The sequence below is a fragment of the Aptenodytes patagonicus genome, chromosome W, assembly GCF_965638725.1.
Source record: "Aptenodytes patagonicus chromosome W, bAptPat1.pri.cur, whole genome shotgun sequence".
Taxonomy (NCBI): domain Eukaryota; kingdom Metazoa; phylum Chordata; class Aves; order Sphenisciformes; family Spheniscidae; genus Aptenodytes; species Aptenodytes patagonicus.
This window is the reverse complement of record NC_134981.1, coordinates 23,274,631-23,562,988: the sequence shown is the minus strand read 5'-3', so window position 1 is coordinate 23,562,988 and position 288,358 is coordinate 23,274,631. Positions and strand designations below refer to the sequence as shown.

The following is a 288,358-nucleotide window of genomic DNA, read 5'->3' as shown; positions in this document are numbered from 1 at the left end:
TTTTGCAGATTTTTCCATCTGGGTGCCTGGTTCAAAGTGCTTGTGAAAGGATTGTCTTCTGCCATCCTGGGTAATTTCTGAAAAACTCAGGGAAGTCTCTCTTGCTTATGACCAGGCTGAGTTTCAGTGGTAAGACCCTGTCATGGTTTAACCCCAGCCAGCAACTAAGCACCACACAGCCGCTCGCTCACTCTCCCCCCCTGCCCAGCGGGATGGGGGAGAGAATCAGAAGGGTAAGAGTGAGAAAACTCATGGGTTGAGATAAAGACAGTTTAATAAGTAAAGCAAAAGCTGCACACGCAAGCAAAGCAAAACAAGGCATTCATTCACTACTTCCCATCGGCAGGCAGGTGTTCAGCCATCTCCAGGAAAGCAGGGCTCCATCACGCGTAACGGTTACTTGGGAAGACAAATGCCATCACTCCGAACGTCCCCCCTTCCTTCTTCTTCCCCCAGCTTTATATGCTGAGCATGACGTCATATGGTATGGAATATCCCTTTGGTCAGTTGGGGTCAGCTGTCCCAGCTGTGTCCCCTCCCAACTTCTTGTGCACCCCCAGCCTACTTGCTGGTGGGGTGGGGTGAGAAGCAGAAAAGGCCTTGACGCTGTGTAAGCACTGCTCAGCCATAACTAAAACATCCCTGTATTATCAACACTGTTTTCAGCACAAATCCAAAACATAGCCCCATACTAGCTACTATGAAGAAAATTAACTCTACCCCAGACAAAACCAGCACAGACCCCTAGCACGTCCCTCTGTCTGCTGGCTGGCACTAATCATGATTCATTCCTCCATCCACATCTGCTTTGAAGATGGGCTTTCATTGCCCTGGTTGAAGGTGGATAAGTGCCGAAGCAAGCTGAGGGGTCTGGCCGTCGTGGGGTTGTCTCTGCAGTGAAACATTTGATTGCAGAGAAGCCCTTGGCATCAAATGTATAGGAAAATAACCACAGCAAAGATCCTGTATCTTCAAGAAGGGATGCAGAAGGCAGAAGGGATTTTTACATACCAAAAGTCTCCCGTGGCCAGGAAGTAGTGCCAGTTTGGGATAAAGCAGCATCTCCAGAGATGCCTGGGTTAGATGTGGTCCTCACAGCCCTGCTCCCATGTGAGCAGCAGGCTGAGACTGTGGAGAGCCCAGAGCAGATGCCCTCAGCCTGCCTGAGAGGCTCATCTCCCGCTGTGGGTGCGTCGATGCCGCAAGAAGTCCCATGGAAACAGGTATGAGATAACCTGCCCAGGACCTCTTGCCGTGGCAGGGCAGTTGGCTTAACCCATGCAGAGCCTGAAGCATCCCTCAAGGACCTGCCTGCAATGGTTGATACTCACAGTAGGTCTCTGGCTTATTCTCACAAGCAAATAGCAACCAAGAGTGGCTTCCCCTCCTAGGTGAAGGTCTTCAAGCTATTGAGCCTCTTTATCTCGCTGCTGTTGCAGGCAGTTCCCAAGGGCCCCCTCTCCAAGCAGAGCCTCCGACTGAGCCTGGGTCTAAGTGGGGCAAAGCCCAGCTCAGACCCAGGTCCTTCCCTGGCTTAATCCTTCATCTGGCACGAGCCCAGCTCACTGACTTCATTCAGAGCAGCCTGAGATGAGAGCACCTTCCCCCCCCCCTTTTCCTGTATTTCCACTGTCCCCCAGCCTGCCCAGCACAATTGCAGCTGCAGCACATGATGACCTTTTTTCCCATTGCCTGCGCTTTGCTTATTGCTCTCTGGTTTGCTTCTTCATCAGGGGAAGGCACCTCCAAAGCTCCCTGGAGCTCCTCACAAGCACTGATCCTGACCTGACAGAGTCTGATGGGCTTGGCACTGCCCAGGGGACACCCAATGACTGGTCACCCCACAGCCCTGGGACCAGTCTGGCAGCACTCCCTGGGTTTCAGCCCAGGCCACTGGCTCGGCAGATGGAGCTCCTTCCCAAGGATGCAGGCAGAGCAGCTCTTGGCATGCAGTGGGATGCTGTGCTGAAATGCTGCTGCAGCAGCTACTTGCAGCTTGGAGCAGCACATGGACATTGTGTGCAGGCTCAGGAGTCAGAGAGCGCCCTGAAATGGGGAAATAGTTGATTTTGTAGGTTTTTTTTTCCTTCTGGCTTGGGAAGGAGGAGTTTGTTTGTTTAAGAGGATGGGAGTGGGACTTTCCACTACCAGCTCCTACAGCAATTAGGACTAAAAGACCTGTGCAGTAAACTCTGCTTTATTCCCAGTAGTGAGGGGCTGGGATCCTCTGAATAAGGAAAAACCCCAGGTAATATTTCTGCTCCAGACCTGAGCTGGACTTGCATGGCTCTGGGGGGACTTATAGCACAGTCAAGCTTGCGTGGAGTTACCAGCTTTGCAGCAGCACTTTGTACAGGCACAAGCCAGCAGAATCTGTGCAGCCACCTTCATGCTGAGATGAGCTAAAAACCCTCCGGGCATCAGGAGCTGGGGGAGAAGCAGTGCAGAGACCCCCAAATCAGCATGGTTACCAGAAATAAGCCTGCTCAGAGCAGTCCAGTGGGCGTGAGCTGGTGTGGGTTTCTCCATGCTGCTGGTGCATCCCTGCAGGATACAGCCACAAACTTCCTGGCAGGTTGGACTCTGCTGCCGATATGGGGTTAATATGAACCAAACTGCTGTTTCAGCCCGAGGACCCACTGTAGCGAGATCCCCACAGGCCAAGGGTCGAGGTGGTGAGGCCAGCCATCACCGTTGCCCTCACTGGAGCTATCAGGAATTGCTCAAAGCCCAGAGCCAGGGTGAGGGATGCACGCAGCACTGTGGCTGCTGTGTCCCCTGCTTTGGGGACACAAGCAAACTTTGATTTTTTTTCCAGCTCTCAGGAGGAGCAGGATCCTGCACCGCTCCACAGGAGGGACTCCAGCCACATCCAGGGATGTCGGTGCCCCTCTCTGCACCGCACAGACTGCAGAGAGTCCCTGGCAATGTCACCTCACGCTCTGCATCCATCCCCCAGTGATTCCCCCCTTGCGTTAAGCCTTGTTGGCTTTGTAGCTAATTTGTGGCAGCTCATGCAATGATAACCTTGGCGCTCCCTCGTTCCCCTCCTTGGCTGCAGCGACAGCAGATACCTCTTTTCTCATGTCATCTAAATACACAGAAAAAACGGTGAGCAAACCTCCCCCGGGCCCCATTTAGCAATAAATCCCCCATACGACACCTGCATGTGCCAGGCTGCTATGGGAAATGAGAGCTGATGGGAACTGCTTTGGGTGTGTTTTCTGTTAAAAAGCATATATATGAAAACCAGCCTGCCAGACTGTCATTGGAGCGAACTGTGGTGAGAGGGTATGAACCACACCATCTCTTCTGAGCCCCCAGCAATCGCAGATACTGAAATCAGGGGGTGCCAGCCTTCATGCCATGGCCAATACCAGCCTGCTTGGGCCCTGTAGAAGCAGCTGGTGTGGAGCTGTGCCATACAGCACAGTTAAACCCGCCAGGGCCGGCCAGCCCCCGGCCAGCCCCCAGCCAGCATTTGGGAAGGCTTCTCCCCAAGGCAGCGGGAAGGCGCATCGGGCGGGACCCAGCCCCTGCATCTGGGCTACGCCTCTCCTCCCGACAGCGACAGAAGCAGAAGGAAGTGCTGCATCTATACAACATCGATGGGTGAAATAACCTTTTCTCCAGCCTTGCAGCCATTTCTGCCCCTTGAAGCTGTTGGCACGAGAGCCGAGCACTGATTTTAGAGTCCGACATCAGCAGCTGGAAACCCCAGGGACTGCTGGGGACAGGGGACAGCCACGGGGGGGCCACTGGCTCACACTGGCAGCTGACCCAGTGCAGGGTGAGTCCCCCCCAACCAAGAGGCTCAGACCTCACCTCTCTGCAGAGTGGTGCTCCCCAGATCTGTGCCCCAGGGTGCTCTGAGGCCACGGGGGTGGGGAGGGGGAGGCATCACTGACACCCCCGTGTCCACCCTTCCCCCCCCCAGCCTCCCACTGGCTCCCAGGAGGGGACAGGGCTGATGGAGAGCCTGAGCCTGGCTCAACAGAGACCAGCGGGGTGTGAAAATCAATGGCAACTTGTTTTCTTCATTTCAATGGCACATTAATCACATTTGGCTAGATGCATTTGGGCGCCCCAGGCTACCCAGCCCCACCGTCCCCTGCAACAAAAAGAGCAGGGCTCGGCAGCCCTTCAGGGGGATGGGTTGGCATCCACCCTGCCAAGATGGACATGGGTCTTCACCGGTCATTCCCAAAAACGTGGCAGCAGAGGGGTTAGGCTTCTGAGAGCCCTCATGGGGCTGGAGCCAGGAGCAGAGTGGGGCTCTGAGTCGGCACTGTGCGACGCGACAAGCCAAGCCAGAGCAGGGTTTCTGCTCGGCTCCCCATCTTGGAGAAAAGCAAACCCAGTTCATGCAAATCCCTCCCTGGCATAACCCAGCTGCCTCTGTGCTGAGATAGATGAGGAGGCTCACTCCAACTGCAGAGCCCATCACAGCACTCAGGGCAGAAGAGCAAATGAGCCACACAGGGTCACCTAAATCCAGCTTTTTAATTAAAAAGGGCAGACAGAGCAGGCAGTAATTCCCCTGGCTACCCCAGCAGGCTGGGCCAGCAGTGCCTGGTGCTGTGCCCTGGGCACTGGCTGCACAGGTGCTGTGCTGTGTGCACACAGCTGTGTTGCTGCAAGATTTCCAAGGAAATATGGGAGAGAGGGGCTGGAAAAGCAACAGTTACTGGTCCTGCACCTCCCAAAATAAAATGATCTTGACTAGGACCAGCTGAAACTGTTTCCTACCATTGTTAAGCTAATTGCCTGCAGGAGGGGAGGAAGCCCAGAGCCAGGACAAAGCCAGGAGGGTGCAGCTGTGTCTATGGAGTGATGCAGGCAGCGATACAGGCAGCAATTGTTGCACCCTAGCCCAGGACCTGCTATTCTTGGGAGTGCAGCCACAGGGCTGACAGCCACCAAATCCCCCTGCTCTCACACTGTGACATCACCAATGGCATAAGCACCACCTTGGGCTGGCAGAGCAGTGGCACCAGGGCCCCATTTCCTTTCCTGAGTGGGCTGGGAGCCCCCAGCCCCACGCAGTGCTGCTGATCCAGTGGGGCACCCCGGGACCCTCCAGGACTCCAAGCGCTCCCGTTCTAGTGGGCTGCCGCACCATGTTCCTCTTTGCCCAAAAACACAAGACCCCCGTCAGCACTTACACTGACTCCTACTGCCTGCCATGCTCCGTCAAAAAGACCATCCAAGAGCAGGCTCCACTGCAGCTCTGGAAAGAAAACAAGTTTGTGATGCATGTAAATGCCACGGGAGGAGGAAACCTCGGGGTTTCTACCCCAACCCAGTTGCGGATGCTCAGTGCCGGCCAGGTGGCACGGGGACTCATGGGGTGCCTTGCTGTATGGCTGTAAGGGGGAGGGGAGAAGGGGTCATGCTCCCTGGTTAGCAAAGCGTTTGACACCCCACGGCCTGTGCTCACTGGCTTCTTGTCCCCTGGAGCTGCACCCTGCGGTGGCTTCAGGCTCGCAGGTAGGTTTCAGAGTGCGCAGGGGGCAGGATCTTGCTGAGGAAGGGGAAACTGAAGCAGTGGCAGGGCTCAGCCCAGGGCTGATGCGTGACGCGATGGTGATGGGTGGCTCTAAGACCTGCTCCAACACACAGCTGCAGGCTTGGCTCAGCTCTGACTGGGGGGCCCTCCGTGCCAGGGGGACCCTGCGGGGGCCGGGGGGAGATCTGAGCACTGCAACACCTCTCCCAGCCCTGGTCCTGGAGGAATCCCTGAGCTGTGGCCTCGCTGTGAGGGGGTGTCCGTGGGACATCACATGTATGCTGTGGACATGCAGCTCTCCCCACATGGGCTAACAAGCATGCAGGCTCCGATGTGAAGCACACTGCAAACCAGCTCATCTCTTGCAGCCTCGTTAGCCTGTGCATTATAATGAGGGAGCTGGCAGAGAGCATGGAGAGGGATGTCACCGCTGTGCAGGGACAGAAATGGCTCATGTAACCAGGGCACCTGTCTGCCCTGCAAGACCCCAGCCCTCTTGAGCTTTGTCAGCTGTAGGAGACTGGCTTTGTCCTGTAACTCCCTTCCCAACCTCTGCTGGCCCCATACCTGTCGGCCCCAGTGCACCCACCCCATCTCCCGCTCTGCAAAGCGCCCGGATGCCTAGGGACACCCTGGGTGCAGGGGGAAAGGAGCCAGTGATGCCTGGCCATCCTCCGTCCCCCAGTTTTGGGTGAGTGGGAAGCTTTGTGGGGGGGGAAATCACAGTGCTGCTACAACTCCCATGACCACCCACTGCAGAGAAGGGGGGCTTGGCGCTTGTGGCGGGTCTCCGGCATTAGACCCTGCCCAGTAATCAGCTTCACCGTGTGCCCCAACACCTGCAAAGGCAGGCACTGCCACATGGCCAGGGCATCTCTCCCCACTCGTTGCTGTCTCTAGGGATTAATGATGCCCCCAGTGCAAAATCTGGCAAGCCAAGGTCAGCCCGAGCAGCTGATTAAGACAGCGATGCAGAAGTACTACAGGAATGCCATCAACCCCGCTGGCTGGCCCGGTCCAAAGGTATCGCTGAGGTCCCAACCGTTCCCCCCCCTGCATCACACAGGGCACGTCGCCATGGGGACGGGGGGGCTGAGGGTAGTGGGAGCCGCTCTGTTCATCCCCACTTTTGCATCCTGTGTTCCCCCCCAGTGGTGAGGGGACCCTCCCTCAGCATCTGCACTCATGGCTTTGCCACAGCTGCCCGTCCCCATCCCCACACTGAGACTGTCCCGGTCCCAGGGATGTCTGCAAGTCCTCAGGGCTCACTCCCCCAGTGGCCCCTAAATACCCCCCAGTGGTAGGTGCTGCCTGGGGGACACCCTCCTGGCACGCCATAGCCTCCAGGGACCAAGGCTGCGTGGGCAGGGATGAGTGACTGACGGGCTGGAAGCAGTGGGTGTCACCTCCATCATAGATCCTTAACAAGGACTCTGGGAGCAGCACCTCTGACATGCCCTCTGGCCCCATGGCATTGCATTTTGGGGAGAGGGGGAACAGTCAGGATGCTCCGGCCGTCCCCCCACGTCCCTGGCACCACAGGACACCCCCGCTTGTCATTTTTATGTTGCAGAGAAGTAAAACACAGTTTTTGTCAACGAGGACAAATACATCACCTGGAGAATGGGTCCCTACAACAGCACAGCCTGGAATAAGCATTCCTCCTACCTCCCCCTCCTGCCCAAGGTAGGGTCCAGCCCCTCCTGCCCCCCCCAAACTGGAGCCACCGGCGCCTCAGGCTCCACAGTAAAAGGGTGGCAATCCTGCAAAGGTTTGCCATCACTCCTTGCAGGAGATGAGGATGGAGACCTTCCCGTGCAGCATATCCGTGCCGTGCCACCCAAAACCCGCCTGCCTCAATCAATCCGGTAACTACCCTCGCCCTGCCCCTGTGCTTCGGCTGTAGCTGTGCCTGTGCCGTGCCAGCAGCTGTCCAGGTGACGGGCTGGTTGCTCTTCCTCATCCTTACCCTCGCCATCCCTCTGCTTGCAGAGGGAGGTGGCCACCGACATGCTGCGCAGGCTGTCACGGCTCTCACCACTGTCCCTGCAGCCCGTGTACGCCATGATGGGGTGGGGACCCTTCCAGGGCTACTACAGCCCCTGCTCTGGGCGCTACTACTGCCTGTGAGGGATGGACTACTACATCAATGGGGCCCCTGCCATCAGAAGGCATCTCCACACGCTAGCAGAGAGGGCTGTAAGGTTGGGATGGCTTGCCTTGCTTGGGGTGGCTTGCCATGGGATGGGATGGGTTGGGTTGGGATGGACATGACCCCCCCCCTCGTCCTCGGGGCCACCGCTCACACTACCTCCGCTATCTCTTGCAGGAGTATCCTGTGCTGCAGTTACAGCCCCAGAGCAATGGTCTGTGCATCTACACATCACCCCAAGCCATCCTCCCTGTACACAAGCCCTAGGTGCAGAGAGGTTCGGGGGGGGGGGGGGGGGGGGGGCGGCGCTCCAGGCAGGGTACCCTGGGGGGAAAAGCCTATTATTTTTTCCTAACACCAGCCAGCCACTAGGTCTCTTTTCATTAGGTTTTCACACAAAATTGCTCAGAGGGTTTTTCTGGGGGCGATGGTACGGACTGCAGACCCCAAGGGGCAATGGGTCCCATCACAGTGCCCACACAGGCAGCGATGTAGCCGCTGCACCTCCATCTCGCAGGCTAAGTGGACATGACTGGGGAGGGCAGGATGCCATTATGATGCTGGGCTCTGGTGCGTGTTGTTGCCACCCGCGGAGAAGCAGTCACCAAATTTACTCCCAGGGCAGGTGTTTCTATGCTTGGTCTTATCCTGCAGTCCTTGGGACTGTATGGCACTGAAATCTTGCTGGCACCCCTAAGCCCGACTGCATGTAGCTTAGCATCTTTCTGATTCTGGAGAGGCTGCGAATGCAGGTGGGGACGAGCCTTCGCCGGCCCTTCCTGCTCCCCCTGTCAGGGAGGCGAGACGCGAGCCCGAATCCCGCGACTCCGGGAGCCGAGGCTCGACGAAGATCGTGCCCTTCGCGCCGCTACAATGCCTGCGGCAGCTGCCTCTTGGCCGGGCCCCGCTGCCTCGGCACGCCCCGGCCGAAGGGTTGGCTGCATACGCTTACGTCACGGTGCCTGAGAAAACACGCCGGTGACGCGCTGGGTCCCCTCCTCCTGCCCGCGGACACATGCTGCTTGGGGCGCAGCCAGCTCGTAGCCCCGAAACACCCCCGCGCGATGGAGAGGACGAAGCTGCCGGGGATGTGGAGACATAGCAGCGCTTATTGTTTATGCGCTTAAAAATCCATCTGCGGCGGAGCCGGGCGACAGGCGGGGATTCCCGGGAGGCGATGGACGGGTAAGTACCGGCACCGTGACCCCGGCGGGATGAGCTGCCTCCCGGCCGGGGCTGTCCGTATCCGACAGCCAGACGCTACAGGGAATTCGCTGCCGTGTCTTGCCACGTAGGCGGCATCCCCGACGGCGGGCGGCTGTCGCTTTGCAGGAGGCGCAGAGACACCGCCACCCCCACCACCACCCCCGCATCCCGTCCCTGAGTCCCTCGGGCTAGGCAGATTGTCTGTCGCTGCTGCGACCTCAGGGGAGACGGCGAAGGTGGGTGTCCCCCGGGAAGAAGGCGCCGGGTCCCCCCGGCTGTCCCTGTCCTGCTAAGGCAGAGCCGCTGCCTTGGCTCGGGGGCCAGGGGTCTGTGCTGCCCACATTCGCCCGGGGGTGGCTTGTGCGCCGCGAGGATAAACCCAGGGCCCCGAGGTGATCCGGTGCGGTATTCGGGGGGATCCTTGAAGGTGGCTCTGCAGGGCTGGGGGAGGAATCGGTGCCTCTGATCTGCGGGGGGGCGGGGCGTGCGGGGAGCAGCCGTGCACCCCATGCCGGCGCTGCCGCCGGGTGCCCCCGCCTGTCCCACCCGCTCCCATCAGCGCCAAGCAGCTGGACCGGTGATTTCACCCTTTATGACTCCAAAAAGCCCTCCAGAGAACTCCAGTGCTGCTGCAGACCTCTCCAAGGGAAATTAAACCCCCGGGACGAGTTTGCTCATCCCCCATCTCCGGTTTGCAAAGTCCCTTTCGCAGGGCTGGTCCCCCGCGGGGGGTTGCGGAGCGGTGCCAGGACCGTGCACGCGGAGGCTTCCCCCCCCCCCCGCAGCTGTTTTGCAGAGAAATAATTTCCCCCTTAATTTGCCATCCTAATTCCCTGCTCTTTTATGGGGTTGGAAATACCTCACGGTAAAATCTGCAGTGTTTCCTTAGCTCGACTCCTGCCAAGATGTTTGGGGAGGAGGCGGCAGCACCTTGCACTGGAGGGGAGGTTTTCCCGGCATCCCGGCGTAGGAAATGGGTGCGTGTCCCCGGCGCGAGCTTGGCCCCCGGCGCGGTTCAGACCTGACCCCGCCGGGGCAATAGGGACCAGTTAAATGTTACTGACCCTCTTTAAACGAATGCCCTAATTGGGAAGTTGCTGGGGTTAGTGGTGCTGTGGGTCTCGCAGCCTGTGGTTAGCGGCGGTGTTGGTAAAAATAGAAGCAGTCAAAAAATGGATTTTTATTTTTACTCCGTAAAGTGTGTCCCGCTCAGATGTTTTGCTTTCATCTCGAGTCGAGGCAAGATGACTGACTGGCTGCTTCCACAGAACGGGAAGAAAAAGCTTTGTTTTGGGTCAGCTGGGAAGCTCCGGCACAGCAAGCTGCAAACATGCTGTTTGGCTTTGATGCCCTCCCTTCCCGTTTTCTTTTGGTTTTAAGAGTAGTTAAAGGTCACCACAATGTCATCTTGGAGCAAAATAACAAGTTTGCATTCCAAAAAAAACCCAAACATCGAAACAGGCTTTGCATGAGCAGGCACCTCTGCGGGCTGCGAGGTGGCAGGTGCTGTCTCTGGGGAGCTTGGGAGACTTACCTCTCATCTGGGACGGAGCCAAATCACCGGCTGGAGAACAGTAAATTTTGTTAAAGAGGCAAAAAAAGAGAGGAGCCGGACAGGTACAAAGTGAGATCCTGTTTTCGGAGTCCCCCTGGCCCGTTGCTGTGCTGGGCAATGCCTGCAAACGCCCTTCTCAGCATCTTTGTTGGAGCGGTACCCAAGCGGGTGATGTCTGTCAGCCCAGGGCAACGACAGGGGTTTGATCCTGGCTCGGCCAGAGCAACCAGAGCTGGATTAAATCTGCCGGCTTGGACACCTGGCTTGCACATCGCTCTGAGGCAGATCGGTGTCTGAGGGCCACAAAAGGCTGCAAAACCTACCTTAAAAAACACATTACTTCGCTACTGCGCTACTGTCAGCGGCAGTGATGGCTCCTTCGTGTACGTCATGAACTCCAGCCCATGGGGGGGGGGGAAGAAACAGCCTAAAAATAGAGCGGCTTCGAAGTAGTTCATAAATAATAAACTGGCCTCCTGAAAGGGAGATGAAAATCCAGAAACTCCCTGAAGCCCTGGGAGCTGCTGTGTCACGCTCAATTTCACATGGAGGTGAGGAGATGGCCGACCCCGCCGCAAGCAGGATCAGCCATTTCTTGGGCTTAAAACCCTAGATGAGAGCTTTTTTCAGAAAACATGAAAACTTTAAAAAATTATTTTCCCAAATAATTTGCGAGCCCTGCTCAGAGGGCAGCTGTATTTTCTTTTCTCCTTCCTTGAGCTTCCCAGTCCCAAGATAAGGCACGCATGAGACACAGGCGTGTCTCTGGTAGCAGTAGGTACTTGCATCTCTCTTGCTGGCATTCCAAAAATTCCCAGTGCTGAGAGGGAGGGAGCTCGTTTGGGCTCAGCACTCATCTGTATTTCCAGAAGCATCCTGCCACTTGCAGCAATCACTCTTGGTTTTGGCCAGGACCCTTCTGCAAACCTTCCCCCGCCCCGTCCCTGGTACAATCCTGCACTGCTTCTGGTTCACCCTAAAGCCAAGGGGGGATTGGTAGAGGGGATGAAGGTTTAACCCAAACACAGCATCTTCCCACCACCATCTCCTCCCTGCCTTTAATGCCCGATTTTTGCTGGGCTCAGCCGGCCTCGCATCACACCTGCTGGTGGGTGAGGGCCCCATTCCCCTCCTGGGGGGCAGGATCTGGCCCTGGGTGACACAGTTGGGGTGGTCGGAGTCACCCCCATCCCGTGCTGGAGGTCCCTGCTGGCAAGCGAGGGCTCCGTGGGACTTGGCCGTGGAACAAGTCATTTAGCTAAACCTGTTGCCCATTCAGGCTAATTGCTTCCTAATGCTGCCGTAATCCCATTTAAAGCAACTGGCAGCCTAAAAAGTTACTGGCTCCCAGGGGAAGGTTAAAATGATCCAGCCAGCAATGAAAAGGTTCCCCCCAGCTGCAGCGTCTGGCCCAATACATGCTTCAAGACAAATATAAAGTGCTGTATGTTTTATTGAGCCCATGCCCAGGTGTTGTTCTGGGTTTACACCTGGGCATCCCCATAGTGGAGCAGCAGGGTTTAGGTGATGCTCAGGACCCCCTTCTGCTTTGCCTGTCCTTTTTTGGGGAATAAGATCTGTTCGAGGTGCAGAGGAAAATGTGCTCCGGCTTGTCACGCCTGTGGCAGGGAGAGGGTTTGGTATTTCATTTTGGATCTTTTTCTTCCTTTTTTTGTTAAAAACAAACCAACCCCTTTAGAGGGAATCACTGCAACCAGCTTCATTCATGCCCAAAAAGAAGGTTTTTTTTTCCTCTGGTTTGCCCAGAGCCAGCAGGCTTACAGCCCCAGGGCTTGGGGAGGAGGCGGCATGCCCACAGTTTGCTGATGCTAGGCAGGTACCAGCCAGCTGATCTGCAGATCTGCAGCTCCTCTTCCTCCCATGGCCGGGTTTGTTTCTCATTCTCCCGTGTCCTTACTTTACTTTTCCCCTCTGGATCCCCAGCGCTGTGCTTGGCTGAGCCCAGCCAGCCCATGGTCAAGGAAAAGCCATTAGTCTCTTGGCGCAGCCCGCTTCCCCAGGGCCGCACAGGGGGGAGCAGGCTGGAGCCGAAACGCAGCCCGGGGCCGTGCCAGATGGAGGTCCTGCACCGCTCGCTCCCAACAAAATTAGCCCTTCTCCTGCCCAGAGCTGTCACAGGGCTCTGCGTGCGTGGCAGGAGCAAGCTGCTCTCCTCCTGCCCGGGGCTGCTGGCGCAGTACCTCCCGCAGCCGTGCTTTGCTGCACAGCACACCCCCTACATGCCCCCAAAACCAGCCACAAGCCGCTGGTACCCTGGCCCCATTTGGCCATCTGGGGGCTGTGGAGAAGCTGGGATTTACCCACCTTCACTGCGAAGCATCCCTGGGCTGGAGCAGCTGGGGCACGCAGGGGACGGGGGGGGGGAACAGCGCTGCGGATGAGCTGAATTAAATATGCCAGGGAGGCAGTTTGATTAAAATTAGGAGTGGCTGCCTGGAAATTCATTATGTGGTGTCTTTTATGGCTCTTAATTAGCCCTGTCCATTAAAGATGCTGTCTGTGGGCTGATCCAGCTCCCACTCAGCCTTCTCCTGCCCCCTCCCAGTCTCCGCTCCTACCTCGCTGAACCTCTTTTCCCCCCAAAAATAATTATGGCAATGATTTGGCACTTATTGCCCTGGGGTTGTTCTACATGTGGGGCTCAGGCTGCTCTCCACACGTGTTGTCTGACCGGGGTAATTGGAGATGGTGTCTGGTACTCCGCGTACAGCACCTGGCACGTCACAGTCTGGTGGCGGTGGGCCAGGGGGAGCTCCTGCAATTGAGATGGCAAAGGGATGACAAGTGGTCCCCTGATTCAGAGGTTCTTCTGAGACTATTTATATCCTCTTCTTTTTCAGAGATGGGTGCTCCAGGACTCGGTGGAGGTGGGAACTCTCCTAACAGTCCGTTTTCTTCTCCTGAGAGCCCCAGGCTCGCTGCAAAGACATCTTCCTTCCCACTCCTCTGCAAAAAGCGCTAGAGAAAAGAGAGCGTCATGTACTTCCTGCCTGAGAACTTCACGCCAGTGAAGCAAAAGCCCTCCAAGGAGCTGAGACCCATGCTCGGGGCCATCATGCTGGGCCTTATCCTGTTCATTGCCGCAGTGGTGGCCTGGTGCTACTACACGGTGTCCCTGCGGAAGGCGGAGTGGCTCAAGATGGAGCTGATGGACCTGTGGGTGGATGGTTTCATCATCAGGAACCAGCACGGGGAGGTGGTCTTCCGTCTGGCCTTCCACTTGGGCAACCTCAACCTGGAGTCGTGCTCCAAGGAGGGTGAGATTTTGAGCTGCATGCGGACGGGCAGGGGGCCGCTGAACTTCTTCATCCAGACGGTGAAGCCCAAAGACACGGTGATGTGCTACCACGTGCGCTGGGAGGAGCTGGCAGCCGGACTGGCGTTGGAGCACACCATGTTCTGGGAGGACACCCACTGGTACGGGGGCTCGGAGATGAGCACCCAGCACTGGCCCATCCACCTGGCTGGCTACCAGGAGCCCGTGCCCTATGTGACGAGCAACGTCTACTCCTTCCACGACAGCTTCAGCGGCATCCTGGAGCACTACTGGCTCTCCTCCAAGGCGGTGGTGTCGTGGTTTAATTTCAGTCGGCAACTAAGCACCACGCAGCCGCTCGCTCACTCCCCCCAACCCCGGTGGGATGGGGGAGAGAATTGGAAGAGCACAAGTTAGAAAAACTCGTGGGTTGAGATAAAAACAGTTTAATAATTGAAATAAAATAATAATAATAATACACAAAGCAAGTGATGCACAGTACAATTGCTCACCACCCGCCGACCGATGCCCAGCCAGTCCCCGAGCAGCGGCCCCCCCGGCCAGCTTTCCCCAGTTTATGTACTGAGCATGACGTCACATGGTATGGAATGTCCCTTTGGCCAGTTTGGCTGTGCCCCCTCCCAGCTTCTTGTGCACCTCCAGCCTTCTCAGTCAGTAGAGCATGGGAAGCTGAAAAGTCCTTGGCTAGTGTAAGCATTACCTAGCAACAACTAAAACATCGGTGCGTTATCAACTTTGTTCTCATCCTAAATCCAAAACACTGTACCAGCTACTAGAAAGGAAATTAACTCTATCCCTGCCGAAACCAGGACAATATCCACCCCTTATTCTGTACCATCTGCGTCATGCTCAAGTCTCATATTTTCCAGTACATTTTCATTAATCACCACCCCCTTTTTATATATATATATATACACACACACACAGAGATATCATTCCCTTCATCTGTGGGCCATCCCTCTAAAATGTTCGGTGAGTTCATTTAGTCCATGACCTTGGGCTCCATCTGTCATAATAATCTCCCAGGGCAGGAAAGATGGAGATGGTATGTGGTGTTGGATTGTTTCATGTTGAAGTCAGTTCTGGTACCATCATCACTGTGCTTTGCTTGGTTTCACTGAAGTTATTCTTCATTAGTCTGGGTGATTCTTATTGTAATAACATTAGTATGGCATATAATATTATTAGTATTATTAGTATATCTGTGTATTATTAGTATAACTATTATAACTATAATTAGTACTTAACATCACATAATTCAGATCATTGGCTATTCTCACCTAAAATCAAATCCCCTTGAGGCACACATCGGACTTCCCCATCCTTCCGCATTATCCACCAAGCGCACCCAGGTCCTTGAGCAAAAGCAATCCCACGGATGGGTCTGCCTCTGCCCGAGGCAGGAATAACCCAGACTGTCTTCCCCAGCATATTTTTTATGTGCACTACAGGGACTTTATTCCCATCTACAGTACGTAAGAGTTCTGACTGGGCAGGACCTGCTCGATTGGCAGATCCCCGAGTGTTGACTAACCAGGTGGCCTTTGCTAAATGCGTATCCCAATGTTTGAACGTCCCGCCACCCATTGCTCTCAGCGTAGTCTTTAACAGTCCATTGTATCGTTCAATTTTCCCAGAAGCTGGTGCATGATAGGGGATGTGATACACCCACTCAATGCCGTGCTCTTTGGCCCAGGTGTCTATGAGGTTGTTTCGGAAATGAGTCCCATTGTCTGACTCAATGCTTTCTGGGGTGCCATGTCGCCATAGGACTTGCTTTTCAAGGCCCAGGATAGTGTTCCGGGCAGTGGCATGGGGCACGGGATATGTTTCCAGCCATCCGGTGGTTGCCTCCACCATTGTAAGCACGTGGCGCTTGCCTTGGCGGGTTTGTGGGAGTGTGATATAATCGATCTGCCAGGCCTCCCCATATTTATATTTCAGCCATCGTCCTCCATACCAGAGAGGCTTTAACTGCTTGGCTTGCTTGATTGCAGCGCATGTTTCGCATTCATGGATAACCTGTGCAATAGTGTCCATGGTCAAGTCCACCCCTCGATCACGAGCCCATCTGTATGTTGCATCTCTTCCTTGGTGACCTGAGGTGTCATGGGCCCACCGAGCTAGAAATAATTCACCCTTATGTTGCCAGTCCAGATCCACCTGAGCCACTTCAATCTTAGCAGCCTGATCCACCTGCTGGTTGTTTTGATGTTCTTCAGTAGCCCGACTCTTGGGTACGTGAGCATCTACGTGACGGACTTTTACAACCAGGTTCTCCACCCGGGCAGCAATATCTTGCCACAATGCAGCAGCCCAGATGGGTTTGCCTCTGCGCTGCCAGTTGCTCCGCTTCCATTGCTGCAACCACCCCCACAGGGCATTTGCCACCATCCATGACTCAGTATAGAGACAGAGCACTGGCCACTTTTCTCGGTCAGCAATGTCTAAAGCCAGCTGGATGGCCTTTACTTCTGCAAATTGGCTCGATTCACCTTCTCCTTCAGCAGTTTCTACAACTTGTCGCATAGGACTCCATACAGCAGCTTTCCACCTCCGATGCTTTCCCACAAGACGACAGGACCCATCAGTGAACAGGGCATATTGCTTCTCATTTTCTGGGAGTTCATTATACATTGGGGCCTCTTCAGCACACGTTACCTCCTCCTCTGACAATATTCCAAAATCTTTGCCCTGCCCGGACTGGCCCCAGGGCTACTGCATGAACTATCTCCCGTTTAATTTGTTCAAAAGCTTGTCGTTGCTCAGGGCCCCATTTGAAATCGTTCTTCTTTCGGGTCACTTGATACAGAGGGTTTACAATCAGACTGTAATTTGGAATATGCATTCTCCAAAAACCCACGGCGCCTAAGAAAGCTTGTGTTTCCTTTTTGCTAGTTGGTGGAGACATGGCTGTTATTTTGTTGATCACATCCATTGGGATCTGACGACGTCCATCTTGCCATTTTATTCCTAAAAATTGGATCTCCTGTGCAGGTCCCTTGACCTTACTTTGTTTTATGGCAAAACCGGCCTTCAGCAGGATTTGGACTATTTCCTTCCCTTTCTCAAAAACTTCTCCTGCTGTGTTGCCCCACACGATGATATCATCAATGTATTGCAGGTGTTCTGGAGCTCCACCCTGCTCCAGTGCAGTCTGGATCAGTCCATGGCAAATGGTAGGGCTGTGTTTCCACCCCTGGGGCAGTCGGTTCCAGGTGTACTGGACGCCCCTCCAAGTGAAAGCAAATTGTGGCCTGCACTCTGCTGCCAAAGGGATTGAGAAAAACGCATTAGCAATATCAACTGTGGCATACCACTTGGCTGCCTTTGATTCCAATTCGTATTGAAGTTCTAGCATGTCTGGCACGGCAGCACTCAGTGGTGGCGTGACTTCATTTAGGCCACGATAGTCTACTGTTAGTCTCCACTCTCCATTAGACTTCCGCACTGGCCATATGGGACTGTTAAAGGGTGAACGAGTCTTGCTGATCACTCCTTGGCTCTCCAGTCGATGAATCAGCTCATGAATGGGAATCAAGGAGTCTCGGTTGGTGCGATATTGCCGCCGGTGCACCGTGGTGGTAGCGATTGGCACTTGTTGGTCTTTGACCTTCAGCAACCCCACAACAGAGGGGTCCTCCGAGAGACCAGGCAAGGTGGACAGCTGTTTAATTTCCTCCATCTCCAAGGCAGCTATACCAAAAGCCCACCGGTACCCTTTTGGGTCCTTGAAATACCCTCTCCTGAGGTAGTCTATGCCAAGGATGCACGGAGCCTCTGGGCCAGTCACAATGGGGTGCTTCTGCCACCCGTTCCCAGTTAAACTCACTTCGGCTTCCAATACAGTTAGCTGTTGGGATCCCCCCGTCACCCCAGAAATACAGATGGGTTCTGCCCCTATATAGCTTGATGGCATTAGGGGACACTGTGCACCGGTGTCTACCAGAGCCTTATACTTCTGTGGGTCTGATGTGCCAGGCCACCGAATCCACACAGTCCAGTAAACCCGGTTGTCCCTTTCCTCCCCCTGGCTGGAGGCAGGGCCCCTCTAATCCTCATCACAGTACTCGTTTCTCATTTCTTGTACGTACGAGTCAGAAGTTTCTTCATTAAGATCAAGAGTAAGATCAGCCCTTCTACTCTCTCTGGGGAACTGCCCGCTGGAAACTGGAGCAGCAATTTTCCTGGAAGAACCTCTTTCTGTGATTGTTTTCCCTTGCAATTCGCGTACCCGTGCCCCTAGGGCTGCAGTAGGTTTCCCATCCCACTTCCTCATGTCCTCTCCGTGGTCACGCAGGTAAAACCATAGGGTGCCCCGTGGTGTGTACCCGTTATATTCTCTCTCTTGAGCAAAAGAACGCTTACTTCTAATAGCCGAGATACTGGTCCGTACAGGTGAGGAGTAGGACCTATCCTCTCTGTGTTGCTGGACCTCCCGGGACAGTTTTTCGGACAGTTTCTCCACAGCTGAGACGAGGGAGGAAGAAAGACTTTCCTCGTATTGCTGGAGTTGACTAGCCAATTCATCCACTGTTTGTTCCTCTCCATCTTTCCAGGTCATCACTGCCAATGAATTCGCGTATGACGATGGTGAGCTCCTTATAAACTTCCGCCACATGGGTCGTGTGCACTTGACTTCGTCTGGATCTTTGCATAGCTGTTCATTGCTCAGGTCATCATAAATCACCTCCAGCACAGCTAATTCTCTCAGAAACTGGATACCCTTCTCCATGGTGGCCCACTTGCTTGGGCGACATATGACATCTTCCTTAAAGGGATACCTTTCCTTCACGCTTGACAGGAGTCGCCTCCAAAGGCTGAGGATACGTGTCCCTTTTCCAATTGCTTTGTCAATGCCCCCTTCCCTGGAAAGGGATCCCAGCTGCTTGGCTTCCCTACCCTCTAATTCCAGGCTACTGGCCCCATTATCCCAGCATCGGAGCAGCCAGGTGACAATATGCTCACCTGGACGACGGCTGAAATCTTTTCGTATATCTCGCAGCTCACTCAGGGATAGAGATCGGGTGGTCACTGCCTCGTTTATGAGTTCTTCCTCTTCCTCCTCCCCGATCAGCGGCCGGCTTTCCTCCTCCCGTTCTCGTGATGGTCCTTCTCTAGGGTCATCTGTCTCGTATACTTCTTCCTCCGGTTCCCTTTTAGAAGAAGCTTCTTCCTCCCTTACTAAACGAGCCGACTTCCGCTTCCAAGATTTCTTCTTGTGTACAGGGGCGACTGATACAGGCACAGGCTCGTTTTTTGGTTCAGCCACAGGGCGTGTTGCTGGGGTCTGAGTGGCCGCAGTGCAAGTGCATGTCACCGGAGTCTGAGTGGCCGCAGGGCCTGTTGCTGGGGTTGGAGTGGCCGCAGTGCATGTCGCCGGGGTTGGAATGGCCGCAGGGCCTGTCGCCGGGGTTGGAGTGGCCGTAGTGCGTGTTGCCCGGGTTTGAGTGGCCGCAGGGCCTGTTGCCGGGGTCTGAGTGGCTGCACGGCCTGTCGCTGGGGTCGGAGTGGCCGCAGGGCGTGTCGTTTTACTGTCAGATCCAGAGACCTTCTCTTCCCTTTGAGGGTACTGAATGGTGTTGAACAGGGCTCGGTAGGCATGGGCCAGGCCCCAGCACGTTGCAATGATCTGCATCTCTCTGGAGTTGCCAGGGTGACAGCATACTTTTTCCAAATATTCTACTAACTTTTCAGGATTCTGCACTTGCTCAGGGGTGAAGTTCCAAAACACTGGGGGTGCCCATTGGCCTAGGTACTTGCCCATCTTGTCCCACACACCCTGCCACTCATAACTATCCAGCCTTGGGGCAGATCTCTGGATGATATTCTTAAATTGCTTACCAACTTTAGAGAAAACCGAAACAATATTCCCAAGAAGTATTAATAGAAGTATCTTAACTGCCCAAGGCTGTTCAAAATACTGAAAAGTTACTGTAATGAAGGAGGAAACATCATAGGAGAAGGTAGTGACACTGCCATTCTGTATTTCCTCCGTAAAAAAACTCTCAGAAAAGTTACTGCAATTGCTAGTTGTCTCCACGAAATGGTATCCGTGGTACAGTAACGGCTTCATTGCGAAGTTTACATACCACACTAAGGTCAAGGTCAATGTTCTAAAAACAAACCTCACAAGCGAGACATTACTATTCACTGCAGACCACAGCAAACTGCAAAACCCAACTCCAATCTTTAACATGTACAGCAGGAAAAAGAGCACGATGCAGATTATACAAATTAATATCGAGAACAGAGAAACCAACATTGTGACCCACAACTACTAACAGATATAAGTTCCTTAATACACTCCGGTTAATCTGTTATTATCTCAAACCCTTCGAGCCCCACGTTGGGCGCCAAAAAGGACTGTCGTGGTTTAATTTCAGTCGGCAACTGAGCACCACGCAGCCGCTCGCTCACTCCCCCCCACCCGGTGGGATGGGGGAGAGAATTGGAAGAGCACAAGTTAGAAAAAGTCGTGGGTTGAGATAAAAACAGTTTAATAATTGAAATAAAATGATAATAATAATAATATGATAATAATAATAATACACAAAGCAAGTGATGCACAGTACAATTGCTCACCACCTGCCGACCGATGCCCAGCCAGTCCCCGAGCAGCGGCCCCCCAAGGCCAGCTTTCCCCAGTTTATGTACTGGGCATGACGTCACATGGTATGGAATGTCCCTTTGGCCAGTTTGGCTGTGCCCCCTCCCAGCTTCTTGTGCACCTCCAGCCTTCTCAGTCAGTAGAGCATGGGAAGCTGAAAAGTCCTTGGCTAGTGTAAGCATTACCTAGCAACAACTAAAACATCGGTGTGTTATCAACTTTGTTCTCATCCTAAATCCAAAACACTGTACCAGCTACTAGAAAGGAAATTAACTCTATCCCTGCCGAAACCAGGACAGGTGGCCATCAAGATCAACGACTCCGTGCCCTTCCACCTGGGTTTCAACACCACCGAGCGTGCCCTCTTCTTCCAGGCCTGCTACAAGGACTTCCCCTACAAGCCCCCACTGGGGCAGCAGCCCTTCCCCGAGCTCAGCTACTGCGTGTGCGTGGGCTCTGACGTCACCTCCATCCACAAGTACATGGTGCGCAGGTACTTCAGCAAACCCTCCAAGATCCCTGCTGAGAATGCCTTCCGCTACCCCATCTGGTCCACCTGGGCCCTCTACAAGAACGATATCGACCAGGATAAACTCTTGTGATTTGCTGAAAACGTTAAGAAGTACCGTTTTAACTGCAGCCACATTGAAATCAATGACATGTACACGCAAGCCTATGGGGACTTTGACTTTGACCCCATCAAGTTCCCCAGTGTAACAGAGATGTTTGCAAAACTGAGGGAGGATGGGTTCAAGGTCACCCTGTGGATTCATCCCTTCATACACACAGATTCCTCCAATTTTGGGGTGGCGATCGAGCATCAGCTGTTCATCAAGGAGCCGTCGGGGCGGCTGCCGGCCATGGTGGAGTGGTGGAACGGCATCGGGGCCATCCTGGACTTCACCAACCCGGTGGCCCGGGACTGGTTCCAGAGCCACCTGCAACCAGCTCCGCCACAAGTACGGCATCTCATCCTTCAAGTTCGACGCGGGCGAGTCCAGCTACCTGCCCAAGCAGTTCAGCACCTTCCGGCCCCAGCATCTGGTCGCAGCGCTACATGGAGATGGCCATCCCCTTCTACGAGCTGGCTGAGGTGCGGGTGGGCTACCAGTCGCAGAACATCTCCTGCTTCTTCCGCATCATTGACCGCGACTCCATCTGGGGCTACGAGCTTGGCCTCAAGTCCCTCATCCCCACGGTGCTCACCATCAGCATGCTGGGGTACCCCTTCATATCTGCTGACATGACTGGGGGGAATTTTTTTCCCCAATAAGACAAATGGGGCAGTGGAGATCCCGGACCAGGAGCTATATGTGCGGTGGCTGGAGCTGTCAGCTTTTATGCCCTCCATGGAGTTCTCCATCCCTTCCTGGCTCTACAACAAGGAGGTGGTGGAGATCGCGCAGAAGTTCACGGAGCTCCACGAGTCACCGGTGGCCTCGCTGCTGCTGGAGCTGGCCGGGGAGGTCACTGACACAGGCGACCCCATCATCCGGCCCATCTGGTGGATCTCACCCCGCGACGAGGCCGCTCACAGAATCGATTTCCAGTTCCTCATCGGGGACACCCTCATGGTGGCACCCATCCTGGAGATGGACAAGCAGGAGTGTGATGTCTACCTGCCGGCAGGCAAGTGGCGCAGCTACAAGGGGGAGTTTTTTGAGAAGACTCCGGTGCTGCTCACGGACTATCCTGTCGACCTGGACGAAGTCGCCTATTTCCTCTGGGTTTCCTAACGGGCTCCTCCATCAGCTTTGGGATAATCATGCCTTACCTTGGACTTTGTAAGAAATAATTATTCTAATTGCACGTTTTGTTTGGGTCTGGGGTTGAGGAAGGGAATTAAATAGACTTCTTTGTCCTTGGGGTAATATTTTTTCTTATTCGAATGGGGGTTATCTTTTTTTTTTTAATTTGGGGCAGGTAGGACACTCCAGTTGGGTTACAGTAGGCAGAATTTTCTCTGTATAGATCAGGAAAGAGTTGTCAGTCTGTCTGCAGACACATCGTAAACCTAATACCTTTTCAGTTCCCAAGGATTTCAAGAGGTGAAGGTTGGTTAGTGCCAGTGGGATAGTTTCTGGTCTCGTGGGAGCACCCAGTGCTGGACATGGGGGCGTGTGACATGGGAGGGTTGCTACACACTTAAGGCACAGCCTGCCTTAAGTTTTATAATATGGCAAATATATTTAAAAGAACTTTTTTAAGAGCAGAGAACAAACTAGAGATACATATATATACACACATTTTTTTTTTCCCCCTTTGGTCTAGTGTGGCACTGGACTAACACTTGCCCCATGTTCCCGCTTTCCTGGGTACTAGGCTGGCCAGGTTACTCAAGTGATATCCAGATATTTTAACTGTATGGGCTGCATATCACTTGCTGGGGCAGCTGCATCCCACCTCCTCGCCCATCTAACTCCCACTGCAAGGCTCTTGCCTGTGTTTTGCCTTGGGTGTCAACGTTGTCTTTCCTAGAGCAGCGCAGTCCATACCAGTGTGCCCAATTAGTCTTTTTAAAGCCTTTATGGCCCTGCTTTGTTACATGATTATCCTGCTGATATCATCCCTTTTGTTTTTTAAGGACAGCTTTCAGGTTTGTTGCTGGCAGAAGGACTGCCTGAAGCAAAGCAGTTCTCAAAAAGTACGCACGGCGCTTCCCCGGGAATAGCAGGTTCCTGCAAGCGGCACGTATCTTGGATTGACAGTGATGTTTGCTGCTAGCCGGCTTGCCGGTGGGTGGAAAACACCGGTTTTTGCACTGATGGGTCTGTGCCAGCGGGTGTTCTCACTGCACCCGCAGAAATGTTCTCATCTACCATGAAATTAAGTTAATATCCATCTCTGTCTCAGGTCACAGTTAGAGGTGATGATTTTGTTGAAGGTTTTTCTGAAGCAGCCCTACTCTCTCCCCGGGAGATTTAGGGGCCTTCCTCAGGCATCGTTTGTGGTGGTGGAGGTGGGGTTGCTGTTGGAGGCTTCTGGAGGAGACACGGGGTGACATGGTCCTGCGCCCCAAGTCCCTGGCAGCCAGGATGGGCAAGACCTTGGTTCATTTCCCTCCCATGGCCCCGCTTCCTCTTCTGGATGCTGTAACACAAGGCTGCAGAGACGCCTCTTTCCCAGCTTTCCCATTCAGTATTGTACGGAAAGATGCATTTACAGAGAGCCGTGGGCAATCTCCACTTCGAGACAGCAAACAGGATTGAAGTCTGGCAGCCCTCCTCCCCAGGGCAGGATGTTCCTGGCTGTGTCCTGAGTGGGAGCATGTCCTGAGCCCATGAATTTTTAATGAGTCTCTGCAGAATTGAGCTGCATTAGCTGGGAAGGTTCAGGGCGCCCTGCCCAGACTACAGCCAGACAAGGAGAGCTCAGTGTTTGCAGGGTTTCTCATGGGATTGCATCTGGGCTGAGCGTGGGTCCAGCATGAGTCTGCCACCCAGGGAAATGGAGCTGTGTTGTGGGTAGGGTTGGGTACCGGTGAGGGTCTTCCTCATAGCACATCTCCTGCACTGGGCTTTGCAGGAGGCAGAAAAGGAGATGCGCTAAACCTGGGGGTTGTGATGGGGTCCAGGAATAGAAATTTAGGTGTTTGGGGCAAAATTGGAAGTGCTTGAGGAAGTCCATCCAGTTTGATGGACTCTTTGGAGCATCCCTTGAGGTCTGAATCTGCCCTGCATAATTCAGTGTTTCAGCCTCAAAACAAGATGCAGAGGAGCCCTGTAGGTCCCTGCTGAGCGGGAGCACAAGCGTGTCCCAAAGCATGCTTCTTGTGGCTTTTAGCTACAAAGGGCTCAGGTTTGCTCCCTGGCACTGGTGCAAATAGCGGTTGTTTTACAAGTTACAGACACCCTCTAGCAAGGAATTAATCCTGGAGCCCCAGCATTAGTCATCAGGGCACTGGCAGGATTTGGCCCTTGGACTGGAGGGTGGAGGTGAAGGCAAGGAGCTCCTGGAGATGAGTCTGACCACTGCTTGTGAGGAGGATGGGGTGTGGGAAGGTTTCTCCAGCCCCAGAAATGCATAAAGGCCATGCTTTGAGGGGCTCCAGCTCTTCCCTTTCAATACTGGCTTGTGAAATGACTTGTCCTCCCTTGGCATGGGAGTCATTCGGTGGAGGAAACGTTGCATGGCTCAGCTGCCAGTGAAGATGTGGGATCTGGAGCACAGGACTTCATGGGAAGGTTCCCAGTGCGACCAGGGGATGTTGTGTGTCTTCTCCTCCCTGTCTCCGCTGTGCCACTCGCTGCATCCCTCGCTAGTAAGGGGTGAGGCTGCGTGAAGAGAAACCTGGCATTCCCATTAGTATCCCTTTACTATGAAAATGATGGGAGCAACCAGAGGAGTGCCTTCAATCCCCTCCCAGTGGTTTCAGGCACTGTCAGGAAGGTCATGGAGGAAATTCCCTGTTAGACACACAGTCCTCCTTCCCCTCCCCTCAAAAGAAAGGATTTTATTATCAAAGTTTTTTTCTTTTTATTTAACTGTATGAATAAATGAGTAAGATTATAGAGTGCCCTTATTTTTCTAAATGCTGTAGTTAGGGCATAAATGGCTGTGGCTATTCAGTGCTCCAGCTAGGAGAAAGGTAAAGCTGTTGAGAGGATGTAAGGGATGATGCTGAAGAGCAGGCCTATGTGGGTGGCTCTCCATGGGTCCAAGCCTCCCCTGCATATCGGGGACAGGCTCAACAGTGCTGCCTCAAGCTATCTCACAGGCTTCTAGGTGCCCTTTCCATCCAACTTTTTACCAAAACCACTATTTCTAACACTACGCTGTAGCCCTGCAGCCCAGCTGGAGGACCTCTAGGACCTCGCAGACCACAAGTGCTCTGTGCACAGGCACCTTGGGAACTGCTAGCTGGGGAGATTTCTCTGATTTACACCATGGGTCACCAGCCAAAACAGGGTTTAGTTCGACTCAGCCAAGGAAAACCCTCGAAACAGTTTTGGGGATTGGGTTCAGCCTTTTCCACCTCAGCCCGCGGCAGACTGTGGCTGAGCAGCAGGTCAACGTGATGCCCATGTGATTGAACTTTGAAGCTCGCACTGTTGTGTGTCGGGTTTTCTGGACGCTTGTGTTTGCACATGCCATCCTGCGTTGGACTGTAATGCTGGTGGGTTTGTTTTTAACCACTTTTCTAATTCTTAATTGTTATTAAAGAGAACTGTAACATGAATTGCCTTGATTGATATAAAACTTTGGAAAACAAAAGGAAGTTTAACTATGTCCATCTGTGCCAAGTACGTGGGGTCAGTGGTTCAGGCAGATTTGGAGCTTTTTTTTCACCCCAGATTTCACTGAAATCAGAGTTGAGATTGTTGGTTTATTTAAAGCTTGCAGCCTGAAGCTTTGATGTATGTTTTAAAGAGAGGAGCTGGCAGCCCCCCTGCTCTTCTGTTTGCAGTGGTAGCAGGAGACGGGGATATGGAGATGACCTACTGGTGTGGGTCATGGATTGCCCTCCCTTGGGTCCTGACAGCAAAGGGAATAGCTGTGCCTTAGGGCTGGCCTGGAAAAGACCATGTCCAGGCAAACCCCGATGCTGCATCAGCCCCCAGGGGTGAGGACCAGACAGTTGCGCTCCTATTTCTGCTGACTCCCATCTAAAAAGGGGCCCATCAACACTGACTCTGGGAGGAACCCGGGGGGTTTGCCCGTCCACGTTGCTCTTGGAGGACATGTGCTTCAGGACTGTTTGCAGGCACTAAAGAAGAGGAGGCTGCTCTTGGCTTCCCTCGGGCACCCCAGAAGGTCTGTCCGTGTCCTGGCTGTCCCTGCTGCCCCCGGGGTCCCCCTTTCCAGACAGCTCTGACGTCCGGGGTGGATGTTTGTGACTATGGGAGTGCCAGAATGGGAGTGCCAGAAATGGAGCACGTGAAACTCATTTAAGAGCTCGCCTTGCCCCACGCCATCCCGTTTGCCCTACGCAATGTTTTTCCTGCCCTTTCCATCTGTTACTGTACAAACTGCAGCCTGCCTCATGCCATCTGGGCATCACTAGCACTGGCCAACACATGCGGCTCGGCTTGGGGGATGAGAGGGACTTCGATTTGCTCCTTTTGCAATAAAAGACATTTTCCCCAATGCTTTTCCTTTGCCTTTTCCCTTGGGTGTGAGTGGCATCCATACACCCGGCTGATGCTCACCGTGGGGGGGTGAAGCTGGCACCAGCTGGAGACCTGGAGGCAGGTTGGCAGTTTGCAGCACTTGCAGCCTCGCAGCAAATCCTCAATAATGCAGGAGTCCTCCCTGGAATTGGTGGGTTTGGGTGTGTTTTTTTTTTGTTTGCATCCTCCCAAAAGCTGATGCTGTGCACAGGGAGGGTGCATGAGGTTCACCAGGGATGCAGGGACAGTAAGCGGGGTCTGCTCTGTGCTAGGTCCCAGCTAAGTGGCAGTGCTTGAAAACACATCCATGCCTGTGTACAGCACAGGGAGGAGTGTTAATGGCAAAGTCCAAACCCCAGTGGGGCTACAGCAAAAACCCAATTCGTTTCAAACCAGATTTCAGGGAGGTGCCTATAGGTGACAGCAGTGGGGCTGCTGACCCATGAGATCCCGGCCGGAGTGTGTCCATCCCTGCCCAAAATCACAGCTTTTATTCAAAGTAAGAAAAAAACATCAGGCAGGCAGAGCCCAAGGCTGGGGAGGACCGTGGTGAAAGGACAAGCTGACAGCAGCAGAGTCCCTTTGGGCATGCAGCCAGGCTGGAAGCCTCAGGAAAAAAAACAACCTCCTCAATCATAGCTTGTCTGAGCCCGGCAGGAGCTGCCAGCCTGCAGGTCCCTCATGCCGGGAGAGCCATAAAGATGGTCAGGGCTGATGCAAAATCCCAGAGGCCAAGTAGAGAAAAGCAGGGATTTTTATTTATTATTATTTCTTTTTGCCAGTGGGGCTGGGTGGTTTTTAGCTCAGTGATCATCAAAGATTAAGGGCAATAACACCCCCCCCCCCAAAAAAAAGGCAGCCTGGGGTGAGCGATGGGCTGGGGGAGAGTCCCACGTCACCAGCACCTCCAGCAAACACAGCTCTTGCTCAGCACTGGGAGCACGAAAAAACCAACTGGGACTGAAGCTTAGCAAGGCAAACAACATGTTCCTCTGGCAGCGCAAGGCCCCGGTGCAGCAGGAACGTGCAGAGAGGCAGCCACGTGCAGCTTTGCGATGCCACCTGCTCACAGGATGCCTCCATCACCACGGTCCCCGTGGCTCAGCTGGGCAGCAAGGAAAGTCACTGGGGGAAAGATTGGAAAGGGATGGGGATTTGGGGGAGGGATTTTTGCAGCCAAATGGGACCAGGCAGCTTGTATCATCCCCAGAGTTGATGCATTTTTTTTTTTCCCAGCCTGTGATGCAGGAGGGTGGCAGAGGTGTATGCATGTGCATACAGAGCACACTGATTATAGGGGCAGAGGTGCTGTACGAGGGGGCTGGAGCCCGGCTCTCCCACCTCTCCCCAGCACTGTGAGCATCAGCTTTTCAGAAAGCTTTTTTCTTGCTGCAACAACAGCCAGAGGAGTTTTGCTGGGGCCCCCTGAGACACTCCAGTTCCCCTGAGCCCCTCTGCTGGGGACCCCTCAGGGCTTAGAAGCAGCGACCAAGAATGAAAGCGTTCAGAAATGCTTTCTCATCCTCAGGGGAGATACATCAGAGGAAACCACTATCCTGGAGTGGGAGGAAGCCCACAGTAAGGACCCAGAGATGGTCTGTTAACCCTGAACACTGCTGCCAGATGGAGCATTGCTTTTCCCTTTCACATCCCTGGATTAAAGGGTGGGGTGGTTTTTTTTTTTCCCTCCCCATTGCCACACCAGTGATAGCATTACTGTGTCTCAGGCTGCTTTTTCACCTTTCTTTCAGAGGCATCTAGAAGATGTTCTGGCTCGTCCCCCTTGGCACTGCTCTTGTGCTGCCGTGACCATGCTGATGGGCAACAGGGGTCTGAGCCGGCTTTGGGGCTGCTTCACATGAGGACCAAACCAGCTCTGCAGTGACTGCGATGCTCTCCAGCCCCTGTTTACTCATTATATGGACCAGCTCTGGGGCAAACCCCTAAGGAAAGGGGCTTTCTCCTGCTTTGGGGCCATGTACAGCTTTACCTTCCAGGTACCCCCTAGCAGCCCGCTGGGGTCGGCAAAGGAATCAGTCTCTCACTTTGGGAAGGGGCATCACAGCCCAGAGACCCCAGGACTCTCCTAAACTGCTCAGTCATGTCACCTTTAAACTTCTCTTTGCTTAAAAACAGGGAAGATTGGACCAAGAATGGAGAGCATTTCACAGCCAGTCCACTTCCCCCAAGCCTGCAGGCGCTGCTGAGATGCTTTCACCCAGAAGAAGTCACCTCCATGGGCAGAAGTATGCTGGCTCATGGACAGGAATCTCCATCAACACAGCTGGTGGCATGGGAGGACATTTTCCATGGAGAAACTGAGGCAGAAGGGCACACAGGCTGCTTTGTTACTTGTCCAAGCTCTCTCAGGAGGATGATGGCCGAGTCCTCTCTTGGGATCCGATGGATTGCATGCTTTAGATCCAAAACCACACATGGATCCTATTAGGTCCTAACCCATGCATGACTTGGTGCTAGGTTTTGATCTTGACTGCCAGTGAGATTTCACCACATGCTAACAGGCTTGGCTGAATCCACACCACAGACATGGTTCTCAATAATTTCTTCCAATAAAAGGGGGGTAAATGGTTGCCACAGTGTTAGCAAGTGCTATAGCTTCTTTATGCTTGCTCAGATAACTCAGGCCGTGGGAAAGGCAAACTCCCCTTGCTCCTGCATCAGCACCCATCTGACGTGCAGGCTGAAAATTGGGTGCCTTCCTCTTCAGGATAATCACAGACTGCTTTTTGTAAAAAAAAGTACTCTGCTCCAACTGCTTCCTTCACTAAGAAAATAAAAGTTATAAATATCTCAAGGGATCAGCTGTGAAACTGAATAACAAAGGAGTCCATGTAATTTCCTTTATAAATCAGAAGTGTGTGTGGCATTTCTTGCTGGGAAAAAGATTACGAGCAGAGACTGTGTTTCTATATGTTGTATTTGTCATACTGCAATAACCAAGACATCCATCCAAAATATTTTAATAAGTAAGTTATTCTACAGCACTTCCCACACAAAACAGAGGTCACAATGTTTTCTTCGAATTTCATACTAAGGTATTTCTACTTTAAAAACTATTAAAATTCCCAGATCATTAAAGCCATTGGTTAATTAATCCCTGAGACCATTGCAAAGCTGATGGAGGAGCCCGTTAGGAAACCCAGAGGAAATAGGCGACTTCGTCCAGGTCGACAGGATAGTCTGTGAGCAGCACCGGAGTCTTCTCAAAAAACTCCCCCTTGTAGCTGCGCCACTTGCCTGCCGGCAGGTAGACATCACACTCCTGCTTGTCCATCTCCAGGATGGGTGCCACCATGAGGGTGTCCCCGATGAGGAACTGGAAATCGATTCTGTGAGCGGCCTCGTCGCGGGGTGAGATCCACCAGATGGGCCGGATGATGGGGTCGCCTGTGTCAGTGACCTCCCCGGCCAGCTCCAGCAGCAGCGAGGCCACCGGTGACTCGTGGAGCTCCGTGAACTTCTGCGCGATCTCCACCACCTCCTTGTTGTAGAGCCAGGAAGGGATGGAGAACTCCATGGAGGGCATAAAAGCTGACAGCTCCAGCCACCGCACATATAGCTCCTGGTCCGGGATCTCCACTGCCCCATTTGTCTTATTGGGGAAAAAAATTCCCCCCAGTCATGTCAGCAGATATGAAGGGGTACCCCAGCATGCTGATGGTGAGCACCGTGGGGATGAGGGACTTGAGGCCAAGCTCGTAGCCCCAGATGGAGTCGCGGTCAATGATGCGGAAGAAGCAGGAGATGTTCTGCGACTGGTAGCCCACCCGCACCTCAGCCAGCTCGTAGAAGGGGATGGCCATCTCCATGTAGCGCTGCGACCAGATGCTGGGGCCGGAAGGTGCTGAACTGCTTGGGCAGGTAGCTGGACTCGCCCGCGTCGAACTTGAAGGATGAGATGCCGTACTTGTGGCGGAGCTGGTTGCAGGTGGCTCTGGAACCAGTCCCGGGCCACCGGGTTGGTGAAGTCCAGGATGGCCCCGATGCCGTTCCACCACTCCACCATGGCCGGCAGCCGCCCCGACGGCTCCTTGATGAACAGCTGATGCTCGATCGCCACCCCAAAATTGGAGGAATCTGTGTGTATGAAGGGATGAATCCACAGGGTGACCTTGAACCCATCCTCCCTCAGTTTTGCAAACATCTCTGTTACACTGGGGAACTTGATGGGGTCAAAGTCAAAGTCCCCATAGGCTTGCGTGTACATGTCATTGATTTCAATGTGGCTGCAGTTAAAACGGTACTTCTTAACGTTTTCAGCAAATCACAAGAGTTTATCCTGGTCGATATCGTTCTTGTAGAGGGCCCAGGTGGACCAGATGGGGTAGCGAAAGGCATTCTCAGCAGGGATCTTGGAGGGTTTGCTGAAGTACCTGCGCACCATGTACTTGTGGATGGAGGTGACGTCAGAGCCCACGCACACGCAGTAGCTGAGCTCGGGGAAGGGCTGCTGCCCCAGTGGGGGCTTGTAGGGGAAGTCCTTGTAGCAGGCCTGGAAGAAGAGGGCACGCTCGGTGGTGTTGAAACCCAGGTGGAAGGGCACGGAGTCGTTGATCTTGATGGCCACCTGTCCTGGTTTCGGCAGGGATAGAGTTAATTTCCTTCCTAGTAGCTGGTACAGTGTTTTGGATTTAGGATGAGAACAAAGTTGATAACACACCGATGTTTTACTTGTTGCTAGGTAATGCTTACACTAGCCAAGGACTTTTCAGCTTCCCATGCTCTACTGACTGAGAAGGCTGGAGGTGCACAAGAAGCTGGGAGGGGGCACAGCCAAACTGGCCAAAGGGACATTCCATACCATGTGACGTCATGCCCAGTACATAAACTGGGGAAAGCTGGCCTTGGGGGGCCGCTGCTCAGGGACTGGCTGGGCATCGGTCGGCAGGTGGTGAGCAATTGTACTGTGCATCACTTGCTTTGTGTATTATTATTATTATCATATTATTATTATTATCATTTTATTTCAATTATTAAACTGTTTGTATCTCAACCCACGACTTTTTCTCACTTGTGCTCTTCCAATTCTCTCCCCCATCCCACCGGGTGGGGGGGAGTGAGCGAGCGGCTGCGTGGTGCTCAGTTGCCGACTGAAATTAAACCACGACAGTCCTTTTTGGCGCCCAACGTGGGGCTCGAAGGGTTTGAGATAATAACAGATTAACCGGAGTGTATTAAGGAACTTATATCTGTTAGTAGTTGTGGGTCACAATGTTGGTTTCTCTGTTCTCGATATTAATTTGTATAATCTGCATCGTGCTCTTTTTCCTGCTGTACATGTTAAAGATTGGAGTTGGGTTTTGCAGTTTGCTGTGGTCTGCAGTGAATAGTAATGTCTCGCTTGTGAGGTTTGTTTTTAGAACATTGACCTTGACCTTAGTGTGGTATGTAAACTTCGCAATGAAGCCGTTACTGTACCACGGATACCATTTCGTGGAGACAACTAGCAATTGCAGTAACTTTTCTGAGAGTTTTTTTACGGAGGAAATACAGAATGGCAGTGTCACTACCTTCTCCTATGATGTTTCCTCCTTCATTACAGTAACTTTTCAGTATTTTGAACAGCCTTGGGCAGTTAAGATACTTCTATTAATACTTCTTGGGAATATTGTTTCGGTTTTCTCTAAAGTTGGTAAGCAATTTAAGAATATCATCCAGAGATCTGCCCCAAGGCTGGATAGTTATGAGTGGCAGGGTGTGTGGGACAAGATGGGCAAGTACCTAGGCCAATGGGCACCCCCAGTGTTTTGGAACTTCACCCCTGAGCAAGTGCAGAATCCTGAAAAGTTAGTAGAATATTTGGAAAAAGTATGCTGTCACCCTGGCAACTCCAGAGAGATGCAGATCATTGCAACGTGCTGGGGCCTGGCCCATGCCTACCGAGCCCTGTTCAACACCATTCAGTACCCTCAAAGGGAAGAGAAGGTCTCTGGATCTGACAGTAAAACGACACGCCCTGCGGCCACTCCGACCCCAGCGACAGGCCGTGCAGCCACTCAGACCCCGGCAACAGGCCCTGCGGCCACTCAAACCCGGGCAACACGCACTACGGCCACTCCAACCCCGGCGACAGGCCCTGCGGCCATTCCAACCCCGGCGACATGCACTGCGGCCACTCCAACCCCAGCAACAGGCCCTGCGGCCACTCAGACTCCGGTGACATGCACTTGCACTGCGGCCACTCAGACCCCAGCAACACGCCCTGTGGCTGAACCAAAAAACGAGCCTGTGCCTGTATCAGTCGCCCCTGTACACAAGAAGAAATCTTGGAAGCGGAAGTCGGCTCGTTTAGTAAGGGAGGAAGAAGCTTCTTCTAAAAGGGAACCGGAGGAAGAAGTATACGAGACAGATGACCCTAGAGAAGGACCATCACGAGAACGGGAGGAGGAAAGCCGGCCGCTGATCGGGGAGGAGGAAGAGGAAGAACTCATAAACGAGGCAGTGACCACCCGATCTCTATCCCTGAGTGAGCTGCGAGATATACGAAAAGATTTCAGCCGTCGTCCAGGTGAGCATATTGTCACCTGGCTGCTCCGATGCTGGGATAATGGGGCCAGTAGCCTGGAATTAGAGGGTAGGGAAGCCAAGCAGCTGGGATCCCTTTCCAGGGAAGGGGGCATTGACAAAGCAATTGGAAAAGGGACACGTATCCTCAGCCTTTGGAGGCGACTCCTGTCAAGCGTGAAGGAAAGGTATCCCTTTAAGGAAGATGTCATATGTCGCCCAAGCAAGTGGGCCACCATGGAGAAGGGTATCCAGTTTCTGAGAGAATTAGCTGTGCTGGAGGTGATTTATGATGACCTGAGCAATGAACAGCTATGCAAAGATCCAGACGAAGTCAAGTGCACACGACCCATGTGGCGGAAGTTTATAAGGAGCTCACCATCGTCATACGCGAATTCATTGGCAGTGATGACCTGGAAAGATGGAGAGGAACAAACAGTGGATGAATTGGCTAGTCAACTCCAGCAATACGAGGAAAGTCTTTCTTCCTCCCTCGTCTCAGCTGTGGAGAAACTGTCCGAAAAACTGTCCCGGGAGGTCCAGCAACACAGAGAGGATAGGTCCTACTCCTCACCTGTACGGACCAGTATCTCGGCTATTAGAAGTAAGCGTTCTTTTGCTCAAGAGAGAGAATATAACGGGTACACACCACGGGGCACCCTATGGTTTTACCTGCGTGACCACGGAGAGGACATGAGGAAGTGGGATGGGAAACCTACTGCAGCCCTAGGGGCACGGGTACGCGAATTGCAAGGGAAAACAATCACAGAAAGAGGTTCTTCCAGGAAAATTGCTGCTCCAGTTTCCAGCGGGCAGTTCCCCAGAGAGAGTAGAAGGGCTGATCTTACTCTTGATCTTAATGAAGAAACTTCTGACTCGTACGTACAAGAAATGAGAAACGAGTACTGTGATGAGGATTAGAGGGGCCCTGCCTCCAGCCAGGGGGAGGAAAGGGACAACCGGGTTTCCTGGACTGTGTGGATTCGGTGGCCTGGCACATCAGACCCACAGAAGTATAAGGCTCTGGTAGACACCGGTGCACAGTGTCCCCTAATGCCATCAAGCTATATAGGGGCAGAACCCATCTGTATTTCTGGGGTGACGGGGGGATCCCAACAGCTAACTGTATTGGAAGCCGAAGTGAGTTTAACTGGGAACGGGTGGCAGAAGCACCCCATTGTGACTGGCCCAGAGGCTCCGTGCATCCTTGGCATAGACTACCTCAGGAGAGGGTATTTCAAGGACCCAAAAGGGTACCGGTGGGCTTTTGGTATAGCTGCCTTGGAGATGGAGGAAATTAAACAGCTGTCCACCTTGCCTGGTCTCTCGGAGGACCCCTCTGTTGTGGGGTTGCTGAAGGTCAAAGACCAACAAGTGCCAATCGCTACCACCACGGTGCACCGGCGGCAATATCGCACCAACCGAGACTCCTTGATTCCCATTCATGAGCTGATTCATCGACTGGAGAGCCAAGGAGTGATCAGCAAGACTCGTTCACCCTTTAACAGTCCCATATGGCCAGTGCGGAAGTCTAATGGAGAGTGGAGACTAACAGTAGACTATCGTGGCCTAAATGAAGTCACGCCACCACTGAGTGCTGCCGTGCCAGACATGCTAGAACTTCAATACGAATTGGAATCAAAGGCAGCCAAGTGGTATGCCACAGTTGATATTGCTAATGCGTTTTTCTCAATCCCTTTGGCAGCAGAGTGCAGGCCACAATTTGCTTTCACTTGGAGGGGCGTCCAGTACACCTGGAACCGACTGCCCCAGGGGTGGAAACACAGCCCTACCATTTGCCATGGACTGATCCAGACTGCACTGGAGCAGGGTGGAGCTCCAGAACACCTGCAATACATTGATGATATCATCGTGTGGGGCAACACAGCAGGAGAAGTTTTTGAGAAAGGGAAGGAAATAGTCCAAATCCTGCTGAAGGCCGGTTTTGCCATAAAACTAAGGTCAAGGGACCTGCACAGGAGATCCAATTTTTAGGAATAAAATGGCAAGATGGACGTCGTCAGATCCCAATGGATGTGATCAACAAAATAACAGCCATGTCTCCACCAACTAGCAAAAAGGAAACACAAGCTTTCTTAGGCGCCGTGGGTTTTTGGAGAATGCATATTCCAAATTACAGTCTGATTGTAAACCCTCTGTATCAAGTGACCCGAAAGAAGAACGATTTCAAATGGGGCCCTGAGCAACGACAAGCTTTTGAACAAATTAAACGGGAGATAGTTCATGCAGTAGCCCTGGGGCCAGTCCGGGCAGGGCAAAGATTTTGGAATATTGTCAGAGGAGGAGGTAACGTGTGCTGAAGAGGCCCCAATGTATAATGAACTCCCAGAAAATGAGAAGCAATATGCCCTGTTCACTGATGGGTCCTGTCGTCTTGTGGGAAAGCATCGGAGGTGGAAAGCTGCTGTATGGAGTCCTATGCGACAAGTTGTAGAAACTGCTGAAGGAGAAGGTGAATCGAGCCAATTTGCAGAAGTAAAGGCCATCCAGCTGGCTTTAGACATTGCTGACCGAGAAAAGTGGCCAGTGCTCTGTCTCTATACTGAGTCATGGATGGTGGCAAATGCCCTGTGGGGGTGGTTGCAGCAATGGAAGCGGAGCAACTGGCAGCGCAGAGGCAAACCCATCTGGGCTGCTGCATTGTGGCAAGATATTGCTGCCCGGGTGGAGAACCTGGTTGTAAAAGTCCGTTACGTAGATGCTCACGTACCCAAGAGTCGGGCTACTGAAGAACATCAAAACAACCAGCAGGTGGATCAGGCTGCTAAGATTGAAGTGGCTCAGGTGGATCTGGACTGGCAACATAAGGGTGAATTATTTCTAGCTCGGTGGGCCCATGACACCTCAGGTCACCAAGGAAGAGATGCAACATACAGATGGGCTCGTGATCGAGGGGTGGACTTGACCATGGACACTATTGCACAGGTTATCCATGAATGCGAAACATGCGCTGCAATCAAGCAAGCCAAGCAGTTAAAGCCTCTCTGGTATGGAGGACGATGGCTGAAATATAAATATGGGGAGGCCTGGCAGATCGATTATATCACACTCCCACAAACCCGCCAAGGCAAGCGCCACGTGCTTACAATGGTGGAGGCAACCACCGGATGGCTGGAAACATATCCCGTGCCCCATGCTACTGCCCGGAACACTATCCTGGGCCTTGAGAAGCAAGTCCTATGGCGACATGGCACCCCAGAAAGAATTGAGTCAGACAATGGGACTCATTTCCGAAACAACCTCATAGACACCTGGGCCAAAGAGCATGGCATTGAGTGGGTGTATCACATCCCCTATCATGCACCAGCTTCTGGGAAAATTGAACGATACAATGGACTGTTAAAGACTACTCTGAGAGCAATGGGTGGTGGGACGTTCAAACATTGGGATACGCATTTAGCAAAGGCCACCTGGTTAGTCAACACTCGGGGATCTGCCAATCGAGCAGGTCCTGCCCAGTCAGAACTTTTACGTACTGTAGATGGGAATAAAGTCCCTGTAGTGCACATAAAAAATATGCTGGGGAAGACAGTCTGGGTTATTCCTGCCTCGGGCAGAGGCAGACCCATCCGTGGGATTGCTTTTGCTCAAGGACCTGGGTGCACTTGGTGGATAATGCGGAAGGATGGGGAAGTCCGATGTGTGCCTCAAGGGGATTTGATTTTAGGTGAGAATAGCCAATGATCTGAATTATGTGATGTTAAGTACTAATTATAGTTATAATAGTTATACTAATAATACACAGATATACTAATAATACTAATAATATTATATGCCATACTAATGTTATTACAATAAGAATCACCCAGACTAATGAAGAATAACTTCAGTGAAACCAAGCAAAGCACAGTGATGATGGTACCAGAACTGACTTCAACATGAAACAATCCAACACCACATACCATCTCCATCTTTCCTGCCCTGGGAGATTATTATGACAGATGGAGCCCAAGGTCATGGACTAAATGAACTCACCGAACATTTTAGAGGGATGGCCCACAGACTAAGGGAATGATATCTCTGTGTGTGTGTGTATATATTTATATATAAAAAGGGGGTGGTGATTAATGAAAATGTACTGGAAAATATGAGACTTGAGCATGACGCAGATGGTATAGAATAAGGGGTGGATATTGTCCTGGTTTCGGCAGGGATAGAGTTAATTTCCTTTCTAGTAGCTGGTACAGTGTTTTGGATTTAGGATGAGAACAAAGTTGATAACACACCGATGTTTTACTTGTTGCTAGGTAATGCTTACACTAGCCAAGGACTTTTCAGCTTCCCATGCTCTACTGACTGAGAAGGCTGGAGGTGCACAAGAAGCTGGGAGGGGGCACAGCCAAACTGGCCAAAGGGACATTCCATACCATGTGACGTCATGCTCAGTACATAAACTGGGGAAAGCTGGCCGGGGGGGCCGCTGCTCGGGGACTGGCTGGGCATCGGTCGGCGGGTGGTGAGCAATTGTACTGTGCATCACTTGCTTTGTGTATTATTATTATTATTTTATTTCAATTATTAAACTGTTTTTATCTCAACCCACGAGTTTTTCTAACTTGTGCTCTTCCAATTCTCTCCCCCATCCCACCGGGGTTGGGGGGAGTGAGCGAGCGGCTGCGTGGTGCTTAGTTGCCGACTGAAATTAAACCACGACACCACCGCCTTGGAGGAGAGCCAGTAGTGCTCCAGGATGCCGCTGAAGCTGTCGTGGAAGGAGTAGACGTTGCTCGTCACATAGGGCACGGGCTCCTGGTAGCCATTCAGGTGGATGGGCCAGTGCTGGGTGCTCATCTCCGAGCCCCCGTACCAGTGGGTGTCCTCCCAGAACATGGTGTGCTCCAACGCCAGTCCGGCTGCCAGCTCCTCCCAGCGCACGTGGTAGCACATCACCGTGTCTTTGGGCTTCACCGTCTGGATGAAGAAGTTCAGCGGCCCCCTGCCCGTCCGCATGCAGCTCAAAATCTCACCCTCCTTGGAGCACGACTCCAGGTTGAGGTTGCCCAAGTGGAAGGCCAGACGGAAGACCACCTCCCCGTGCTGGTTCCTGATGATGAAACCATCCACCCACAGGTCCATCAGCTCCATCTTGAGCCACTCCGCCTTCCGCAGGGACACCGTGTAGTAGCACCAGGCCACCACTGCGGCAATGAACAGGATAAGGCCCAGCATGATGGCCCCGAGCATGGGTCTCAGCTCCTTGGAGGGCTTTTGCTTCACTGGCGTGAAGTTCTCAGGCAGGAAGTACATGACGCTCTCTTTTCTCTAGCGCTTTTTGCAGAGGAGTGGGAAGGAAGATGTCTTTGCAGCGAGCCTGGGGCTCTCAGGAGAAGAAAACGGACTGTTAGGAGAGTTCCCACCTCCACCGAGTCCTGGAGCACCCATCTCTGAAAAAGAAGAGGATATAAATAGTCTCAGAAGAACCTCTGAATCAGGGGACCACTTGTCATCCCTTTGCCATCTCAATTGCAGGAGCTCCCCCTGGCCCACCGCCACCAGACTGTGACGTGCCAGGTGCTGTACGCGGAGTACCAGACACCATCTCCAATTACCCCGGTCAGACAACACGTGTGGAGAGCAGCCTGAGCCCCACATGTAGAACAACCCCAGGGCAATAAGTGCCAAATCATTGCCATAATTATTTTTGGGGGGAAAAGAGGTTCAGCGAGGTAGGAGCGGAGACTGGGAGGGGGCAGGAGAAGGCTGAGTGGGAGCTGGATCAGCCCACAGACAGCATCTTTAATGGACAGGGCTAATTAAGAGCCATAAAAGACACCACATAATGAATTTCCAGGCAGCCACTCCTAATTTTAATCAAACTGCCTCCCTGGCATATTTAATTCAGCTCATCCGCAGCGCTGTTCCCCCCCCCCGTCCCCTGCGTGCCCCAGCTGCTCCAGCCCAGGGATGCTTCGCAGTGAAGGTGGGTAAATCCCAGCTTCTCCACAGCCCCCAGATGGCCAAATGGGGCCAGGGTACCAGCGGCTTGTGGCTGGTTTTGGGGGCATGTAGGGGGTGTGCTGTGCAGCAAAGCACGGCTGCGGGAGGTACTGCGCCAGCAGCCCCGGGCAGGAGGAGAGCAGCTTGCTCCTGCCACGCACGCAGAGCCCTGTGACAGCTCTGGGCAGGAGAAGGGCTAATTTTGTTGGGAGCGAGCGGTGCAGGACCTCCATCTGGCACGGCCCCGGGCTGCGTTTCGGCTCCAGCCTGCTCCCCCCTGTGCGGCCCTGGGGAAGCGGGCTGCGCCAAGAGACTAATGGCTTTTCCTTGACCATGGGCTGGCTGGGCTCAGCCAAGCACAGCGCTGGGGATCCAGAGGGGAAAAGTAAAGTAAGGACACGGGAGAATGAGAAACAAACCCGGCCATGGGAGGAAGAGGAGCTGCAGATCTGCAGATCAGCTGGCTGGTACCTGCCTAGCATCAGCAAACTGTGGGCATGCCGCCTCCTCCCCAAGCCCTGGGGCTGTAAGCTTGCTGGCTCTGGGCAAACCAGAGGAAAAAAAAACCTTCTTTTTGGGCATGAATGAAGCTGGTTGCAGTGATTCCCTCTAAAGGGGTTGGTTTGTTTTTAACAAAAAAAGGAAGAAAAAGATCCAAAATGAAATACCAAACCCTCTCCCTGCCACAGGCGTGACAAGCCGGAGCACATTTTCCTCTGCACCTCGAACAGATCTTATTCCCCAAAAAAGGACAGGCAAAGCAGAAGGGGGTCCTGAGCATCACCTAAACCCTGCTGCTCCACTATGGGGATGCCCAGGTGTAAACCCAGAACAACACCTGGGCATGGGCTCAATAAAACATACAGCACTTTATATTTGTCTTGAAGCATGTATTGGGCCAGACGCTGCAGCTGGGGGGAACCTTTTCATTGCTGGCTGGATCATTTTAACCTTCCCCTGGGAGCCAGTAACTTTTTAGGCTGCCAGTTGCTTTAAATGGGATTACGGCAGCATTAGGAAGCAATTAGCCTGAATGGGCAACAGGTTTAGCTAAATGACTTGTTCCACGGCCAAGTCCCACGGAGCCCTCGCTTGCCAGCAGGGACCTCCAGCACGGGATGGGGGCGACTCCGACCACCCCAACTGTGTCACCCAGGGCCAGATCCTGCCCCCCAGGAGGGGAATGGGGCCCTCACCCACCAGCAGGTGTGATGCGAGGCCGGCTGAGCCCAGCAAAAATCGGGCATTAAAGGCAGGGAGGAGATGGTGGTGGGAAGATGCTGTGTTTGGGTTAAACCTTCATCCCCTCTACCAATCCCCCCTTGGCTTTAGGGTGAACCAGAAGCAGTGCAGGATTGTACCAGGGACGGGGCGGGGGAAGGTTTGCAGAAGGGTCCTGGCCAAAACCAAGAGTGATTGCTGCAAGTGGCAGGATGCTTCTGGAAATACAGATGAGTGCTGAGCCCAAACGAGCTCCCTCCCTCTCAGCACTGGGAATTTTTGGAATGCCAGCAAGAGAGATGCAAGTACCTACTGCTACCAGAGACACGCCTGTGTCTCATGCGTGCCTTATCTTGGGACTAGGAAGCTCAAGGAAGGAGAAAAGAAAATACAGCTGCCCTCTGAGCAGGGCTCGCAAATTATTTGGGAAAATAATTTTTTAAAGTTTTCATGTTTTCTGAAAAAAGCTCTCATCTAGGGTTTTAAGCCCAAGAAATGGCTGATCCTGCTTGCGGCGGGGTCGGCCATCTCCTCACCTCCATGTGAAATTGAGCGTGACACAGCAGCTCCCAGGGCTTCAGGGAGTTTCTGGATTTTCATCTCCCTTTCAGGAGGCCAGTTTATTATTTATGAACTACTTCGAAGCCGCTCTATTTTTAGGCTGTTTCTTCCCCCCCCCCCATGGGCTGGAGTTCATGACGTACACGAAGGAGCCATCACTGCCGCTGACAGTAGCGCAGTAGCGAAGTAATGTGTTTTTTAAGGTAGGTTTTGCAGCCTTTTGTGGCCCTCAGACACCGATCTGCCTCAGAGCGATGTGCAAGCCAGGTGTCCAAGCCGGCAGATTTAATCCAGCTCTGGTTGCTCTGGCCGAGCCAGGATCAAACCCCTGTCGTTGCCCTGGGCTGACAGACATCACCCGCTTGGGTACCGCTCCAACAAAGATGCTGAGAAGGGCGTTTGCAGGCATTGCCCAGCACAGCAACGGGCCAGGGGGACTCCGAAAACAGGATCTCACTTTGTACCTGTCCGGCTCCTCTCTTTTTTTGCCTCTTTAACAAAATTTACTGTTCTCCAGCCGGTGATTTGGCTCCGTCCCAGATGAGAGGTAAGTCTCCCAAGCTCCCCAGAGACAGCACCTGCCACCTCGCAGCCCGCAGAGGTGCCTGCTCATGCAAAGCCTGTTTCGATGTTTGGGTTTTTTTTGGAATGCAAACTTGTTATTTTGCTCCAAGATGACATTGTGGTGACCTTTAACTACTCTTAAAACCAAAAGAAAACGGGAAGGGAGGGCATCAAAGCCAAACAGCATGTTTGCAGCTTGCTGTGCCGGAGCTTCCCAGCTGACCCAAAACAAAGCTTTTTCTTCCCGTTCTGTGGAAGCAGCCAGTCAGTCATCTTGCCTCGACTCGAGATGAAAGCAAAACATCTGAGCGGGACACACTTTACGGAGTAAAAATAAAAATCCATTTTTTGACTGCTTCTATTTTTACCAACACCGCCGCTAACCACAGGCTGCGAGACCCACAGCACCACTAACCCCAGCAACTTCCCAATTAGGGCATTCGTTTAAAGAGGGTCAGTAACATTTAACTGGTCCCTATTGCCCCGGCGGGGTCAGGTCTGAACCGCGCCGGGGGCCAAGCTCGCGCCGGGGACACGCACCCATTTCCTACGCCGGGATGCCGGGAAAACCTCCCCTCCAGTGCAAGGTGCTGCCGCCTCCTCCCCAAACATCTTGGCAGGAGTCGAGCTAAGGAAACACTGCAGATTTTACCGTGAGGTATTTCCAACCCCATAAAAGAGCAGGGAATTAGGATGGCAAATTAAGGGGGAAATTATTTCTCTGCAAAACAGCTGCGGGGGGGGGGGGAAGCCTCCGCGTGCACGGTCCTGGCACCGCTCCGCAACCCCCCGCGGGGGACCAGCCCTGCGAAAGGGACTTTGCAAACCGGAGATGGGGGATGAGCAAACTCGTCCCGGGGGTTTAATTTCCCTTGGAGAGGTCTGCAGCAGCACTGGAGTTCTCTGGAGGGCTTTTTGGAGTCATAAAGGGTGAAATCACCGGTCCAGCTGCTTGGCGCTGATGGGAGCGGGTGGGACAGGCGGGGGCACCCGGCGGCAGCGCCGGCATGGGGTGCACGGCTGCTCCCCGCACGCCCCGCCCCCCCGCAGATCAGAGGCACCGATTCCTCCCCCAGCCCTGCAGAGCCACCTTCAAGGATCCCCCCGAATACCGCACCGGATCACCTCGGGGCCCTGGGTTTATCCTCGCGGCGCACAAGCCACCCCCGGGCGAATGTGGGCAGCACAGACCCCTGGCCCCCGAGCCAAGGCAGCGGCTCTGCCTTAGCAGGACAGGGACAGCCGGGGGGACCCGGCGCCTTCTTCCCGGGGGACACCCACCTTCGCCGTCTCCCCTGAGGTCGCAGCAGCGACAGACAATCTGCCTAGCCCGAGGGACTCAGGGACGGGATGCGGGGGTGGTGGTGGGGGTGGCGGTGTCTCTGCGCCTCCTGCAAAGCGACAGCCGCCCGCCGTCGGGGATGCCGCCTACGTGGCAAGACACGGCAGCGAATTCCCTGTAGCGTCTGGCTGTCGGATACGGACAGCCCCGGCCGGGAGGCAGCTCATCCCGCCGGGGTCACGGTGCCGGTACTTACCCGTCCATCGCCTCCCGGGAATCCCCGCCTGTCGCCCGGCTCCGCCGCAGATGGATTTTTAAGCGCATAAACAATAAGCGCTGCTATGTCTCCACATCCCCGGCAGCTTCGTCCTCTCCATCGCGCGGGGGTGTTTCGGGGCTACGAGCTGGCTGCGCCCCAAGCAGCATGTGTCCGCGGGCAGGAGGAGGGGACCCAGCGCGTCACCGGCGTGTTTTCTCAGGCACCGTGACGTAAGCGTATGCAGCCAACCCTTCGGCCGGGGCGTGCCGAGGCAGCGGGGCCCGGCCAAGAGGCAGCTGCCGCAGGCATTGTAGCGGCGCGAAGGGCACGATCTTCGTCGAGCCTCGGCTCCCGGAGTCGCGGGATTCGGGCTCGCGTCTCGCCTCCCTGACAGGGGGAGCAGGAAGGGCCGGCGAAGGCTCGTCCCCACCTGCATTCGCAGCCTCTCCAGAATCAGAAAGATGCTAAGCTACATGCAGTCGGGCTTAGGGGTGCCAGCAAGATTTCAGTGCCATACAGTCCCAAGGACTGCAGGATAAGACCAAGCATAGAAACACCTGCCCTGGGAGTAAATTTGGTGACTGCTTCTCCGCGGGTGGCAACAACACGCACCAGAGCCCAGCATCATAATGGCATCCTGCCCTCCCCAGTCATGTCCACTTAGCCTGCGAGATGGAGGTGCAGCGGCTACATCGCTGCCTGTGTGGGCACTGTGATGGGACCCATTGCCCCTTGGGGTCTGCAGTCCGTACCATCGCCCCCAGAAAAACCCTCTGAGCAATTTTGTGTGAAAACCTAATGAAAAGAGACCTAGTGGCTGGCTGGTGTTAGGAAAAAATAATAGGCTTTTCCCCCCAGGGTACCCTGCCTGGAGCGCCGCCCCCCCCCCCCCCCCCCCCCCGAACCTCTCTGCACCTAGGGCTTGTGTACAGGGAGGATGGCTTGGGGTGATGTGTAGATGCACAGACCATTGCTCTGGGGCTGTAACTGCAGCACAGGATACTCCTGCAAGAGATAGCGGAGGTAGTGTGAGCGGTGGCCCCGAGGACGAGGGGGGGGTCATGTCCATCCCAACCCAACCCATCCCATCCCATGGCAAGCCACCCCAAGCAAGGCAAGCCATCCCAACCTTACAGCCCTCTCTGCTAGCGTGTGGAGATGCCTTCTGATGGCAGGGGCCCCATTGATGTAGTAGTCCATCCCTCACAGGCAGTAGTAGTGCCCAGAGCAGGGGCTGTAGTAGCCCTGGAAGGGTCCCCACCCCATCATGGCGTACACGGGCTGCAGGGACAGTGGTGAGAGCCGTGACAGCCTGCGCAGCATGTCGGTGGCCACCTCCCTCTGCAAGCAGAGGGATGGCGAGGGTAAGGATGAGGAAGAGCAACCAGCCCGTCACCTGGACAGCTGCTGGCACGGCACAGGCACAGCTACAGCCGAAGCACAGGGGCAGGGCGAGGGTAGTTACCGGATTGATTGAGGCAGGCGGGTTTTGGGTGGCACGGCACGGATATGCTGCGCGGGAAGGTCTCCATCCTCATCTCCTGCAAGGAGTGATGGCAAACCTTTGCAGGATTGCCACCCTTTTACTGTGGAGCCTGAGGCGCCGGTGGCTCCAGTTTGGGGGGGGCAGGAGGGGCTGGACCCTACCTTGGGCAGGAGGGGGAGGTAGGAGGAATGCTTATTCCAGGCTGTGCTGTTGTAGGGACCCATTCTCCAGGTGATGTATTTGTCCTCGTTGACAAAAACTGTGTTTTACTTCTCTGCAACATAAAAATGACAAGCGGGGGTGTCCTGTGGTGCCAGGGACGTGGGGGGACGGCCGGAGCATCCTGACTGTTCCCCCTCTCCCCAAAATGCAATGCCATGGGGCCAGAGGGCATGTCAGAGGTGCTGCTCCCAGAGTCCTTGTTAAGGATCTATGATGGAGGTGACACCCACTGCTTCCAGCCCGTCAGTCACTCATCCCTGCCCACGCAGCCTTGGTCCCTGGAGGCTATGGCGTGCCAGGAGGGTGTCCCCCAGGCAGCACCTACCACTGGGGGGTATTTAGGGGCCACTGGGGGAGTGAGCCCTGAGGACTTGCAGACATCCCTGGGACCGGGACAGTCTCAGTGTGGGGATGGGGACGGGCAGCTGTGGCAAAGCCATGAGTGCAGATGCTGAGGGAGGGTCCCCTCACCACTGGGGGGGAACACAGGATGCAAAAGTGGGGATGAACAGAGCGGCTCCCACTACCCTCAGCCCCCCCGTCCCCATGGCGACGTGCCCTGTGTGATGCAGGGGGGGGAACGGTTGGGACCTCAGCGATACCTTTGGACCGGGCCAGCCAGCGGGGTTGATGGCATTCCTGTAGTACTTCTGCATCGCTGTCTTAATCAGCTGCTCGGGCTGACCTTGGCTTGCCAGATTTTGCACTGGGGGCATCATTAATCCCTAGAGACAGCAACGAGTGGGGAGAGATGCCCTGGCCATGTGGCAGTGCCTGCCTTTGCAGGTGTTGGGGCACACGGTGAAGCTGATTACTGGGCAGGGTCTAATGCCGGAGACCCGCCACAAGCGCCAAGCCCCCCTTCTCTGCAGTGGGTGGTCATGGGAGTTGTAGCAGCACTGTGATTTCCCCCCCCACAAAGCTTCCCACTCACCCAAAACTGGGGGACGGAGGATGGCCAGGCATCACTGGCTCCTTTCCCCCTGCACCCAGGGTGTCCCTAGGCATCCGGGCGCTTTGCAGAGCGGGAGATGGGGTGGGTGCACTGGGGCCGACAGGTATGGGGCCAGCAGAGGTTGGGAAGGGAGTTACAGGACAAAGCCAGTCTCCTACAGCTGACAAAGCTCAAGAGGGCTGGGGTCTTGCAGGGCAGACAGGTGCCCTGGTTACATGAGCCATTTCTGTCCCTGCACAGCGGTGACATCCCTCTCCATGCTCTCTGCCAGCTCCCTCATTATAATGCACAGGCTAACGAGGCTGCAAGAGATGAGCTGGTTTGCAGTGTGCTTCACATCGGAGCCTGCATGCTTGTTAGCCCATGTGGGGAGAGCTGCATGTCCACAGCATACATGTGATGTCCCACGGACACCCCCTCACAGCGAGGCCACAGCTCAGGGATTCCTCCAGGACCAGGGCTGGGAGAGGTGTTGCAGTGCTCAGATCTCCCCCCGGCCCCCGCAGGGTCCCCCTGGCACGGAGGGCCCCCCAGTCAGAGCTGAGCCAAGCCTGCAGCTGTGTGTTGGAGCAGGTCTTAGAGCCACCCATCACCATCGCGTCACGCATCAGCCCTGGGCTGAGCCCTGCCACTGCTTCAGTTTCCCCTTCCTCAGCAAGATCCTGCCCCCTGCGCACTCTGAAACCTACCTGCGAGCCTGAAGCCACCGCAGGGTGCAGCTCCAGGGGACAAGAAGCCAGTGAGCACAGGCCGTGGGGTGTCAAACGCTTTGCTAACCAGGGAGCATGACCCCTTCTCCCCTCCCCCTTACAGCCATACAGCAAGGCACCCCATGAGTCCCCGTGCCACCTGGCCGGCACTGAGCATCCGCAACTGGGTTGGGGTAGAAACCCCGAGGTTTCCTCCTCCCGTGGCATTTACATGCATCACAAACTTGTTTTCTTTCCAGAGCTGCAGTGGAGCCTGCTCTTGGATGGTCTTTTTGACGGAGCATGGCAGGCAGTAGGAGTCAGTGTAAGTGCTGACGGGGGTCTTGTGTTTTTGGGCAAAGAGGAACATGGTGCGGCAGCCCACTAGAACGGGAGCGCTTGGAGTCCTGGAGGGTCCCGGGGTGCCCCACTGGATCAGCAGCACTGCGTGGGGCTGGGGGCTCCCAGCCCACTCAGGAAAGGAAATGGGGCCCTGGTGCCACTGCTCTGCCAGCCCAAGGTGGTGCTTATGCCATTGGTGATGTCACAGTGTGAGAGCAGGGGGATTTGGTGGCTGTCAGCCCTGTGGCTGCACTCCCAAGAATAGCAGGTCCTGGGCTAGGGTGCAACAATTGCTGCCTGTATCGCTGCCTGCATCACTCCATAGACACAGCTGCACCCTCCTGGCTTTGTCCTGGCTCTGGGCTTCCTCCCCTCCTGCAGGCAATTAGCTTAACAATGGTAGGAAACAGTTTCAGCTGGTCCTAGTCAAGATCATTTTATTTTGGGAGGTGCAGGACCAGTAACTGTTGCTTTTCCAGCCCCTCTCTCCCATATTTCCTTGGAAATCTTGCAGCAACACAGCTGTGTGCACACAGCACAGCACCTGTGCAGCCAGTGCCCAGGGCACAGCACCAGGCACTGCTGGCCCAGCCTGCTGGGGTAGCCAGGGGAATTACTGCCTGCTCTGTCTGCCCTTTTTAATTAAAAAGCTGGATTTAGGTGACCCTGTGTGGCTCATTTGCTCTTCTGCCCTGAGTGCTGTGATGGGCTCTGCAGTTGGAGTGAGCCTCCTCATCTATCTCAGCACAGAGGCAGCTGGGTTATGCCAGGGAGGGATTTGCATGAACTGGGTTTGCTTTTCTCCAAGATGGGGAGCCGAGCAGAAACCCTGCTCTGGCTTGGCTTGTCGCGTCGCACAGTGCCGACTCAGAGCCCCACTCTGCTCCTGGCTCCAGCCCCATGAGGGCTCTCAGAAGCCTAACCCCTCTGCTGCCACGTTTTTGGGAATGACCGGTGAAGACCCATGTCCATCTTGGCAGGGTGGATGCCAACCCATCCCCCTGAAGGGCTGCCGAGCCCTGCTCTTTTTGTTGCAGGGGACGGTGGGGCTGGGTAGCCTGGGGCGCCCAAATGCATCTAGCCAAATGTGATTAATGTGCCATTGAAATGAAGAAAACAAGTTGCCATTGATTTTCACACCCCGCTGGTCTCTGTTGAGCCAGGCTCAGGCTCTCCATCAGCCCTGTCCCCTCCTGGGAGCCAGTGGGAGGCTGGGGGGGGGAAGGGTGGACACGGGGGTGTCAGTGATGCCTCCCCCTCCCCACCCCCGTGGCCTCAGAGCACCCTGGGGCACAGATCTGGGGAGCACCACTCTGCAGAGAGGTGAGGTCTGAGCCTCTTGGTTGGGGGGGACTCACCCTGCACTGGGTCAGCTGCCAGTGTGAGCCAGTGGCCCCCCCGTGGCTGTCCCCTGTCCCCAGCAGTCCCTGGGGTTTCCAGCTGCTGATGTCGGACTCTAAAATCAGTGCTCGGCTCTCGTGCCAACAGCTTCAAGGGGCAGAAATGGCTGCAAGGCTGGAGAAAAGGTTATTTCACCCATCGATGTTGTATAGATGCAGCACTTCCTTCTGCTTCTGTCGCTGTCGGGAGGAGAGGCGTAGCCCAGATGCAGGGGCTGGGTCCCGCCCGATGCGCCTTCCCGCTGCCTTGGGGAGAAGCCTTCCCAAATGCTGGCTGGGGGCTGGCCGGCCCTGGCGGGTTTAACTGTGCTGTATGGCACAGCTCCACACCAGCTGCTTCTACAGGGCCCAAGCAGGCTGGTATTGGCCATGGCATGAAGGCTGGCACCCCCTGATTTCAGTATCTGCGATTGCTGGGGGCTCAGAAGAGATGGTGTGGTTCATACCCTCTCACCACAGTTCGCTCCAATGACAGTCTGGCAGGCTGGTTTTCATATATATGCTTTTTAATATTAATTCTGTTATACTACACACAACCAGTAACAATGATAAATACTGTAATGGAAATGTTAAAAAAAATATTATACGTTTCATGTTTTTCAAAAACCCCCAAATTTTTAAATAAATTAATGCATAAAACTGATGGTAGAAAAAAGAAAACCCAAAACAAACCACAACACAACTGATCTGTTTAAGGCAATACTCTACGCGGACAGGAACAGAAGTACAACAGTGTGCTACATGTTCTGAACAGGAAAAAAGAAAGAAAAAATACCCCATACAAGATGCAGATTGATGCTTTGGGAGTGAAAAAACTCCCAAACCCAGATAATAAAACTGATGGCCAAGTTAAGTGCAGCATTAATACACTCTGCATGTCAAATGATTAGCAGGTTCCTAACATGGACTAAGGTCAAGCTACAACAAATTTATCTTCCTAATTAACAGATTATTCAGGTCAAACCCTACATTTAACTCTACTTTGCATTTAGCTGTTTCAGCTGTGTTTCACTATATGCAAGGACAGCTGGAAATTCATCTCCTGCTCTGAGATTAACGCAAAGATCGGGAGGTGTCTCCTCCTGAAAGATATTTCCATTAAATACATCCAAAAAGGATCTTGCTTTCGGTGACCCCCAAATGCCTCCCACCATCCCTCCCCTGGGGCACCAGGCACCACACGGGGAAAGGAGACCTGGGAAGTATTTGCTTGGGTTGAGTTTTTTCTGAGCTGAGGACATGAAATGGAAGTGCAGATTTGATCTGGACTCTGAGGAGTGCTGTTTCCTTGTCTGCCAGAAATGGCTATCTGGAGCCTGCTGAAAGCACTTTGCCAGCACGGGAGAAACCCAGCTTGTATCCAGGCTCTGGATACAGCCACGGTGTTTGCTATTAAGGTTGGTGTGAAGCTGCCTGCCCAGACAGGCAATTAACCTCAGTTATTAATGCAGCCCAGAACTTGGCCACTGGATGGTGGACAATAATCATAATGCCAAAAAAATCCCCCCTCCCTCAAAAAAAGAAAAGAAAAGGGACAGTAGCCACTTCCTGCCAGCTTCTCCCAGTGGATTCCCATCAGCTGCCACCTACGCAAGATCAGCAGTGCCAGATCTCACCAGCATTGACCCAGTACATTCCCAGTAAGGTGCATGTCTGCAACATGCTGCCAGGGAGCAAAGAGGCTTCTTGGGACATGGTTGGAGCCTCCTGTACTACCCTGCTAGAGTGCGTGGGGAGGAAGCTATGGTACATGAGGAAAGAAACCCAAGTGGAGTTACTAAAAAATTAAGACTTATGATGGCCAACAACTGTCTGGACTGCCTTGGGTTCAGGTGGGAGAGGGGGATGCAGAACTGGGCTGAGAGTCACTTTGGTGCAGCTGCCTCTGATGCTCATCACTAGTGCATGGGGTGGGGGGGCAAGACTATAGCTGCTTTGAGAAAAGAGGAGTGGAAGGAGGACGTGTGCAATATAACAAGGCTTGCAATTCTAGAACTAGCCACTGGACAAGGATACCGAAGTTTACCTGTGACAACTAGCTATCCTTCTATCATCGCTGCTGCTTCCCCCCCTTCCTGGTCTGATTCTTCTTCAGTTTGGGAAGCTGTGGCTGTTTGACATGATGGTCAGCGCTGACTCTCCCATCCCAGTCCCCACAGTGCACGTGGTGACTCAACTACAGGATGTACAATGAGGTCTGGAAGCTGCATGTTAGGCACAGACCAGCTCTGCGTACAAGTGGTGCCTGCTTTCAGAACCCTTCAGAAAGCTAATTAATGGTGGCTCATTTCCTTCTTTATTAAACTGAAGGTTCAATAACCCCTGTGGAAGGAGTAAAAATGGTTAAAAATGTGCAAAAAGGGGGAGGAAAAAAAACTTTCTGAATTTTCTCCCCCGCAAAGACTTCATCCTCTGCAAGATTCTTTCTCCCTGCACAACTACAGCCCTACCAGCGTGTCTCACAGTGCCCTGCCCCAGCATGGCAAGGGCACAGCCAACAGGCTTCCCACCTGTGCCTCTGCTGCGGGTCTCCAGTCTATTTGCACATGGGCTGGCAGGCCTGGGACCTGGTGCTTGGGTCCCAGACCTCCCGCAGCGCTGAGGGTGAAGGTGGATGGCTCAGCTTGCTGGATCACACCAAGGTTTTACACTAGCCTGGCTAATCCTCAGCTCCACTGCCTTCAGGTGGGTGAAGAGAAATCCCAGCCTGCTCTCTGTCTCACCCACCATCACAGTTGTTGGATCTCTTGCTGGTCTGCCGTTTGCCTTGGGTTTGTCTCAGGATAGAGGCAGCTACAAGCTGAACACAGCTGCTATCCCAACTTTTCCATGTAAAAAACTGAGCAGAGAAATCAGTGAGCTGGGGATGGAGATGAAGGTGATAAAAACCAGAAGGGCTGTTGTGAAGAGAGCTTGTCCAAGTTTTCCAGCTCTCTCTGTGGGTCTGTATTACATCTCCCAACAAACTTCATGTCTCCCAAATCATGCAGGCTCAAGGAAGGTGGGTAACGAATGGAGTCACAGCTCTTTTGGGACCAGTGCAGAAGGGAGAAGGCAGCCCAGGTGGAGAGCAGTTCTTCCCGGTGAGCTCATCTGGGGCAGCTGGATGGGCAACTAGGGGAGAAATGCTGCTTCGGGAGGGCAAACATCTCGGCAGATAATGGGACTTATCTCAGCACGGCCTTTTGGTGGCCTTTTCCTGGTGCCTACTGTGCTGGTTTCCAGTGACACATCTGAGACAGTCACATTTTAATGAGGCTTCTTTTGTACCTTCCACTCCCTGATGCAGTCCTACCACCTGTATCACCATTTGTTACTATGGAATGGCTCCACAGACCAGGCACAACCAGCGAGATGGGCTCCTTCCAGGAGCAAATACATCTTTTGCTGGAGCAGTTTTTTACAGAAAGAGAAAGGCTCAGAGCCACCACCAGTTTCTGCTGGCAACTGGGTCTGGGAAGCAATGGGAAGAGCTGCTCTCTGCAGGCACCAGGGAAAGCTGCAACCTGTCCTGCTGGTGTCCATGCCACTCTGCAACGTGGCTTGCTGCACGGTTGCGTGGGCCACGGTGCTCTGCTCCATGTAATCTCAATTAGTCCTCGGCCTTTGCCTTCTCAGCAAGCTGTCAGAGGAGTGCCCAGCCAGGCAGCATTTAGCTGCTGTGATCCTGGGATTGCCACCAATGTCAAGGGGGCCAAAGGAATCATAGAATCATTGAGGTTGGAAAAGACCTCTAAGATCATCGAGTCCAACCGTCAACCCAACACCACCATGCCCACTAAACCATGTCCCTAAGCGCCTCATCTACACGTCTTTTAAATACCTCCAGGGATGGGGACTCCACCACTTCCCTGGGCAGCCTGTTCCAATGTTTCACCACTCTTTCAGTAAAGAAATTTTTCCTTACATCCAGTCTAAACCTCCCCTGGCGCAACTTGAGGCCATTTCCTCTCGTCCTATCGCTAGTTACTTGGGAGAAAAGACCAACACCCACCTCGCTACAACCTCCTTTCAGGTAGTTGTAGAGAGCGATGAGGTCTCCCCTCAGCCTCCTTTTCTCCAGGCTAAACAGTCCCAGTTCCCTCAGCCGCTCCTCATAAGACTTGTTCTCCAGACCCCTCACCAGCCTCGTTGCCCTTCTCTGGACACGCTCCAGCACCTCAACGTCCTTCTTGTAGTGAGGGGCCCAAAACTGAACACAGTATTCGAGGTGCGGCCTCACCAGGGCCGAGTACAGGGGCACGATCACTTCCCTACTCCTGCTGGCCACACTATTTCTGATACAGGCCAGGATGCCATTGGCCTTCTTGGCCGCCTGGGCACACTGCCAGCTCATGTTCAGCTGGCTGTCAACCAACACCCCCAGGTCCTTCTCTGCTGGGCAGCTTTCCAGCCACTCTTCCCCAAGCCTGTAGCGCTGTATGGGGTTGTTGTGGCCAAAGTGCAGGACCTGGCACTTGTCCTTGTTGAACCTCATACAGTTGGCCTGGGCCCATCGATCCAGCCTGTCCAGGTCCCTCTGCAGAGCCTTCCTACCCTTGAGCAGATCAACACTCCCGCCCAGCTTGGTGTTGTCTGCAAACTTACTGAGGGTGCACTCAATCCCCTCATCCAGATCATCAATAAAGATATTAAACAAGACCGGCCCCAGTACTGAGCCCTGGGGAACACTGCTCGTGACCAGCCGCCAACTGGATGTAACTCCATTCACCACAACTCTCTGGGCCCGGCTGTCCAGCCAGTTTTTTACCCAGCTAAGAGTCCACCTGTCTAAGCCGTGAGCCGCCAGCTTCTCGAGGAGAATGCTGTGGGAGACGGTGTCAAAGGCCTTACTGAAGTCCAGGTAGACCACATCCACAGCCTTTCCCTCACCCACTAGGCGGGTCACCTGGTCATAGAAGGAGATCAGGTTGGTCAAGCAGGACCTGCCTTTCATGAATCCGTGCTGGCTAGGCCTGATCCCCTGGTTGTCCTGCTCATGCCTTGTGAGCGCCCTCAAGATGAACCGCTCCATAATCTTCCCCGGCACCGAGGTCAGGCTGACAGGCCTGTAGTTCCCTGGATCCTCCTTCCGGCCCTTCTTGTAGATGGGCATCACATTGGCAAGCCTCCAGTCACCCGGGACCTCCCCCGTTAACCAGGACCGCTGATAAATGATGGAGAGCGGCTTGGCGAGCACCTCCGCCAGCTTCCTCAGCACTCTCGGGTGGATCCCATCCGGCCCCATAGACTTGTGAGCGTCCAGGTGGCGTAGCAGGTCATTGACTGCTTCCTCTTGGATTACGGGGGGTTCATCCTGCTTGCCGTCCCCGTCTTCCAGCTCAGGGGGCCGAGTACCCTGAGGATAACTGGTCTGCCTGTTAAAGACTGAGGCAAAGAAGGCATTGAGTACCTCAGCCTTTTCCTCATCCTCAGTGACAATGTTCCCCCTTGCATCCAATAAAGGATGGAGATTCTCCTTGGCTCTCTTCTTGTCATTAATATATTTGTAAAAACTTTTTTTGTTGTCTCTAACGACAGCGGCCAGATTGCGTTCTAGCTGGGCTTTTGCCTTTCTCATTTCTTCTCTGCACGACCTAACGAGATCCCTGTACTCTTCTTGAGTCGCCTGCCCCTTCTTCCACAAGCGGTAAACTCTCCTTTTTTTCCTGAGTCCCAGCAAGAGCTCCCCGTTCAGCCAGGCCGGTCGTCTTCCCCGCCCATTCTTCTTACGGCACATGGGGACAGCCTGCTCCTGCGCCTTTAAGACTTCCTTCCTGAAGATCGTCCAGCCTTCCTGGACCCCTTTGCCCTTCAGGACCGTCTCCCAGGGGACTCTCTCAACCAGCGTCCTGAACAGGCCAAAGTCCGCCCTCCGGAAGTCCATGGTTGCGGTTTTGCTGCCCCCCCTCCTTACTTCACCAAGAAGCGAGAATTCTATCATTTCATGGTCGCTAAGCCCAAGACGGCCTCCGACCACCACATCTCCCACCAGTCCTTCTCTGTTTGTAAACAGCAGGTCGAGCGAGGCACCTCCCCTGGTAGGCTCACTTACCAGCTGTGTCAGGAAGTTGTCTTCCACACACTCCAGGAACCTCCTAGCCTGCTTCCTCTCTGCCGTCTTGTATTTCCAGCAGACGTCCGGGAAGTTGAAGTCCCCCACGAGAACAAGGGCTAGCGATTGAGAGACTTCTGCCAGCTGCTTGTAGAACGCTTCATCCGCCCCTTCATCCTGGTTGGGTGGTCTGTAACAGACTCCCAGCAGGATATCTGCCTCGTTGGCCTTCCCCCTCATCCTTACCCATAAACACTCAACCGTATCATCATCACAATCGTTGAGCTCTAGACAATCGAAACACTCCCTAACATACAGGGCCACCCCACCGCCTCTCCTTCCTCGCCTGTCCCTTCTGAAGAGTCTATAGCCATCCATTGCAGCACTCCAGTCATGAGAGTCACCCCACCATGTTTCTGTGAGGGCGACTAAGTCATATCTCTCCCGCTGCACAATGGCTTCCAGCTCCTCCTGCTTGCCGCCCATGCTGCGTGCATTGGTGTAGATGCACTTGAGCTGGGGTATCGATTTCGCCCCCGGCATCGGCATGCCACCCCTCGGCTCATCTCTAGCGAGCCTGGTTTTATCCCCTTCCCCCTTCGAACCTAGTTTAAAGCCCTCTCAATGAGCCCTGCCAATTCATGAGCCATGATCCTTTTTCCCTTGTGAGACAGCTGGACTCCGTCTGTCACCAGCAGGCCCGGTGCCATGTAAACCTCCCCATGATCAAAAAAGCCAAAAATCCTCCGATGGCACCAGCCCCTGAGCCACGCGTTGATCAGGTGTGTTTTCCTGCTCCTTTCAGTATCCTTCCCTGCCACTGTAGGGATAGAGGAAAACACTACCTGTGCTCCCGATCCTTCAACCAGTCGCCCCAGTGCCCTGAAGTCCCTTTTGATCACTGCGGGACTTCTCTCTGCAACCTCATCACTGCCAGCCTGTATAACCAGCAGCGGGTAGTAATCAGAAGGCCGTACCAAACCAGGGAGCTTCCTAGTGATGTCTCTGACCCGGGCCCCAGGGAGGCAGCAGACTTCCCTGTGGGACGGGTCCGGTCGGCATATCGGGCCCTCTGTTCCCCTCAGAAGGGAATCGCCTATGACGATTACCCTCCTTTTTTTCTTAGCAGCGGCAGTCGTAATGTGTGGGGCTGACTGCCTCACCCTAAGCAACCCCCCGGATAGACCTTCGTCTACATCCTCGCTTGCCTTGCCCTCAAGTTCCAGGGCCCCATATCTGTTGTGTAAAGGCAACCAGGAAGGTGAGGGAGGCCGGGCAGGGGTTCGCCTGGCACGCCAAGCAGGGACCCGTTTCCATCCCCCCCCGTCGCTTAGGTCCCCTCTTTCTACCTGGTGGCAAGAAGGCAGGGGATCCTCTGCTTCTCGCGGAGCTTCCTTCTGCTGCCTCTGCCTCAGGGACGGTAGGGTGCAGCTCCACCAATCTATCTCCCTCCCACACTCCCTGATACTCCTCAACCTTTCCACCTCCTCCTTCAGCTCTGCCACCATGCTGAGCAGATCATCCACCTGGTCACACCGCACACAGGTGGTGTCTCTGCTGCCCTCCGGTAGAGCTGACAGGCTCAGGCACTCCCTGCAGCCAGAGACCTGGACAGCTGTATGCTTGCGTGTGAGCTCTGTCTGTGTCGCCACATTCCTTCTGGCAACGGCTTTCGGCCGAGTGGAAACCATAGCCGGTCCTCTTCTCGGAAGCCTACGATTACCAGTTGAGTTGGCCTCTGGAGCCGGGAGCGGGGCTGCGCCTTGCCCGCTCGCCTTCCCTGCACGCCCTGCCTGCGCGAACTGCCGCGCCACACCCTTCTGACGCGCCACGTCCTGTTCGCCGCGCTCTCTGGGGCTGCTCTTCTAAGTGAGGGGGTTTGGCTGCCGCCCCTCTTGTCCCCGCCCACGCTGAGTCAGAGCTGCCGCTCGTCAGGAACGCCCTCCTCCGGCTCGGGGAATGGGGGGGCTGGGGCTCCCTCTCGCTCCCTGCGCTTGTGCTTTTCGCGGGTTTGGCCGCGGTTTTGCCGCTTCAGGAAGGGTCCCCCGTCGCGATCCTCCGCTCCGGAGCCCTTCGCCTCGGTGGCTTCCGAGGGGAAGTAGGGGATGTAGCTGTAATTTTTTGGAAGCAATGTAGCAGCTCAGCTGCACAATACAGGGACTTAAAAATACAGATGCCAGCCCCTGTGAGAAACCTGCACTTGGTTAGTCTAGCATTAATCTTCTGTAGGTAATCCCAGGTCACAACCTCTTCCTCTATGCTAAGTTGCTGGTCCTTCTGCTTCAGGGCTTGTGTGGCTTTGTAACAGAGGTGGGTTTGTCTGATGAGATGTGGTTCAAGGTTTGGAGCAATCCCTCACACAGGAAAGCCTTGAAAGGAAGTGACAAGGATGCCATGTTCTCCTAGAGGTGAAAAGCACCTTAAAATGAACACCTTCTCATGCCTTTCCCTTAGGCTCAACCTAGCCCAGCTTGCCCTGTGGCACTGCCCATCTATGCAGATGTTTCTTTTGAGACATGAGAAGTAGAAATAGGGTGATGTGAAGAGTCAGCTCTGAAGGGTGGTAGAGGTCAAAGCCAGGGTATATTTACAGTGGCACATGCAGCCTGTGCTTGCTGAGCCAAGCAGCAGCCAGGTGACAAAGCCTGCTTCATTCTATGTAAGAGTGGCCATACCCCGTGTGAGCTTTAAGGGAGAATGGTAAAGTAAAGGAAGAGCCTAGGCAAAAGTGCCAGTTTATACCCTCAGATCATTACATGGATGCTAAAAGTAAGAGCACGAAACTGCCGTGGGAATATCCCAAAGGAGCCCTTCAATGCTCTCTTCCCTCCCATCAGCACTCACTATCCCAGTTGCACTCCTAAGTTCCTTAACTCCACTAGCAGGGGATGGTGCTGTTGGTTCACCAAATCTTCTTACACATTCTCTGTGGCAGCATGCAGATTGAGAAGCCAGTTGTGCAAGAGCCAGCTGCCAAATAACTGGGAAACACATCCTTGCCAAACATCTGCCCCCAAAGCTGTTTAATCTCTCCACTAATCTCCACCCCACAGCCTTCTGGCACATGCAAGCAACATCAGAAGGTGGTAAAGAGAGGGAAAGCAGAGTTGTGTTGCTGTTCTTTGTAGTACTTTGAAAATACACGTAAAACTTCTATAGCATGCTTTTTGCATCTTGCTTGCAGAGCTATCCTATCAATGGTGCCCGCCACATACTTGGCAACATCCATGCAGGGTGGTGGTAGCATCTTGGGAAGGCAGTTTTCTCCCCTGTGCTGCAGAAGGGAATGGACATCAAGAGGGGATGTGACTTGCCTGAGGTTAGAGCAAACATGTAGCACGTGCCAACAGCAGCAAGGGATCCCAGATCTCATTTCTGTGCTCTAACAGTTCAGCAGACTCTCCGCAGTAGTATTTGGCTGCGGTGCCAGCTCGGGGGCACAGTGTTTCTGCTGTGTGCATCTGAAAGCGAGCTTTGCTCCCTGCTGGTATCAGCACTGTACTGAGATAGATTAACTTGGACAACTGGGATCTGCCCTAGGCCAAGACAGCACTTGGCAACCTTTCTAATTACTGCTTGTTTTCCTTTTCCTGTTGTTCCATCTGGTGCCCAGCTGGGTCCTTCCTTTCTTCAAAAGCATCTTCATGTTTCTGTTGTCACATACGGGGTGCCGTACTTTTCAAGCCTCCTGCATGCCATTGTACAGCTTGCAGGCCAGCCCAAGGACAGACTCTGCATGGAGAGGAAAGGATTCTGCTCAGGATTGCAGACCAATGTGTCAGCCAGCACACAGCTGAGCAGAGCAGGTGTCTCCTTTTGAGAAAGGAGCCAGAGAGCCAAACCAGAAGCAGCTGAGTCCATCCTGTCCATGGGGGGAGCACAGCATCCTGAAGTCCCTTTCGAAGTCTGTGCAGCAGGCTTGGCCGCCTGCTTTTGCAGTCACAAGGCATCTGCAGGCAAGACAGTCAGAACAGAATAGCAGACCCAATGGCCAAGCATACATGTTGGGGATAGACATGCAGCAATGTCAGATATGATCCAGTGGCTCTTCCAAGGGTTGGCTTCAAGATATGTCTGATAAGACATCAAATGAGCCTTTGGGATGGTCACCTGGACATCAGCCTTCTTTCAGCCAAAGGTTATTATACAACCACCAGAAAAGCAGACTAGACCATCCTATCTAGAGACCTTCCTCAACACTAGGAGGATATTCCCCCTCACACAGACATCTGGAAATAGGGAGTTTGCAGACTGACTGCAGAGATAGAGTTGAGTGCTGAGACCCTGGAGTTCAAAGTCAGCTCACATTAAAGGGCAAAATTAACATCTGATAAAAGGAAAGGATTTGCTTAAACTCAGGTAATTTGGTGACTAAAATTACATAAAATCCTAACAAAAAGCCAGTCTGGCTTTAGGAGGCATCAAATGCAAATTCCTTTGTGGAGGCACCAGCATCAATATAAGGAAGCTATCCTATTTGCATGGTAATTTAGATAGACAGCGGTGCAACCTTTCATACTCCATGGCACTCCTCCCCTTGGTATTCTGTACGACTTTGGACTGAAAATGGGGCCAGAGAAGATCATTTGGTTTGGTGCAAAGACTGGAACAAGGAACAATTTGCTTTATTGCAAGCAATCTGCAGTTAGGAGAGTGCCCAGCAGCTCTGCAGATTTTAGGGCTTTATAATGCTGTGAGAGTCAGGGTCCGTGCTCTTTGCTTTTGCCTTCTCCAGGCCATGGCAGCAGAGACTGGTTTAAGGAGAGCAGTGCCAAAATGGCCACATATCTATACACTTTCCTGTGAAGTCACCACAGCATAACCTCCAATGAGGGCACAAGGAAAACCTTCTGGCTGAAGCAAAGGTCTGAACACGAGATCAGATAGGGAGAGCCAGCCCAATCTGTGGTTAATACATACTGCTGGGCCATCCATCATATTCCATAACACGCCAACAAACATGCCCCATGGTCATAACCTGCTTAAGGGACTGCGGTTCAGAAGGGTTAGTGTTCAATTTTCTGATAGCCACATATGCATTGCCTTAATCCATTCAGCCTTCCTGATAATGACCCTACACAGGTAACTACTTTTCCCCACCCTTTTTACTTTATTCCCCTAATAAAATATATGAACACAAAGCATAGAGAGGAGAAGCCAAAAAAATTGCCATTTTATGGTCCTGTACTGTCATGCCAAAACAGCTATTTGTGCAACCAACTCCTGTGTGCAGTGAAAAACACTTGGCTTGTGCTTCTGTTTGTATTTGGAGGAAGTACTGGGTGTAGTTAACATTTAAATTCATCTCCCTTCCAGGGACCCAAAAGGGTTGTGATGGAAGCAGGTGCACATCACACAATGCAAAGGGCTGAAGGCAGTTGCAGGGTTGGGGAATGCCTCAGGGCACATGGCAGGCAAAAACCAGCAATTGGGGCAATAAAAGGACTTGGTCGTGGTGCCATGGGGCAGTGGTTATCAGGGAAGGTCTGTCCTTCAGAGGGGAGGCGTTAGCCCTGGGAGATACAGTCTCAGAAACCCCACGATGTTAAATAAGTGTCCTAATCACGAATAGGACTTCTTAAAGACTCAGCTCACTACGTGAAGATTTCAGACGGGGGATTCTGTCCTTCGGGGTGGAGCTCAGGCTCTGTCTTGTGATTCAGGGGAATTCTGATGGGAAGCTCAGAGTTGCCCTCACTTTGTCCTTTCCCCAGGCTCTAAAGCAAGCACTGACGCAAGGCAGGCAGTCCTTCCTCCTGGCAGAGCAGGAAAACACACAGTCATGCCTGCAGCAAAAGATTTCATCTCCGAGAAAAATGCCAGCCCATCCGTCACCTGAGTCCTGCATATGCTGAAGCCAGCACTGTAAGACCAGCCAGGGAGAGGACATGTTTCCTAATTCCAGAAATAATTTTGCATTCAAAACAATCTGCTGGTGAACTGGCAATTCAGTCCAGCCACCTAATGTAACGCCAGGTTTCCCGACTATTCCAGCACCAAATAAACACAATTGCTCCTGACGTGGGACATCTCTAACGCAGACCAAGCCTGGTTCACAAGTGGGCAGAGATGGGATAAACAGTAGTTTCCTCTCATGGTTTTTTTGCAGCTGAAGCTGTTCATAATCCTGCTGTTGCTGAACCCCCCCCTAAAGTCTGACACCACCACAGAAATGCCTTCAGCATTAACAAATCTCTCCCACAGGCACTAAGAGATGCAGTGTCAAGAGAATATCAACAGCCAAGCTCTGTAAAAATGTGCTTTCTTCAACTAGCTTTTCTGGCACTGACCTTCAGACTGCACAGCTCTAGTCCTGTCTTGTGCAGGACTCATTTTTTCTTAGTTGAACAAACTTTAAGATCTTTGGAAGCAGATGGGTCTCACAGGAATGAAGTATAGGCTGAAGTCAGTATACATGACTGGACTGAACTCAGAAGTATGGTATTCTCAGGCAAGGACTGAATCCCTGAAGAGCATGGATGGACTGCAGATCAAATCTGATGTGTTTGGTGATAATTTAATGTAGAGCTAAGGATAGATTGCATTGGATATGTGACACAACAGCTCTAGCTAGTACTGACTCACAGTGAATTGCCACCTATTTGTCCTCTTTGCAAATGAATGAATTGTGTCATGCTAGTCCTGGCTAGCCTTGCCATAAGAAAGGATGCCCTGCTCCATTCTCATTCCTGTGCCCCGGTTATGGTATAATTTTGGTTACACAAACGAATCAGGTTTAGTGAATGAATTAAGAACTGACCTCCTCCCACAGGTAAAACCCCCTGACACCTCAGACTCACCCCTGATCTTGTAGGTGGATTGATTTTGGTGGGCAGGAGTAACTGCAGCCCCATCTGACCCTTCCCATTCTGGAACAGACACCTTACAAAACATCTCCAGTGCCTACACAAACCAAGGAGGTATCTCTGGACCCTCCTGCATTTGCTCTCCAGACCAGTCAGTTCTGCCAGGCACTGCCTGGCACTTTGAGCAACTTCTCTTTTGTTTAACCATAGTTTAAAATAATAACTTATTAACCAATCATAAAATGAATTTTTTGGTTTCTCCTGGCTCCATGAACACAAAGAGGTGCACGTCCTACCATAGGAGGAAGCAATGGCTGTTAAGTTTTACAGTTATAGTGGAAAGCACTGATCACAGCCTGCCGGCCTCACTACTGGATGTGACAGGCGGTGGAGGAGGTGGCTTGGCAACACATGCAGGTAGGGTTGACCGATTTAGGGGGGATTAGGTCGAGGTCCTCGTCATCTGGGATCTCATCTAACCGGTACCCATCCTTTAGCAGCTGGATGTTCAAGTCTTGGTTGATCTGCTACAGACAAAGAAACAAACAGTCAAACACTTGAGACTTCTTCTTTCTGATGGTCGGAAGAGGAAGGAGGTCCCTTATTCTGGAATATATTTCCCTATCATTAGTAGCTGTCCCATCAATGAGAGAGTCCCAGTTTTTGACCACAGGTGAGGGCTGCCTTCTGTTGTTCTAACTTTTTCCAGAATAGGAATATCTAGAGTGAGATATTCCAGAGTAGCAAGTCGAGACACTATTTTATTCTGGAATAATCTTTCCATGAAGACGAGTCCTCATTTAAAGTAATGTAATAATAATGATAATAAACTGACTGTCAGCTGGGCAGTCCCTCCTCTCAGTCTGGGACACTATAGCAGTTGAAAGGTGGTAAAGCCTCTTGGCTTTTTGTAATCTTGGATTCAAGTGCTGTCTAGCCAGATCTGGGTGAACAACACTTCATCAGGGCCCAGAGATGGCCCAGATCATTTGATCTGGTCCCTGCTCTTGGCCATTTCTCTGCATTTCAGAGGTATTTTGCCCAAGGAAGGGATACAAGGGGGAAGAGTTCCCAGTGGCTTGTGTGCAGAATGGCTGCTCAGCACCCTGGATGTAAAATCAGATCCCACAGAAGCAGTAGCCAGAGTCTGAACAACTAATTCACAAGAGAGCTTGGGAATATATTCAGAAACAATGCAGAGGGATTAACAAGCCTGAGCTTCCCTGCCTTTTCTCTTTGAAAGGGCAAGAGTTCATACCTGCAAGTCCTCCCTGGAATTTCTGGTGCTCCAAGTAAACACGCACTGGGTGACCCTGACCCCCACAAGAACTGGAAATCACAGCACACCCTCAGATTCTTTATTTGTGTCCTTGGCAAGTAGACAATTGCTGAGCTGCTATGACAGACAAGTTGATGCTTTTGCACCACATGGGCCAACACTGCAGGACTGAGCAGAACTGGGAAAAGCTTGAGTGAAGCCAAAGGTATCTGTGAAAACAGCCGACGGGCAGATCTGTGTCTGTGCCATGGAAGTGTGGGGACGGAGCCAACTGGATCACCGGGGAAGAAAGAAACATGACACAGTTTCTGCCATGGCCCCTTCCAGGCTCACAGAGTCTACACCACTGGTAAATTCCTTGTGGAGCTGTTTCTGGCAGCACAAGGCCACTCTAAGTCGTTTCTGGCTGCTCTACTATTAGTATTCATGGCAAGGATGGCAGGAAAGAGTATAACTCACCTCAGCTGATGAGTATCCCGAGGAGGAATATCTGGACATGTCAAAGTCATCATCACTGCAGGGAAGGACAAGATACAGCAAAGAAGGAAACAACAATTAGAGAGGCCTGTATTCCCTGGTTAGCCCTATCTTTCTTATGCCGTGAAGCTGTACTTTAGGCACAGAGAAGTTACATCAAGGGAGTCTGGAGACCAATTTTCATCTGTGACCCTCAGACCTTTCCATCAAAGTGCTCTTTACTCACGTCTCTTCCTACTTGTTTACACACACAGACTCATTACAGCATATGCCGAAGGGCACAGCAAGGAAGAGTGCGAGTGGCCTGCAAGAACAGTTTCAGCAGGAATTAGCTTCAGTGCTGCACTCTGGCATGAAAACTTGCTTGCACCGTAATATATATCATCTTATTAACACTTTGCATACCTGTCCGTATCCAGGGCTACCAGTGGCTTTTCATCTGGACTCTGATCTAATGATGAATAGCCCTTATTGGGAACGACGAGCCTGAAATAATTAAATGTTGTCCGTTAACCACACAGTAAAGCTCAGTACCACACATAGTCTAGAGCAAAGCCATATGATAGTTAGGCTTTCCCCGTTTCACTTCCTTGCAAGTCCTCCCTTATCAGTGAAGACATTTAAATGGGTGCAATTCAGAGGAAGCGGGCTGTGTCTCTGGGTAGTTCAGAGCAGTTTCACAGGGATGAACACTGGACATGCCTTGGGAACACACTCCTCCTTGGAAGAAAGAACAGTTGGGACACTCCACACTTCATTCTGGTGAACCTGTTCAGCTAGCACTGCTTGCTGTATCAGATGATTGCTCATTTTTGTGTTGCTTTTTTCCCCCTAGCAATAAGTACATGACACTAGCAATAAGTAAATGGGAGAAGGAGGCTAGGGGAAGGCAGAGGCTCGGTGCTCCTACTATTCTACTATTGGAAATCAGGGATTTGGTCTTTCTGCATGAGTCCCTACCCAGCCCCCACAACACAGCACTTTTGAGGTCTCACACCTAAATTTAGTAATATGAGAAATATGAGCTGGTGGGTGCAGCGTAAGAGCCCAGTCAGACTAGCACTTTTTAAATCCCATTATTTTATAATGACTTTCACTTCATCAGAAGTATTACAAAGGCTGACGATGACTTTGCACCTTTAATTGCCTGAGAGAGTTTGTGTAATGGAATACAGGCTTCAGAGCTTCTAGGATAAGGAAAATACATTAATTCAATGGTATCCAGTTCACAACAGAGTTCTTCCATCCACAAAACTGCACAAAGACTTTGGTTCATATTTAAAATAAGATCAACCAAAGCAAGCAAATGGAAGAAGGTTCTACATTCAGCAGGTGAGAACAGTAAGAGTGATGAAAATCTCCTCGTTCAGTGGGTTAACTCAGGTTTTCTCCCAAATGAAGAACTGGTCTTTAACAACACACAATGATGCACAATGATGCTTCACTAAGAGTTTAGAAAATATAAATCTAAAGATGATAATCCATCTCATTCATGCTCCAACTGCACTCTAACCACCTGCAATGTTCTTCTGCTTCTGCTCAGAAAATTTCAGGAAGCCATTACAATTTTAGCAATACAAAGGCCTGCAGGCTCAGAGAGAGTAAAATATATTAAATGCTATCTCAAAGCAGACGTATAGGCTCACGACTAGTTGTATTTTCTTATTGTGTTCACTGAAACACAAGATTAAAGAAATTAATTAAAACTGCAGAATTTCCAACCTGCAGCACCAGGGAACTGGAGAAAATGGGATCCACTTGCAAAATTCAATACCTCTTCCCATAGCACTGAGATGCTGCTCCTAAAGCATGTAGGAAGGAAGTCAAGAAGCAAGATGTCTGGAACTAAAACTGAAGCTGTGATCTGGCAGCAGCAGCTTGCTCACACACGTATCATAAGTACTGACTTCCATGCTTGCTCTCCAGTTTTCAAGTCAGTGCTCCATATATACTCACTGACGGTTGTTACTATATCATGAGTGAACAAAGCACTATCAGGGGATGTAGGAGAAGAGCCCTTTGTGGTGCTATTTAATTGATTAAAAAAAATCACTACATCTTTTTCTTGAGAAATGTCTTTTTTCTTAATAACACAGAACTTCAGTTTTTCTGCAACAGACAAAAACTGTGATAATGTCTTTGCCCCTGATCTAAATCTTTCCCTTGCATCCTGATTGTCCTTATTTTCGCTTCCCACTGTCCTTGGAACAAAGCCAGATTGCATTCGTAGCTGCTTTCATCCACAGGTGTCCTAGTATGAGCTTCTTGTCTTGGTGTTTTTGCTCATTTAACATGAAATATGTTATGACAAAATCTGAGTTTAGGTTATCCTCAGAGTGGACTACAATATCTGGCTGTGTGGATGGTGTTGTAGGCTTTGCCTGTGCTCATAGCGAGTATGCCAGCATCACCCCAACCTTGTTCACATTTTATTTGCTCTTAGGGAGACTGAGCGTGTTATGGATTCAGATCCTTTCACCTCTAAGGCTGGCTGTGCCCCTGCCCCAGGAGAAGACAGAATAGTGAAGGCAACCTGGTACTAGAGGCTGGATGTCAGAAATTCATACAGATAATAGAGAAGAACAGAAGCCTTGGGGAAGGAGGAGGAGGTGGAGTAGAGACTAGGAGAGGCAATGTGGTTTGCCTGAATGAAGGAAAACATATTTGATGAGGAGAAGAGCAGAACTGTTAAAAAAGTGGTAATGGCTTTAGCTTATTCTCTTCCTGCAGAGACCAGAAGCAGCCAACAGTTCAGACTTAAAAAACTACCATAACCTGGACGTTTTGCAGTGTATCCCACTGGAGTATCTCCCATTGTACTGCAGCCATTATCTTGTGAAAAGAAGCTGCTTGAACAAGCTTGTGGCATTTCTGCCTTCCCGGGGTTGCCCTGTCTGTGGCAAGACAGACCAAACCATTCTGAGGTATTACTAGGGCTGTGCTTGTGATGCTGCTTGGTTCCCAGAAAGCCAAGGGAGCTGGGAGATGAAGAGACATGGGCCAGCAAGACCCTGTGCCAGACACCTCCCAGCCATATGGGAACAATGGAGCTTGGCTACATCTGCTATTAAAGCAATGGCTGCAAACCTCTGTTTTGCAGATCCCAAGGGATGCTTCTAAAAGCTGTGTGAAAAGTAACTAAGCAAGTCTACTGCCAGCAGGCTTCACTTGGCTGTGGAGGCATCCACATGTCCTCTGAACAGTGCTCAGGTGTCCACAAATGGAATAAAACTGAGATGGCTGTTCGAAAACTTTTGCCGATGGGTGTCACTGCTCTGCCCTTCCCCACCCAAATCACTCTTCTTTCCATCGGCAGCTCGGAAACAGCAGCCGCTCCAAGCAGAAGTCACTAATTTTACAGGTAGGCACCTGTACTTATCCCATCTTCTCTTCCTTACCATCTTCCTCCACTAATTTCAGTGTTTCTAAATTTCTCAAGCAGCAAATCTGCTACCATTCCTCTTGAGAAGCTAGTGTGCAGCCTATTGCCAAAAGAAACCAAGTTTTTCCAGCTTGTATTTGGAAGACAAGGAGAAGCATGGAAAAGCCAGCTGAGAGCATCTGCTGAATTTCTTGCTGCCACTAAGGGCCTGGCTCCTTTATATGGTCTCAACAACCAAACACAGAGCAGCGAGCAATGCAGTGTATTCCAACAACATCGCAGGGGCTTACAAATAAAACCTGACAAAGTCCTGGCATGATTTATGACTACTATTGTGGGTTTTGGGAATTAATGTGAACAAGGAAACTCATCTGTCAGATGTATTGCATACAGAGAGGCTCTGACCTGCAGCTCCTGTTCTACTTAATATATGGTAATCCATGCAACTTCCTCATTCATCAATAAATACCCAGCATTCATGCAGATTCTGCTGTCATTCTAAGTGAGGTCCTCTACTAAAAACTGCCACCTTTCTAGTAGCATGCAAAGAGTGCAATCCCATGGACTCAGGGGGGTTCCTTCCCCCTGAATGCAGGTAAGTGATACACTGGTGTACTGAAGCTTGCATGGAAAAAATAGAAATACTCTAAAAGAAAGTATTCAGCCAAGAACATCTTTTTTTACAACGGTTTGTAGCACTGTCTGATACTGTCATACAGAGATGTGTCAAAGCAGCTCCAGCAAAGTATGACCATGCTGTTCAAAGTGCAGAGGAGACGTATAGCAAAGCACACAGAGATGGATCATTCACAAGCCTTTGTTAAGTCAATCAGTATGGGGAAGGGGTCATCATCAAAAAGGAACAGGGGAACTACTGAGATAAAGGCAGCCAAGGCAGAACTAAGCTCTAAACCAGTTTACGTTACATGAAACAGCATCGTACACTCTCCTGCTGGCAGGATTATGTGTTACGTGAGGCTACCCAGAACAGGCAAGACAGTCATATCAAACCCCTGATTTCGACCAGGTTTGGCTGCCTCTGCCTCCTTCAGGCTGCACTGTCACCAGTCCTGGGCCCAGCTGTCCCTGCATCTCCCCAGGGGACGGGATGCAACACAGCACAGAGCGTCTGGGCCTGCCAGCTCCGGGAAGGGACATCACTGCTCTCGCAGTGTGTTTGGCAGTAGGCAAATAGCAATGAACATCATCCTTGCCCATCCTAAGGTCATTAGGGATTGCAGCTTAGAGCACAGCCGAGTGCTTTTCCAGTCCTTTACCTTGTTCGTGCCATCACGTTGTTCTTCTTGGGCTGCTGATTAACTGGGCTTCCCATGTTGCCATTCTTCAGGGAGCCCTTCCGAGCCAGCTCCCTCTGTTTCTCTGCATGTGGGATACAAAGGGGAAAAGCAAAATTAGGGCAACAGCCTGGCAGGCCACCATACAGCTGCAGAAACCCAGATTTGATAGCAGCAAAAGGCATAGCAGAATTAATAGCAAAAGACATGAGCTCTCCATCTCCCAAGCAGGGACACTGCAAAGACCGGATGAGCTGTGTCCCATTGCCTCCAAGGTCACCAGGGGCTAAAGCTAACATACTCTGACTCACAGCAGCTTGTTGACACCACCACACTAAGATGGTCATGGAGCTTCTGGATGAGAACCAGCTGGGGCAGAGAAAGGGCAGAGACCTTGACTCTATCTGCACCTGGTTGCTGCATGGACTCTAAGACTGTGCTTTGTGCTGGGCAAGGGAATTTATCCTTTTACTTTTTCTCCTCCTACTGAGGCTGCCACTGAGGGGCCCAGTGGGGATAGAAAAGTGTCTCCATCAAAGCAGCACCACCATTTAGTGTTAGTCCAGCCTAGCTCGACACCAGGCCTGAGTCATTACCGTTTCCCTGGATGGCAACTCAACAGACTAACACACCACACAGCAGAAAATGTTGCTGCCTCCCTGCTTCTCTTCCTGGCAACCTGTGATATCCCCCGTGTGTCTTTCTCTTATCTCACACTGATTCTTGGGAGCTTGCTTTCTTTATTTAAAAAAAAAGTGAAACATTTTGAAGCTGTATTTTTAAATAGCATATTGTTTGCTTAAATTTTTAGAGCTTGTTCTACTTGCTGCTGAAATGTACCTTAAAACTTGGACAGTACATCAAGCTTTCTTTGTGTATTCAGTGCAAGAGGGGATTTAAATTAGCTTCTCATTTAGGACAGACTATTTCTCTTAATAACTTTTCACCACAAGATCACAACTAGAATTCAGGTCCAAAAGCTAAGCCTTCTGCAGGTATGCAGTGTTTGTGCTATATTAATACATCCCTGCCTCCAGCAGGGATAGGAGCCCATGTATGATGGGTTATCATATAAAATGGTATTCAATTTTCTGATTCAAAGTCAGAATTGTTTCTTGTGGGAAATCAACTGGGTTGAGTTAGCAATTAGCCACAAAAGTTGAGCTAACTGCCCCAATCTCATCCTGCAACGCCAGGCAAGGCTTGTAGGGAAAAGCCAAGCGTGGGGCCAGTAAGGCAGGAAAGGGCCCTGTTAAAAACATTCTCCAGAGTGTGAGAAAATGTTGGGAACTATTTTTGTGCCATGCCTGAATAATAGGGGTTTACCAGAATGCTGGCTGGGGAACCTGAATAGTGAATTTGTTTTGCTTCTGCTTCCCCTGTGGTGTGTGAAATGTGCTGATTTTTTTTCTCTTGCAGATTTTATTCCCCTTGGAGAGGAAAGCGCCTTTTCCCACTTGTCTTGGGAAAGTGGCGTGCCTACCAAGGTGTGTAAGTGCAAGATGGGCCAACTCTGTCCTTTCCACACAGGTAAGAGCAGGGGGACACATGTCCAAGGCTGCCTTTTTTGAGGGACAAATAAGCAGCAGAGATGCCTAGAGATTGTGGTGATGAGTATGGCTGAGGAACCTGCAGAGAAGAGTACATACTCATACAAACTATGCCCAGCCCTGCTCCTGCCAACGGCAGAGGTGAATAAATGCTCATTGAACTTGGCAGGAAAAGGATTGGACTAATAACTCTCTCTGGCATGAGCAACAGAGACTGATACAGGATCGAAGTCAAAACCTTAAATCAGAGTAATTTCTCAGGACTGGAACTTGCAAATGCATTGGTTATCTTTGTCTCCAGAATAAAAGGCTGGTATTTTGCAGGTGACATGAATTTTGCTATTCAGACACAGAGGGATAAAGTGGGGTTTAATGGAGGCAAATGTTTACAACCCTAAATACAAACCGACTTCCACCCATTGACACCAGAAGGTCCAGCGCTGACCACAAATACATAGCGCTGAGACAAGCTGCCAATACTTTAAGAGGCTGTATAATTCACAAAAGGCACCTGACTCAGAAACAAGGTTACAGGTTTCATTTTCTGTCAAGACAATTAAGGTCTGCCTTTTAAATGGACTGTCACTCTCTGCTTTCTATCGAATACTCGGTACAAGCACTAATGTTCTTTTCCAACTCAGATTACTCATTCGGCCGATGAATCTGGACTTTTGCTAATTGTCTTTTTCCTCCAATAGGTCTCCCCATGACTACTTCTATGCTCTTACTGAGGGCTATTGCAATGTGTGGGTCTGAACAATACAAGATTTCCTATTTAACCCCTTCTTTCACTTATTTAGTGGCTTGGAGTGAACATTCCCAAAGCAATGTAAGTGCGGTAGGAACATCCATGCCTGTGTCCCCAGCCAAATTTCTTAAGCATGAATCAACAGTTCAGCTCCCTCTTGGATGCTATGAATCCTGAGTCCCTGGTGGCCAAAAAGCGAGGGCTAGCAGGAGGGATGGGAAGTCTACCCAGCCCTGGGGTGTTAGGACAAGCTCCTAGAAGGTGGTGGAGATGCGCATGAGTCACTTCAGGCTTTGAGGCAAGGAAACCTGCTTTCTGAGCCTTACAAGTATTATGAACTACTGCTACTTCCACCATCACCCAAAGGAGCTGTTTGGGTGCCAATCTCCTGAAGTAATTCTGGGCTATAAAATCCAGCACACCAACCATCAGGTCCATCAGAATGGGGGGATGAAGTTTTCAGTGCCCATTTTCTGCTCAGTGCTTCCTCCTGGTGTAGCAGGTGGAGTTTGTGAACTCCATTTCTAGGTAGTGAGCTCTTTCCCAGGCTTCCAGCTCTTTTGGTTTTGGCCCCCAGACATTACTTTGAAGGCCAGGGCCCCAAACTAAGTACCTAAGTTCCTTCTAGAAATGTGACTGATTTAGGCACTTCTGAAGATGTTACTTTTGGGGTCCAACATTTTAACAAAAATCTGTAATTTCACAAATTAAAATAGTTCTCATAGAAGCTGCGATCAAACACATAAATCAGCACAGTAAAGAGAAGGTGAGAGAAGGAACCACAACCTAGCCTTGATAAGTAAATGGCATTTTTCTTTAAAGTCTGCCCCATATTGGCTGATGCTACACTCAAATGAGCATGAATCCCAAGATCACAACCCTCCACTGACCCAACTGTGCTAACCTTTGTGTGAAACCTGGGAATTATGCACCTGGGCAATTCTCAGGGCATGAAAAGCTAAGATGCTCTTTCCTTCTGAGTCATCCCAGACTCTACAGTATGGTAGTCAAGTATTCCCCACTGGACTTAGATGAGACCTGCGTTCCTGCATGTCTCCCCCAGCCTCAAGGCCACTGCTTAGCTTGAGACACTGGGGACATGGTCCCACCAGAGAGGATAGGCATAGTTTGTCCTCAGCACTTGGCAGTTTCTGGCGCTGGCTATGAAAAGGCTCTCCATGTCCAGGACTGCCTGTGCTGCCTGCAGAATTCCAGTACGTGCAATGAACTTCGAGGAAGGCAACGCAGCTTGATGGAAAATCAATGTTGACCCTACGAAACTACCCACTTCTGGGCAACTCTCGGGCACCAGAAGAATGAGGAAGGGTTGTTAACAGGCACTCCCACCAAATACTAAGAAAATGGAACATACAAGAACAAATGAAGAAACGGAAGACTCTGATTTCCAGCCGTTATTTTGTGTCTGGTGAGTTTGCTGTTTGATGATCAATGAAAAGCTAATACAGCAGAGATACAAGGTGAAGGAGACTTGGAGATGGGGAAGCCAGAATGTCCATCTGTCAGAGAAGTGGAAGACCATCTTTGGTCATAGGCTTGCCAAGCTGGTGAAGAGGGCTTTAAACTAGAGATGCCGGGGGAGGGGAACCTCAATCCATCCCACTCCTACCAGTTGGATGCCAGGGCCAGCAATAGATGCCCAGAGCCTGGAAAAGGATCACAGGTCAGCAGGAGAGCTCCTGAGGAGCAGCACAAAGGAACTCCAGCCAGTAAGACAGCTTCATCGGGGGCCCAACTTAAATGCCTCTATGCAAACGCACATAGCATGGGGAGTAAACAAGAGGAGCTAGAGACGTGCGCACGCCTGCAGGGCTACGACCTTATTGGCATCACGGAGATGTGGTGGGATGGCTCCTATGATTGGCGTGTTGGGATGGAGGGATACAGGCTCTTTAGGAAGGACAGGCAGGGGAGACGAGGAGGGGGTGTCACCCTCTATGCCAATGACCAGCTGGAGTGCATGGAGCTCTGCCTGGGGATGGATGAGGAGCCAACCGAGAGCTTATGGGTCAGGATTAAAGGGAAGGCAGGGACAGGTGACATTACGGTGGGGGTCTGCTACAGGCCACCTGACCAGGAAGACCGAGCGGATGAGGCCCTCTATGGACAGATAGGAGCAGCCTCACGCTCACAAGCCCTGGTCCTCATGGGGGACTTCAACCACCCCGACATCTGTTGGAGGGACAACACGGCAGGGCATAAGCAATCCGGGAGGTTCCTGGAATGCATCGATGATAGCTTCCTTCTCCAAGTGGTAGAGGAGCCAACGAGGAGAGGTGCTACGCTGGACCTTGTTCTCACCAACAAGGAGGGGCTGGTGGGGAATGTGAAGCTCAAGGGCAGCCTGGGCTGCAGCGACCACGAAATGGTGGAGTTCAAGATCCTTAGGGCACCGAGGAGGGCGCACAGCAAGCTCACTGCCCTGGACTTCAGGAGAGCAGACTTTGGCCTCTTCAGGGATCTGCTTCGTAGAGTGCCATGGGACAAAGCCCTGGAGGGAAGGGGGGCCCAAGAAAGCTGGGTAATATTCAAGGATCACCTCCTCCAAGCTCAGGAGCGACGCATCCCAACAAAGAGGAAGTCGGGCAAAAACGCCAGGAGGCCTGCATGGATGAACAAGGAGCTCCTGGACAAACTCAAACACAAAAAGGAAGCCTACAGAGGGTGGAAGCAAGGACAGGTAGCCTGGGAGGAATACAGAGAAATTGTTCGAGCAGCCAGGGATCAGGTTAGGAAAGCTAAAGCCCTGATAGAATTAAATCTGGCCAGGGACATCAAGGGCAACAAGAAAAGATTCTATAGGTACGTCAGGGATAAAAGGAAGACGAGGGAAAATGTGGGCCCTCTCCGGAACGAAACAGGAGACCTGGTTACCCGAGACACGGAGAAGGCAGAGGTACTCAATGACTTTTTTGCCTCGGTCTTCACCGGCAAGTGCTCGAGCCTCACCACCCAAGCCGCAGAAGGCAAAGGCGGGGACTGGGAGAATGAAGAGCTGCCCACTGTGGGAAAACATTGGGTTCGAGACCATCTAAGGCACCTGAAGGTGCACAAGTCCATGGGACCCGATGAGATCCATCCGCGGGTCCTGAAGGAACTGGCGGATGAAGTTGCTAAGACACTCTCCATTGTATTTGAGAAGTTGTGGCAGTCCGGTGAAGTTCCCACTGACTGGAAAAGGGGAAACATAACCCCCATTTTTAAAAAGGGAAAAAAGGAAGGCCCGGGGAACTACAGGCCAGTCAGCCTCACCTCTGTGCCTGGGAAGATCATGGAGCAGATCCTCCTGGAAGCTATGCTAAGGCACATGGAGGACAGGGAGGTGATTCGAGAGAGCCAGCATGGCTTCACCAAGGGCAAGTCCTGCCTGACTAACCTAGTGGCCTTCTAGGATGGAGTGACTACATCAGTGGACACGGGAAGGGCTACAGATGTCGTCTATCTGGACCTCTGTAAGGCCTTTGACACGGTCCCCCACAACATCCTTCTCTCTAAACTGGAGAGGTATGGATTTGATGGGTGGACTGTCCGGCGGGTGAGGAATTGGTTAGATGGTCGCATCCAGAGGGTAGTGGTCAACGGCTCAATGTCCAGATGGAGACTGGTGATGAGTGGCGTCCTGCAGGGGTCCGTATTGGGACCGGTACTGTTTAATATCTTCATCAATGACATAGACAGTGGGATCGAGTGCACCCTCAGCAAGTTTGCAGATGACAGCAAGCTGAGTGGTATGGCCGACACGCCTGAGGGATGGGATGCCATCCAGAGGGACCTGGACAAGCTCGAGAAGTGGGCCCGTGTGAACCTCATGAGGTTTAACAAGGCCAAGTGCAAGGTCCTGCATCTGGGTCGGGGCAACCCCCAGTATCAATACAGGCTGGGGGATGAAGGGATTGAGAGCAGCCCTGCCGAGAAGGACTTGGGGGTACTGGTGGATGAAAAGCTGGACATGAGCCAGCAATGTGCGCTCGCAGCCCAGAAAGCCAATCGTATCCTGGGCTACATCAAAAGAAGCGTGGACAGCAGGTCGAGGGAGGTGATTCTGCCCCTCTACTCTGCTCTGGTGAGACCCCACCTGGAGTACTGTGTCCAGCTCTGGGGCCCTCAGCACAAGAAAGACACGGACCTGTTGGAGTGGGTCCAGAAGAGGGCCACAAAAATGATGAGGGGGATGGAACACCTCTCCTATGAAGAAAGGCTGAGAGAGTTGGGGTTGTTCAGCCTAGAGAAGAGAAGGCTTTGGGGAGACCTTATTGCAGCCTATCAGTACTTAAAGGGGGCTTATAAAAAAGATGGCGGCAAACTTTTTAGCAGGGCCTGTTGCGACAGGACAAGGGGGAATGGCTTTAAACTAAAGGGGGATAGATTTAGACTAGATATAAGGAAGAAATTCTTTACTGTGAGGGTGGTGAGACACTGGAACAGGTTGCCCAGAGAGGTGGTGGATGTCCCATCCCTGGAAACATTCAAGGTCAGGTTGGATGGGGCTCTGAGCAGCCTGATCTAGTTGAAGATGTCCCTGCCCACGGCAGGGGGGTTGGACTAGATGACCTTTAGAGGTCCCTTCCAACCCAAACTATTCTATGATTCTATGAAACAAGGCTGCTCTCCAGCTACTTCAGAGAAATCACTAACTGCTGGCAGTAAAAGGGCAGTATAATAGCAGAGCTCCAATGATGCTCTTTACATGGCATTTGCAAGTATTTGAAATAAGTTGTTTAGCTTTCATTTCACTTGGCCGTTCTACTTTTTATCATTGTACCCAGCAAAATACTCACACCCATGTGGTTTGTCGTCCTCCTTCCCATGAAGCGGTTATGGGTGACTGAGCACACTGTGAGTACAGGTGTGATGGCTTGCAGAGCCAACAGGCAATCATTAGCAATACCAGCAGGGCTGGTACAGTTTGGGGAGAGACAGCTTTACCGAAATCCAGGTTCCTGCTGGCTTTTCACGAATTTACTGGACAGACATTTCCTTGAAGAAGCTGGATAGAGCAGAGGAGGCTGGGAGGGCACGAAGCAGCCTGCATGTGCCTTTGACATTAAGAAGTATGCTCAATTAGGAGTCTGAAGATCCTGTCTGGTCATTAGCAGGGTTGCTGTGTTGGGTAATCTACCTGGCTCCATGCTTGAGTGGAGCCAAGCAGCGTTAGCTTCTGTTTCAGTGGAGAGCTCGGAGAACACGGACAGCTGTGCTGTCAGCCTGATGTACTGGGGAATTTGGCTGCACCAGTTCCACTAAAGTTAATCCTGGACATTGTGTCAGAAGAGGAACACGCAGAGCGGCACGTGTGTGTGTATGTGGGAAGGGGGTCCAGGATCCTTTCGACACCACTATACTACTCTGAACAGCATGAGGGACATCTCTTTGGACCTGCCAACCACCACATCACATCTCACCTCGCCTCTCCTTTCTTATCCACCTTATCACTCCATCTTTGAGGCACTTTGTCCCCTTATGACATTAAAATCATTTAAAGAAAGAAGATAAATCCACTCAACAAGCAAGCTGCTACCTTTGTGCTAGCCTCACACTAGCCTGTTCTGCTTGCTGACCCCATCTGGGCCATTCAGCATCTGCTCTAAGTGCTGCTTCAAGGTAAGCTCTACTGGTGACAAGACAACAGCCAAAGAAGCCCACAGAGCTTTCAATAGGGCAGGAATAACACCGCAGTATAAAGGAGCAAAGGAAATACATGCTGCAGACACAATCAGGACCATAATCGGCCCAGCCCTGCGTCCCGTCTGGCAATGGTCTCATGTTATAGCTGCACACAAAGGTCCTCAATAAGATGGTACCCCAGCATGCTAAGCACTCAGCAAACCATTCCTGCCCTGGTGTGCTTTCACCTGCCTGATTTAGGATGTGTCAGAGGATGGGCAAATAACTGCACGTTGAGAAATGGAGAGCACACTCCCATGGGGAACCTCAGTTAGAGAAAGTCACGTGTAAGACAAGAGGGGCTGAATTCCCCCCTTACTACTGGGAACAGCTACAGACCTAACAAATTATTTCAAGCAATACTGTATTACTCAGTGCAATTTAAAATGGTTACCTGTTCAGCTGGCTGGATGTGTCTAGCTGCTTTATGACGAGGGAAGATAGTAATGGAGCATGTGAAGCAGAATGGACTTAACACGAATGTGTCTATGTTAAAAATCAGATTTGAATATATCCTTACAATTATTCCTCTGGTTTCAGCCTTTAAACGAAATTATAACCAGTTTTTTGTGGTCACTCGCACAGGCGATCAGCTCCGGTGCAGGCGCGTCCCGCAGCGGAGCGGCGGATCGCGGCGTACAGGGGGGTTTCCTGAGCCGGGGAACCCACAGGGGAGCACAGAGACCCGCCGGGAGCCGGCAGCTCTCACGAGGGCGGCTGACGAGGCGTGGGCGGGGCCAGGAGTAACTGGCTGCCACGCCCACTCCCACTAAAGGCAGCCCCAGGGAGCGCTAGTGACCAGGACAGGCAAACAGGGCGTGGCGCGGCAGTTCGCGAGGGAGGGTGCCTCTTCGAAGGAGAGGCATTCCACGGGCCGAGTGGGGGACTCGGCATGCACATAACCCAGCAACTGGGCGCAGGACAAGGGCACTCATCCTACCCGACCCTCAAGGCAGAATGGTGGGCACTTGTCTGAGGGTAAAAGCCGCAGCTCCAGCTGGGGGGTCTGCACCATCTACCCCAGCAGTGGCCGATGCCTCCACGCAGATGGAACTGCTGAAGGGAGAGGCTGCAGTGCAGACCTCAGGCTGCAGGAAGTGCCTAGACCTCTCTCCTGGGGTAGGGACAGGCAGCAGACCTGCCTGCAAAAGGTGTGCCCAGGTTGAGGATCTCCTGCAGCAGGTGGCTGAGCTGCAGGAGGTGGTGAGAAGACTGTGTAACATCAGGGAGGCAGAGAAGGAGCTAGATAGCTGGTTCCAAGCGCAGTCTGCAGCGGGCCTGTGGCCAAACAGCCAAAAACTCCCCCACTGGCACATGCAGAAGGGAGTGGGGGGGCCAATAATGCAGAAGAATGGACGGTTGCAAAGGCAAGGACCAGCAGGAGGAAGAGACTTCCCCCGAAGCCTGAGGTGCCCTTGCAGAACCGCTTCACCGCTCTGCAGGCCGAAGAGGAAAGTCCTGTCACACCAGGAGAAGTGCTGGAGCTGAGTAATGCAGCCCGATCTGCCCCCCATATAACAACCAGCACCACTAAGAAAAGGCAACGGGCAATAGTAGTAGGCGACTCTCTTCTGAGAGGTACGGAGGCACCCATTTGCCAACCAGATGCACTCTCTAGAGAGGTGTGCTGCTTACTGGGGGCTTGCATCAGGGATGTCACCGAGAGGCTACCAAGCCTCGTACAGTCCACTGACTATTATCTGCTGCTGCTGTTTCACGTGGGCACCAGTGACACAGCCAGGGGCAGTCTGAGGCCTATCAAGAAGGACTACAGAGCCCTGGGAGCAGCGGTAAGGGACTCGGGAGCACAGGTAGTTTTTTCATCAATCCTGCTGGTCAAAGGGAAGGGGTTTGAAAGGGCCAGTCGAATCTGGCGAGTCAAAAATGGTTACGGGACTGGTGCCACAGCCCCTGGCTGTGGCATTCTAATAATGTTTTCCTGTTTTTTAAAAATGAAATGCTGAACAGCTTTTTTGGTACGTGTTGCTATGCGTGGCATTGGTTTTGCCTACACACTGCCCAAAACCAGAAATGGCAACAGTAGCCATACGCTTTGGTCTCCTGCAGAACTGCTGCTTTTGCGATTTCGGGCAAAGCAGACAAGCCAGGAATTTGGTGAACATCATTCTGTGCTATGCTGAAGAGGTATTTGGAGGGTCAGACCGCCCTCCAAATCCACAGTTTCCATTTGTTCCAAGATAGTGAGTGACTCTGGCTATGGTCAGACAGTGGTGGGTGGAGAGTGGTTTAGGATGCCATCGCCTCTCGCTGCCACCATGCTTGACTGCATGCATCCCCCTCATTTGAGGCAGCCTGATCGGCACAAATGCCATTTGGTGGCAGACTAGGCTGATTTGATTCCTTTGCACCGTGGGTTGGAATCACGCAGACGCTGACCGCTCCTGTCTCTTTGCTGAGAGCCACTGTCTGAACCTCGCTAACTCAATTGCTTTTGAACCTGCCTGACTAGAAGGAGACGGAGCTTCCTGCTATGGGGACATTGTGGTGTGGGTGCATGGGATTTGCTGCAGTGGGAAGACAAAGAGAAATTAATCCGGTGTGACAAAGTTGTATTTTTCCATCTTCAAGGTCTATGAGATGAGATTTTGGGATGTATTTGCCTCTTTGTCCCCTGCTGCCAGCCAAGACTGTTTCAGAGGCTGAGGACTGCAGCAATTCCCTGATGAATTCTACCTAAGCTGAGAATTTAAATTACACAGTAAATAAAATTAATCTGTCCACATCCTGCTGAGTGATCAACAGAGTCTTGAGCAAATGGAGGGAGAAAGAACGAAGTGCTGACTACAACTTCCAATTTGCACCCAAGTCCCAATTTCAGCTCACTTGCATCATTTAGCTCGGGGACATTAGCATGTTTCTAGTTAACACTGAAACCTTCACTACCTTTCACCTCTGACAGAGAGTATTTGTCAGCGAGGACTGTGTCACTTCTTGGAGAGGTTTCAGGGTATGTACATCAATAGGGGCTTTGCCTGCAGGCTGTATAGAAAGGGAGGTATAAGAATGCTGTGTGCTGTGGCCATGCTGATCCTGATGAGGGTTGCGCTCCCCAGGGAGATTTAGAGAGCATAAGCGCGACTACGCAGGTGGCATTAGCGCAGCTGATGGCTGTGTCTCACTGCATCAGAAAGGCAAAAGAAAAGCAATTTTTACTAAGCAGGGGTAGCAGAAATGAAAAAGATCTGTCTGCGGCCAGCCCCCTGCTCTGAATACAGGGAATATGGTTTAAAACCGATACGTGCTGGGTGCCTGTGTTGATTATTCAGGATTGTTTCACCCAGCTTCAGAAAAGACTCTTCAGATAAGCAAGGGTCAGATAGCTAAGTCATCCAACTATCAACTTGAGCAAGTTGTGCAAGACAGTATTTTTAGCTGAAGTATGTTGTTTTTGCTGACCCAATCAAACTTGGGGAAATTAGCGAACTACGTCTAATTGTGAGAACTGGCTAGCAAAAGCAGGTGTATAAATCTGTCTTCCAAGGTCCCTCTTAGACCAGGTTTTAAGCATCCAAGTAGCTGCATTTTCTTATGTTTTGCTGATCTGGCTGCTGCTCTGTCCCTTTGGCATGGCTGAAAGCTGTCACAAACCGATGGGCTTTGAGTGGTTTTAAGCTCCCCTGAAGGCCTGACCAGACACAGAACTGGTAAATGACCTAGGGAGTACAAAGACAATGTTTGCATCTCTTTTCCGAGGATATAGCTCTTAACTTCTCGTGTAGGAGCTACAGCAACAAGCAGTCAGTGCATTGCATGCAGAGCAATGCAGGGCTCATTCTGGGGTAACGCTCACCAAGAGTGCTGGCTGCACAAGTTACAGAGAGGTTTCTGATGGCCAGGCTGATGTTACTATTTGTGTTTCCCTTCAGAAAGCACATACCAAACTGAAGCGCCAAGCTATTCTTTAGCACAGAGGAGGACAGGTAAATGACTGCTCTGGGCCTGACCAAAGCTATCATCCACTTACACAAGTGTCTCCAAAAGTGGCTTTATGTTCCAGCAGCATGTCCTCATCCCCTAGACACACTGTCTCAGCCCCAAAGATCATTTATCTGACCTTTATGTGATTATAGGAAGGAACGACTTCTCTGTTTATATCCACTATTGGGCTTTGACGAGTAGGAGAGCAGGGCATCCAGTGTAGTTAGCCAGCTAGCAAAGAAAACCTTATGGCTGTAAACTTCAGGGAAAAAATTTACTGTTCTGAACACAGAGCATTTTACCTCTTCATGGCATGGTATAATCGTGAATCATCTTTGTGAAACAGTAAGCTATATTTTACTGATGGGAGAAACTATTTAACTGATTTACCTTAAAGCCACGTAAAGCATCTGTGGCAGCAGGGGAGGAGAGAACCGTGATTCCCAGCTCCCAGTCCTCTGCCTGAGCTGTCTCTGCAGCCATTTTATTTAGACAGGTTGTGACTATATAGCAGCAGGCAGCAATTCATCTCTCTTCATCTTTGAACATCTTTCTGTACTGATTTCAAAGGCATCTATTGTCGCAGTTCCCAGCTCACGAGGGCATCATGTTGTGATTCAGCCTGTGCTTTTTCACTTAATTTTTAAGGATTGAGACTTTTATTCCTAATGGCTGCAAAATACCGAATATAAAGATTTCATTCATCAGTGTCAAAACTGGAATATATGAACAGCATCAATTTTATTTAAATGTGGGGTTTTTTTCATCTTTCACATTTACCTTCAGAAAGGGATTTATTTGGTATTTTCATGTACTTTTCAAAGAATATTTTTCCTGCCAGCCAGAAGAACAAAGTTAGATATTTGGGGAAGCGTTTGCAACCTCACAATCCCAGTTAAAAAGTTTCAGTTTATAAACTGAACTCTACAAAATATAATCCATAAAACTGAGCTACTCTCTCCCTTAACATATTTTAAAGGGACAGAGAAAATTAAGTTATTTCACCTGGAAAGAACTTCTGCAAATGCCCCCTCATCATTTCTACTCAACTGAACGCAGGTTTAAGACAAAGCCATTTGCTTGACCCTGCTGTATGGTGTATCAGACAAAAAAAAAAAAGAAAAAGAAAGGAGTCTATTAAATGCAATTTAACTCTCTTCATTTAAATAGCTCTCTTCATTTAAAGCATCACTTATGCTAAAGGCATAATCTACCAGATAAACAGAGTTAATATTAGTGCCCACATCACATTTGTTATGGGTCCTGATGTTCTGTTGTCCTGGTTTCGGCAGGGATAGAGTTAATTTCCTTTCTAGTAGCTGGTACAGTGTTTTGGATTTAGGATGAGAACAAAGTTGATAACACACCGATGTTTTAGTTGTTGCTAGGTAATGCTTACACTAGTCAAGGACTTTTCAGCTTCCCATGCTCTACCGACTGAGAAGGCTGGAGGTGCACAAGAAGCTGGGAGGGGGCACAGCCAAACTGGGCAAAGGGACATTCCATACCATGTGACGTCATGCTCAGTACATAAACTGGGGAAAGCTGGCCAGGGGGGCTGCTGCTCGGGGACTGGATGGGCATCAGTCGGCGGGTGGTGAGCAATTGTACTGTGCATCACTTGCTTTGTGTATTATTATTATTATCATTATCATTTTATTTCAATTATTAAACTGTTTTTATCTCAACCCACGAGTTTTTTCTAACTTGTGCTCTTCCAATTCTCTCCCCCATCCCACCGGGGTTGGGGGGAGTGAGCGAGCGGCTGCGTGGTGCTTAGTTGCCGACTGAAATTAAACCACGACAGTCCTTTTTGGCACCCAACGTGGGGCACGAAGGGTTTGAGATAATAACAGATTAACCGGAGTGTATTAAGGAACTTATATCTGTTAGTGGTTGTGGGTCACAATGTTGGTTTCTCTGTTCTCGATATTGATTTGTATAATCTGCATCGCGCTCTTTTTCCTGCTGTACATGTTAAAGATTGGTGTTGGGTTTTGCAGTTTGCTGTGGTCTGCAGTGAATAGTGATGTCTCGCTTGTGAGGTTTGTTTTTAGAACATTGACCTTGACCTTAGTGTGGTATGTAAATTTCGCAATGAAGCCGTTACTGTACCACGGATACCATTTCGTGGAGACAACTAGCAATTGCAGTAACTTTTCTGAGAGTTTTTTTACGGAGGAAATGCAGAATGGCAGGGTCACTACCTTCTTCTATGATGTTTCCTCCTTCATTAGAGTAACTTTTCAGTATTTTGAACATCCTTGGGCAGTTAAGATACTTCTATTGGTACTTCTTGGGAATATTGTTTCGGTTTTGTCTAAAGTTGGTAAGCAATTTAAGAATATCATCCAGAGATCTGCCCCAAGGCTGAATAATTATGAGTGGCAGGGTGTGTGGGACAAGATGGGCAAGTACCTAGGCCAATGGGCACCCCCAGTGTTTTGGAACTTCACCCCTGAGCAAGTGCAGAATCCTGAAAAGTTAGTAGACTATTTAGAAAAAGTATGCTGTCACCCTGGCAACTCCAGAGAGATGCAGATCATTGCAACGTGCTGGGGCCTGGCCCATGCCTACCGAGCCCTGTTCAACACCATTCAGTGCCCTCAAAGGGAAGAGAAGGTCTCTGGCTCTGACAGTAAAACGACACGCACTGCGGCCACTCAGACCCGGGCAACGCGCCCTGCGGCCACTCCGACCCCAGCAACATGCACTGCAGCTACTCAGACCCCGGCGACAGGCCCTGCGGCCACTCAGACTCGGGCAACACGCACTACGGCCACTCAGACCCCGGCGACAGGCTCTGCGGCCACTCAGACCCCGGCGACATGCACTGCAGCCACTCAGACCCCGGCGACATGCACTGCGGCCACTCAGACTCCGGTGACATGCACTTGCACAGCGGTCACTCCAACCCCGGCGACATGCACTGCGGCCACTCCAACCCCGGCAACAGGCCCTGCGGCCACTCAGACTCCGGTGACATGTACTTGCACTGCAGCCACTCGAACCCCAGCAACAGGCCCTGCGGCTGAACCAAAGAACCAGCCTGTGCCGGTATCAGTTGCCCCTGTACACAAGAAGAAATTTTGGAAGCGGAAGTCGGCTCGTTTAGTAAGGGAGGAAGAAGCTTCTTCTAAAAGGGAACCGGAGGAAGAAGTATACGAGACAGATGACCCTAGAGAAGGACCATCACGAGAACGGGAGGAGGAAAGTCGGCCGCTGATCGGGGAGGAGGAAGAGGAAGAACTCATAAACGAGGCAGTGACCACCCGATCTCTATCCCTGAGTGAGCTGCGAGATATACGAAAAGATTTCAGCCGTCGTCCAGGTGAGCATATTGTCACCTGGCTGCTCCGATGCTGGGATAATGGGGCCAGTAGCCTGGAATTAGAGGGTAGGGAAGCCAAGCAGCTGGGATCCCTTTCCAGGGAAGGGGGCATTGACAAAGCAAATGGAAAAGGGACACGTATCCTCAGCCTTTGGAGGCGACTCTTGTCAAGCGTGAAGGAAAGGTATCCCTTCAAGGAAGATGTCATATGTCACCCAAACAAATGGGCTACCATGGAGAACGGTATCCAGTTTCTGAGAGAATTAGCTGTGCTGGAAGTGATTTAAGGTGACCTAAGCAATGAACAGCTATGCAAAGATCCAGATGAAGTCAAGTGCACACGACCCATGTGGCGGAAGTTTATAAGGAGCTCACCATCGTCATACGCAAATTCATTGGCAGTGATAACCTGGAAAGATGGAGAGGAACAAACAGTGGATGAATTGGCTAGTCAACTCCGGCAATACGAGGAAAGTCTTTCTTCCTCCCTCGTCTCAGCTGTGGAGAAACTGTCCGAAAAACTGTCCCGGGAGGTCCAGCAACACAGAGAGGATAGGTCCTACTCCTCACCTGTACGGACCAGTATCTCGGCTATTAGAAGTAAGCGTTCTTTTGCTCAAGAGAGAGAATATAAAGGGTACACACCACGGGGCACCCTATGGTTTTACCTGCGTGACCACGGAGAGGACATGAGGAAGTGGGATGGGAAACCTACCGCAGCCCTAGGGGCACGGGTACGCGAATTGCAAGGGAAAACAATCACAGAAAGAGGTTCTTCCAGGAAAATTGCTGCTCCAGTTTCCAGCGGGCAGTTCCCCAGAGAGAGTAGAAGGGCTGATCTTACTCTTGATCTTAATGAAGAAACTTCTCACTCGTACGTACAAGAAATGAGAAATGAGTACTGTGATGAGGACTAGAGGGGCCCTGCCTCCAGCCAGGGGGAGGAAAGGGACAACCGGGTTTACTGGACTGTGTGGATTCGGTGGCCTGGCACGTCAGACCCACAGAAGTATAAGGCTCTGGTAGACACCAGTGCACAGTGTACCCTAATGCCATCAAGATATATAGGGGCAGAACCCATCTGTATTTCTGGGGTGACGGGGGGATCCCAACAGCTAACTGTATTGGAAGCCGAAGTGAGTCTAACTGGGAATGGGTGGCAGAAGCACCCCATTGTGACTGGCCCAGAGGCTCCGTGCATCCTTGGCATAGACTACCTCAGGAGAGGGTATTTCAAGGACCCAAAAGGGTACCGGTGGGCTTTTGGTATAGCTGCCTTGGAGACAGACGAAATTAAACAGCTGTCCACCTTGCCTGGTCTCTCGGAGGACCCCTCTGTTGTGGGGTTGCTGAAGGTCAAAGACCAACAAGTGCCAATCGCTACCACCACGGTGCACCGGCGGCAATATCGCACCAACCGAGACTCCCTGATTCCCATTCATGAGCTGATTCATCGACTGGAGAGCCAAGGAGTGATCAGCAAGACCCGCTCACCCTTTAACAGTCCCATATGGCCAGTGCGGAAGTCTAATGGAGAGTGGAGACTAACAGTAGACTATCGTGGCCTAAATGAAGTCACGCCACCACTGAGTGCTGCCGTGCCAGACATGCTAGAACTTCAATATGAACTGGAATCAAAGGCAGCCAAGTGGTATGCCACAGTTGATATTGCTAATGCGTTTTTCTCAATCCCTTTGGCAGCGGAGTGCAGGCCACAATTTGCTTTCACTTGGAGGGGCGTTCAGTACACCTGGAACCGACTGCCCCAGGGGTGGAAACACAGCCCTATCATTTGCCATGGACTAATCCAGACTGCACTGGAACAGGGTGGAGCTCCAGAACACCTGCAATACATTGATGATATCATCGTGTGGGGCAACACAGCAGGGGGCGTTTTTGAAAAAGGGAAGGAAATAGTCCAAATCCTGCTGAAGGCCGGTTTTGCCATAAAACAAAGTAAGGTCAAGGGACCTGCACAGGAGATCCAGTTATTAGGAATAAAATGGCAAGATGGACGTTGTCAGATCCCAATGGATGTGATCAACAAAATAACAGCCATGTCTCCACCAACTAGCAAAAAGGAAACACAAGCTTTCTTGGGTGTCGTAGGTTTTTGGAGAATGCACATTCCAAATTACAGTCTGATTGTAAACCCTCTCTATCAAGTGACTCGAAAGAAGAACGATTTCTAATGGGGCCCTGAGCAACAACAAGCTTTTGAACAAATTAAACGGGAGATAGTTCATGCAGTAGCCCTGGGGCCAGTCCGGGCAGGGCAAGAGGTAAAAAATGTGCTCTATACTGCAGCCGGGGAGAATGGCCCTACCTGGAGCCTCTGGCAGAAAGCACCAGGGGAGAGTCGAGGTCGACCCCTAGGGTTTTGGAGTCGGGGATACAGAGGATCCGAGGCCCGCTATACTCCAACTGAAAAAGAGATATTAGCAGCATATGAAGGGGTTCGAGCTGCTTCAGAAGTGATCGGCACTGAAGCACAGCTCCTCCTGGCACCCCGACTGCCGGTGCTAGGCTGGATGTTCAGAGGGAGGGTCCCCTGTCCACATCATGCAACTGATGCTATGTGGAGTAAGTGGGTCGCACTGATCACACAACGGGCTCGAATAGGAAACCCCAGTCGCCCAGGAATCCTGGAAGTGATCATGGATTGGCCAGAAGGCAAAGATTTTGGAATATTGCCAGAGGAGGAGGTAACGCGTGCTGAAGAGGCCCCACTGCATAATGAACTACCAGAAAATGAGAAGCAATATGCCCTGTTCACTGATGGGTCCTGTCGTCTTGTGGGAAAGCATCGGAGGTGGAAAGCTGCTGTGTGGAGTCCTATGAGACAAGTTGTAGAAACTGCTGAAGGAGAAGGTGAATCGAGCCAATTTGCAGAAGTAAAGGCCATCCAGCTGGCTTTAGACATTGCTGACCGAGAAAAGTGGCCAGTGCTCTATCTCTGTACTGACTCATGGATGGTGGCAAATGCCCTGTGGGGGTGGTTGCAGCAATGGAAGCAGAGCAACTGGCAGCGCAGAGGCAAACCCATCTGGGCTGCCGCATTGTGGCAAGATATTGCTGCCCGGGTGGAGAACCTGGTTGTAAAAGTCTGTCACGTAGATGCTCACGTACCCAAGAGTCGGGCCACTGAAGAACATCAAAATAACCAGCAGGTGGATCAGGCTGCTAAGATTGAAGTGGCTCAGGTGGATCTGGACTGGCAACATAAGGGTGAATTATTTCTAGCTCGGTGGGCCCATGACACCTCAGGGTGCCATCAAGGAAGAGATGCAACATACAGATGGGCTCGTGATTGAGGGGTGGACTTGACCATGGACACTATTGCACAGGTTATCCATGAATGCGAAACATGCGCTGCAATCAAGCAAGCCAAGCGGTTAAAGCCTTTTTGGTATGGAGGACGATGGTTGAAATATAAATATGGGGAGGCCTGGCAGATCGATTATATCACACTCCCACGAACCCGCCAAGGCAAGCGCCACGTGCTTACAATGGTGGAGGCAACCACCGGATGGCTGGAAACATATCCCGTGCCCCATGCCACTGCCCGGAACACTATTCTGGGCCTTGAAAAGCAAGTCCTATGGCGACATGGCACCCCAGAAAGAATTGAGTCAGACAACGGGACTCATTTCCGAAACAACCTCATAGACACCTGGGCCAAAGAGCACGGCATTGAGTGGGTATATCACATCCCCTATCATGCACCAGCCTCTGGGAAAATTGAACGATACAATGGACTGTTAAAGACTACACTGAGAGCAATGGGTGGTGGGATGTTCAAACATTGGGATACGCATTTAGCAAAGGCCACCTGGTTAGTCAACGCTCGGGGATCTGCCAATCGAGCTGGCCCTGCCCAGTCAGAACTCTTACGTACTGTAGATGGGAATAAAGTCCCTGTAGTGCACATAAAAAATATGCTGGGGAAGACAGTCTGGGTTATTCCTGCCTCGGGCAGAGGCAGACCCATCCGTGGGATTGCTTTTGCTCAAGGACCTGGGTGCACTTGGTGGATAATGCGGAAGGATGGGGAAGTCCGACGTGTACCTCAAGGGGATTTGATTTTGGGTGAGAATAGCCAATGATCTGAATTATGTGATGTTAAGTACTAATTATAGTTATAATAGTTATACTAATAATACACAGATATACTAATCATACTAATAATATTATATGCCATACTAATGTTATTACAATAAGAATCACCCAGACTAATGAAGAATAACTTCAGTGAAACCAAGCAAAGCACAGTGATGATGGTACCAGAACTGACTTCAACATGAAACAGTCCAACACCACATACCATCTCCATTTTTCCTACCCTGAAAGACAGATGACAGATGGAGCCCGAAGTCATGGACTAAATGAACTCACCAAACATTTTAGAGGGATGGCCCACAGATGAAGGGAATGATATCTGTGTGTGTGTGTGTGTATATATATATATTTATATATAAAAAGGGGGTGGTGATTAATGAAAATGTACTGGAAAATATGAGACTTGAGCATGACGCAGATGGTATAGAATAAGGGGTGGATATTGTCCTGGTTTCGGCAGGGATAGAGTTAATTTCCTTCCTAGTAACTGGTACAGTGTTTTGGATTTAGGATGAGAACAAAGTTGATAACGCACCGATGTTTTAGTTGTTGCTAGGTAATGCTTACACTAGCCAAGGACTTTTCAGCTTCCCATGCTCTACCGACTGAGAAGGCTGGAGGTGCACAAGAAGCTGGGAGGGGGCACAGCCAAAGGGACATTCCATACCATGTGACGTCATGCTCAGTACATAAACTGGGGAAAGCTGGCCTTGGGGGGCCGCTGCTCGGGGACTGGCTGGGCATCGGTCGGCGGGTGGTGAGCAGTTGTACTGTGCATCACTTGTTTTGTGTATTATTATTATCATATTATTATTATCATTTTATTTCAATTATTAAACTGTTTTTATCTCAACCCACGAGTTTTTTCTAACTTGTGCTCTTCCAATTCTCTCCCCCATCCCACCGGGTGGGGGGAGTGAGCGAGCGGCTGCGTGGTACTTAATTGCCGACTGAAATTAAACCACGACATCTGTGAAGAAGCATTAAGGTCACTGAGGCATGTAGTAAGTGTGATGTGTATTTAGGAGAGTAACAGTACAAAATTGCTTAGCTGAATACTCACAGTCTTCAGTTACACAGTAGGGCTGCTATCTAGCAGCGTTAGGCAGTAGAGGAATGGCAGAGGGGATGGTAGGCTGCCGTTGCCAGCTATTTCATGTTCCTCAGTGTCCTCCTCCTTCCAGGGATGGGATGCAGGGCTGAGGGTTTGGCAGCTGCCTTTTCCTTCCACCTCTCAAGGGGACTGGTGGCAAAACACAGCCATGCCTCAAATGGCAGAGGGAAACAGGACCGGCCAGAGGAATTTATGTCCCTGCTGAAACCCCTGAGAAAGGGGCTTGAAAGACAAGATGAAAGGGGCTTTCTGGGCCCCAGGTTGCTGGCTGCAGCTGCTTTGAGTGCTGCAGGAGGAGAAGCAGGGCTGGGGGATAAGAGATGTCATCCCAAACCACAGAGCCCTGCAGCTGGAAATCAGATGTGTGCACTGCTGAGCTGAAGCCTCTGTGTGGTGGGTTGACCCTGGCTGGATGCCAGGTGCCCACCAAAGCTGCTCTATCACTCCCCTCCTCAGCTGAACAGAAGAGAGAAAATATAACAAAAGGCTCATGGGTTGAGATAAGGACAGGGAGACCACTCACTAATTACTGTCACGGGCAAAACAGACTCAACTTGGGGAAAATTAATTTAATTTATTACCAATCAAATCAGTGTAGGATAATGAGAAATAAAAACCAAATCTTAAAACACCTTCCCCCCACCCCTCCCTTCTTCCCGGGCTCAACTTCACTCCCGATTTTCTCTACGTCCTCCCCCTTGAGCGGCACAGGGGGACAGGGAATTGGGGTTGCAGTCAGTTCATCACACGTTGTCTCTGCCGCTCCTTCCTCCTCAGGGGGAGGACTCCTCACACTCTTCCCCTGCTCCAGCATGGGGTCCCTCCCATGGGAGACAGTCCTCCGCGAACTTCTCCAACATGGGTCCTTCCCACAGGCTGCAGTTCTTCACAAAATGCTCCAGCGTGGGTCCTTTCCACGGGGTGCAGTCCTTCAGGAACAGACTGCTCCAGTGTAGGTCCCCCACGGGGTCACAAGTCCTGCCACAAAACCTGCTCCACTGTGGGCTCCTCTCTGCATGGGGTCACAGGTCCTACCAGGAGCCTACTCCAGCGCAGGCTTCCCATGGGGTCACAGCCTCCTTTGGGTGCATCCACCTGCTCTGGCATGGGCTCCTCCATGGGCTGCAGGTGGATATCTGCTCCACTGTTAACCTCCATGGGCTGCAGGGGGACAACCTGCCTCACCATGGTCTTCACCATGGGCTGCAGGGGAATCTCTGCTCCAGCGCCTGGAGCACCTCCTCCCCCTCCTTCTTCACTGACCTTGGTGTCTGCAGAGTTGTTTCTCTCACATAGTCTCACTCCTCTCTCCCAGATGCGGTTGCACAGCAGTTTTTCCCCCTTCTTAAATATGTTATCACAGAGGCGTTACCACCATCACTGATTGGCTCAGCCTTGGCCAGCAGTGGGTCCGTCTTGGAGCCATCTGGCATTGGCTCTGTCAGACATAGGGGAAGCTTCTAGCAGCTTCTCACAGAAGCCACCCCTGTAGGCCCCCCGCTACCAAAACCTTGCCACGCAAACCCAATACACTCTGTCAAAGGAGTGGCAGTTCCGGTCACAGGGAGAGTTCAAAGGGACTCATGGAAGAGCCTGACTCATGCTGAAGATAACAGTAACGTACAGGTAAAGATGATGACGGTTCTTAATATACAACTCTGATGTCAGTGAAACATGATTTAGTATTTTAATGCTGATGTATTTTACATCTTTCTTACCCTTTGTCAGGACTGTGCACGGGGCAGCGATGCTCAGAAGCAGTCTGCTAACACAAGGTGTCATGCGCTGGCATGCCCATTCAGGGCTGTGGTTATGGCAGTGCCATCCCAGTGCCACTCACTGCCGGACCACAGGCAGCCTTGATGGAGAGAGGATGGGTGCTAACGCACTGCTGGCCTGAGCAAGGTTTAACACTGCCTTTTTGGGGGACTATAAAAGGGAGTCTGGGCAAAGGGGAGGCAGGTATAACCTAGTCTCTGAATGTCAGACCCCGTGTCTCACTCCACACATTACTAATCTTTCTGCAAAGACTCGCACTTTTCTGTCTTGCTGCAGCTAAAGGCCTGATGAGTTCCCAGTGATTGGCAAACGAGCCCACCTCCCCCAAACAGCAGGCAGGGGAGGTTTCTGACTTTGCCTCCCAGCTGCTTGCTCTCACCAAATGAGATTGCTGGCAACGCTGCAGCTGCCAAGTCCCTGCTATCTGACCCACTCTCCTAAATGACCCAGTGAGGCAGAAATTCTGGCAGACCAACATTTTTACCTCCCTCCCCGATGGCCAGCTGTATGCACTAAAGGGAGGAAAAATCATAGCTTGGATTTGCTTATCAAAAGACCATTAGCTAAGGATTTTCTACAGCATTTATAAGACAAAAGGGAGGAGACAAGCAAAAGCAATACAAGAATTATTGTAATTTCTGTGCCCCATGCATGCCTGGGTCAGGTTTGTGTTGGGCCAACAGTGCACGCGTATTCAGCTGCACTCGGCACATACATTTTTGTGAGCTAAAATCACCAACTGCATACAAACATAAGGTTTATTGTGGTATAGTTACCTGTTTGGCTGCCTGACTGGAACTGGAGGTGAGATGAGGGGAACAGAAGAGTTGTAAGAGTAGAAGAAAAGAGGAGAGAAACAGCCTGAGGGTCTCAGCAAGCAAGGCTTTATTGCAGTAGCATTAAGGGACTAGTGAGTTTGTATAGAAGACATGTAGTTCCTTGCTCGAGGAAATTAATCATAGAATCATAGAATCATTAAGGTTGGAAAAGACCTCTAAGATCATCGAGTCCAACCGTCAACCCAACACCACCATGTCCACTAAACCATGTCCCTAAGTGCCTCATCTACTCGTCTTTTAAATACCTCCAGGGATGGGGACTCCACCACTTCCCTGGGCAGCCTGTTCCAATGTTTCACCACTCTTTCAGTAAAGAAATTTTTCCTTACATCCAATCTAAACCTCCCCTGGCGCAACTTGAGGCCATTTCCTCGTCCTATCGCTTGTTACTTGGGAGAAGAGACCAACACCCACCTCGCTACAACCTCCTTTCAGGTAGTTGTAGAGAGCGATGAGGTCTCCCCTCAGCCTCCTTTTCTCCAGGCTAAACAACCCCAGTTCCCTCAGCCGCTCCTCATAAGACTTGTTCTCCAGACCTTTCACGAGCTTCGTTGCCCTTCTCTGGACACGCTCCAGCACCTCGACGTCCTTCTTGTAGTGAGGGGCCCAAAACTGAACACAGTATTCGAGGTGCGGCCTCACCAGGGCCGAGTACAGGGGCACGATCACTTCCCTACTCCTGCTGGCCACACTATTTCTGATACAGGCCAGGATGCCATTGGCCTTCTTGGCCGCCTGGGCACACTGCCGGCTCATGTTCAGCCGGCTGTCGACCAACACCCCCAGGTCCTTCTCTGCTGGGCAGCTTTCCAGCCACTCTTCCCCAAGCCTGTAGCGCTGCATGGGGTTGTTGTGGCCAAAGTGCAGGACCCGGCACTTGGCCTTGTTGAACCTCATACAATTGGTCTGGGCCCATCGATCCTGCCTGTCCAGGTCCCTCTGCAGAGCCTTCCTACCCTCCAGCAGATCAACACTCCCGCCCAACTTGGTGTCGTCTGCAAACTTCCTGAGGGTGCACTCGATCCCCTCATCCAGAGCATTGATAAAGATATTAAACAAGACCGGCCCCAAAACTGAGCCCTGGGGAACACCGCTCGTGACCGGCCGCCAACTGGATTGAACTCCATTCACCACAACTCTCTGGGCCCAGCCGTCCAGCCAGTTTTTTACCCAGCGCAGAGTACACCTGTCTAAGCCGTGAGCCGCCAGCTTCTCTAGGAGAATGCTGTGGGAGACGGTGTCAAAGGCCTTGCTGAAGTCCAGGTAGACCACATCCACAGCCTTTCCCTCATCCACTAGGCGGGTCACCTGGTCATAGAAGGAGATCAGGTTGGTCAAGCAGGACCTGCCTTTCATGAATCCGTGCTGGCTAGGCCGGATCCCCTGGCTGTCCCGCACATGCCTTGTGAGCGCCCTCAAGATGAACCGCTCCATAATCTTCCCCGGCACCGAGGTCAGGCTGACAGGCCTGTAGTTCCCCGGATCCTCCTTCCGGCCCTTCTTGTAGATGGGCGTCACATTGGCAAGCCTCCAGTCACCCGGGACCTCCCCCGTTAACCAGGACTGCTGATAAATGATGGAGAGTGGCTTGGCGAGCACCTCCGCCAGCTCCCTCAGCACTCTCGGGTGGATCCCATCCGGCCCCATAGACTTGTGAGCGTCCAGGTGGCGTAGCAGGTCATTGACTGCTTCCTCTTGGATTATGGGGGGTTCATCCTGCTCGCCGTCCCTGTCTTCCAGCTCAGGGGGCCGAGTACCCTGAGGATAACTGGTCTGCCTGTTAAAGACTGAGGCAAAGAAGGCATTGAGTACCTCAGCCTTTTCCTCATCCTCAGTGACAATGTTCCCCCCTGCATCCAATAAAGGATGGAGATTTTCCTTGGCTCTCTTCTTGTCATTAATATATTTGTAAAAACTTTTTTTGTTGTCTCTAACGACAGCGGCCAGATTGCGTTCTAGCTGGGCTTTTGCCTTTCTCATTTCTTCTCTGCACGACCTAACGAGATCCCTGTACTCTTCTTGAGTCGCCTGCCCCTTCTTCCACAAGCGGTAAACTCTCCTTTTTTTCCTGAGTCCCAGCAAGAGCTCCCCGTTCAGCCAGGCCGGTCGTCTTCCCCGCCCGTTCTTCTTACGGCGTACAGGGACAGCCTGCTCCTGCGCCATTAAGACTTCCTTCTTGAAGATCGTCCAGCCTTCCTGGACCCCTTTGCCCTTCAGGACCGTCTCCCAAGGGACTCCCTCAACCAGCGTCCTGAACAGGCCAAAGTCTGCCCTCCGGAAGTGCATGGTTGTGGTTCTGCTGCCCCCCCTCCTTACTTCACCAAGAAGCGAGAATTCTATCATTTCATGGTCGCTAAGCCCAAGACGGCCTCCGACCACCACATCTCCCACCAGTCCTTCTCTGTTTGTAAACAGCAGGTCGAGCGAGGCACCTCCCCTGGTAGGCTCACTTACCAGCTGTGTCAGGAAGTTGTCTTCCACACACTCCAGGAACCTCCTAGCCTGCTTCCTCTCTGCCGTCTTGTATTTCCAGCAGACGTCCGGGAAGTTGAAGTCCCCCACGAGAACAAGGGCTAGCGATTGAGAGACTTCTGCCAGCCGCTTGTAGAACGCTTCATCCGCCCCTTCATCCTGGTTGGGTGGTCTGTAACAGACTCCCAGCAGGATATCTGCCTCGTTGGCCTTCCCCCTCATCCTTACCCATAAACACTCGTCGTTATCATCATCACAATCGTTGAGCTCTAGACAATCGAAACACTCCCTAACATACAGGGCCACCCCACCGCCTCTCCTTCCTCGCCTGTCCCTTCTGAAGAGTCTATAGCCATCCATTGCAGCACTCCAGTCATGAGAGTCACCCCACCATGTTTCTGTGAGGGCGACTAAGTCATATCTCTCCCGCTGCACAATGGCTTCCAGCTCCTCCTGCTTGCCGCCCATGCTGCGTGCATTGGTGTAGATGCACTTGAGCTGGGCTTTCGATTTCACCCCCGGCATCGGCACACCACCCCTAGGCTCATTTCCAGTGAGCCTGGTTTTATCCCCTTCCCCCTTCGAACCTAGTTTAAAGCCCTCTCAATGAGCCCTGCCAATTCATGAGCCATGATCCTTTTCCCCCTGTGAGACAGCTGGACTCCGTCTGTCACCAGCAGGCCCGGTGCCGTGTAAACCTCCCCATGATCAAAAAAACCAAAATTCTTCCGATGGCACCAGCCCCTGAGCCACGTGTTGATCAGGTGTGTTTTCCTGCTCCTTTCAGTATCCTTCCCTGCCACTGTAGGGATAGAGGAAAACACTACCTGTGCTCCCGATCCTTGAACCAGTCGCCCCAGTGCCCTGAAGTCCCTTTTGATCGCTGCAGGACTTCTCTCTGCAACCTCATCACTACCAGCCTGTATAACCAGCAGCGGGTAGTAATCAGAAGGCCGTACCAAACCAGGGAGCTTCCTAGTGATGTCTCTGACCCGGGCCCTAGGGAGGCAGCAGACTTAAGACAGAAAACAGACTGTGCATAAGGAGTACAGGCAGCTAAAATGGTAGGTCTTTCAGTGATGTATAGTTTCTCGTGGTTCCAACTTCAGTTTGAATTATCTTTCAATAATTAAGATTTACAAGAGGCTTTAACTTGTACACACAGATACTTAAGCACAGCGAAAGCGGCTTGAATTTAATGATGAAAAAGTGGAGCAAGGAGGGACAGCTTTTTTCCCCTGATAAAAACTTTGCCAAAGTCTGTGCTAATTCCAATCCCTTTTAAAGGACTTTATAAGAAATGACCTGCCTGCCCTTCAGCCGGGTGGTGCTGCTGGGTGGACAGGCAGAGGTGAAAGGGAGGGAAGAGGAGCCGGCAGTGAGGAGATGCTGGCTGGGTACTGCACATCTGCCGCTGGAGAGGGCAGCAGGATGTGCAAGGAATAAAACCCTACAGACTGCAATTTAGAGCAAAAGACGTGAGGAGCCGGGGGTTGTTATCTTAAGGCATGGTGGGATTTCAGAGAGCCTTTGCAGAGATACAAGCCTGCTTTGTTTTTCTTTTTGCTACACATTTTTGTAAAGAAACTAATTTTCCTGTTCATAATCTGTTTTGAATCAAGAACATAGATTACCATTGCCAACCAACTGCATGCAGGGCTAGTAGTATCAACTGTCGTCTTTTTTGCCTCATTATTTCTCTCCATACAAGCATCAGCAACTTTAAGTCATACTGAATCTCAAATTACCCCGGGGACAGAAAGTAAGGGTAACGGGATTATCTGTCCTGGAAGCCACCGAGGCGAAGGGCTCCGGAGCGGAGGATCACGACGGGGGACCCTTCCTGAAGCGGCAAAACCGCGGCCAAACCCGCGAAAAGCACAAGCGCAGGGAGCGAGAGGGAGCCCCAGCCCCCCCATTCCCCGAGCCGGAGGAGGGAGCTCCTGACGAGCGGCAGCTCTGACTCAGCGTGGGCGGGGACAAGAGGGGCGGCGGCCTAAACCCCCTCACTTAGAAGAGCAGCCCCCAGGGAACGCGAGCGACCTGGAGCGCGGTGAACAGGACGTGGCGCGTCAGAAGGGCGTGGCGCGTCAGTTCGCGCAGGGAAGGCGAGCGGGCAAGGCGCAGCCCCGCTCCCGGCTCCAGAGGCCAACTCAACTGGTAATCGTAGGCTTCCGAGAAGAGGACCGGCTATGGTTTCCACTCGGCCGAAAGCCGTTGCCAGAAGGAATGTGGCGACACAGACAGAGCTCACATGCAAGCATACAGCTGTCCAGGTCTCTGGCTGCAGGGAGTGCCTGAGCCTGTCACTTGTACTGGAGGGCAGCAGAGACACCACCTGTGTGCGGTGTGACCAGGTGGATGATCTGCTTGGCCTGGTGGCAGAGCTGAAGGAGGAGGTGGAAAGGTTGAGGAGTATCAGGGAGTGTGGGAGGGAGATAGATTGGTGGAGCTGCACCCTACCATCCCTGAGGCAAAGGCAGCAGATGGAGGCTCCACAAGAAGCAGAGGATCCCCTGCCTTCTTGCCACCAGGTAGAAAGAGAGGACCTAAGCGACAGGGGGGGATGGAAACAGGTCCCTGCTCGGGGTGCCAGGCGAACCCCTGCCCGGCCTCCCTCACCTTCCTGGTTGCCTTTACACAACAGATATGGGGCCCTGGAACTTGAGGGCAAGGCAAGCGAGGATGTAGATGAAGGTCCATCCGGGGGGTCGCCTAGGGTGAGGCAGTCAGCCCCACGCATTATGACTGCCGCTGCTAAGAAAAAAAAGGAGGGTAATCGTTGTAGGCAATTCCCTTCTGAGGGGAACAGAGGGCCCGATATGCCGACCGGACCCGTCCCACAGGGAAGTCTGCTGCCTCCCTGGGGCCCGGGTCAGAGACATCACTAGGAAGCTCCCTGGTTTGGTACGGCCTTCTGATGAGGCGCTTAGGGACATGGTTTAGTGGGCATGGTGGAGTTGGGTTGACGGTTGGACTCGATGATCTTGGAGGTCTTTTCCAACCTCAATGATTCTATGATTCTATGATTCTATGACAACTTCAGTGTGAAGCAACATCAGAAACTCTCTCTGAATGCACGGGCTGGGGCATCTGCAGGAGACAGGGAGCAGGAATGAAGTACCAGTTCCCCCGAGGCAAGAAGTTCAAGCAAGTGCAGGGAGGATGAAGGAACCGTGGTGTGTGTACACACACACACACGTTCAATAATGCTCTCAAGCCTGGAATCTCTTTCTCACGCACAATATGCTGGAAAGAGCCTGGCTTTTGCCAAGACCCAAACAGAAACAGCTTTAACACTCAGATTTCCTGACAGTCTCTCCACTCCACTGATGCTGGCACACGCAGTGCTCAAAGAGGACCAGGAAAAACTATGAGCAGAGCGAAAGGGTGGCAGAAAATACTCTCTGCTTTCAACAGGCCTTTGTGGCTGCTAACAGCTGCACTTGCGAGGTGAATGGAAGGGCAACGCCAAGCCTTGGGGAATAAAAAACCTCCAGGTCAGCACCAGTAGAGATGTGGATGAAGCCCAGGGACTGACAGCCTTGTCCTTTCCAGGGATGGCACTTAAGCCAAAATTTGTGGGCACTGGGATCTGCTGAGCTGTCTTCAAGAGTCTCTCCTTGGGCAGCGCAATGCATTGGGGGAACGAGAGGAAGAATCATCATTTTCTGATCACCCAATACACAACCCAGCAAAGCCAGCTGAGTGAGGAGACGTGCCCTGACTTGGAGCCCACAGGGATAAAAAATGAGGAGAGCCAGAAACACAACTCAAGCTGGCATTTTTCTGTCCCCTGCATCTGTTCCCTGGGCGCCTTAAGTCACATTGGCTCAGCCCAATGACAGGAACAAGGTTTCCTCCTACCAGCTCTTCAGGGGCCAGTAACATAAGGTAGAGCAAGCTGCATCTCCTCTCCCAATCATGCTGTGACAAAGCTGTCAGAGCAGCTCTGATGGCGTCACCTCTGCAGCAACATCTGGTGGGAAAGGCACGGAGACCCATCGCTCTTCCACATCCCTCTGGAGAGGATGGTATCGGAAACCAGGGACAGAAAGTTTTTTCTTCTGTAAATTGCATCAATTTGATGCTTAAAGGCAGCAAACTGGAATAAACAGGAACCCCAACAAAGTGCCTCTGCTCTTTCTGTGCTGGTGAGGGTGCTTTGCAACAGCAAATTCCTCTCTTTACAGAGAGGTAAATTTGGGGGTTAAACCTACCACACTTTGCTCACTAGAAAGGCCTCGGTGCCTGGGACAGTGACCGTATGGTTTTCTTACTTTACTCGCAGTGTTAAATGCACTCTGCTTACTTTGGTTGACCTTGTGAAAAACCATACTTAGGATTCACCGCTAGCTCCATAATCTGGTCATCTGCACAGACCTCAGGAAGGTCAACAGACATCTGCCAATGACAGTGCAAGGCATCACCCTGAGAGTTTGTGTTTACCGGGTATATCTGACATTCTCCAAATTAAGCTACCATTTGCAACTAGGATCAGCCAGCTAAAATGATCTCCCTAACTTGCTGTCTCAGAGAGGGTTTTGGTACCTAAAAATGTCTCAAAACATTGTTGGGCCAAAGGAACAAAGCAAAAGTCAGTGCTCAGGCAGATGGTGCCCATGGGGCACTCCCCCTCTGGGAATCTCTGAGGACCAAGGCCACCAGACTTGGGTGACTTCAACACTGCTAGACAGGCAGAGGGCTCCGTATGTAGCAAACCCTAGAGGCTTTAAAGGACTGCCCCAAAGAACAGGTTTTACAGTACTGGCCATTTACAAATAATGACATACCACTACTTACCTTTTTCTTCCACCTAAAATATCACGTTTCCTCCACAGAGCACAGCTCAGAGTACTCAGCCTTTCAACAACCCTGTTTGTTAACCATTGCTAAGGGCCCTCTCGAGTGCTAACTACATGATGAGTACTCAGGAAGCAAGAGTAAATAATTTGTTGAGGTGAAGGACCACAAGAAATGTACTCACAAATCTTCATTTTTAGATCCCCAAATATTCTCTGCTTAATTTTTCACAATTCTGTGATTCTGCCTCTGGATTATAGAGCTGGTCTGTGGGGTCTGACAAGTTGCTTTTTTGTTGTATCCCGTGTTTGAAAAGTTTTAGTATTGTTCTGTAACCTTGTTAGATGTAACAATCAGCTTTTCATAAGCATCTCTGTTCCAAACTCCAAGACCATGAAAGAGAATTTCTTTCTTTTGGACTACAGGCAACACATCAGTTTGCTCCAGACCAGCATTCATTTTTTTCCCAAGGCAACCTCCACACTTTTAAGTGCCTTGAACATTTGCCTACTGCCTCCACTCCTCTCCTAAATTCCTCGTAAGAAGATCAAAACAGTGTTTTTCAAGTTATTAGAATAGTAGACCTCATTCTTCAGGATGGATTTTAACTTTCTCTGCTTAAAAACCATTCCCCTGTCCTACAGAAAAAATGCATGGGATGCAAATGGGGAAAAACATGGGATGGGAGATTTCGCCTGCTTTTTTATTTTCTTCTGTCCTTTCTCTTAATTATTTATGGCATGCAGCAGGTAGGGATCTGTGTGTGACAGCCAGCCTCTGGGTCATGATCTTTTCCTGCAAAGTCCCTTTAAAAATCCAAATTACAGCAGAAAAAAAATCCCTCTGTCAATCTGAGACTTAACTGCCTTTTCCAATGGCTGCCTGAGACATCACCAATGCCAAGAAGAGCTCAAATTGGTCTACAAAACGGAGCTGTTACACAGCTGCCTTAGTGGCTGCTTTTTTGTCACCTGTGCCACACCTCACATGAACACTTGCACAACCATCTTGAATTTGGTTCTGCTTTGTGATATTCCATTGCTACACTCTGTGAATGCCCCTGTTTTGCTAGGACATTGTGGGTACAAGAAATCAGCTGCTTGCTGGTATTAAAAGATCACTCAGCATTGAGAACCATGGATAAAATGCAAGTCAGGAAACACATCTGTAAAAGAACAAATTTCCCTGTCTGTGCACTGGAATCAGTAAGAGGTACAAGCAAAGGAGAAAATTAATTTTAATATGTTCTTAAATTCAATCACTGTACAATTGAAGGGGTTTGGTGAATTAAAGAGAAAGAACAGAGAGCAATAATTAAAATTTAAAAGGAAAAATATTTGTAACAGTGAAAATCAAGTAGCAATTGGGTTTCTCTTGTTTACCAACAGATATACCAGTGCTTATGGAAGAGGACTGCTCTGTGCCAGTGTGTTGTGAATAGTTGCGAGATAAACGGCTGGATTAATCAAGCATAAGTCAAGCATACAAGGCCTAAGCTAACGAGCACATCCTGAGATAGATAAGAACTAGCAGAAACCAGACAAGGACAACCAGAACTGTAACAAAGGGCGGTGATGAGCCAATTTGTGACCACATAAGGAAAAGTTCACCTCCTGCAGAGACCACCAGAAACCAGCAGAGACCACTAGAAACCACCCGAGACCCCTGTAGAAGCTCCTAAAGGACTCAAAACGCATGCGTGAAAGACTGTGCAGATATTATAATTAGTTCTGGGAAATGTAATGAATATGTATGATTGTTCCAAGAAATGTGATGCATATGTATATCAAAGAACCATATAAGGGATGGTTGATGCAACATACGGTGTGCATGCTAGGCGAAAAGATCCCCCATGCACCTGGCGCCAAATAAAGTAATGCCTGCTCTTTAATACACCCAGTGTTAAGGAGTTTCATTCCTGATTTTCGGTGACAAATGCACGCAAGTTACCTAAGTCTACCTCTGCAAATCCTACCGTGTTTGTGTTGGGATCCCAAGAGAATAACTAGATAGGACTTAGATAGGCTTTTTCAGTAGCGAGTAGAAAGTATATGACATCTAAAAAAATAACTGGAGTCTTAACTAGGAATAGGGTCATAGGATACTTCAAGTTGGAAGGGACCTGAGGAGCTTTCTAGCCCAACGTCCTGCTCAAAGCAGGATCAGCTATGGGATCAGACTGGGCTGCTTAGAGCTTTATTCAGTCAGGTTTTGAAAACCTCCAAGGATGGAGATGACACAACCTCCCTGGGAAAAGTTTTCCAGTGCTTGACTGTCCTCATGGTGAAAAAGGTTTTCCTTAAGGTGATTAAGGTGAGAAAAGAAACAGGTTGGGAATTAAGTACCCACTAGATGCTACAGGCAATTTACTGCCAACTCAGCCATATTGATATCATTCCTCGCTAGCACAGAGGAAGTTTCATATGAAGCCTTTCCACTCCTCTTACAACTCTCCAGATTATCCTGGTCATCTCCATTCTGATGGTCATTACCAGGTAAATGCAGACAGCTGGCACTGTCTTTTTCCCCTTTATTCCTGCCTTTTTCCCCTTTGTTCCTGCCTTTTTCCCCTTTGTTCCTGCCTTTTTCCCCTTTGTTCCTGCCTTTTTCCCTTTCTCTCTCTACCCTGCCCTGAAGCAGAGGAGATTACAGCCTGGTTCTAGGTCAGATGAATGTCCTGGAGATCCCTTGGAGATGCTTTAATTCATCTAGTCAATGAGACCCAAAGCAGCCTTTTCTAATGCAACCATGACACCACTTTCTAGGGAGGTGGAAACTCCCAGGTACCCATGAATGTTTAATTGCAGTTAGAAAGAAGAACGTTGGCAACAAAGGAGCTAAGATCACCTCCTTGTGTTACTGATCATCCCCTTTCAATGAAGTATAGCAAAACCCAAAGGACTCAAGCCAAATCCAAGGACTGTTGTGTATCATAGCTCTTCTGCACATAGGCAGAAGTGAGTCAGCTATGTGAGCTGGGAGGCACTAAAAACGTAACATCTGCCTGCACAGAAATATCTATGTCAAAGTTTTGTTTTCACATTTTGCAATTGCTTCATGCCCTGCCCCACAGATCAGAGGCTGCATAAAGCCACATTTCAGCCTAGTAGTTAAAGCATTCAGGCAGAGAAAGGAATTGAACTTGAGTCTTCCATGTTCTGGCTGAAAGTCTGTAACTAAAAAAGGCACAGCTGTTTTGTGACTTGAGCCTCCCAAACTTTTTATAGCCAAAACCACCTTGTAAATTAGACATGAATTTGTGAATAGTTTTGGAATGACCAATTACATATTCTTTTAGTGAACTTAAAAAAAAAATAGGGCTAGGGTTTACTAGAGACTTTAAGCCCAAGATACCTGGGTTGTTTTTTTTTTTTTTTTTAAATTGTAAGCAAAACCTGAAAAATCTTCATTTTAAAAAGTGGCTTCCGTTCTGGACTCTACTACCCATGCCTGACAGCATCACTTTAAAAATTAAATATGCTAGCCTTGTTCAAGACATATTTTTAGCACAGCATCATTTAATATGTCAAACACTGTTTCTCAGATCAACTTATACAAAGTACAATTGTCTCACTTGTACTATTCATCTTTTCTCCCAAATTGCTAGTCCTACAACCAATATTTAAAATAAATCATATAAAATCTTTCTTTTTTTAAAATCTGCTCTTACTTTCAGGCTGGGTAGTGACAGGGGGACTGAGGGAGGCTGTTTTCTGGCACAGAGCGGCTGGTGTTACTTGGGAGCTCCATTGCAGTGAAGGGGCTACCAGCAGCCTGCAGCTCTGAAACACCTGGTATGATTAAACTCTCTTCTCATAGCCAGCTCACCATTTACTCATGGCAGAAAGCACTTTTAAGCTCGTGAACTTTAGACTATTGAGCTAGACAGGAGAACTGCATCATTCCTCCAAGAGACATCAACACCTGCTGTTTTGATTGTACCAGTTTCATAGCAGAAAGCAAAGAAGAGGGTATGTAGGTTGTATGGAAAAAGCAGGGATTATCTTGCATTTAGAGCAGAAGGTAGAAAAATTCAAAGTTACAGCAAACATAACGTGATGGGTTTGGATTTACAGTAGAATTGCCTTAAAACCCTGATTCTGTCTTGGTAGTTCTGAATCATTGTTATATCCTTTGTGCAGTAAGTAATAGAGTGAACCTTGCCACTGAACTTTGTTAAGTTGCACTTTTACCACATCATATTTCAATAAAACCACTTTTGCTGATACCTTTGACAGTGGTTCTTTAAGCGGTCTAAATCACCCATTCGCGACAAATTGGCGTAGTCGGCAGGATCCTAAATCAGGATTCGTGACACAACCAAACTGATGGACGTGATGAAGTCTGACTGTGCTAACTGGGCAAAAAAATGTGCTTAGTTTGTTGCTGCTGCTGCTTCTATCCTACTTCTCCACCTTTTCATGCAGTACATCTTCCTAACTGACACATTAAGAGCTTGGCCACGCAGGTGGTGCTTTAGCTGCATCACTTACTGTGCCTGGCACACAGCTCTGCTGTGCACAGCTGGGTGTAACGCTGGCTGCTATACTTGGACCCAAGACTGTCCCCAGGTTCAGAGGAAAAGGGCTCCTTGGATGTTCCTCTGTTCATGCTTGGCTGAGGTCTGCGTCCAAGACTACCAGGGTATCCTCACCTAACAAGGACCCTGCTATTGCCAGGATATGCGATATCGATGACATCCTCACCTATTCTGCTCTCCTGCTGTAGCACACCGAAGTTTGTGTGTTTTTCTGAGCTCTAGTCTCCAAAGGATCCTTTAAGATCTCAGAGAAGTGACAAGAAGTTTTCAGGGTGCTGTGAGCATCCTCTGTGTATAAGGACAGCAGTTAAAAAACAAGAATTGTAGTGAACTTCCTATACCAGCACAAATTCCTTCCCTTTAAGAAGCATATGTTATTTCTACACGTTATTTCTTTAATAGAGCCCTGATCTGCTGACAGAGCATTTTAGCCCAAGCACTCAATAAGCACACAGTAACCTTTCCTGGTTAAGAGCTGACTGTACAGCACAGAGAGGACAAAGGGGGAGCCCACATCACTGAATAGTCAGAACAAATTCAATTAACCATCAGGTACAGTTTAAGGCTCATAATTAATAAGTCAAACACAGAAAAAAATGCATCATCCAGTACTGTCTGCAGATGCTGTGGTCTGTTCTGGAGCCAGTTTACATTAATTACACTGGGCTCTACTTGCTTCCCTTGAGTGATACACAGAAACTCATCTACCTATGGAGACATTAGAAGGAATTACAGAAATAGTAACACCTGGGTAATTCAGAATTGGGGAAATGTTCCCCTGCAGTGGGCCAGAGGAACAGGTGGAACCTACACAGGGCTCTGAGAAGCCAGAAAACTTAGTACTAGTGTTGATTTTGTCAAAGATGCCAACACCTGAGCAGGCAGCCTTATCAACTCAGCTGGTGTTAGTCTTTTAAATGTTAGGAACAAGGTGTAAATCGCCTTTGGGGACATCACTCTCTTTTAAACCAGCTCTCCAAGTACTTCATAGAAAACAGCGATGAGAGTAATACGTACTGTGTAACAAGACCTCTGAACAGACCAGCAGCTTATCACTGCTGTGGTGCTGCCTGCTGGGGTTAGGCTTTGCTAGACCAGGTAGTTTTTATTCTAATCACTACTTCAATTATTGAATTTTTCCCTCCTCCTATCAGAGAATCTCAATGTTTTGCTTAATTTGTTTTGCCTCACAACCTTCTGCTAGTGAAATAAGCAGAAGATATCTGAGCTGCTTCTCATATTTGAGGTGACAAATTATGGTGGGTCAGGGCAGTGCAAAGAGAACCTGTAATTTGCAGCTCTGGTCTCCTGCTTCAGGCACAAACCCCCCATTCAGACTCCAGATGCTTTGGCCCATTCTCATTACAAAGTAAAATAATTTGTGTAGAAGCAGATCTTCAGGATTAGCTCACTTCCCTAGACTATCAGACCTGCAGGTACCGTAGAAATTTGGAGTGGCCAAAGGATGGCCAGATAATGCCCATCAAAATGATTTGGCTACCTTACAGCCTCCTCCTTCATGACTTTTTATCTGAAGGCATATTAGCCAAGAGTGGCGTGTGCAACACAAGATGTGAGTGGGTGTGTGTCTATCGGCTTGTGAGGTGCGTGGGTCCCAGTAACTTGTCACTGGAGAGGTGCACGTATGATGGTGGAGGGCTGGGATGATACCGAAATACTAAAGAGACATACAGTTTTCTTTGTCGAAGCGAAGTAACTAAATGTTCTGCAGACTGGACATTCCATAGATAAAAGGAATCCTTGAAGCTCTGTGTACAGGGGTGGAATGGATAAGGAAGTTATGCTGAAATCAGCTACTGCAACTAGGTGAAAAGACTGAGTTCAATTAGCGGACACAGTGAGGAAGACTATCGATGACCACCAGAGGACCCTGGAAGACCACCAATGAACATAAGAGCGCATGCGTTAAAGACTTTTGCATATGTTAATGAGTTCCAAGAAATAACATGAATATGCTAATAATTTCTCAGAAATCTAATGAATATGTATATTCTGATTGTACATAACTCCCATAGTTGAGCAGCCCAGCGCGCACACTAGGTGGAGCGATCCCCTGTGCGCCCGGCGCCGCAATAAAGAATGCCTGCTTTCTAAAACTCCAAATTGAGTCTTAGAGAGCTTTTCATCTGCCGACTTACGGTAACAGTTTTGGCGACCCAGATGGGACACTGCACTTGAGCCTCGACGGATCCTGGGATCGCGGAACCTCAGCCAGCACCGAGGGATTCTCGGAGAGGACTTCTCCCGATCCCCGGACCAAAGAGCCCCTGAGCAAAGAACACTGCTTTGTGAGTAATAAGGCATTCTTTTTGGAAATTTTGGAAGGGGTTAGAGTCCCCACTACCTGCCCGTCAGACGCAGCGAAAGCTCCACAGGGTTGGGTATAAGACCCGGGCTAGGGGTTAGAGTCCCCGCTCAAGATAAACATCAAGAGCAACTGCGGTAACAATTATTGTAAATACTTGTCTATTATTGTAAGTATTTGTTTCATATAGTAATTAGTTATTTGCATTATTGTTGCTGTACAAAAGGCTCGTCTGTGTGTGATTCTATTATTGTAAGTATTTGTTTGTAGTTATTTGTATTGTTGTACGAAAGATTTGTTTGTGTGATTCCCTGTATATAAAATGGGTGCTGGATCATCTGCTGGATCATCCACGGGTGGGGGAATTTTAAAGAAAACACCTTTGGGTTGTATTTTAAAGTATTGGAAACAAATTGCAGGATCCCCTGGTGGGGTCGCAAAAAGGGATGATCTAATTAAGTATTGTAATCAATGGTGGCCACTATATAAACTAGAAGATGGAGAAAAGCGGCCAAGGAATGGTACTTTGAATTATAATACTCTGTTACAACTAATGCTGTTTCTAAGGAGAGAAGGAAAATGGGATGAGGTATTGTATGCTGATATGTTCTTTACATTGAGGCAGCATCCTGAGTGGTAAAAGGAGTGTGGAATTAATTTGGCCCCAACTGATCCTCTGGTATTGGCATTGGAAAAGGAGAAACGAGAGAAAGAAAAAGGGAAAGGGTTAAAGAGGTGTTGTTCGGCATGCAGTATTGGACAGAGATGTTTGAAGTTGACCCAGAATGAGCAGGAAGAGGATTTAGGGATGTTAGTGGCTCCAGGGTTGAGGCAGAGGCCTCAGAACCATGAACTTGAGCCCTTTGGGGCAGAGGGTGGATTGGACAATGAGCCCAAGAGAGATGCTGCAGGGGCCACACCGGTGGCAAGGAGAACTCATAACCAACGGGGAACCGCGTTGCAAGCTCCGTTGAGACAAGCAGTAGGGAATGATGGTCCGGTTATAGTGAAAGTGCCTTTTTTGATTACAGATTTAAATAACTGGAAAGCAGCTGCCAGTAGTTATAGGGATGATTCCGATCGAGTGGCTAATGCTTTTGAAATGATGATAAAAAACTCAGAATCCAGATTGGAAAGATACTGAAGTTATCATGCAAGTATTGTTTGATAGTACAGAGAGGGAGATGATTCGTAAAATGACAAGGACTCAGGTTGAAGCCCAAATAGCAGCAGGGACATTACAAGGACAGTTGGAGCATCATTTTCCCTCGGCAGATCCTGGCTGGGACCCTAATGATAATGGGCAGAAAACGTTATTAATGCAATATCAGAAGTGGGTTCTGTTTGGTATAGCATTTCTTATACCAAAAGCGATAAATTGGCCAAAATTATACGAGATTAAGCAGGATAGAAAGGAGTCTCCCACCGATTTCCTAAATAAATTGAAAGAAGCTACTTGGAAGTATAACCACTCTGGATCCTGAATCAGAGGAAGGGAAGAATCAATTAGCAACTTTGTTTATTGGGCAGTCTGCTGATGATATCCAAAGAAAGCTGCAGAAATTACAAGGAGCAGATGCCAGGGACCTGGGAAAATTGTTGGATGTGGCTTGGGTGATTTATAGGAACAGAGATCAGCAGAAAGAAAAGGGAAATGCTAGACTGATTGTGGTACTAGGAGGAACTTATGGACCTCGAGAAGGACCTAGGGGAGGATTTAGAGGTGGTTATCAAGGAAGAGGACGTGGTAGAGGATTCCCAAGGTTCCCAATAGGAGAGACACAGTGTGCTTATTGTAAAAGAAAGGGACACTGGAAACGAGAGTGCCCATCGTTGCAGAAATTGGGGGAACAAGACACTCCTGTGTTAGCTGTAGAGGTGAGAGACTGAAAAAGACCGGAGGGATCTTCCCCAGCAGAGCCTCTGGTTAAAATTAAGCTGGGGGAAGATGAAACTGAAATAGAATGTTTAGTCGATACAGGGGCCACCTATTCGGTTTTGAACACAAAGAAACATGAGTTAGGATATGATACTGTGAGAATTATTGGTGCGACAGGAAAGCCAGAGACACGACCTTTCTTTAAACCCTTAAAATTTAAAATTGGAAAACAGTCGGTAACGCATCAGTTTTTGTATCTGCCAGGTTCACCAAAACCTTTAATAGGCCGAGATTTATTAGAAAAATTAGAGGCTGAAATAAAGTTCAAAAATGGAGAAGTAGAAGTGTCAATGCCTGAATCTAAATTTGTCCAAGCCTCAATATTATTATTGCAGGAAATTGAGCAGGTGGAAGGAAAAATCCCGGCTGAAGCTAAGAATGCAGTGATTCCTGTCGTCTGGGCAGGAGAAATACCCGGAAAAATCAAAGAGGGCTGAACCCGTAAGGATAGACCTTATATCGGGATCAGCACCGGTAAGACTGAAACAGTATCCCTTAAAGTTAGAAGCTAAACTTGGATTGGTACCTATTATACAGAAATTTTTAGAATATGGGTTATTAAGAGAACGTGAATCTAAGTATAATACTCCAATTTTACCTGTTAAGAAAGCTGACGGGAAATCTTATAGGTTAGTCCAGGACCTGAGGGCAGTGAATCAAATTGTCCAGGATATACACCCAGTGGTAGCAAACCCATACACACTATTAACTGCTCTCACTGAAGATCAGGGGTGGTTTACAGTCTTAGATCTAAAAGATGCCTTTTTCTGCATTCCACTTAACTCTGGAAGTCAGGAATTGTTCGCCTTTGAGTGGGAAAACCCTGAGACGGGAAGAAGGACTCAGTATACCTGGACAGTATTACCACAAGGATTCAAAAATAGTCCAACGATTTTTGGAAATCAACTAGCAAGAGAATTAGAATTATGGAGGCAAAATAATAGAAATGGAGCAATGTTACAATATGTTGATGACATACTATTAGCCGGGAACTCCCGAGAAGAATGCTTGGAACTGACAATTAGTCTATTAAACTTCCTCGGACTCAGCAGTTATCGAGTATCAAAAGGGAAGGCTCAAATTGCAAAAGAAACTGTAACATATTTAGGCTTTGAAATTCTGAAAGGACAGAGACAGTTAAGCAATGAAAGGAAAGAAGCTATTTGCCAACTTCCAGAACCTCGAAACATTCATGAATTGAGAACCTTTCTAGGAATAGTGGGATGGTGTCGCTTATGGATTGTTAATTATGGACTGATGGCAAAACCCTTGTATGAGTTACTGAAATCATCGAAAGGTCCCCTGCAATGGACAAATGAAAGTCAGAATGCATATATTCAACTTAAAAGGGCCTTGATGAAAGCCCCAGCCTTAGGGCTGCCTATTTTAGAAAAGCCTTTTGAACTATTCACTTATGAAAGACAAGCAGTGGCCTTAGGTGTTTTAACCCAGCGCTTGGGAGAATGTAGACGAGCAGTGGCATATTTTTCCAAGCAATTGGATCCAGTGAGCCAGGGATGGCCCAGATGTTTAAGAGCAGTGGCTGCAACGGTACTGTTAATACAAGAGGCTCGGAAGCTCACCATGGGACAGAAAATAACTGTTTATGTTCCACACATGGTAACTACAGTATTGGACCAGAAGGGTGGACATTGGTTGTCTCCTAGTAGAATGCTAAAATATCAAGTGGTACTAATAGAACCAGATGATGTGACCTTAAAGACTACTGCCATAATTAATCCTGCCATGTTCCTCTCAGCTCAACAAGAAGAAGGTAAACTTGAACATGACTGCCTGCAGACCATTGAAGAAGTCTATTCAAGCAGGCCCGACTTGAAGGACGTTCCCTTGCAGAATCCAGATTGGGAACTATGCACGGACGGCAGCAGTTTTATGAAAGAAGGAAAGCGGGTATCAGGGTATGCAGTTACCACTGTCGAGACAGTGATAGAGGCACAAGCATTGCCCACTAGAACATCTGCCCAAAAGGCTGAATTGATTGCCCTCACTCGGGCTTTGCAGCTAAGTAAAGACAAGCGCGTAAATATTTGGACTGACTCGAAATATGCTTTTGGAATAGTGCATGCGCATGGAGCAATCTGGAAAGAAAGAGGACTATTGTCCGCACAAGGGGCAGAGGTGAAACATAAGGAAGAAATTTTGAGTTTATTAGAAAGTGTAAAAGCCCCTGCTGCTGTAGCTATTATGCATTGTAAAGCTCATCAGTCAGGACGAACCACTCAAGAGCAAGGAAATAAACTGGCTGATTTAGCTGCAAAGCAGGCTGCAGAAAAAGGCATAGAGGAGAAAGTGCTAGCTATAGTGCCAGAAAAGAGAATTTCCCTCCAGAAAAGCCCTATTTATGATAAGCAAGATTTAAAATTAATCGAGACTTTACAAGCAGAAAGGCGAGAGGATGGATGGGCAATTACACCTACAGGTCTAGTAGTCATACCTCATTCCCTCATGAATAATTTAGTAAAGGAAGAACACAACGCTGTGCATTGGGGAACTGAAAATTTGCTAAAATATTTGCAGAAGTCAGTTATTAGCAGGAACATGGTAGAAATTATTAAATCAGTCACACAAAGATGTGAAATATGCTGTAGGAATAATCCAAAAACACAGAATAAAATTCAATTTGGAAAAACCGCTGAGGGACAGGCACCTGGGGAATATTGGTAAATAGATTTTACCGAATTGCCAAGAAAAGGAGGGCTAAAGTATTTGTTGGTCCTCGTGGATACATATCCAGGTTGGCCTGAGGCCTTTCCATGTCGCACCAATAAGGCGAAAGATGCAGTAAAAATATTGTTGAAAGAAATAATTCCAAGATTTGGAGTACCTCTAGGGATGTCATCAGATAGAGGTCCACATTTTATAGCCAAAGTAATTACTGAAATAAGCAGATTATTAGGTATTAGTTGGGATTTACATACCCCTTATAGGCCTCAATCTGGTGGTAGAGTAGAGAGAATGAATTATGCCCTTAAAACTCAGTTAAGCAAAATATGTCAGGAAACCTCAATGAATTGGACACAAGCTTTACCTCTGGCTTTGTTAAGAATTAGAGTTCAACCAAGAGGTAGGCAACATCTTAGCCCGTACGAGCTGACGTACAGACGACCGTACCAAATACCTGGACTACCAGGAGAGACGCGAATACAAGGGGAAAGTGATGCAAGAAATTACTTAATTGCCCTCGGGAAAGTTTTACGAGAACTAAATAGATATGTGATTTTAAATAAATCTATAGGTCTTGATTCCCCAGCACATCCATTTCAGCCTGGAGATTGGATATACATCAAATCTTGGACTTCCGAACCGCTACAAGAGAAATGGAAAGGACCATTTCAAATCCTGTTAACTACACATACAGCAATTATAAGAGAAGGAGAAGAGGGCACCTTACCCACTGAAATTCGAAAGGTAATCTGGGACAATGCAACTAAATTTGAAAAGGAATTCCAATCTTGGTGGTATTTAGTTAATTTCACTTATGACCCTATCAATAATAAGGTCACAGCTTTTGTTTTAACAATTCACAATGCTTCAGTATACACCATATACCCAATTATTGCATTAGGATTAAATCACAACGGAGCTATACTCTATCCACTAGAACATAGAGTATGGGCCCAACAAAATGGAAACAAATGTCAAACTGTCTATGTTAGCACATGCGTTGTACGAGAACAGCAGGGATTTATTTGTGAAAGTAACACCATCAAAGCCCAAGACATTTGTCTCGACACTGAGCAAAATGTTTGTCATTTTGAAATACATCCCAATGAAACACCTGAAACTGTGCTCGTATATATTGGAAAAGGATGTGTTTGTATGAGAACCCTTTGTGACTTCATTTCTGTAGATGAAATTACTGTAGATACAAGCAACCGCTCAAATATATGTTTGTAACTTTACTAACATTATGGGATGTGATTTTAATTATTCCGCTCCTGTTACATCTTATCAATTGTTGCAATCAAATTATACATTAAGTGAAGACTTATTGCCTGCTCCCATTGGAATGAATCTTACATTGGTAAAGAAACTATTAACGTGTCCGAAACCATGGACACAAAACTCTAATCACTGTTCATCATGATACAAAAGAAATAAATCAAATTTTGGAAAGAGTAAAGAAAGATGGAGAACATCACTGGTGGGAAATTCTTTTCGGATGGTCACCGACAGCAACACGAGTCCTTAACCTTATGCTTCATCCAGTGGTAATTTTACTAACTCTGATCTCAATATGTTTACTGCTTATAGTTATACTGTACATAAAGGTTTGGTACATGATGAGACAAATAACCCAGCTTAGCATATACTATTAATATACTCTGCTCTTAGCGCACTGTCCCATTTATCATTGAACTTTATTAACTCTCTCTTAATGAAATGAGGATTGCAGCTTGCTAGCTACAAATCCTCAAAAGAAAAGGAGGGATTGATACCGAAATACTAAAGAGACATACGGTTTTCTTTGTCGAAGCGAAGTAGCTAAATGTTCTGCAGACTGGACATTCCATAGATAAAAGGAATCCTTGAAGCTCTGTGTACAGGGGTGGAATGGATAAGGAAGTTATGCTGAAATCAGCTACTGCAACTAGGTGAAAAGACTGAGTTCAATTAGCGGACACAGTGAGGAAGACTATCGATGACCACCAGAGGACCCTGGAAGACCACCAATGAACATAAGAGCGCATGCGTTAAAGACTTTTGCATATGTTAATGAGTTCCAAGAAATAACATGAATATGCTAATAATTTCTTAGAAATCTAATGAATATGTATATTCTGATTGTACATAACTCCCATAGTTGAGCAGCCCGGTGCGCACACTAGGTGGAGCGATCCCCTGTGCGCCCGGCGCCGCAATAAAGAATGCCTGCTTTCTAAAACTCCAAATTGAGTCTTAGAGAGTTTTTCATCTGCCGACTTACGGTAACAGGGAAGGCCAGTAAAGCCCTGGTGGGGTGGCATAACAAATCAAGCAAATTGCAGTGACAGAAAGACTAGGCACATCTGGTGAACATCATGCTCATATTCATGTGCCCATGCTTTGCTCCTGTGCTTTGCTGACTGGTACCTCCCTTCCCTCCATCTCACCCACTTACATACTCCCTCCTGCCCAGAGCTCTCTGCTGAACTCCAGTGAATTGCTCTGTTCCAGTTTCTCTTAATGGCTTTACTGTTTACCAGAGCCTGTGCCAGCTACAGTGTTTCATGCACCTTTTCCCTTCTACCCCTCTATTTCTCCTCTAACTAATCTGCAATAATATGCCTGTCACAACTGTTTTTCTGCCCTCATCTTTGCTGCTCTGTCTGCAGACAGCCCTACTGCCCTTAACATGATGCAGCTGTTCAATCTCTCATCCCCTCCAAAAAAGAGCCTGGAGATATCCTACAGGAAGGATGCTACAATAAATGTGCATACGCAATTTCTCTTATAAATGGAAAGAATAATAACACATGAAATAATGTTTAAATAAATTCCTCCCAAGCCCCAAGAGACCTCCAAGTGGTAGGCTGCACTTCTATCTTAATGAAGAAAATCAATAGCAGTGCTATATTGCCACTGTGCTCTGGCTTCCACATTACTCATCCCACCCGTACAAAGCACAGACTGTGTTCAAGGAAATGGGTGCTCCCAGGGAACGAAAACGGCTTTGTGCACTTAAGGTAATGATGTCACTTGAGGTTGCCATGCAAACAGTTATGGATATGGAAATCTGCAGTTTTGTCAATAGAGCTGGAACCTGGGGACCTAGCTTAAGAGTTACAGCTTTTTTATAAAATGTTTCCCTAATTTTACCTACAGAGCTTCTTCCCAGAAACAACAGTTGCTGTACCTAATTAGCATTAATTGCCTTGTTACAGAAGAGCAACCAGGAATAGTACAGTACTTGAGGTACTGACAAAAGGATACACTAATGGCATTGATTTGTCCAGTCTACTTCAACCTTCCCTTATTATTCTGTTTTCTGTAGTCACAAGCTGTAAAGCAGACTGGGAAGAGATGATGCAGAAAAGGAGCCACAGATACAGGCAGGTACCAAGCCATTCAGCCTATGCAAGATGCTTGCTGCCTGCTCTGTTTGGGACCGTATCTCTCAGCGTCAGTTTTTCATCTTGACCCGTGGCAAAAGCAGCCCTGGAAGGGGATCTCTGAGCAAGGCATCCTTTTGAACAGCACTGGGATAGGTTGCTCTGCTGCGTGCTTTGTGGTTCTTTGATGGAGATGCTTTAAAACAAGCTCTGAACCCACACCCAACCCCAGGAAAGGGGGGTTAAATAACGACACAAATTGAAAGATCAGTTTCAGGAGCAACATGGGGAGATAAAGGCAGTCTGTTCTTTACTGGGATTAGAGACCATCTGTAAAGTTTCAACCACAAATGCACCAATTTTGTTATGTTGAACCCTGAGGGCTTTGTAGTTCTCAGCTCACTGATTGATATTCCCAGTACTACTCCTCCCTGACTGTACAGCAGTTTAATATCTGTCATGAATGCGCAGCAGCAGGCTGGAAGGCAGGAGCTAACACCACAGCTTGTGTCGTCAGCCTCTGTCCCCAAATGGATTATCTCCTCTGTTCACTCCAGTCTCCATGAAGATGGGGCCCAGCCATAAATTAGATCCTCAGTTTTGTCCGAGTCAAGCCCACCAGGGAACAACATGCTACATTTCTTTGTGACAGGGTTTCTGCTGCTGTTTTACCCCTACCAGAGTTACTTGCTCTAAGTGAACATCATTCCAGTTACCTGCTTGAGGTTTTTGAGAATCTCGTTTGTTAACAAGCAGGAATTAATCCAATAGCACAAGTAATTCGGTGCTTGGAAGTAGACGCACCTAATTGGTGTCCCCAGGCAGAATCCCCATCCCCAGCTAAAGACTGCGGAAGCCAGAGATATGAACTTCTCTGCTGTCACCACGTAAAATCTTAGGATGTTTGTACATGGAGGAGCACAGTGACAGAGTGATGAGCAACAGGTAGGGATTGGGCCCATTCCCTCAGGGCATGGCTTTACACTGCCACCATTCATGTCTCCACATGCTACTCTCCAGCTCTGAATACCAAAGGGTTCCCTTCTACTGATCAACAGCAAGCCTCTTAGCTTACGCAGAACCAGCAACAGCATCTTGCAAAATTCAAGGACAATCCCTGTCAACATCTCACATGGAGAGATGGGACTGATACAGGAAGAAGCAGAAGCAGACAAGAAGCCTTGGTAGTCTCATCTGAGATCTCTCCTTGAAGGGTGAGTGCTATGGTTATTTGTCAGAGAACAGCTTTTTCTACTGAGACTTCCTTCACCTCTCCCTGAGCCATCTGCTTGGCTCAGGCCCCGCTATGGCCATTCAGTTGCTCTCATCTCCTTGTCACGCAGAAAGCCAAAAGGCCAGGCTGGGGTGACTCAAGAGGTTTTTATGCCTACCCTAGCAATAGGTCCAGGCTCCCAGCGAGCAGAATTTCCTTCCCAGCAGTAGCTGGGCTGTGGCTGACCTGCTCCAAGAGCAATCTGTGCTGTGTCTCCTAAAGAAAAAAAAGCAACATCCTACAATGCAGCTGGCAGGAGGAAAGCGTTAGTACCCTATTAATTAATGAAATAGCTCTGCTCTGTTAGTGTTATGACAGCTTCCTGCCTCTTGAAGCAAGGAAAGTTTCTGGTTAGGCTGGTAGATTATATAATTGAGCTGCTGCAGCAGCTTACACCAAAGGCAACTTTGTGACACTTACTTCTCCTTATGGGGCTGACTAGTATCAGCCACTATGTTTTTTGGTATTAAGATAAACACCAGCATAAGATCTAAGCTGGGAGGGGAATAAAACAGTAGCTAGGAAAGCAGGAAAATTGCTACATTTGCAATTCAGCTCATTTTTTTTTTTACAAGAAGCTTTGCAAAGAAAACCTAAAACAAAAACCATAAACACTTTCAAGCCTGCATCAACATGAACTAGGCCTCCTCTTGGTCATATGGCAGGAGACCTCATCTGTACGTAGTTCACTCAGTCTTAAGGTGGGAACCAGTTTGCCTAACTTAGACACTCTCTTTTCACATACATTCAGGCACCCCATTGAGCAATCTTCCAAAAACAGTGCCTTATTCTCTATCTAGTCCAAGGAGAGGAGGTGCTTACATCAGAGGGATGAAGGCTGCTATGAGTCTATCTGTCTGCCTCTCTCCCGTATGTTCATCTGCAGACAGGGATGCGGGAGATTTACTGCCAAGTTCCCAGTGTGGTGGATGTGCTGACGAAGATGCCACTGCCACAGTCCCTCATCACCACAGTAGCCTGCTCTGCAACAATCCAACCAATTGCCACGTTGCCCATTCTCTTTTAACGCTGTCACATCATTGACTGCTAGGTAAGACAGACAGACTGTCTGGATGGGGATTTCAGTGCAGAGAAGGGAAATTAAAAATGCAAAATAGAAAAACAAATGGCATAAGCTTCATTAAAATAATATCTCATCTCCTGGGGATCCCATGGAGATCTGTTGCCTTCCTATCTGGATATGCCTCCTAATAAGGATGTGCTGGAGACACCTCCTAAGCACTAATGGACACCCAGCCCCCCATAGTGCTGTCAGGAGCCTCCTTATCAAGTGATTTGCAAGAAAGAAAGAAGCATGGCTGAGCCCTGCAGTTCCTGACAGAAAGATAAAGTGGGAGTATTAGAAAAGAAAGAAATACATAATTAATATGGATATAATATCAATAAGGGTTTAAGATTTTGAACTACGTGAGCCGGGAGATGTTATTTTCCCTTGGTGTGAGGTTCTCCACTTTGCTGATGTGGCCCCAGCAGCAAGCTAAATGTTTTACTATTCCACTTACAAACCAGGTGTAACCTTTAGGAAGTCACTAGAAATATAAGCCACCGGGTTAGTTTTTTTGTATCTAACTGACCCCCAAGCAAACATGTGGCCATGAAATGTATTTATTCAGAGGGGAAGAAACAACCAAGGAAAAGACCATTCAAGCAGCAGAATAAATCTGTGTTCAGTGCATGCGGCACAGCACATTGTTTCTGTCACACTTCAGTCACTGTGGACTCTGGAAACAAAAGTTGTATTCATGCTGGGTTGGTATTTAATTGAGCTCATTTGAGCCAAGCTTACAGCAAGCACACATGACAGATTTATATACGAATCTTCACAGAATAAAAAATGACATTTATCAACCTTCCAGCAGAGCATCTGACATTTGAACAACTGATTCTGATTTAACAGTGAAAAATGCCGCTATCCATATGGAAAACCTGCAATAGGATTAAACCCCCAGTTGCTACCATCCCCAACAATGACTATCAGTTAAACTATTAAATGTTTATGTAATACCTTAACTTTGCCTAGGCTGAAAGAGAATAAAAAAACCAATCCAAATCCTGATGAGTTTAATGCAGAAGAGACAAAAGATCGAGTTGGAGGAACGGGGGCCAAAGCCAGGAGATGCGAGCCATTAAACTGCTTGAAAATTGTAAAGGCTGGGCAGATTTTAAGAATAATAGCAGCAGGAGCTGATGTGGATTAAAGGCATGTTACACTGGCTACAGACAATACCGTTAGTCTCGTTTTTGCCCCAGGTAACCTAGAACTCATCTGGGTATGTCTAAGAGCAGAGAGTCAATCCAAATGCCACTAGATATGTGTTCACCTAATTAAAGACACATGCTGTATCCACAGGCAGAGAGAGGTGTTTGAGCAGACTTCTCTCTGGAGACAAGGCAGAAAGATGCTCATCAGCCTTGTCAGACAACTCCTCTTAAGCAGGTAGATTTTACCCATTATTACTTTCATAAGCATATTGTGATCAGCACTGAGTATTCACTGGGAAGGAGCACTAGCTGGAAAGGAAGTCCTGGCAATGGTACACCTCTACCTACTGGAAAAACTATTCAGACTCTTCCAATACCTCCCTTTGCCTCTTTACTGGTGGATAGTAGCATTCAGCAGTGGCTAAATGGAATAAAATATTCCCTATATGGAAAAGCAGAAGTTCTGGCAAAAGGAATCATTCTGTTGTATCTGATCCTTGGAAAAAAGCTGGTAAACTCTGTAGAAGTGTGACTATGGCATATTTTCATGTATTAGTCCATTTTAATAATTAGTTACCTTGCAATCAACTATGTAACAGGCTTCCTCTTACGAAGTCACCTCCAGTTGGTAAATTCCAGTTTACAGCAGATTGAGTTTCTCCTGTCATATTTTTCTCATTTCTATTATTCCAGTTTTCATGTTTTTTCTCTATGGCATTTCTAAGTCTTTGTTGTACTGATGTCTCCCAAATACAGAATCATAGAATCATTTAGGTTGGAAAAGAACTTTAAGATCATCGAGTCCAACCGTAAACCTAACATTGCCAAGACCACCATTAAAAAATGTCCCTAAGTGCCACATCTACACGTCTTTTAAATACTTCCAGGGATGGTGACTCAACCACTTCCCTGGGCAGCCTGGTCCAGTGCTTGACAACCCTTTCGGTGAAGAAATTCTTCCTAATATCCAATCAACCTCCCCTGGCACAACTTGAGGCCATTTCCTCTCGTCCTATCGCTAGTTACTTGGGAGAAGAGACCGACACCCACCTCACTACAACCTCCTTTCAGGTAGTTGTAAGAGAGCAATAAGGTCTCCCCTCAGCCTCCTTTTCTCCAGACTAAACAACCCCAGATCCCTCAGCCGCTGCTCATAAGACTTGGTCTCTAGACCCTTCACCAGCTTCGTTGCCCTTCTCTGGACACACTCCAGCACCTCAACGTCTTCCTTATAGAATCACTGAATCATAGAATAGTTTGGGTTGGAAGGGACCTCTAAAGGTCATCTAGTCCAACCCCCTTGCCGTGGGCAGGGACATCTTCAACTAGATCAGGATGCTCAGAGCCCCATCCAACCTGACCTTGAATGTTTCCAGGGATGGGACATCCACCACCTCTCTGGGCAACCTGTTCCAGTGTCTCACCACCCTCACAGTAAAGAATTTCTTCCTTATATCTAGTCTAAATCTACCCCCCTTTAGTTTAAAGCCATTCCCCCTTGTCCTGTCGCAACAGGCCCTGCTAAAGAGTTTGTCCCCATCTTTCTTATAAGCCCCCTTTAAGTACTGATAGGCTGCAATAAGGTCTCCCCAAAAGCCTTCTCCTCTCCAGGCTGAATAACCCCAACTCTCTCAGCCTTTCTTCATAGGAGAGGTGTTCCATCCCCCTCATCATTTTTGTGGCCCTCTTCTGGACCCACTCCAACAGGTCCGTGTCTTTCTTATGCTGAGGGCTCCAGAGCTGGACACAGTACTCCAGGTGGGGTCTCACCAGAGCAGAGTAGAGGGGCAGAATCACCTCCCTCGACCTGCTGTCCACGCTTCTTTTGATGCAGCCCAGGATACGGTTGGCCTTCTGGGCTGCGAGCACACATTGCTGGCTCATGTCCAGCTTTTCATCCACCAGTACCCCCAAGTCCTTCTTGGCAGGGCTGCTCTCAATCCCTTCATCCCCCAGCCTGTATACCAGGGGTTGCCCCGACCCAGATGCAGGACCTTGCACTTGGCCTTGTTAAACCTCATGAGGTTCACACGGGCCCACTTCTCGAGCTTGTCCAGGTCCCTCTGGATGGCATCCCGTCCCTCAGGCATGTCGACCACACCACTCAGCTTGGTGTCATCTGCAAACTTGCTGAGGGTGCACTCGATCCCACTGTCTATGTCATTGATGAAGATATTAAACAGTACCGGTCCCAATACGGACCCCTGCAGGACGCCACTCATCACCAATCTCCATCTGGACATTGAGCCGTTGACCACTACCCTCTGGATGCGACCATCTAACCAATTCCTCACCCGCCGGACAGTCCACCCATCAAATCCATACCTCTCCAGTTTAGAGAGAAGGATGTTGTGGGGGATCGTGTCAAAGGCCTTACAGAGGTCCAGATAGATGACATCTGTAGCCCTTCCCATGTCCACTGATGTAGTCACTCCATCCTAGAAGGCCACTAGGTTAGTCAGGCAGGACTTGCCCTTGGTGAAGCCATGCTGGCTCTCTCGAATCACCTCCCTGTCCTCCATGTGCCTTAGCATAGCTTCCAGGAGGATCTGCTCCATGATCTTTCCAGGCACAGAGAAGGTGAGACTGACTGGCCTGTAGTTCCCTGGATCCCCCTTCCAGCCCTTCTTGTAGATGGGCGTCACATTTGCTAACCTCCAGTCAACTGGGACCTCCCCGGTTAGCCAGGACTGCTGATAAATGATTGAAAGTGGCTTGGTGAGCACTTCTGCCAGCTCCCTCAGTGCCCTTGGGTGGATCCCATCCGGCCCCATAGACTTGTGGGCGTCTAAGTGGTGTAGCAGGTCACAAACCATTTCCCCTTGGATTATGGGGGCTTCATTCTGCTCCCCGTCCCTGTCTTCTGGCTCAGGGGGCTGGGTACCCCAAGAACAACTGGTCTGCCTGTTAAAGACTGAGGCCAAGAAGGCATTAAGTACCTCAGCCTTTTCCTCAGCCTTTGCCACTATGTTTCCCCCGCATCCAATAAAGGATGGAGATTCTCCTTAGCCCTCCTTTTGTTGTTAGTGTATTTATAGAAACATTTTTATTGTCTTTTATGGCAGTTGCCAGATTAAGTTCTTGTTGGGCTTTGGCCCTTCTAATTTTCTCCCTGCATAGCCTCACAACATCCTTGTGGTCCTCCTGAGTTGCCTGCCCCTTCTTCCAGAGGTCATAAACTCCCCCCCCCCCCCCCCCAAGTTCCAGCCAAAGCTCTCTGTTCATCCAGGCCAGTCTTCTTCCCCACCAGCTCATCTTTCAGCACATAGGGACGGCCTGCTCCTGCACCTTTAAGACTTCCTTCTTGAAGGATGTCCAGCCTTCCTGGACTCCTTTGCCCTTCAGGACTGCCTCCCAAGGGACTCTGTCAACCACGCCCCTAAACAGGCCAAAGACTGCCCTCCGGAAGTCCAAGGCAGCAGTTATGCTAACCCCCCTCCTTACTTCCCTGAGAATCAAAAACCCTATCATTTTGTGATCGCTATGCCCAAGATGGCCTCCAACCATCACATCACCCACAAGTCCTTCTCTGTTCGCAAACACCACATCCAGTGGAGTGCCTTCCCTAATTGGCTCACTTACCAGCTGTGTCAGGAAGTTGTCTTCCACACACTCCAGGAACCTCCTAGACTGCTTCCTCTCTGCCGTGTTGTATTTCCAGCAGACGTCCGGGAAGTTGAAGTCCCCCACGAGAACAAGGGCTAGTGATTGTGAGACTTCTCCCAGCTGCTTATAGAATATTTCATCTGCCTCTTCATCCTGGTTGGGTGGTCTATAACAGACTCCCACCATGATATCTGCCTTGCTGGCCTTCCCCCTGACTCTTACCCATAAACACTCAACCCTTTCATCACCATCGTCAAGCTCTAGACAGTCAAAACACTCCCTTAATATACAGGGCTGCCCCACCACCTCTCCTTCCTTGCCTATCCCTTCTGAAGAGTTTATAGCCATCCATTGCAGCACTCCAGTTGTGCAAGTCATCCCACCATGTTTCCGTGATGGCAACTATATCATAGTTTTCCTGCTGCACAATGGCTTCCAACTCCTCCTGTTTGTTGCCCATGCTGCATGCATTGGTGTAGATGCACTTCAGTTGGGCTATTGATCCTGCCACCTTTTTTTGGGGAGAAGCCCTAATTCCTACGTGACTGTTCTCAGGTGCTTCCGTGGTTTCTAACACATCAGTAACCCTTGTGTCTTTGCTGCCACGTGGATCTCCATCCCCTACCCCCACTGAGATGGCTAAGGTGCTGCGCGCATTAGTATAGAGACATTTCAAACGCGCTCCAGTGTACTTAGCATATCGTGGAGCAGATTGAAGGACCTCGCTAGCACACCGTCCCTCAAACATTGTTGTGCTGCTCCCACCCTTATATCTCTAAGCGAGCCTGGTTTTATCCCTTTCCCCCTTCAAATCTAGTTTAAAGCTCTTTCAATGAGCCCTGCTAACTCCTGCACAAAGATCCTTTTCCCCCTTTGAGACAGGTGTACCCCATCTGTCACCAGCAGGCCTGGTGTCGTGTAGACCGACCCGTGATCAAAAACCCCCAAATTCTGCCGGTAACACCAGTCACGGAGCCAGTTATCGACCTGCTGGCTCTTCCTGTTTCTTCCCTCATCATTCCCTGCAACTGGAAGGACAGAGGAAAAAACTACTTGTGTTCCTGATCCCTTAACCAGTTGTCTGAAGGCCCTGAAGTCTCTTGATTACCCTTGGACTTCTTATTGTAACTTCATCGCTGCTGTTATGATTAAATTTTCTTTGCCAACTCTTGCTTTTTGTGTCAGTCATTAATGAACATGTAAATGAAATGGCTGTTGGAGAACTCCATTAGCAATCTCCTTTCTTCTGATACTTTCTCCTTCAACACTACCTGATGTGTTTTGAGTTCCTGGGCTTCTCAATCTACTGGCTTTGCTTAAGCACTTAGTTTATAAAACTGAATTTTGTTATAGATCTATCTCAAATTACCTTTTCATTTAATTTGCATGAATTGAACTTGTTATCCCTGAATCCAAATCTATTTCCTACGATCAGGTCTTCTATAATGTCCTATGACTTACCAAAGCCAAGTCTAAAATAGCACCATTTCCTGTCACGTTAGTGAATCTCTGGAGGATATTTTTATTGCCTAGAAATGCAAGAATATCTCAGACTTACCAATAATGATATCAATTGCTCTGCAACCTGATTCCTGATGTTCAATTATCCAAAACAACTATTGCAGTAGTAATTATCTCTCTAATAACATTATAGAACTCTCTTGGCAGTGAAAAAGGATCCTGGTGGCATATGGCATGCTGGCAGTGATAATCTTTTACTAAACCATGAGTTGTGCTATCATTAACACATACTGCTGCTCCCTGCCTTTTCCTGAAAAGCAGCCACTGGTTTTAGAGTGCTCATGACTGCGATTGCAGGGCAGATCTACTGTCCCAATGCACTCGCTCGTATCCTGTATCAGTAGCTCAAGGTCCTCCACTTTGCTGCATAATCTTGCTACATTTGCATATCCAACTTTGTCTTCTCCTCCCTAGTCACTCTTTCAGCGAGATCTTGCCTATTGAACCACTTTCTTTTCCTTTGCCATCCATGGGTCTACTCTGTGACATTCCTTTCTGCACTGCCATGACCAGATTTGTCTGATTATTCAATTTACCACATACTCAGGCAGAGCCTTGAGACTGCACAAGCGCTTCCCAGCCTTTTCCTGGTGTTTCTTTAAGGTTCCTCTTATAAATGAGGCCAACACCAGTGTTTGCAGTAGTACTGCAGGTCCTTGGGTAAAACCTATCTATCCGAGAACATCTCTTCATAATCATACCCTCCACCTCACAGTAACACAGCTCTATCTTTTCCTGGTAGTCCAAGTCTCTGATCCTTTCCCTTTTATTTGCAGTTACCCTTTCTTCTTTTTACAGTCCCTCTATATTATCTTCATTCTTTTTCTGGCCAAGCCTTGATCTTAGCTTGATAAAAATCTGTAGGTTTAAAAAGCTATGCCTTCCTTTCAAGGCATAGCTTCCTTCCTCTACCGCAGCCCAAGATAAAGGGTCCTTGCATGTTTGTAGGTCAGTTCCCTGAGCAGCACAATCACACTGATAAACTGCTCTGTGAGTTGTCTGAGCTGAGCTGGCATGCTCAGCCACATGCATGGAGATTTGCATGTGATCCCACGAGCACCTCACCATATTTCAGACCTTGGATTCAGCCTTTTCACTCTCCATCAGCAGAGACTCACCTAATTTCACTTGAAGTGGGGACGGCTTATAGTTCATGGCTACAGTCTCTCCCTCTCTCGTATCACAATCTCTGTCCGAAATAGATGCAGCTGTTGGATCCTGAAAGAAAATGAAACAAAACAGAATGGTTTAGCTAAAAGTTATGCAGTCTCTTCTCTAACTGGCTGTTAGGTGTGTCCATTCCCACCCGCATTCAGAAGGAACAGAGAACATGCTGGTGTTTTGAACGGCTGAAACCTAAGGGCAAAACACAGAACTTTGGAAGCACATTTAGTATGCTAAAAGTATCTCTGGAAACACAAGATTTCAACATCTGACTTATACGATAGATGACACTGAGAATACCTGATATACGATAGATGATACTGGAGGGTGGGTCACCAGTTCAAATTCAGCCTGGGCTGGCAGTAACCTGAAACCATTTTCATATGATGACTCTTCAGGGTGTTGTATGAAATGCATTTACAGTTTCAGCTGAGTTCCAAGTGGACCAGTCAACCTCATGATTAAAACTAAAAAGCTCGTGACCAGCTGTGTGAAAGTCCAGCTCAGAAAAAATGAGGACTGAATGAGCAGGAGAATTCAATCTCCGGTCCCTCTTGGAAAGGAATGAAGAAGTCTGTACTTCCCGATCTGGACCTATTTTGTGGCTAACTGGAAAGATTTAATTTCAGTATCTGTTAGCACAGCACCTTTCACTGTCACTGAAATCCCCCCGAAAACCAAAGCTCCCCAAACATGGAGTCTGCCCCACCACGCCTACTTGCAGACAAACTAATCCAGGTAGTGTTGTACTCTATGGTACAGCGCATCAAAGGATTTAGATAGACAAACTACCAATTCAGGCAGCTCCAGCACTGATGAAAATATTTAAAGTCATTTCATGGCAAACTTCAAACCTGTTGGAACTGTCTCTATTTAGAACCATAGTGAAAATCAAAATTGATTTTCAAACACGTTCGCTTCTTCCCACCTAGAAGCTAGAAACTAAATTGAACATGCATATATATATATATATATATATATGGGATGTGTAAGGTGGTAAGTGGCAGACCACCACCCGGGTCCAGGCTTCCCAGATGAGAACCTTTTCTCTGACAGTCCGGGAAAAGGCAGGATACAGCCATTTTTAAAGAGCATGACTCCAAGAACTGGATGCTTCCTAGCGCTACTGAACACAACCAAGTCCTTGGAGCCCCAATCTGCTGGCTGCAGGAAGGCATGGGAGTAGATATGTTATGGTAAAGGACATGGTGCGATGGCCAGATACTGCCTCCTGTGCTGGTGCAGTCCAGCACTTGAACACGTGAGCTCCCACATGGAAGGAACCCACAGCCAGCAGTTCACACGGCAGGGAAAGGGCCTGGCCACCTGGACTAGCTCAGGTTCAAACTGTTAAAATTATACTTAAACTCTTTAAATCAAAACCAGCCCCTACTTTTCTTGGAAGCTGATGTGCTGACAGTAGCTTTTCCTTGTGGGTAACCTGCCAATGACATTAGACATCCATTTGCATGAACAGCGGGAGGGGAGAAATGTTCTGAGGTGCCTTTGAGGATCTGGACTCTGGTCCTGGACCAGAGAACTCAGCTAGAGTAATCTCAAAGCTGGGCTCTAGACCAAACAAATAGAAAAGGCTTCCTAGATCACCAGAGAAGAGAAAGATGATTTTCAAAGAGCGATTCATTCCATCCTGTCTTAGACACTCATCTTAAAAGGAGACGAGTCCATCCCTGGAGATGTGTCTTCCTTTCCTCCTACTGACTACAGAGGAGGCCTGGCAACTGGTGGAGACTGCACCTCTGCCCCTGATGCTGGAGGTAGGAATGATGAAGGACACACCAGCAGAGTCCATAACAATGCCAGGCTTTTCTGCCTCAGCAGCACTGCACCTCTACAGCAGACCCACAGGGGAACATGTTACCGCCACACAACAGACTCACGACTAGCACAGAGAGATCACAAAACACCAGCAGAGTCTGGGCAACCACTACTGCGTGCATGGGCCAGGCCTGCTCCCTCCAAAGAGTAAAACGGAACCAAAAGGAAACTGAGCTGGGCCAGAGACAGCATCCCCAGTGCCAGCATGTATCTATCCCTGGCCCAGGAGCGTCAAGGCACTGTCATATTTCCTATCCATCACTTCATATACGTTCTGCAGCAATGCACAGGACTCCATAGTAACAAAACCCGGCTGCGAGAAGACAGCATTTCCCATGGCAGCTCGGCTAGAGCATCCTCTTTGTACGAACATGCTTTGCTTCTGTGCATACTGAACGGGCACATTTCTCTCTCTATAGCTCATCCACCCAGAAAAACATTTACTTGACTAATTAGCCTTTTGCTTGTGAATGCCTACAAGCACACTGAGATTCACCACGGGCTTTCACTATTGGAATTCACTTGGCGATTTTGTCCTTTTTTACAAGCCTCCCTAGACTGATGCATTCAGCTTTAACCCCAACATCAAAATCTCAGCTATGCGGTGTGACCAGTCCCAGGCCAAATGATGTGAACAGAATAGAATAAAATAGAACAGAAGAGAATACAATAGAATAGACTATTTCAGTTGGAAGGGACCTACTACGAACATCTAGTCCAACTGCCTGACCAATTCAGGGCTGACCAAAAGTTAAAGCATATTGTTAAGGGCATTGTCCAAATGCCTCTTAAACACTGACAGGCATGGGGCATCGACCACCTCTCTAGGAAGCCTGTTCCAGTGTTTGACCACCCTCTCGGTAAAGAAATGTTTCTTAATGTCAAGTCTGAACCTCCCCTGACACAGCTTTGAACCATTCCCATGCATCCTATCACTGGATACCAGGGAGAAGAGATCAGCACCTCCCTCTCCACTTCCCCTCCTCAGGAAGCTGTAGAGAGCAATGAGGTCACCCCTCAGCCTCCTTTTCTCCAAACTAGACAAACCCAGAGTCCTTAGCCGCTCCTCATAGGACATGCCTTCCAGCCCTTTCACCAGCTTTGTTGCCCTCCTCTGGACGCATTCCAGGACCTTCACATCCTTCTTAAATTGTGGGGCCCAGAACTGCACACAGTACTCAAGGTGAGACTGCATCAACGCTAAATACAGAGGGATAATCACCTCTTTTGACTGGCTGGTTATACTGTGTTTGATGCACCCCAGAATGCGGTTTGCCCTCTTGGCTGCCAGGGCACACTGCTGACTCCTATTGAGCCTGCTGTCAACCAGCACCCCCAGATCCCTTTCTGCAGGGCTGCTCTCCAGCCACTCCTCTCCCAATTTATACTTGTACCTGGCATTACTCCGTCCTAGGTGCAGAATCCGGAATTTCAACTTGTTAAATTTCATGCCATTGACGATTGCCCAATGCTCCAATCTATCTAGATCCCTCTGCAAGGCCTCCTGTCCCTCAAGGGAGTCACCAGCACCACCCAGTTTAGTATCCTCAGCAAACCTGCTAATGGTGCATTCAACTCCTGCATCCAGATCGTTGACAAATATATTGCACAGAACTGGCCCTAGAATTGAACCCTGAGGAACACCGCTGGTGACTGGTCGCCAGCCAGATGGAGCCCCATTCACTACAACCCTTTGAGCCCTGCCCTTCAGCCAGTTCTTCACCCAGCGCACCGTGAACCTGCTCATCTCACAGTTGGACAACTTGTCCAGAAGGATACTGTGAGGGACAGCATCAAAAGCCCCACTAAAATCCAGAAAAACTACATCCACCGCCTTCCCTTCGTCCACCAGGCGGGTGACCTTATCGTAGAAGGATATCAAATGAGTTAGACAGGACTTTCCCTGTTGTGAATCCGTGTTGACTGTGCCTGATGATTGCATTGTCCTTTAAATGCCTTTCAGTAGCACCCAGTATGATCTTCCCAATAATTTTTCCAGGAACTGAGGTTAGACTAACAGGTCTGTAGTTTCCTGGGTCTTCCCTCACGCCCTTCTTATAAATTGGAATAATGTTGGCTAGCTTCCAGTCAGCGGGGACCTCCCCAGACTCCCAAGACCTTTGGAAGATGATTGAGAGGGGTCCTGCTGTAACATCCGCTAGCTCCTTCAGTACTCTGGGATGAATCCCATCAGGCCCCATGGACTCATGAACATTCAGCTGATACAGCTGGTCCCTTACAATTTCAGTGTCCACAAATGGAAAGGCACTGTTCCCACACTCATAGTCCTCCAACTCACTCAGAGGACTGGGCAGCCCAAGGTTGATCAGTATCATTAAAGACTGAGGCAAAAAAAGCATTGAATGCCTCTGCTTTTTCTTCATCCCTATTTGTCAGGTGACCATCTTCAACAAGTATCGGTCCAATGTTTTCTTTAGACCTCCTCTTGCTATTTACATACTTAAAAAAGCCTTTCGTGTTGTCTGACACAACACTGGCCAGTTTCAACTCCAGTTGAGCTTTGGCCTTTCGTGTCTTCTCCCTGCATATGCGAACCAGGGGTCTGTAATCTTCCTGCAAAGCCTGACCTCGCTTCCAGAGATCATACCATTTCTTTTTCCTCCTGAGTTCCCTGTTCAGCCAAGCTGGGCTTCTGCCCCGCTTGCTTGACTTGCGGCACAATGGGATTGCCTGCTCCTGTGCTTTTAAAAGGTGGGTCTTAAAAACCAACCAGCACTCATGGACCCCTAAGCCCTCAAAGGCAGATTCCCAGGGGACACTGCTAACTAGCTCCCTGAGTAGCTTGAAGTTTGCTCTCTTGGAATCCAGGGTAGCAACTCTGCTGACCTTTTTTCTCATTACACCGAAAATTTTAAACTCGACCATTTCGTGATCACTGTGGCCAGGACAGCCACCTACCATCACATCCCCCACGAGTCCTTCTCTATTCACAAACAACAAGTCTAGGAGGGCATCTTTCCTAGTTGGCTCACTGAGTACTTGTGACAAGAAGTTATCTTCCACAAACTTCAGGAATTTCCCAGACTTGCTTGTCACAGCAGTATGGTATTCCCAGTTGATGCCTGGGAAGTTGAAATCTCCCATAAGGACAAGGGCTACGGATCCAGAGATTTCTCCTAATTGCCTATAGAATAACTCATCAGTGCTAACATCCTGGCTGGGCGATCGATAGTAGGCACCCACTGTGACAGCTGCTTTGTTTCCCATCCCCCTAATCCTCACCCAGAGGCTCTCAACCACATCATCCCTAACTGTAAGGGCTGTACAGTCACACCTCTCCCTTACATACGGTGCCACTCCTCCACCTCGCCTGCCCTGCCTATCCCTCCTGAACAGCCTGTAGCCCTCCATCCCAGCACTCCAGGCGTGGGACTCATTCCACCAAGTCTCACTAATACCAATGACATCGTAGCTCTGGGAGCTGACCAACGCTTCCAGTTCATCCTGTTTGTTTCTCATACTGCGTGCGTTGGTGTACAAGCATTTCAGACGTGCTCCTGAGCCCTCCGTGCTCTCTGGAGCAGCATAAATGTTCCCATTAGCATTGTCACCCTCAGGCAATGCCATGCCAGACTCTTGGCTTACCTACTGCAATCCTGTTGGTATCCCCTTCCCCCACTGATTCTAGTTTAAAGTTCTCTCAATCAGTCCTGCCAGCTTACACCCAAACATGTGTTTCCCCCATCGGGACAGGTGGATCCTGTCAGGCCCCAGCATACCTTGTGTCTCAAAGACTCTTCCATGGTTTAAAAACCCAAAGTTTTGGCGCAGGCACCAGTCTTAGAGCCAGGTATTGATATCCTGGACTCGCCTGTTTCTTCCGAAGTCTCCCCCCATTACTGGGAGGATTGAGGAAAACACTATCTGTGCTCCCAAATTTTTTAGCGTTCTTCCCAGGGCTCTGAAGTCTCTTTTGATTGACCTCAGACTTTTTGTTGCGACATCATTTGTACCCACGTGAAAGAGCAGAAATGGATAGTAAGTAGTCTGTGATTTCTCTCTGCTCACTGGGAGGGGAACACATTCCCAATCAAAAGGCAAGTGCTGAGATGTGGCTAAAGGGGCTCTAAACGGCTCTGGGAATTTAATACATTTAAGGGTTTTTTTTTGTTCCTGAGGCCTCCTTGTGTCTTAATTCCTAGGGAAAAAATACATTCAGTCAGGCCACTGTGTGAACCTTTGGCTGAGGCCAGAGTTTAATCAAAGTTTTCTTCCCACATGCTCAGAGCTTAATTGGGCATGGGCAACTGCAGCATTCGAACGGTGGGGTGGTTCTTTATTAGTTTGTTTTTTTCTATAGGCTTGATACAATGGACCTTGAAAACTCTGCCCTCCTGCTAGGTACAGCTGTGTCCTACAGTGTGTACAATGTGCCATTTCTGAACATCAGAAATTAGTTCCAGTGAACCTTCATGGAGCAGAAGTGCTGTGAATCCTCAGCATGCAGGGGCACAGAGAGAAGCTGAAACCACTTTAAACTGAAATCAGGGGTTTAAGGAACATGGCATACTCAGTATGTTTTTTAGTCTTTCTCTTTAAAAAAAAAAAAACAAACCAAAAACCAGAGAAAATCCCCCCCCCCCCCCTTTCCCTTTTTGCAGTACTTAGCAAGAAACACAAGATCTGCCATAATGTACCAGGTCAACAGTCTTTTTACTCTTATCGCCTGCCTCTCCCAGTAGCCCACACTCACTATGGTGGGAAATAGCCCCAAACAGCCAGCAAACTGTGCAGTTACACCCTGAGCAATGGAGCTGGGTGCTGGGTACAAACACACCCTTGTAGCACCTTGGAAAATGCAGCTTCCTTTGCCTTCCTTCACAGTCAACACCTCTGACATCTTGCAAGCTTAACAAGCCTCCGCTTTCCACCCCGTAACTCCTCTGGGACCCCAGTGCACATGGAAGGGAATAGGCACACACAGTTTCTGTAGCCTTCAGCTGCCCCTTAAAAACATAGCTGGGAACTGAGATGTCTCTATCTGCCCACCCTTCCCAATCCTAAAAATCCTAAAATTTTTACAGCCCTAAGAAAATGTTCTCCACTTTGCTGTCTGTGGGAAATTCTATGATCATTAAAGCAGCTTTGCTTTTTGATAAAGCAGAGAAGGAAGATTGCCCTTACCCTCCAATCTCAAGGAAAGACCCAGTATACAGGGCTTTACCCACTGCTTCTCTCCAAAATTCAGAGGCTTTAGTCTGATCATCATCAGCTGAATCATTATGAGCTGACTGCTCAGGAATATCATCCAGCTACCTTTGTCTCTCTCCAGTACCAACCAATGATGTGCTTGCTGTCTTCTGCCTAACTTAAAGATGCTGGAAGTCTCGGTACCAACACATGTGTGACAGCCTACAGCGAGCGCTCGCAGCCCAGCAGACTCCTGCTTTCTAAAGCTGCCCATGTGGATCACACTCTGCAAGCAAATGCTAACAAGGAAGGACAAGCCCAAGTGTTTTGCTTCTTTTCCACATCAAACACTGAGTTTGAAAATTTGATAGATATTCTGTGCCTGAGAGACTGACTTAATGAGCAGAAAAACAAGTGAGAAACCACACACATCCCAAATACAGAGGGTACATTTGGGTCACTAAGAAGTTTCTATCATTCCCATGTTGTCATCTCAGACTCTCGGGCTAGAACATTGCTCCTGCTAATAAATATTTATGCCTTCAGTCTCTCTACCCTGGGAACAGAAAACTATATGCTGTTTGCATATTCACTTTGCCTCAAGCTCTACTGCACTAGGTTATCCTGAGAAATGCAGCTGTAGGCGGTAGGCTTCTGGGGAGGGGACTGATGTGCACAGCTGGGTATGTAAAAACATGATCTCACAGTGTTTTGGACAACAGACCTCTGCAGCCTCTAGGTACCACTACAATATAAACATGAAATATCTATAAACATAGAGTGCTTAAAAAAACCACTGGGAACCAAGATGTGCATAGTCTGTCTAACTATGTATCAGAAATAGTGTGGCCAGCAGGAGTAGGGAAGTGATCGTGCCTCTGTACTCGGCCCTGGTGAGACCACACCTCGAATACTGTGTTCAGTTTTGGGCCCCTCACTACAAGAAGGACGTCGAGGTGCTGGAGCGTGTCCAGAGAAGGGCAACGAAGCTGGTGAGGGATCTGGAGAACAAGTCTTATGAGGAGCGGCTGAGGGAACTGGGGTTGTTTAGCCTGGAGAAAAGGAGGCTCAGGGAAGACCTCATCGCTCTCTACAACTACCTGAAAGGAAGTTGTAGCGAGGTGGGTGTCGGTCTCTTCTCCCAAGTAACTAGCGATAGGACGAGAGGAAATGGCCTCAAGTTGCGCCAGGAGAGGTTTAGATTGGACATGAGGAAAAATTTCTTCACTGAAAGGGTTATCAAGCACTGGACCAGGCTGCCCAGGGAAGTGGTTGAGTCACCATCCCTAGAGGTATTTAAGAGACGTGTAGATGAGGCACTTAGGGAGATGGTTTAGCGGTGGACTTGGCAGTGTTAGGTTAACAGTTGGACTCCATCTTAAAGGTCTTTTCCAACCTAAATGATTCTATGTGAGAAACAGCATCCACCATATAGCTGAACAATGGTCAGTAATGGCATGTTTGGCAAGAGAAAGGAAAGTGTCACATGTACAGCAGGAATGGAACCTGCAAACCTCACAAAAGACACTCTTGTGCTCTCCTCCGCATCCCTCGGACTCCAGCTTAAACATTCAGTGTTGGAGCCCATTATTTCAAGGAAAATGTAATCCCCTCAGCAGTTCTATAGATAAAAGCTAGAAGCTACAACCATCCAGGAACACTGGAAGAATGGGGTTGTTCAGAGAAGAAAGGGGAAGACTAAGGAGGAATATAATAGCTGTCTTCAGATACAGAAAGGGCTGCTAGAGAGAAAAAGGGAGTATTTTTTTTTTCCATGTTTCTGATCACCAGAACAAGAAACAACCACCTTAAATTGTAGCAGGATTACAAGGAAATATCAGGGAAAACTGTAGAGGTAAGGCTAAGGAGCTGCGCATTTGCCTGATGAAGTTATGGAATTGCTGTTGCTGGAGGATTTTAAGCCTGGGTTAGAAACTGATTTGTCACACAGAAAGTCAACAGAGCTGATCCAGTTTTGGGGCAGCCTGATCTGGATTTGGTGCAAGCTGATAAGATCCCTGATCTTTTTAGGTCCCTCTCCCCCATCTGTCTTAATAAGAGAGGAGCCTGCTTCTAAGCCAGACTCATTTAGGCAGAACACCAGTTTATCCCGGGAACGAGAGGTTCTCCAAACTCCCCTTACCCACTTCCAAGAACGATGGCTGGCCTTCACCTTCTCTCTGGGTGAGCTGAAGAAAAACATCTTTTTTCTAAGTCTCACATGTTGAAGGAACTCCAGAATCATATGGTGACCAGAGCAGAAGGCTCCCCAGGAAGATGTGGGTTGGCACTTTTCATCAACATGCGCAAGCTGCTGGATCCAAAGCACTAACGGCTCATCTCAGCATTGCCACCCCGTACCAAAGTGAAAATAAATGGCATTTTGGTGACACAGCGACTGATACACTGAAATACACTCTGATACCTACTGACTCAGTTTCAAAAAAGCAATAAACAACTGTTTATTGACTTTCTACTAGCTCTGCCAATGCACCAGTTACAACATTGCTGTTTTTCTTTTCTGAGCAAATGCTGAACAGATCTTATTTAACAGTAACAGGCTGTTATAGGCATGTTATAACAGCATGTTACAGGCTGTTATAACAGCAGTACTAGGCCTGCAATATCCACTACAGGATCCAGATTTTGAACCCAATTCATTTATAATCGTAAGACAAACCAGTATTCGAAGCCATTTTTTCAGCAACTGAAAAGCCAGCAGCGTTAATATTGCTGCATGATTAAAACCTCAAGTCTTATTAATTAAATTGAATCAGAACTGCACTGAGATGACTTTCTACTGTGTACACCTGCAGTCGGTGTAGCTCAACTCACTGGCAGATAACAAGAAATTTGGATCTTTGCTTTGTTTCAAATGGGGGCAGAAAAGAAGTGCCAGTCTGCCTTCGCGTGCCACAGTGCTTGTGCTGAAACGCTCCCTTGGAGCCCCAGCCGCAAAGGGTCTGCCCGACTACCACATTCATGCTGAACAAAATGCAGCAAACAGAAAGGTGTAAGCTGTGGAAAGGGAACAAGACATTTCAGAGGTCTGTTTTCCTAATCAAAAATGACATTTGCAGCACAGGGAAGAAAGTCCCTTTTTTTAGATGATGATGTATGACTAATCCTAGGAGCCTACGGTAACAGAGGAAGCACCAACTCAGTAAGTAGACCAAATACTTTGGGAAAGCAACTGAGGGACAAGGAAGAAAAATGGGAGTAATTACATGATTTCTGTTAAGATTTCCCTCTGAGAAACAAGCAGCCCCTGGTCCTTTCCTTTCAATCATGACAGAGTATATTTAACATCCTATTTCCCTTCAGGCTCTTCTCACACACATAAGCACCAGCCATCACTATTATCACATGCATTTATAGGTTTGGTATCTTGTGCTAACTTTACATGACTTAAATTGGATCATTAACATTGCAAATTAGAGAAATGCCACACTGCACTCCCCACTGGTTGCAGCACTTGCCAAGTGGCTGGGCATGCAATAACTATTTAAAACCAGCTATTAACTGAGGTATGTTTTCAGGATGCTCTAATACCAAAACATTTCCTTCCTTGTAAAGGATATATACATGAGGGCATTACACCTTTCCTTTTGTACACACAGCTCTGAGGTGCAACATGAAACATATGAGTATTTAAGGCAATAAAGCATCACAAATTCCTTGGTAGCTGTTGTAAGAGTCAGTTTAGCAACCGGCATCTGGCCAAACCAGGATCTCAAAACCCCCCAAACAATTTTACAACTGCTCTTTAAACCTCAACTCACGAGGGAGGATATCCTCAAAATGATTAAAAATTGATACACATGTCAGAGCCAAGGTCACGGTGTGTTTGGAGGACAGAGGCAGGAACAGGAGCCTGGGCTCTTGGCTACATGCTGTAGCTGCATCCTATAGAAAACCATAGTGCTCTGCACAGCCCTAGTGCTGCTCATAAGGGACCACAGCAGGATCTTGTAGTGTCTGAATTCATGCTTGTGGGTTAGTGTTTAGAGCTTCTTTCAAAGGTGTATCCCATCTTTACTCCTTCAAAGCTTTAAAGGAGCATCACAAAGACGAAAAGTCTATTTTCAAAGAGAGAGTTGAGTTTTCCACCTGAAATGAAGACAAGCAGAGACTCTCCCGCATGGCAGAGAGGAACTGTGCTTCCTTCCCATGGACAACCCCAACACCCAGAGAAACTGGCTGGGAAAGTGCAAGACAAGTGGTGCCATCACTGCTGAAATGCCACGGTCGTGGGCATATACAGAATGGTTTATGGATCCTCTCCGCACACAGCTAGGCTATTCCAGCTGTACATGAAAGATGAGATCAAAGCTTGCCTGAAGGAAACACTAAAAATGTTAGCTGGTTCTGGCATGTACTGCAGAGATTATATATTCTGACAAAAATGTCCCGGCACAATACAAATGACAGTAGGAGAGTCCTGTTCTAGTGATGTAAGTTCCCTCCAACATCCTGGAGATTGGATAATCACTTTCATAGGCCATGGACTGGATCCAGCATGGCAAATCCGACATTGCTAAGCTTTCAGAGCCTCTGGCTGTAAGAACAACAGCAAGAAAAGCCGGGACAGTTCCACATCCATACCTTTCAACAGACCAAGGGCTCCAATCAGTGGTTCAATGTCACAGCTATTACTAGCATACCTCTGGGGCTACTTGTTCTTTTCCAGTTAGCAGTTAGAACTCTTTTTTTAAGAAAGGCCGCTGATTTTTACATGTTCAACTCCTATACACATAAGACGAATGAGGTCTTGCTTTTTGCTCCTGGAATACCCCTGACACCTTTAATCCAATCCCTCAGATCCTTTTCTGAGCTGTCTGATTGCTCCTCCTGTTCGCTCCTCCATCGATCATTCTTCATCCTGCCTTTCTCCTGCACCTAGTAAATCCCCCCTCCCTCTGAGGGCAGGGGTGTCCGGCTCTGAAGGCTCTCTGACTGAGGTCTCAAGTCAACGGCAAGACCCGTACAACTAACAATGCCGCCTGCCAAGTGTCAGCTTGATGTCAGACATTTCTGGAATGAAAACGAGATGTGTGAAGACTGAACTTCTTTTCAGCCTCTGGATTCATATCTAAACCACAGGATGCCCTCTCCATCGCACACCTACTTTGCGTTTGCCAGAACTATTACCCTTCAACCCAAGGCACCCTGGGCAGGCTGTTTGCTGTCTAGACAAGCTGAGTTTGTATGCCTCCAAGTTTACTCAGCCTGCACTCACAAGCAAGGGCTCGGAGGGATCTTGTGAGGGCATTCAGCAGGGAATCACCGCGTCTCCCTTCAGCTACTCAGCCAAAACTGCCTCAGGAGAGTTAAAGTCAACAGCATGGAAATCTCAAGGACTCAGCACCCTGCTTTCTAGGGAAGCTGAAGATCTGGGAGTGCTGCAAATGCAAACAGTCAGGATGTTAAGGGAAGAGCAAATACCTGTGCATTTGTCCAAGATCAAAGCCATCTCTGGCCCCAGGAAGGAGGTTGCAGAGAAAACCAAGGAAAGGAGACAGGCTGTAAAGCAGGATCCAAACAAAGCCCTGAAGGAGCACTGTGGGGGCCCACCACTCCAAGACAGAGGTTTCAAGAGATTTCTCAGGAATAATAATGGATGCCCAGTGGCATTCAAAGCTCTTTAACAAATCTAAAAACATAGACTCTTCCAACACAACCCAAAAGATGAGCAGCTGCCCAAGGCTCACACACCAAGCATATTTGTCACACTGCAGACAGGTAGGGATCTCAGCGGTGGACACCAGCTTAGCCTGGACAGAGCAGGGGACTCTGCCACAGCCCATGCTTTTGTACCCACCCAGCACTGCCTCCTGACCCCACAATCCAGGCCAATGGGTTCAGCCAGGATTTTGGTGGGCAACACTAACGGCTTTGAGAGGGCAGCACCGGGCAAGCAGGACTGCTCTTGTCCTCACCTCACCATGCTCAGGCTTGGACACCAGTTCAAAGTCATCAGCATGTTGCCCCAAGCACGGCTTGAGAGGTCACTTGCCCGTCCTGCAAAGGTGGATCCCAGCGTTAAAACCTTACTGATTTTTCTCCACTAGTAGAGAAAACAAAGCTGCCAAGCTGAGTGCTCAGCAGCCCTTTTCTCTTTAGCGCAACTCTTTGAACTTGTCCCAAGAGATGGAGAGCTGAGTCATCAGATTTCCATATTTATAAGGAGAGAGTTTCTGTTTAGCCAAGCTTGTGACAGAAATAACCCTGCAAACAGCAGCAGGAGCAGCAGCACGGCAAACACGTCTGAGGGGTGGGGATGCAAAAGCTGAGGGAGATCTCAAGTCGCTCTCTACCTTAGCATGGCTTTCCAGCCCTGTGCGAAAAATTGAGGGCACAAATCATTTTGGCTTCTAAAATAAGAGCTCGCCTCACCCCCGCCCCCCACGCCTATGTCTCTGTGACTAATTAGCATCGGGGAGGGGGGATACAGATTCTCCTCTGATAAAGCACTGTTTGGCTCCCGTTCTCCCCTGACACGTTTGTATTAGAAATATCTCCTCTTTATGTGACTAATCAGGGAAGCTGAGACGAAGGCACAGGAGCCGATAAAGGGAAATCACCAATTTTTATAAATGTGGCTTAGAAATTATTCTGTCTCCAAAGGGCAGGGACACTTCTTCCCCTCCCGATCCTGAAAAAAAAGCGCAAAATTGAGGTCCCTAAAGAAAAAAAACAACACTATTTTTATTCCCAGAAGTAGCAGCTCTCGTCTTCTCCCCTATTCACTAAGCTTGCTCCCAATTCCCTCAGTTATTGCAGCGCTGCGGTTTATGTGCTGCAAAGGGCCTGGAGAGCCTGCCAGCCCCACACCGCCCATCGGGGCTTGGCTCAGCAAGGTGTCTGACAGCCACAGCACTGCCAGATGCTGCAGATGGGAAATGATAAGCATGGTTAGCATTTTACCACGTTGAGCTTAAAGTCAGCAGCACACAAAATGCCAGCCACATTCCTGGCTGTCCCTCAAGAGCATCTGAAAATATTTAGCGCTGTTATCTTTCACATAGCACAGTGGACTGAGCAAAGACCAGAGCATACCTTAAATATTGAGGTAAACTGGGCTTGGCAGAAGCTGTTTGAAATAAAGGCAAGCAGACACCATTTAACAGCATGAGGAGAGCGTTTTTAAAGGAGAATGTTTCCCCTCTGTGTTCCCTGCAATGGAGCTGGTCTCCATCCGGCTCCAGCTTATCTCCTCGGCCTCCCGTTGACAGTGCCAGAAAGAGATATCAGGCCAGACCAGACGGCTTCTGCCTTGCTTCTCCTTTGAAGGCAGCCCCTTTATCAGCTGAAATCAAGCCATCTGTCCCTGGCCCCTTAGAGGAGCCACAGCAGATTGTGGAGCACGGGAGGAAGCACTTCATGAGGTGGGAACAGGAGGTCAATGGAGCTCATTGCATGCACAAAAAGCAAAACCAGATCCCTGGTTGAGCTGGGAAGGGAGATGAAAGGGTGACCGCAGCATCAGTGCTCCTTGGGACAGGCTCAGGCACATGCTCGCCAGCTCTTGCTCTTTATTCAGCTCCCTCCAAGCTGCTGCTCCTTCTGCTGTGGAGACATGGACCAGCCCCAAAGCCCTGTGCCGGGGCTCCTGAAGGCCTTGCTGGAAGGCAGACTGCTGCGAGCCACGGAGGGTTTTGCCTGCTTTGCTCGCTGAGTGTGACTGCCCAAATCTTTGCGTTTTGACAGTTTTTTTTCAATTGCCAAATATCTACTCTTTGGTATGAAATTTTGCACTCTGGACATTTCTCTCAGCCTGATTTAAAAAATATATATAATTTAATATATATATAAAAATATATTTTTTTTTGTTGGGGTGGGGTGCTGGGAACACATTTTGTCACCCTGAGCCCTCCCCTTTAAGTGATATCCCTCTCAGCAACTGCAGTCCGAGGCTGAGGCTGATGAGGGCAGGAGACTGGCAGGGAACGAGCAGGGAGGGAAGGCAGGATCTGCCAGAAGGACTAGAGCTGGCTGGAGAAGGAGATGGGGGAAACAGGCTGGATGGGCAGCCAGGAGGGGAAATAGGAATGGCTGAAGGGTGTTCCTAGAAGAACAGATCCAAGAAAACAAGGAAGAGACAGGACAGGGACAGTGAAAGGTAGTCAGGGTTAAAAGCACTAGAGGACACAGCTGTCAGACATCTGCCATACGATGCATCTCCATGATCTTCCAGGGCTTGCGCACACAAAAGACAACAACCGACCATTGCTGTTACTCCCCCAGCTGGTCCCAGACTACCTTTGAGTGAAGCACCAGAAGCCTTCTTGCAATGAAGAGAAATCAATGGGATTTAGGAACCTAACTGTCTCTGTGGCCTGAACGTAGCTAAGGCTGGTAGCACGGAGCTGTGTGCTCAGAGGGCCCTGAACCATGCTGGTGCTGCTGTGCCATTTTCCTCTGTTAAAACTGCAGGGAACTGACATTAGAAAAAAACAGCAGGGCTGGTTTACCAAGCTCTCAAATACAGCTACTGCAGCCTAATTTGAGCCCCTGCAACCTATGTGCTACAACACAGTCTTTAATGACATACTCCTGTAAACCCTTTTGCTTGGTAATTCAGGGGCCAGCATGGACCTAATGCTGGAGATGAATCAGGGTTATGCAACAAAGGAATAGAAGCCCAAGTCTGTGATTTCTTGCAGAAGTTGCAAGTCATGTAGGGAACAGGGGAGCATAGCGCACAGGAGGAAAGATGATCTTGTGGTTATACGACGCAGGGCTGTCCTAGAGAACTGAGACCTTTACACTCTTACGTGAAATGTGCCAAGTCTCTAAAACCAGATTTCCCACAAAGGGTCACTAATAAGGTCTCCCTCCTTTGCTGGGCTCCTGGATCACAGCCCTGGAGTGTGATATGCTGAGTGCTTACAAATGCTACCAAAGTGGGAGCTGCACTTTGAGTAGGTGAAAAGCTACGAATCGGGGGGGGGGTGGTGGTGGTGGTGGGGGTGGAATCATCAGGCGATAGGTACATTGCGCTGAAAACCCCAAATGACATTCTGGCTTTAATCAGTCTCTGTCTCAAGCCCTCATCCATCCAGCCACAAGATCATGAGGGAGAGGGAAGGGATTTTGAAAGGGCTGGGGGGATCTGGTGAAGCTGTCCAATCCATCCCATCCCCTCACCTAGCAGGAGCGCTGCAGAGATGAACAAGGACTTTGTGAAGTGCTCAGACACTATCTGTCATGCCAAACACCATGGAGCAGCCCACAAAATGACTTAGTCAGAGGGAATTTTGTTTTTATGCCTTTTTTCATCTTGTGTGTGGCTCTGCCATGTCTTTCTATAGTGGTAGGCCTATCCTTCCCTCCCGGTGCACTGGTGTTTACTGGTACACTGGCATGTCTTGCAACCCTGTTTGCAACCCTGCCAGGTTCCTTGCCAGCATCACCCCACTGCCTGTACAGCCGTTCTCCACCAAGAGCTGGGAGAGCAGGAGCACTCAGTGAAGTAAGAACAAAGGAACTATTATAACAAATCAGAGTGGCAGCCCTGATCTTTACCTTGATCTTACCAAAGCCCTGCACTCATTCACCCCAAACAAGGTAACAAATCTCTTTTGGGATGACCTGGCACTTGGGAAAGTTCCCTTTTAAGCTCCAGTAATTAGAGGGCTGCCAGAGATGCTGAAACATGAACTTCTCAGACTGTTTATTTTTACTCTGGTGTAGATCTGGGCATCCTCCTTATCCATTAACTGGTGTCTTGTGCCAGTAGGTCCATAAGCTGTAGGAATGGATTCATATCCTAGCCTCTCCCCCTCACCCCGCTGACTCAGCTTTGGGATCAGTGTCTTTCAGTCTCACTAAGTTCTTAAAATCTTGTGTTTTGAAGTAGGAGTTTGGGTATCTACTAACCCCTTCTCTCCTTTTTCTAGCTCCTTGTTTATTTTCCTCCTCCTAGCGTGCCTCCTACTATTTGCTTCTTCAAGAAGAAACAATCTCAGTATTTTCACTGTCTCTTTCTTTCTTGTTACAGACCCCCAAACTCTTCCTGATCCCATAATATTCTTTTTAGGACGAGTGATCAGAAACACATGCCACGTCCCAGGCAATGTACTATTGATCTAGAATGGCTTCACAGCTTTTTGTCTGCATTTTAATCTCCCTGAACTTTTGTTTGCCTTTTTGTCTCTGCCACCACACTGCACAGATGACTTCATTTGTGTTCCCTGCAGTGACGCCAAGTTCTTTTCCCTGCATCTCAGCTTTTCTATCCTCCTTTTCATCTTTCAAAGTGTTTTTGCACAAATATTTTATATTTGGGAAAACTGAGATCCAGAGAGGTGAAGCTGCTCAACACAAGAGCAGGAGAGCTGGGTCCTCCTCCAGGGTTCTGTTCCCTGTGATAAGAGCATTTTTATAATTGCATTTCTACTGAATACATTTGATAGCATGCACCAGAAAGCAATAAGTACCAATATTACACTTCAAACTACACTGCAGGGGAAAAAAAAGTGGTCAGGAGCTGCAGTTCCAGGACTATATTACAGTCCTGAAAAGTGGTCCCTTCCTGCAAGCATTTGATATTAAGCAGAAAATTACATAAACAAATCACAAGTCTCACAGGCCAGACTGTTCCCCAGACATTTTAAAGGTTGGGCTCAGTATACAGGCTTGTTTCTTCATCCTATCATCTTTTTCCAGCAAAATGTTTTTCCAGAATTGCCTTGTGAATGGCTTCATGCTCTTTGCTCAGTTAATTTTCTCAGGAACTTACTCCTTTCTCATTATCATCCAAACTACTGTAATTCAGACAGAGCTCCCCAATGTTTCAATTATGTTACATGTCCCTGATCAATGTAAAGAGTCACCTCTCTACCAGTCTGTCACATCTGACAATTTCTTCTCCCTATGAGTCTCATTTATATAAGGAGCTCACAATTAAAAGGGGAAAAACAACACGTGATCTTAAAAAGCAAATAAAAAATGCACAACTTTCCTCCTAAGGTACCTTCTCAGTTGTAAATTTGGAGGCTAGGTCCACGTTTGTGTCTGTTTCTTCTGCTGTGCCCACTGTCTATGGAAAAGTGGAGACTAGAAAAGAGTCAACAAAACGTAAGAACGGGGTCATCTGCAAGGGTTTCAATTTGGTTTGTAAGTTGCCTATAGAATTAATACAAGGGGAAGCATTAAGACCTCTCATTACCACTGAAGCCTTTTAGCTTAATGGGGACAATACATTCAGATACAGGAGAGATGGTTCACATAAAGTTTCTGTAAGAAAGGTCCCTTGAGCCTGGTTCTACCTCTTTGTCTTCACAGCTTTCAAGTAACACTGCGGGTGGGCACAGAAACACTTTCAGCTCATTAACCTCTTTTCAAATACCGGTGGACATGAGATATTTAGCTGAAACAGTCCTTTGTAGATATTTTAAATTCCATTATAATTTTAAATTCCATTATCATTAATAAGACAGGCATGGGAAGAGATACTGTTTTCCTTACCTATTAGTTCCATCTTTTGCAGGGTAGAAGCAGCTTTGTGCATTAATTTAAGGTTTGCAACATCTGCGCTGGTGGAAAAAGCTATCTGAAATGTAAATCTTAAGAGCAATGATAGCTTGAAGCTGAACTCAAGCACTTGACTTATGGAGGCACAAATCAGGAATGTACTGGCTCAAATATCCAGAAGCCTCCCAATGAAATAAAAAATAGTAAATAAATTGGAGTCTCTCTGGGTAATCATTCTCATTATCTGGCTATACAAGATAACGAGAGAAGCAACAAAGAAAGCTTGTCATTAGCTGTTAATTGAAGGCACTTTCAGAAAGTGCTGCTTAAACCTTGAAAGATAGGCTGTCTTTCCAACCGCTACCTAATATGTATTAGAGCTGTATTAAAGCAGTCTCATTAGGTCCCTGCCCCCAGCACCACAGCTCAGAGAGAGCTTCTGATGCTTTAGATTAAATTCGCGTTTTAAAAAGCTCACCTACATATAGCCTAACCCCTGGGCATATCTTCAGCATACTTTACTGCGTACAGATCTATCTAAGCTGATGCTGTCATGTTGTACAAACATAAGATATCTAAGTGCGTTGTTATGACCTTCAAAAGAGGCAGCAGATTCCTGGCTCATTATAATGTATAACCACATAATGTACCGACGACACAAATAACAATTAGCCTGTAAGCTAAGTGCAGCTATCTCAGGACATGATTTTAGGTTCCTTTGCTCTTTACTGCTCTTTCACATACCTTCTTTTGCTCTTACCATCTCCCTTCTCCTTATTCCCAGACCTTTTATTTTCACCCATAAGTAGCTCATTGCCCATAGATGGAAGCCCATTAGTCTTGAAGAGGGTCTCCTGTTGAGATAATAATTCTAGGGTGAGACATCTCACTTCTTATGAAGCAGCCAGCCTCTATTCTACCTGTAACCTGTGCTCTAACCTGACAAAACTTGGAGGCTTCCAATTTACTTTAAACCAGTTACATTTCCATTTAAACTCTTCTCTGTCTCTACAATTGTCGAAGTAAAAATCCATCTCGTAACTACTTTACCTCCAAAGCAACATTTTCAATCTAAGTTACAGGACCATGCGATCAGTATCATGTCTGGAAATTGGGCATCATCACAAGAGCTCGTGTAAAGTGCCTGCAGAACCACAGTTTTTAGTTGAGGGGTGTGATGTGGGGTGATCCCAAGACAGCACACAGAGGTGGTCTGAGCCTAACAGAACAGGGTCACAGAAACAGAAATAGGGTCACGGCCAGAAAATGCCCAAAACAACTCATGTGGTTCATCTATGCTAGAGAGATCAACAATTTAATTGTAACCTGCGTTTCACCCAGTTTGCACAGCCACTAGGATAAATATCATATATGAAGAATGACATTAATATTGCATTATGTTTAATCACAGGATAGCTTGTGTACATCTACCCTGTCTCTATCTGTTTTTTATGCTTCTACTGCAGTATTTGCAAACATTTGAAGCAGAGCAATGTAGTCAACACTGAGCATACACCTGTGCTTATACAGGGAAATGTAATTCACTCGAATTTCCCCCCTCAGTCATTTCAGAGTTATCAAGCAGCTGTGAACTATTTCCTGTTTGTAGGAGAGATAATAGACTTTAACATAGCAAAATTAAATTATTCTGCTCTTACACTATGTAAAATCTCTGCAGCATTGCTTTGAGCAGAAATGGATATTAAATTGCACAGACAGTACAGTTTAGGGCCATTTACTCCAACTGCTCCAAGGGCTTTTCAGATATAACTACTCCCCCAGCTATAATGGGGCAGGGTTCAGGGATTTGTGACTACTTTTGAAGTTTCCAAAAACATCTGTATGGCTGAACTCCAGTTTGAGCTGCTAGTTCTCAGGTCCAGCTTTTACATCAAGCAAATTACGGCGGTAGCTGCCTGCTGCCATCATGCCCACGATAATCCTGAGGTGCTGACAGTGACCTGTGCACAAAGAGACAATGTGTGGCATCTTAATTATACAGGAGCCATGCCAAACAGATTTTCATTTACAACCATGCCCAGCACCTTGAACTCAGACACTCCTACTCATCCTGCATAAACGTTTCAGTAATTGTTCTATATTTCCATCACACCAGTGGGTAATCAATTGCATTAACATGCCATGTTTTAAATCCAGAAATAAAAAATACACCAAGTAGAACAGGAGCTAGTATCGTGGTTCATACAGAATCAAGACGTATCTCACAAAAGCGTGGCCATGCGAGAACACAGATGCTGAAGTTGCATTCTCCCCCCACTTCAGTTTAACTCCTCACTGTCTCCACTCCCTGCCACATCCAGCAACAGCTGTACTGTATGGCTTCTCCTGAAGACCATCATTTCACAAAGGCCTCCAGAAGTAGCCTAGGTCTCATACCATCAATGCAGAATTACTGGAGCAACACTATGCTGTTTTCATTGCAATGCAAGTAAAGACTTACTCAAGCCCTGTCAAGATACCAGGATTTAACAAACAAGCCACATCAGGATGGAAGAGGCTGCTTTCGTCCCAGCCAGTGCAAGAGCCATCTGTTAAGAGATCCACTTATGTTGTTGGAGTAACAATTCCACAGCTGTTCTCCATGAATTAAAAAGAAAGTACAAATCTAAAAGAATCATGTGTGTTTCAGAAGATGGTTAAAGAAACTATTTCTTTTTGCTGCATTTCAAAAAAATACAAGGGAGATGCCACCGGCAAACTCCTTTCTCAGGAGAAAACAAGAAAGCACATCAGTTTAATTCAAAACACACCAGTGGTCTTCTACATCTTATAATCCAAGCAATTTCATTTAGCACATATTATATATCCTGTAACAGATCATTTGAGAACCGTATTAAGGTATTGATCCCTGTCTAAGTATACCTTCCAAACAAACTACAGATACATTCAGAATTGAAGACCCTGAATATTATGTGTTACCTGCAAACAGAAATGGAAGAGAAACAAAGCAGAAGGAGGATCTCCAACCTCTTCCCCAGCAAAAGAACCGCTTATCTAGAGCTCTTCATTTTAGTCAAGTGAAAGCTTCTCTCCTGTTTCTGTTTATTTTAATGACTAGGGCAAGCCTCATGCAAACTGGCACCTATTCAAATCCTGTAGGAGGACAAGATGTCATTTTTAAAGTCCTGTGCCCAAGCCAACTAACGTAATTACTGAAGACCCTACTCAAATCATCTCCGACAGCATCTGAAATGCCCTTGACTCTCAGTGCAGCAAGCAGATGAAGAAGGGGCTGTATTCAGACTATTGGCTCCAGATGTCAATCTCAGCCAGTGTGATGACTTCTTTTCAGGAACCAGGACATGACAGCTTTAGATGGTGAGTACCCTGAATTGTTCACTGTTCTCTGAACCTAGATGCATACAGTCCCAATCCCTACCCACTCCTGTGTAGCTTTAGCTCATTTCTTCCTGTGCCAGCTGTGACATTGCTGCTCTCATTTCTCCGTGAACACTGTGATGAATCAGTGATGGCTGAAGGTGTGCACCACAGCCTTTAATTAGTACAGTCAGTAAAGCATTTTGATAAAGCAGCAAACCTGAACCATCAGCATGCAGTTCTGCATAAGGAAAGGGATTAAAATCCATGCACAACTGTGGAACACAGACTCTAAATTACAATTACTATTATTCTTCCATGTACAGAAATTTACTTTTTTTTTTTTTTTTTTTTTTTACCCTGCAGGTACCAAAACCATGACTGAAACTAATTAAATGTAGCCCTTTCAGGAACATTGCCTAATATATCTTGGTAAGGCAAAGATAAATTACTTTCCATTTAAACCAGGCTAATGTGGAAAAGCCTGGGAATGTTAAAAAAAATAAACGTAAAAGAACGTAATAATGACTTTAATTTTTTTCAAAAAACTAAACTGTTCTGCTTTTAAGAGACTGTCCTCTCAACTTTATGGACTCACAGAACATTACTGGATGTGTAGGCTGTGCAGTACCATAAACTGTAAAGATCAGGGCTACTGCTCCAGGCTAATAGTGTAATTTTCCACTGGATGGGTTTCATTTACAATTCACCTATTGTATCTGGAAGTCTAGTTGTAGCCAAGTACGTTTTCAGGTTGTTCAAGGTATAATAAAGAACCAAATAGCTTAGAAAGGCAGCTTTAACTTTATAATTAGAAACATTTGCTATTTCAGGTGGCTTCTCCCCAGCATGTTTATAAGTTCCCTATTATACCTTTCAGCGTGTTGCAAAAATAAATTATGACAGGCTGAAGAGTGATTCACAGATACAATAAGAAACAGGGAAGAGAGAAACTATACAGGAGGAGTCTGGATAAACCTGAGACAGCAGAGTATCTGGATGTTCATAAGCAAAGTGTTTTCCTGTAGGAGTGAGGATAGGAGTCTGCATTCAACTCCCAGGAGGCCCATTAAACACAAGGTGACAATGAAAATCGGTCCCCATTTCCCCACATATGAGGTGTGAAAAGGTTTATCAGTAGAATTCAGAGGCACATGCAAATGCTGTGCATTGGTAGCCACCATCCCAGTGTAACCTGGCAGCTACTACCCACTGGAACAGCTAGAAATGCTCCTCCAACCACTCCACGGTCCCAGTTAATCCTAACTCTCCAGACCCTTCAGTGCTGCTAGCAACAACCCAACCTCTCCTAGGAAACGTGACTGATAGCAGCCTGTAGTGCTGGGGGCAAGGCAGGCCATCCTGAAGAGCCATGCAGTCCCTCCAAGTTAAATGTTAACATATGAAAACAGGATAGCCAACATTGCTTTCTTTTGCAGCTAGTTTGGTGAGATCAAGAGTGAGATTAGTACAAAGTGTGTTTCATAAATCATGTTTTATATGGGCTCTGGTATAGCAGAATTTAGTCTTCATGAAAATCTGTGGTTTTCTGTCCAAATAACGATTGCATTGTAATGACTCTTGGTTGTCTTTGCTGGACTGGAACTAGCAGTTCAAATGTGAAAGGTTTTCTACCACCTCATCAGTTCTCTGACTCCATCATTTGCCTCCTTGAGGAGGATTATGAAAACCATGCTAGGGAAGACACAGAAAACAGAAACTTTAATTTAAAAGGCCCAGAGTCATTTGTTCCAAGATTAGTGGAAGGGGCATAAATAGGTGGTTGAATGAAAAGATCAGTTTTCTTAAGCTTTATGGATTTAAAAACTTAATTCTTTTCTACTGTTGCCCCTAAACTGGATGTTAAGAAGCAGTGCTGAGCAGCAAGCATTTCAGACTGTTGTATTTTCTGCCCTGTATCAATGCAAGTTATTTTTTCTTTAAAATTTAGAAGGCTATGATTGCCATTCCAGAACATTCAAGCAACCACCACTCATCAACTCTTCTAAAGACTCTCTCTCCCTCTTCCCCTGCTAGCATGGTTTGGATGTTGCTACAAGCATCCTGAATGACATGGGTGATACAGATAAACCCTCCTTAAGGCCATATTTCACAAATATTCCTGTGAAGAGTCACAAAAAGGAGGTCAGGAATCTACTAAAAAAAAAAAAAAAGAAAGCAGAGCTGGACATAAATACAAGATTGGACACTACCTCTTCCGAGAAGTTCTGCGTGGCTGCAGAATCCTCCTGCTGCATCGCTGCAAGCTGTACCAACAACCAACGTCCTCCGGTCCACCGCATGCACACGCAGCTGCCAGCCAGCCACACGTAGACAGCACTGAGAGCGCAGCTCTGGATGCCAGCAGTACATGGGTCACGCTGGTCAGGCTGCACAAGAGTTCAGTGAGCATAAGGAGGTGGCCTGAGGGGGGTTTTCTTTTCCTTTCTCTGCTATTTTTCAGGTGTTCTGTATAAGTAGACACATTGCTGATGGCTGGTTTTCCTGTTTTGTAGCTTGTATCAGTACAGAGATTTCCATGCTTAAGACGCAACACAAGATTGCAGACCATACTCTGCTCGAAATCCACTAAGGAAACCTGAAGAAAACCCTTTTATTTTAATGGCATTGCTTAAGTTTTACATTAGCATAACAGAGTGCTTCTGCAGCCCCCACTGCCTTGTTAAGCACTCTCTTCTCTTGTAATTTTGTTTTGACAAGGATGAGAATGTAACAGATGATTTTCTCTTTTTTCAGTATATAAGAACATGAACATCTCTGTACAATCAACATTTAAAAGGCATGTTTGCATTTAATATATTTTGTATTAAACTCCCATTAGGATGCCTAACCAGGTAATCTGTTTAAACATGCAGAATATTGAAGAGATGACACAAGCCAGTTATCTTGGCTCTTATGCCTAGAAAATGAGAAATCCCGAATCCTAAAACTGAAATATTTACATTTATTACAGAGAAGAAAGGAAATGTCTGACTTTGCAACCCGAGGAAATATTAGCTCTAGCCTAAGGAAGTAAGCTAGGAATTAAACGATTTGATAAATTCTGTGACTGTTGATCAGGAATGTTTAACAAGAGATTAAAATTAAAATTCTCACAAGTTTTAACATAAACAAGAGGATCAGAGAAGCTAAACATATTACTGCCTGTCCCGCTAAATAGGCCACAGCACATGGACAGGCTGGAGAAAAAGGGAAGATACCTGGGGCTTTTGCACAGAACAGTGTCGTCAGCTCTCCCTCCTGCAGTGTCCATGTCCACAGTGCTCCCTGGATGCAGGGCATTCCAGACCACATTCTCCCAACAACAAGGGCTTTCAAAAAATGAGACTATCTATTATAAAATACTCACTTGTTATGACATGACATAGCTGTATGATGAAAACTGTCCCGTGTGCCTTGTTGTGTTCGTATCTGCTTTAAGACAGCTCTACTCACAGCAGGTTGACCGGTAGCATGTGCAAAGCAGTGAGATCCACCTACAGAATGGACGTGCCTAGATCTCGCCTTAGGCTTAGATACACAATACTCACACACTCAGAACAGCAACTGACCGGCCATCCATTACCTGCGATGTGTATCAGACTAACTAGCATCTCCCTGTTCTAAATAGTTGTGAGATAAACGGCTGGATTAATCAAGCATGCATCAAGCATACAAGGCCAAAGCTAACGAGCACATCATGAGATAGATAAGTACTAGCAGAAACCAGACAAGGACAACCAGAACTGTGGCAAACAGCAGTGATGAACCAATTTGTGACCATATAAGGAGAAGGGCCCAAAGGTTCAAGAAAAGTTCACCTCCTGCAAAGACCACCAGAGACCACCTAAGACACCTGAAGATGCTCCTAAGGACTCAAAATGCATGCGTGAAAGACTATGCAGATATTATAATTAGTTCCGAGAAATATAATGAATATGCATGATTTTCCCAAGAAATTACTATGAATATGTATATCGCAGAACCATATAAGGGACAGTTGATGCAACATATGATGTGCATGCTAGGAGGAGAGATCCCCCATGCACCTGCCTGAATAAAGTAATGCCTGCTTTTTAATACACCCAGTGTTAAGGAGTTTTATTCCCGATTTTCAGTGACATCCCCAGTAATATTTTGCAGAGAGGAGGATTTGGTTTATTATATCTACACAACACAATTGGCTCTCAGTGTTCAAACTCACTCGAATGTGACAAGTTCCTCCTGCGTTATCAGCTGGCCATGGCCTTTCTAAGGATCACCACCTCTCTGCCATACAAATCACCTCTGCAGGATCAGCCACATGTCTCAAGATAGGTCTCTCTGCTCTGAAGTAGTTTATTTTATACAGCTGTCAAATTAAAAAATTTCTGCAAGATCCCCTAAAGCAGGAGCAGGTGCTCTCTGAAGTTATTTTCTTCAGGAGTTAGCATTGCCTTGCATGCCAGCTAACACGGGGGCAGTTTTATGCCTGCGGTGTTGTTGTCCTCCTTTCTGTCCAAGGCTCCGACAATTTTCCCACCTCCAGACTAGCCATGGTGCTGCATCATCACACCAGCGGCTCTCAGCTCATCAGCAAAAAGAAATTGAGGGTTTTCCGAGGCCATTATTCAGGTTCTCCCTGAGCTTATCTCTGAGTCCAAGAGATAAAAGAATACTTTAAAAAAGTCAGCGTAAAATGGTTGCAGATAACATGGTTGTGCTAAGCAGACTCCAGCCAATGGGGACACAAGGATAACTCTAAGCCATTCGAGAGTTAAAATCATGTCACTGTGCCTGTAGAAAAAAGTTTTAGGGCCATAACAACACCCTGGCCATAATGGTAGGCAACAGACACCTAGCTATCTCAACTGCAGCAGTTTACCGGGGGGGGGGGGGGGGGGGGGGGGGGGGGGGATTTTCTTTCAAGCCTGTGGTATCTTTAATAGGATTCCCAGGCTTAAGGTAGAGAACAAGAAATGCAGGGAAAAGAAATGGAAATGCTAGAGATTAACTAATTTTAGAATCAATGACACACTGTTTGCTTGCAGCTGGTAAGTGACCTTTGCATTATTCTCAGATAGCAGGAAATTCCAATCTACATTAATAAGCAGAATATTTTTCACTCTTCCAACAGCACTTGCTTTAAAGGTTTTCTTGCACAGTCTTCAGTCATTTTCTACTCACTTCTTCACACTGTCTGCTCATCTCAATACATCTGAATCAGTGCAGTGTTTTACAACAGTGGTAACCGCCACGTGGCTGTTCTCTCCCATGAGATGCTCTACTTAAGAGCTTTATACAGGAATGGAGAAAGCAGACTTCTTCACCCTTCATAGCTATGCTGCAGACATTTCCAGATGGCCACTGCTACAAGACAGTTACTTTCAACCAGGGATTCACCCCAAATTTGCTGAGATGATTTTAGCAGTGGAGGATTTTATGGATGATTAGATGAAGACAAATGGGGTGCCATTTGTTGCAGACACACAGTTCTCATAAAACTCAATAGCAGCTGAACACAGATGTGACTGGATTTCCAGATTTCAGCTTTAACCTGCCAAAATATGAATTCAAGCTTCTGACTGTTTTCAGCCACAACCACGTATTTAAAAAGAAAACTGCAGTGCAGTGACAAATCACTCCCTTCAAAATATTATTGGACAAAGGTTCTAAATTACTTTTAGAGAAATATTCTTCTGGTCATCTTCAGTACTGCAGAAATTGTGCCTGTGCTAGGTACTGAAGTGTTCTCCACTTGAGTAGGAAAGCCCTGTCCTAACTAAAAAGTGACGGCAATGATCCTGCCCATGCAGTGTCTTCTCCTCACTTTGCCCCACACACCCAAGGGGTACTGCTGTCTCCAGAGGTGGCTGCATTTCTGCAGATGGGAAAGTGGGTGTCACTAAGAAGCACTCAATGAGTTTCTACAGTTTCTCCAGACTATCTAACCAAAGTTAGGGGGAATGGGGGTTGCGGTCAGTTCATCACACGTTGTCTCTGCCGCTCCTTCCTCCTCAGGGGGAGGACTCCTCACACTCTTCCCCTGCTCCAGCATGGGGTCCCTCCCATGGGAGACAGTCCTCCGCGAACTTCTCCAACATGGGTCCTTCCCACAGGCTGCAGTTCTTCACAAAATGCTCCAGCGTGGGTCCTTTCCACGGGGTGCAGTCCTTCAGGAACAGACTGTTCCAGTGTAGGTCCCCCACGGGGTCACAAGTCCTGCCACAAAACCTGCTCCACTGTGGGCTCCTCTCTGCACGGGGTCACAGGTCCTACCAGGAGCCTACTCCAGAGCAGGCTCTCCACGGGGTCACAGCCTCCTTTGGGCGCATCCACCTGCTCTGGCATGGGCTCCTCCACGGGCTGCAGGGGAATCTCTACTCCAGCGCCTGGAGCACCTCCTCCCCCTCCTTCTTCACTGACCTTGGTGTCTGCAGAGTTGTTTCTCTCCCATAGTCTCACTCCTCTCTCCCGCTGCAATTGCTGTTGCACAGGTTTCCCCCCCCTTCTTAAATATGTTATCACAGAGGCGTTACCACCATCACTGATTGGCTCAGCCTTGGCCAGCGGCAGGTCCATCTTGGAGCCAGCTGGCATTGGCTCTATTGGACACGGGGGAAGCTTCTAGCAGCTTCTCACAGAAGCCACCCCTGTAGCCCCCCTGCTACCAAAACCCAATACACTTGGCCATCCTTCTTCCAAACAAAGGCTGGTGGCTGCAAATGCCCCACTGCACCTCTGCTAGCTGCTTGAACTTGCTGAAGGTGATTTTTTTTTTTTTAATAATTAAAAGAGCTTTTACAGCTGTAGTCTATCATTGTATTTGGAAGCTATGTCATGGTGTTTACTGTCCAAGACAATGATTTGAAGGTTTTGACTCATTTAAAGGTCAGTGGCTCCAACTGATCATCAAAATACAAGGTCAATTAAATTAAAAAGACTTGTCAATTTGCCAATTCCTTTCATAAGATTGTCTGGTGCCTCAATGTCATAAGGCACCGATGGACAACAGAGCTTTTCACCTCAGTGCCCTGGTTTAAATTGTAGATTTTATTAGCAATCACTTATGTAAGCTGATACAAAAAGAAATAGCAGCCAAGACTCAGTCCCTAACAGACAGATGACCACACCTGCCAGAAAAGCTAACTTTCCATGTGAGAGCAGTGAAACTCTGAGCCCTCTGCTTCCACATGTGAGGCAATACAATGCTGTCCTAACTCTGCAGACGGACAGGACTTCTGCAGCTGCTTGTGCTCTGCCCACCAGCAGCACAGCGAGAACAGATGTTCTGGGTACTTCTATTAGGGTGGAGAAAAGGATCGTGAGCAGGAAAACTTAACAAAACTAGCTCTGTTTTACTCTGCTGATTTTGGAACAGCCTGATTAGCACCTATCAGTTATTGAAAAAGACAGATCAAAACAAGGACAGGGGAAAAGACAATGGAAAAAATCTCTCTTGTTCACAACCCAATCAACATGGCTTCAAAGAGATAATGCTCCTCCTTTCCAGCAATGAAATCAACTAGAAGATCCAACTCAGATACCTTATTTTCTGCAGGTATTGACTAAATGGGACTCCAGCATACTAAAGAGCAGGACCACTTTAGCAGGAATCTCAACATCTTTTAATTCCAGCAGCAGCTGTGGCACACAATGCAATGCCTCTCCCTGAGTCTTCTGTCCCAGCTCCGAGATATCAGGAGCGTAAGTGTGTTTCTTGAGGCCTATATATGACCTCCAAAACAGCTGTGCTACTCCACCTATTCCAGCACTCTGCCTCATGGAAAACAAGTATCCAAGTTTCCCGAAGCTTGCATCCTTTCTTGAAGATCAGATTGGTGTGTGATCTTGGAGAAGGGAGAAACAGGTTTCTGGGAGAATGAACCTGTTCCATTGTCCTCAAGCACTGTCCCTCCTCTCCCTTTCCCACCATTCTCAGCCAGCTCAGAGGATGCTGCCCCACTCTGGCTGTGCACAGCCAGCAAGAGGGACCCTAGAAGGATGAGGGTTTACAGATCACAACAACTTATGTTTCATAGCTCTATCCGAACACAATAAGATGAGCCTCCCCTGCACTGCAGCATTACAGAGAGCAGCTCTGAAATCTAAGATAATGGGTAAAAAGCTACATCCACCAAGACTCTTCCTTCCCCGTTTGAATGAAACAAGCAATTAGCGGTTAGCAAAACCATCCCTAGAGCTGCAGCCTGGTGGCAGAGACAGGAGAGGGCTGGGAGAGACGCCCTGGGCTGTACAGAGAGAACAGCTTGTCTCCACAGGGACAAGCACAGAGCAGTGAACTGCCTTTCCTGCAGAAGTGGCTGAGCAAGCAGAGCTCAGCATACCAGGGCTCAATTTATCAGTGCTGTGTGTGGTGGAGTGACCCTTTTTAGTCCACGGCATCACCATCTCTGCTGACTGCCCACATCTGACCCACCCCTGCTTTGACTACTGCTTTCATAGCTGCTCTGTAGGCTGAAAACGTTTAGGACTTCCTTGTTATCCACCATATGAGAACATGTTTGCACAAAGTTCCCAGGGCGTGAAACATGCTGAGATCATTACCCAGCACTGCTGTGAGAAGCAGATGGTTTGCACTGAATCTGGCTGGTAGGCTGCTAGTCATGCCCGTCCCTGCCTGCACCAGGTGAGGGGCCTGAGGAGGAACTACTCTCAAAGCCAGGCTGCCAATGCACCACTCTCCCATGGGACACACACTGCCAAAGTCGGGTGACAGATGACTTTGTCAAGGGCACAGTAATTGCACTTTGCCCCAGAACATCAGAGCTGCAAGAGAGGAATGAATTTTTATTTTGACTTAAATTTTGAAGCGAGTCCATACAAACAAAAGGAGGAACTCTGCTAATGAAAACTGAGCACAGCAGGACTTGAGTGGCTATACTCTGTTATGATGTGATGGACAGCTAATTCATTTAAAGGGTCTGAAACCATAGTGGAGGTTTCTCCACTATGGTGGTTCTTCCAAACACAGCTTCGATTCAATCTAAATCTGTGTGGGAGAGGGAAAAAGCCAACATTATTGTAACTGAGGCTTTCAGAGCAATTTAATCTGTTGCTTAGATTTCCCCCCCCCCCATCTTCTGCCTGAAGGAAATTGCAATCTATCATTTAAATTGAAAAAAAAAAAACAAACAAACCAAAACAAACAAAAAACCAAACCCAAAACAACCACCCCCCCACCCCCCCCAAAAAAAACCCAATCAATATACAAAGGAACATTGGGCTACTGGGGACAATAGGAGATGCATCAGAAAACCAGGAACAGAGAAGCCAAAGCACAGGGTAGAAGGAATAAGTTTACAGCCTCAAAACCAAAATGAATGTTAACAAAACACAATGCTCAGAGGGGCCTTTCTGAATCATCTCATACAGTCCTAACCTCAAGTGTTCTGCTACCGTGTGGTCAAAGTTCACCCTTCATTAACATGCTTTGTACCTTACAAGTTGTTACTCTGCTGGTTGTTAGATTACACTGATCCATAGCCAGATTTTTTCTCTTAAAAAAAAAAAATCAACCCTTCCAATTTCCTTCTAAAAAAGTAACAGGCTGCTCCCCTGACTAGGAGAACAAATGCATCTTGGTTCCACAAAGATTTGTTTATTTTGCCCTTCAACCATCATCTCCCCAGCTTGCTGCAATATCCCTCCAAGATCACCACTGACAGGAAACAGAAAGCAGCACCTGGACCAGGCGAGAGCCAGGAGTACGCTGCCTGGCTTGCAGGCAGCTGCCATGTGGACCCCAGCCTGCCTGAATTCTATCTGTCCTTCCCACAGTGGGGCACTTGTTTGGGTCTCTCTATCCTACTGCTGATTTTCAGTGAACCTGAAATATGGGATCCTAATTGTCTTTGGAGGAAAGCATAAGCCTCTTGTCCTTCTGAAACCAAACTATGCTACGGAGGCAGGATCTGCACTTCAAGAATTTTCTTGTGACACACCTTCATGTTTCCATGTGCTGCTGAAAATACGCTGTCATTTTCCTGTGTGCCACAGAGGTGCTTCAAAGCAGCACTTACCACAGCTAAGAAGTGGGGCAAACCAATGGCATTCTAGGCCTTCACCTGCATTTTAACCAAGATGATGGAATGTGTAGTAGCCTTTACCTCTAGAGAGTTGAACAATATTTCAAGACTGAAACATAGTGGGCTTCTGTGCATGTGCCTCAAGAACTGGAAGAAATTAGGGAGAAGTTTCCCAGGGTCAGCTTTCTTCTCCCTCCCCATCATGCATACATCAAGACACAGCCTCTGTATTAGAATCCTTTTCTCCTCACCCCAAGCTGTAAAAATGCAAGTTTTTAATTTCTAATTAGACTCATTAGACACAGATGTGCTTCTTCCAAACCCACTCAAGCATTTATAAGGGTCAGCCACCACGGTATTCCAGTCCTGCATAGAAATTAAAGCATGGCTCCACATTTGGAAACCAATTTGAAAAGTATCATTGCAGAATTCAAAGTTCGCAAATCTCAATGGCCCAGATCAAACACGCTCCGCTTAAGTTCTCTAGGAACATTTTCCTGGTGAGCAGTGTGCAATGTAACCCTGTGGCAGGATCCTTTCCCTCACCCATAACTGAAGTGTTGAATGCCTTTAAAGACTCACAACCATATTCTGCCAAACAGAGAATCGGTAGTGTCAGAGACCGCATGATTTGGCCTATATTGTTTCCATCACAAGTGATGCTGCATGAAGCAGCATGATGATCTTACGTGACCATCTAGTTCTGGACTGAACTGCTCTTATAAAAAGAGCATCTTCCTACCAAGGCAGGTGAGAGCTAACCCAGCCAGCAAATGTGGAATAACAAGTCAGGACCACTCTTTGGTTAAAGCTTTGGAAAGCCAAGTTCATCCTTTTAGTTTAGGGTTCCAGCTCTTTATGCCCAATTCTTTTCCTTATTTGCTCTGTACTCTACCCACTTCATCCCAGTTTTTCAGTCTTACAGAGAACAAAAACCAGCAAGACCTCATCTCCAAGTAAACCAGCCTCTGAATCATAGAAGCGCTGGTAGTAAAAATTGGTTGACTCACTAAGGGCCAGAGAAAGGTGGGAGGCTTCTTGGAAGAACGTGCCTGCCCTATGCACAACTGTAGCCCTTTCCCCCCAGTTCCACATAGCGCACTGTATTGTGTCTATGATGATGCTAACAGAAGGATTTTCAGGCCTCAGACTCCAGAAAATCCAGCCTATCCTCTCACCACTGCAGTAAGCCAGGACTGATGAAATTTATGCCTCAATATTAGGACCAAAACTATCGAATGAAGACACTGTATAATACAACAATTGTTAGTCCATGGGCAGCTATTTCTAGGAGGAAAGTTTATTTTCCTTTTTGCAGTGATTTCATGAGCAGACATTCTTCTATGGCGAGAGAAAACACAACTATATTACAACAGTTGAATCTCTAGCAATAAGCTTTACCAAACAGCAAGTAGTGCAAATAAACATTTATTAACCAGAACAACAGAAACTCAACCAACAGAACACGTTGAAACACAAGGCTCCATAAAGTTTTACAGAACATTAGAGTGGAGACCTGGGATGTGCTGTACCAATCACAAGAGCATGAAGGCACAGGGCTTCACCAGGTTAGAATGACCTGCTACATAGAACTAGCAAGGGAAAAACCATCTTTGCTCCTGCTAGTACATCCTTTGCAGCACTGGTTGTTTTCATTGCCTTGAAGTGCAAGGTAAAGATAGCAGAATGAATTTAAGTGATTTATATCCTTATTAACATCAGTGACTAAAAAAAAAAAAAAATTAAAATCAGTAAGCATGGAACATAAATTTAAGTCATTGACTAAGTTCACATTTATGCATTATTAGTTTTTACTCTGATGACTGGTCTCTCCATTTTTCAAAGTTAACTTTCAATTTGCCACTAAATCTAGTCTTACATCATAGTTAATATTTTTGCTACTACTTTTGCTTTGCAAAAGTAATCACCCATTGTTATGTTTATTTTATCATGACACCAGAGACTGGATAATCTGACTTCCCTCCCCCCAAATTCCCACTCTTCTGCTGAAACTATATTTGAATAGAAATTGGAGGTCAAGTGCACAAATCCAACTTTTAAAAAGCACTGAAAAGTCTTAAAAGCACCGCACATCTAAGATTATAAATGCACATTTTGAATCAATGTGTTGCAAAATTGATCAAATTTCTGACCACAGGTCCAAAAAGACTTCAGAACAAACGGGTCTCTGCTTCAGACCTCTTTCACAGCTTGAAGACAAGTAAGCTTTTTTCCCTTTTTCCAACTCCCAATTGATTTCTCAGCTGTGAAATCATTCAACTAGTTCAGTTTAATAACCTGAAAAATCTCTCATGCCCCTGAAGAGATGATTACCAGAGAAGCTGGGGCTTTGCACGTCAAACCTCGGCATCAAGTATTCAGATAGCGACTTTTCCAGTTCACTAGTTTGACCACAAAATGTTGATATGGCATGTTCTTCTGAATGTTTTATTTATACAGTAGCAAGTTTCTTTCACACAGGTTGATTCTGAAATAAATATTTGTCTTGAATCTTTAAAATAACTGGATTTGATTTTAAATATATAATCAGCTATGTTAGCCAGTGAAATGCCTGGCGAGTTCCATATCTGTTACCACCTGACAGACATCACTGGGTTGAGATTGCAACAATACGCAATAATATCATAATCCAGATTTCTCCAGCAAAATGTTTCTGCATGTGTCTCTGCAATTTCCCTTCCACTACACCTCCAAGCATCTCCCTCTATCTCTTCCTATCTTTTCATTGTGCGTTGTTAAGTCCCCAAATATTTAACCTCCTGCCACCCGCTCCCTGCCATGGATATTTTGCAGCTGCTCAGAGCTTTACAGCTCTTGTAGCCTGTGACTTCCAGGAAAGCAGCTAAAGCTAAAAAAGAGTGCGTGTAGTAACCACTACATTCCCTACTTCTGCAGTAATATTCCAAGAAACTTTCTTTAAACTTAGATATAACACTATGTTTCTCTGCTTAACTCTTTCACACAGGACCTCTATAAGCGCTAGCTTGGTAGAAGAAGGAAAGTTGAAGAGTAGCAGAGAACAGGCTGACAACTGATCAGACATCTCTGAAGCCTCGCCACTTGTCTCCAGGGTGCAGAAATGTATCTTGTTCAGATTGGTACAGGACACGCATATATACCTAACCAGAATGCTGCTCTCTTCCAGCAGCAGAAAGCAGTACAGCTTATCTATAGAGGTGATAAAAAACAATGTGCAGCCTCGAGTATTTGTAGGAAAAACAACCCTCTCTACTTCTGAATTCTGTTCTGCTGACAAACAGGTGTTGAAAAGTGCACTGCAAAATAAGCAGGTGTCCCAAACCCAGAGTCATTAATGCTTTCAGCAATTAACCGAGTTACATATCTCCCCATGAATGTATTGACAAGAATTTATCAAAGTGCCATTTAAAATAAGGTGGCCAAAAAGCTGGGCATTGCTCAAAGCAAGGTATTTTTTTTTATGCTGCAATTGCTTTTGGTCTCTGACATGTTGATTCTTATACCTGTACTGTGAAGGGGCTGCCCTTGGCTGTGCAACCCACTTTACAGGGGCAGGAAAAGAAGAGGGGTCTAGCAGAAGGCAGAGGCCACTCCCCCCGCAAATTCTGAAGAGGGAGGTACATTTATGCCGATTTGTTTAGAAAAAGAGTTTGGTGCTGAGAGGACCACTGCAGTCATCAGCCACAGCAAAAAGTGCATCCCTGATGCATATACCCAAGTGTTACATTTAACATTTCCTGGAAAAGCTCCCTCCATCCCAGCAGGTTTGTGTCTACCAAGGTTTCAGGAACTCTGACTTCGGAAAAGATTTGACTACCTTCCCATCAGAAGCCTTGTTAAAGGTCACTGGCCTCTAGTATTTCTTCATCAGCCCTATTGCTGCCTAATTACAGCTTAATTCTTGGCAGAAATTCCAACCCACTGAACACCCAACAAGCCTGCGGCTCCCTCTTCTGTGCATAGGGCTGATGAGTGGGTTGTTGTTTTGAAGTTCTCCAGGGGCTCTTTTCCTCTGCTCTGCTACAACTTGTCATAGATGCAACAGCCTGCGTCTCGTCTTAGGTGATCCCATGACCTGTGTGCTGGTGCCTGCTGTCACCCCCTTACCAACATCTACACCTTGTCACACAGAAAGCACCTTACAAGCCTCTGCTGGGAGTTTGCAAGACATCTTTCCTCAGCTGCTTGATCTGCAGTCTCTGCAGGTGCACACAAAGCTCGGTGGCTCTCACACAAGGACAGAAACCTGCAATTGCACACATACTTGTCTGTGCCCCAGTATTTAAAGTTGGATCTGGCCCTGCAGCAATCTGAAGTAACATGGGGAGACAGCAGCAGGAGGGCTGGCAGCAAGGAAGACTGTTTAAGAAAGGCATGTTTAGTGATATCTTTGAAAGCAAGCTAGCTGATTTGCAGAACTATGTCATGCAGAATACTGACATGTTAATCAAGAAAAAGTCTCAGCCAAAACAACTCCCTGTGCAGGAAAGCCTCAAATTTCTGCTGAGCACAATTGTATGGATGTTTGCGAATAAAAGGGCTGTCTCTCAGAGCTTGCTCAGAGCCCGGAGTGCCTTACAGATTGGCCAGGAAATAACACTGCATGTTCAGTCCTTTGGGGCTATTTGCCCTCGAGAGACAAAACCCTGCATAGCAGCTTGAAGCCAGAACCAAGGCACAGCAATACTGCAATCAATCTGCACCAACTTTTTATATCAGTTTTCCCCCCCCACACACAACATGCTGACCCAGCAATGGTCTAGCAGAAGCTTCTATTTTAACTCACACATTTACTATATTTGATGTGACTGTCCTGAAACAAATAGTTATTTTCTAATGTCCTGGTTTCGGCAGGGATAGAGTTAATTTCCTTCCTAGTAGCTGGTACAGTGCTGTGTTTTGGATTTAGGGTGAGAACAAAGTTGATAACAGGCTGATGTTTTAGTTGTTGCTAGGTAATGCTTACACTAGTCAAGGACTTTTCAGCTTCCCATGCTCTACTGACTGAGAAGGCTGCAGGTGCACGGAGGGCTGGGAGGGGGACACAGCCAGGACAGCTGACCCAAACTGGCCAAAGGGATATTCCATACCATGTAACGTCACGCTCAGTATATAAAGCTGGGGGAAGAAGAAGGAAGGGGGGGACGTTCGGAGTGATGGCGTTTGTCTTCCCAAGTAACCGTTACGCGTGATGGAGCCCTGCTTTCCTGGAGATGGCTGAACACCTGCCTGCCGATGGGAAGTAGTGAATGAATGCCTTGTTTTGCTTTGCTTGCGTGCACGGCTTTTGCTTTACCTATTAAACTGTCTTTGTCTCAACCCACGAGTTTTCTCACTTTTACCCTTCCGATTCTCTCCCCCACCCCACTGAGGGGGAGTGAGCGAGCGGCTGTGTGGTGCTTAGCTGCCGGCTGGGGTTAAACCACGACAGTCCTTTTTGGTGCCCAACGTGGGGCTCGAAGGGTCCGAGATAATGACAGGTTTGATTGGAATGTGCTAGATCAAATTTATACCTGTTATTGCTGTTTAGCTATTAATTGGCAGGCTCCTGTGCTTGCCGTGGGGCTTGCTTGCCTTACTGTATATTAGAGTCTAGTGCTCGTTAGTGGCTGCTTTTTGCTTTCCCTGCTTGCTGTACTGCTTATCATCATATTCTACTGTGCCTGGGAACATTCTGATAACAGCAATGGCCATGCGCCTGGGCTGGCAGATGGCCAGGGCATTGCTGCTGTTTCTGTGCTGCTGTACTGGACAGGCTGGAACTCCAGTGTGAACTCGAGTCGAAGGGACTGTGACCTGTGGATGCGTCCATGCGGGAGCAGGACACCCCAAAGCGTCTGTGGCCATGGATAAGCCCATGCCAGAGCAGGTACATCTTGAAGCATCTGTGGCCACGGTTACGTTTATGCTACAGCAGGTTTACTTCTGAAGGGACTGTGGCTGCGAGTAAGGCCACGCTCGAGCAGGTATATCTCTGAAGGCATTGTGGCCCATGGAGAAGGCCACACTGGAACAGGTGCATCTCAAAGTGACTGTGGATAAGTCTATGCTGCAGCAGGTGTACCCCTGGAGAGACTGTGGCTCATAGATAAGGCTCCACTTGGAGCAGGTACAACCCTACGGGACTGCAGTCCGTGGATAAGTCCAAGCCGGAGCAGGGGCAAGGGGAGGAGTTCATTGCAATGTTAAACCCTATAACCTGGCCCAAAGGGACCAGGGGTGGAGATTGTAATGGATATACCTTTAAATTGTTGTAACCCATGATTTGAGTTGCATGTTATAGGAAGTACTATAGCAGGAACCACCCGAACCAGTGGAGGACAAGCCTTACAAGAAGCAGTGCAAGTGCAGCAGTGACCTGACCCGAGCTGGCTTTGGTGCCGAAAAACTCCACAGAACACACCACCTCTCCTGGCCTGAGTGACCACCATCACAGATGGAGCCCAAAGTCACGGACTAAATGAACTCAATGGATATTTCATGGACATTTCTGGACATTTTACAGACATTCCACAAGGGTGGTCCATAGACTAAGGGAATGATATCTGTATGTTATATCAAAGGATGGAAAGCGGGGTGGGTGGTTAATGAAAATGTACTGGAAAATATGAGACTTGAGCATGACGCAGATGGTATAGAATAAGGGGTGGATATTGTCCTGGTTTCGGCAGGGATAGAGTTAATTTCCTTCCTAGTAGCTGGTACAGTGCTGTGTTTTGGATTTAGGGTGAGAACAATGTTGATAACACACCAATGTTTTAGTTGTTGCTAGACAGTGTTTACACTAGCCAAGGACTTTTCAGCTTCCCATGCTCTACTGACTGAGAAGGCTGGAGGTGCACAAGAAGCTGGGAGGGGGGCACAGCCAAACTGGCCAAAGGAACTTTCCATACCATGTGACATCATGCTCAGTATATAAAGCTGGGGGAAGAAGCAGGAAGGGGGGGACGTTTGGAGTGATGGCATTTGTCTTCCCAAGTAACCGTTACGCGTGATGGAGCCCTGCTTTCCTGGAGATGGCTGAACACCTGCCTGCCCATGGGAAGTAGTGAATGAATGCCTTGTTTTGCTTTGCTCGCGTGCGCAGCTTTTGCTTTCCCTATTAAACTGTCTTTCTCTCAACCTACGCGTTTTCTCACTTTTACCCTTCTGATTCTCTCCCCCATCCCACTGAGGGGGAGTGAGCGAGCGGCTGTGCGGCGCTTAGTTGCCGGCTGAGGTTAAACCATGACTTCTAATAAGTCCTGTGTAGTTGCTCCTTTAGACATAGCCCTTCAAAAGCATCTGGAGGCTTCTTCACATAAGTCTCCGTTTGCCCACCCATTCATTTACTTATTTTATAGGCACAGCCAAGGCATACAGATAATTTAAAACTCTTATCTGATGGCTTTCACAGGGGCATTGTAGAGGTCTTCCATTGGTTTCCAGTTGCCTCTAGAGCCTAGTGCATCATGTCAGCATAGGAGTCACCTACAGAAATCACCAAAACAATTTGAAAAAGGCTTACTGAGTAAAATTCTTTCAAGCAAGAACAGAACAGATACCAGAGGCCAATCCACACAGCTTGCCCTGTTCTGAAACACTTTTCCAACAGCAGCAGGATGCAAAAAATCTTCCTCCCAGAACACCTTCCAGACAGTTTTTTAAGGAAGGAACATGGCAGCGCTGGAACTGGGTGGCAATCCCCCGTTACTCTGCAAGAGCTCTAAAGACTGCCCCCAGTAATCATTGCCTTGCACAAAACTGAAATATATGAAACTCTACACAATATTCTGTAGGGCTTAGTGATTGCTTGGAAATTTAGTTACAGTTCAGTAACTGACTATTAAGAGAAATCAAAGTTTTCTTCCCTATTTTTTAAGCAAAGACACTTGTGCCCAGCTTTCCACGCTGCCTCCCCTGCAGAGTTATCTACAAAACACATCCTTTAGGACTCACATAAAACTCAAGTCAAATAAGTGAACATCAAAAGAATCTCCCCTCCAGGCTCACTCTTCACAAGTAACCTCACTGGAAGCAGCTCAAATATGTTAATAAGCGAAGACATGTAACCATGAGGCAACAGAACCTCTGCATGACTGGCACGCACCCTTGCATAGCTTAGAGGCAAATCTCTTCCATGTGGCTAAAAAAATTCAGTGCTCTGAGGGACTCACTGCTATCTGAGTTACTGCAGTGCAGCTGAAAGACAACTCCACTTAGCTTTAAACAAGTTACCTGAGGTATATTTTCATCAGAAAAGCACAAAGCTCACTGAAGGTTAATTTACCTGCCTTCTGGGACAGACCTCGCAGTCCTGCTGGGCTCCATGCTGGGATGCCTGGACAGAGATTCTTATTTTGACATTAATTCAGGCATCTCTACACTGCTGGAGTTGTTGATGTGGTTACAGCACAGATGTACCCTCAGATGTTCCTGGGAATGGAGAACAGTACCACAGACCCATTCATTTTCCCCACACAGTTGTAACAGCCATCACCACCATGAAGCCATGGACTGCCTATGTAATATCCTATCCCATACAGGATAGGAAGTTCTTTCCATGAAAGGGACTTAAACCTATTAGAAGATAACGATATGTTGCTCATAAGGAGAGAGAGAGTTACATCCCATGCCAGTTAGCTGACACAGCCAAGTCATTAAGTTGTAAGACACAAAAATTGTTATAGAAATTTTTTATTTATTATTGTATTTCTGGTACAGGCACATTCATATACTTCTAGTCTATATAAAAGTGAAATGGCTTCAGAATTGTAGGCCAACTTGTAACATCCTGTCTGTAGGAACAAGAGCAGCGGTGGCTATTCAGGGAGAACAGGGGATGTGGACGTCACACATATCCTGAAAGGCTCTTTCTAGCCATGTTGACTACCATCTTACTTCAGTGAGAACAACCAGAGGGTATGAAGACAAAAATTCATGCTGCAAGATCACATTAGAGATCGTCTGTGGGACACAAATGTCTAGCACTCTGGAGCCATAAGGTTCCCTACACTGTTTATTTAGATTTCATTGCCAGAATAGGATTAATTTTTCTTTGGGTTGTTTTCATTGGAGAATTCCCACCACCTCCAGGAAAGCCATGAGCTGCTGAGCTCCAAAGGAGAGCTGACACTAACAGTCTATTCATTTAGTCTTGTTTTGCCCTCACCTGCCTCGTTGGTTTCTCAAGAAGGTAGCTGGTACCTCCACAGGGAGACCTGCCAGAATCTCAGAGGCATTGCTGAAGTGTAAACTCAAAATTCACTTTTTAACCTTAGAGATACAGGATGAATGTTTTGCAGTTCTAATGTTTGCCCTGATCACCCAGGAAGCAAAGGAAAGACTTAAACAGAAATCCTGTTCCACAGTGGAAAGATGTTAAAAAATAATCAATTGAGAACAAAAATCTAAATCCCTGATCTTGTTAGCATTGCTTCTGTGTACTCACAGGGCTATCAGAGCCCTCTTCATCTATGGGAAGAAACCTTGTTTCTACCAGAAAGACCACGGAAACGTTAAATAGAAATCTAATATTCAGTAAGTTTACAACACATTGGTTGCCTATAGCAACACAAGGGCACTATCGCCAGACTTTACTTGAGACTGCAATTTTAATCAATATTAACCGAGTGTACATCCAATCAGAGGTTTTGCATTGACACAGAGCTGACATTTAAGTACAACTATCTGGTTAAGGAGCTATTTTTCTAACACCCAGATTTGGTTATTTAGATGAGCATACTTAAAGATACAGTACAACACCACAAAATTATCATGTTCTTAATCAACACTGCATATAGAAAATTTGAACCTTATAAAGAACGATGATTTATTCTAGAGAAAAGACTTTAAATTTGGAGTTTCTACCGTCTGCCACCTCTTCCCCTGGAAAACAGAAGTCACTACTTAATTTCTTACATATAGCTCTTTCAAGAGACAGCAGGGACCACAGAAGCCCAGCATGCCACTGGAGAGGGCTACAGCAGGGCTTTCCCAATATATCAACACGATGACAGTTTTCACAATATGGGGACAAATCACCTTAAGCGGACCGTAAGCCTCTTTCCTGGAAGTTTGGGCAAAGTCTCTTCTACTGACCAGAAAATTTTACTGCTTTTGGCTCATCGGGAGGTTTCTGTGACTTTTACCAAGCTCCTAGATATTTTGGGACAGAACTAAAGCCTTCCACCACCAGTTGTCCAGGTTTGTCCCTTTTTCAACAGTTCTTTAGTAGAGAAAAGTTCACAGATAAGATAAATTAAAACAATTTGGAGGAGAGAAGAAATATTTTATTTTTAAAACTCCTCCCTTCCAGCAGACCACAGTGGATGGAGCTTGGGTGCAATTTTTACCTTAACCAGAGAAGAACCTTTCCTCAGGGCAAGGCCAGATAGGTGGAAATGATGTGCCAGCTGCAAACAGCAATGCAGGCAAAAGGGTTAAAGCAGATGACACAAGCAGGTATGATAAGCTTAGCTGGTGGCTACAGATCAAACACACACTGCCTACGCACCAAGTCCTACACATATGCTTTTGGAGTGGCCCAAAACACAATCTTTTGATTTCTTTGTACAGCTACGCCAAAACAGCAAAACAACAGTTTACAGGAAGACTTTACCTTGCAAGTCCTGAAGTACTCCAGCTTACCCAAATTTGTCAGAGGCCTGCAGGTAGCAAAGGAACCACCACATATGCCTCCCCCCATCCACTGGATAATTAGCCAGATGGCAAGCCTGCAACAAAGCCACCATGAGAGTCCATACTCCTGTTCACCAGACCTTGTAACGCAGCTTAATTTCTCTGATCTAAATACCAAGTCCTGAAAGCTATTTCTCTTGCTCATTTTCTAGACAAGAGTAGGATTCCAGAAGGGAGCTGTTTGCATTAAAAATAGGATGTGTCACATTAAGCCATTGGTGCATTCTGTAAAAGCTGAGGAAAAGCTTTTGAAGAAAACACTCCAAATTATATTGGCTTTTCCTCTTGCTACTACCTGGCCTTTGCATTCAAGGGGCATTCAGCACAGTAAAGGCTACCCTGTGGTTGAGTTCCAGTGAGGAAAGTCCTGACCCAGCACCACAAGCATAGCTAAATCTGTAGAAACCCTTCTCTGAGCTACAAGAAAGAGATATGAACTTCAAAGAGCAGCTCCTCTGGAGATCAAAAAGAATCCCTGCTAGTTGCTTTACCAGCAACTTTTAACCCAGCACCCTGGATTTGTTTTCAAAAGCTTTAGCAAAAGAGTTGCTCAATATGCAGCATGAAGCACAGCCTGACACTGGGGCTGGTCAGTGTCCTGTGACCTTTCCTGGCACGTGTGGCCACAAACTCATCTCTGGCTGTAACACTCAAAACTATGACCGTACAACTTGCTGTGGAACAAGTGACAGAAGCACACAGCAATGTCGCATCAGGTGCAAGGCAGCTAAATTTACCCATCTATGTAAACAGAGCTTAACCACATGCCGAGAACTTTATTGAAGACTGGCCATTGCACTGCAAGTTTACAACCTAGTTTTCCTTAAAGTGAAAAGTGTGCGCGCTAATACTGCTAGCCGATGTACTATGAAACCCTTTCTGTTTTATCAGAGCAATGTCACACAATCATTTCTTTTGATACTTACATTGACACTTATAGTTCTAATATTTCAGCCACTACAGTTACTACTGGAAAGGAAACATCTAGTAGCCAATGAAAGCTTGGTGCAGTACCAAAGCCAGCATCTAGTATCTGAGACAGAGTAAAAACTGGAGTGACGCTCAGCATCTCAAGTAAGAACTAATCACAGGAATATCCTTCTTATAAGAAGTTACTGGGCTTCAACAACCCAAAGTAAAATGTAAGATTAATTCTCTCCACTGGCAGCTGTAAGAATCTCAACCATTCCTTCATACCAATCTGGCAATAATGCAGATTTAGAGGAAAGATGCTTCTCATCCCATAAACCTACCAGAGTTTGGAACAAAACCAAAAGATACAGGTTTCTCCTTTATCTCTTATTTCTCAATTTGACTTCAGGGGCAGGAGTGAAGGAAACCACAGAGAGAGAAGTTGAAAGAAAAACTTCCATACGACAGCTAGTGGGAGAATTGCATCAACACCAGAGATGAGAGGCCTCTATACAAAAAGCGATAAAAGCAAAAGGGTTCTTTGGAATAACAAAAAATGATACCAAAGCTAGGACAGTTGGTCAAAACACCAACACATCATGGCTTGCAACAGCAGAGCAAGTTAGTCCTGACAGTTCACAAACACAACTCTGTACAGCTAGTAGGAAGTCCCCTGCAATGGCAAGTATCTAAAAGACTGGCACAATATGTTACCTTGCATATGCACAGTATCTTTCCCACAGAGTTGACCAAGTTTGATTAGGGCCCCTTGAAGGTGTTGCAGTTTCCAGCATCCTACTATACCATGTTTTATTTACATACAGACTCTGCCTACTAGTGACATGCAATTATCTCTGAAGCTACAGCTATGACAAGGTAAGACAATAAAACTAATACTGATACAGATTAATTACACAGCAGCATTTACACTATCATAGCAATCTGAGAAAAATTGTAGCACTCAAATTGAAAATAAAGTCTGCTTTTGACCCATCATTTCTATGGAGCTCTTAGGTAGCAGACCTAAGCTGCCATTTCCCTTGCTCCGTTTTAGTAAGAGAAGGCAGTATACAAAGTTGTTATATTTAACCAGCACTCCCCACTGAGGCCTCAAAGCTACAAGACTGTCCATTTTCAAAAAAAGTGTCCAATTGCCATTATTGAAGGTAATGATGCATGATGATACTAATTTGTTCCTTTAAGAAAGTATGGCTAGAGTAATTGATTTATTTCCACTAGTGTGTTCCTAAAGAAAAAGGTGCATAAGTACAACACTGATGGTGCATTACTTTTTAAGGCGTCTTTTTAAAGGCTGAAAACAGGACTTAGGACTTCGACACTTGTACTTGGCCAAGACATTTGTACTTTCCAAAGAAAAGCAAAGCTGGTGAAGGGTCTGGAGAACAAGTCTTATGACGAGCGGCTGAGGGAACTGGGGTTGTTTAGTCTGGAGAAAAGGAGGCTCAGGGAAGACCTTATCACTCTCTACAACTACCTGAAAGGAGGTTGTAGCGAGGTGGGCGTTGGTCTCTTTTCCCAAGTAACAAGCGATAGGACAAGAGGAAATGGCCTCAAGTTGCCTCAAGGGAAGGTTTAGATTGGATATTAGGAAAAATTTCTTCACCAAAAGGGTTGTCAGGCATTGGACCAGGCTGCCCAGGGAAGTGGTTGAGTCACCATGCCTGGAGGTATTTAAAAGACATGTAGATGTGGCGCTTAGGGACATGGGTTAATGGTGGACTTGGCAGTGTTAGGTTAACAGTTGGACTCGATCTTAAGGATCTCTTCCAACCTAAATGATTCTATTCTATGAAAGGGACAATTCCTGCCAGTTAAACCTCAGTACAGATGTTTCATAACACATTTTCAATAAGAGTTGGACTTCCTCTAACTCCTTTACCATACCCATTCCCCTTTATCCTAGTGTAGTGATTTAGATTCTGGTTTTGATCAAACTTTTGACACACACAGTTTTACAGGAATTGAATCACTAGCTAGCAGTTTCTCCTAGGCTTATCAACTGCCAACAACCCAAAGTAAAGTGCAGCTTTTACATGCTCCAGTGGGCTAGGTGACCTCCATCTTCAAAGCCTGTGAACATGCTGTTCCTACAACTATTCTCAGGACTGCTATTCATGTTTTTTTTCGTATATAAAGGGAAAGTAAGATTACAGAGATCTAGACAGACCCACAGACCCGAAAGAGGTTGGTAGGGGGAAAGAGGAACAGTTAAGTCTTTCCCTGGACTACATCACAATTTTGCTGCAAGATTCTTTGAAGTTTAAGAATCCTAAACTTAGAAATAAAGTGTTTCCTCCTGTTTCCATATCACGTAGATTCTGTGAAACCCATTACACATTCCCATTCCCATCCTGTTCACATACCCCTCAAGCTTGTCTCAAGGGATATCGTACTCAGCTTTCTTGTACTCCACACGTATTCCACAGCCAGCTGCCACAAGAACCAAGGTTTGGGTATTGTGTGTTCCCTTGTGCTTTCAAAATAAATCCGCATTTGCAACTATTAAGGCTCAGTCCTACAACTAAAAAGACACTACAGCATTTCGATGACCCAGGCTGTACTTATGCTAAATCAATTTTGCCACTGGAACAAAGTTGTCCCACAGATAATACTGGAAGTGGTGTTGCAGAGGGGAAGCTATGCTGACAGAGCTGGTCCCTGTACGGAGACAGGAGCACTGTACATTTCTCTGTACACCCGAGACCCCTACTCCAAACAACAAGCCAAGCCAGCAGGGGTGAACCTTCACTACTTTTGTCCCATCTGTGTGATCACCAGCAGACCCCTTTCCATGCCCCAACTGACAGAGCAGTGCCTGTAGAAGCCCTTTTGACTACGTGGTGTTCAACTGAAGGGTCTATACTCTGGCCATCAGAGACAATGTATTTTCCATTTGCACCACATGCATAGGGATGGGAAGAAAAATCATGCTTTCATACAAAGGAGTGTATTGTTTTTAGAAGTGTCAGTCACAAGATCCAGCCAGACAAAAGCTTTACAATGCCATTGTTGGTCAGGAACACTTCTATTTGTTTTTTCTTCTCAATTAACAACATGCACCCTGTGCAATGCAGACACCTCTCCCTTTCTCTCCTATTTCTCAGAAGGTCAGTCTGCTCAGACAGCTCCTTGGATGTTCAGGTTCTGCAGACTTCAGGAATTTGTCCTTTACCACACCTCAAGCTACTTGCAACAACCGACCACAAAACAGGTTTCAGATTAAAAGTTAAGCCCCACAATCGAGTCACTACCAATGAGGATAAACCCCATGAGTATTAATGCAGTAGAGGAACGTACTACTTTAACTACTGCAGATGAAAGCCTTTATACTCCGAGATTTCTAACCATGGCCACAAACATTAGGACTTGACTTATGGGACTGCTCTACTCTACTCATACAGAATTCAAATATTTTCTGAATAAATTAATATCACCACTACGGTTCCTGTGCGTTTTGGTTGTTTGACAGTCTCTCAATATCAAGACCACTTCAAGCATCAGACTGGGTTTACTGGACTCTCAGTAATTTTTTTTTTTTTTTTTTAAAGATATGGTGACCTTAAAGAACATCTCACACCACTTCAGAGCAAGGCAGCAATAATCATTTCAGTCAGGAACTCAGCTAGCAATTCAGCAGAACTGGGAGGCTGAGCAAGAGTAGTTTTGAATACCCTTACCTCCTCATCTCTAACAGATATTAGACCTGCATGCTCTGACATGCTCCAAGAAGTTACTTTCCTAGAACTAGCTTGGCTCAAAACATGGCAAGTCTCATCTGCTTCCCTTGTCCCATCACTACAAAGTCTGGTGTAAGACCGGTACATCAGCCAAAGAGTCAAAACAACACAGTTCACTGTCCGGGGACATGATTTAAGCAATACTAGCAGAAGAGCTTAGGCAAGCATAAATGAATCTCTTCCAATTTTACAAACATGAGTCTAACCAACAAGTCCTTTTAAATACTGCAAGGCACTGTCAGTGCATTCTTCTGTGAGGACTACAGCACTTTCTCACTTTGAGGGAAAAAAGGAAGTTGCAGTACCTTAAGTCTGAGAATACCATTACAGAGGTACATACAAGAAACACGAAAAAATCTCAAGTTACCTTAGACAACTGTGTGTAGGAGGGAAATGAACTGATGAAGACACAAAAATAATCGCATTTAAGGAAGCTAAAGATACTTAGTCCACCAGGAAAAAAGATCTTCTACTGGCCAACCATAAGAGATCTGTTTGAAAGCAGGAAGCAGGAGTGGCCACCACCAAAGCAGGCCATCTCATCCCAGCTCAAAAGCTCTTCCAATGCCTGTGGCAAACTTAGTGAACAGACATAATTCCCCCCCCCTTAAGCTTTACTACTGAAAATAACAAACTTTTCTCAGTCCCTAAGAGGGCTTTGCAACTCACTTCATAAAAGCAGTTTGGATATAGCCAGTATACTTGGCATGTATTGAAGAGAACATTTCTTCCCAGAGAAGTGATAAACCTTGTTATCCTGTGAATCAATGGTGGATATGTCCAAAAGCAGGTACTCTTCGAAACTGAAGAAAATTTCCACCTAGAATTTCATTTGCTCCAACTTGCTATCCTCAGAGTCAAAGCAGAGAAGCAAATGCTTGCTTTCTATTACATATTCCAAAATGGACACCGATCCATTGTACAAGATTACACTTTAAACCTCAGAAAGAAGAGCGGTCAGGGAGACCACACAGGGTTAGAGCTGGACCTGACAGATTTACTAGTTGCAAGTGGCTGCATCACTACAGTGTCAATTTTATAGTGACAGACACAGAATAACCTCACAGGGACCTTATATTCAAAATGGCACAAGACTTCACCGAAGATGCATGGCATGTACGAGTGAGGGGAAAGTGGAGATGCATTTCTACAGACTGTCTGTGGAAAGTGACAGATAATTGATCTGCATAGAAGACAAAAGACAACTACTCCATCCAAGGTCTTAAAATGTCTGGAAAACAGGTATACCATCATGACTGACTGACTCCCAGTCCTGCCGTTAGTCAGCTCCCCTCTTAATCTCTTGCCCCACAGATCAAACCAGTGATGAGGTCCCCTCCTCTTTTCTTATCAGGTTCAGTCTTCAATTTCACAGCAAGGAAGATGCAACTCCAGAGAGGCCGCATATGCCTTACAATCCCATGGGTAAGCTGAGGGCTTTCCTTGAATAAAATCTTTCAGAATTAAAAGGCACGCATTGTTTTCCTCTCTCACCCTGGCATTTCACTCATCTTATCTGACTCCTTACAGACCTGCCACTATCTACTAGCAGAGAGAGTATACGGCTATTTCTGTAGCAGAAGTTGGTGTCTGAGTAGACATTAATATCAAGCTACAGATAACAAGCTCCTGGGAGTTATAGAAGAATCCCAAGAGAAGAATGTGCAGGTTTAATTCTTCATAGAGTTCAGCGTCCCTTTTTAAACACCTTTCTTCACTTAAGAAGAGATTTCCAAACATACCAACAGAACAACTACATATAAGATTTTGTGCAAAGAAGTGGAGAAGAAGAAACAGCATGCCTGCAGAGACAGTGTCAGCCAGAACATGCTTCCATGTCCTGACAAGTCATCCTCTAGCAACAGCAGCTGCATCTGTCACCACAGCCGTTCGTGAGCCTGTGCTGGAATCACTGCTGGAGTTTCTCCCTGGCCTGGGGGGATAATAAAAATGCTCCGGTACCTCTGCACCGAAGGCCTGATACAGGGCAGGGGAGGGGCAAGACAACCCCAATGACAGAGAACTGAAGTATTCAGGGAGGTCATTTTTAGGCTACTGCTATAAATGACACAGCAGCACATCAAAACAGGCTGTAAAACTAAAAGCAGCACTATCTGAATTAGTTCAATTTCAGAACCCATAGTACTGCGACATTACAAGTCTCATGTACTATAGGCATTTACAAAATATATAGCTGTGTAACCCCTGGGCTACATTACAATGAATATACATAGTGATGACATTTTCATTTTAGAAGCTTTTTCCTTCTAGAAAGAGGAGTTTCTTGTGTATCTACACTAGAGACCTAATGTTATATTAACATACTCTTTCTAATCCCTACAGGTATAACCTTTCCTTTTGCTTCTTAGTTACTCTTGCTTTTCTATTTTCAGGTTTTTCCCTATTTTAGGGATGCATCAGACAAAAAAAAAAGATCTTAACATATAGCACAACTTCCCTAGGATGAGACAGTCAATATTTTCCAAAAATAAAGAATGTAGATTTTATAAGCATGCTGAACACTCATACTGTCCACTGACTGAAACGATAGTTCATTTTTTTAAAAACTAAGTATCCAGTAGATAGTCTAGTTTTTTCTTTTCTGTTTTTTCTTTTCTAACGTTCAAAAAAAGCTGTATAGAAATGCATCTTCTGTATCTTCAAAGTCTCTGGAAATTTTACACCTCCAGGACCAGTGTAGATTTGGCATCTCAGCTAGAAAGCCAGCAACATCACTGTAGGATGTGGCTAAGCAAAATCCTTAGGGCTGCTGTAGTCATTACAACTAGAGCTACCAGCCCGAGGTCCCACAGCCTGGCAAACATCTGCGAGGAACCAGTCTGGCCACAATGCTTCAGAACGAGATATAAGAACCGTCAACCCAATTTCTCCAGAAAGAGCTCCCACTTTTCACATGGGCAGAGAACTGGGAAACTGAAATACTGTGTTACACCTGCCACTTCCAGAAAGCAAGCCAAAGTCTCAGGAGTTTGTGCAAAGCTCCTCTGAAGCTGCTGCACTTTAACAGGTGCTTTTTCTTAGGAAAAGTCGTACCGGTGCCATGTGAGCAAGAACACTTTTACTCTACTTCCATTTTGTTTGCTAAGAACAGAAACTGCCTGCATCAGTGTATGGGAGCAATGTGTGATCCAACACCGTCATCTGTCAGTTTGCCATCATACACCAGCCAGTGCTTGGTGTATGCTAGAGACACAGGCTCAGGAGGATTTCAGCTGATCAATAGTGCCAGTATCAGTGGCAGGTTTGGAGGCCGAGGGGCTCAGAAAGGCTTCAGACTACTTTCTGAGAATGGCTTCCCTTTAGCATTTAACAGCCATACCTATCTCAATTTTGAACATTAGCAGATCAGCAGGCCTGTCTGTCAGATGGTTTCTAGGCAGATCTCCAGCAGTTATCCTGGAGTTCAGCATGAAGACATCAAAAGCTAAGATGACACTTTATCTACGCAGATGAACAGGACATTCAAAAGCGTGCATGCTGGTCAAGAACACAAAATTTTTAAGGATTTTGAGAAAAGCCTAGCTTCACAAGCCTTACTTCAGGACCCTTCTCACACTGCCAGGTACTGGCCAGACTCAGAAGGAACAGTGCACTCCTAAGACACCCTCCAGCCTAAACACGATGAAAAAACATTTCTTATAGTGTATGCACTTCAGACCAGGCAAGGGACCTTCTCTTCTCTATTTGCTTTCAGCAGGGGATCATGTTTCAAAACAGTTTTTGATAGCTTTAGTAGCAGTTCACAACAGCTCTCAGGTTACACCTGGAAAACAAACTTCTACCTCAGCCCTTTGGATGGGGAAAAACACTGCCAGACTCCTTTGGCCTTCAACATCAGATGACCCATCTGTCCCTGAGATCATCTGGAACTGAAAGCTTTTACACTGGGGAAAGAAGAAAAAAAAAAAAGTCCCCGAGATGCTGAGGTTATTCTATACTTAAAAGTGTGGTATGGGGGAGAGAGGGAAGGGACAAATGGTAACTGTAACAGAACAAAGCAGCAGTATTGGGCAGAATTGTGTTATCCAAGCAAACTACTATGATAAACCCCAGCCAGCTTCCTGAACTGCAAGGATTCTTGCAAGCATCCAGTCCCTACTTGCAAGATACAGACCAGGAACTACAAAGCAGACAAAGCCACTGGAAATGCTGTACCAGACTTGTTCTGTCCCACTTATGAGCCCGATGCCAGCATTTCCAGGCACACGGAAGAATCCCACACATCCAGTCACAGCAACAGCCCCTCACATACACAAGGTTTCACTATGAACTCCATTAGTTAAAAATCAACTGAAACCCCAAAGCACAGGTTCAGAGTATTCTTTTAATGCAAGTGTTAAATCCCTTTGTGAAAAATTCCTAATTCTTGGCTGCTGAAGAGGGGAAGGAAACCTACTTCCTAAGCTTACTATCGCAGCTGCATAATATACCATCCTACCCTGCGACAGCAGCGCTGGACCAGACAACCTCTTCGGGTTCTGGTCACTCCATGGCCATGCAAACATGCATGCACATGCCAATTCCACTCTTCTACTATTATCAAGGTGTTTCTAGAAAATACTTACGTGTATTTTTTTATCTGCCAACAGCTTTTCCAAATTTGCTAATCTCACTACCATGCCTACTGACATGAATAAAGAGGGCCAGCCTTGTCACGTCTGCTGCCTCTGCTTGACAAAAGACACACAAATAGGGCATGCAACAAGTGTACATCAGCTTTTATGGACAGTTTTCTTCCCCACCACAAAGGTTAGAAGCTAAAAAAAAACAAACACCACCAAGCTAAAAATATTTTCACAATTTTTCAACACTCCCACCATAAGAAAAGTGATTTTCTTGCCATTGAGGGGTAATTTGAGTTTGTAGACCTTCATAGGAGAGCCTTTCTGTTCACAAGACAATTATTTTGTTCTCAACTTTTTACAAACACTAGCTGCAACAAGAAACCAAGGACTGGTACATCAACTCTAAATAATGTACAGTTTGATATACTGGAAATCTCAGTAGTATCTTCAGTGCTAACATGAACCTGCCAATAACCTATCCTCACTTGCTGTCAAAAGGATCTGTACAAGTATTTCATTAAAGTTCTTTCCACTTCTCCAAATATTTCATATCACCATCTCACATAATCGGATGCTGAGATGGAACTTGCTTACTCCAGGTGCCAAAGGGAATCAACATCTTGAGTGAATCAGCCCATTATCCAGCTTTCACTTTAATGCCAAGGTGAACTGTATTTCAACAGGTCTCAGGTTACACATAACAATGCATCTTCAAGCAGAGAGTGAGGCAGACTGGAGTAAGCAGAGGAACACACAAGGGAACCTTTCCCAGATGGGAAACAAATGGATAAACACATTCAAGTGTTCTGCAGAGTGCAGCTAGGGCACAACACACACAAGCAAGCTATCAAAGAAAATTAACTCTATCCCAGCTGAAACTAGGACACAAGCCTGTAGCATCAAAGCAAAGCAGCTACATGCTTATAAGAAGTCTTGGACTACTTGGTGATTATCTAGCATCTCCCATGGCTGCCAGCCAGCTGGCCTTCCTTCATAAATATCATTTCATAAGCTACCAAAAGCCCAGGATCACTCTACCTGCCCATTTATGCAGCTGCAAAATCCCACAAGCCTGTATACTTTCTTCTCTGGCAAGATTCCCCAGGGTCCCATGTAATAGTGTAACCATTATGTCAACTTCTTCAGAGCTCATTAACCAAGTATAATTGTTTTTTCACTTCGTAGACACATCCTGAAATGAAAGACACATGCCCTGGCATGGGGAAAAAAAAACCCAAAACACAACCCCTCAACAGATTGCTTTTTTTACATGAAGAATTTTGTGTGAGCAAAACTGAAATTTGACAGAGATGTTTCTTTGCAAAACACCTGGATTTTTCACACAACGAGTATCTAATAGCAGTTTTACACTAAGAGCAATGGCTATAAAATCAGCCACGGAGAGCATCCTGCAGCTTCATACCACAACTCACACCAGACACACGTATTTAACACCCATCCCGTGCAGGTATCCCGTCCCTGGAGAGCACCTCTCAGACCAGACTCCGCACAAACACTGCCTAATTCTTCCCCCAGATCTCACGTATATTGTAGAAGTCAACTAAAACCCCACCAGTCCTCTGCGCTTACAGCTGCTCAGATACTCTGACTGCCCATCCTTCCCCGGACGGGCTCCTCAGTCTTACCGCCGCTTCCCACCCCCCCGGGGCACTCCCCCCTCCCTGGTACTGGAGCCCACCGGCCGAGGCGACGGGAAACACCCGCCCCATGCGCTAGCCAGGGCGGGGTGCTCCGGAACGCCGCTGCGTTTGGAGAAGCAACGTTTCAACCGAGGCAGGAGCAGAGCCACTACCACCCGCCTGCCCCCACCCTCCCCGCGGGTGGCTTCTGCCGTTGCTACCGACAGCACCCAGGGAGATGCCGAGGGAGGAAAAGAGCACAACGGAAAGGCCGGACGGGCAGCCGTGACCACGGGCGCCCCGAGATGACACAGCAGCCGCCGCTGGGCACGGCCCCAGGACCCGGCATAGGCGCTGAGGGGACGTCCGTTACATAACGATCGCGGCGCGCGGGCTCGACCTCAGCGCCGCCGCTCCCGCAGCCCCGACACCCACCCACCCCGCCCCAGCCGTCCCCTAGCGAGGCAGCGGCTCCCGAGGACAGCGCAGCCCCACCCGCCCCTCACCAGCGGCTGCATCTCGACGCGAACAGCAGGCACCTGGAACCGGTCTATCTCCTCCATCATGATGGTGGAGATGAGGCGGAGAGAAAAAAAGTGAACGCGGGGAGAATCCTCAAGCACTGAAAGACAACGACGCCACCACCCACCACAGCTGCCGCCTCATCGCTGCCGAAGTGACTCAGCCGCGCCGCTTCCGGGTCCGGCCGCCGGCGCCCCGCCCTATATTTGCATATTCATGAAGAGGGCAGGGCCTCTGGCAATAATTCTGGTGCCCGGATACTCGCTTCCTTCACCCCACTGCTGCCAGGACGTACCGTTCCCTCCCTCAGGAAGAGCGGGAACGCTTCAGGTGGATGGAAAGGAATAGCTAGCGCCGACGGCGTTCTGCGGCTGGATTGGCAGCACACCGCTTCCGGTGTGTTGCCATGGTTGCCGCTATCAACTTCCGGCTGGTGGTTAGCCGGGAGGGCGCGGGGCTGTTGTGAGGAGCGGCCGCGGCGGGGAGCAGCTGCGGCAGCCGCCATGTAAGCCAAGGTGAGTGACAGGCACCGGCAGGTAAGGGTCTGTCCCGAGCGGGCATCGTAGCAGGGCGGCGGCGCGTTCCCGTGTGATAGTGCCATAGTGATGTCACCACCGGCACCGTGATGTCATCCCCCGAATGGCGTCACTGCAGTGCCTCGTGCTGCGGGGGGGTAGCGGTTCACACGAGGGAGCGTCGCTCTGCGGTCCTGCTCTGGCTCTGCCGCCCTCACCTCCTGCTCTGAGTGGGTGCTACAGTGTCACTGGTGTGACACCAGGCCCACAATGATGACACTAGGCTCACAATGACATGTGGGTCTGTGTTTATGGGCATCTGCAATTTGGAAACCTTAGTGTGTCCTTCAGTTAATTGCATATTTTCTGCAACTCCTGTTAGGTAGGCATACCTTTTTCTGATAGTGGGTTTTTGTGCAGCTCCTGGGGGAGCAGTCCCCTTTAGGATTGCTTCTAGTAAATTAAATGGTCCTCTAGTTTGCACAGGTTATCCCTGATGTATTTTCTCAACTTATTTAACTGCTCGGACTAAAGATAAAAGTCCCTTTTCCCATTCAGAGTATCGTTGTTCTGTTTCTTTAAATGCAGTTGAGCTAAACAATAAAGGTCTTTTTGGCCCATCGAGGCCGGTTTGGAATAGGTTACAGTAAGTAGCATGTTCGGCGAAACCCCATCGGCTATAATAGGGTCGCGGGGGTGTACTGGTCCCAGTGACTGATATGTTTTTAATTCTTCAGTTAGAGTTTTGACCACCTCTTTATGTTCTAATTTCCACTCCCAGGGTTTGCCTTTCCGTAAGGGTGAGTATAATGGATGGGAAATGATAGAAAATCCAGGTACATGCTTCCTCCAATATCCTAAAGTTCCCATTAATTGTTGTAACTCCTTCCTTGATTGGGGCATTTGCAGCTCTTCGATTTTTCGTGATGTGGTTTGATTTTTCGATGAGTGGTTAAACATTGGAACAGGCTGCCCAGGGGAGTGGTTGAGTCACTATCCCTGGAAATATTTAAAAGACGTGTAGATGAGGCGCTTAGGGACATGGTTTAGTGGGCATGGTGGTGTTGGGTTGACGGTTGGACTCGATGATCTAGAGGTCTTTTCCAACCTTAATGATTCTATGATTCTTAAGGTATCTGGAGGAATCATTGCACTGCCTGCTATCCACCAAGTACCTAAAAATTTTACTTCTTTACTGGGTCCCTGACATTTTCCGGGTGGAATCTCAATTTCTGCTTTATTTAGTGCTTGCCATAGTGCCGCTACCGCTTCCCCCACCTTCTCAGGGGAAGTTCCTCCAATCAGAATATCATCTATATATTGGTACAGTTTCACTTCTTGGGGGAGTGACACTGTCCGTAAAAGTTCAGCAAGTGCAGCATGAGCAATTGTAGGTGAATGTTTATACCCCTGTGGGAGTCTGTTAAAGGTATATTGTACTCCCTCCCAAGTGAAAGCAAACTTCTCTTTATCCTCCTCCTTTAAGGGAACCATAAAGAACCTATCTTTTACATCTAGCGCCGCCATCCACGGGTGTGCAGCTGCTCTTGCAAAGTAGCTGTTAAGTTTGCGATGTTTGGTACAGCAGCTGTTAGCGGGGCTGTATTGGCATTCAGGCGCCGATAATCGACTGTGAAACGCCACCTCCCGTCTGGTTTCCGAACTGGCCAGACAGGTGAGTTATATGGGGAGTGGGTTCTGGAGATAATTTGTCGTTTCTCCAAATCAGCTATGACTTCAGAAATTCCATTTCGTGCCGCAGCAGAAATCGGGTATTGCGGTACGTCAGTAATTTTTGACTTAGGGAGTGCAGGGGTTGTGCGCAGTGCACGCACTGCGGCCTCCCGATTTCTACCGGAGTTGGGATCGGTGTTTGAGCCGAAGGACCGCATGCTGCCATTCGGCAGGCGTCAGGTTCGGCCGTTTAAAACATCGAAACCTAAAATATTTTCATGATGATCTTTAATTGCAAAGCGAGTAGCCGACATGCGCTTCTCGCCCGGGAGCCATAAATTGACCTTGGCAGTTTGGCACTCAACACTCGCTCCATTCACACCGGTAATCTTAACTCTTTGCCGTCCGGATCGCACGCCCAGCTTCTCGGCATCTTGTTGTGGTAATATCGAAATTTGTGCTCCCGTATCTATTAAAAACTTCACCAATTGTCCCTGAGGGCCAACTGGAATTAAAATGTATGGGCCATCATCACTTAGCCACTGATAAGCTTCCACTTTCTGGACAGGCAGGCCCAATTGCCTTGTTTTTTTGCTTCATGCCCTGCAATTCCTCCCTAAGGGGGAGGAAGGGGTTGTCTCCCTTTCTGGGCACTGGCGCCGGAGGAGTTGAAATACGCTCCTTTCTTTCAGTGTTATCTTGTTTCTGGAACGCTTCAGTCAGACTCAAGATAATGCCAGTAGGCTGACCTTGAATCGGGGCTCTGGGAATGCTTAGGGCATTCCTCCATACCTTTAGGTGCTCTTCAACGGCTTCGCAATTATGCCAATTGTCACGAGCTCATTCTTCTGAGAATTTGGGACTCGGATTCACTCCATGCCTCCATAAATAATTGCTGATACTACTTGCCATCCTGCAAGTGCGTGACTACGCCAATTTGTCACGGATGGAGTGAGACTGCACTTCACTCATAAGAGAGAAGCAACAATACACTTTATTGATATAAAACAGTGAGTTAACAAAGGTCAATGGTAAATGCGACAGTGGTTTAACAAGATTCGATGCCAAGGTACGCTTGATTATTTACTGCATAGAGGACAGGGTCAGACAAAACTGTCAGGGACACCCTCCTGTTACCATAAATCGGCAGATGAAGAATTCTCTAAGACTCAATTTGGAGTTTTAGAAAGCAGGCATTCTTTATTGCAGCGCTGGGTGCAAGGTGGAATTTCCACAAATCAAGCACACCTATGGCTAGATCACCGTTACATTTATACACAAGAATTTCAAGGTACTACACTCCCAGTTACAATGATTGGTTAGTGATTTACATATAATTATAATATCTGCTGTGTCATTCTCTTCTGTTACTACGCTTGCGCGGGGGAAGGGTCTTCACCTGGGCAAGGGTCTTCTTGACCTGTGGGTGTGTTTTTTAGTATTATAATGAGGGCAGTTCACTTCAGGACACCTTAAAAGTAGGTTTTGTTGCCAAGTTGGCCAGCTAGATATCTACCTTGCCAGGTTGTCAAATAACTCATCCCATATACAGTAGAACCTAGGGGCTCTGTTTATGGTCTGGAGAGTCCAGAGAATAGGGACTTCAAGCAACACAGCCTCAAATAATAAGTAACACAGCATCCTATACATAACGCTACCATAGGGGCTAACTTATTGGAATCAAAATGTTCTTATAGTTGATTATTTCATAACCTAAAGATTCAGTAAAACTTAAGATGAAGTTCAACACTCCCATTGAGTCATGAGGTTCAGAAAGGACCCCCTTGCTTTCTAAACTCTAAGTTTGGGTCACTGCTCCAGACAGCCCTTGGCTACTATGTTGCCATCCATCCCCAAAGTCCAGCATAAGCTGGATGCAGCCATCACGACCCCCACTAGTGATCATTGCTTACACAGGTGGAGGGGGAGCACACCACCACACCCGCAGAGCTGTAACCCCGCAGGGCTGGGTGGGACACGGGGGTTCAGCACAGCCCCTCCTTGGCACTGCTTGCTGTGTGGCTACATCATGTTGCATTGCTCTGTCCCTGCACTGAGGTATGTCATCACCCTGCCAGTGACACCCTGCATGTTCTGTGGCACTTCTATGCATTACCACCCTACTCGGGCAAACCAGCGCATCCCAAAGCCGCAGCACCCCACACTGTGTCACTGTACTGTTACATACCTGTGAGACTACAAAGGTCTTCGGACATCATTATGTCACGCCATTTTGTCACTGTTACAGCATGTGACACTTCCCTTCCAGGGCAGGTTTTAATGCACTTGAGATGTCCCCAGTCTGTTAGAGAATCTTTAAGGGATGCTGAATTGACAGGTTGAAATCCCTGTTTTTAAAAACTTTTTTAAAAATGCTTACAATTATACTTAGCTGTAACTTTTATCACTTTCCTTTTGTTTTACTATTTGGTCTTCCTTCAGTTCAGACAATGAAGTGAGGTCATCTGCTAACCTTCGTGGCCCTAACCCTACTCTGGGAGCAGCAGTGTGGGTGGATGTGTGTCTGTGAGACCTCGCTGTTGGCCTTCGGGCTCTGCATGGACATGTCTGCATGCATCCTCTCACAGGATGAAGGGCTCAGTCAGATTCATTCCTGGATCTCATCTACTACTGGAGTATCAAAGTGTTTGATTTAAAAGCAGAAGCTGACCTGGCAGATAAAAACTTTTTCATAACAGGCTTGTAGCCATATGTTTGGGTTAACACCTATCCTAAACTATAGTCTTCATTGTACTAGCCTGATTACCTTGTATAAACAATGCATGCCTTACAATGACTATGCCCTTGAAGAAGAACTAGAAGACTGATAAAAGGGGAACATCCTGCCCTGGAAGGTGCCGGAGGCTAGATGATTGCCAAAGAAACAAGAAGTCAGCAAAAAAACTGCAGTAACTTAGGGGAAAGGTAAAGGAGGCAAGGGGAGATCGCGACCACCGACTCAATTCAAGACTGGAAAGACTTGCCCCCCCATACCTGCAAGGAGCATGCGTGCTATTTTACATGGCAAGCAAGGCTAATTTGGACATAACAAACCAATGAGCATGAACTTAGGCGGGTTTTTGCTAATCATGTAACAATATAAATACACTGTAGTTCTTTTGTGTGGTGTGCTAGCTTTGTGGAATTACCACCTAGCACCCATCTTTGTGCAAACATGAGCTAAATAAATATCTCAGCTCTGTGTGTAAGATTGGCTTATTGCACACTGGGTACTGGACTCCACTTGTGGGACAACAGGTTTAGGTCAATCTCAACGTATTTGATCTTTGGGGTGGGGGAAAGAGGGTTAGCATAGGTGGCCCAGAAGTGACCAAAAACAAGCAGCCTGCTTCCTCAGTCCAGAACACATGCCAGAAAGCCATAACTGACCAAGGAAAGCAGAAGGAAAAAAAAGAGGGACCGACATGATGGTTCAGAGCTGTGAGGTGATAGCTGAGGTCCCTGGACAATCCCAGTGGTCTGTGAGGGGGTCCAGACAGCAGGAGCTTTTTCAACAGCGAGGGAACAGCAACCCTTGCTGATGATCTGATTCCCATCTAGTTACCCAAGGGTGATTCATCTGGACTCTGGTTTATCCACACTAGGGATGTATAGACTCTGTACAGACCTATGCGACTTCTGAAGCCTGAGCTAATAAACCCCGCTAAGTGTGAGCTGACTCTGAAGAGCCAGATCAGATCTCCCTGCTCCTGCAACCAAGGGTTGGAGCCCAAAACCCAAAAGTACTGAAATGGTTCTGCATGGGCCTGATGTCTCCGGGAGCCATCTGGGTATTTCTGCACACAGGGTAGAAGGGCTTGTGGACTTTAGAGTAGGCAAGAATAAGAGAGAGGATCACTGTGACATTCCTAATGCTTCTACTAAGAAGTACTAGTAATTATCAAGTTGCAAAAGGCTTTATAAAGTTTGCAAAGGGCACAAATTCAGAACCAAAGACCACATCCAGTCTTAGATAATGAAGATATTTATGCTAAAATTGTAAAACCCATTAATAATAATAATAATAATGATATAAACTAAACATGGGATGAAATGTTTGCACTGAATTTCAGTTTCTTTTATTTTTAGAATTTCTACATAAATATTTTCAATCATTTTCAGTAGCTATTATCTCAAATATTCTGAAATGGAGAGGCTTTGATTCACGTGTTATTTGAAAAACTTAATATGCTGTAAAGGCATTAATTTTATTTTAAAGCTCTTGAAACATCATAAACTGTGTAAACTCTTTGGACTTTTTACTTTTCACATAACTTTCATTACAATAACTTAAAAGAAAATAATTTTAACTTGTCCTGTATTGCCTATTCCTGTTGTGGTTTAACCCGGAAAGCAGCTAAACACCACACAGCCGTTCGCTTACTCCCCCCACCACCAGTGAGATGGGGGAGAGAATCGGGCAGAAAAACAAAAGAAAAATTTGTGGGTTGAGATAAAGACAGTTCAATAGGACAGAAAAGGAAGGGAAAATAATAATAATGATAAAAGAATATACAAAATAAGTGATGCACAATGCAATTGCTCACCACCTGCCAACTGATGCCCAGCCAGTTCCCAAGCAGCAGTCACCCCTCCCCTGGCTAAGTCCCCCCAGTTTATATACTGAGCATGACGTCACATGGTATGGAATACCCTTTGGCCAGTTTGGGTCAGCTGTCCTGGCTGTGCCCCCTCCCAGCTTCTCACTGGCAGGGCATGAGAGGCTGAAAAGTCCTTGACTAGTTTAAGCACTACTTAGCAACAACTGAAACATCAGTGTGTTATCAACATTATTCTCATACTAAAACCAAAACACAGCACTATACCACCTACTAGGAAGAAAATTAACTCTATCCCTGCCGAAACCAGGACAGTATCCACCCCTTATTCTATACCATTTGCGTCATGCCCAGGTCCCCACAATTTCCAATACATTCCCATTAATCACCACCCCTTTTCCTGTCTTTTGATATATATGCACAGAGATATCATTCCCTTAGTCTATGGGCCATCCCTCTAAAATATTCGTTGAATTCATTTAGTCCATGACTTGGGGCTCCATCTGTCATAACAGTCCTTCAGGGCAGGAGAGATGGTGTGTGGTGTTGGATTTTTTGCATGCTGAAGCCAGTTTTGGTCCCATCACTGCTGCATTGTCCGGTTCTATCGTCACTGCAATTTGCCCGGTTTCATCAAAGTTCATTCTTCATTAATCTGGGTGATTATTACTGTAATACTGTTGGTATGGCATATAGCCACAACAGAAGTGATGATATACAGTATTACATAGTAATTAACATCATACAATTTAATTCATTGGATATTCTCACCCAAAATCAAATCCCCTTGAGGTACACATCGGACTTCCCCATCCTCCCGCATGGGTCCACCAAGTGCACCCAGGTCCTTGAGCAAAAGCAATCCCACGGATGGGTTTGCCTTTGCCCAAGGCAGGAATAACCCAGACTGTCTTCCCCAGCATATTTGTTATGTGCACTACAGGGACTTTATCCCCTTCTACAGTACGTAAAAGTTTTGACTGGGCGGGGCCAGCTCGATTGGCAGATCCCCTAGTGTTGACTAACCAGGTGGCCTTTGCTACATGTGTGTCCCAATGTTTGAATGTCCCGCCACCCATTGCTCTCAGCGTAGTCTTTAACAGTCCATTGTATCGTTCAATTTTCCCAGAGGCTGGTGCATGATAGGGGATGTGATATACCCACTCAATGCCATGCTCTTTGGCCCAGGTGTCTATGAGGTTGTTTCGGAAATGAGTCCCGTTGTCTGACTCAATTCTTTCTGGGGTGCCATGTCGCCATAGGACTTGCTTTTCAAGGCCCAGGATAGTGTTCCGGGCAGTGGCATGGGGCACGGGATATGTTTCCAGCCATCCGGTGGTTGCCTCCACCATTGTAAGCACGTGGCGCTTGCCTTGGTGGGTTTGTGGGAGTGTGATATAATCGATCTGCCAGGCCTCCCCATATTTATATTTCAGCCATCGTCCTCCATACCAGAGAGGCTTTGACCACTTGGCTTGCTTGATCGCAGCGCATGTTTCGCATTCATGGATAACCTGTGCAATAGTGTCCATGGTCAAGTCCACCCCTCAATCACGAGCCCATCTATATGTTGCATCTCTTCCTTGGTGGCCTGAGGTGTCATGGGCCCACCGAGCTAGAAATAATTCACCCTTATGTTGCCAGTCCAGAACCCCTTCATATGCTGCCAATATCTCTTTTTCAGTTGGAGTATAGCGGGCCTCGGATCCTCTGTATCCCCGACTCCAAAACCCCAGGGGTCGACCTCGAGTCTCCCCTGGTGCTTTCTGCCAGAGGCTCCAGGTAGGGCCATTCTCCCCGGCTGCGGTATAGAGCACATTTTTTACATCTTGCCCTGCCCGGACTGGCCCCAGGGCTACTGCATGAGCTATCTCCTCTTTAATTTGTTCAAAAGCTTGTCATTGCTCAGGGCCCTATTTGAAATCGTTCTTCTTTCGGGTCACTTGATAGAGAGGGTTTACGATCAGACTGTAATTTGGAATATGCATTCTCCAAAAACCCACGATGCCTAAGAAAGCTTGTGTTTCCTTTTTGCTAGTTGGTGGAGACATGGCTGTTATTTTGTTGATCACATCCATTGGGATCTGACGACGTCCATCTTGCCATTTTATTCCTAAAAACTGGATCTCCTGTGCAGGTCCCTTGACCTTACTTTGGTTTATGGCAAAACCGGCCTTCAGCAGGATTTGGACTATTTCCTTCCCTTTCTCAAAAACTTCTTCTGCTGTGTTGCCCCATATGACAGTGATGTCATCAATGTATTGCAGGTGTTCTGGAGCTCCACCCTGCTCCAGTGCAGTCTGGATCAGTCCAGATTCCTTTGCAGCACAAAGGAACTCCAGCCAGTAAGACAGCTTCATCGGGGGCCCAACTTAAATGCCTCTATGCAAACGCACATAGCATGGGGAGTAAACAAGAGGAGCTAGAGACGTGCGCACGCCTGCAGGGCTACGACCTTATTGGCATCACGGAGATGTGGTGGGATGGCTCCTATGATTGGCGTGTTGGGATGGAGGGATACAGGCTCTTTAGGAAGGACAGGCAGGGGAGACGAGGAGGGGGTGTCGCCCTCTATGTCAATGACCAGCTGGAGTGCATGGAGCTCTGCCTGGGGATGGATGAGGAGCCAACCGAGAGCTTATGGGTCAGGATTAAAGGGAAGGCAGGGACAGGTGACATTACGGTGGGGGTCTGCTACAGGCCACCTGACCAGGAAGACCGAGCGGATGAGGCCCTCTATGGACAGATAGGAGCAGCCTCACGCTCACAAGCCCTGGTCCTCATGGGGGACTTCAACCACCCCGACATCTGTTGGAGGGACAACATGGCAGGGCATAAGCAATCCGGGAGGTTCCTGGAATGCATCGATGATAGCTTCCTTCTCCAAGTGGTAGAGGAGCCAACGAGGAGAGGTGCTACGCTGGACCTTGTTCTCACCAACAAGGAGGGGCTGGTGGGGAATGTGAAGCGCAAGGGCAGCCTGGGCTGCAGCGACCACGAAATGGTGGAGTTCAAGATCCTTAGGGCACCGAGGAGGGCGCACAGCAAGCTCACTGCCCTGGACTTCAGGAGAGCAGACTTTGGCCTCTTCAGGGATCTGCTTGGTAGAGTGCCATGGGACAAAGCCCTGGAGGGAAGAGGGGCCCAAGAAAGCTGGGTAATATTCAAGGATCACCTCCTCCAAGCTCAGGAGCGACGCATCCCAACAAAGAGGAAGTCGGGCAAAAACGCCAGGAGGCCTGCATGGATGAACAAGGAGCTCCTGGACAAACTCAAACACAAAAAGGAAGCCTACAGAGGGTGGAAGCAAGGACAGGTAGCCTGGGAGGAATACAGAGAAATTGTCCGAGCAGCCAGGAACCAGGTTAGGAAAGCTAAAGCCCTGAGAGAATTAAATCTGGCCAGGGATGTCAAGGGCAACGAGAAAAGATTCTATAGGTACGTCAGGGATAAAAGGAAGACGAGGGAAAATGCAGGCCCTCTCCGGAATGAAACGGGAGACCTGGTTACCCGGGATACGGAGAAGGCGGAGGTACTCAATGACTTTTTTCTCTCGGTCTTCACCAGCAAGTGCTCGAGCCACACCGCCCAAGCTGCAGAAGGCAAAGGCAGGGACTCTGAGAATGAAGAGCCACCCACTGTGGGAAAACATTGGGTTCGAGACCATCTAAGGCACCTGAAGGTGCACAAGTCCATGGGACCCGATGAGATCCATCCGCGGGTCCTGAAGGAACTGGCGGATGAAGTTGCTAAGCCACTCTCTATCGTATTTGAGAAGTCGTGGCAGTCCGGTGAAGTTCCCACTGACTGGAAAAGGGGAAACATAACCCCCATTTTTAAAAAGGGAAAAAAGGAGTGTCCGGGGAACTACAGGCCAGTCAGCCTCACCTCCTCTGTGCCTGGGAAGATCATGGAGCAGATCCTCCTGGAAGCTATGCTAAGGCACATGGAGGACAGGGAGGTGATTCGAGAGAGCTAGCACGGCTTCACCAAGGGCAAGTCCTGCCTGACTAACCTAGTGGCCTTCTAGGATGGAGTGACTACATCAGTGGACACAGGAAGGGCTACAGATGTCGTCTATCTGGACCTCTGTAAGGCCTTTGACACGATCCCCCACAACATCCTTCTCTCTAAACTGGAGAGGTATGTATTTGATGGGTGGACTGTCCGGCGGGTGAGGAATTGGTTAGATGGTCGCATCCAGAGGGTAGTGGTCAACGGCTCAATGTCCAGATGGAGACTGGTGACGAGTGGCGTCCCGCAGGGGTCCGTATTGGGACTGGTACTGTTTAATATCTTCATCAATGACATAGACAGTGGGATCGAGTGCACCCTCAGCAAGTTTGCAGATGACACCAAGCTGAGTGGTGTGGTCGACATGCCTGAGTGATGGGATGCCATCCAGAGGGACCTGGACAAGGTCCAAGGAGGGCCTGTTGCGACAGGACAAGGGGGAATGGCTTTAAAGTAAAGGGGGTGTCCTGGTTTCGGCAGGGATAGAGTTAATTTCCTTCCTAGTAGCTGGTACAGTGCTGTGTTTTGGATTTAGGACGAGAATAATGTTGATAACACACCGATGTTTTAGTTGTTGCTAAGTAGTGCTTACACTAGCCAAGGACTTTTCAGCTTCCCATGCTCTACTGACTGAGAAGGCTGCAGGTGCACAAGAAGCTGGGAGGGGGGGCACAGCCAAACTGGCCAAAGAAACATTCCATACCATGTGACGTCATGCTCAGTACATAAACTGGGGAAAGCTGGCCAGGGGGGCTGCTGCTCAGGGACTGGCTGGGCATCGGTCGGCGGGTGGTGAGCAATTGCATCATGCATGACTTGCTTTGTATATTCTTTTATTATTATTACTATTTTATTTTATTTCAGTTATTAAACTGTTCTTATCTCAACCCATGAGTTTTCTCACTTTTACTCTTCCGATTCTCTCCCCCATCCCACCGGGGGTGGGGAGAGTGAGCGAGCAGCTGTGTGGTGCTCAATTGCTGGCTGAGGTTAAATCGCAACAGTCCTTTTTGGCGCCCAACGTGGGGCACGAAGGGTTGAGATAAAGACAGATCTGACCAGAGCACGTCAAGGCAAACTTGTTATAAGCATTCATCGTATTGGTTTAACAGTCACTGGTCACAATGTTGATTAATTTACTCTCAAAGTTGTCGTGCTTGCTCTCAAAGTTGTGTTATGTAACACCTTACTTGCTGTATATGTTTCCTGTTGTACTGTCTATCACCTCTGTGAGCTGGATCAAGGATCTCATTTTGCTGCACTGTGTAACACTACTGGTTTATGATGTGGTAATATTTTTGGTCGTGAGACTAATTTTTGCATTTGTACTCCTGTAGTTGTAGTCAGCATTGCCGTCATCTCCATACCTCGGGAGTCACCTTTCTGAAACTATTACTAATTACACCTTTTAACTTTTCTCCTCAGGGAACCAATCTATGGGGGAGACGTGGGGGGGACACTTTCCCCGGCTCTTTCACCTTCCCTTTCTCCTTCAGGCTAGTTACAACAGCTCTTGAGAATTTTGAATATCCTTGGGATGGTCAAACCAGCATGGTCCTATTGCGATGTATCCTGAATGTGGTTCAGGTCGTGATCTTGTTTAAGGTTAAACAATTATTTAAGAATACCATCCAGAGGTCAACACCCACGACAGGCACTGCGGCTACTCAAAACCCGGCGACAGGCACTGCACCTACTTCAACCCCAGCGACAGGCACTGCGGATGAACGAGAGAACCAACCCGTGCCAGTATCAGTCACCCCTATACACAAGAAGACGCAAGAAAAATCAGCTCATTTAGTAAGGGATGAAGATAAACTAGGGCCATCACGAGAAAAGGAGCAGGAAGAGCCAGAACCCATAAATGAGATGGTAACACCCGATTCCTATCCCTGAGTGAGCTGCGAGATATACGAAAAGATTTCAGCCGTCGTCCAGGCGAGCATATTGTCACCTGGCTGCTCTGATCCTGAGATAACGGGGCCAGTAGCCTGGAATTAGAGGGTAGGGAAGCCAAGCAGCTGGGATCCCTTTCTGGGGAAGGGGGCATTGACAAAGCAATTGGAAAAGGGACACGTATCCTCAGCCTTTGGAGGCGACTCTTGTCAAGCATGAAGGAAAGGTATCCCTTTAAGGAAGATGTCATATGTCGCCCAAGCAAATGGGCCACCATGGAGAAGGGTACCCAGTACCTGAGGGAATTAGCTGTGCTGGAGGTGATTTATGATGACCTGAACAATGAACAACTATCCAAAGATCCAGACGAAGTCAAGTGCACACGACTCATGTGGCGGAAGTTTGTACGTAATGAACCATCATCATATGCCAACTCTTTGGCAGTGATGACCTGGAAGGAAGGAGAGGAACAAACAGTGGATGAATTGGCTGGTCAACTACTGCAATATGAAGAAAGTCTCCCTTCCTCCCTATGGGCCTGCATCTCAGCTGCGGAACAACTGTCCCGGGAGGTCCAGCAACTCAGAGAGGATATGTCCTACTCCTCACCTGTACGGACCAGTATCTCGGCTATTAGGAGTCAGCATTCTTTTGCTCAAGAGAGAGAATATAAAGGGTACACACCACGGGGCACCCTATGGTTTTACCTGCGTGACCACGGAAAGGACATGAGGAAGTGGGATCGAAAACCTATCTCAGCCCTAGGGGCACGGGTACGTGAGTTGCAAGGGAAAACAATCACAGAAAGAGGTTCTTCCAGGAAAATTGCTGCTCCAGTTTCCAGCGGGCAGTTCCCCAGAGAGAGTAGAAGGGCTGATCTTACTCTTGATCTTAATGAAGAGACTTCTGACTCATATTTACAATAAATGAGAAACGAATACTGTGATGAGGACTAGAGGGTCCCTGCCTCCAGCCAGGGGGAGGAAAGGGACAACCGGGTTTAATGGATTATGTGGATTCGATGGCCTGGCACATCGGACCCACAGAAGTATAAGGCTCTAGTAGACACCGGTGCACAGTGTCCCCTAATGCCATCAAGCTATATAGGGGCAGAACCCATCTGTATTTCTGGGGTGACGGGGGGATCCCAACAGCTATCTGTATTAGAAGCCGAAGTAAGTCTAACTGGGAATGGGTGGCAGAAGCACCCCATTGTGACTGGCCCAGAGGCTCCGTGCATCCTTGGCATAGACTACCTCAGGAGAGGGTATTTCAAGGACCCAAAAGGGTACCGGTGGGCTTTTGGTGTAGCTGCCTTGGAGACGGAAGAAATTAAACAGCTGTCCACCTTGCCTGGTCTCTCGGAGGGGAGGACACTTCTGTTGTGGGGTTGCTGAAGGTCGAAGGCCAACAGGTGCCAATCGCTACCACCACAGTGCACCGGCGGCAATATCGCACCAACCGAGATTCCCTGATTCCCATTCATGAGCTGATTCGTCGACTGGAGAGCCAAGGAGTGATCAGCAAGGCTCGCTCACCCTTTAACAGTCCCAAATGGCCAGTGCGAAATTCTAATGGAGAGTGGAGACTAACAGTAGACTATCGTGGCCTGAATGAAGCCACACCACCACTGAATGCTGCAGTGCAGGACATGCTAGAATTTCAATACAAACTGGAGTCAAAGGCAGCCAAGTGGTATGCCACAATTGATATCGCTAATGCGTTTTTCTCAATCCCTTTGGCAGCGGAGTGCAGGCCACAGTTTGCTTTCACTTGGAGGGGTGTCCAGTACACCGGGAATCAACTGCCCCAGGAGTGGAAACACAGCCCTACCATTTGACATAGAATCACAGAATCATGGAATCATAGAATAGTTTGGGTTGGAAGGGACCTCTAAAGGTCATCTAGTCCAACCCCCTTGCCGTGGGCAGGGACATCTTCAACTAGATCAGGTTGCTCAGAGCCCCGACCAACCTGACCTTGAATGTTTCCAGGGATGGGGCATCCACCACCTCTCTGGGCAACCTGTTCCAGTCTTTCACCACCCTCAGCGTAAAAAATTTCTTCCTTATATCTAGTCTAAATCTACCGCCCTGTCGTGGTTTAACCTCAGTTGGGAACTGAGCACCACACAGCCGCTCGCTCACTCCCCCTCCACCCCCGGTGTGATGGGGGAGAGAATTGGAAGAGCACAAGTGAGAAAAAGTCGTGGGTTGAGATAAAAACAGTTTAATAATTGAAATAAAATAATAATAATAATGTAATAATAATAATAATAATAATCAAAACAAGTGATGCACAGTACAATTGCTCACCACCCACCGACCGATGCCCAACTAGTCCCCGAGCAGCAGCCCCCCCCGGCCAGCTTTCCCCAGTTTATGTACTGAGCATGACGTCACATGGTATGGAATGTCCCTTTGGCCAGTTTGGCTGTGCCCCCTCCCAGCTTCTTGTGCACCTCCAGCCTTCTCAGTCGGTAGAGCATGGGATGCTGAAAAGTCCTTGGCTAGTGTAAGCACTACCTAGCAACAACTAAAACATCGGTGCGTTATCAACTTTGTTCTCATCCTAAATCCAAAACACAGCACTGTACCAGCTACTAGGAAGGAAATTAACTCTATCCCTGCAGAAACCAGGACACTATATTTGCCTTGAGCTTGTTAAATCTGATTGCTGTTTCATTTCCTTTTATCTACTAGAATATTCTTGCAGTGGAATTGTGTGGATGACTAGCTGGCTCTGGACTCCAGATGCTTTTGCCTCTTTTTTCCTGAGTCAAAATATAGGCCACATCTCAGTGGCTTTGAGAGTCCACGGAATGCATGGCTGTGCCTTTGGACTACTCACCACCCGATCAGGTCCTGATGATTAGTATTTACTGAGCCCTGATGACCAGTGTAAAATTAACTGGTGAGTCAAGGTCTAGATCACAGTTCTTGATAGGAAAATCTCCTCTGAAAATAAGTGAGTAAGCTCCTGCACTTCTGTCATATACATTCCTCCTCTCTGCCGGTGTTCATAGTGAGGCAGGAAACAAGCCTGCTACTTGCCAGTGAGGCTGTTTTTACTGCTGAGAATCATTTCCATAGGCTTTCCGTCCTTGTCCCTTTCATTGCAAATTCTCCTCTAGCACTATGCTCTTTTCACTTGTCCCTGTGCTTTTCATTCCTCTCTTTCCTATGTATTGCTTTGTTCTGCTCTGCCTCCTCGTTTTTTTGTTGCTGACTGCTTTCCCTTTGAAAATTTTCTTCCTGAGATTGTTCTCAAAGCCAAGATAGTTATGTGAACACTATCAGGTCCTTCCCTTTTACCGTGTGTCACTTCGAGCCCCTCCTTCACTTTCATGGCTGTGTGTTCTTCAAGTGCTTTGTGATCAGTTCTTCTTTTTTTCTTCTTCTTTTCCCTTACAGGTGGTGGTTGCCTGCCCTTCTTCTGTGCCTGTCTTGTATCTGCCTTCTCCTCTGACATCAGTTTCTAGCTTTATTTAACTCTTTATTTTTTCATCCAGGTGACTTCAACCTCCAGTTCAATCTCCAGCCACCTGTTATCTTTTTCTTTGAACAGAATCTCCCATATTCTTGGGTGAAAATATGTGAAAAGCTGGTTGGCCATCAGAGATAAAGGTAGTGGCCTTCTGGATGAATCATTAATTAAAAGCATCTTTAGGCTCTTGTATGTTTGTATAGATTAATAAGAAATGTGTTTCAGTGTTCAGTCTGTTAAAATAATTGGATGTGCCTGGATCTTTGTGTTCCCAATGCAGCTTTGTAAATAATAATACTTATGTATGCTCTGTACTTCAATAACATACTTCCTTTCAGGTCTGGAATGTGTTATGCACAATTGAGCCCCACAGCATTTTGGGAAGATGCAGAATTATGTAAAGGCATAAGCCAACATCCCTAAATCAGACTGAAGGGAATGGAAGAATTAGATTGTCAGCTCTCATGAAAATGCAGTCTTGAGTATGACAAGCAGGACACCCAGAAGTGTAGTATTCTTTAAAAACACTGACCTGCGTGGCATGTTGTCGTGGTTTAATTTCAGTCGGCAACTAAGCACCACGCAGCCGCTCGCTCACTCCCCCCACCCCCGGTGGGATGGGGGAGAGAATTGGAAGAGCACAAGTGAGAAAAAGTCGTGGGTTGAGATAAAAACAGTTTAATAATTGAAATAAAATGATAATAATAATATGATAATAATAATAATACACAAAACAAGTGATGCACAGTACAATTGCTCACCACCCGCCGACCGATGCCCAGACAGTCCCCGAGCAGCGGCCCCCCCGGCCAGCTTTCCCCAGTTTATGTACTGAGCATGACGTCACATGGTATGGAATGTCCCTTTGGTCAGTTTGGCTGTGCCCCCTCCCAGCTTCTTGTGCACCTCCAGCCTTCTCAGTCAGTAGAGCATGGGAAGCTGAAAAGTCCTTGGCTAGTGTAAGCATTACCTAGCAACAACTAAAACACCGGTGTGTTATCAACTTTGTTCTCATCCTAAATCCAAAACACTGTACCAGCTACTAGGAAGGAAATTAACTCTGTCCCTGCTGAAACCAGGACACATGTAGAAGAACATGCAGGAAGTTGTTGATAGGGCAGGGAACAGCACCCCATTAGTCCTGTGTCAGTCCCATGCATGGTCCTGGGTGGTGAGAGGAACTGACCAACAATTTTGAGATTTATAAAAGCAGTTATTTTAAACATGGTTATCAGGTATGCTGTTGGAGGTATTGGTTCCAGACTTCCATGTCTTCGCTTTGTGGCTCAAGGAAAAGCCTTGTCTGAGCAGTGGAGAGCACCCTGTGCTGCTGTGTACCTCTGTGGCTGAACCCACCCCAAGGAGAAGCAAGATTTGGCTGAGTTAAGTTTTCTTAACTGACATTGCATACACTTCTTTGCATTTACAGTGCATAAAACCAGACTGGCTGGACTTATCACTTAGGGTCAACTCCACTGTCAGCATCAGGTAACTTACGCAGTTTTAAGAAAGCATCTGAATTTGGACAGCGAGGCATTTCTCGTTACACTTGACATGCACCCACTGACATGTAAGCAGCTTCTTTGCTGTTCAGCAAGTTGTCAAAGAGAAACAAAGAGACCCCCTCCCCAAATGCAGTCTACAATCAGCCGCATGTTACTTTTTTGCCTGCAAAGGCTTTTAAGGTGCTTGTTGGCTCTTAAACATGCATTAAACCATCCATGGAATATAAAATAAACACTCAGTTTAGTGTCTCTCAGAAAACAGATTATAAAATGTGTTGGCAAATAGCTCTTAAATTGGCCTCCCTAGTGTGTGTAAATGGATGTCTGCTGCAGGGCAGGCTAGAAGTCACTTTGCTTCCTTTGGCTTTGTTTCCATGCCATGCTTCTGTGCTCGTTCTGCTGAACGGCAGTTTACTATGGAGATTGATAATATTCAAAACAGGAATAAAAAGCTAGCAGGAAATTATTATACATTTTTAGAGAAATGTCAAGCCTAGCTCTTATAATGACTCTCCCTCTTCCCCTTAGAATCCTACAAGCAGCTTTGTTCTTCTCTTTTTTTCAGATTACGTGTTAACCTCTGTGCTGTACTCCAGAGGAAGCGGGAATGATAATGTCTCTGCTCAGGAAGATAAAGTAAACTTAGCAGGAGTATTTTGTGATTGCTCAGCCTTGTTGTCTGATTGTCTTATGGTGACAGCTAGCATGGGGAGCAGAAAGGCTGCAGGAATGTCTCTTTAATGATCTTAAAAACATATAGTCTGGGTTTGTCATTGCCCTTTGATGAGTGTTTTATTAATATGTAATTGATTTTCAGCCCTTGGAAAATTTGCTTAATATGAACTGATAGTTCAGCTTTGCAGAGTAATCAACCTGCATCATCCCTGCCTCTGGGTTTTCTGGTATTTTAAGCTGGATCTGCAAATCCAGATCTGCTCAGCCCACCTTATGCTTTAAGCATAGGGAGAAATTTCACGTTACTCAAGGCATTATTGTATAGTGGTGTGTCTGGCTCCTCACCTTGCAGTGACCAGTTGCAAGAGCTAGTCTGGAAGGGGTAGTCTATTCTGACAGTATAGGAGAAGGATGTACCACCCAGCAAAGGCTATAGTGAGGAGCCTCATCCTGGCTGGCAGGACAGCAGATGTGGTAGCATCACTGCATCTCCTACTTGATTAGTCAGGGCAGGCCTTGGATCTGAATGTGAGAGATGGACACATTTTTTCCTGAAGGATTTCTGCAGTCACAAATTGAGGATTTGACCCGGTTCTTAAATGAACACTTGCTCTTGAGAGTAAATCTCTGCTTCTTAGGACACCAAGATGATTTATCTACCATCAGCATTGCTACTGACAATTCAGAGGTTTTCTGCAGTGGAGGATAAAATAGTTGAAAAGTAGGGCTGTAGAAAATAGCTGTTACAAAAGAACCAGACGTGATTGTTCCAGGACTTGGAAAAAGCTTCAGAGCTTTTGCTATTTAGTCAAGAAGGCAGGTACTGATAGTCCTGTCTATTTTGTATAAAATCGGTTAATGAGTCTCAGATCAGCAATTAGTGGCTGTCACATCGCCAACAAAAAGAGAGAGTAATCTCTCTCTATCACTGTGGACAGAGTAAGCAAGAAGGACAAGACTTGAATGGATGGTTGAGTATGATGCTTTATTTTCCTCATTTCAGGCCAAGCTGGAAGCACATTACTAGGGTGCTGAAGGCAAAACTTCCACCAGACATTGCATCTCTGATGCTTGCCCTCCAATTACATGTTTCTGGGATGCAGAAATAAGATTGCTCTTCCCAAATGCCAGCCTGGTAGTGTCTTTTTCATTTACAGCAATATCCTTTGGAAAGTAGCCAGTAGTTTATTCTTATTTTAATTTTCCTGTTTTATAACTAAAAAAAATATATATTTAGAGGAATTTCATTTGGAGACAACCCAAACATCCTACTTAAAAATACAATTAGAAATGCTTGTTGGATAGGCCAGCAACAGGAAAACTTCCTGCTGAAGGACTTGATTTTGCAGCTCTTTGCATCTCCTGATGGCTTGTCTGCATTAGAGGGAGCTGTGGCAAGGGAAAGGAAAATTAAATGGCATTTAAAGCATCACTTTTCAGCTGTTTCCTCTCTTAATCTGTATCATCCTATTGGATTACTGTATCTTTCCTGTAGTCAATAGTCAATTTGTCTTGTAGCATAGTCGATGCCTGGCCCAGGGAGGAATTTCTAAGTGCTGCTATCATAAACACATCCTGGAAGAAAGGTCCAGAAAAGAAGTCACTCGAGTTTTCTATATCCTTAATTTAGATATTATGACTTTTATGGGCTTCTAATGTCTTTTCACTGTGGGAACTATGATAATCCGTTCATTTATTTAATGTATGACGGTCATCAGAGTAAAACATGTTTAGCATGCATAAATTCTCACTTTGGCATTTTTTGCTGTAGCAGTGGAGCACCTCCAAGGGTGGTCAGAGTTATGATGATGACCTGGAGGTGAGAAACTCCTTATAACTTTAATGCCTCCTACCCATTCCTTAGTTCCCTAGCAACAATGTCTCTTTTTTCCTAATATAAATTCCTCATAATTATTCACACTCCTCTTCTTGTTAATTATTATTATTAAAGGCAGGGACAGTAGCACCATTATTAGGAAGATTTACGAAGACTGTTGATTCTTTCTGTAGCAAAACCATCTTCAGTTTATATAGAATTTGCCAAAATTTTACTGTTTGGATTGAAATGTTCTTTGCTGAGTGACTTAGGCTACATCAGGAAAAAAAAAAGATTCTAGATGCTGAACAACATAAACCAAAATACTAGTAGCAACTTATTGTCTGAACTCTGTCCATGCTTGTAAGCCTGGGAGAGCTTAAGTAAGGTAGGGAACCTACAAAAACAAGGTGTGTGATTATGGAATTAAGCTGCGTATCATAATGCCTGTGCCCAATGGGATGAATTGAAGGTTGCCCCGGCAACCTTAATTCTCGCATTTTCTAACTTCTGAATGCTTCTCTTTGAGATGCTAATAATAGTCTGTTAACGTTTTTTTCTGTAGCTAATTATGTAACAGCAAAAATGTGCTTGAATTTTAGAGATGCGTATGAAGGCCAGTCCTTGTCATGAGCATCTTGCTAGTGAATATACGATCATTATGTTGATTCACAGTTATAGTTTATTTATTATTTGTATTGTGGATGCATTTATGACCCCTTCCCTGTTGTACAAACACTGTGTGATGTGGACCAAAGAAATAGCTGTCAGAGCAAAAGGATTACATCTTAAATAATAGTTTATGGATAACACATTGATATAGTAAAAAGAAGAATGAGGAAGCAGTGGCCATCATTCTGAGCTGTGGTGGCAGGGCACCAACTGCCTGGGTGCTGTTGAGGATTCTTTACAGCTAATGTGGCAGAGAGGAGTTTTAAGGAAAGGTATGAAGAAGGACAGTGTGCTGGCTTTGGAAAGATTTACAGGGAGCAGGAGCTTGCAAAAGAAATAGCAAAAGGACAAAGCGCAGACACACCAATAAAAAGGAATGTCAGGACTGCATTTTTCAGCAAGTGGCACAGCAGTAGACTTTGTGCTATTATCTGAATTAGGAGGCGGTGTAAAAGCTTATTCTTGACTGACCCATGTTTGTTCCCCACCTTGCTTCTTTTAATAGTTTTAAACAGATCTACTAGTTTTGATGAGTGTTCCCTAGTGCTAATATTGCCAAAATATTAGCATCTCATCTCTTCATGTTTGTGTCACCTTCCAGCTAGATTCCAACAGTTTTAGGTACTTCGGCATAAACCTTCCGTCACCTCAGGCACTTTGCTAGCATAAGCTACAGCGCATCCTCACAGGAATGATGCTTGCATCCCGAAGGCTGCCTTCTGCTTTTTATACTGGCTTCTGTAGAGTATCGAGTTAAGTAGAGTTGCAGTCTTTACCTTCACTGGCCAGAGTCCAGGATATCCAACAAATATGATATTCAACTTTTGTCATTGTTGAAGTAGGTCTCTGTGCTGTGAGGGATGGTTTGTCTAGGCAGGAGATGAGAGTTTTGATGAAGGACCCTGGAACAAACTAAGGACCAACATCCTCCTAGTCCCTACTACCACCTGCCAGACAAACCTGCGCTCACTTGCTCCAGGTATGTCTGTCCTGTCTTTGTGAACCACATATGGAAGAAAGCCCAGGGCCTACACCAGTCAGTGCACACTGGTTCCTGTCTTCCCTCCTCAGGTTTAGCACCCTTTTGGAGTGGGCTAACCCAGTCTGTACTATGCAGCACTTGGCCAAGGATCTGTGTGATAGCCACATAGACCTAAGGCATAATTGTTAGGGTTGGAGGGGGGCGGTTGGAGGTTTTTTAGTTCAAAATACCAGAGGTGATAAGTGTGGGGCCGATTCTGTTTAATATCTTTATCAATGATCTGGATGAGGGGAGCAAGTGCACCCTCAGTAAGTTTGCAGACGACACCAAGTTGGGCGGGAGTGTTGAGCTGCTTGAGGGCAGGAAGGCTCTGCAGAGGGATCTGGACAGGCTGGACCGATGGACTGAGGCCAACTGTATGAGATTCAACAAGGTCCTGCACTTGGGTCATAACAACCCCATGCAGCGCTACAGGCTTGGGGAAGAGTGGCTGGAAAGCTGCCTGTCGGAAAAGGACTTGGGGGTGTTGGTCGACAGCCGGCTGAATATGAGCCGGCAGTGTGCCCAGGTGGCCAAGAAGGCCAACAGCTTCCTGGCTTGTATCAGAAATAGTGTGGCCAGCAGGACTAGGGAAGTGATTGTCCCTTTGTACTCGGCCCTGGTGAGGCCGCACCTTGACTACTGTGTTCAATTTTGGGCCCCTCACTACAAGAAAGACATTGAGGTGCTGGAGCGTGTCCAGAGAAGGGCAACGAAGCTGGTGAAGGGTCTGGAGAACAAGTCTTATGAGGAGCGGCTGAGGGAACTGGGGTTGTTTAGCCTGGAGAAAAGGAGGCTGAGGGGAGACCTCATCGCTCTCTACAACTACCTGAAAGGAGGTTGTAGCGAGGTGGGTGTCGGTCTCTTCTCTCAAGTAACTAGCGATAGGACGAGAGGAAATGGCCTCAAGTTGCGCCAGGGGAGGTTTAGATTGGATATTAGGAAAAATTTCTTCACTGAAAGGGATATCAAGCATTGGAAGAGGCTGCCCAGGGGAGTGGTTGAGTCACCGTCCCTAGAGGTATTTAAAAGACGTGTAGCCGTGGCGCTTAGGGACATGGTTTAGTGGTGGACTTGGCAGTGTTAGGTTAACGGTTGGACTTGATGATCTTAAGGGTCTTTTCCAACCTAAATGATTCTATGATTCTATGAACACCTTAAGGAGCATGAGTCTCTACAGAGATTCCTAGACTCCTCTTATTATTCCCCTTCATTATGAAAATTAAATATTCACTTCTACCATCTGCTTCCTATGTATTAAACAATTAAGCAACCATAATGACTTTGACCCAGCATCCCCAAGTCTTGTTTCTAAAGCTCCATTTACTTGTTAAGACTTGACAATAAGAATTCAGAAAATAAATATTTTCAGAGGAGAACAAACTGTAGCAGAGATGTGATGCTGTGACTTTCAGTGTTGTTTCCCTTTGTACAAGCTAAGACATGTAAAATTGCTGTTACTAACAAGGCGCCGGGGATTATTTTTATTACAGAACATACATATTGAAAGCGATGAAAAATGAGCAGACCAATACATTTCTATGCTTAGAAAAATGTGCCTCACTTTGAAATACAAATTGTATTTCAAGCACAGGCTTGACACGGGAGACCCCACAGCTGTAACATCTCACCACTGGTCAGTTAGAGAAATGCAGATATGCAGACCTGCAGACTGGGGAGCTGGACAAAGCTGGTTTTAGGGGTAACAAAGAAAACAAAAAAATAGTATCTAACACATTTTAAAAGCATCATATATAGTAATTTCAGATGTAATGTGGAACACCAGACCAATGAAGAAAGAGAAAGGTGTGAAAACGTGTTAGCTAACATATAAAGAAACTCCAAGTGGGTCCTAGAGTGAAGAAGAAACCATCAACATGGACATCCTATTCTTCCCAGTGAAGGACCCCAGATACTGACAACTCGCCATAACATCCCCAACAACACCACTAATGACAGCAAAATGAAACCATCAACCTTGGGACCCAGAGGAGCAAAAGAAGGGTGAGCACAACACCAGAAAAGGCGTAGAAACTAAGAAGCTTGCATGCAACAATTTTAACTGCATTATTAGTAGTAGGAGTAGTGTTGATTTTTTATGCACATAAGTACTCTTTATTTTCTCTAATAATTAGATCTGGACTGATGATAATGCTTAGACTAAGATTTCAGTCATACTAACAATAAATTCTTAGTTTTATATATATGAGGTGTGCCTCCTCTTTGCCCATAAACAAGATTCTGAGCGTAACAAAGTTTACAGATTATTTCAACAAAGAACCAGGGTCTGAAAGCCTTAAGTTTTATCCCATGCATGTTTCTACTCTTTAACAAAGGGCAGCTGAGAGTACCACATCCAGTTGTGCACGACTGGGAGAGAGTGTTCAAGGGAGGGGTCTCATTGCATCAGTTGGTGGGATTTACCCCCCGCTCCGTTTATCTCACGCCTACAGACAGACCCAGCTCCCTGACTGTCTACATGGAGCACGTGATAGAATCATTTAGGTTGAAAAAGACCCTTAAGATCATCGAGTCCAACCGTAAACCTAACACTGCCAAGTCCACCGCTAAACCATGTCCCTAAGCGCCATGTCTACATGTCTTTTAAATACCTCCAGGGATGGTGACTCAACCACTTCCCTGGGCAGCCTGTTCCAATGCCTGACAACCCTTTTGGTGAAGAATTTTTTCCTAATATCCAATCTAAACCTCCCCTGGCGCAACTTGAGGCCATTTCCTCTCGTCCTATCACTTTGTCCTGGTTTCAGCTGGGATAGAGTTAATTTTTTCCTAGTAGCTGGTATAGTGCTGTGTTTTGGATTTAGTATGAGAATAATGTTGATAACACACTGATGTTTTAGTTGCTGCTAAGTAGTGCTTACACTAGTCAAGGACTTTTCAGCTTCCCATGCTCTACCGACTGAGAAGGCTGGAGGTGCACAAGAAGCTGGGAGGGGGCACAGCCAGGACAGCTGACCCAAACTGGCCAAAGGGACATTCCATACCATGTGACGTCATGCTCAGTACATAAACTAGGAGAAAGCTGGCCAGGGGGGCCGCTGCTCGGGGACTGGCTGGGCATCGGTCGGCGGGTGGTGAGCAATTGCATCGTGCATGACTTGCTTTGTATATTCTTTTATTATTATTACTATTTTATTTTATTTCAGTTATTAAACTGTTTTTATCTCAACCCATGAGTTTTCTCACTTTTACTTTTCCGATTCTCTCCCCCATCCCACTAGGGGTGGGGAGAGTGAGCGAGCAGCTGTGTGGTGCTCAATTGCCGGCTGAGGTTAAATCACAACAGTCCTTTTTGGTGCCCAACGTGGAGCTCGAAGGGTTTGAGATAATAACAGATTAACCAGAGCGCATTAAGGAATTTATACCTGTTAACAGTTGTGGGTCACAATATTGATTCATCTGTTCTCGTTATTAGTTTATCTGATCTGCATTATGATCTTTTCGTTGCTGTACATGTTAAAGATTGGTGTTGGGTTTTGCGGTTTGCTGTGGTCTGCAGTGATTGGTGATGTTTTGCCTGGGAGGTTTGTTATTAAAACACTGGCCTTGAGCTTAATCTGGTATTTCAGCTTTGTACTGAAGCCATTACTGTACTTCGGGTACCACTCTGTGGAGACAATTAGCAATTACAGACCTTCCTCTGAGAGTTTTTTTATGGAGGAAATAGAGAATGGCAGCGTCGCTACCTTCTTCTATGATGTTTCCTCCTTCATTAGAGTAACTTTTCAGTATTTTGAACATCCTTGGGTAGTTAAGATACTTCTATTGGTACTTCTTGGGAATGTTGTTTCCGTTTTGTCTAAGGTTAATAAGCAATTTAAGAATATCATCCAGAGATCTGCCCCAAGGCTGGATAGTTATGAGTGGCAGGGTGTGTGGGATAGCATGGGCAAGTACCTAGGCCAATGGGCACCCCCAGTGTTTTGGAACTTCACCCTTGAACAAGTGCAGAATCCTGAAAAGTTAGTAGAATATTTGGACAAAGTATGCTGTCACCCTGGCAACTCCAGAGAGATGCAGATCACTGCAACGTGCTGGGGCCTGGCCCATGCCTACCGAGCCCTGTTCAACACTATTCAGTACCCTCAAAGGGAAGAGAAGGTCTCTGGATCTGACGACAAAATGACAGGCCCTGCAGCTACTCAACCCCGGTGACAGGCACTGCAGCTACTCAACCCCCGTGACAGGCACGGCGGCTACTCAAACCCTGGCGACAGGCATTGCAGCTACTCCAACCCCGGCAACAGGCACTGTGTCTGAACCAGAGAACCAATCCGTGCCAGTATCAGTTGCCCCTATACACAAGAAGAAACACACAAGAAAATCAGCTCATTTAGTAAGGGATGAAGATAAACCAGGGCCATCACGAGAAAAGGAGCAGGAAGAGCCAGAACCCATAAATGAGATGGTAACACCCGATTCCTATCCCTGAGTGAGCTGCGAGATATGCGAAAAGATTTCAGTTGTCGTCCGGGCGAGCACGTTGTCACCTGGGTGCTCTGATGCTGGGATAACGGGGCCAGTAGCCTGGAATTAGAGGGTAGGGAAGCCAAGCAGCTGGGATCCCTTTCTGGGGAAGGGGGCATTGACAAAGCGATTGGAAAAGGGGCACAAGCCCTCAGCCTCTGGAGGCGACTCCTGTCAAGCGTGAAGGCAAGGTATCCCTTCAAGGAAGATGTTCTATGTCACCCAGGCAAGTGGACCACCATGGAGAGAGAGGTACCCAGTACCTGAGGGAATTAGCTGTGTTGGAGGTGATTTATGATGACCTGGAAAACGAGCAGTTATCTAAAGATCCAGATGAAGTCAAGTGCACACAACCCATGTGGCGAAAGTTTGTACAGAGTGCGCCATCATCAGATGCCAACTAATTGGCAGTAATGACTTGGAAAGACGGAGAGGAACAAACAGTGAATCATAGAATCATAGAATCATTAAGGTTGGAAAAGACCTCTAAGATCATCGAGTCCAACCGTCAACCCAACACCACCATGCCCATTAAACCATGTCCCTAAGCGCCTCATCTACACGTTTTTTAAATACCTCCAGGGATGGTGACTCAACCACTTCCCTGGGCAGCCTGTTCCAATGTTTAACCACTCTTTCAGTAAAGAAATTTTTCCTCATGTCCAATCTAAACCTCCCCTGGCGCAACTTGAGGCCATTTCCTCTCGTCCTAATGTGGATGAATTCGGATGAATCCTAAGTGGATGAATTGGCTGGCCAAATCCAGCAATACGAAGAAAGTCTCTCTTCCTCCCTGTGGGTCTGCATCTCGACTATGGAGAAACTGTCCCAGAAGGTCCAGCAACTCAGAGAGGATAGGTCCTACTCCCCACCTGTATGGACCAGTATCTCAGCCATTAGGAGTAAGCGTTCCTCTGCTCAAGAGAGAGGATATAGTGGATACACACCACGGACCACCTTGTGGTTTTACCTGCATGAACACGGAGAGGACATGAGGAAGTGGGATCGAAAAACTACCTCAGCCCTAGGGGCACGGGTACGTGAGTTGCAAGGGAAAACAATCACAGAAAGGGGGTTCTTCCAGGAAAATTGCTGCTCCAGTTTCCACCGGGCAGTTCCCCAGACAGAGTAGAAGGGCTGGTTTTACTCCTGATGTTAATGAAGAAACTTCTGACTCGTACGTACAAGAAAAGTGAAACGAGTACTGTGATGAGGACTAGAGGGGCCCTGCCTCCAGCCAGGGGGAGGAAAGGGACAACCGGGTTTAATGGACTGTGTGGATTCGGTGGCCTGGCACATCGGACCCACAGAAGTATAAGGCTCTAGTGGACACCGGTGCACAGTGTCCCCTAATGCCATCAAGCTATAAAGGGGCAGAACCCATCTGTATTTCTGGGGTGATGGGGGGATCCCAACAGCTAACTGTATTAGAAGCCGAAGTAAGTCTAACTGGGAATGGGTGGCAGAAGCACCCCATTGTGACTGGCCCAGATGCTCCGTGCATCCTTGGCATAGACTACCTCAGGAGAGGGTATTTCAAGGACCCAAAAGGGTACCGGTGGGCTTTTGGTATAGCTGCCTTGGAGATGGAGGAAATTAAACAGCTGTCCACCTTGCCTGGTCTCTCGGAGGGGAGGACACTTCTGTTGTGGGGTTGCTGAGGGTCAAAGTCCAACAGGTGCCAATCGCTACCACCACAGTGCACCGGCGGCAATATCGCACCAACCGAGACTCCCTGATTCCCATCCATAAGCTGATTCGTCGACTGGAGAGCCAAGGAGTAATCAGCAAGACTCGTTCACCCTTTAACAGTCCCATATGGCCAGTGCGGAAGTCTAATGGAGAGTGGAGACTGACAGTAGACTATCGTGGCCTAAACGAATTCACGCCACCGCTGAGTGCTGCTGTGCCAGACATGCTAGAACTTCAATACGAACTGGAGTCAAAGGCAGCCAAATGGTATGCCACAACTGATATTGCTAATGCGTTCTTCTCAATCCCTTTGGCAGCAGAGTGCAGGCCACAGTTTGCTTTCACTTGGAGGGGTGTCCAGTACACCGGGAATCAACTGCCCCAGGAGTGGAAACACAGCCCTACCATTTGACATAGAATCATAGAATCATAGAATAGTTTGGGTTGGAAGGGACCTCTAAAGGTCATCTAGTCCAACCCCCCTGCCGTGGGCAGGGACATCTTCAACTAGATCAGGTTGCTCAGAGCCCCGACCAACCTGACCTTGAATGTTTCCAGGGATGGGGCATCCACCACCTCTCTGGGCAACCTGTTCCATTCTTTCACCACCCTCAGCGTAAAAAATTTCTTCCTTATATCTTGTCTAAATCTACCACCCTGTCGTGGTTTAACCTCAGTTGGCAACTGAGCACCACACAGCCGCTCGCTCACTCCCCCTCCACCCCCGGTGTGATGGGGGAGAGAATTGGAAGAGCACAAGTGAGAAAAACTCGTGGGTTGAGATAAAAACAGTTTAATAATTGAAATAAAATAATAATAATAATGTAATAATAATAATAATAATAATCAAAACAAGTGATGCACAGTACAATTGCTCACCACCCACCGACCGATGCCCAGCCAGTCCCCGAGCAGCGGTCCCCCCGGCCAGCTTTCCCCAGTTTACGTACTGAGCATGACGTCACATGGTATGGAATGTTCCTTTGGCCAGTTTGGCTGTGCCCCCTCCTAGCTTCTTGTGCACCTCCAGCCTTCTCAGTCGGTAGAGCATGGGAAACTAAAAAGTCCTTGGCTAGTGTAATAACTACCTAGCAATAACTAAAACATCAGTGCATTATCAACTTTGTTCTCGTCCTAAATCCAAAACACAGCACTGTACCAGCTACTAGGAAGGAAATTAACTCTATCCCTGCCGAAACCAGGACAATATCCACCCCTTATTCTATACCATCTGCGTCATGCTCAAGTCTCATATTTTCCAGTACATTTTCATTAATCACCACCCCTTTTCCTGGGTTTCTTTTAATATATATACACACACACACACAGAGATATCATTCCCTTCGTCTGTGGGCCATCCCTCTAAAATGTTCGGTGAGTTCATTTAGTCCATGACTTTGGGCTCCATCTGTCATAATAATCTTCGAGGGAAGGAAAAATGGAGATGGTATGTGGTATTGGATTGTTTCATGTTGAAGTCAGTTCTGGTACCATCATCACTGTGCTTTGCTTGGTTTCACTGAAGTTATTCTTCATTAGTCTGGGTGATTCTTATTGTAATAACATTAGTATGGCATATAATATTATGTAGAACTTAACATCACATAATTCAGATCATTGGCTATTCTCACCCAAAATCAAATCCCCTTGAGGTACACATCGGACTTGCCCATCCTTCCGCATCACCCACCAAGTGCACCCAGGTCCTTGAGCAAAAGCAATGCCACAGATGGGTTTGCCTTCGCCCGAGGCAGGAATAACCCACACTGTCTTCTCCAACATATTTTTTATGTGCACTACAGGGACTTTATTCCCATCTACAGTACGTAAAAGTTGACTGGGCAGGGCCAGCTCGATTGGCAGATCCCCGAGTGTTGACTAACCAGGTGGCCTTTGCTAAATGTGTATCCCAATGTTTGAATGTCCCGCCACCCATTGCTCTCAGTGTAGTCTTTAACAGTCCATTGTATCGTTCAATTTTCCCAGAGGCTGGTGCATGATAGGGGATGTGATATACCCACTCAATGCCGTGCTCTTTGGCCCAGGTGTCTATGAGGTTGTTTCGGAAATGAGTCCCGTTGTCTGACTCAATTCTTTCTGGGGTGCCATGTCGCCATAGGACTTGCTTTTCAAGGCCCAGGATAGTGTTCCGGGCAGTGGCATGGGGCACGGGATATGTTTCCAGCCATCCGGTGGTTGCCTCCACCATTGTAAGCACGTGGCGCTTGCCTTGGCGGGTTTGTGGGAGTGTGATATAATCGATCTGCCAGGCCTCCCCATATTTATATTTCGGCCATCGTCCTCCATACCAAAGAGGCTTTGACTGCTTGGCTTGCTTGATCGCAGCGCATGTTTCACATTCATGGATAACCTGTGCTATAGTGTCCATGGTCAAGTCCACCCCTCGATCACGAGCCCATCTGTATGTTGCATCTCTTCCTTGGTGACCTGAGGTGTCATGGGCCCACCGAGCTATAACTAACTCACCCTTATGCTGCCAGTCCAGATCCACCTGAGCCACTTCAATCTTAGCAGCCTGATCCACCTGCTGGTTGTTTTGATGTTCTTCAGTGGCCCGACTCTTGGGTACGTGAGCATCTACGTGATGGACTTTTACAGCCAGGTTCTCTACCCGGGCAGCAATATCTTGCCACAATGCAGCAGCCCAGATGGGTTTGCCTCTGCGCTGCCAGTTGCTCCGCTTCCATTGCTGCAACCATCCCCACAGGGCATTTGCCACCATCCATGAGTCAGTATAGAGATAGAGCACTGGCCACTTTTCTCGGTCAGCAATGTCTAAAGCCAGCTGGATGGCCTTTACTTCTGCAAATTGGCTCGATTCACCTTCTCCTTCAGCAGTTTCTACAACTTGTCCCATAGGACTCCATACAGCAGCTTTCCACCTCCGATGCTTTCCCACAAGACGACAGGACCCATCAGTGAACAGGGCATATTGCTTCTCATTTTCAGTACATACGAGTCAGAAGTTTCTTCATTAAGGTCAGAAGTAAGATCAGCCCTTCTACTCTCTCTGGGGAACTGCCCGCTGTAAACTGGAGCAGCATTTTTCCTGGAAGAACCCCTTTCTGTGATTGTTTTCCCTTGCAATTCACGTACCCGTGCCCCTAGGGCTGAGGTAGGTTTTCCATCCCACTTCCTCATGTCCTTTCCGTGGTCACGCAGGTAAAACCATAGGGTGCCCCGTGGTGTGTACCCTTTATATTCTCTCTCTTGAGCAAAAGAATGCTGACTCCTAATAGCCGAGATACTGGTCCATACAGGTGGGGAGTAGGACCTATCCTCTCTGAGTTGCTGGACCTCCCGGGACAGTTTCTCCACAGCCGATACGAGGGAGGAAAAGAGGCTTTCTTCGTATTGCTGGAGTTGACCAGGCAATTCATCCACCGTTTGTTCCTCTCCATCTTTCCAGGTCATCACTGCCAATGAATTGGCGTATGACGATGGTGCGCTCCTTATAAACTTCCGCCACATGGGTCGTGTGCACTTGACTTCGTCTGGATCTTTGGATAGCTGTTCATTGTTCAGGTCATCATAAATCACCTCCAGCACAGCTAATTCCCTCAGGTACTGGATACCCTTCTCCATGGTGGTCCGCTTGCCTGGGCAACATGTGACATCTTCCTTGAAGGGATACCTTTCCTTCACGCTTGACAAGAGTCGTCTCCAAAGGCTGAGGACTCGTGTCCCTTTTCCAAGTATTTCGTCAATGCCCCCTTCCCTGGAAAGGGATCCCAGCTGCTTGGCTTCCCTACCCTCTAATTCTAGGCTACTGGCCCCATTATCCCAGCATCGGAGCAGCCAGGTGACAATATGCTCACCTGGACGACGGCTGAAATCTTTTCGTATATCTCGCAGCTCACTCAGGGATAGAGATCGGGTGGTCACTGCCTCGTTTATGAGTTCTTCCTCGTCTTCCTCCCCGAGGAGTTGCCGGCCCTCCTCCCCCTGTTCTCATGATGGCCCTTCTCCAGGGTAGTCTGCCTTGTACACTTCTTCCTTTGGCTCTATTTTAGAAGCAGCTTCCTCCTCCCTTACTAAACGAGCCGACTTCTGCTTCCAAGGTTTCTTCTTGTGTACAGGGGCGACTGATACCAGCACAGGTTGGCTCTTTGGTTCAGCCACAGGGTGTGTCGCGGGGGTCTGAGTGGCCGCAGTACTTGTCGCCAGGGTCTGAGTGGCTGCAGGGCGTGTCGCCGGGGTCGGAGTGGCCGCAGGGCATGTCATTTTACCGTCAGATCCAGAGACCTTCTCTTCCCTTTGAGGGTACTGAATAGTGTTGAACAGGGCTCGGTAGGCATGGGCCAGGCCCCAGCACGTTGCAATGATCTGCATCTCTCTGGAGTTGCCAGGGTGACAGCATACCTTGTCCAAATATTCTACTAACTTTTCAGGATTCTGCACCTGCTCAGGGGTGATGTTCCAAAACACTGGGGGTGCCCATTGGCCTAGATACTTGCCCATCTTGTCCCACACACCCTGCCACTCATAACTATCCAGCCTTGGGGCAGATCTCTGGATGATATTCTTAAATTGCTTACCAACTTTAGACAAAACCGAAACAATATTCCCAAGAAGTACCAATAGAAGTATCTTAACTGCCCAAGGATGTTCAAAATACTGAAAAGTTACTCTAATGAAGGAGGAAACATCATAGAAGAAGGTAGTGACCCTGCCATTCTGCATTTCCTCCGTAAAAAAACTCTCAGAAAAGTTACTGCAATTGCTAGTTGTCTCCACGAAATGGTATCCGTGGTACAGTAACGGCTTCATTGCGAAATTTACATACCACACTAAGGTCAAGGTCAATGTTCTAAAAACAAACCTCACAAGCGAGACATCACTATTCACTGCAGACCACAGCAAACTGCAAAACCCAACACCAATCTTTAACATGTACAGCAGGAAAAAGAGCGCGATGCAGATTATACAAATCAATATCGAGAACAGAGAAACCAACATTGTGACCCACAACTACTAACAGATATAAGTTCCTTAATACACTCCGGTTAATCTGTTATTATCTCAAACCCTTCGTGCCCCATGTTGGGTGCCAAAAAGGACTGTCGTGGTTTAATTTCAGTCGGCAACTGAGCACCACGCAGCCGCTCGCTCACTCCCCTGCCCCCCGGTGGGATGGGGGAGAGAATTGGAAGAGCACAAGTGAGAAAAAGTCGTGGGTTGAGATAAAAACAGTTTAATAATTGAAATAAAATAATAATAATAATGTAATAATAATACACAAAGGAAGTGATGCACAGTGCAATTCCTCACCACCTGCCGACCGATGCCCAGCTGGTCCCCGAGCAGCGGCCCCCCCCAGCCAGCTTTCCCCCAGTTTATGTACTGAGCATGACGTCACATGGTATGGAATGTCCCTTTGGCCAGTTTGGCTGTGCCTCCTCCCAGCTTCTTGTGCACCTCCAGCCTTCTCAGTCGGTAGAGCATGGGAAGCTGAAAAGTCCTTGGCTAGTGTAAGCACTACCTAGCAACAACTAAAACATCGGTGCGTTATCAACTTTGTTCTCCTCCTAAATCCAAAACACAGCACTGTACCAGCTACTAGGAAGGAAATTAACTGTATCCCTGCCGAAACCAGGACACCCCCTTTACTTTAAAGCCATTACCCCTTGTCCTGTCGCAAGTGGCCCTCCTAACAAGTTTGCCGCCATCTTTTTTATAAGCCGCCTTTAAGTACTGATAGGCTGCAGTAAGGTCTCCCCGAAGCCTTCTCTTCTCTAGGCTGAACAACCCCAACTCTCTCAGCCTTTCTTCATAGGAGAGGTGTTCCGTCCCCCTCAACATTTTCGTGGCCCTCTTCTGGACCCACTGCAACAGGTCCGTGTCTTTCTTGTGCTGAGGGCTCCAGAGCTGGATACAGTACTCCATGTGGGGTCTCACCAGAGCAGAGTAGAGGGGCAGAATCACCTCCCTCGACCTGCTGTCCACGCTTCTTTTGATGCAGCCCAGGATACGACTGGCCTTCTGGGCTGCGAGCGCACATTGCTGGCTCATGTCCAGCTTTTCATCCGCCAGTACCCCCAAGTCCTTCTTGGCAGGGCTGCTCTCAATCCATTCATCCCCCAGCCTGTATTGATACTGGGGGTTGCCCTGACCCAGGTGCAGGACCTTGCACTTGGCCTTGTTGAACCTCATGAGGTTCACACGGGCCCACCTCTCGAGCTTGTCCAGGTCCCTCTGGATGGCATCCCGTCCCTCAGGCGTGTCGGCCACACCACTCAGCTTGGTGTCATCTGCAAACTTGCTGAGGGTGCACTCGATCCCACTGTCTATGTCATTGATGAAGATATTAAACTGGTGCCAATACGGACCCCTGCGGGACGCCACTCGTCACCAATCTCCATCTGGACATTGAGCCGTTGACCACTACCCTCTGGATGCGACCATCTAACCAATTCCTCACCCGCCGGACAGTCCACCCATCAAATCCATACCTCTCCAGTTTAGAGAGAAGGATGTTGTGGGGGACCGTGTCAAAGGCCTTACAGAGGTCCAGATAGATGACATCTGTAGCCCTTCCTGTGTCCACTGATGTAGTCACTCCATCCTAGAAGGCCACTAGGTTAGTCAGGCAGGACTTGCCCTTGGTGAAGCCGTGCTAGCTCTCTCGAATCACCTCCCTGTCCTCCATGTGCCTTAGCATAGCTTCCAGGAGGATCTGCTCCATGATCTTCCCAGGCACAGAGGAGGTGAGGCTGACTGGCCTGTAGTTCCCCGGACACTCCTTTTTTCCCTTTTTAAAAATGGGGGTTATGTTTCCCCTTTTCCAGTCAGTGGGAACTTCACCGGACTGCCACGACTTCTCAAATACGATAGAGAGTGGCTTAGCAACTTCATCTGCCAGTTCCTTCAGGACCCGCGGATGGATCTCATCGGGTCCCATGGACTTGTGCACCTTCAGGTGCCTTAGATGGTCTCGAACCCAATGTTTTCCCACAGTGGGTGGCTCTTCATTCTCAGAGTCCCTGCCTTTGCCTTCTGCAGCTTGGGCGGTGTGGCTTGAGCACTTGCTGGTGAAGACCGAGAGAAAAAAGTCATTGAGTACCTCCGCCTTCTCCGTATCCCGGGTAACCAGGTCTCCCGTTTCGTTCCGGAGAGGGCCTGCATTTTCCCTCGTCTTCCTTTTATCCCTGACGTACCTATAGAATCTTTTCTCGTTGCCCTTGACGTCCCTGGCCAGATTTAATTCTCTCAGGGCTTTAGCTTTCCTAACCTGGTTCCTGGCTGCTCGGACAATTTCTCTGTATTCCTCCCAGGCTACCTGTCCTTGCTTCCACCCTCTGTAGGCTTCCTTTTTGTGTTTGAGTTTGTCCAGGAGCTCCTTGTTCATCCATGCAGGCCTCCTGGCGTTTTTGCCCGACTTCCTCTTTGTTGGGATGCGTCGCTCCTGAGCTTGGAGGAGGTGATCCTTGAATATTACCCAGCTTTCTTGGGCCCCTCTTCCCTCCAGGGCTTTGTCCCATGGCACTCTACCAAGCAGATCCCTGAAGAGGCCAAAGTCTGCCCTCCTGAAGTCCAGGGCAGTGAGCTTGCTGTGCGCCCTCCTCGGTGCCCTAAGGATCTTGAACTCCACCATTTCGTGGTCGCTGCAGCCCAGGCTGCCCTTGCGCTTCACATTCCCCACCAGCCCCTCCTTGTTGGTGAGAACAAGGTCCAGCGTAGCACCTCTCCTCGTTGGCTCCTCTACCACTTGGAGAAGGAAGCTATCATCGATGCATTCCAGGAACCTCCCGGATTGCTTATGCCCTGCCGTGTTGTCCCTCCAACAGATGTCGGGGTGGTTGAAGTCCCCCATGAGGACCAGGGCTTGTGAGCGTGAGGCTGCTCCTATCTGTCCATAGAGGGCCTCATCCGCTCGGTCTTCCTGGTCAGGTGGCCTGTAGCAGACCCCCACCGTAATGTCACCTGTCCCTGCCTTCCCTTTAATCCTGACCCATAAGCTCTCGGTTGGCTCCTCATCCATCCCCAGGCAGAGCTCCATGCACTCCAGCTGGTCATTGACATAGAGGGCGACACCCCCTCCTCGTCTCCCCTGCCTGTCCTTCCTAAAGAGCCTGTATCCCTCCATCCCAACACGCCAATCATAGGAGCCATCCCACCACATCTCCGTGATGCCAATAAGGTCGTAGCCCTGCAGGCGTGCGCACGTCTCTAGCTCCTCTTGTTTACTCCCCATGCTATGTGCGTTTGCATAGAGGCATTTAAGTTGGGCCCCCGATGAAGCTGTCTTACTGGCTGGAGTTCCTTTGTGCTGCAAAGGAATCTGGACTGATCCAGACTGCACTGGAACAGGGTGAGGCTCCGGAACTCCTGCAATACATTGATGACATCATTGTCATATGGGGCAACACAGCAGAAGAAGTTTTTGAGAAAGGGAAGGAAATAGTCCAAATCCTGCTGAAGGCCGGTTTTGCCATAAACCAAAGTAAGGTCAAGGGACCTGCACAGGAGATCCAGTTTTTAGGAATAAAATGGCAAGATGGACGTCGTCAGATCCCAATGGATGTGATCAACAAAATAACAGCCATGTCTCCACCAACTAGCAAAAAGGAAACACAAGCTTTCTTAGGCATCGTGGGTTTTTGGAGAATGCATATTCCAAATTACAGTCTGATCGTAAGCCCTCTCTATCAAGTGACCTGGAAGAAGAACGATTTCAAATAGGGCCCTGAGCAATGACAAGCTTTTGAACAAATTAAAGAGGAGATAGTTCATGCAGTAGCCCTGGGGCCAGTCTGGGCAGGGCAAGATGTAGAAAATGTGCTCTATACCGCAGCCGGGGAGAATGGCCCTACCTGGAGCCTCTGGCAGAAAGCACCAGGGGAGACTTGAGGTCGACCCCTGGGGTTTGGGAGTCGGGGATACAGAGGATCCGAGGCCCGCTATACTCCAACTGAAAAAGAGATATTGGCAGCATATGAAGGGGTTCTGGACTGGCAACATAAGGGTGAATTATTTCTAGCTCGGTGGGCCCATGACACCTCAGGTGACCTCAGGCCACCAAGGAAGAGATGCAACATACAGATGGGCTCGTGATCGAGGGGTGGACTTGACCATGGACGCTATTGCACAGGTTATCCATGAATGCGAAACATGCGCTGAGATCAAGCAAGCCAAGCGGTCAAAGCCCCTCTGGTATGGAGGACGATGGCTGAAATATAAATATGGGGAGGCCTGGCAGATCGATTATATCACACTCCCACAAACCCGCCAAGGCAAGCGCCACGTGCTTACAATGGTGGAAGCAACCACCGGATGGCTGGAAACATATCCCGTGCCCCATGCCACTGCCCAGAACACTATCCTGGGCCTTGAAAAGCAAGTCCTATGGCGACATGGCACCCCAGAAAGAATTGAGTCAGACAATGGGACTCATTTCCAAAACAACCTCATAGACACCTGGGCCAAGGAGCATGGCATTGAGTGGATATATCACATCCCCTGTTGTGGGGGTGAAAAGCGGCACGGACTCCGGCAGACACGGCAACCAAAGGCCTTTACTGCTTTTTGTTAGCATCTTTTATAGCAAGCAGAAGTGTACACGCGCTACCTGCAGCTTGCAGATAGGTTATAGCCTTGTGTTCACGCGCATCTATGCTCTAGCAGATTGGCCCGTTCTTCCTGATCATGCGAAATGCCTTCATGGTCTTTATCTTGTTTTCTCCTTCCAGCTGCACATTCCTTCCTCTGTTATTTTCTGCTTATGTGCCTTGTCATGCCAGGTGGTACAGTGTTTGCTCATTAAAATCAAACTCAGGAATGTCCGTTAGTGAGATTCCCATCCCCACATCTCCCCCTTTTTGTTTTACTAGAAACACTGCTGAAACAGATCTTTCAATCATTTTTTGCATACCTTGTAACAGACACAGCACACAAACCAGGATGCAAAGGAACATTACTAAGCATAGCCCTCCTAGCTTGGCTAGTCCTTTTAACCAGCCACTTAGACACCATTTCCCGAATAATTTATCCAACCAGTCCCAGGGGTCTTCCACTCTTAGCTTCTGTACTCCTTCCTTCAACATCTGAATGCTGCGGTGAATTGATTCCGAATGATCAGATAGGTTCATACAACACATTCCCTCCAACTCTTCACACCCATGGCCTTGCGCTAAAAGCAAAAAATCTATCGCTGCTCTATTTTGCAAAGTAGCATGTCGTATAGAATCTACATCCATTAATAATCCCGTTAGTGCTTCAGAGGTTGCATTTGATTGTTTCGCTAGCCAACATCCTAATTTATTTAATGTGACCAAACTCTTTGCTGCTGCGACACCTGGAGCCAAGATTGCAACCGCAGCTATAGTGTTCCGGTTCCATAGGTCGACAGCATCATCACATTGTGAAGTGTAGGCATGTGCTCTGCACTTACTGCGCGTCTTAGGGGTGCCCCTTCTGTGGTCTAGGATCATAGATGTGTTTGGCATTAGTAGAGTTAATCTTCCCAATGAACACGGCCCACCTTTAATATGAGAGGGAATGCCAGGCCAGGCTCGGGAAACATTGGCCCCTGAATAATTGAAATACAAACACCAATCCATTTTTATGGACCCTAATAGCTCGAGTTCCTGAGGTTCTATTGGCAAGTGATTAAGATGTGGTAGGCATCCATCCCAATTGTCAGTGGCGTGTCGTCCCCCCCCGCAGGCCTCCTTGAAAGGACTAATCAGGCCCAAGTCCCAATTATCTAAAGGAAGCCCCACTAGGCAGGTAGAAAAGGGGTTGCCGGGGGAAGATATCGACAGGCAGATGGAATCCTGTCCTGTCTGATTGGCCAGTTACCCAAACATTTTCCTTCGGCTGTGAGGGTGCCCATAACGCAGCAACCGCACACAGTGATACTAGCCACAAGACACCCCCCCATACTGGCGTCATGGTTTACGTTCTCTTTTTGTTCCGTTTCCACCCAAGTCGTTTGTCACACTGTCATTTGGTACTTTCCCAGTCCGTTTCCCACACAGTCCACAGCTGGGGGACACAATGTGATCTCCCACACACTAGCTGTAGATTCTGTGGTTCGGCGTTCCCGGTGGTATGCCTTTTACACCTTGTGCACCTTCCCGCCCGGAACTGAGAGTAACATTGCCGGTTTCTTTCGCAATTATCACATTTGCACAAAGTCCATGCGTGATGTGTTGATCCGGGACACTGGAGGCAGGGAATTCCTGTCACCTCTCGATTATCCAGTTGACTGTTCTCTGCCGCCTGGTGTTCCCAGTCCACGGCTAATGGCAACCCACTTGGTCCCCTATATACCCTGGCACGGCCTGGCCCACTAGGTGGTTCCCCAAATATCGAATGAGATACTTTGTGTAAGTCCCAGTAATCTACTTCAAACCGTTGATGCATCCGTGGGCTCCTTGGGCTCCTTGTCCAGATACAGTCGAACGCAGCGGGCAGGTATCCATTGGGGTCCACGATCTGTGGAAACACAAGCATATCCTCTCCCCCATGTTATAAGATCATAAGGGCCTTCCCATTGGCTATTTTCCAATGACTTGACCCACACCCGAGCCCTTTCTCCTACCGGAGAAGCCGAGTTACAAGATGTAAAGTGTCTCGCTATTACTGTGTTAGGGCTGCCAACTGCTGTCCTGTCTTCCCTTATTGTAAGATGATTTAACACATATATTGCTTTATGGAGGTGGGCTTGCGGTGATTCCCCTAGCATTCCCCCCTTTTTGTTTTTGTAGTAGCTGCTTGAGAGTGAGATGAGCCCGCTCAACGATACCCTGGCTCTGAGGGGAATAAGGGATACCAGTGATATGTCGAATGCCCCATTGTGCCAAAAAGGCCTGCGTCTTTGCGCTTATGTACCCGGGCCCATTATCCGTTTTGATCTGGTGTGGAACCCCTAGAGCAGCAAAGGCCCCTTTCCAGTGCCGTAAAATATCTTTGCTTTTTTCTCCGGTCTCTGCGGTCGCCCATAGAGCTCCGGAGAACGTATCGATGGAAACATGCACATATTTTTGTTTGCCAAATTCTCCGATATGAGTAACATTGGATTGCCAAATCTGTAGGGCCTTTTCTCCTCAGGGATTTACCCCTGTTTGGGGTATGGGAACTAATTGCTGACAGTCAGGACACATTTGTGCGATACTTCGTGCCGTGTCCCAAGTCAACCCAAATTGTCGACGCAGCATTCGGGCAGATTGATGGAAAAACTCGTGCGACAATCGGGCTTGTGTAGAAACGTCTGGTACAGGGATTGTCCATACGGGGGCAGCGAGACGATCAGCTCGCGCATTCCCTTCTGATATAAACCCTGGGAGAGAGGTATGACTCCTCACGTGGAGCACGTAATACGGGTTTACGCGGCGATTCAACAAGTCCCATACCTGTTTGAACATTAAAAACACTGGTTCGTTATCAACTTCTTTGAGCCAAGCCTTTTCCAAGCGCCTGACAATGTTGGCGACGTACTGAGAATCAGTAACCAAATTTAATGGCATCTCCCATTGGCAAAAGACCTGAATTACTGCGTATATTTCCACCAGCTGAGGACTTCCTACAACATGGTGAACTTGATGTTTCCATTCCCCTTTTTCGCACCACACTATAACTGCTTTACCTGTTCGTCCTGATCCATCGGTGAATAAGGTGGGTCCTTCGACAGGTACCTCCTTACTCAACGATTCAGGAATTATACTAATTTCCTCATTAAGGGAGAATAATTTGTGAGATGGATAGTGAATTAGAATTTGTCCCTTAAAGTTTTCCAGCGCTATCTGTAGTTCTAGGCTATTAGCCTCGCACCAATTAAGGTGGTCTTTAGTCAGTGGGAGATAAATTGTTTTAAGATCTGTGCCTGTTAATTCCAAACATCGCGCGCGTCCCTTTCGCACAAGCATCGAAAACATTTCCACCCTTGTCACTATCATTTTTGGTGCTTGATGCGGCAGGAATACCCATTCAATGATGGCTAAGGGATCCTGGGTACCCTTGGTGTCCCATTGGCCTAAGAGGCCCACTGCTTGTCGGGACTGATTCAGGACATACAAGTTAACTCCCAATCCTTCAATTACGCGTTGTGCTTGCCTTTCGGTAAGCGCCTGTGATATTTTTCCTAGCGCTTGTTTGGCCTCTGTCGTTAATTCTCGTGGAGATGTCAACTCAGGATTACCCTTTAACAACTTGAACAGTGGGTTTAACATGTCATTATCTATTCCCAGCAATGGGCGTACCCAATTGATAGTCCCTACTAGTTTTTGCAAGTCATTCAGTGTTTTAATGTTAGATTGCAAGGTTATGGGTTGGGGCTGTATTGTATGTTCTAAAATCTTCCACCCCAAGTACTTCCACGGGGCTTGCACTTGCACCTTTTCAGGAGCTATTTGCAAGCCGTATGTCTTTAACCCCTGCAACATATCTTTCATAACTGTGACCAGTTCCTTTGGGTCTCGTCCGGCGATTAAAATATCGTCCATGTAGTGATAACAAATTAAGTCAGGATATTTGTCTCTTATGGGCGACAACGCACGCGCAACATACATTTGACATATTGTGGGACTGTTTTTCATGCCCTGGGGCAACACCGTCCAATGATATCGCAACCTAGGCCCTTGATGGTTTACAACTGGGAGAGAGAAGGCAAATCTGGGAGCATCTTCCGGCGCTAAGGGAATCGTGAAAAAGCAGTCTTTCAAATCGATAATCACGATGTCCCATTGATGAGGTATCAATGTTGGCGAAGGCATACCTGGTTGCAATGTCCCCATATCTTGAATCACGGCATTTACTTGCCGTAAATCACGTAGAAGTCTCCATTTTCCACTTTTCTTTTTTATAACAAACACTGGGGTGTTCCAGGCGCTGGTGGTGGGAACCAGATGTCCTTGACTCACTTGCTCGTCCACTAACGTTTGCAACGCGTCGGCCTTTTCCTGTGATAGGGGCCACTGATCCACCCACACTGGCTGATCGGTGAGCCATGTGAGTCGAATGGTGGGCCGAGCGCCAGTGACCCCCGCTAAAAATGTTGATGCGAATCAGCAGTGCCAATCACTAGTCCCCAAGTGCTCAAGACATCTCGTCCTCACAGGTTTAACGGCGCAGGAACCACAAAAGGTCGAATAGTTGCAACCTGTCCTTCCGGGCTTACAATCTGTATTAAGTTGGCACTCTGCCTGGACGTCGACAGGCCTCCGATTCCCACTAGCCCTGTGTTGACCGGGATGGTTTCCCATGATCCAGGCCACTTTGCAGTACTGATGATAGTAATGTCTGCCCCTGTATCTATCATTCCCTTCACTACCAGTTGTTCCGGTTTGCTGCCTTTATTCTTTAGAGTGCAGGTCAAAGTGGGCTGAGTTCTTTGGACAAGCTGAGTCCAAAAAATATTTGGTTCACCTGTGGACCCAAATCCACCAGCTCCCCGGGAAATAGGATCCTGATTACAAACCATACTCTTAAAAGGAACTAGCTGTGCAATCCTACTTCCAGCTGGAATAAATACTGGAGGAGAGGGGGACCATAGCAACGCTTGCAGCTGTCCCGTATAATCAGAGTCGATAACCCCAGGTAACACAAACAAACCCTGCATAGTAGCACTGGACCTCCCCACCAATAGGGCACTCAGCCCCTGGCCAAGGGGGCCTCTCACATTGAGGGGCACCCTGTGCACAGTCTGATCGTTTATAGAGAGATTGGTGGCTGTGGAGGCATCCACTCCGGCACTGCCGATGGTTCTGGCCTTGAGGTGATCCAGGCCTGCTGAGACAGCAGTCTCATGGGGTTTTGGGGTTGGGGATTTTGGGGTGGCATTTGTGTCGGTGCGCGCCCCCACCTCGCGCTTGACTTCCCGTTTCCCGACAAGGGTGGACCGCAGAGATCGTACTTTGACCGGCATTGATTAACATAGTGCCTCCCCTTGCGGCAGCGTGGGCAAATACCAGGGGGCTGCTGAATTCCTTCCGATCCTCCCTTCTGTACAGGATTCTCAGGACATTGCCGTTTAAAATGCCCCGAGTTTCCACAGCAGAAACACGCTTTGTTACCGGGACGCAAGGCAGCGGCTAAACAGGCTGCAAAAACCTCATTCTTATGTGTAATTGAACCCACACAATTGCACGTGTCAAGCATGTCTATTATGGTCGGATTTCGCAATGTCTGTAAGACTCTTTTACAGTCCTCATTGGCATTCTCTATAGCCAATTTCATAAGCAATGCCTCTTTGGCTTCAGGATTTTGTATTTGTTTTTGAATAGCTTCTTGGAGCTTGTCGATAAAATCCATATAAGGTTCGTTGCTCCCTTGCTTAATGCTAGTAAAAGATTTTACCGGTCGTCCTGTATCAGGGACCTTTATCATTGCTTGAAACGCAAGGTCCGCTGATTGTCTTAAAATTTCAGGCGCCAGCCGTGCCTGCAGTTGCGGTGTATTGATAGGGTCCTCCCCCATTAACTGAGCAAGTCCCACGCCCCGTAGCGGGTCTCCCGCTCGCCGTTAAAAGCAGTAGCCGAATCAAGGGGAATTCCCTTTCGTTTTAGCCATGAAAGCAATAGGCGGAGGGTATGGTCATCATACTTAACTCCACGCTTTTCTAACAGCTTCTTAATAATACATAGTATAGATTCCTCCTCCTTAGTTAGTTGCGATCCCATTTTAAGTTTCCCAGCTGCTCACCTCTGCTCCAACGAGGCGATGATTCAAAGTTCCGGCTCCAGCTCTTTCCTGAGACTGCTCTGTCTCCCGCTGGCTGTGGCTCGTTCAGCTGGCTCCCCACCGGTGCTCTGTTCCAGCATTTTCGCCCCATGTTGGGCGCCATTTGTGGGGGTGAAAAGCGGCACGGACTCCGGCAGACACGGCAACCAAAGACCTTTATTGTTTTTTGTTAGCATCTTTTATAGCAAGCAGAAGTGTACACGCGCTACCTGCAGCTTGCAGATAGGTTATAGCCTTGTGTTCACGCGCATCTATGCTCTAGCAGATTGGCCCGTTCTGTCTGATCATGCGAAATGCCTTCATGGTCTTTATCTTGTTTTTCTCCTTCCAGCTGCACATTCCTTCCTCCGTTATTTTCTGCTTATGTGCCTTGTCATGCCAGGTGGTACAGTGTTTGCTCATTAAAATCAAACTCAGGAATGTCTGTTAGTGAGATTCCCATCCCCACACCCTGTCATGCACCGGCCTATACAATGGACTGTTAAAGACTACGCTGAGAGCAATGGGTGGCGGGACATTCAAACATTGGGACACACACATGTAGCAAAGGCCACCTGGTTAGTCAACACTAGGGGATCTGCCAATCGAGCTGGCCCTGCCCAGTCAAAACTATTACGTACTGTAGAAGGGGATAAAGTCCCTGTGGTGCACATAACAAATATGCTGGGGAAGACAGTCTGGGTTATTCCTGCCTTGGGCAAAGGCAAACCCGTCCGTGGGATTGCTTTTGCTCAAGGACCTGGGTGCACTTGGTGGACCCATGCAGGAGGATGGGGAAGTCCGATGTGTACCTCAAGGGGATTTGATTTTGGGTGAGAATATCCAATGAATTAAATTGTATGATGTTAATTACTATGTAATACTGTATATCATCACTTCTGTTGTGGCTATATGCCATATCAACAGTATTACAGTAATAATCACCCAGATTAATGAAGAATGAACTTTGATGAAACCGGGCAAATTGCAGTGACGATAGAACCGGACAATGCAGCAGTGATGGGACCAAAACTGGCTTCAGCATGCAAAAAATCCAACACCACACACCATCTCTCCTGCCCTGAAGGACTGTTATGACAGATGGAGCCCCAAGTCATGGACTAAATGAATTCAACGAATATTTTAGAGGGATGGCCCATAGACTAAGGGAATGATATCTCTGTGCATATATATCAAAAGACAGGAAAAGGGGTGGTGATTAATGGGAATGTATTGGAAATTGTGGGGACCTGGGCATGACGTAAATGGTGTAGAATAAGGGGTGGATACTGTCCTGGTTTCGGCAGGGATAGTTAATTTTCTTCCTAGTAGCTGGTACAGGGATGTGTTTTGGTTTTAGTATGAGAATAATGTTGATAACACACTGATGTTTCAGTTGTTGCTAAGTAGTGCTTAAACTAGTCAAGGACTTTTCAGCTTCCCATGCTCTACCGACTGAGAAGGCTGGAGGTGCACAAGAAGCTGGGAGGGGGCACAGCCAGGGCAGCTGACCCAAACTGGCCAAAGGGACATTCCATACCATGTGACGTCATGCTCAGTACATAAACTGGGGGAAAGCTGGCCAGGGGGGCCACTGCTCGGGGACTGGCTGGGCATCGGTCGGCGGGTGGTGAGCAATTGTACTGTGCATCACTTCCTTTGTATATTATTATTATTATTATTATTATTATTATTGTTAATTTATTTTATTCTATTTCAATTATTAAACTGTTTTTATCTCAACCCACAAGTTTTCTAACTTGTGCTCTTCCAATTCTCTCCCCCATCCCACCGGGTCGGGGGGAGTGAGCGAGCGGCTGTGTGGTGCTCAGTTTCCGACTGGGGTTAAACCACAACAAGGCTGAAAGGGCATCCTGGAGAAAGCTCCGTAGATATTTGCTTTTGAATACTGTTGAGAGAGATACTTGGCTAGTCGTTGTTTTGATCTGAGCTGAAAGGCACAGTCTAATGTTCTTCTGAAGAAAATCAATAAACCCATGGTAGCTTGCCCCCCCCCCCCCCTTTCTTTTCCTTCCCTCTTCTCCTCTAGTGTCCCCTTCTTTCCTGTCACAAAGTCAAACTGTTTTTCGAAGTAACTCCTCTGCTTTTCCCATCCATCCCATCCGATGTTATCTGGGATCCATCCTGAGACTGTTCTTGCCAAGGTCTCTAATGGCATCGCCTTTGTTTGATTTATTATGTCTCCTCTCCAAATATGGTACCTTCCGTCTTTGCTTTCTGGGTTCTTTGTCCTATCTGTCCCTCAGTGTCTTCTCAAAAGGATCCTCTTCTTTTCCTCTCCCGCTTTCTGTAAAGTTTTCATAAATCTTTGTCACTGGTGCCCTTCTGTTATTTCTCAACCTCCAGGTAACCTCGCCTAGAAATACTCTATAAGGCCCCCTGTAAACAACTATTATTTCATTGTTTTCCTTAAAGCCTATCTTAAAATTTTTCTTTGCTGTGATGTGCTTGGGGAGTTAGCAGTGGTTAACTTCCCAGCTGCTCATCAGTGTTTTCCATGGTTTTTCAGCGCTTGTAGCTTTGTAGGTGTGGATCTGCTGTCTCTGGGCTCACTGTGACATGCAAGCATTTGGGGCAAGAGCAGCCTTTCTGTGTGTTTGAGTAAGGCACTAGAACCCTGTGTGTGTAACATTTAGGTGTATCACAAATTGACAGTAACAAGGATAGAGCATAGCGTTTCTTCATGCTGATAAACTTTTGTCTTGTATTATGACAGTAAGTGACTGCCTTTCATTCAAATGATTTATAGACAAAATACTGGTATATTTGGCTTTTGAAACGTACCATTGCAGCAAACACATTAAACTTTTATTCTGCTTTGGTTAAATTAGGAAAAAAGATGTTTTGAAGGTTTACATTGGATATGTTCTCGCTTCAGGGCCAAAGTGGACCTTCAGGAGGAAAGGCAGTACCACCAAGGCCTGCCAAAGCTGTATCTAAAAAATGGGTAAGAAAGATCCACAAATCCAAGAGTCTTAAAAAATCTTTTTTGCTTCTTTATCTATGAGATGCAAACTAGATTCAGTCTGAACAATGGCATGTTTTATGGAATTGGTAACATTCCAATTGATTTAGCAGTAAGGGGTTGCTCTAGATTTCCACTGAGTAGGGAATTACACTAGCAAGTTAGAATAAAAATGGCAGCTAAAACAAAGGCACAATTTAGGTAAACTGCAAAATGAAAAGATTAAAAAAACCCATTTGGGATGTAAATACCAAAATATAAGCTGACATAGACTGTGAGAAAACTGCCTGCTCGGTTTAGAAAATTCAAAACATAGCCCATATTCACTTAATTAACATAGAAATACAAGCATTAGAGAAAATAGCGTTAACTGTTTGACTTTTAGCCTCATGATAATGTTTTTACTGTCGGGCAAATAAATGCTTAGAACACCCTTATTTAATCTACCCTCCTCTTATTTAGCTCCATTGGCGTGGATGGAAGAAGGACAATTTACATGCCTTTAAACAGGCATGGTGATAAACAGCTTTTCACTTTCTTAGGACAAATCACAGTCTTGTTAAACGTTCCTCTTTTGACCCTTTAAAAATGGAAAGGTATTTACTTTTAAATGAAAAACATTAATAAAAAGGTTAAAACCACAACATTTTTTATCTGCTTCACTAGGGAAAACAGCACTGAACTAACTGGCATCGAATTGTGTATGATAAATGTCCTACAAGCAGGTGTTCATGTAGGGAGCGTTAAATCACAAACAACTGTTCTGCCGTCATAGTCTCTTGTGTATCAGAGCGGCTGACCTTCCTTACAGCTTGTCTCATTTCAGCTCCCTTGGGGAAAAAAAAGGCTGCAGCCTGTGACTTTCCCTGGGTGTCTGGCATATGCAGAATTCTCTGTTACTTTCAGCCACTGCATGTTTTTACACAGCATTATGCTTTTTACCTTTGTGGCACTCTGCAGATAGCAAAGCTTTGCTGGGTCCAGTCTCTGTACCTGCAAACAGCCTGTACTTATACCCTGGACTCATCAGCAGCTCCGTATGGCTATAAAGTTTAACAGACCTGAGAGAACTGTATTTAAAAGAATGATTGATTGATTTTAAATCAACTCATTACACATTTCAAACTGAGGGAGAAAATTTGCCTGGAGCAGTTAAACACTTTAATCAGCAACTTCACGTTCTGGCAGTTTATCTGTAATGACAATTAGTTGAAATTCATCCCTGCAGTGATCCCTTTTCTGTTAATGATATCATATCATGACAACCCAAGTCCAGCCCAAGGAGAGCAGCTCTCTGTGTTGGGAGAATGCAGACCCGCTGGCCTTTGCAAGAAAATGGTTAACATCCCTCCAGGAGCCACGTCCCTGCAGCTTTGTATCTTGAACTAATTTCTAAGTGTAGCTTGTAGAATAGCACTTCAGAAGTAATTGCAGGTCCTTGACTTGTGCCCTTGAGTAGTCCTCAAGTATGCCTCATTTGGGTATTATATGGTCAAAAGAAACAGAATTGCCAACTTTTAAACTGAAATTGAAGTGGAGTTACTTGAGTTTTGTTATTGGAGTTAGTCCAGTTTTGTTACAGGCCAGGAGTTATCTTCAGACAGCAACTCTTCCAACCCACTGAACTCTTGCTGGCAAGTGTAGCCATTCAACAGTCTTCAGATTCAGGCCTGCCATTTGGGGTTATCTGCTCTGCTCAAAGCACAGATGGATGGGGAAATGCTGTTTTGTCCTCCTTGCTCCATGCCTGGAGAAGTGCTGCTTTGGGAGGGAGCAAAACAATCACAGTCTTGGTGCACTAATGGGCTTGTTGTTCCTGTGCTAGGATGATGATGTCTCCACTGAAGCAGGAGAAGGGGTAGATGAATGGGCAGCAGCAAAGACTCTAGTCAAACCCCCAGATCAACTGGAGTTGACTGAAGCTGTGAGTAAAACAGTGCCTGTAGTTGTCATGAGATGTGTACAAAACTCCATAAGCTGAAGCCTACCTCTTACCTGTTTGTTTTAGAGGAAATTCTGTGAGAGTAAAACTCCAGTACTTGCTAATGTACAGCATCTGCAGTATAAACTAAAATGGCTGTCAGCAGGAAAACAGGGAGAATGTGCTTTGAAGCACAGCTCTGGGCTTAAGGCAACGTAACTACAAGGAGTTGATCCAAGAGGGGAATGGAGCCAGGGCTTCCCTCAGATAAGGAGGGCCCCAGAGCCAACCCTGAGCTTTTCAGGGGCCATCAGGAGTCTGATACATAGAACAGGGAGGTGTCTTACAGTTTTATGGCCATTTCTTCTCAGCTTGGTTCAGCGGGACTGTAGTCAGTCACCCTTCCAACTGCAGTTGTCTCTCTCTTCTCACTGCCATGTAAAACTCTAGCATTGCTCCCTGTCCTCCAAGTAGCTCTCAAAGATAAGCTATACGCACTTCCCCCTCTCAGGCAGTGAAAACAGTTAACACTAGTACTGTTTTTTGTTTGCAGTGGTCAATCCTGCAAGCACTGCTACAGAGCTTAATGTTTACTCTATTTTTGGACAGTGTATGCTTCAAGACACGGGTTGTCTTTCTTGCCCTATAGAATGCAGCTAGCATTTTTCAAGTGCTACCACAGCTTAGATAAGAATTAACGACAGCTAAAGAATTCAAGAAAGCCCATTGAAATACTATGGTAGGAAGCAGGACAACTGTGTTCTGGATTCCACTCTGAGCTAGCTTGGCTCCAAGCATTGTTCTTGTGGAGGCATCAGCTGCACGTGAGGTATCTGCAGCAAACTGAACATCACAGAACTGAGCGTAAAGAACCTGGTGATTTTTGTATGCTGCACGTTGTATTAACAGTGGAGTTTTATTTATGATACTATTTTGTTTCCATTCCAAAGGAATTAAAAGAGGAGTTTACACACATCTTGACAGCTAATAATCCCCATGCTCCCCAGAATATTGTCAGATACAGCTTTAAAGTAAGTGTGGCATGACCTGTAAAACCAGGATGAGATTTTTTGCAATTATCTGGTTTTGTGTTTTCCTTTGATTTATAACCAGGTAAATTTCCTTTTAATGTGGCTTCATCTTGTTACATACTTACTGCCAATGGTTCCTAAAGGGTTTTTGCAGAGGGTAAAAGTCTAAAAGCATTGACATATTTATTCAGAAGTAGGAGATAACAATTATTCAACTAGTTCTGGCAGCAAACATAATTATTGCAGCTAATCTCAGGCGATAACTTTTTCCATTCTGTGGTGGTTAGAGGACAAAAGGCAATGCTTTATTCAGTCTTTAAGACAGTTATGCCTCAGTATCCTCACATCAAGATTCAGTTGTTTGAATTATAGGCAAGCTCAGAAATGTGCTTTGTGAAATCAGTGACAAGAGTTCTATTCATGATGAGTAGGAGTGAGCAGGGGAGGGTGCATCAAAGACTGCCAGGAAACATGCAAGAGTCACACCTTCACATTTCTGTGTGCAGAGCATATGCTGCATTACCCTGGAGCAGCCTCCTCCAGCTAGCATGTACAGCTAGCAACACAGGCTGCCACAGGAGGAGAGTGGAAGGATGGCTTTGCCTCCTACCCCTCCCTTGGAAGGGTTACACCCCCTGAAAGAAAGGACACAGGGACAGCTCTTCCAGCTCTAGCACTGAATTATCCCCAACCTTAGGCAGAGAACAGACAACTAGGTGAAATATTCCTGAGCCTGTCTCATCTCTGTGCTACTGTAACTAGTTTAACCAACCATTACAGGAGATCACCAGAGAAAGGAAATCAGTCTTGTGGAAGCAAATAAGGTCACTTTCTCTTCTACTTGGAGTTGATGTTTTCCATATTTATGGAATAGAAACAGGTGATGAATGATCCATATCTTCAAATCCTCCACAGTGACTGAAGTGGGCTTGATGCTATGCTGTGATTGGTACAGAAAGCAGTCGTATTTTTAAGAAGAAACTATTGAAGCATCTGTGGTCTGCAGTGGCTTCTGATAGCTTTTAGGTGCAGCTCAAAATCTTAATACACAGTTTGAGCCTAGGTGCATGCCTGCACTGTACAGTGGTCCACAAGCAAGTGTCAATCAAGCTAGCTTCAAATAGCTGAATTAGTGCGGTGCTTATAAGCCTGGGCACAGTGCTAAGAGCCTGTACTGTCTCCATACAGAGCTCTCTCTGTATGGTGCTGCTCTTGCGTAGGTACGACAACTCATTCAGGGATCTCGGCACAACAGGACATCAGTCTCTTAGGGAGTGCTGTATATTAAAGATCTACTAGAACTATTTTTAAACTCACTTGCTGTGGTAGTGGTGGAAAACTAGAGGTTTCATGTTCTTGCTTCTTTTCCTTGCATTTTATTTATGGCTCTCAGCGTCCCAAGATATAAATAGCTGCTGGAAGAAATTCAGTGTAAATATGTCAATAACAAACATATATTTATCAGTATGGAACTTCTTAGCTTTAACAATTTAGGCTACACAGTATTTCTGGTTTAAAATATATTTTTTCCATGCCGATTTTGTTGTTTTTTCCTCTTTGTAGGAACAAGCATACAAGCCAATAAGCTATATGTGGATCAAATGGCCATTCACTTCTCTTTGAATGGAAACATGATACTCAAAGATTCAGATGAAGGCAGACGGCAGAGTATCAGATTAAGCACTGCAGCAGGTAGGTTTATTATCTGAAACCACAATCATTTTCAGCTAGGCACTGGTACCACTACCTCAACATGAGGGAGTGATCATGCTTCATCACCACAGAATTGAACAGCTCCTATTTTGGCTTGCATCCTTCTCAGGAAACAAAAACAGAAAAACAATCAGCCAGATGTTTGCCACAGTGTAGAAAACAGTGCATGCTTTTTGAGCCAGGTGGACACTAACACTGAAATTTTCAGAGCTATTTAGTGTCTTTTAAACATCTTACACTACAAATAGTTGGACATACATGTCTAAACTCCTTAGCCTGCTTTGAAAGTTTTAGCCATGACATAAAGTCTTAAAGCAGAAATGTTTGGAGGCTGGGTGAGCATTCAGGAAACTATCATATACTTGACCTGTTCTTACACTCTTACCAGGACATCTTCTTCTGGACAATGTGAGATATAAGATATTGAGCTAGTTGGACCTTTGATCTGAGCTAGTATCGCCATTCTTAGGTTTTCAGTCAAAGATGCCTTAATCAGAGGCTGAAAAGCTCTGTTGTTAGTAAACAGTTCTAGGTTTGAATTTTCAGCAGAGAAAGATGTACTGCTTAGTGATTTTTCTCATATTTCTGCTGTTTGTGAAAGGAGAAGTTCTGTCACAAAGAGTGTCCTTTCAAGGTGGTAACTGTCAGGCACAATGATACCACTGCATAAGTTCCTGAGAATAGTTGTTACCTGAGGATTCAGAGGGTCAGTGCCTCTTTTATTTTACACTTAACAAAATGTGCAGGATGATTTGAAGTAGGACAAAGTGCTAAATGGAATCTTCAGTGCCATGAAAGCATGGATTGTTGTTGTTGTTGGCAGTGCTTTTCATAGATTCCAAACAAGCTAGTTTGAAGCAGCTTGATGCTAGCATGACTACACATTCAAGGCTGTGATTGGAATGTAGACATCCATCTAGTATATTCATTTTTATCCATTGTCCTGGTTTCGGCAGGGATAGAGTTAATTTCCTTCCTAGTAGCTGGTACAGTGCTGTGTTTTGGATTTAGGAGGAGAACAAAGTTGATAACACACGGATGTTTTAGTTGTTGCTAGGCAATGCTTACACTAGTCAAAGACTTTTTAGTTTCCCATGCTCTACTCACTGAGAAGGCTGGAGGTGCACAAGAAGCTGGGAGGGGGCACAGCCAGGACAGCTGACCCAAACTGGCCAAAGGGCTATTCCATACCATGTGACGTCATGCGCAGTACATAAACTGGGGAAAGCTGGCCGGGGGGGCCGCTGCTCGGGGACTGGCTGGGCATCGGTCGGCGGGTGGTGAGCAATTGTACTGTGCATCACTTGCTTTGTGTATTATTATTATTATTATCATATTATTATTATTATCATTTTATTTCAATTATTAAACTGTTTTTATCTCAACCCACGAGTTTTTCTCACTTGTGCTCTTCCAATTCTCTCCCCCATCCCACCAGGGGGCAGGGGAGTGAGCGAGCGGCTGCGTGGTGCTTAGTTGCCGACTGAGGTTAAACCACAACAGTCCTTTTTGGCGCCCAACGTGGGGCACGAAGGGTTTGAGATAATAACAGATTAACCGGAGTGTATTAAGGAACTTATATCTGTTAGTAGTTGTGGGTCACAATGTTGGTTTCTCTGTTCTCGATATTGATTTGTATAATCTGCATCATGCTCTTTTCGTTGCTGTACATGTTAGAGATTGGTGTTGGGTTTTGCGGTTTGCTGTGGTCTGCAGTGATTGGTGATGTTTTGCCTGGGAGGTTTGTTATTAAAACACTGGCCTTGAGCTTAATCTGGTATTTCAGCTTTGTACTGAAGCCATTACTGTACTTCGGGTACCACTCTGTGGAGACAATTAGCAATTACAGACCTTCCTCTGAGAGTTTTTTTATGGAGGAAATAGAGAATGGCAGCATCGCTACCTTCTTCTATGATGTTTCCTCCTTCATTACAGTAACTTTTCAGTATTTTGAACAGCCTTGGGTAGTTAAGATACTTCTATTGGTACTTCTTGGGAATATTGTTTCCGTTTTGTCTAAGGTTAATAAGCAATTTAAGAATATCATCCAGAGATCTGCCCCAAGGCTGGATAGTTATGAGTGGCAGGGTGTGTGGGATAGCATGGGCAAGTACCTAGGCCAATGGGCACCCCCAGTGTTTTGGAACTTCACCCCTGAGCAAGTGCAGAATCCTGAAAAGTTAGTAGAATATTTGGACAAAGTATGCTGTCACCCTGGCAACTCCAGAGAGATGCAGATCACTGCAATGTGCTGGGGCCTGGCCCATGCCTACCGAGCCCTGTTCAACACTATTCAGTACCCTCAACGGGAAGAGAAGGTCTCTGGATCTGACGATAAAACGACAGGCCCTGCAGCTGAACCAAAGAACCAGCCTGTGCTGGTATCAGTCGCCCCTGTACACAAGAAGAAATCTTGGAAGCAGAAGTCGGCTTGTTTAGTAAGGGAGGAAGAAGCTGCTTCTAAAAGAGAGCCAAAGGAAGAAGTGGATGAGGCAGACTACCCTGGAGAAGGGCCATCACGAGAACAGCAGGAGGAGAGCCGGCCTCTGTTCGGGGAGGAAGACGAGGAAGAACTCATAAACGAGGCAGTGACCACCCGATCTCTATCCCTGAGTGAGCGCGAGATATACGAAAAGATTTCAGCTGTCGTCCAGGCGAGCATATTGTCACCTGGCTGCTTCAATGCTGGGATAATGGGGCCAGTAGCCTGGAATTAGAGGGTAGGGAAGCCAAGAAGCTGGGATCCCTTTCCAGGGAAGGGGGCATTGACAAAGCGATTGGAAAAGGGACACGAGTCCTCAGCCTTTGGAGGCGACTCCTGTCAAGCGTGAAGGAAAGGTATCCCTTCAAGGAAGATGTCACATGTTGCCCAGGCAAGCGGACCACCATGGAGAAGGGTATCCAGTACCTGAGGGAATTAGCTGTGCTGGAGGTGATTTATGATGACCTGAACAATGAACAACTATCCAAAGATCCAGATGAAGTCAAGTGCACACGACCCATGTGGCGGAAGTTTATAAGGAGCGCACCATCATCTTATGCCAACTCATTGGCAGTGATGACCTGGAAGGACAGAGAGGAACAAACAGTGGATGAATTGGCTAGTCAACTCCGGCAATATGAAGAAAGTCTCTCTTCCTCCCTCGTCTCGGCTGTGGAGAAACTGTCCCGGGAGGTCCAGCAACTCAGAGAGGATAGGTCCTACTCCCCACCTGTATGGAACAGTATCTCGGCTATTAGGAGTCAGCATTCTTTTGCTCGAGAGAGAGAATATAAAGGGTACACACCACGGGGCACCCTATGGTTTTACCTGCGTGACCACGGAGAGGACATGAGGAAGTGGGATGGGAAACCTACTGCAGCCCTAGGGGCACGGGTACGCGAATTGCAAGGGAAAACAATCACAGAAAGGGGTTCTTCCAGGAAAACTGCTGCTCCAGTTTCCGGTGAGCAGTTCCCCAGAGAGAGTAGAAGGGCTGATCTTACTCCTGATCTTAATGAAGAGACTTCTGACTCATATTTACAGGAAATGAGAAACGAGTACTGTGATGAGGACTAGAGGGGCCCTGCCTCCAGCCAGGGGGAGGAAAGGGACAACCGGGTTTCCTGGACTGTGTGGATTCGGTGGCCTGGCACATCAGACCCACGGGAGTATAAGGCTCTGGTAGACACTGGTGCACAGTGTACCCTAATGCCATCAAGCTATAAAGGGGCAGAACCCATCTGTATTTCTGGGGTGACGGGGGGATCCCAACAGCTAACTGTATTGGAGGCTGAAGTGAGTCTAACTGGGAATGGGTGGCAGAAGCACCCCACTGTGACTGGCCCAGAGGCTCCGTGCATCCTTGGCATAGACTACCTCAGGAGAGGGTATTTCAAGGATCCAAAAGGGTACCCGTGGGCTTTTGGTATAGCTGCCTTGGAGATGGAGGAAATTAAACAGCTGTCCACCTTGCCTGGTCTCTCGGAGGACCCCTCTCTTGTGGGGTTGCTGAGGGTCGAAGACCAACAAGTGCCAATCGCTACCACCACGATGCACCGGCGGCAATATCGCACCAACCGAGACTCCCTGATTCCCATTCATGAGCTGATTCGTCGACTGGAGAGCCAAGGAGTGATCAGCAAGACTCGCTCACCCTTTAACAGTCCCATATGGCCAGTGCGGAAGTCTAATGGAGAGTGGAGACTAACAGTAGACTATCGTGGCCTGAACGAAGTCACGCCACCGCTGAGTGCCGCTGTGCCAGACATGCTAGAACTTCAATACGAACTGGAGTCAAAGGCAGCCAAGTGGTATGCCACAACTGATATTGCTAATGCGTTTTTCTCAATCCCTTCGGCAGCGGAGTGCAGGCCACAATTTGCTTTCACTTGGAGGGGCGTCGAGCACACCTGGAATCAGCTGCCCCAGGGGTGAAAACACAGCCCCACCATTTGCCATGGACTGATCCGGACTGCACTAGAACAGGGTGGAGCTCCAGAACACCTGCAATACATTGATGATATCATCGTGTGGGGCAACACAGCAGGGGGCGTTTTTGAAAAAGGGAAGGAAATAGTCCAAATCCTGCTGAAGGCCGGTTTTGCCATAAAACAAAGTAAATTCAAGGGACCTGCACAGGAGATCCAGTTTTTAGGAATATAATGGCAAGATGGACGTCGTCAGATCCCAATGGATGTGATCAACAAAATAACAGCCATGTCTCCACCAACTAGCAAAAAGGAAACACAAGCTTTCTTAGGCGTCGTGGGTTTTTGGAGAATGCACATTCCAAATTACAGTCTGATTGTAAGCCCTCTCTATCAAGTGACCCGAAAGAAGTACGATTTCAAATGGGGCCCTGAGCAACAACAAGCTTTTGAACAAATTAAAGAGGAGAGAGTTCATGCAGTAGCCCTGGGGCCAGTCCAGGCAGGGCAATATGTAAAAAATGTGCTCTACACCGCAGCCGGGGAGAATGGCCCTACCTGGAGCCTCTGGCAGAAAGCACCAGGGGAGACTCGAGGTCGACCCCTAGGGTTTTGGAGTCGGGGATACAGAGGATCCGAGGCCCGCTATACTCCAACTGAAAAAGAGATATTGGCAGCATATGAAGGATTTCGAGCTGCTTCGGAAGTGATCGGCACTGAAGCACACCTCCTCCTGGCACCCCGACTGCCGGTGCTAGGCTGGATGTTCAGAGGGAGGGTCCCCTGTCCACATCATGCAACTGATGCTACGTGGAGTAAGTGGGTCGCACTGATCACACAACGGGCTCGAATAGGAAACCCCAGTTGCCCAGGAATCCTGGAAGTGATCATGGATTGGCCAGAGGGCAAAGATTTTGGAATATCGCCAGAGGAGGAGGTGACGCGTGCTGAGGAGGCCCCAATGTATAATGAACTACCAGAAAATGAGAAGCAATATGCCCTGTTCACTGATGGGTCCTGTCGCATTGTGGGAAAGCATCGGAGGTGGAAAGCTGCTGTATGGAGTCCTATGCGACAAGTTGTAGAAACTGCTGAAGGAGAAGGTGAATCGAGCCAATTTGCAGAAGTAAAGGCCATCCAGCTGGCTTTAGACATTGCTGACCGAGAAAAGTGGCCAGTGCTCTCTCTCTAGACTGACTCATGGATGGTGGCAAATGCCCTGTGGGGGTGGTTGCAGCAATGGAAGCAGAGCAATTGGCAGCGCAGAGGCAAACCCATGTGGGCTGCCGCATTGTGGCAAGATATTGCTGCCCGGGTGGAGAACCTGGTTGTAAAAGTCCGTCACGTAGATACTCACATACCCAGGAGTCAGACCACTGAAGAACATCAAAACAACCAGCAGGTGGACTGGCAGCATAAGGGTGAATTATTTATAGCTCGGTGGGCCCATGACACCTCAGGTCACCAAGGAAGAGATGCAACATATAGGTGGGCTCGTGATTGAGGGGTGGACTTGACCATGGACACTATAGCACAGGTTATCCATGAATGCGAAACATGCGCTGCGATCAAGCAAGCCAAGCGGTTAAAGCCTCTTTGGTATGGAGGACGATGGCTGAAATATAAATATGGGGAGGCCTGGCAGATCGATTATATCACACTCCCACAAACCCGCCAAGGCAAGCGCCACGTGCTTACAATGGTGGAGGCAACCACCGGATGGCTGGAAACATATCCCGTGCCCCATGCCACTGCCCGGAACACTATCCTGGGCCTTGAAAAGCAAGTCCTATGGCGACATGGCACCCCAGAAAGAATTGAGTCAGACAATGGGACTCATTTCCGAAACAACCTCATAGACACCTGGGCCAAAGAGCACGGCATTGAGTGGGTGTATCACATCCCCTATCATGCACCAGCCTCTGGGAAAATTGAACGATACAATGGACTGTTAAAGACTACACTGAGAGCAATGGGTGGCGGGACATTCAAACATTGGGACACACATTTAGCAAAAGCCACCTGGTTAGTCAACACTCGGGGATCTGCCAATCGAGCTGGCCCTGCCCAGTCAGAACTCTTACGTACAGTAGATGGGAATAAAGTCCCTGTAGTGCACATAAAAAATATGCTGGGGAAGACAGCGTGGGTTATTCCTGCCTCGGGCAAAGGCAAGCCCATCCATGGGACTGCTTTTGCTCAAGGACCTGGGTGCACTTGGTGGATAATGCGGGAGGATGGGGGAGTCCGATGTGTGCCTCAAGGGGATTTGATTTTGGGTGAGAATAGCCAATGATCTGAATTATGTGATGTTAAGTACTAATTATAATTATAATAGTTATACTAATAATACACAGATATACTAATAACACTAATAATATTACATGCCATACTAATGTTATTACAATAAGAATCACCCAGACTAATGAAGAATAACTTCAGTGAAACCAAGCAAAGCACAGTGATGATGGTACCAGAACTGACTTCAACATGAAACAATCCAACACCACATACCATCTCCATTTTTCCTGCTGTCCTGGTTTCGGCAGGGATAGAGTTAATTTCTTTTCTAGTAGCTGGTACAGTGTTTTGGATTTAGGATGAGAACAAAGTTGATAACGCACCGATGTTTTAGTTGTTGCTAGGTAATGCTTACACTAGCGAAGGACTTTTCAGCTTCCCATGTTCTACCGACTTAGAAGGCTGAAGGTGCACAAGAAGCTGGGAGGGGGCACAGCCAAACTGGCCAAAGGGACATTCCATACCATGTGACGTCATGCTCAGTACATAAACTGGGGAAAGCTGGCCGGGGGGGCCGCTGCTCGGGGACTGGCTGGGCATCGGTCGGCAGGTGGTGAGCAATTGTACTGTGCATCACTTGCTTTGTGTATTATTATTATTATTATCATATTATTATTATTATCATTTTATTTCAATTATTAAACTGTTTTTATCTCAACCCACGAGTTTTTCTAACTTGTGCTCTTCCAATTCTCTCCCCCATCCCACCGGGGTTGGGGGGAGTGAGCGAGCGGCTGCGTGGTGCTTAGTTGCCGACTGAAGTTAAACCACGACAGTCCTTTTTTGGCGCCCAACGTGGGGCTCGAAGGGTTTGAGATAATAACAGGTTAACCGGAGCGTAATAAAAAACTTATATCTGTTAATAGTTGTGGGTCACAATGTTGGTTTCTCTGTTCTCGATATTGATTTGTATAATCTGCATCGCGCTCTTTTTCCTGCTGTACATGTTAAAGATTGGTGTTGGGTTTTGCAGTTTGCTGTGGTCTGCAGTGAATAGTAATGTCTCGCTTGTGAGGTTTGTTTTTAGAACATTGACCTTGACCTTAGTGTGGTATGTAAGTTTCGCAATGAAGCCGTTACTGTACCACGGAGACCATTTCGTGGAGACAACTAGCAATTGCAGTAACTTTTCTGAGAGTTTTTTTTCGGAGGAAATACAGAATGGCAGGGTCACTACCTTCTTCTATAATGTTTCCTCCTTCATTACAGTAATTTTTCAGTATTTTGAACATCCTTGGGCAGTTAAGATACTTCTATTAATACTTCTTGGGAATACTGTTTCGGTTTTGTCTAAAGTTGGTAAGCAATTTAAGAATATCATCCAGAGATCTGCCCCAAGGCTGAATAATTATGAGTGGCAGGGTGTGTGGGACAAGATGGGCAAGTACCTAGGCCAATGGGCACCCCCAGTGTTTTGGAACTTCACCCCTGAGCAAGTGCAGAATCCTGAAAAGTTAGTAGAATATTTGGACAAAGTATGCTGTCACCCTGGCAACTCCAGAGAGATGCAGATCATTGCAACGTGCTGGGGCCTGGCCCATGCCTACCGAGCCCTGTTCAACACCATTCAGTGCCCTCAAAGGGAAGAGAAGGTCTCTGGCTCTGACAGTAAAACGACACGCACTGCGGCCACTCAGACCCGGGCAACGCGCCCTGCGGCCACTCCGACCCCAGCGACAGGCCATGCAGCCACTCAGACCCCGGCAACAGGCCCTGCGGCCACTCAAACCCGGGCAACACGCACTACGGCCACTCCAACCCCAGCGACATGCACTACGGCCACTCAGACCCCGGCGACATGCACTGCGGCCACTCAGACCCTGGCGACATGCACTGCGGCCACTCCAATCCCGGCGACATGCACTGCAGCCACTCAGACCCCGGCGACATGCACTGCGGCCACTCAGACCCCGGCGACATGCACTGCGGCCACTCCAATCCCGGCGACATGCACTGCAGCCACTCAGACCCCGGCGACATGCACTGCGGCCACTCAGACCCTGGCGACATGCACTGCGGCCTCTCCAATCCCGGCGACATGCACTGTGGCCACTCCAACCCCGGCGACAGGCCCTGCGGCCACTCAGACTCCAGTGACATGCACTTGCACTGTGGCCACTCCAACCCCGGCAACAGGCCCTGCGGCCACTCAGACTCCGGTGACATGCACTTGCACTGCAGTCACTCAGACCCCGGCAACAGGCCCTGCGGCTACTCGGACTCCGGTGACATGCACTTGCACTGCGGCCACTCCAACCCCGGCGACATGCACTGCGACCACTCCAACCCCGGCAACAGGCCCTGTGGCTGAACCAAAGAACCAGCCTGTGCCGGTATCAGTCGCCCCTGTACACAAGAAGAAATTTTGGAAGCGGAAGTCGGCTCGTTTAGTAAGGGAGGAAGAAGCTTCTTCTAAAAGGGAACCGGAGGAAGAACTGTACGAGTACCCTGGAGAAGGGCCATCACGAGAACGGGAGGAGGAGACCCGGCCGCTGATCGGGGAGGAGGAAGAGGAAGAACTCATAAACGAGGCAGTGACCACCCGATCTCTATCCCTGAGTGAGCTGCGAGATATACGAAAAGATTTCAGCCGTCGTCCAGGTGAGCATATTGTCACCTGGCTGCTCCGATGCTGGGATAATGGGGCCAGTAGCCTGGAATTAGAGGGTAGGGAAGCCAAGCAGCTGGGATCCCTTTCTAGGGAAGGGGGCATTGACAAAGCAATTGGAAAAGGGACACGTATCCTCAGCCTTTGGAGGCGACTCTTGTCAAGCGTGAAGGAAAGGTATCCCTTTAAGGAAGATGTCATATGTCGCCCAAGCAAGTGGGCCACCATGGAGAAGGGTATCCAGTTTCTGAGAGAATTAGCTGTGCTGGAGGTGATTTATGGTGACCTGAACAATAAACAACTATACAAAGATCCAGACGAAGTCAAGTGCACACGACCCATGTGGCGGAAGTTTATAAGGAGCTCACCATCGTCATACGCGAATTCATTGGCAGTGATGACCTGGAAAGATGGAGAGGAACAAACAGTGGATGAATTGGCTAGTCAACTCCGGCAATACGAGGAAAGTCTTTCTTCCTCCCTCGTCTTGGCTGTGGAGAAACTGTCCGAAAAACTGTCCCGGGAGATCCAGCAACTCAGAGAGGATAGGTCCTACTCCTCACCTGTACGGACCAGTATCTCGGCTATTAGGAGTCAGCGTTCTTTTGCTCAAGAGAGAGAATATAAAGGGTACACACCACGGGGCACCCTATGGTTTTACCTGCGTGACCACGGAGAGGACATGAGGAAGTGGGATGGGAAACCTACCGCAGCCCTAGGGGCACGGGTACGCGAATTGCAAGGGAAAACAATCACAGAAAGAGGTTCTTCCAGGAAAATTGCTGCTCCAGTTTCCAGCGGGCAGTTCCCCAGAGAGAGTAGAAGGGCTGATCTTACTCTTGATCTTAATGAAGAAACTTCTGACCCGTACGTACAAGAAATGAGAAATGAGTACTGTGATGAGGATTAGAGGGGCCCTGCCTCCAGCCAGGGGGAGGAAAGGGACAACCGGGTTTACTGGACTGTGTGGATTCGGTGGCCTGGCACGTCAGACCCACAGAAGTATAAGGCTCTGGTAGACACCGGTGCACAGTGTACCCTAATGCCATCAAGCTATAAAGGGGCAGAACCCATCTGTATTTCTGGGGTGACGGGGGGATCCCAACAGCTAACTGTATTGGAAGCCGAAGTGAGTTTAACTGGGAACGGGTGGCAGAAGCACCCCATTGTGACTGGCCCAGAGGCTCCGTGCATCCTTGGCATAGACTACCTCAGGAGAGGGTATTTCAAGGACCCAAAAGGGTACCGGTGGGCTTTTGGTATAGCTGCCTTGGAGATGGAGGAAATTAAACAGCTGTCCACCTTGCCTGGTCTCTCGGAGGACCCCTCTGTTGTGGGGTTGCTGAAGGTCAAAGACCAACAAGTGCCAATTGCTACCACCACAGTGCACCGGCGGCAATATCGCACCAACCGAGACTCCCTGATTCCCATCCATAAGCTGATTCGTCGACTGGAGAGCCAAGGAGTGATCAGCAAGACCCGCTCACCCTTTAACAGTCCCATATGGCCAGTGCGGAAGTCTAATGGAGAGTGGAGACTAACAGTAGACTATCGTGGCCTGAACGAAGTCACGCCACCGCTGAGTGCCGCTGTGCCAGACATGCTAGAACTTCAATACGAACTGGAGTCAAAGGCAGCCAAGTGGTATGCCACAGTTGATATTGCTAATGCGTTTTTCTCAATCCCTTTGGCAGCAGAGTGCAGGCCACAGTTTGCTTTCACTTGGAGGGGCCTCCAGTACACCTGGAACCGACTGCCCCAGGGGTGGAAACACAGCCCTACCATTTGCCATGGACTAATCCAGACTGCACTGGAACAGGGTGAGGCTCCAGAACACCCGCAATACATTGATGATATCATCGTGTGGGGCAACACAGCAGGAGAAGTTTTTGAAAAAGGGAAGGAAATAGTCCAAATCCTGCTGAAGGCCGGTTTTGCCATAAAACAAAGTAAGGTCAAGGGACCTGCACAGGAGATCCAATTTTTAGGAATAAAATGGCAAGATGGACGTCGTCAGATCCCAATGGATGTGATCAACAAAATAACAGCCATGTCTCCACCAACTAGCAAAAAGGAAACACAAGCTTTCTTAGGCGTCGTGGGTTTTTGGAGAATGCACATTCCAAATTACAGTCTGATTGTAAACCCTCTCTATCAAGTGACCCGGAAGAAGAACGATTTCAAATGGGGCCCTGAGCAACGACAAGCTTTTGAACAAATTAATCGGGAGATAGTTCATGCAGTAGCCCTGGGGCCAGTCCGGGCAGGGCAAGAGGTAAAAAATGTGCTCTATACCGCAGCCGGGGAGAACGGCCCTACCTGGAGCCTCTGGCAGAAAGCACCAGGGGAGACTCGAGGTCGACCCCTAGGGTTTTGGAGTCGGGGATACAGAGGATCCGAGGCCCGCTATACTCCAACTGAAAAAGAGATATTAGCAGCATATGAAGGGGTTCGAGCTGCTTCAGAAGTGATCGGCACTGAAGCACAGCTCCTCCTGGCACCCCGACTGCCGGTGCTAGGCTGGATGTTCAGAGGGAGGGTCCCCTGTCCACATCATGCAACTGATGCTACATGGAGTAAGTGGGTCGCACTGATCACACAACGGGCTCGAATAGGAAACCCCAGTCGCCCAGGAATCCTGGAAGTGATCATGGATTGGCCAGAGGGCAAAGATTTTGGAATATTGCCAGAGGAGGAGGTAACGCGTGCTGAAGAGGCCCCAATGTATAATGAACTACCAGAAAATGAGAAGCAATATGCCCTGTTCACTGATGGGTCCTGTCGTCTTGTGGGAAAGCATCGGAGGTGGAAAGCTGCTGTATGGAGTCCTATGCGACAAGTTGTAGAAACTGCTGAAGGAGAAGGTGAATCGAGCCAATTTGCAGAAGTAAAGGCCATCCAGCTGGCTTTAGACATTGCTGACTGAGAAAAGTGGCCAGTGCTCTATCTCTATACTGACTCATGGATGGTGGCAAATGCCCTGTGGGGGTGGTTGCAGCAATGGAAGCAGAGCAACTGGCAGCGCAGAGGCAAACCCATCTGGGCTGCTGCATTGTGGCAAGATATTGCTGCCCGGGTGGAGAACCTGGTTGTAAAAGTCCGTCACGTAAATGCTCACGTACCCAAGAGTCGGGCCACTGAAGAACATCAAAATAACCAGCAGGTGGATCAGGCTGCTAAGATTGAAGTGGCTCAGGTGGATCTGGACTGGCAACATAAGGGTGAATTATTTCTAGCTCGGTGGGCCCATGACACCTCAGGCCACCAAGGAAGAGATGCAACATATAGATGGGCTCGTGATCGAGGGGTGGACTTGACCATGGACACTATAGCCCAGGTTATCCATGAATGCGAAACATGCGCTGCGATCAAGCAAGCCAAGCGGTTAAAGCCTTTTTGGTATGGAGGACGATGGTTGAAATATAAATATGGGGAGGCCTGGCAGTTTGATTATATCACACTCCCACAAACCCGCCAAGGCAAGCGCCACGTGCTTACAATGGTGGAGGCAACCACCGGATGGCTGGAAACATATCCCGTGCCCCATGCCACCGCCCGGAACTCTATCCTGGGCCTTGAAAAGCAAGTCCTATGGCGACATGGCACCCCAGAAAGAATTGAGTCAGACAATGGGACTCATTTCCGAAACAACCTCATAGACACCTGGGCCAAAGAGCACGGCATTGAGTGGGTGTATCACATCCCCTATCATGCACCAGCCTCTGGGAAAATTGAACGATACAATGGACTGTTAAAGACTACACTGAGAGCAATGGGTGGCGGGACGTTCAAACATTGGGATACGCATTTAGCAAAGGCCACCTGGTTAGTCAACACTAGGGGATCTGCCAATCGAGCAGGCCCTGCCCAGTCAGAACTTTTACGTACTGTAGATGGGAATAAAGTTCCTGTAGTGCACATAAAAAATATGCTGGGGAAGACAGTCTGGGTTATTCCTGCCTCAGGCAGAGGCAAACCCATCCATGGGATTGCTTTTGCTCAAGGACCTGGGTGCACTTGGTGGATAATGCGGGAGGATGGGGAAGTCCGACGTGTACCTCAAGGGGATTTGATTTTGGGTGAGAATAGCCAATGATCTGAATTATGTGATGTTAAGTACTAATTATAGTTATAATAGTTATACTAATAATACACAGATATACTAATAATACTAATAATATTATATGCCATACTAATGTTATTACAATAAGAATCACCCAGACTAATGAAGAATAACTTCAGTGAAACCAAGCAAAGCACAGTGATGATGGTACCAGAACTGACTTCAACATGGAACAATCCAACACCACATACCATCTCCATTTTTCCTGCCCTGAAAGATTATTATGACAGATGGAGCCCGAAGTCATGGACTAAATGAACTCACCGAACATTTTAGAGGGATGGCCCACAGACGAAGGGAATGATATCTCTGTGTGTGTGTATATATATATATATAAAGGGGTGGTGATTAATGAAAATGTACTGGAAAATATGAGACTTGAGCATGACGCAGATGGTATAGAATAAGGGGTGGATATTGTCCTGGTTTCGGCAGGGATAGAGTTAATTTCTTTTCTAGTAGCTGGTACAGTGTTTTGGATTTAGGATGAGAACAAAGTTGATAACGAACCGATGTTTTAGTTGTTGCTAGGTAATGCTTACACTAGCCAAGGACTTTTCAGCTTCCCATGTTCTACCGACTGAGAAGGCTGAAGGTGCACAAGAAGCTGGGAGGGGGCACAGCCAAACTGGCCAAAGGGACATTCCATACCATGTGACGTCATGCTCAGTACATAAACTGGGGAAAGCTGGCCGGGGGGGCCGCTGCTCGGGGACTGGCTGGGCATCGGTCGGCGGGTGGTGAGCAATTGTACTGTGCATCACTTGCTTTGTGTATTATTATTATTATTATCATATTATTATTATTATCATTTTATTTCAATTATTAAACTGTTTTTATCTCAACCCACGACTTTTTCTAACTTGTGCTCTTCCAATTCTCTCCCCCATCCCACCGAGGCTGGGGGGAGTGAGCGAGTGGCTGCGTGGTGCTTAGTTGCGGACTGAGATTAAACCACGACAGCATTATACCAAGTAAATATGCCAAGCTTTTTTTAGTCTCTTCCTGTATTCAAGCTTCCTATTTCTTATATTCTTTTCCATATCTATGCAGGTTTGTAATCTATCATCTTGGAAAAGGGGCGACCAAAATCATATACCCCTGTACTATTCCAGATAAGGTATCACCACACCTTGTATAACAGAAATAATATTTCTCTGCTATCCCTCACAGAATATATTCCAGCAATGTACTTGTCTTTTCATAGCCACATCACAACTCATGTTTCTCCCTGCCATTTCAAACTGTAAGCCCTCACCTTATCAAAGATTTTTTTAATACTCCAAAATGCACAGCCTTCCTCTCCACCGGTCCCTCCCAATCTGTACTAATAACAACTTTTCTGGTTTATCTAATCATTTCCCAAAGGAACTATAGCAATAGCTTTACAGAATTTTAGCTAGATTACCTTTACTATAATTTCCTTGTTAAGGGAAACCACAACTTTTCTCTTATCAAAGAGATGAGATTATTTGGACACAGCCTAATTTCAGTAAACACATGTTATTTCATTCCATTTCATATTTACTCCCAATTCTCTATTCTTTCCCTCCATATTACTTCTATTGCCTCATATAGTGTTAAAGGTCAGACTAATGGAACCATTTTTACCTCTCTTACATATAATATATCCTTGTTATTCTCCAACTACATAGCTCCACCCCTCTTTTGATAGATTCATTAAAAATCCTTACTATCAGACTTGTGATTTCATGTCTTGTCATCTCATGGTGAGAGGGGCTAGCCTGCATCAACTTAAGTTCATTAAGCTCTTTGCATTTTGATTCTACCTCAGACACTATCATTTCTACGCTCACGTAATGTCGTGGTTTAATCTCAGTCGGCAACTAAGCACCACGCAGCCGCTCGCTCACTCCCCCCAACCCTGGTGGGATGGGGGAGAGAATTGGAAGAGCACAAGTTAGAAAAACTCGTGGGTTGAGATAAAAACAGTTTAATAATTGAAATAAAATTATAATAATAATATACAAAGCAAGTGATGCACAGTACAATTGCTCACCACCCGCCGACCGATGCCCAGCCAGTCCCCGAGCAGCGGCCCCCCAAGGCCAGCTTACCCCAGTTTATGTACTGAGCATGACGTCACATGGTATGGAATGTCCCTTTGGCCAGTTTGGCTGTGCCCCCCTCCCAGCTTCTTGTGCACCTCCAGCCTTCTCAGTCAGTAGAGCATGGGAAGCTGAAAAGTCCTTGGCTAGTGTAAGCATTACCTAGCAACAACTAAAACATCGGTGTGTTATCAACTTTGTTCTCATCCTAAATCCAAAACACTGTACCAGCTACTAGAAAGGAAATTAACTCTATCCCTGCCGAAACCAGGACAATATCCACCCCTTATTCTATACCATCTGCGTCATGCTCAAGTCTCATATTTTCCAGTACATTTTCATTAATCACCACCCCCTTTTTTTATATATATATACACACACACACACACACACACACACAGAGATATCATTCCCTTCATCTGTGGGCCATCCCTCTAAAACGTTCGGTGAGTTGATTTAGTCCATGACTTCGGGCTCCATCTGTCATAATAATCTTCCAGGGCAGGAAAAAATGGAGATGGTATGTGGTGTTGGATTGTTTCATGTTGAAGTCAGTTCTGGTACCATCATCACTGTGCTTTGCTTGGTTTCACTGAAGTTATTCTTCATTAGTCTGGGTGATTCTTATTGTAATAACATTAGTATGGCATATAATATTATTAGTGTTATTAGTATATCTGTGTATTATTAGTATAACTATTATAACTATAATTAGTACTTAACATCACATAATTCAGATCATTGGCTATTCTCACCCAAAATCAAATCCCCTTGAGGCACACATCGGACTTCCCCATCCTTCCGCATTATCCACCAAGTGCACTCAGGTCCTTGAGCAAAAGCAATCCCACGGATGGGTCTGCCTCTGCCCGAGGCAGGAATAACCCAGACTGTCTTCCCCAGCATATTTTTTATGTACACTACAGGGACTTTATTCCCATCTACAGTACGTAAAAGTTCTGACTGGGCAGGGCCTGCTCGATTGGCAGATCCCCGAGTGTTGACTAACCAGGTGGCCTTTGCTAAATGCGTATCCCAATGTTTGAATGTCCCGCCACCCATTGCTCTCAGCGTAGTCTTTAACAGTCCATTGTATCGGTCAATTTTCCCAGAGGCTGGTGCATGATAGGGGATGTGATACACCCTCTGAATGCCGTGCTCTTTGGCCCAGGTGTCTATGAGGTTGTTTCGGAAATGAGTCCCATTGTCTGACTCAATTCTTTCTGGGGTGCCATGTCGCCATAGGACTTGCTTTTCAAGGCCCAGGATAGTGTTCTGGGCAGTGGCATGGGGCACGGGATATGTTTCCAGCCATCCGGTGGTTGCCTCCACAATTGTAAGCACGTGGCGCTTGCCTTGGCGGGTTTGTGGGAGTGTGATATAATCGATCTGCCAGGCCTCCCCATATTTATATTTCAGCCATCGTCCTCCATACCAGAGAGGCTTTAACCGCTTGGCTTGCTTGATTGCAGCGCATGTTTCGCATTCATGGATAACCTGGGCTATAGTGTCCATGGTCAAGTCCACCCCTCGATCACGAGCCCACCTATATGTTGCATCTCTTCCTTGGTGACCTGAGGTGTCATGGGCCCACTGAGCTAGAAATAAATCGCCCTTATGTTGCCAGTCCATATGCACCTGAGCCACTTCAATCTTAGCAGCCTGATCCACCTGCTGGTTGTCTTGATGTTCTTCAGTGGCCCGACTATTGGGTACGTGAGCATCTACGTGACGGACTTTTACAACCAGGTTCTCCACCCGGGCAGCAATATCTTGCCACAATGCGGCAGCCCAGATGGGTTTGCCTCTGCGCTGCCAGTTGCTCTGCTTCCATTGCTGCAACCACCCCCACAGGGCATTTGCCACCATCCATGAGTCAGTATAGAGATAGAGCACTGGCCACTTTTCTCGGTCAGCAATGTCTAAAGCCAGCTGGATGGCCTTTACTTCTGCAAATTGGCTCGATTCACCTTCTCCTTCAGCAGTTTCTACAACCTGTCATACAGGACTCCATACAGCAGCTTTCCACCTCCGATGCTTTCCCACAAGATGACAGGACCCATCAGTGAACAGGGCATATTGCTTCTCATTTTCTGGCAGTTCATTATACATTGGGGCCTCCTCAGCACGCGTCACCTCCTCCTCTGGCGATATTCCAAAATCTTTGCCCTCTGGCCAATCCATGATCACTTCCAGGATTCCTGGGCGACTGGGGTTTCCTATTCGAGCCCGTTGTGTGATCAGTGCGACCCACTGACTCCACATAGCTTCAGTTGCATGATGTGGACAGGGGACCCTCCCTCTGAACATCCAGCCCAGCACTGGCAGTTGGGGTGTCAGGAGGAGCTGTGCTTCAGTGCCGATCACTTCTGAAGCAGCTCGAAATCCTTCATATGCTGCTAATATCTCTTTTTCAGTTGGAGTATAGCGGGCCTCGGATCCTCTGTATCCCCGACTCCAAAACCCTAGGGGTCGACCTCGAGTCTCCCCTGGTGCTTTCTGCCAGAGGCTCCAGGTAGGGCCGTTCTCCCCGGCTGTGGTGTAGAGCACATTTTTTACATCTTGCCCTGCCCGGACTGGCCCCAGGGCTACTGCATGAACTATCTCCCGATTAATTTGTTCAAAAGCTTGTCGTTGCTCAGGGCCCCATTTGAAATCGTTCTTCTTCCGGGTCACTTGATAGAGAGGGTTTACAATCAGACTGTAATTTGGAATGTGCATTCTCCAAAAACCCACGACGCCTAAGAAAGCTTGTGTTTCCTTTTTGCTAGTTGGTGGAGACATGGCTGTTACTTTGTTGATCACATCCATTGGGATTTGACGACGTCCATCTTGCCATTATATTCCTAAAAATTGGATCTCCTGTGCAGGTCCCTTGAATTTACTTTGTTTTATGGCAAAACCGGCCTTCAGCAAGATTTGGACTATTTCCTTCCCTTTTTCAAAAACTTCTCCTGCTGTGTTGCCCCACACGATGATATCATCAATGTATTGCAGGTGTCCTGGAGCTCCACCCTGTTCTAGTGCAGTCCGGATCAGTCCATGGCAAATGGTAGGGCTGTGTTTCCACCCCTGGGGCAGTCGGTTCCAGGTGTACTGGACGCCCCTCCAAGTGAAAGCAAATTGTGGCCTGCACTCCGCTGCCAAAGGGATTGAGAAAAACGCATTAGCAATATCAACTGTGGCATACCACTTGGCTGCCTTTGACTCCAGTTCGTGTTGCAGTTCTAGCATGTCCGGCACAGCAGCACTCAGCGGTGGCGTGACTTCATTTAGGCCACGATAGTCTACTGTTAGTCTCCACTCTCCATTACACTTCCGCACTGGCCATATGGGACTGTTAAAGGGTGGGCGAGTCTTGCTGATCACTCCTTGGCTCTCCAGTCGACGAATCAGCTCATGAATGGGAATCAGGGAGTCTCGGTTGGTGCGATATTGCTGCCAGTGCACCGTGGTGGTAGCGATTGGCACCTGTTGGTCTTTGACCTTCAGCAACCCCACAACAGAGGGGTCCTCCGAGAGACCAGGCAAGGTGGACAGCTGTTTAATTTCTTCCGTCTCCAAGGCAGCTATACCAAAAGCCCACCGGTACCCTTTTGGGTCCTTGAAATACCCTCTCCTGAGGTAGTCTATGCCAAGGATGCACGGAGCATCTGGGCCAGTCACAATGGGGTGCTTCTGCCACCCATTCCCAGTTAGACTCACTTCAGCCTCCAATACAGTTGGCTGTTGGGATCCCCCCGTCACCCCAGAAATACAGATGGGTTCTGCCCCTTTATAGCTTGATGGCATTAGGGTACACTGTGCACCGGTGTCTACTAGAGCCTTATACTTCTGTGGGTCTGATGTGCCAGGCCACCGAATCCACATAGTCCAGTAAACCCGGTTGTCCCTTTCCTCCCCCTGGCTGGAGGCAGGGCCCCTCTAGTCCTCATCACAGTACTCATTTCTCATTTCTTGTACGTACGAGTGAGAAGTTTCTTCATTAAGATCAAGAGTAAGATCAGCCCTTCTACTCTCTCTGGGGAACTGCCCGCTGGAAACTGGAGCAGCAATTTTCCTGGAAGAACCTCTTTCTGTGATTGTTTTCCCTTGTAATTCACGTACCCGTGCCCCTAGGGCTGCAGTAGGTTTCCCATCCCACTTCCTCATGTCCTCTCCGTGGTCACGCAGGTAAAACCATAGGGTGCCCCGTGGTGTGTATCCACTATATCCTCTCTCTTGAGCAAAAGAACGCTGACTCCTAATAGCCGAGATACTGGTCCATACAGGTGGGGAATAGGACCTATCCTCTCTGAGTTGCTGGATCTCCCGGGACAGTTTTTCGGACAGTTTCTCCACAGCCGAGACGAGGGAGGAAGAAAGACGTTCCTCGTATTGCCGGAGTTGACTAGCCAATTCATCCACCGTTTGTTCCTCTCCATCTTTCCAGGTCATCACTGCCCATGAGTTGGCGTATGACGATGGTGAGCTCCTTATAAACTTCCGCCACATGGGTCGTGTGCACTTGACTTCGTCTGGATCTTTGGATAGTTGTTCATTGTTCAGGTCATCATAAATCACCTCCAGCACAGCTAATTCTCTCAGAAACTGGATACCCTTCTCCATGTTGGCCCACTTGCTTGGGCGACATATGACATCTTCCTTAAAGGGATACCTTTCCTTCACGCTCGACAAGAGTCGCCTCCAAAGGCTGAGGACTCGTGTCCCTTTTCCAATCGCTTTATCAATGCCCCCTTCCCTAGAAAGGGATCCCAGCTGCTTGGCTTCCCTACCCTCTAATTCCAGGCTACTGGCCCCATTATCCCAGCATCGGAGCAGCCAGGTGACAATATGCTCACCTGGACGGCGGCTGAAATCTTTTCGTATATCTCGCAGCTCACTCAGGGATAGAGATCGGGTGGTCACTGCCTCGTTTATGAGTTCTTCCTCTTCCTCCTCCCCGAGCAGCGGCCGGCTCTCCTCCTCCCGTTCTCGTGATGGCCCTTCTCCAGGGTCATCTGCCTCGTACACTTCTTCCTCCGGTTCCCTTTTAGAAGAAGCTTCTTCCTCCCTTACTAAATGAGCCGACTTCCGCTTCCAAAATTTCTTCTTGTGTACAGGGGCGACTGATACCGGCACAGGCTGGTTCTTTGGTTCAGCCACAGGGAGTGTCGCTGGGGTCTGAGTGGCCGCTGCATGTCACTGGAGTCTGAGTGGCCGCAGGGCCTGTTGCCGGGGTTGGAGTGGCCGCAGGGTCTGTCACCGGGGTTGGAGTGGCCGTAGTGCATGTCGCCGGGGTCGGAGTGGCCACAGGGCCTGTCACCGGGGTTGGAGTGGCCGGAGTGCATGTCGCCGGGGTCTGAGTAGCTGCAAAGCATGTCGCCGGGGTCTGAGTGGCCGTAGTGCGTGTTGCCCGAGTCTGAGTGGCCGCAGGGCCTGTTGCCGGCGTCTGAGTAGCTGCACGGCATGTTGCTGGGGTCGGAGTGGCCGCAGGGCGCGTTGCCCGGGTCTGAGTGGCCGCAGTGCGTGTCGTTTTACTGTCAGAGCCAGGGACCTCCTCTTCCCTTTGAGGGTACTGAATGGTGTTGAACAGGTCTCGGTAGGCACGGGCCAGGCCCCAGCACGTTGCAATGATCTGCATCTCTCTGGAGTTGCCAGGGTGACAGCATACTTTGTCCAAATATTCTACTAACTTTTCAGGATTCTGCACTTGCTCAGGGGTGAAGTTCCAAAACACTGGGGGTGCCCATTGGCCTAGGTACTTGCCCATCTTGTCCCACACACCCTGCCACTCATAACTATCCAGCCTTGGGGCAGATCTCTGGATGATATTCTTAAATTGCTTACCAACTTTAGACAAAACCGAAACAGTATTCCCAAGAAGTATTAATAGAAGTATCTTAACTGCCCAAGGATGCTCAAAATACTGAAAAATTACTGTAATGAAGGAGGAAACATCATAGAAGAAGGTAGTGACACTGCCATTCTGCATTTCCTCCGTAAAAAAACTCTCAGAAAAGTTACTGCAATTGCTAGTTGTCTCCACGAAATGGTATCCGTGGTACAGTAACGGCTTCATTGCGAAATTTACATACCACACTAACGTCAAGGTCAATGTTCTAAAAACAAACCTCACAAGCGAGACATCACTATTCAGTGCAGACCACAGCAAACTGCAAAACCCAACACCAATCTTTAACATGTACAGCAGGAAAAAGAGCGCGATGCAGATTATACAAATCAATATCGAGAACAGAGAAACCAACATTGTGACCCACAACTATTAACAGATATAAGTTCCTTAATACACTCCGGTTAATCTGTTATTATCTCAAACCCTTTGTGCCCCACGTTGGGCGCCAAAAAGGACTGTTGTGGTTTAATTTCAGTCGGCAACTAAGCACCACGCAGCCACTCACTCACTCCCCCTCCACCCCTGGTGGGATGGGGGAGAGAATTGGAAGAGCACAAGTGAGAAAAAGTCGTGGGTTGAGATACAAACAGTTTAATAATTGAAATAAAATGATAATAATAATAATATGATAATAATAATATTACACAAAACAAGTGATGCACAGTGCAATTCCTCACCACCCGCCGACCGATGCCCAGCCAGTCCCCGAGCAGCGGCCCCCCCGGCCAGCTTTCCCCAGTTTATGTACTGCGCATGACGTCACATGGTATGGAATGTCCCTTTGGCCAGTTTGGCTGTGCCCCCTCCCAGCTTCTTGTGCACCTCCAGCCTTCTCAGTCAGTAGAGCATGGGAAACTGAAAAGTCCTTGGCTAGTGTAAGCATTACCTAGCAACAACTAAAACATCGGTTCGTTATCAACTTTGTTCTCATCCTAAATCCAAAACACTGTACCAGCTACTAGGAAGAAAATTAACTCTATCCCTGCCGAAACCAGGACAAATGCAAAGGCAGAGAGGGAATCTGAGGTAGATACCAGAGAGGGAGAAGAATTACTAAAGCAGACGATAGCGTGGACAGAAATACAGATGGATGTGAACCAGTTAGGAATATTTTAAATCTGGAACTTACTGCACTGGAACAGTCTCTAATCTCCTCTGAAGCAGAAGGGATTGGACAGTTTATTAAAAATCCTAAGCAAAATTTATATTTAACAGAGCAATGTTCATTCCTGAATCCTGTGAGGTCCTGTCTGAATTGTCTATCCCACTATAGCATTACCCCTTTCTGAGATATGCCTGGTGAGATAGCCCAGCCCACAGGGTCATAATTATAATTTGGAATCTCTTGGATGACCACCAGTTATTTTTGAAATAACAGCTGAAATCTGAATGCAGTTAACCTTCACATTATTGTTCACCTGTTCCTGGTCATCCCAAGGAGTGGATGAGTTGTTACCAACTCCCTCATCTTCATTCTGCTGTTTACAGCGTATTGGTATTAAAGGCAAATAGTGAAAATGAACAGATGAGTACAATTCTGGAAATGAATAACTACTTGACAGGATTCAACCTGGGGAACTTTATTTGGGATTTGCAGTGGGTGTTTGCAGTGCATGGAGGTGTTGGCTGGGCAACAGATGACAACACACCTGTATCATGCTTTTTTCTTTGAAAGCCAGGAGTTCTTCTAGTCACAGTATATGTATTGCCAGAGATACAAGCAGTTACTGCATTGGTTTTAGGGTGGGGTTTGTCTTCTGGATATGCAGTTATACACCAGAAGAAGCCTTTTTTCATGCTCCAGTTTAGTGGAGTTACACATTGCAACTGGCCAACTGCTGAGAGGCAAATGTGAAGCAATTAGTGTTAATGAATAGTAGAGCAAGACGAAGACATTTATTTTCACAGTACTAGCCCATTATCCATCTTAACATATGATTCCATTAACATTATTGCTGTTCTAAAAATAATTTATGCACAGAAATAAACAAAACAAATTTGTTAGCTGATGAGCTCTCATTACATTTGGCTGGCTAGCCCAGAGTTGGCCTACAAAGAAAAAATGAGTTTCAAACAGATCTTTAAAAAAAAGATAGATTAGGCCTATCACTTCCACTGAAGATTTATTTCAGTAACATAAAGAATAAATCAAACCTACAATAGGACAGGATCCAATGAGAAAATAACTTACACTGATCCAGTTTAATGCCAAAAATAGAGTTATTCATGGCTGCATTGCTAACAGCATGGCTCCCTAACAGGAAAGCTGGCTTAAAGCTTTTTCAATTCATCTGGAGAGTTTCCTGCATTGCAGGAAAAATTCCATTGAATAATACATTGTTTCTGTATTTACAGGGTTTGTTTTTTTTTTAAAGCCTGCTTTCCACTGACAAAAAAAAAAAAAGATTTTATAGATGATGCAGGATCTAGCATTCATCTTTGATAACACAGTAAAGTAAGCCTTATCTTCTGATCTTCAGCCCAGAATGATGTCTCAGGTTGGAAATTCGGAATGCTTGAAGTGCAAGTTTCCTTGGATGTGTAAGAGAACAAGAGTCGCAATCATGCTCATGTCTGTAGGGTACAGCACTGTCATTCTTCCCCAGCTCCTTCCAGTAGCAGATGAACATTAAAATGGAAGAGAGATTTTTGCCTGCGTAGTAGGTGAATGGAAGGCAGCTTAGCTAACACACCTGATGAACCAGCAGGACTCCAGAGGATCTGTTCTTTATACCTCATAACTATGACTTTTACAGTGTTGGAAAGAAAAGTGTTTATTGCTCCTCTCTTTTCCTAATCAAATGGTAACCTTTTCAACATTTAACCTCTGTCAATTAAGCTTACTCAGAGCAATATACTGTGGCAGCCAATGATATTTTTATAGTCATGATCCCAATATTGCCAGACAAGTGTTAGCAAAGGTGAAATGTTTTTTTTTTTTAAGAAGTGTTTTAGTGAAAGACAGGTCTTATTGTGGCAGAAGCAATAATGGCAACTTCAAGTCAAAAGAGTGAAATCCCATCAATTGAGAGTATTGATTTCTATTTGAGATGTTTCAAGCATCCTCTTTCTCTTCCTCTTTAATTTCTCTTAATACTTCTGAAGTCCTAATGTCTAGGGAATATTTTGCAGGAAATCAAACTGTGTTAAAATTTGAAAACATCTCTCCTTGTTCTTTCTTAAATTCTGAACATGACAGTAAATTCTCTGCATTGTTCTCAAGAAGTCCTCCCACAGACCTGAAGAACATGAGAGTGGCCACACTGATTCAGATCAAGGCTCTAACCTCAAGTGAATGTGTGAGGAAGGGTAAGAACACAGCAAGTGTGTATCCCAGCCCCAAATATTCTTCCAGCCTTCAACTATTTTCAGCGATTTCCTAAGCTTGATGTGGTATGGCAGATGGATGGAAGTACTTGTTCAGTCTTCCTTGAACCCATGTGAAATTCTTGCATCTACAACACCCAAGGAGTTGCACAGATGTGTCATCCTTCTGTAAGAATCACCTCCTTTTGTTTATTTTGAACTTGACTTCCACTAGCTTCACTTGACACCCTTCCTTTTTGCATCAGAAGAGACAGTGAATAGTCACTTCCTGTCCATCCTCTCTGGGCTGTTTTGGATTTCACAGATGTGTCTCATTTCTTCCCAAGCCATCTCTTCTCCAGACTGGCAAGTCCCAGCCTACTCAGTTTTTCCTGGTATAGAAACCATTCCAGACTTGGATCATCCTTGTTGCCCTTCTTCAAACTTTTCCAAGTTCTACTTTATCCTTTCTGAGATGGGAGAAGACAACTGCACACATTATTGAAGGTGTAGGCAAACTATGGATTTATAAAAAGTGTTGCAGATTATAAAATTGCTTTTTTTCTCCTTTGTCCTGTCATCTTTATGTAGTGCCTTGGGTTTAATGCTCTTTGAAGCAAGAGTCTTTTTGTCTCCCTTGAATCTGTGCAGAGCCCAAGAAAGAAGCAGAGGACTGGGACGCACATAATCCAAAGTCATGTTCTTGGTTCTGACTGTGACTGTGTGGTGTAGTTTTGGCAAATAATTTCACTTTTTATTTTCATGGTCAGGGCACTCTCTGGGCTGTGCCAAGGATGACAAGCTTCTTTTCAGTGTCCTCACTGTGGAGGAAACCATGCTGTGCTGGCAGCCATCAGTCCCTAGCAGGGGTTTGAAGATGAAAGGCTTTGAAACACTGATGGGGCTTTGGGGCAGTGGTAGTAGATGGGGATTCAGGTCATTGGAGCAGCATGCTGTCAAAGCACTTTGCATATGCCTTGGCATTCTCACACCATTGTGCAGAGCTGTGCTGGTATCATCCTCATGGCCCAGCACAGTCTGGGGACATTTAAGCTCTGTCCTTCTGGTTGCTGGCACCCAGGCTTCTTGTACTACTTGCCGGTTAATCTAGCTTGGATTTTGCTAGTGATCGCACATACACACAGAGAGGATAGAGAGCAAACTCACACAAAAAATAGTTAGGAATAGAGTTTAGTAAGAAGATGGTTATAAGACTGTGGTGATCAGGCACAGGGCTCTGTCAGACAAGCATACCAACCAGCCATCTGCTGACAGTCAAACAGCCCCTTTTATGCATCCTTTTCTCCATTTGTCCATTTGTCCTTACTGCTTCTTCCCCCATCCACCTGGACAAATGTGTTTATAACACACAAATCAGTGTGTTATTGTCCTGGTTTCGGCAGGGATAGAGTTAATTTCCTTCCTAGTAGCTGGTACAGTGCTGTGTTTTGGATTTAGGATGAGAACAAAGTTGATAACACACCGATGTTTTAGTTGTTGCTAGGTAATGCTTACACTAGCCAAGGACTTTTTAGTTTCCCATGCTCTACCGACTGAGAAGGTTGGAGGTGCACGGGCAGCTGGGAGGGGGCACAGCCAGGACAGCTGACCCAAACTGGCCAAAGGGACATTCCATACCATGTGATGTCATACTCAGTACATAAACTGGGGAAAGCTGGCCGGGGGGGCCGCTGCTCGGGGACTGGCTGGGCATCGGTCGGCAGGTGGTGAGCAATTGTACTGTGCATCACTTGCTTTGTGTATTATTATTATTATTATCATATTATTATTATTATCATTTTATTTCAATTATTAAACTGTTTTTATCTCAACCCACGACTTTTTCTCACTTGTGCTCTTCCAATTCTCTCCCCCATCCCACCGGGTGTGGGGGGGAGTGAGCGAGCAGCTGTGTGGTGCTTAGTTGCCAACTGAGGTTAAACCACGACAGTTATCAACATTGTTCTCACCCTAAATCCAAAACACAGCACTGTACCAGCTACTAGGAAGGAAATCAACTCCATCCCTGCTGAAATCAGGACAAGAAGTAAAGCAGCAGAAAGGGAAATGCAAACATAGCATGTGCTAGACAGGTATCACCACAGGCTCTAAGATGCTGAGGCACTGATACCAGACGACCTTTATGCATGGAAGTGGCACACATTTCAGTCGCTGCCCGGACAACAGTGGTATTTGTGTACTGGGATCTTACACAGTTCTGTTTAGTAGCCATTTGCCCTGCAGTCCACTCTTGTATATTTATTCCTGGTCAGTCCCAAAACTATCACTGATACTTTCAAATCAGCTCTCTTTTTCTGAGGTGTTATTGCTGTGGTTATTACCATGAAAAAACACTCATCACCAACCTGAATGAGTCCTTTTACTTTTTAACATGCTTGATCCTCCCCAGAACTGGCTTGGTTCATGCACTGAGCATGAGACATACATAGTTAGCTCCTGCCTTGTGCAGCCAGGCCTCCCCTCTTTTGTTTGTGGGGCAGTGTCATCACATCTGTGATCACATCTTTTGCCAAAGAGGATCTGTTGGAAGACAGAGCAGGATTGCAGTTTCCTGTCCTTTCAAGCCACTGCAGTAATTGTACTTTAATAGAATATAGAGGATGCAGTTGTGTGAGAATTACAAAATAACAATAAAATGAGATGTAAAATTGGGAGAAAAGGCCTTTTATAGGTAGTTTGTGCTGCTGTTATTCTTGTCTCCAGGAAATTATAACAAAAAGATGGCCCTGGAATTGGAAGAATGACCCCAAATTGCCTTATGTAACAAGCTTTTCTAATTTAATTTTTGTTCTCACATTGTTAGCAGTGAGAATGCATTTAGTGGATAGAGCAAGAGCATTAGGATGCCTAGGTATTGGCCCAAGTGAAAAAGGAGAAATGAAAAGAGAAGTGTTTTTATTTTATCAACTCAGAATAGAAAGTCAGAGAAAACATTCATTAGATAATTTTCACATACATAAATTTCACAGAATTGTTATCCGCTCGTTGTGCTGTGTGAGCTCAGGGACAGCAACAGTACTGACCTTTGTCCTATGTAAACCCTACAGTAACTGTCCACACACAGCAGAGGTTGTAAAGAAGGTAGATGTTTTTCAAATAAAGGGACTTTAGAAGGCATAGTAGATGGCTAATTGCTCATAGTCAGTATGCTTCAGCAAATATACTGATCACCAGCTGGGTCAGAAAGGAATTTCCCTTCCTGGTCTGTAGGAATGATCATGAATTCATGAACTGATAGCTGTCTCTTGAAGCATCCATCATTATTTAATAACAGGTAGGGAAAGTAGGTTTATTGGGTATTATTCTGTTGTGGTTTAGAAACTCCTTTATTCTTGCTCCTGAAAGATGGAAACCTACACATTCCTGCCTTTTTCCTTTCCTCAAAGACCTCATTTTTAAAAGTAAACTTTCCGTGATTATGAAATGGATAAGCCAAGAAGTGCTGGAGATTGATATCATGTCTGTCTGTGCCCTTTTTATCCTTTTCATCTACTGCTGTGTTGTTCTGATGTTCTATTTTTTTATGCATCTTGAGTCCAGAAGAATTACTCATATACGAACTTTACTAGTGCATATGTTCAAAGGGTCAAGCCCTCAGACTGTATGCAGTCCTGTGAGAATGACTCTGACGTTAATGTGTGAAACACTGTGCATTCCTGTGGAACTATATGGTTAATAATAAATGCAATCTTATATATATTTTCTCATTACAGGAATCCAAAGTACAAGGACCTATTTGCAGTGGAGTATGGCTCTTGTAAGTAACAAATGCAAAAAAACCCCAACCAAAACCCCAAAAAAACCACATTGAGAGATTTAAAATATTAAACTGGTGCACTGAGATCAAATCATATAATACTCTGGGGCATGGATTGCATCTCATAGCAAGGACTTACCTAATTTCAAAACAGTATATTGAGATTTAACTCAAGATAGGGATAAGGCCTTTACATTCCATGACATAAACACCCAGAAATGCATAGGCGTGGGCACCTTTAGCCAGGGCTTTTGGCTTATGACAGTGCTGACTCTCCCTTCAGTCAAGAACTTGCCTCTAGAAGCACCACTTAATCCTTTTTATCTTACTTGATGGGATCAGATTTCTCTGTTCCTGCCCTTCTAATTGCTGAAAGACCAGATCTGTTATGTTTTGCCAGAAGCTAATCATGAGAGACTTCTCTAAGTGTAAACTCATTGCTTTCTTGTTAGGAGACACCTTCCAGGGATGTCTCAAAGGATAAGCTCTCCATTAGGGCACATCAGGCCTGGATATTGTGAAAAGGCACTTCCCCTGCTGTAGTGTCTGGGATTGGACATGGGATAATTATGAGCAGCTATGAACAGGGGTTGCTGTGTTACTCCATATTAATCTCTATCCAGTATTACTGCTCTCATGTTCAGGAAATGGAAAAGAATTCTAACAAGTTGATGTTTTCTCACCTTTTTTGTTGTTGTTTTGCTGTGTGCGTTACATCTACCTGCTCAGTTTGTTTGTTTGGTTTACAACATGGGAATCCATATCAGCAATCTTGCATTTCCTCCTGTTCAGTATCTCTTGTTGCTTGCAGACGAACTGACTGCTGTATTCTGGATTCTTGTCTTCACATCTCCCCCTTTACTCCTGTGTAGACAGGATAGTGATGTCACTGTAAATAAACATTCTCTCCTCCGTTCTCATACTCTCTTCTACTTTCTAGCTCTACCTGAAGTGCTGACTATTGTAAATAGCTTCTTAGGCAGGGGGGCAGCATTCTGGTAGTTTCCCTCCCTGCCAGGACCACTGCTTCCCAGGAAAATTCCCAAAGGGAGGAGACCAGTTGTGAGACAAGTTTTCCTGGGATCTTTCTCACTGTCGTGGTTTAACCCCAGCCAGCAACTAAGCACCATGCAGCCGCTCGCTCACTCCCCCCACAGTGGGATGGGGGAGAGAATCGGAAGGGTAAAAGTGAGAAAACTCATGGGTTGAGATAAAGACAGTTTAATAGGGAAAGCAAAAGCTGTGCACGCAAGCAAAGCAAAACAAGGCATTCATTCACTACTTCCCATCGGCAGGCAGGTGTTCAGCCATCTCCAGGAAAGCAGGGCTCCATCACGCATAACGGTTACTTGGGGAGACAAATGCCATAACTCCGAACGTCCCCCCCCCTTCCTTCTTCTTCCCCCAGCTTTATATGCTGAGCATGACGTCATATGATATGGAATATCCCTTTGGTCAGTTGGGGTCAGCTGTCCCCTCTCAACTTCTTGTGTACTCCCAGCCTACTTGTTGGCAGAGTGGTGTGAGGAGCAGAAAAGGCCTTGACTCTGTGTAAGCACTGCTCAGCAATAACGAAAACATCCCTGTATTATCAACGGTGTTTTCAGCAAAAATCAAAACATAGCCCCATACTAGCTACTGTGAAGAAAATTAACTGTATCCCAGCCAAAACCAGCACACTCCTCAACGTTATCTTCTCAGCAGACTACTCCATAAATTTCTCAGGTCCCCTGAAAGTGCCTCTGGGACTTGCTAGGACTCTACTCTCCTCCACTATTGGAAGCTGGTGTAGAGTCACATTGCTGGCATTCTCATATAGTGAATGGTGACCTTAAAACCTTACCTTTACATCAGATGGGTGTTGTTAATTAAAGGGAATACAGACGAACTACTGAAATCCCAAACTATTTTAAGTTCACCTCGAATACTGTGTTCAGTTTTGGGCCCCTCACTACAAGAAGGACGTTGAGGTGCTGGAGCGTGTCCAGAGAAGGGCAACGAGGCTGGTGAGGGGTCTGGAGCACAAGTCTTATGAGGAGCGGCTGAGGGAACTGGGACTGTTCAGCCTGGAGAAAAGGAGGCTGAGGGGAGACCTCATCGCTCTCTACAACTACCTGAAAGGAGGTTGTAGCGAGGTGGGTGTTGGTCTTTTCTCCGAAGTAACAAGCGATAGGACGAGAGGAAATGGCCTCAAGTTGCGGCAGGGGAGGTTTAGATTGGATGTAAGGAAAAATTTCTTTACTGAAAGAGTGGTGAAACATTGGAACAGGCTGCCCAGGGAAGTGGTGGAGTCCCCATCCCTGGAGGTATTTAAAAGACGTGTAGATGAGGCGCTTAGGGACATGGTTTAGTGGGCCTGGTGGTGTTGGGTTGACGGTTGGACTCGATGATCTTAGAGGTCTTTTCCAACCTCAATGATTCTATGATTCTATGATAAGTTTCCACTGGCTTTTTCTCAGAGCTTGTGAAGACCACAGCAGTACCCCACCTGCCCACCTCCAGGGCATCTGCTCCTAGCGAAGATGTCCCCCCAGGTCTTACCATTAACTCTGACACAAAGCAGAGAGGGGCTGAGAAAAGAACAGTATCGCAAAGGCAGCAGAGCCTTCTCCTTGCTGCAAGAAGAGGATAGACTACAGAATGGTACTCATTAGATTTGTGAGAAGGACCAGGTGTTTTGACCCAGTCAGTCTCCCCATTGTCTCTAGCAGGAGAGTTGTCCTTCTTTGAGTGTTAGTATTTTATTTATTTATTCAAGTAAAAGCTGACTCTTCTGTAGGGCACTAATAATTTTCCATCTGGCTTGAAATAAAGATCAGTCATGGTGCTACAGGTAGCCAGTGGTTGAGAATTGCAGATAGCACAATTAGGCACTAAAATTTTTACCTTAAATACCCCGACCCTAGGAATTCTTTGTGGAGGACAGAGAGTGGGGGAGCCAGAGAAAGGGCCTTACTAATAGGTACGTCTTTGCCCACCAGCCATTTCAGTTAATCTATATGTGCTTGCAAATTGCAGGTGGACATTTTTGCTAGTGTTCTTCAGGCTGAAAAAGTTAGAATCTGTTGTGAATATTCTGAACTACCAAAGCAAGTCATTTGGTGTTTATTTTAAGGGAACACCTTTTTTTGAATGGACACTGAAGGCTCTCAGCTGTGATAAAATGATGAATGCAATTCATTGTTGAGAAGTGTAGTGCCTGTGGGATAAAAAGCTCAGCACTGGGCTCCAAGGAGTCTGTTGTTATTCAGGAAAGTGATCTTGAAGTCATTCAAGTATGTGTTTCTTTTCAAACACTTGGTATTGCTCAGCAATAGTCAAAAAGGCAAAACAAAAATTGATGGGAATTACTATGAAAGAAAAAGAACCCAAAATTTCTGGATACAGTGGAAACAAAATAGAAAACTACATATAAAACAGCAGTAGAAACAACAATATAAAACTAAAAAGAGAAAAAAACAAGTTCCGTGATAAACTGACATGTTGATTACTGTGTGCAGTTCTGGTTGTGAACTCTGAATAAGAATGTGTTAGGCTGTGGAAGGATTGGAAAAGGTCCAGAAAAGGGCAGCAAGGATGAGCAGAAATATATATAATGACTTTTGTATCAGAGAGCATAAACAGACTACGACTCATAACAGACAAGGGAGAGTGACTTGGTATGGGTCTGTAGAATGCTGAGTGGCATGGAGAAAGTGAAAGGGGGTCAAATGTTCATTATTGCTCATAACACAAGAATGAGGGAGACCTTATGAAATTACTGAGTAGCAGGACTAAGACAAATTTAAAACAGAATAATAATGAAATTGTGGAACTTTTCTTCTTGTCCTTTATGATCTGGAGGACAAAGATATACATGGATTCAAAAGGTGTTAGATAAATTCACAGAGGGTCAGTTTGCTGTTGGCTATTAAGAAGGACAAACCATCTGATTCAGTAAGTTCATAACTGCAAGTTGCTGGAAGCTCTGAGTATGTACAAGAGGATAGATCTATAATTGCTGAGGTTCTTACAGTTTTTAAGCAGTTGCTACTCAATACCCTTGGAGAGAAGATACTTGGCTACAGGGACCTTTGGTGTGGTCCCAAATAGTAATTCTTATGTATTTCTCTGATCTGACAATAAAACCAGATGGGTTGTCTTCATTTATACTAGTAAGGATTGCATTCTGCTTGCAATATTGCAACATTTCATTTTCCTCTTAAAAATGATATTTTTATCTTGAAGTTCACTCCATCTGAGCCCTGGAAATGTTCCTGTTAGTTTGCCAAGAAGCCTAAATTGGCCTGATGATCTCTTTAATTCAGCAGGCAGCAGCTATTCTAAAGAGCAGATTAGGATCAGCCTTTGCAAAAGAAAGCATGGCGAGGAGTGCTCAGGATATTCCTTGCCTTGTACAGCACAGCAAAATCTTATTGTGCTCACAGCCCCTGTGCTCAGAGAGTGTAGGAATCAGGCAGAGCCTTCCCACTGCCCTGCCACCCAGGAGCAGAAGGGAGAGATACAAGCTCAAGGATGGTAACCTCCCTGCTTAGCCTGTTCAGAAAATTGTTCCAACTCATTACACTAAGCAAGACCCTGACAGGTGCCTTCTGGGTTGTGCAGAAGTATTTGTTGTTTGTGTTAGTTCTGTCAGGGTCCATTAGAGGAAGGCAGACCTTAGGCCTTAAGGCCAATGGCATCCTGGCCTGTATCAGAAATAGTGTGGCCAGCAGGAGTAGGGATGTGATTGTGCCCCTGTACTCGGCACTGGTAAGGCCGCACCTCGAATACTGTGTTCAGTTTTGGGCCCCTCACTACAAGAAGGACGTTGAGGTGCTGGAGCGTGTCCAGAGAAGGGCAACAAGGCTGGTGAGGGGTCTGGAGAACAAGTCTTATGAGGAGCGGCTGAGGGAACTGGGGTTGTTTAGCCTGGAGAAAAGGAGGCTGAGGGGAGACCTCATCGCTCTCTACAACTACCTGAAAGGAGGTTGTAGCGAGGTGGGTGTCGGTCTCTTCTCCCAAGTAACTAGCGATAGGACGAGAGGAAATGGCCTCAAGTTGTGCCAGGGGAGGTTTAGATTGGTTGTGACGAAAAATTTCTTTACTGAAAGAGTGGTTAAGCATTGGAACAGGCTGCCCAGGGAAGTGGTTGAGTCCCCATCCCTGGAGGTATTTAAAAGACGAGTAGATGAGGCACTTAGGGACATGGTTTAGTGGGCATGGTGGTGTTGGGTTGACGGTTGGACTCGATGATCTTAGAGGTCTTTTCCAACCTAAATGATTCTATGATTCTATGATTAAGTCAGTGGCTTGCCATCTAAGTGGGCAAGAGATCCAGAAGACTTCTTATCCCATTTTTATAGCAGACACAGAGGACAGAGTTCATCTCAGCCAGCTGTAGCCAGCTAACAGCTAGGAGCTGAGTCTCTGCCCTAAGCTTCCCCTTTAGTCAGCAGTGAGAGATCGGCACATCCAGAGGCCACCCATCTTGCACTAAGGGTGGTGTTCAAGAGAGGAGCTAAGTAGCCCTCTGGAAGGGGTGGTCTCTCCCCATGGACTGTAGAGTGAGCCTAGACAGAGCATCTAGACTAGATGCCTGTCTCTTAGATGGCTAAAGTGAGGAGAGACGAATCCTGGCCAGAGGAAATGGTCCTGGAGTCACACAGGGGCTGGGGTAGAGCCAGGAGCAGAACCCAGATCTTTGAATCTGTGGTGGCCATAATTACATCACTAGTCTTTTGTGCAGCATGCATTTGGGAGCACTGCCAGGATACAAGTAACACATTTATCCTACTGCCCAAAGTATACTTTTTGAAACAAAAGGTCCCTTTACAAAGAGGGCCCTAGCCTCCCCCTTGCTTTTGTATCCTATTTCTGGAGTTTTCACCAGTGATTTATTTGGATGGGGTTTCTGATGCTAATGGTGTTTCTTTGACATGAGACAGTCTCTTCTGAACAAGGAAATGTTGTCATCGTAATTTGCAATTCAGGATCTTTGCTGCTTGGCTGGAATTAATTTTTATTCCCATCAGGTGGAGCTGGCTTTCTGTTTTTGTTTTTGCATAAATGAGATTGCTGGGTTTCTGGCTAGACTGACAGCCTGCAATGCAGGGTTCAGAGAGGCTGTGATGGGTGTTGGGCTTGCGTTCTGCCTTGCTGATGGGAGCACCACAAACACGAGCCCAGGTCTTAGCAATCACCTCAGTTCATGTTCCAGAAGTAAGTGTGCCTCAGAGATGGCTTTTTACGTGCAGCTCCATCTGTCAGCACATGAGGTGGGTAGGGAAAAACAGTATCTGTATGGCCGATGTATTTTATCCTACTGTTTCTTTGCACTCAGTGGATGTAACTTGCCAGTCACAAGGAAGGGTGAGGAGTACGGACTCACACCCAAAGCACTGGCAATCTGAGGTATCTGGCAAAGGCATCTACTCCTCAGTTCTTCACAGTGCTGGGTGTGAAATGGCTCTGGTTAATGGGGCCTTGTGTAGACAGAACTAGACCATGTAAAGATGCCTCTACTGCTCTAGCTTTCTTGTGTAAAATCAGGATGAGCAATGCTAGTACAGGGTCCTTATACTGGTGTGACTGCATCCGAAGTAAGAGTTGTTATGACTCTGTGACTGAACTAAATTGGTGTAAAATCTGGGCCAGAGCTTTCACAGAGATGAGCTGGTATTTAATAGATGTCCTGAGGCTCCTTGGTGCTGAGGAGTCATGGTTGAACACTGAGACCACAGGCCAGCTCTTGTTGCACTCTTCTACAATGTAGTGTCAGGTAAACACAGGGAGACTGGGTGTACTAACTGGACAGTCTTGTATTTTCCCATTTCTCAAATGCACTGCCCAATGAACATGGACAATCTTTTATTTACTGCCCTCCACTGATTGAGGCTGATGGATGGTCATTGCAATAAGGATATTCCTGAATGGGACATGCTCAGGGTGCTTTGGAGGGAACAGGGAGAGGAGAAAATGAGCCAGGTGGCTTTAACAGCAAGGTACTGCAGCTTCCTGCTCACCTCTGTGCTTCATAGGTATTGCTTGCTCTGCTGGAGGTCTCATCCCTCAGCAGTTCTGCCACTCTTCAAGTCAATTGAATCTATTCACCCTCAGTGCTCCATGAGCACTTAGCACTAAAGGATGTAGTACAGCTCCTCAAGGAGCTAGCTCCTCAGTAACACTGAGAAACATTCTCTCCAGGAAGAGTAGTGAAGACAAGATAGCAAGATGAATATCAAATAAGATTGGCATGGTCAAGGAACATGCTTCTCTTACCTTGCAGACAGCTTCTTGGCAAGGATCTGATCCTGCACAGACAACTGAATGGAGGATTCATTACTACACGCCATAATTGGTGATGAGTATTTGCAGAATCAGGCTTTTAATTGGAGATTAAAGAAAATGACTGGTAACAAAACTAGCTCATTTCTAGAGGGTAAAAGTCATCCTGCAGGGACTGAGGGAGTATGTTTGGAGATATGCCATTTTTCTCTCTCTCTTTGTGCAAGAAGCCTGGGCCCCCTCTGTCTAGAAAGCAAACAGTGGAAAAAATAATTAGTAGAGAATTCCCAATCCACTATTCACTCCAAAGATTTCATGAAAATGAAGATCAGCTCCATATTACACACCACTTAGGTTCGTACACAGCCTGTTCCAAGCACCAAAGACTTCTGCTAGACCAAATACTTTGTTTTCTAGCAAAATATTTCTCTGCCAAATATGAATTTGAGAGGCACAGAGGCACAAGTAAGGAATAGGAGAGGCCAAGGTACCCCGTATCCAGGTTCTTCCAAAGGAAGGAAATTTATTAGGCACCCTGTACCCTGATTGGTTCAGAGGGTGGTTCTTACCTCGTGATGCTGTAGAGGGACATTGAAACCTTAAAATCTTGTCAATCTGAGTTAGGACAGATACTCTCTGACATAATGTAACATCCTGAGCGTGTAAGCAAGACGCTTGCGCCAGGTATCAGAAGGAACTTATGGTCTCACTGCAGAATTGTGCCCTGCCAAGTTCCTTCTCTTCAGCTATGGACAGTCTGTTGATTAAGACAAACTTGCAGAAAATGCAAATCCAGGAGCCGGGTTAGGTATCAGGAAAACATTCCTTCCTGATCCCAATAGAAGAGCAATCAAAGCATTGAAGCATAAGCTCTGATCATAACTCTCCTAAGGCAAGCCTATAGGTGTTCTGAGCATGGGGAAGGTGATCTTCCTGGAGTCAAGAAAGTAAGTAATGGACAACAGGGCTGGATCCCATCCTACCTTCGCATGCTGGCTGGAGGATTTTTCTTAAAAGTTGGGTCAAAGCTTTTAGAATGGTGCTCAGTTTCCTTGTCAAAACTCCATCTGATGGTGAGTCCTTCACCTCCCCCACTATACTGTTCCAACTTTGAATTGGTCTGCCCCCTGGTAAATGGTATCTCATTTCAAGGCTGAATTTATCTAACTTAAATTTTCAGCCATTGAAACTCATTATTCTCTTGGCAGCAAGCTTAAAAAGCCTTTCCAGCAAGTCCCTTCTCCATAAGTGGTGTAAGTGCCCATATGCATTGATGAAGACATCTCTCATTTTTCTCTTCTTTAGGCTGAACTCATTAAGCCATACTCAAGATTTGTTTTCCATCTGCCATGTTATTTCAGTGGACTTTCTCTAACCTTTCCCCAACGTATCCTCATTCTTCTTGAGTACAAATGCTATAACCAGGCATACTGACCTAGTTTCTCTCTTATGCATGCCACTCACTGTTGTCTCATCTTCAGGCTCTCTCAGCAAACATTTTATATCATTATGTAGATCAAAATAAAAATATTAACCAGTGCTGGACTAAGAACTGATGCCTGGAAATCTGCACTAGAAACCATCTCTGTTCATTTCGCTTTCTGTTTACAGCTCTAGGCTCTGGCAGTGAACCAGTTTTTAATCCATCTAGTATGTGCTCTGCTAATTCCATGTCATATAAGTTTTAAAATCAAATATTATGATGTACTTAACTGAATGCCAAAGGAATACACAGATATATTCTTGTTAGCACAGTTACTTCATCAGTCATCCTGACAAGAGGGATGGCAGCTTTGACAAGATATTTACCCTCTCCATAGGTCCGGTTACCTAAGTAATAGGGGAGGTAATTCAGCAGGACTGGGATCCTCACACTGAAAGAATCTCACCGCATACAGATAAGGTCTGTGATCATTAATTCATGTTAACTACTTGTTAGAAGCTATAATGCTTTATCTGATCTTGAAACGTAGATAAATCCTTCAAGTTTTCTATGAGATCTCAGTCAAATTATGGAAATAACTTATGAAGCCCAGCTCTCTGAAACTCACAGATACATCAGAAAGTCATAGAAAATAGAACTGAAAAGGATTCCAAAAGTTATTAGTCCATCTCTGTGCAAGATAAGATAGTACTTTATTTAACCATGGGTTTGAGGACTAAACTTAGTCCCACTTAATGAAAATTGCATGCAGTGTAATTCCTGGCACAGTTGAGAGCAAAGCTCTATAGATGATAGGCAATCCCTGTGACAAGGACAGAAGTGTATGGAGAGTCAGTGTTAGAAATTGTACCAGGTGTTTGTTTGTGGGTACTTTTCTCTGCAGTGGTAGATTTAAAGATTGTGATGCAGCATGTGGAAGATAGTCTGGACTGGGTTTACATAACAAGCTGCTATTAAATTTGGTATTTTCCGATGAATGACCGAAGAGCTTTAAGTAAAAGCACTAAGAGGATTGAATACTGCCTGACAAATTCAGATCTCTGAACCAGCTCACAGAAAGTCTCTTCCAGGTGGCTTTATAGATGTTTATATATTTTAATCACATTCCCAGAACAGGCAGAGAAGACTTCTGGGAGCGGAGTTCCCTGCTAATCTTTCTCTAAGCTACATGAGTTTATTTTTATATTGAGAATATGGAGATTGAAGACTTTGTCAGAGAGAGAAAAAGCATTTTAGATTGCTTAGATGAAATTCCTTGTCTTGTATAAGGCTGTGCGCACATGCGATTCACGTGAGGGGACTGCACTGGATCAGGGGGCTGGCAGCTCCCCAGTCATATAATGGCCTGTGTGCTGGACCGGGTCCAGCAGCAAGCTTCGGCCTTTTGGGACCCCACAGTAAAGCTACTCCAGTTTTCTGAGTGCAGTACCACAAAAGGCTGATAGAGATTCATGTGGCCCACAGTAGCATGCACACACCTCAAAGAGAAATTCATATTGCAGTCTGGATTCAATTTGCTCTTTGGCCTTTATTTGTATAAAGCACTAAAATGCCATAACAGATCCCAGCTTTGGGAAAATGTCTCCATGTCTGTTCAGAGGCATGTGCCCAGCACTGATCTGAAGTTGCTAAAATTAAATAAGTCTTCAATGTTAAAAGACCCAGGAGGATTACTCTGACTTTTTGGTAACAGGTTTGAGAACTGTGTTGTGCCAACATGGTGGCTGAGTGTTTTCTTTTAGCTGTGAATGTCTTGTTTATTGATGTTTTGGATATTTGTACTGTAAGTTGAAAGAGACTCACCATTTGCGAATGCTGAAAATGCCAGTTATTAATGGTAGTTGATTTAATAGTTAGTGATATCTAACTATTAGTAGTGAATTTATCTTGAGGGGAAATAAAAAGAGACAATCACAGAATAAAACATAATGGTTGCTTAGCTGCCAGTGATTTTAATTGATTATATTTATTATATCAGGCAGACTGAAGCCTCACTAAGTAATATGTGAAGTTGCTACTGTAAGGGAATATTACAATACAGAAAACAAGCATCAACCAAATAAGCAAAGAGAAAAAGTTAAAAGGGAATATGTGAGTCGTATTTGTGAATTGTTGAAGAACATTTTTATGGATACTCAGTGCCCCCACAATCAAAAAGGAAGACCCTGGAGGACATGGACCTGCTCTGTATTAATTTATGAGTGCTGTGTGTGCTATGTGACTTTTTAATAGTTGTAAGGAGTTTTCCATGACTACATTGTATTAATTAAAAAGAGGCTGCTGGAGAAAAAAAAGGCAGGAAACAAAATGTAGCGATCAGATGCCTCTGAGGCAAGCATATCAAAAGCCATTAATAACTAGGTCTAATGCTAATCTATGTTTTCATCCACGAGGAAGAAGTAAACAGAAAATCACTGCTGATAAAATGTTTTGATGAGACAAATATCTGGGAGGTGGTAAGAAATGGAACAATCAGATCAAAGAGCAATTTAGATCCCTTTGTAGCTGAGTACAAGGCATCACTCCGCGTTACAGTGTCCAAGCGTATGTTCAAAGAAATTCAAGCCATGCATCCATACAGGGGGAGCCCTATCTTGAGGAGTGGTGATTTGAAAAAAGCTTCAGAACTGCAGTGGTGAAACCCCATTGCTGCACTGCAGCTGAGAAAGGCCTTGGAGATCCTTGGCTCTATAGAGAGGGGAGTTTTGCAAAGGAACTGAGAGGCTAAAAGAACCTTTTTTATTTAGTGCTGGAATGACCACCCTGGAAAGGTGTGCTCACCGCTGGTGACATGCCAAGGAGAAGGATGATTAATTAGGAAGGGTTCAAAAAAGAATGAAAGAATGATCTAAGAACAGGAGGACTGACCTGGGAAACAAATTCAAGGAATTCAGTTTGTTCAGCTTGTCAAAGGAAATCTTATTAGGTAGTTAGGATTGTGGTCTGTTAACTCCCTATATTGGGAAAGCAGACCATATAACAAAGGGATCTTTAATCTGCCAGACAAATGATGTAACAAGATCAAAGAAAAGCTGGTGCTACATGAATTCAGGCCAGACAAAGTGTGGCTTTTTAATAGCAGATGGGTAATTGAGAACAATTAATTTTGGCATGTGGTAAATTCCCAACCCCTGGAAATTTTAAAATGTGGAAATTTTAAAGATGTGATATTTGTCTGTAAGTTTTGCTCTGTCACAGCCATGATTTTTTTATTTAAAACTAGAATTAATGTAGAAAAATCTTATGTTCTTCATATCTTATATTCTTCAGGAGTCTGATTTATTCCCTCTTCTAGCCTTTTTAGAGGCTGCTCTCTGCACTGTCTCATGTTAGAGACTTTAAAGTTCACTTGCAAAACATCTGTATCCTCCTCCATGGTCTGACAGTCTTTGAAAATCCTCCCTAGTGGAATCAGCGTTAGAAATTTAAGCCATCATACATCCAGTTTATTGACATAACTAATTGTGGTCAATTAAACATAATTTTACTGAAAATTACAACACTTTAAAATCTGTTTTCCAAATACCAAATATCTCTTACCACACGTATAGGCTCTGGGAGTGTAAAATTGACAGTACCTATTATACTGTCAGCTCTGTTAGCAAATACAACCTAATAAGTATAATACTTTAAGTGTAATTTCAGTTGGTGACTTAATTACTGATTTGTAATTTAAATTCTGTAAGCTTTGCCTAATTTTTCCTAGCTTTAACCTTTTGATTAATTTAATTTTAAATTGACTCATAACATCATCTTTTGCTGTAGCATTTTGTTAAGCATGAAATAATAAAGAGCTCTGTTGATATGTTTGGGGAAAAAGATGTATTAAGAGATTTTATAGAGCCTGGGGATCAAAGGAACTGCTCAGCCATCCTGTTGTGTCTCCGGTGCATTGCAGGCCATTAACTTCCATCCACTTACCTCTCAGTCTAGCCCAGTTAGTTTGATTAGTGCATTTTGATCCACAGGAGACTAAACATTTGCATGCCATAGAGTCTTACCTGTTTGATAAAGCCAGTCTGATGCCTTCCCTTTCTTAGCTTTGTCCCTGGAAACAGCTACATTTAAGTTACTGTGGAAATTCTTTTTTTAGCATTTGCACAACAGAAACCAAGTAGGGATGGGTTAACTCTCTTTGTTATTGATGTCAAGGCAACGGTCTCATAATGAAAATCTGCTAAAAGATTTTCCACCCTTCTATACTGAGAGACCCCTTGACTCAGCAGGAGATGATGATCAACAGATAGTGAGGACAGGCAAAACAGCTCTATGCACTCTCTCTTAAAAGCATCATTTTATGCTCTATTTTAAAGATTCATTTTCTGAAACATAGGTGTTCTTATGCCTATGTTCTATAAGCCAAACACTATTTGTTTATTTTTGTATTTCCCCTCCCCGCCAAATACTAAGGTTACATTATCATCATAGCTTGACTTTTCCATAGCAAAAGTCCTGGAATCAAGTCTACTACTCACACTCTATTCTAAGTAGCAAAAATATTGTCAGGGCCCTGAGGGCAGTAGTAGGGTCTAGTGGCCTTGACCACCCTCACCAGCATCACTGCTCAAGGGCAGTGGGACGAGCCCTGGCCACCGAGGCCCCTGCACTGCTGGCTGTGTTATCGTGCTTGGGTACCAGCTCCCCATTGCTTAGGGAGCAGCCAGTGATTCCTGCAAGCAACCCCAACACATATTCTGTTCTCCCGATAACCCAGTGCTTAGGTAGATAAATAGAAAAGTAAAATCTGGATAAAACACAAGCCAACGTAACTTAACCATAATGTATTTACTTATGCCAGATAATTATTTTTCTATATTAACTTGTACTTCGAAGGACTTGGTTTTCTTCTGCTTGCTTTATATTTCATTGCTAAAACTTTGATATGGGCCACTCAGATTTCTTAATCTGAGTGGTTCTAGTTCTATCTGAGAGATATCAGTAGCAAGACTGAAGATCTGACCTTGATTTAACTCTTTGCGTCATTAGGACTTCAAGGAGGAGGTTCACTAACATGAGTAGATTCACAAAGGATGGGAATTTTGTAAAATCCTTTTACCTGACAATAAACCAAATTTATATGGCACTTTCTTCAGAGGAATTCCAGAGCCTCCATGCAAGGGAAGACAAAATGAACTGATTTGTTTTGCCTCCATAGCGCTCCATAAGTATATCAGGGCTGATAAATGCCAAGGAGGCATAAGAGCTGTTTAAGGCCAGTGCAGGCACATATATTAGTTTAAAGGAGAGTTTGGTATGTCATGGATTTGCTCTGGTTGCCTGCCAGGAAAAGGCTCTGGAACCAGTGATCTGAGAGGTCTTTCTATTTCCTCTGTTTCTCAGATGCAACTGTGGTTGTGAAATCAGCCACATGGATAAGGAATGCCGCTGACTCCATAACTTTTATTTAATGCCTAATGCATAGTTTACTGTGGTTAATCAGCTCAGTACTATTAAAGCTCAAAAGTTTTAAAATCCTTGGTAAGAAGATAGAGCTATTGTTAATCTTTCATGACTATAGGAATGCAGCCTCTGTAGTGAAGTGATGCTGTTGAAAAACTTGATGATCATACAAATCATTTGTACAGAATTCTGTTATGATTTTTTTGAAGTTAACTGTTGCAGGCTTAGATATGATTGGGTGATCTGCATTTTTCAATTGCATTCAGAGTCTTTCAAGCTAAAGAGGCACTTTAATGGTGAATCCTTGTGTGGAGTCTGTAATTTGGCAAGCAGTTCCCTAGGGGTAAAAAAAGGGGGTTTTTGTGTGTGGGGGGGGGGTTGCTATAGAAAACATCCTTGTTTCAGTCCTGTGATGTGGAAGGTGCTGCAGGAATTCTTAATGAGCATGTTGCTGTGTGGCTGAAGTGTAGTGGATATACCAGCTTGAAATAAATTTTGATGTCTTTCAGCTGTAATGCTTAAGTACCTTCAAACATGCTGCTCCAATCAGTTTGTTTGTGTTAGATTACCTTATATTGTGACAATACTTTTGTGTCTGTACACTGAGATGAAATCATCTGTCTTCTCTAACTCAGATGGGGAAAAGATAAATCACTATATGCGAGGTCTGCAGAGCTCGTGATCAGGCCTTCCGTACAGACATTATTAGCAGTGGTGTAACTGTTGGTACCGCACTGGCCAGATGGGCTAGTTATTAACACAACTTCCACTTTCATTGCTTTATTTCTGAACTTAGTTACTCCCACACCAAAATGCTGGGCACTGTAGAAGAATCTATGAAGAGAATGTGAGTTATACAGTACTGTTGTATGAATCAGTGTGAACAGCTTGCATGTCAGTTAATCCCTGGAGTCATATTATAGTGCAGAAAACTATCAACATGAAAACATAGCGTAAAGCAAGCAAAATTTCCTCTGTGTAACTTCTCTCTATGGCTTGATCCGCCTCTTGCTACACTGCATGCCATAGTCACCCTTAAAGGCAAGGCTGTGTATGTAAATAATTTTTCTTACAAACCACTATAGGCAAAAAAATTTCTCTATTTTTATGTAGTAACTTAACAAGTTGTTTCTTTTAATAGATGCCCTTAAAGCAAAATAAACTAGATTACTAAAACAGTCTGTGGGCCAGAATTTAAGGAGACAAGGAGTGATAGAATATATATGTCTTTGTCTATGATAAAAATAATGTATTTTAAATTGTTTTGGATGCAGCGTAAGGATTTATGATGTCTTCAGCAAAAAGCTATTTGACATATGAAAGTGAGAAAACAGGAAGAAGTAGAAAAGGTAATACTAATAAGCATTGAGAGTTCATATTTCAGGGAATAGGGAAAATTTCTTTGGTAGGAAATTTTTCCGTGAGGGTGGTATGGTATTGCCAAGTCTGATCATTCAGAGATCACAAGGCAGGCTCTCAAAATCATGAGTTTATTAAAAATGATAAGACTTGACTTCTTTTTATTTGCCTCCTGTGCTTTCAGGGTGGAATCTGTTTGATGTTTTAAAACTTTCCTTTATTGCCATGAGGGCTAGCAATGTTTTGTTCTGAAACAAAGCAGAAGCAGAACTTGTGTTTAAATAATGAAGCTGAGGCTTGGAAAAAAAACCTCCTGCTATTGTAGCACTCCTGATAAACTTGCAGGAATTGGTAGCCCTGTTGTGGTTCCTGTCTATAGGATGCCTTGCACAGCTCTCCAAGCGGTGTCCCTTCATGAAGGTAGAAGAAGTGGTTCCCAAATAAATGGACTTCTGTGGTCTGAGAAAAATCCCAGTGGGTTCATGGCTGTGCAGATCTGATGACTTGCAACTTTTGCCATTTCACATGTCTTGTGAGACCAGCTCACAGCTCCACTCTGATCCCTGGAATACAATAGGAAATCACTGGTAAGTCATGGGTCTGGTCCAGCTTTGCTAGTTTGATGCTCCTTGCAATTCATTTGCATTTCAATTTATCTGTAATGATTAGATTGCTGTTGTGGCTGAACTATTTATGATTTTTTAAATGTAATTTTCCAAATTTGGATTCCCATTGAGAAGAATTAATTAAGTTTTGCAAAAGAAAGTTTGAACTACATTTTTAGATTTGCAAAAGGGTTTTCAAGATTTCTAACCAAGCCCCACTGGGATCTCTCATACTTTAAAGGCATCAGAGCTTAGCTTCTTCCTATACGCCTCTTGTACTGCAGGATCTCTGACAGCCTCTAATCCTTCCAGACTTCACAGCATGCTCTGAAAGTTGCAATTTCCTTTTCTTCTTTGAAACAAATTCTTATCATTTCTTGCATATGCTATTACAGCTGACAGTATGTAGTCCCAGCCTGAATACTAAGACTGTAATGCTGTTTCTTGAGTTCTGCTACAGCATATAAATGACTTCAACTGGACTCTCAAGGTAGGTGCCACCAAAAGGAAATCTCAATTAATTTACAAATGACAGTCAGTTGGGACCATGTTCTATGTTGACCACCAGCTGATTCACATTTTAACAAGCTATTGTTTTCCCAATTTGAATTCTATTATTTCTTGAATCGTCAGCTTTCTCCAAGCCTCACTGGGTGCCATTTGCACTATTAATCATGCATTTTTTTCTTTTACTTAGCACATGTATTTACATAACTGCAGAATTAGCTAACAGAAAGGAGGGAATGTGACTTCCAGCTGAAGTGGAAAAAGAAATTGTTGTCAGTTTGGGCAAACAGCTGCAGAGCAGGAATTCTGAAAACCACATGTAATGACCGAGATAACTGGGCAATGAAAGCTTACTGTCAGTTGGGATGATTACCACACCTTACTGGTATTTTCTGTGTTGGGTAGGAGAGGACAATCAGGCAATATCTAAAATACTGCTAGGCTGTATTCTGATTTCATGCCTAGGCTTACCAGCGTGTCTGGCTATGGAATTATATCTAATTTCTGTTCACATAAACAAGATCAGAATCAGCCCGCTGTTTTCATTGGGAGGGAATTTGATGATTTCTGCCTTCTGCATTAAAACATAAAGTTTTTCCTTGTTTGTTGGAAGGAACTGTAAATTAGCACATTGGTTTGATATTAATCTTTGGCTATTGCAATGTTGGTTTCATACAAAAGTCAAAGTATGAAGTTAAAGAATGATATAAAATCAGGCTGGAATGGGCCTCCAGAAATCATTTCTCTATATCAGGACAGGCTTAATTCTGCCTAATGGCTTCTTGAGATGTGTGGCACTTTAAAGACCAGTGTCTTAAAGCTCAAGAGGATGGAAACTCTATCTCCTCTTAAGCAGCCTGCCATTGTCAGACTCACTTGCTGGAGAAAAAACCTGCAAGCGTGCATCTGACACCCCTTGCCCAGAGGGTTTGTTATGTCCAAACCTGAAATTCAGAAGTAAAGGAACAGAGCTTGGACTGGAAACCAGATGAGGGATTTCCCACTTTAGATAGGTGGGTGAGCCAAGGACATATTCTTCCTGGAGGACAGTCTCCTTTCCTGTGGCCATGCTGCCTTATGGCAGCAGGGGCCTTTTAATTCCTTGTGCAGGCATGTACGCAGAGCGCCTTGAAGCTCATCACAGACTATGCCCTACCTATGTCCCTCTCTTTGGAGAGAGACTTCTGCAAGGGAACACCTCCCCAAAATAGGGTTCTGTTGCATGAAAACATCCACAAAGAAACATGCCTGGGTTAACGACTGGTCATGTATTTTGCTCCTGGTTGGAAGATTTTCAAAGGACACTGAGTGCCGAGGAAGCAGGGCTCGTTCCCACCCTGAGCCCTGTCCCCTTTTTCAATTGGCAGAGAGGGCTGAGGGCATACACAAAGGCTCTGAGGATGCTCCTGCGCCCTCCCTTTTATATGCTGTGTAGAGATGGAGCAGAACAGAACACCCAATGTATCCCCTGGAAACTATGTCAGCCCCTGTCAATCAGCTATTTATAGACTGGATCTGTGGGAATGCTGGCTTTGTACGAGCAGAGTTGCTGATGAAGGCATTTGGTGTAGTACCACGTGTTAATGTTGGCTGGCATCACCTCTGTACTATAAAGATCCCTATCGGATAGTGGCACAGCATTAATTCCTGCATGTTTTCATGCCAATTTGACTTGCTTTTTCTAATCAAATATTTACGAACAATCCCGCCATGCTCTCTGGCATCATGAGGTGGCTCTCTGAAGGAAGCCATTAATTTTCTGCTGTGTATCATGGCTGATTAGATGCTTTGTGGAGGAAGAACTGATATGAAAGCACAGAAATGAAAACAGCAGTACTCCTGCCAAGCACTGTAGCCTGTTGCTCCATGTTGCTTTCATTCATCAACTGGTTTTATTCATTTATCTGAAGTGATGTTAGTGAGTGAATCTTACCAAAGAACTACACAGACTGTGAAGCAGTGCTCAGGAGCACGGGAGCGTGCCTTCCTTGCTGTCTTCTCTCTATACCTCTGCTCCTAACACCAGAGGTCAGCTTTTTACTGTTCATTTGAAGTCCTTTCTGCTCCAGCTGTGGCATCTAGCAGTTACAAAATATAAAGAAACCAACGAGAAGATCCGACCCTCCTCCAGGCCAAACATGGCTTGCAGGAAGGGTTAAGATAGAAATAGCTATGGGTTGAATGACCTATATTGCACTTCTCCCAGCAGAGCTATTTTCTAGTTGCCCTTACCTTCCAGCCTGGTGCTGCAGTTATCCATGTTTGTTGTTTAGACTGACTTCAGAGCCAACGGATGTGAGGGCTCCTCCACGGTGACCTGGGATTGCAGAGGGGGCAGGATCTCTGCCTGCCTATTTTAGTTACTTAAATGGTCTCCATTGCTGTGGTGTCTGAGTTCCTTTCTGCACTGACTGTCTGTGTCTTCCCAGATGAGGTTGGGCAATGCTGCTCCCATTCTTACTGATGAAAAAGCCAAGCCAAGGTGTGGGGATGGGAATCTCTTGAGTTTGACTCTAATGAGCAAACATTGTACCACCTGGCATGAGAAGGCACGTAGAAGATAACGGAGGAAGCAATATGCTGCAGCTGAAAGGAGGAAAAGGAATGTGCTGCAGCTGGAAGGAGAAAACAAGATAAAGGCCATGAAGGCATTTTGCAGAGAAATGAAGGAGGATGAAGAACAATGGGCTAGTCTGCCAGAGCATAGATGTGCATGAACATGAGGCTATAACCTCTCTGTAAGCTGCAGGTAGTGTGTGTACACTTCTGCTTGCTATAAAAGATGCTGACAAAGGGCAATGAAGGTCTTTGGCTACTGCCTGCTAGAGTCCGTGCCGCTTTAAATCCCTACAAATGGCGCCCGAACAGGGACTTGAATGCAGAGTCTGTGGCGTTAACCCCCACACCAAGGGACCCGCAGAAGGCAGCACGTATCCAGACCTACATTCATCTCAGATCCCGTAGGGCAGTCCTAGAAACAGAAGGCTCTATTCCAGCAATTCCCATAGAGGGGCAGTGACTCTAGAGGCTTTTTTTTTCAGAGAGGTTATTCAACCTGGAGTACTGCTTCTCCAGACTGGTGCCCTCACACCATGTTTCTGTTTTGGAGAGCTCCTAACTTGTCCCAACCATCCCCTGCTCCTGCAACGAGCAAGAAGCTTGCTAACTCAGCTGTCTGTCTTTGCTGGCTAGCATCCAATCAGAGAGCTGGGTCACTGGGCAGCTTTAAAGACCTAGTCCTCTTTAAATTTCACTTAAGAACTGCTAATTATATAGATTGTTACATGCATGCAATATCACCATCAGTGCCCTAAGACGACAGAGCCATTTAAAATGATTGTTTTTTCAGCCAGTTCAGCAAGCACAGGGTCACTAGGTTTAGGACACAGAGAGGAGGGAAGAAAAAACAGCAGAGGGAAAGAGAGCTCAGCATTTTTAGCAGCAGCCCATGGTTAGATTGGTTTGTGTCAGTCATGAAACTGGACTTGAAAATATTCTCCTATCTTGATATACACTCTGAGAAAGAAAACTTCTAGCTAAATCTGGAAGGGCAGTTGTAGAAGTTCACCTTAGGAGGTCTGACATGGGATGCTGTATTCATTCACTTACTAGAGACTAGCAGGAGGGAGGAGGTGCTACTTCTGTGTATGATACTGGTGAGACCTTTACTGGAATGTTGTATCCAGCTATTAACAGTTCAGTCTTCGAAATGGATGCTAAAACTGAAAAAGGTTCAGAGACGAGCCACAAAGACTTATGTTTGGAAACTCTGCCTTACAGTGAAATACTTAAACAGCTCAATTGCTTATTAAGGAGAAGTTTAAGTAGTGATTTGATTACTGTCCATTAGTTACTTGAAGGGAAAGGAAGGAGAGATCTTACAGAACAGAACTCTTTCATCTTACTTTTTCATCTAGGACAGAATCTAGCAACTGGAAGTAGAATTTGGAGAACTCAGAAAGCTGGGAGTAAATTGATTTTTTTAATAGTGGAAGTAATTAAGCATAGGAACAAATACAGGATTTATTCATCACAACGATCTCCTTTGGCCTTAGAATTTATGAATCTGCATTGGGCTCATTCTATCATTAATTCTAGTAATATGTAAGTTACTTTGTAAGCTCCTGAAGTTAGATAGCTTGTCATTCCTAGGGCAGAATGCTTGTGGTGCGTTGACCTTGGCTGGACACCAGGTGCCCGCAAAGCCGCTCTATCACTCCCCCTCCTCAACTGGACAGGGGGAGAAAAATATGACGAAAGGCTTGTGGGTCGAGATAAGGACAGGGAGATCACTCAGCAATTACCATCACAGGCAAAACAGACTCGACTTGGGGAAATTAATTTAATTTATTGCCGATCAAATCAGAGCAGGGTAATGAGAAATAAAACCAAATCTTAAAACACCTTCCCCCCACCCCTCCCTTCTTCCTGGGCTCAACTTCACTCCCGATTTCTCTACCTCCTCCCCCTGAGTGGCGCAGGGGGACGGAGAATGGGGGGTGTGGTCAGTTCATCACACATTGTCTCTGCCGCTCCTTCCTCCTCACTCTCCCCACACAGAGACGCTACCACCATCACTGATTGGCTCAGCTTTGGCCAGCAGCGGGTCCATCTTGGAGCCGGCTGGCACTGGCTCTATCGGACATGGGGGAAGCTTCTGGCATCTTCTCACAGAAGCCACCCCTGTAGTCCCCCCCACTACCACAACCTTGCCACACAATCCCAATACAATGCTACAAAGAAATTGTATAAGGCCCCATTAAAGACTTTTTCTTCAAATACTTTTCTCTTCCATCTTTTGTTCTGGAGATGAGTGAGGATCATTTTTCAACAGAGGGGATCAGTAAAAACCTGAAGGAAATCTATCTAATTTAATGTTTTCATTACAGTTGAAACTCATGATACGTCCAAACTCTTCTTAGCTTACCTTTGTTTTTTTGCTGCTGCACAACAAAAATACTTATTCTTCAGTATAACAGTTTTCTCTGCTGATCCCCACTTAGGGAACTCAGTCATAGTTTTTGATTCTCCACTTCATGCTTGGTAATATTTGCTAGGCTGCCAAACTGTCAGAATATACCCAGGAATATCTGGACATTAACCTCCACTGACTCATATTATAGGCCACTTCAGGTTAAGATTCTATCAGGAATACTTTAAGAATTCTGTTCACTGAAGAATAAGTGCAGACCAAATTTTCAGTTTTTAGAAACTTCTAACACCAGAACAGTATAAAAAACTCTGCACGTTTTGTGGTGGGATATATTGTTTGTTTTTTTTAATTTTTTTTTTTATTCTGAGTGCTGCATGTTTTGTTCTCAAGGATATCGCTTTTCTGTAATACAGATGAGAGAGGACAAAAGTGAGGTTTAGGATATTGTGGGATGAAGTCAACTAGAGAAGGCAGGAAATAATTATTCAGGGATGCTTAAATCTCTGTATCGGTGGGGAATCTAAGCAGTGAATCATGTAACTAGCTTTGAGTTGTGTCTTCAGCAACTCCTCTACACTTCTGTTTTCCCGGCTATAAGATAAGGAGAATACAACTTTCCTGTGTGGGGAACTTGAGGCTTACTCTGTGTGTAGGACTGGGTAATCTATGCATCCTTAATTTTTCAACATTATCGCACTGGATTTAGATCATTGCTAAAGTTAAGCAAGTGACTGCTGTTGGAAAGAGTCTCACCTGCCTTAGCAGCAGGTATTGCTCCAAGACTTATTGCCAACTCTTTCAGCCCTGAGTTATTCTCATCAGATTCCTCCAGGTATAAGAGAGCTGACTGGGATTCATTGGCATTCTCCAGCTCCTCCCATCAAATGGTGCCTGATGAAGTGGTTTCCAGCACTGCATAAGAGATCTTCATAGAGGGACAGTTGTATCAGCTTTTTTATTGTTTGGTGAGTTCTTAAAAGAGAAGCCAGCACAGTAGATTCTCAAGATGTTGATACTGTGGATGCCAGATTGTGGATGCCAAGGATTTTGAAGTTTGGAGATGTTTGACTAAGCCTTTCTGGGCAGCCTTGGTGCTGTATGACTGTATCTTTGTGTCCAAGCTGTAAGACTGTGGAAGGCTGTGCTCAGAACAGGATCACCCCAGCAAAATACTGGGAGCTGGTTTTCACGTTGTAACATGGTATTTGCTCTGTGAAGTGTCTGAGTGTTTTGTTGTGATCAGTTTCCCAGGCAGGTTAGCTTTGTCTTGCCCAGGGCCAGATGCAACCCCTTCATGTACAGGGGAGGTGCCCAGGTGCACTCTCTTCCCCACCTTGGCTCACACAGGATAGGAGAGTGATGCTCTGGAGCAACACATACTTCCTAGATGCTATGCAGTCCCAGGCTTCTTCCTCTGCTGCAGAGATGCTGGAGGGAAGCCAGACTGCCCAGCAGCAGCCTGGCTGATGGGGACAGGAGATAATGGGGAGCTAAACCCCCCTTTAACTCCCACAGCGAATTCGTGGTGTTGACCAGACTTGTAGTTTGGTTTGGTTTATGTAGTGGTTGGCTTCCCAGAGTTGGGAGTCTACGAAGTTGGCTGTCACTGAAGAAAGGTGGAAGTTTTTTTCTTATTTGTATAAATACCGGATGGGATGGAATAAAGAAAATGGAGCCGGACTTTTCTCAGTGGTATCAAGTGAAAGGACAAAAGACAATGGACGTGAACTGAGATAGAGAAAAGTCCCTTTAAACATAAGACAAAACTTCTTTACTGTGAGGGTGGTCAAGCAATAAAACAGTACCTCCACAGCCTAGAGAGGTTGTGGAGATATCTCCTTGGAGATATTCAAAACCTGACTCAACACAGTCCTGGTCTAGTTGACCCTGCTTTAAGCAGGGGGGATTGGACTAGATGATCTCCAGAGGTGACTTCCAACCTCAGCTATTCTGTGATTCTTTTCTTTCTTTTTCATCCTTTTTCTGTCATATCTAAGTGTGAGCCAAAATTTGGCCCATGGTTCACACAAATATTTTTCCAGGCGAACCCCCGCCCGGCCTCCCTCACCTTCCCGGTTGCCTTTACACAACAGATATGGGGCCCTGGAACTTGAGGGCCAGGCAAACGAGGATGTAGACGAAGGTCCATCCAGGGGGTTGCGTAGGGTGAGGCAGTCAGCCCCACGCATTATGACTGCCGCTGCTAAGAAAAAAAGGAGTGTGATTGTCATAGGCGATTCCCTTCTGAGGGGAACAGAGGGCCCAATATGCCGACCGGACCCGTCCCACAGGGAAGTCTGCTGCCTCCCTGGGGCCCGGGTCAGAGACATCACTAGGAAGCTCCCTGGTCTGGTACGGTCTTCCGATTACTACCCGCTGCTGGTTATACAGGCTGGCAGTGATGAGGTTGCAGAGAGAAGTCCTGCAGTGATCAAAAGGGACTTCAGGGCACTGGGGCGACTGGTTCAAGGATCGGGAGCACAGGTAGTGTTTTCCTCAATCCCTACAGTGGCAGGGAAGGATACTGAAAGGAGCAGGAAAACACACCTGATCAACACGTGGCTCAGGGGCTGGTGCCATCAGCGGAATTTTGGTTTTTTTGATCATGGGGAGGTTTACATGGCACCGGGCCTGCTGGCGGCAGATGGAGTCCAGCTGTGTCACAGGGGGAAAAGGATCATTGCTCATGAATTGGCAGGGCTCATTGAGAGGGCTTTAAACTAGGTTCGAAGGGGGAAGGGGATAAAACCAGGCTCGCTAGAGATGAGCCGAGGGGTGGCGTGCCGATGCCGGGGGCGAAATCGATAGCCCAGCTCAAGTGCATCTACACCAATGCACGCAGCATGGGCGGCAAGCAGGAGGAGCTGGAAGCCATTGTGCAGCGGGAGAGATATGACTTAGTCGCCATCACAGAAACATGGTGGGGTGACTCTCACGATTGGGGTGCTGCAATGGATGGCTATAGACTCTTCAGAAGGGACAGGCGAGGAAGGAGAGGCGGTGGGGTGGCTCTGTATGTTAGGGAGTGTTTCGATTGTCTAGAGCTCAACGGTTGTGATGATGGTATGGTTGAGTGTCTATGGGTAAGGATGAGGGGGAAGGCCAACGAGGCAGATATCCTGCTGGGAGTCTGTTATAGACCACCCAACCAGGATGAAGGGGCGGATGAAGCGTTCTATAAGCGGCTGGCAGAAGTCTCTCAATCGCTAGCCCTTGTTCTCGTGGGGGACTTCAACTTCCCGGACGTCTGCTGGAAATACAACACGGCAGAGAGGAAGCAGGCTAGGAGGTTCCTGGAGTGTGTGGAAGACAACTTCCTGACACAGCTGGTAAGTGAGCCTACCAGGGGAGGTGCCTCGCTCGACCTGCTGTTTACAAACAGAGAAGGACTGGTGGGAGATGTGGTGGTCGGAGGCCGTCTTGGGCTTAGCGACCATGAAATGGTAGAATTCTCGCTTCTTGGTGAAGTAAGGAGGGGGGGCAGCAAAACCGCAACCATGGACTTCCGGAGGGCGGACTTTGGCCTGTTCAGGACGCTGGTTGAGAGAGTCCCCTGGGAGACAGTCCTGAAGGGCAAAGGGGTCCAGGAAGGCTAGACGATCTTCAAGAAGGAAGTCTTAAAGGCGCAGGAGCAGGCTGTCCCCATGTGCCGTAAGAAGAACGGGCGGGGAAGACGACCGGCCTGGCTGAACGGGGAGCTCTTGCTGGGACTCAGGAAAAAAAGGAGAGTTTACCACTTGTGGAAGAAGGGGCAGGCGACTCAAGAAGAGTACAGGGATCTCGTTAGGTCGTGCAGAGAGGAAATGAGAAAGGTAAAAGCCCAGCTAGAACGCAATCTGGCCGCTGTCGTTAGAGACAACAAAAAATGTTTTTACAAATATATTAATGACAAGAAGAGAGCCAAGGAGAATCTCCATCCTTTATTGGATGCGGGGGGGGGAACATTGTCACCGAGGATGAGGAAAAGGCTGAGGTACTTAATGCCTTCTTTGCCTCAGTCTTTAACAGGCAGACCAGTTATCCTCAGGGTATTCAGCCCCCTGAGCTGGAAGACAGGGACGATGAGCAGGATAAACCCCCCATAATCCAAGAGGAAGCAGTTAACGACCTGCTACGCCACCTGGATGCTCACAAGTCTATGGGGCCAGATGGGATCCACCCGAGAGTGCTGAGGGAGCTGGCAGAGGTGCTCGCCAAGCCACTCTCCATCATTTATCAGCAGTCCTGGTTAACGGGGGAGGTCCCGGGCAACTGGAGGCTTGCCAACGTGACGCCCATCTACAAGAAGGGCCGGAAGGAGGATCTGGGGAACTACAGGCCTGTCAGCCTGACCTCGGTGCTGGGGAAGATTATGGAGCGGTTCATCTTGAGGGCGCTCACAAGGCATGTGCGGGACAGCCAGGGGATCAGGCCCGGCCAGCACGGGTTCATGAGAGGCAGGTCCTGCTTGACCAACCTGATCTCCTTCTATGACCAGGTGACCCGCCTAGTGGATGAGGGAAAGGCTGTGGATGTGGTCTACCTGGACTTCAGTAAGACCTTTGACACTGTTTCCCACAGCATTCTCCTCGAGAAGCTGGCGGCTCACGGCTTAGACAGGTGTACTCTTCGCTGGGTAAAAAACTGGCTGGACGGCCGGGCCCAGAGAGTTGTGGTGAATGGAGTTCAATCCAGTTGGCGGCCGGTCACAAGCGGTGTTCCCCAGGGCTCAGTTTTGGGGCCAGTTCTGTTCAATATCGTTATCAATGCTCTGGATGAGGGGATCGAGTGCACCCTCAGGAAGTTTGCAGACGACACCAAGTTGGATGGGAGTGTTGATCTGCTCGAGGGTAGGAAGGCTCTGCAGAGGGACCTGGACAGGCTGGATCGATGGGCCGAGGCCAACTGTATGAGATTCAACAAGGCCAAGTGCCGGGTCCTGCACTTCGGCCGCAACAACCCCATGCAGCGCTACAGGCTTGGGGAAGAGTGGCTGGAAAGCTGCCTGTCGGAAAAGGACCTGGGGGTGCTGGTTGACAGCCGGCTGAACATGAGCGGGCAGTGTGCCCAGGCGGCCAAGAAGGCCAATGGCATCCTGGCCTGTATCAGAAATAGTGTGGCCAGCAGGAGTAGGGAAGTGATCGTGCCCCTGTACTCGGCCCTGGTGAGGCCGCACCTCGAATACTGTGTTCAGTTTTGGGCCCCTCACTACAAGAAGGACGTCGAGGTGCTGGAGCGTGTCCAGAGAAGGGCAACGAAGCTCGTGAAGGGTCTGGAGAACAAGTCTTATGAGGAGCGGCTGAGGGAACTGGGGGTTGTTTAGCCTGGAGAAAAGGAGGCTGAGGAGAGACCTTATCGCTCTCTACAACTACCTGAAAGGAGGTTGTAGCGAGGTGGGTGTTGGTCTCTTCTCCCAAGTAACTAGCGATAGGACGAGAGGAAATGGCCTCAAGTTGCGCCAGGGCAGGTTTAGATTGGATGTAAGGAAAAATTTCTTTACTGAAAGAGTGGTTAAGCATTGGAACAGGCTGCCCAGGGAAGTGGTTGAGTCCCCATCCCTGGAAGTATTTAAAAGACGTGTAGATGAGGCGCTTAGGGACACGGTTTAGTGGGCATGGTGGTGTTGGGTTGACGGTTGGACTCGATGATCTTAGAGGTCTTTTCCAACCTCAATGATTCTATGATTCTATGATTCTTTGCTCCTCAATGAAATCAGTGTCTTCTGCCAAATGTCTTCAGAAAATGTTACTGGGACACAAGGCAGCGGCTAAACAGGCTGCAAAAACCTCATTCTTATGTGTAATTGAACCCACATGATTGCACGCGTCAAGCATGTCTATTATGGTCGGATTTCGCAATGTCTGTAAGACTCTTTTACAGTCCTCATTGGCATTCTCTATAGCCAATTTCATAAGCAATGCCTCTTTGGCTTCAGGATTTTGTATTTGTTTTTGAATAGCTTCTTGGAGCTTGTCGATAAAATCCATATAAGGTTCGTTGCTCCCTTGCTTAATGCTAGTAAAAGATTTTACCGGTCGTCCTGTATCAGGGACCTTTATCATTGCTTGAAACGCAAGGTCCGCTGATTGTCTTAAAATTTCAGGCGCCAGCCGTGCCTGCAGTTGTGGCGTATTGATAGGGTCCTCCCCCATTAACTGAGCAAGTCCCACGCCCCGTAGCGGGTCTCCCGCTCGCCGTTAAAAGCAGTAGCCGAATCAAGGGGAATTCCCTTTCGTTTTAGCCATGAAAGCAATAGGCGGAGGGTATGGTCATCATACTTAATTCCACGCTTTTCTAACAGCTTCTTAATAATACATAGTATAGATTCCTCCTCCTTAGTTAGTTGCGATCCCATTTTAAGTTTCCCAGCTGCTCACCTCTGCTCCAACGAGGCGATGATTCAAAGTTCCGGCTCCAGCTCTTTCCTGAGACTGCTCTGTCTCCCGCTGGCTGTGGCTCATTCAGCTGGCTCCCCACCGGTGCTCTGTTCCAGCATTTTTGCCCCACGTTGGGCGCCATTTGTGGGGGTGAAAAGCGGCACGGACTCCAGCAGGCACGGCAACCAAAGACCTTTATTGCTTTTTGTTAGCATCTTTTATAGCAAGCAGAAGTGTACACGCGCTACCTGCAGCTTGCAGATAGGTTACAGCCTTGTGTTCACGCGCATCTATGCTCTAGCAGATTGGCCCGTTCTTTCTGATCATGCGAAATGCCTTCATGGTCTTTATCTTGTTTTTCTCCTTCCAGCTGCACATTCCTTTCTCTGTTATTTTCTGCTTAAGTGCCTTGTCATGCCAGGTGGTACAGTGTTTGCTCATTAAAATCAAACTCAGGAATGTCCGTTAGTGAGATTCCCATCCCCACACGTTATGAATATCTTATTTAAAGAAGAAAATTTTAAAAAGGATTGTAGTGCCTCCTAGACCTATCATGCAAAACCCTGTCTGATAAGAATGAGAAAACTCTGGTTTTACCTACAGCATTGCAAACTCAGCCCAGTTGCATATTCTTTCTCTTTTTGCAGTGCTCACCTGCTTGCCTTTATGTGAACCAGGGGAGAGCTGAGCTGCAAGCCAGATCCTCCTGCTTTTTTCAGGAAGCAGCTACATCTTTTCATCCTGTTCTCCCCTCTTCTTGTCCGCTTCTGAGCCTCTGCTCTCGCATGCAATGACAAACAGTGCATTGTTCCAGGCGTTTCCTAAATCTCACATTTTTGTTGGCCCAGTTGACTGTGGTGTCTCTCATATTACTTTGCCAGACTGTATTTTAGAGTAAGATGCAAACACACATGACAGCTCATTTCCTCAATGCTGTTTGTATCTATCCATCCGTGTTTCTGAGGTGTGTGTCTTGCCTCTGACATATGTGGAGCCCACAGCAGTTATTAGGACTGTGACATGGACTCAGGATGTGTATAAATTACAGCCTGCCTTGTCACCTGTCAATTTTGTCTTTTCTAAAATGTCCAAAAGACATAGAAATTCTGTTTTTTTTCCATCTCCTATCCAAACTGCAAGTTCTGTGCTTCCTAAACAGAGCCCCAGCTAATAATATTAACTTGATCAGGAGTACCAGGAATTAGTCCAGCAGTTGGTGAAAGGTGCTAGACAGAATTTTAAATTTGACATTCAAACATCTGAATCAGCATAAAACAAAATGATCTACGATTTGCCTCCATTGCACTGATGGGCTTGCTCAGAGCTTGCAGATATTGCAGTGTCAATGCTGCTGACCGGAGGGTACGTATTTCCCTGGGGTGGGAAGTGCCTGTGCTTGCTGAGTTCAGCTCAATGCAGGTGGTCTCAATAGGGGGGTTCAACTTCCACTGACGGATGTCAGAAAATAAATGCCGGTGGAGTTATCATCTGAGCCAGTGTCTCAGAGTGGGTGCTGTTGGGATTCGTGGTGGCCTTGGAGCTAAGCATTGTTTTCATTGGTCCTCTGGATGGAAATATAAACTCACAACAAATGAAATGTGTGACTGATGAAAAGGCAGGTGGAGTTGTAAATCATGCTGGGAACAGGGCTGTCGTACAGAGTGATTAATCTTGTGTTAAGCTGAAATTATTCAAACCAAATGCATTTTAATGCAGCCAAATATAATACCTCTCTAAACAAAGAGGAGTGCTGTGTTTTGGAAGGCAGCAATGCTAAAAAAAAGAAGAAAAAAAAAAAGGCTTTTGTGGACAAGTGTCGTGGTTTAACCTCAGTTGGCAACTGAGCACCACACAGCTGCTCGCTCACTCCGCCCCCACCCCCGGTGGGATGGGGGAGAGAATTGGAAGAGCACAAGTGAGAAAAACTCGTGGGTTGAGATAAAAACAGTTTAATAATTGAAATAAAATGATAATAATATGATAACAATAATAATACACAAAGCAAGTGATGCACAATGCAATTCCTCACCACCCGCCGACCGATGCCCAGCCAGTCCCCGAGCAGCGGCCCCCCCGGCCAGCTTTCCCCAGTTTATGTACTGAGCATGACGTCACATGGTATGGAATGTTTCTTTGGCCAGTTTGGCTGTGCCCCCTCCCAGCTTCTTGTGCACCTCCAGCCTTCTCAGTCGGTAGAGCATGGGAAGCTGAAAAGTCCTTGGCTAGTGTAAGCACTACCTAGCAACAACTAAAACATCGGTGCGTTATGAACTTTGTTCTCATCCTAAATCCAAAACACAGCATTGTACCAGCTACTAGGAAGGAAATTAACTCTATCCCTGCCGAAACCAGGACAATATCCACCCCTTATTCTATACCATCTGCGTCATGCTCAAGTCTCATATTTTCCAGTACATTTTCATTAATCACCACCCCCTTTTTTTTATATATATATATATAAATATACACACACAGAGATATCATTCCTTTAGTCTGTGGGCCATCCCTCTAAAATGTTCGGTGAGTTCATTTAGTCCATGACTTTGGGCTCCATCTGTCATAATAATCTTTCAGGGCAGGAAAGATGGAGATGATATGTGGTGTTGGATTGTTTCATGTTGAAGTCAGTTCTGGTACCATCATCACTGTGCTTTGCTTGGTTTCACTGAAGTTATTCTTCATTAGTCTGGGTGATTCTTATTGTAATATCGTTAGTATGGCATATAATATTATGTAGTACTTAACATCACATAATCCAGATCATTGGCTATTCTCACCCAAAATCAAATCCCCTTGAGGCACACATCGGACTTCCCCATCCTCCCGCATTATCCACCAAGTGCACCCAGGTCCTTGAGCAAAAGCAATCCCACGGATGGGTTTGCCTTTGCCCGAGGCAGGAATAACCCACACTGTTTTCCCCAACATATTTTTTATGTGCACTACAGGGACTTTATTCCCATCTACAGTACGTAAGAGTTTTGACTGGGCAGGGCCAGCTCGATGGCAGATCCCCTCGTGTTGACTAACCAGGTGGCCTTTGCTAAATGCGTATCCCAATGTTTGAATGTCCCGCCACCCATTGCTCTCAGAGTAGTCTTTAACAGTCCATTGTATCGTTCAATTTTCCCAGAGGCTGGTTCATGATAGAGGATGTGATATACCCACTCAATGCCGTGCTCTTTGGCCCAGGTGTCTATGAGGTTGTTTCGGAAATGAGTCCCGTTGTCTGACTCAATTCTTTCTGGGGTGCCATGTCGCCATAGGACTTGCTTTTCAAGGCCCAGGATAGTGTTCCGGGCGGTGGCATGGGGCACGGGATATGTTTCCAGCCATCCGGTGGTTGCCTCCACCATTGTAAGCACGTGGCGCTTGCCTTGGCGGGTTTGTGGGAGTGTGATATAATCGATCTGCCAGGCCTCCCCATATTTATATTTCAGCCATCGTCCTCCATACCAGAGGGGCTTTAACCGCTTGGCTTGCTTGATTGCAGCGCATGTTTCGCGTTCATGGATAACCTGTGCTATAGTGTCCATGGTCAAGTCCACCCCTCGATCACGAGCCCATCTGTATGTTGCATCTCTTCCTTGGTGACCTGAGGTGTCATGGGCCCACTGAGCTATAAATAAATCGCCCTTATGTTGCCAGTCCATATGCACCTGAGCCACTTCAATCTTAGCAGCCTGATCTACCTGCTGGTTGTCTTGATGTTCTTCAGTGGCCCGACTCTTGGGTACGTGAGCATCGACGTGATGGACTTTTACAGCCAGGTTCTCCACCCGGGCAGCAATATCTTGCCACAATGCGGCAGCCCAGATGGGTTTGCCTCTGCGCTGCCAGTTGCTCTGCTTCCATTGCTGCAACCACCCCCACAGGGCATTTGCCACCATCCATGACTCAGTACAGAGATAGAGCACTGGCCACTTTTCTCGGTCAGCAATGTCTAAAGCCAGCTGGATGGCCTTTACTTCTGCAAATTGGCTCGATTCACCTTCTCCTTCAGCAGTTTCTGCAACTTGTCGCATAGGACTCCATACAGCAGCTTTCCACCTCCGATGCTTTCCCACAAGACGACAGGACCCATCAGTGAACAGGGCATATTGCTTCTCATTTTCTGGTAGTTCATTATACATTGGGGCCTCCTCAGCACGTGTTACCTCCTCCTCTGGCGATATTCCAAAATCTTTGACTTCTGGCCAATCCATGATCACTTCCAAGATTCCTGGGCGACTGGGGCTTCCTATTCGAGCCCGTTGTGTGATCAGTGCGACCCACTTACTCCACGTAGCATCAGTTGCATGATGTGTACAGGGGACCCTCCCTCTGAACATCCAGCCTAGCACCGGCAGTCAGGGTGCCAGGAGGAGCTGTGCTTCAGTGCCGATCACTTCTGAAGCAGCTTAAACCCCTTCATATGCTGCTAATATCTCTTTTTCAGTTGGAGTATAGCAGACCTCGGATCCTCTGTATCCCTGACTCCAAGACCCTAGGGGTCGACCTCGAGTCTCCCCTGGTGCTTTCTGC

At 47.5% G+C, this 288,358-nt stretch overlaps 1 protein-coding gene and 4 pseudogenes across 3 annotated transcripts; 2 read left to right on the top strand and 3 right to left on the bottom strand.

Moving 5' to 3' along the window:
* Positions 1-5,120: 5,120 nt before the first annotated feature.
* Positions 5,121-8,643, top strand: LOC143172191 (sperm microtubule inner protein 6-like; annotated as a pseudogene).
* Positions 8,644-8,704: 61 nt separating this feature from the next.
* Positions 8,705-22,066, top strand: LOC143171980 (myogenesis-regulating glycosidase-like; annotated as a pseudogene).
* Positions 22,067-29,550: 7,484 nt separating this feature from the next.
* Positions 29,551-42,949, bottom strand: LOC143171976 (myogenesis-regulating glycosidase-like; annotated as a pseudogene).
* Positions 42,950-43,010: 61 nt separating this feature from the next.
* Positions 43,011-46,532, bottom strand: LOC143172190 (sperm microtubule inner protein 6-like; annotated as a pseudogene).
* Positions 46,533-54,510: 7,978 nt separating this feature from the next.
* On the bottom strand, positions 54,511-176,261 carry LOC143172028 (protein FAM219A). Of its 3 annotated transcripts, none has more exons than XM_076361246.1 (6): positions 176,113-176,261; positions 122,153-122,252; positions 67,160-67,262; positions 62,906-62,986; positions 62,483-62,537; positions 54,511-61,271 (listed from the first exon to the last, which is right to left on the bottom strand). In XM_076361246.1, the coding sequence occupies exons 1-6, from the start codon at positions 176,170-176,172 to the stop codon at positions 61,113-61,115; spliced, it is 558 nt and encodes a 185-aa protein (XP_076217361.1). In that variant the 5' UTR covers positions 176,173-176,261; the 3' UTR covers positions 54,511-61,112. The 3 variants fall into 3 exon arrangements, with proteins under 3 accessions (XP_076217361.1, XP_076217362.1, XP_076217363.1); XM_076361247.1 differs by having other exon boundaries at positions 54,511-61,268; XM_076361248.1 differs by having other exon boundaries at positions 176,146-176,261.
* Positions 176,262-288,358: the final 112,097 nt, after the last annotated feature.

Bases quoted from the DNA above. Each gene is read 5' to 3' on its own strand.
- LOC143172028 (XM_076361246.1), bottom strand. From the start codon at position 176,172: ATGATGGAGGAGATAGACCGGTTCCAGGTGCCTGCTGTTCGCGTCGAG. The intron at 122,253-176,112 runs GTGAGGGGCGGG...ATTTTCTTTCAG, and splicing joins GCGTCGAGATGCAGCCGCTG to GATCCAACAGCTGCATCTAT. The intron at 61,272-62,482 runs GTGAGTTATACT...CTTTGTCTGTAG, and splicing joins CGGGATACTCATCAGCTGAG to CAGATCAACCAAGACTTGAA.